We start from the raw sequence: 259,868 nt of genomic DNA on the forward strand, positions 1-259,868 counted from the left end.
TACCCAAATAATTCTTCCAGTCTGAGGATAGGACAAGAAATAATGGCTGAAAACATATCAAAAAGAAATCCAACCAAAAACTAAGAGAAATTTCCTGACAGTGAGAACAATAAATCAGTGGAACAGCTTGCCTCCAGAAGTTATGAGTGCTCTTTTACTGGAGGTTTTTAAGAAGAAACTGGGCAACCATTTGTCCAGAATGATGTAATCTCTCCTGCTTAAGTAGGGAGTTAGGATTAGAAGACCTCATCTCATGATGTTGGACAATCTCATCCCACAGCCTGATACAGATGTTAAAAAGAGAGCACCAAATTGTATAGCACACCACAAAGGAGCTGTTGCAAACCGGACCTCTTCCTCTTTATGAACACCAATTGGGACTAGCCTTGAAGAAAGGGGCTGAATCTATACAAGACTGCACCAACCAGTCCCAGCTATCACATCTGGCCCAACTACCATGGTTGATGGTATCAAAAGCCATCAAAAGACCAAAAGAGATTCCCAAATGACAAATACTTCACCCAAGACCTAAACCCAGTTAGATACATCTCCAATAGGGGAGCATCACCCTCTGCGTCAGCCAGGTCTTGATGATGCATTCTAGGTCAACTTGTTCCTCCTCAGTAAGGTCATAAATGAGGGAGGGGGACTTGCTGTTGATTGACCTAATGCTCATCAGCAAGCCTCTGAGGGTCTATTGTATAGGAACTGAAACTTGCCCCCCAAGTCTCATGCCAAGTCAAAATAGAATAAACCATATTATGGTATACATAGTACATGAACTCAAACATTTAATCCAAATATCTCTTTGCTGGATGGATTCTGTATACTCAAACCTATAAGAAAATAATTAGAAATGAAAAGATATAGAACAGTATCATATTGTACTGAAACAAGCAAATCTGTTTCATAAAATATCCCAGTGGATGTAAACTATTTCTTTTTAAGAGATAGATGCTACTTTTTATAGGTTCTGAGAGTAGAAAGAACAATTCAAGCAAGCTGTGTTTTGTGAATAAGTTTTAAAAAGCACCAGAAAGTCTTAAGGGCAGATTGTGCTTGAAAGAAACTCTTCAATTTTAGTGTCAAGTTTCTTGTCTGAACTTTAAAGTGTACACTGCATTTGTGTCAAATTATTCAAGCTTATAGACCTGCTTAAAATTCTTTTAAAATGAAATTACTGTTAAACCAAGATAATATAGAATTGCTGGAACTCTTTCCTTTGATTCATTTTAAATGATTTTTTTCTAGAACTCTTCTGACAGGAAAAGTTATGAGTTATGTAGTAGACAATTCCTACCTACTTTTTCTTCAACAAGTAGTACTGATTAGCATAAGTGATATAGGAGGAATAGTGCTTTAATAGCCATCAATTTATTTATTTGTTTCTTTGTTTGATTGATTGATTATAGAGCCACCCAAAAAGGTGACTGGGCAGCTTACAATACGACAGATAAAAATAAATAACATGCATATTATAAAGCACATAAGTTACTCACCATAAAATAACCATCAATAAAGTCAAGAAACTGGTTCTGTCACACTTCCAGGGTTCTAAACCCAGGCACAAAACCCCATAAATTAAATTAGTTCTCTTTACAAGCCATTAAAGTTGTTGGCCTTTAATACACCTTATGAAATAAATTATAAAATTTAACTTAATTGTACATTATGAGAAATATAACTATCTGGGTTTTCCTTCAGTTCCTACACTGTATTTTCCTAACTTTGTATAACTTTATTATGTACTCTTTCTTTCTAATAAAAAATTATACCTAATATTCTGTTACCTTGTGCGCTGTCTGTGCTGACAAGGGGCTCCCAATGTTAAAGAAACATTTCCATTAGGAGAACGTGGTACAAAGGATGCTTTTCAGTAGGAACCTCTATAACTGCAACTTTGGCAGACACATTCAAAGTGTACTTCAATAGTTAGGCTTTCTTTTGTCCTAAATCTAATGTGGTTTGACTGGTTTTGGCTTCCCGGGAAATCTAATGCTAATATGATTTGTAAACTACAATGTTTGACTTAGCCCAATGAATTTACTAATACAGGTAACATCTGTAACAATGATTAGAATTTCCATCACCAAGCCACATGGTATGATGTCATGTGATTATGCCACTTAGCAAAGGCAATTCTGGCTGCTGTTATTGAGTGAATCCAGAGATCATTGGAAATAATGGGCACATGATCGCTATTTGTGACCTTTTGCCAGCTTCCCCATTGACTTTGCTTGTCGGAAGCTGCCAGAGAAGGTTCCAAATTGCAACCACATGACCATAGGACATTGAGTCAGTTAGAAGTGCAGGCCATTTGTCAAAATCCTGGATTATAATCACATGACCGTAAAACAGACCTTCAAGGACTACTCATAGGTGCTACTCACTCAGCACCATCTTACGTTTGAATGGTTGCTGACATTATGGTAATTTAACAAACTTTGAATTGAACTAATTATGGCTCAGAATTCTATATGAATTCAGCAGTATTAGTGTCCAGTAATTACATGTTATGTGGCATTCGTCTTCTTAATGTCACTGGTCTTTTTTCTTTTTTCCATATCCTGATTATTTGTTAGGCCAGCAATTAGAATAACAGCTGCCTTTCATCAATTTTACTGATTTGCAAGAATAACCATGTCTACCAGGACCAGAAAATTGTTCATTCTTGTGATTCACAAATGGAATAATATTAAAAGGCAATTAATACAAGTGGTATCTAGCTAACAGTGTATAGATTAATTTGTTTTACTACCTTGGTAAATTCACATTTGATATGAATTCAACCATTAAGACTTAATCAAAAATTCATGGTTTCAATACCATAACTGTTTTTGTAGGATGTAGTATGTTTTCATTAACCACACTTCCTTGGTTTCTTAATGTCATAGGTCAGTTCTGCCCTATATATATTTAAATATGTATCAGTTAACGTCAAAACTTGCAAACACAGATTGTGTGCCTTTCTCATCAAAACATGTTTAAGAACTTAATTTACAAATTCATGTTTGTTGGTTGAAATTATCTTTATTTGTTAATGAGTAAAATAATAATATGCTTATCATAAAAAAAAACAATATCTTGATTAGAAAATACCTTATGCCTTCCGTATGATTTTTCTAATCCTCCAAAATAAAAAGTAGCTGTGACTGAATGACACTGCAATTGTGAAAGAAATGTAGTTTTTTATAGGTGACTTTAGTTTTTCATCCCAAAGTGTCACATCCGTTTCCTGTTATGCTATAAAACATAGCATGATTTATTTTCCTAAGATCTTCATCCTGTCTGTTCACCTTTCTGTGTTTGTATCTAATTTAAAAGTTTACTGAACCATGTATGATTATAATGAAGGTATTTTAGTATTATTACTTCTGCATTTATATATTTGCCACTGTTCTGAGAATCAAAAATTTCAAAGGTAACACTATGCCTTTGTTTTTCAGGAGGTGGGAGAAGGATAATATCATGAAGGGCACACATTTTAAAGCTGTTGAGATTGAGAAACCTTGTGTTAATAGAAACAGTCCTAAATCCTTTGTTTTTAACATTCTAGCTAGTGTTAATGAAAAAAGATTAAGATAGTCTAAAAAAGGATTATGACTACAAATAGCAACTAAGCAGTAGCAGCTAATGCCATGACTCTTCATTCGTAGCAAAAAGTTTAGTTCCACAAATTCCCCTATACAATAAAGCATTTCAATAAAGTTACTATTAGAATATTTCAAAAAGCAGTAAATCAAAAACTGACTGCCAAAACTGATTCTGTGCTAGAACCAGAATTTGTCCTGTCAACAGAATAAATGATAGTAAGATTTGGATACATAATATCATATCTTCATTTTCTATTCTTACTTTGGTAATGTTTACCTTACAATAATGGAGCAGCAAACAAGCATTTCTCATTCTCTTATTTTTTTAGTCCTAAGACCTGGCTACAAGTAGATCAGTAGGAGAAATGTATTCTGATTGGTTGTCAGACTCACATGGGCCCATGCAGGGGCAACTCTCTAGGCTGAGTCCAGGCATCTGAGAACTCTGAGAATTCAACCAAACCTGGACTCAGCCTAGAGAGTTGCCCCTGCATGGGCCCATGTTAGTCTGACAACCAATCAGAATACATTTGTACACAGGAACAGGAAACAGAGAGGTGGGACTGAACAGGTTATAAAAAGCCTAGCAAGCCCCTCCATCGGCCCTTCTCTTCTTCTCCCCAACAAAAGGCATGTGATCACCTTTTCTGTTCAGGACTCAAGCCATGTGGTCCTGTCCATCATTAAAACCATCTTTCCAAGCAGCCTCCATGTCTCCAGTGTCTTTTTCCCCACTTGGAGCCGAACCCAGAAGGACATTCCTTCCAACAGTATAAAACCACACTACTAAGCACAGTAACATATAGCAAAACTTTGTGAAAAAATTGATATAAGTTCCCACATATAGATTGTGTTGAACAAAAATAATGTCTTTGGTTTGATTTAAAGCTAAGTATGAAAATAAGGAAAGCAAGAATTCATCAAAAGCTTGAATTGATATAATTCTTCCTAAAGCCCCCTGCTTCCTTCTTTGCTCCGTTTACAATTTTTGTACTAATAAACTTTACGTCCAGTTTTAGAACCAATTCTGAGAAAATAAGCTTGAGAGAGGATCAAAAATCCTTCCACCCACTTGGACCTTTTCCTCATATCAGTACATCAGTGATGGGGTGGGGTAGGAAGAAATCTTAAGTATCCATATAAAAGTCCCTTTTTACCAGTTCTAGGATAAATCAGATCAATAATAATGTCTGTCCATGTATCTCTCCTGCTCAGCTTCTCCTCATTATCTGACTACTCCAGAATATAAATAAAACAGAGGACAGTTTTATGGTTGGGAGAACTTGGGGGGGGGGGGTAGGGTCCCATACTGTAAATAAAGAGAATGGAGGACAATTCTTGTGATTGAGAGTTTCAGGTTGTCGATTTTTTTAAACAAAAAAAAAAAAAAAACCCCACAAATGTATTGGCCACAAATTCATATCTCTAGGGCAACTAGAATGTCTTATCTAATTTAGGAGGAATGTAAGTAATGTGGGAAATTCCAGAATTCTCAGCAATGGCCATTCTAATAGGGAACCTGGAAATTATCCATAAATCTAGAGGCATCTATATTGAGGAAGAGTAGGAAAGAACATGGGTTTTCCTAATAATTCTTTTAGAAATTAATTTTGCTTTCCTCAGTAAAATTGAATCACATGATTTCCTTTACTTCTTTTCATATTTATATTTTCCTATCTAATGAAATGTTAAGAAAAAAATATAGAAAGGGCTCAATTCAGACCATCAGGATAATTCTTCAAAACATAATGGAATAAATAGTACCTTCATAGGTACAAAATTGTTTAAGCCAGCTAAAATCCTAATAATTTCTGAAATTGGACACTAGAGGGAGCTAAATACTCCAGGCATAAAAAGAAAAAAAAAGACATGCTTGCTTTTTATCTTCAGTCAGCATTGGGAAGAAAGCATAGAAAATGATAACATTTGAAATATTCCAAAATATATTTGAAAACTAGAGATAGAAATGCATCTACAATGTCATCAATTATGTCTGCTCCTCTGGATATATTATTTCCAAAAGATATTAAAGAACTGTATTATTAATAACTGGATATTAAATAAAAGATACTTTTCTCCTGGAGCAGATAAAGAGAATACTATCTTCTCCATGGCAATCAAAAGAAAAATCTCCCCACTGCATGTCCCAAATAAGTCCCTATCCTTTTAGTGATCTACATATTGGCATTATTCTCAACAGTAAATCTGAAATACATTTTTCTTGTAGTACATAGAACTCACAATCATTAAAGAACTATCATAAAATATTATCCAGGAAGGATAAGGAAGGAAGGAAGGAAGGAAGGAAGGAAGGAAGGAAGGAAGGAAGGAAGGAAGGAAGGAAGGAAGGAAGGAAGGAAGGAAAAAGACATTTGATTGTGATTAAAGTACCAATTTTTATTTTATTTATTATATCACTTTATTATTTTATAAATAACTCAAGGCAAAGAACATGCCTAATACTCCTTTCTCCTATTTTCTCCATAACCATAACCAGACCAAACTAGTTGTCTTTCCTTCATTTCTTTAATTTTAATGTTTTATTAGTGATTTCTAGGATAATGAATTTAGCCCTTAAGAAAATGAACTAAAACCAAGCTAAATTACGTCATTGTAATAAATCTTACTATTTCACTATCTTCAGGACATCTAGGCAGCCATGTTTCCATCTACATTCCTGGAAGCTAAGGAAAAGGGGCATAGAAGCACCTGAAAGGCATACAATTCATGGTGGAATCTTGAAGACAAAGTGGAAGAAATGATGCTAATATTGTGGTAATAGGTAAAGATCATAATTTTACATTTTCTTTGCTTTAAAGAATCCTTTGAAGAACTCAGTAAAAGAGCAAGCAGACTTTACAGATCCTTCTGCACTTTCAGCACAGACACAAGGAAGCAAGTATTATGGGAAGAAAAATGGGATCAGAGATTAAGACAAAGCAGTGAGACAAGATTGAAGATTAATGGAAAAAAAGGAACTCAGAGGAATCCAAAAATGCTATTTTTTCAGCAAGACTCATCTGGAATAGGAAGATGTTTTATGCTCTTTGCATCTAAGGGATCCAGTAGGAAGACTGAAATTAACTGAAATTAACTCAGTATTAATTACATACTCTAGAGATGTTACATTATTCTCCTGCTATTCCTTACTAGCACTGATACTCAGAAATATATTGCTATATTGTTTGGAATTTTTATTTATCTCCCAAATCCCAGTGCAAAAGAGCCTGAAGATGACTCAGACAAATCCTAGGCAAGAAAAGTCTTTAAAAACTACAGACTGAAGATCTGGCCCTAGAATCAGATTGTAGGCCAGTTAGTGCAAAATTTCTTATCATAGTTTGAGCTTTTAGCTGATTTTTGAGGCGGCAGAACGTACAAGCAGATGGATCTGTTTTTCTCCCTCTTCAAGAAAAACATCTTTTAGATCAACAGACAAATAGTCCTACAAGTAATGTTATGACTAATTCCCTGGCCACAGACTCTTTCCAGGTTGGTGTTATAGAAACCAACACCTCCTTACATAGACAAAACAAAATGGAGATTGCATTTATTCCTCTCCTTGGTTTTTGGATGTGACTGGGTCAAACCCTCTCTTTCCCTAATCCTATCAGACCCAAACTAACTTTTCTTGCCCCAGCAGAGCAACACTTTGATATAAATCATAGAATGAAAGCTTCCTCACCAGCTCATAATACAAGCCAAGGATAACCTTACAAGGAAATTGCAACCTAGAAAAACCCAACACCATTCTCCAACGACTAATGGACCTCAACATTCTAAGTATTTAATAGTGAACTTCCGTTGTTTTGGTGCCCTCCTGAAAGCCCCATTTTACCTAACAAAAGACTTCACCCCAAGAGTCTGGGTGGTTTTGGCAAGTTCTTCCATCTTTCAACTTGTGGTAAACAAGCAGGGAAATCCAGTTTATTATTTGTCATTGGCATTTATGTTCAAATATTACAGAGAAACAACATTGAGGATTCAGTCTCAAGAAGGAACACAATACTGAGGAGAAAAACATGGCTCTTCTCCTAGTATTGTGCTCCTTTATGAGACTGAATCCACAATGCTGTTTCCCTGTTATACTTGAATATAAATACTAATGACAAATAATAAACTAGATTTCCCTGTTTGTTTACCACAAGGTGGAAGATGGAAGAACTAACCAAAACCATTCTTACAAGATAAACTTTTCAGCATCATTCTATACCTTGAAACCAACCCAAATTATGCTTGTAATTTAAAACAATACTGCAAATATTCATAAAATAGACACTTAAAAAGAGTAATCATGTCTTTGACTTGGTTGCAATATTGCTCAAGCTAAATTAGTGTCTGTAGATTGGTTACTAAGCTCCAGAGATGTGGACAGAATACTACTTATCTTGAACATATCCATACCAGAGGTGGCATTCAGCAGGTTCTGACAAGAGGTGGGTTGCTGCTGGTTCGGCTGAACCCATAGCGGAATTAAGGCCTGGGTCGCAGAACCAGCAGTGACCCAGGCCTGCCACGCCCACGAACTGGTTCCCTCGCTGCCCCTTGCCTGCTGCCATTTTGGATTTTAGTGACTATGCATGCGCAGTTCACTGAAAAATTGTTCTGTGCATGTGCACAGAACAATTTACATTGAACAATGCACACACATGCAGGTTGAGAACCAGCAGTAATGCCGGCAATAACCCACCCCTGGTTCTGACCAGTTCTGGAGAACTGGTAGCGGACATTTTGAGTAGTTCGGAGAACCGGTAAATGCCACCTCTGACTGGCCCTACCCCCATCTATTATCTTTTTAGAGTATCCTTGCCCTGGAGTGGGGTGGGAATGGAGATTTTACAATATCCTTCCCCTGCCCCGCCCACCAAGCCATGCCACACCCACCAAGCCATGTCCACAGAACAGGTAGTAACAACATTTGAATCCACCACTGATTCATATTATTGTCTATGCTAATAAAAATGGAAAATTATTTGGCTTCTTTGCAAATTTCTCACTCAGCTTTTCAAAATTCTAACAACCAACCCCCTGCTGACCCCCACACCATCCTCCTTAGATTCTGGACTTACTACTAAGAGTAGTACTAAATTTACAGAAATACACAGATAAGAACTAACCAGAATACTTACTGAGAACTTTGAGAAGACCAAAATAGAATTTATGTTCAGATAAATGATCTCTTCCTTGCTTTTCTGTGCCTATAAAGAATATATAAGTTAGAAATTATTTTGCCTGACTGCCCAGAAGCAAACAAAGTTCTACTTTGTGTAGACTAGCAAAATCAAAACAGAACTTTACTAGTTTGCTCTTTAATAATAGTACACCTTCCATTATCAGCACTCTTTATTCTACACCCCACCCCAAAAGCATGAAGAAAGCTCTAGCTCTTATAGCAATGCTGAGACCAACATAGTTGCCCCCTCTTGTCCTCTTCTGAATACATTCTAGTTATCCCCAAGCAACACATACTCTATTTTTTCCTCTAAGAAAAGATTCTTGCAGAGCCTCCTTTTCTGATCAACTACAATTAAAACCTGAAATTACAAAGTAATACCCCAATTTAAACAACCTTCTTCTGATTACTAAAATAATTACCAAAAATAGAAACTTGTACCAAGTCAATGAATAGCTTTTATATTAAAATATTTCCTTGTCCCCTTCCTTCCCTCATACACAGGTTTCATCAGATTCTTTGAAGTTCACACTGCAAACCTTATCACCTCTATTAGATCTGCTGCTTCTGTTCTTCTTCTGAATGACTCCCAACTTTCCCCCTAAGGGAAAGGTTCTGGAATACTGCAAGACGGAAGCACTGCAAGATGGGAAACAAACAATCCAATTCAGAATTTACAAATCTATGTACAGCCAAATGAAAATTTACTGCTACAAGAGACCTGGTATATAAAGCCCATATATTTTAATGGTTTTACATCTCAGTCCCAGGCCCAAACAGAGAGACAGGTGCTTGGGTGAATGTGTACCTTGGTCTCTACTATACTGTATTCAGAACATGTACTTTAACTGTCTTGTGTTTGTTTATTTATAACTAACTAGCTATTGCCTCTAAAAATTGGGCCAATTTCTTTCTTATATACGTAGTCATTGAAGGGCAACAGGCCATTAGCAAATGTTCAGTGAAAACAGATGACACCGCCCAAAAAAAGCTATATACAATCCCATTTCAAAGTTATAATGGCTGTAGCAGTCTTGTTGTCATTTGTTCTAATGACCCACCACAGGGTCACCTCCTGCCTCTCCTCCCACCCCAACCAGCCAGAACCCTGCAGCACTTGGGCCTGTTATCTATATGCCCATCATGCAGCACACTACCACATTTATCTTTTGAAGTTCATGTGGCAGTGATCCAGAAGCAGTCGCCATTTGTCCTGACCTCTTATTGGCAGCAACAAAATGGCAATTGCCAGACAAACTGCTTTGTTTTCCTGCCTTAGTGAAGTCTGCACAGTGCTGCAGAAGTTTCTGAACACTTTAGAAAGCCTCTGAAGCATTGTGCAGACTTGTTAAGGCAGCGAAATGAAGCAGTTTGTTCCTGGGCTGTTTGGTGGTGACCTCAATGTGGCCACCATTTTGTTCCTCCTGTTTGTGGGCAGGGACAAAATGCTGGCCATTATGCAAACTGCTTCATTTTGCAGTCTTATATAAATCCTAATAATACTGTAGAACCTTCTGAATGCTGCAGAAAGCTTTTACAGCAATGTGCAGACTTGGTTAAAACAGCAAAACAAAACAGTTTGTTTTTAGGCCATGTGGAGCAACCTGAATGTGGCCACAATTTTTGTCCCACCTGTTTGTGGAAGAGACAAAGTGGTGGCTGCCAGGCAAACCATTTCATTTTGCTACCTTGTAGAGGTATGCACAGCACTGTAGAAGCTTCTGAACATTGCAGAGAGTTTCCACAGCATTGAGGTATATTATTTCCTTTTGTGGATGTTGAACTTATTCCATTTTCTTTAAAAGTTGTGCTACATGTATCATAATATATTTTGCCAGCAAATGTAATAATTGAAACTTATGGGCATTATGAAAAGGTCCATTCTTTTCGCTTCCTAAAATCTGAACATTATACCACATTCAAAAAAAGTACAATAAACCAACCAGCAGGGGGCTTACAGGTTCTTACAATAGCAGTTGAAAACTTCAAATGTCCAAATGTGTCAAGTCTTCCCAAATCTGTTAAATGTTAAATGTTAAGAACTGCAGAATTATGTTATCTGTGATTAAGATGAATGTTTTGCCTAGAATGTTATTTTTATTTCAGATAATACTAGTTTTGACATCTAATATAAAAGTTAAACAATGCAGAAAGACATATCTAAATGTATGGCAAGGGACAAAACATGATTTATAAATTTAAGGTGTTATAAGATGCAAAATAAAGAAAAGGATTGGGCTTACTTGAATTGAAATTATATTTTGCAGTCTAGTCTGGATGAAAGAATGGATACTGTTAAGAAATGGAAGGATTTTGGAATTAGAGGGGCAAGATTTAAATTTTGGGCAGAAGGAGGGAGAAAGTGTCTGATCTTGGTGAATGGAGTTGAATCCATGCATGCAGGAAAGGGCTAAAAAATATAAGCATAGTTACATTGCCTGTATTTAAATATGTATTAGCCCTGAGGTGTAGTTCAGACAAGAAGCACAGCCAGGACTACTTCTATCTTTATTAAGTTACATTAACAGAATCTTACAAGTTTGAAAGTATCTCTCTTCCCCTTTTCTTTTTCTCTCTGGAAAACTAGGGGGACGGTCTATTCTGAAACATTTGGTGTGCCGTTCCCTAACCTAACTCTAACCCTACTCTAACCCTAATGGATATAACCTGGAAGATTCCAGAAAGAGGCTATCCTAAATCTCTTCCTATAGCTACAATCCAGCTCCTGGCTACATTGTCTTTTGTCTCATTTCCCTCCTTTCTGAAAAATTTCTGTTTCAATGCAGTCTGTTACATCAGAACCTGTAGTCCCTGCCTAACTAAAAAGGTTCAAGTCGCAAAAGTCTGATGCATATTGAAAATGGGAACTTCAAATTGTAAAGAAAGGCTCACAACTATTCCAAGAACCATGTTTGAAATTTTTAGATAATATGAATCTTTTCAGATTTAGCCAAGTGCCCTTTAATCATTACATCAAAAAAATTGACTCCTAGCACACTGATTTAATTTAGCCATTTGATTTGGCAATTAAAAATGCTCCCCTTAACTTGCATGATTTCTATCAAAGGGTCACTTTTTGATTTTTTTAATACTAGTATTGTCATGACTAGTAACATGATGGTAATCCATTTATGAAGAGTTTTAGGGAGCAGGCAAGCAGTTACCAGTGTCAAAAAGCAAATGCTGGATATACCAAAAGAGGAATTAATTTATTCACACTCATTAAGCTCTTTTAGAAAAATAAAAGTATTAAATCAACTTACAATGTCCAACAAAAGAGGTAAGCAACTTTGATATAAGAGTTATTTTCCTCCTTCCAGGAATGATAGCCTCAGTAGAAGATGGGTAGGCACTCCTTTCTCCTTGTGGCAGCCACCTATTCTCCCAGTTGGCATTCCTTTTCAAGAGATGGAATGGCTCAATTCCCCTCCCACTTCATTCTGAAAGGGAGTTGCTTCAAGGCCAGCCTCACTGAAGCACTGGGAGGGCTTTACAAACCTGAACAGAGACGTCCATTGGCACTTTTATTTTACATTCTTCAGTGAAGTGAGGTGAAGTATGTGTTTTGCTTGCTTTTCTCCCTCCCTCAGTCCGAAAGCCTTCCCCTGATAGCCTTTAAACTTATGATACATTGAGTCCACACATGATTACTCTCAAGGAGGCTGTTTTTTCCCTTTATTACACACAATGCCTATTCTGCAAAATACATTGAACACATTAACTCAGCATACCAAAGGCAGTATCACTACAAATACTGTGGTAAACCATGGACACCAGTCTGCCCTCTTGCTTTGCAGGATTTAATGAAGTGGCACTTCTGATTAACTGTAACCACTTCTGAACTTTTGTAGGGAAATGTTGCTGGGTTTCCTGGGTGATGGCTTGAAATAGGGCAAAACTCTATAAATACATGGCTATATATTCTGCTCAATTACAGGTAGTACACCAGTTTGTTTAGTGACTGTTATAAGTTACAACGGCATTGAAAAAAGTGGCTTATGACCATTGCAGCATCTGCATGGTCACATGATCAAAGTTTAGATTCCTGGCAACTGACTCATGAGAATTGTGGTGTCCTGAGAATATGCTATCCTCTTTTGCAAACTTATGACAGGCAAAGTCAATGGAAACATCAGATTCACTTAACAACCATGATACTAATTTAACAACTGCAGTGATTCACTTCATAATTGTGGCAAGAATGGTTACAAATTCATTTAACAAACGTTTTGCTTAGCAACAGACATTTTGGGCTCAACTGAGATTATAAGTCAAGGACTACCTATATATCAACTAATTAATTGCATAGAAATTTATAGGTTAGAAAGTAAATCCTTTGATTTTGGGTTTTACTGATTAGATTAATTTGTTGCAATAGAAATGGCTAGTTTATCCTATTATGGAAAAGTAAAACATTGAGATGCAATGTTAATGCTTTGTTCTACTGCCAACAGAGGGAGTTGGAAATCAACACCTATTTTTTCTTTTCCTCCTCTCCTCCTCACTTTTCTTTCTTCCTCCCCTCCCCACTGTGTCCTACCATTTCCTTTTGTATTTGTGTATTTTATTCTATAATCTAATAAAATGATATAAAATTTATAAAAAGAAAAGAAGCTCCTTAAGAGTTTGGATGGTCTAGTCAGTGACAAGCTGTCAATTGTTATTATGTAGCCAACATTCATCATTTGTGTGTATTTCTTTGTTTAGGTTTCCTATTGTTCCTATCAATTCCCAAACAACCAGTTCCTATTGTTTTGTCCATTGGAGCTAGCCCTTTTGACTTTGAAATTTTTTTTTTATTAACATATGTCATATCATACATGGACTAGCAATATACATTAACATTTCATTTAGATTAGTAGCACAATAAAATACAAATGTTAAAAAGATCTATGTTCTAATACCAATGTCTTATATGCCACCTATCCATTGCAAGAAAGAATGCACTATGTAGAGTTGCAAAGCTGCTTTTTTCCAAAAGGCAACTGAACTTTTCTGTTTTTTTCCTTCAAAAACATTTCACTTCTCATTCAAGCAGCTTTTTTTTTAGTTCTAATTGATTGGTGAGAATGGAAGAATTTATATTTTTGCAGTCATCTGGTTGTTGGCACTCTAAAGCAACGATGGCAAATCTTTTTTGGCACCGAGGGCTAAAAAGGGAGTGCGTGCACGTGGCACTAAAAGCCAAAAAGGGAGCTTGTTTGGGACGCGACCATGAAGAGGAGCCGCCCAGGAAGCATGGCGGTGCTGGAAAATGAACTTCTGGTTTGCGGTGCATGCATGTATGCCAGCCAACAAGTCTTCTGGTTACTGCTGCACACTCTGATCAGCAGGCCAGCGTGCATGCTCACGCTGAAAACAGAAGACCAGCTCTTCCGGTTTCCGGCACTGCCTCAAAGGCCAGTTGATCGTCACATGTACATGCACGCCAGAAACCCAGAAGAGGAACGGGCAACAATATGCATGCCAGGTGACATGGCTCCATATATCACTTTGGGCAAGCGTGCCGTAGGTTCACCATCACGGCTCTAAGGATTGGTTGTTAGTTCTCTGAGAATCATTGAGGCTACTTAGGGGCTTTTCTGTATCTCAGAGTCAACTGAATCAGAGTGTAAACAGGTGGGGAACTTTCTTGGGATTGTTGAAAGGACTGCATTATAAACAGGAGATATGTGGTGTTGTATCCTTTCTCCTCTGCTGAGGGAGAAATGTTCAATTTTAACATAGATGGCATCTTTAAAATTAGTGATCTTCTCTGTCCAGAATGTGAACTTTGCTCTCCTTGTCTTTCAGGTGAAGATGGATTGCTGAATCTTGTCCTGATGATGAGTTTGTTCTCCTATCTTATGTATTTGTGAAGTGATTGTTTTGATTCCCCAAGTTACACATCTACACATATTTCACTGCATTATACTGTACATATTCTGTTTGTGTCTGGGTGTTTTGCCCTTGGGGTGGACAAAATTCTGTCTCAATTTATTCCTATATGAAATGGTTGTGTTGGATGAAAATCTTCCTGAACTTTTAAAATATTCCTGCAACATATAGAATGACAATGTTGCTCCATTTGTTGTTCTCTTCATTGTCTGTTATGAAGGAGCTCCTTCCTGATCTTTTTGTGGATTTGATGAAGGCTCAGTTAGGATTGCTACAAATTCTGAGAACTTCCTTGATGTGTTTTTGTTCATTTTCTTTTCCCTCCTTTTTTGTAGGCAAACATACAGCACAGCAATAATTACTCCGAGTTTGTGGTTCAGTGAGTAGTGAGAATTAAAATGTAAATACTGATCTGTGTGAGAAAGCAAATTGTTTTCAAAGGAAAAAATTCAAGAAAGTCCATTCACCTTTTGGAAAAAGCATATTGAAATCAACCATGGCGTGGATAATTGAAAATGTTCATAGACATTACACAGACTTATTTTCATTTAATTTCAAATTATATAACTTATCTGTGAACCCATTCACACCACCATCATATCTGAAAACTGCTAAACAAACATTAGCTAGTGTCTCATACACACTTATTAAGTCACCTGAAAGGGTGGAATGAGTAGGATATGCATAATGCCATTGTCAAGAAAATGCCTGTCAGATATCAGACTACAGATACTTAGTGATTAAAATAAATTGTGACTTATCACAATGTATGAATGCTACTGTCCAATCAGATAATGCAATTTTCTCCTCTAAAGAATGACAAAGAATCAATAAATCTAAGCAAAGGCTTGTAGAAGTGAAAAAGTATTACCTACTTTTTATACCTAAAAATGCAAGATTTGGACATTATACTTTAGCAGTGTGTCTTATTCTTTAAGGCCAAGAGAAAAAAAATCTGCTTCTAGCCTGGTCCTAATAATTAAAGCAAGGCATTTATTCATTTATCACATTTCTAAAGGTTATGATTAGTTTAGCTAATCAACTGCTTAATGAATCTGAATGACAGATATATTCTATCTATCATCTATCTATCTATCTATCTATCTATCTATCTATCTATCTATCTATCTATCATCTTTCTTTCTTTCTTTCTTTCTTTCTTTCTTTCTTTCTTTCTTTCTTTATCTATCATCTATCTATCTACCTACCTACCTACCTACCTACCTACCTCTCTTACCTCTCTTATCTATCTTATCTATCTTATTCTTATTCTATATAAAAGGTTGTATGTATGTATAGATATTCCAGCATAACTCTGGAGTACCTCAAGCAATTTCAACCAAACTTGGTACACAGATGACTTACCCTCTGGAAACGAATACATACGTGCATGAGTGTGTGAGTGTGTGTGTGTGTGTGTGTATCTAAGATGCCTCTGGTTTGTGTGTGTGTGTGTGTTTGTATGTGTCTGTGTGTGTGGAACACCTGACCTATTAAGGAGAGTGCGTGTGGCGTCCCAGAGCAGCAATTGTTTGTGATGTCAGTTCCTTCGCAGCTTCCTCTGGAAAGCCAGCCGTGACATTTGCCCTCCAGTGGATCAATGGGAAGCGCCTGATAGATTTGGGGCAATTGTGCCAGGGTCGTAGAAAGGACGGGAAAGAGAAGCTCATGGGAGGGGGGGAGGAAGAGGGCAGGGATGATGGGCATGAGAGTAGGGGCAAGAAAGACCCCTCTCAATGGCTCCCTGTCAGACAAACGCTTCAGGGCGAAGGGCCAGGATCTGAGACAGGTCGTGAAAGAAGAGAGTATGGGAAGGGGAAGGGAGAGGGAGAGGGAGAGGGCAGGGATGAGGGGCATGGGAGTGGGAAGGGAGAGGGCAGGAATGATGGGCATGGGAGCAGGGTGATGAAAGGCCCCTCTCAATGGCTCCCTGTCAGACAAATATTTCGGGGCAAAGTGCAGGGTAGTAGACAGGGTGGGGAAGAGGAGCTCATGGGAGGGGGGGAGAGGGCAGGGATGATGGGCATGGGAGTACAGGGAAAGAAAGGCCTGTCAGACAAATGGTTCCCTGTCACACAAACGCTTCGACATCTATAAATACCCGGGCAACACCGGGTCATCAGCTAGTATAGTATTAAAACAGAACCTGGTTAGACAACATATAACAGAAGATTAATAGAGATAGTCCTCGAGTTACAAATGTAATGGAGTTTGCCAATTACATTTGTAACCCGAGGATTCATAGAAGTGAATCCCATAACTTGACTGTGATTGTTCCCTGCTTTTGCCCATGCATTCTCTAATTAATTGCACATGGGTCATCTCAGAGTAGGGAAGGCTGAGGGAGGGGCTAGTGATGGAACAGGCCATCTTCTTAAGACCACCCAAGACCTCCCTGACCCACTGAAATACCTCATACTCCCCACAATTGCTTCCCCCCTCCCATCCTGCCGCGCCGGGTCACTTACCTTGTGAGGATCTAGTGAGCTGTCTCCTCCCCAGTCTCTCTGCCGCGTGAGATCATGACACCTAGAAGCTTCCAATCTTGGCCCATAAAGTATTTGGAAGCCAATGGCATACTTTTAGGCAGCGAAATCTGCTGCCTAGAAGTGTGCCTTCCAAATAATTTGGCAAGCCTTTGCCGGCAAGAAAGGAACTTGGGACAGATGCACCGGCCCCTCCCAAATTCCGCTCTTGCTGGCAAGGGCTTTTTGCAAAGGGTTGTCATAGTCTGCAAGGTCGCTAAGTGAAGTGTTGTAACTCAGGGATTACCTGTATATGAAAATAGAAAAACAAGCATCTTCTCAAACATGCACTTTTCCTTCAAAAAGTTAATCACCCTAGATAGCTACAATAACTGATGTCTTTATCTTCATCTAGCTAGACTATTGTAGCATCCTCTACTTTGGAACTTAAAAACTACTTGAGATTGTGTAAAATAAATAAGAACAATATTAGAAAACTAGATAGTTTTTAATTCTCTGTATTTTACTTATTAAAAGTATGCCTTATTTTTATTGTTATATTTATTTTCACTTTAAAATATTACAATTATAAATGCTGATTTTTCTTTTGAACCTGGTTTATACTGCTATTAATAAAAAATCTAGGATTTCATTTTCTTTTATTTTTGGAACAGCCTTTGAGTCATGTTTATTCAGAAATCTCTAAGATAGATGTTTTTGCATGTACTGTTATCTAGAACAGTGGTTGTTAACCTGGGTGATATCGCCCTCCAGGGGGCGATTTCATTTTGGGGGGGAGGGTGGAACGAAAAGGGGCGACACGGGGGCGAAGGAACGGAAGGGGGGCCTTATGGGGGTGATGGACCTAAACGTTTTAGGGACACTTTTGAGACTTTTTTCGTACAGTGAACCGCTGTATATCTGTCGTACAAAAACATCAGATCGCTCGCTATTAGTGAATTGAACTGTGTTTTAAAATGTTCCTCCAGCTAGCTTCAGTACAGAACGCCGTACATATGCGAATACGCATCACTCATCTTCATGTGCATTGCGCAGCAGCCTCTATCACTCTACCCATAAAGTGGCGTGCCATTGGCCAGAATGGGCAGTGTTGGAGGAGTGAGCACTTCTTTCGAAACATTGCATGCTGAGTGGCTGTCCCGTGATGTCAACTGTAATGTCAACGTAACTGTTGAAACTAGGTTTATCGACGTCCATGTGTGTTTTATAGTGTTCCAGTGCAATTGAAAATGTAATTTGCAGTTAGCGCCATTCATTTCGAAGAACTATCAATATAGCTGAGAAGAGGAAGTGTTGCCAATATTCAATGGAATACCTTAAATTGGGATTCATTCCATCTCCTTACAACATACAGCTTCCTGTTTTGTCTTCTTTGTGAGAAAACATTTTCAAATGAAGCAATGAAGCCTTCCCGACTGAAATACCATTTGGTAAGAATTCATTTGGATAAAGCTGACAAACCGGTATCGTTTTTCCAGTCCTTAAAGGCCAAGTTTGTGGGTTGCAGCACTGTTGAGAAGTTATTTGGAAAATCATCACTTAATGCTGACAAAGAGCTCATTTGTTCCTATGAAGTATCTTTGTTGATAGGAAAATATGGCAAACCTCACACTATTGGAGAAACACTGATTTTATCAGCAGTGAAACAGATTTGTTGCCACCATGTTGGGGCCCAGCGCAAGCACTTTCATGCAATCGATTCCTTTGAACAATGACATTGTATCAAAAAGAATCGATGAAATGGCTGCTGAAGTGGAAGAAATGCTTATTGACACCTTGAAAAGTATAGAATACGTGATGCAGATTGATGAGTCAACAATTTAGGAAAATGAAGCCTTGTTATTGGCTTATGTCGGTTTCATCAACGGAAATGAAGAGATCGGGAAAGAACCATTATTTGCTCGAAAATTAGCCACCGACACAAAAGGTTCTTCGATATTTAAAAAGATTTAAGACTTTTTTAATGAGAAAAATATCCCTTTGACAAACATCGTGGCATGTGCAACCGACGGAGCTGCATCCATGGTTGAACGATATCGCGGATTTCAAGCTCATCTAAAATCAGTTGTACCTGGACTTGTACCCATTTTCCTGAATCCATTGCGTCGTTCATAGACAGCACCTTGTCTCAAAAAATTTGAGTGGCCGTTTGCACGAGTCTATACGTTACGTCATTAACCCTGTGAATAAAATTAAGTCGAATGCCTTGAACAACCGACTTTTTCACAAGCTTTGTGAAGAAAATGAGTGTGAACGTCTCCTTTTACATACCGAAGTAAGATGGCTTTCAAAAGGAAAGTGTTTGCGGCAATTCCACAAACTTTTTGACACAGTGTCGAATTTCTTGAATCTATTGATCCAAGTGTAAGCTGTTCTCTTAAACTTTGACATCTGGATGTAGCTTATCTCGCTGATGTTTTTGACAAGCTGAATGAAGTGAACGTAAAGCTGCAAGGAGATAAAATCAATTTTCTTAAGGCCAAAGGAGTAATCTGCTAATTTATTTCAAAATTGGATCTTCTTGCAAGCAATATGAGTTGCCAAGAGCTGTATCAGTTCCCAAGCCTTGGTAATGAACGTCAACTCCAAGCAGAAGATTTGGATGTTTTTTGCTGCCACTTGAAGCAACTAAAAGAAGATATGGAGGACTTCCGGTTCCGGCGGCTACGGCGACAGGCAAGCCTTTGCCTGCTCCCGCTCTCCCGGTGGGCTTCCCCCGCTTCTGGGGGGGCACAGGACGCCCCGGAGAGGTGTCCTGCCGAGGGAACGGCTCGCGGAGGGTCCTGGCGTCGGCGTCGGCTGGCGGGGGCTCCTCCGCTTCGTTCTAGGCACCGGGGAGCAGTATCGGAGGGCGCCCGTGTGCGCGCGCCTCGCCCCATGCCGATCGGAGAACGCGCTATTGAACGAAGCAGCGGCAATGTGGTGAGAGGCTGCCCTTCTCCATTCCCTCTATCTTAAATTTATGGACCCTTCAGCATCTTTTTAAGAAAAAAAAGTTAAACTTTCGGACTTTTGCCAGAGGTGCGGCTAGAGGGAGGGGGATTTCCCCCCCTCCCTTGGACAAGCGGCTTGAGAAGATTTTGCTTTCGCCCTCAGGGGAAGGAGGAGGGGGGAGAGCCAACTAATGATGCCTCACCCTTATAAAAGTGACTTTCATCGGACTTAGCTCCAGAATCTATGGGTGAACTGAGAACTTTTTGAATTTTTAAAACTTTATTATGCCTCTGAGCCCAAAGCTGGCAGGGCAAGATGGCACACTTCCGTTGTCTTCATGAACTGTGAAACCTGACTCCACCTCTAAAATTCAGGCTTCCGGTCTTTGTCTCCGAGCCACCCAGAGGAATCTTTTGTGGATTGTTCTTCTTTGAACTCTTTGGGGAAAAAACTTTCATCTACTGCTAGACTGACTAAAGAAATCCCCATCTGTTTGGATCCTCTGCCTTCTGGATTCGCCTGCCTGCTCTACTTCTCCAGCTGCCCAGTCTCTATTTTGACAGACTTCCTTGCTTTAAAAACCATGCCTCCAAAAAGACCACCTCCTGGAAAGCCTGGATTTGCTACTTCTGCCCCAACGTCTGCAACGTCTAGCCCAGCTACACAGTCAAAGATAACAGAACTGATGCAACCCAAGACTACAGAGATAGACTTTCAACAAATGCTTCAACAAATTCTACAGGGCCAGGAGGAAATTAAGAAACAGTTAAGGGAAATGAAAGATGAAATTAAACAGAACCAAGCCCAAATCTTTAAGAACTCACAGAGACTGGACCTTGTGGAGGGTGGGGTGGCGGAGGCGAGGGGGGGGGTAGAGGCTTTACAGAAGGGGAACAAAGAACTTGACATCCAACAAATGAAAATAGAGTTTGAGAGAATGTCCTTTTATCTCAGATTTCAAAATGTAATAGAAGCAGATGGGGAAAACATAAGGGACATTATGACTAATATTTTAGCTGAATACATACACAAAGATAAACAGCAGATGGATTGGGAGATAGACCTAGCTTATAGAGTGAATTCAGCATATGCCAGAACACATAATGTACCCAGAGAGGTTCACATTAAATTTCTTAGGAAAACCACAAGAGATGAAATACTGGGTGTGCAAAGGGGGCAAACATTGACATACTGTGATAGGGAGATAACCATTCTAAAGCAGATTCCCAAAAAAATTAGGGAAAAAAGGAAAAATTATTCGCAATTGGCGAATAAATTATACCAGAAGGGGGTGTGGTTTAGATGGTTGATGCCTGAAGGTATGCTAATATTCTGGGAGGAGACAAGAATCAGAATTAATACACCCATAGAGGCACAGGCCTTTATGGAAAAAAACAAAGCCAACCTAGAAAAAACAGAAGATACTACAACGGTCATACAGGACACGGGAGGGGCCGGAGCTCTGCCAGCGGGGGGTGAAGGGGCAACACCAAGAAAACTCAGATCACAAAAATAAATAAGGAAATCACAATGTTACAAACAGACCGAAAGTAAATATGAATTTATAACTAGACTATATATTATAATTATATAAATTGATTGAAAATTATTTTTTCTAGAATTAAGATGCTGACTTTTTATGATTATGTATTAAGATTTGATATTTTGATGTAACCTAGGAGTTTGGAGGGAGGGGGCGTCTGCCACATTTGCAACTGCCAAAATTTGTAATTCCACCTACCCCTTTTCCACATAAATGTTTTTAAAAAAACCAATAAAACTTTTTGAAAAAAAAAAAAAAAGAAGAAGATATGGAAACTAGATTCTATGATCTGATAAATCTGGAAGTGCCCACTTGGGTGCTAAATCCTTTCACAGCAGACTTTGCACAACTTTCATCCCAAACTGCAAGAGCCACTGACAGATCTGAAATATGACTGCGAAGCCCAATCATATTTTCAGAGTTACAGCTGTGAAGCTTTTTGGGTGAAAATAAGGAACACTTACCCAATATTGTGGGAGGAAGTTAAGTTGCTTCTTTTAACCTTTCCTTCCACTTACTTAGTGGAGAGGGGCTTCAGCGCCGTCCAACAGATCCTTTCTAAATCACTGAGCATGGTGATTTAAGAATGAGATTAACAAAAATGGTTCCAGATATCAAGAAATTGGCATCAGCTCACCAAGCACAAGGCAACCATTGATGTTCTTTTTTTTTTTTTTTTGCTTTTTGTGTACATAACTTTTTTTCGTTAATAATTGTCTCAGCTCTTATTGTTGTATTTGCTTGCATTGGATTTCATGTTCCAGTTTGAGTTTTCGGCTTCGTTTTCAAATTCATGTGCTCTGTCAAACATTTTGTGTGACTCTTTGTATTGTACTTTTTTAGCGTGCACTCCAGTTCGATATTATATTTTCTCGGTTTTATGGTTTCAAATTTTTCGTGTAAACTTTTTGTGTAGATATATATATATACATTTCTTCAGTTTAAGGCATTAAATTTGTTGCTCTGAATTTTGTTGCTTTCCTTCTATAAAAAATTTCTTTGTGTCTTTTTAACCCTTTTTACAGTGTGCATGAATATATATTTTCCTTGAATCTTAATTTAGTTTCAAAATTTTCATGAAATTGCGGTTTGTTCTTATGCCATTTTTATATTTATTTTTGCGTCTTAAAATTCACTTGTAATTAAATCATTAAATGTTACTGTTTTTTTTCAGGCATTTCATTTTCTTGCAATTGAATTTTGCTTTCAGTGGTCATTGCATTTAAGTGTCTTGAATAAATAAGATAATAATGAAATACATGTATCACGAAGTTTGGGAGTAAAGTGATGGGTGGCATCAGAATTTTTCACATAGTGGAGATATGGGGAAAAGACTTGAAATAAATTATTTGCATTGGTATGTCCTGATGACAATTTTAAAGAAAACAAAAAATGTGTTTGCATAAATTGAATAGTTATTTCCCTGTGTTGTGATTGAGAGGTTATGTTGGGGGAGTGGGGCGATGATAACTTCCTCAATGGCTCAAGGGGGAAATTCTTCCAAAAAGGTTAAGAACCACTGGTCTAGAATAGTATCCCTTATCTTAGACCCATACATTTGATTTTTGCTACCCACATATACGTAGGATTTCTGAACTTCATTGAATTTTTTTTTAAAGCCTAATAACCCAACATCATAATTCTCTTAAATTTTGATATTATTATCTGAGGTGTTTACAATCCCTCATAATTATGTTGTCTGCCAATCTGATATTTTTTTTCAATCTCTCATCCATATCATTTATAAACACGTTGAACCGCACAGAACATAGAATGATGCCTTTTGGGACATCACTCAATTCTTCCCTCCATCTTGACACAGCGCTATTAATATACACCCTTTGAGTACTATCAATCTACCCACGGCACCATCAATGCCATTGGCATTAATAATGCCTGAAGCTCCCTCCTGAAGTGCTGGAGAAGATAGTAAAGCAGATTAAACTATAAAAAGTCAATGTTATGCTTGGGTAGAGTGCATGGCAGTGGTGAAATTCAAAGTTTTTTACTATTGGTTCTGTGGGCATGGCTTGGTGGGATTTACAGGGGAAGGATACTGCAAAATCTCCATTCTCTCCCCACTCCTTGGGGAAGTATATTGCAAATCTCCATTCCCACCCCTGCCACTCTGAGGCCAGTCAAGAGAAGGTATTGCCAGTTCTCCAAACTACTCAAAATTTCCGCTACAGGTTCTCCAGAACCTGTCAGAACCTGCTGAATTTCACCCCTGATGTATGGCCAGGTCTGATGTCAAAGTAGATAGTATTGAGGGCAGAAGACTATTCTAAAGTTAAGCTCAAAGATAGGGAAAATAATTCCATTAATCTGACTATGAATCTCTGACAATTCAGATAGTACTTAATAATATAGTCAAAAAATAAGGAAAGGAAGTAATTGTTAAGGTTAATCACTTGCTATCATACTTAATGCTCTTGCTTAAAAAAACTCACTCACCTTTGTTGCCCTAATGTGAAACGCCTAGAGAGAGAAAACTTCACTGCAAATCACACTGTTCCTTCATCATTCTTACTATTCTTTGTTCCTCTGTGAAATACAAACAACACAATTCAGAATGTAAGATAGACTTATGAACAAAATAATAATAATAATAATAAATATTTATTTCTTAGCCGCACCCTCTCCCGAAGGACTCGGGGCGGCGTACAACAAAACATAGGAAATAAATATATCGACATACATATAACAAAACATATACCAAGACATATATACGACATATACAAGGAGGAGGTGAACTGATAGATAAAAACAAGTAAAAACACAATGTTTAAAAACCCCTAAATAAATTGAATGCAATTAAAATACCCCAAATAAAAAACCCGTCAGGAGCGATATAGTTGGATCAAAGTTGAGCCAGGCCAGCAACTTGAAAAAGGTGGGTCTTGAGCTTTACACGAAAGGAGCGGAGGTCAGAGGTATTCCTAATATCCGGGGGGAGGTCATTCCACAGGGCTGGGCCCGCCACAGAGAAGGCTCTACTCCTAGGCGCCGCCCCTCGACACTGTCTGGTGGACGGCACCTGGAGGAGGCCCTCTCTGTGCGAGCGGATTGGTCGCAGGGATGTATGGGGCAGAATACGATCCCGCAAGTAACTAGGTCCTAAGCCATGGAGCGCTTTAAAGATTGTTATCAAAACCTTGAAACGCACCCGATAGACCACAAAAAGAGAACACATATTTAGTTTATACAAATATAGTGTCACAAGAAACTGCCATTCACCATCACATGAAACCATTGTTTCCTTAATCAAGGTTTATGAAATGCACCATAATTTGCTAATATTAAACCAAAACTAGTGAAAGTTACTTATCACTTGATATAATAAGTCAATTAAGCTAGTGACTGGCAGCCATATTTAAAGCAGCATTTTTTTCCTGCTATCTTTGGAGATGCCAGAGTTGTTCGTCATAGCAAACATGTTTTACCAGTGAACTATTAAATATTCAGGAATTTAAAATAGCTATGCTAATCCTAGTTAGGATATCAACTTCAGTATTTCAGTTGCATGTCTGATTTCTGAATTTTAATTATACTTGTTATCAGTGAGTGACGGAATGCCAGTATTTATTATTTCTTCTTTTTCCTCTTTATTTTAGTTCCTTTTGAGGTCTTTTCCACTAGCTTCTCTGCCGTCCATTTCTGTTCACCACTGCTTTGATTTTGAAACTCAAGATACATATCTTATTATACTGTTTTAGTATCACTTAGTGGTATATTTAAAGCTCCTCCATCATTGTAACTTTTTATCTCATTTAAAGGTCTGCGGTTGCCTCTTGAAAAAACACCTTTGGGACAATGTATTTTATTATTTTTAGTTCAAATACTAATTGATTAGAAGAACGCAGCATAAATGATTAGCACAAAGATACAGTAATTCTGAAGTTTCAAGGTGTGCAGATAAGAATTAATCTGAGACTGTATAGAGACAATGTATATCTCTAATACATGCCTTCAAAACTAGAAAGAAATAAAAGAAGGAAAGGAAAAATGGAAGGGCTAGAAAACGATTTACTATGATATGTGGATTATGTAAATGCTGATTCCTCAGAAACAGCAGATGCTATTTCAGTTAACAAAGACAACACTATTTATTTACCAAGACATTTGCTAGCCCTCATAATTTTATACATAGATGGCCCATCTGGTGCCTCAACTAAATAGATGGAATATGAAAAGTAGAGTCATCTAAGCACTTGAAACCACATTGAAAACAAGAACCTAAATGACTCCTACTAAATATTGTGTTTTTATTCAGAAACTTTTTTTGGCTAAAAAACATGGGTTATTTAAGTTCATCAGTCTGCTGTGATTAAATTGTTGTTTTTTGTAAATGCCATGAGCTTTTAAAAAAACAAGATACTACAGTAAACTATTAGATAGGTTTTGAATAAGTATGTAGTGCTTATTTATGCACTAGTTCTGCCTCCTCCCTCACATTGATAAAAGGAAGCAGAAAAACGGGTGTTTAGTGTCTTTGCCATAAGTATTCTGATAACAGAATGAAAAACATTCATAATCAGGAGACAGTTCTAGCTAAACCAGATTTTTTTCATGTGCCTATTTTCGACAGCATAAGAAAAATGAAAAGAGGACTATGGAATCTATTAAAAATGAACATTATGGTATATGTTTCTACAATTATGATGTACAGGTAGTCCAAGAGTTATAAAGGCAGTTGCGATCAGAATTTGTATCACTAAATGATATTGTAACATATTATATCACATGACTGCATTGATTAGCGATGACAATCCCTGAAATACATGTTGCCATCATTAAGTAAGAATGTGGGTTGTTAAGCAAGAATCTGCTTACAACTTCCTGCTGGTTCCCAAAAACCAAAATCTATGGGGAAGCAAGCAGGAAGTTGCCAAGTCCCAGATAGGTCATATAGGATTAGGGCAACTGCTTCCAAGTGGAAGAAAGTAACAAATAGTCTGGGGAGCTGAGGTGTGAGTGCAGCAAGGCTCAAGGAGGGTTGTGAGAGTGCTTACGTGGTGAGGGATGCACAATGTGAGAGTGAGGAACTTGAGGTTATTTCTGCCAGGCAAGAGATGGTGCCAAGGTTCATATGACAAGAAAAGACATGGCACAAGTGCAATGAGGCTTGTGTAAGATGCATGGATGATGAGAGGCAAAATATGGGTGCAGCAAAGCTTGGGAAAGGTGTTCAGGTGGGCTTTGAAACACAGTGAGAGTAGAATGGCTAGGGAAAGGTGTACCAAAGGAGAAGTCTTATCTGAACAGCAGATTGCAATCTTCTCTGTTGGCTCAATCACATATACTTGTGATTATATGCACCCAAACTGAGGGCAGGGGTACTGTGACAGTCCTAAACATCATTCAGTGCTATTGTAACTTCAAAGGATTGTTGAATGAGTAGGCATTAATAATATAATAGAATTACAGAGTTGGAAAGAATCTGAGGTCTTCTAGTCCAATCATCTGCTCAAGCAGGAGACCCTGTACCATTCCAGACAAATGGCTGTCCAATCACCTCTTAAAAACTCGTATCTTCTGAATGCAAGTCATTCTACTGATTGTTCTCACTGTAAAGAAATTTCGCCTTAGTTCTAGGTTGAATCTCTCTTTGATAAGTTTCCATCATTTCTTGTTCTGCCTTTAGATGCTTTAGAAAATAGGTTGACTTTCTCTTCTTTCCGACAGCCCCGTAGATACTGGAAGACTGCTATCACATCTTGTCCTTCTCTTCATTAGACTAGACATCCCCAGTTCATAAAACTTTATTTATATGTTTTAGACTCCAGTCTCCTAAATGTCTTATTTGCTTTTCTTTGCACTTTCTCTAGGATCTCAACATCTTTTTTTGTATTATGGTGACCAGAAATGGATGCAGTATTCTAAGTGTAGTCTCACCGGTGCAGTGTAAAGCAGCAATTATATCTTGTGTGATCTTGATACTATCCTTCTGTTGATGTGGCCCAGGACTGCATTGGCTCTTTTGACAGCTGCATCAACTAAGGACTACCTGTATGAATAGATATATTTTTATGTTTTTTTTTTTTGCCACCTATCTTCCCTACAAGGGGACTCTGGGCTTGTATGCCAGCAAACAACATTACAGAATATGTTGAACACTCAGCAAAGCTTTGATATTTTGATACATGCTTAGCAGCTATGAACAACAGCAGAACCACTGTGACACACTATATTGCAAGGTAGAGAAAGGCAGACACAACAAAGAAGAAGGAGACACAGTGGAAACTACAGCTTGACATTGGAAGATAAACCCATTCATGTGATCTATTTATTATTTATACCTTTCTACTGGGTCAGTTGCTAGCCATACCATCTTTCAGATATGGTCAACAATTTGGTTTACCAAGCCACAAGTTCCTAACTAACTCTTATTTTTGTCTCCACTCAGAATCTCTTCAGCTTGCTGTGAACATTTTTTTCCTTTTTTTACAAAGGTACTTTAAGGACTTTATACATATGGGGAGAGGAATTTAATGGGGTTAACATGTGTATGGCTGTGAGAGTGCAATAGATAACCTACAGTCAATGAATATAAGTATCTATGTTAAAGCGTATTCTATGTCTATAGCTATTTTTGCACGTGATTCTGATCCATCTCTCATTTCATGCAGAACACAACTCCATGCTCTTGGAACACTTTACCATATTCACAATTGAAACTGTCAAGAACATTGCTAATCTTTCTTCTGAAAGAAGCAAAAAAGGTTTTGCAAGGTGCTGCTGTACAGCAACAGTTCTCAAACATCTTGGTATATCTTAATGGAATAACAGAATAATATAGTTGGAAAGGATCTTGGGCATCTTCTAGTCCAGATCCAAGCTTAAACTCAGACCTTATACCATTTCAGACAAATGGTTATCCAATCTCTTCCTCTAGTCCTCCTGTATCTTATATGAAGACAAGTGAACTTCTGGAAGCACTGTTTTAATTGTTCTTCTTAGTTTTAGGCTGGTTCTGTCCTTGATTAGTTTTCATGAATTACTTCTTGTTCTGTGCTCGGGTACTTTAGAGAATAAGTTGAACTCCCTCTTATTTATAGCAGCCCCTTAAATATTAGAACATTGCCATCACCAGAACTAGATGGATTACACCCCAAGGTTCTGAAGGAACTGACAGACAAGATGTCAGAACCACTGAACGATATCTTTCAAAGATCCTGGAGCAACGGGGAACCGCCAGAGGATTGGAAAGAGCTAATGTAGTTCCCATTTTTTTTAAAAAAAGGGGGGGGGGAAATTAAACCAGAAAACTACAGACCTATTAGTTTGAACTCAATAGCAGGGAAGATTCTGGAAAAGATAAACAAGCAACGAATCAGCAAACACCAAGAAACAAACAAAATAATAACCAAAAGCCAACATTGGTTTGTCAAAAACAGATCATGCCAGACTAATCTTATTGCATTCTTTGACAAATTGACAAAATTGGTGGACCAAAGGAATATTGTTGATATAATTTACTTGGACTTCAGAAAGGCATTTGATAAAGTACAGCATAACCTACAACTTGATAAAATAGAAAAATGTGGGTTAGACAGCATCACCATCAGATAGATTCGTAACTGGCTGACCAACCGCACTCAACGTGTAGTCCTCAATGGAACTGCATGTACATGGAGGGAAGTATGGAGTGGGGTACCCCAATGCTCTGTTTTAGGTCCAGTATTCTTCAACTTCTTCATCAATGATTTGGATAAGGGACAGATGGGGAACTCATCAAATTTGCAGACAACACCAAAGTAGTAGGAATAGCTAACACTCCAGAAGATAAGCTTAAGATACAAATGTAAAAAAGTTGTTGAGACTCTAGAAAGAGTGCAGATAAGAGCAACAGCGATGATGAAGGGATTGAAGGCTAAAACATATTGCTGGAATGTCTAGTTTAATGAAAAGAAGGACTAGGTGTGACATGATAGCGGTATTCCAATATCTCAGTGGCTGCCACAAAGAAGAGGGAGTCAAGCTATTTTCCAAAGCACCTGAGGACAAGAAGCAATGGGTAGAAACGAATCAAGGAGGGAAGCAACTTAGAACTAAGGAGAAATTTCAGTTAGAACAATTAATCAGTGGAACAATTCATCAGTGGTAAATGCTCCAACACTTGAAGTTTTTTAAGAAGAGATTTGATAACCATTTGTCTAAACAGGGGGCTTGGACTAGAAGACCTCCAAGGTCCCTTCCAACTGTTTTTTTTTATTTTATTCTATTCTATCATGTGACCAATAGTCCTTCATTTTATTAAACTAGATGTACCCTATTCTTGCAACCATTCTTATGTTTTAGTCTTCAATACCCCAACCATCTTTTTTGCTCTTCTGCACTTTTTCTAGAATCTCAACATCTTTTTTATATTGTGGCAAACAAAACTGGATGCAACATTTCAAGTGTGGTCTTAGCGAGGCATTATAAATGGTATTAACATTTCATATGATCTTAATTCTTTCCTTCTGTTAATGCAGTCTAGGACTGTGTTGGCTTTTTTTGTCAGCTGCGGCACACTTCTAGCTCATATTTAAGCTATTGTCCACTAGGATTCCAAGATTCTTCTCACATTTATTACTATTGAGCCAGGTACCACCTATTCTATATCTGTATATTGGAGGGGATCTGTGCCTAAATGTAGAATCTTATTTTTGTCACCATTGAATTTCATTCTGTTATATTGGGTTCAAGTCTGTCGAGATCCTTCTTTTTCTTGAGCCTATATTCTGGAGTGTTGGCTATTCCTACCATCTTGGTGTTATCTGCAAATTTGATAATTTTTCCCTTCTATCATCTTTTAAATCATTTATGATTTACCTTCAGTTCAGTTCATTTATTTTCAGTTCAGTTCATATATGATTTACCCAGGGGTGCGATTCAGCTGGTTTGGGTAAACCAGATGTTACAAGACTGCACAGTTCAGAAAAACAGCAAATCATGCCACTGGCTGGCCTCACCGACCAGCCCCTCTCCTCCCAGTCATTCCTCATCTTGTCTGTTTGTCCCCATTGCTGCCTGCATTCGCCTGCCCGCCATTGCTGCCTGCCTTCCACCATGGCTCTGATCTCCCTGGGTGAGTAAGGCTGCAAGCAAGCCCCGTTTGAGTCCTGACTCATGACCTAGCTGTCTCCGCTGCTGCAAGCCCAGTTGAGTGCTGACTCCTGGGTTGGCCTAGGCCGTTGCAAGCCCCAGGTGAGTTGACTCCTGGGCTGGCCTACCTGCCACCGCTGTTGCACTTCCCACCACCACCGTCCCCGGGCTTGCCTGGTTGTTTCACTGTCACCACAGTGGCTCCATCTCATGTGGCACTTGCAGCTTAGCTAGCTAGCTGCCCCCCGTCCCCAGGCTTGCCTGCCTTGCTTCGCCACCGCGGCTCCGTTCCCGTGCTTCCTGGGGCTTCCAGCTTGCCTGAATGCCTGCTAAGAAGCCACATGGCCGCGCTTCTCAGAATGCTCTCTCCCTCCTGACTGGGAACCTGAGTCGCGCTGGCTGTGAGAAGGCTCTCCACCCCACCCCACCCGGCCAGGAAGTCAGGATGTGCTAGCTGTGAGAATGCTCTCTCTCCCCTGGCAAGGAAGGACACTTGCCCTACTGGTGGGGAGGCTGCTCACCTGACAGGCCAGTGTCAGTAGAGAGGAAGACAGAAAAGTTCGGCCAAGTCTTCTCTTCCTTACCTTCAAGCAAACATGCACACATCTGAAGGTGCTGGATTAGGGTTAATAGGCATGCACCATCTCCTCGCAGAAGGTCCTGGCGCCTTGAGATGTGTGCATGTTTTCTCTGTGTGTGTTTGAGACTGAGAAGGAGATGAACTTTTAGGTACCTAAGGGAACAGGCTGCAGCAGCTGCCTTGTGAACAGCTTCGACTGGTGCAGAGAACAGGGCGTCGATAGCGTCGATGGGCTAGAGAATGGTGGGACATGTCAGGACAGTGAAGGCCTACTGTTCATCAGGAGGCTGTCCTCTTGGCCACGAGCAGCAACAGCACGGCAATGGGGTGCACGGGCTGGCATGAGGAACAGAATGGCGGCGATGGGACTTCTGGTGGCCCGATACCCCATTGCCTGATCTCCTGGCCTGTTGCTACCCTGTTATTTGCATCAGACACATACCCCATTGCCTGCCAGTGCTGCTGGCAGCTAGACCTGGCCAGGAGAACGCCCTGCTGACAAGCTTCAGGCGGGCGCTGCCTGATGTGTCTCGCTGCGACTGCCGCCACCACAGTCTTGCTCGCCAGCTCCGATGGTTGTAGCTCTGTGGCCCCCACCCACCCCAAGTATGGCGAGCCCTGAATTGGGAGTCGACAACATACTTTTCACTCCAAGTAGGCCAGACTGGAAAAAGCATGGCTGGGGTAGAGGAGCGGTCCTTCTTAACAAGCTTTAAAATGAGTTGCAAATCTGGTTTCCCTGCACGAGAGGTGGAAATCCTGTACTCCAGCACACTCGTCTTTGTTTCCCTCTATGACCGGCCTTGGAAAAAGCCTGCCCTCACAATTGCATGCCTGCAGCCAGAGCTGGGCTTGCAGCTCTCGTGCTGGGAACCCAGGCTTGCAGCAACAGTTTGAAGCTTGTTCAGAAGGACTGCTCCTCCACCCCAGCCATGTGTTTTCCAGTCCGGGCTGCTTGGAGTGAAAAACATGCAATATGCTGCTGCTCCTGGGATTCCCCGCACAAGCGTTGGAAGAAAATTGGCCAAGCTCCCAATGCCGGAACCAGCGAGCTGGAAGAGAGATTCATCATTGTGCTGGTGAGCACGTATAGACCGAGTAGGCTTTTTGCTCCTCCCCCACCTCCCTATCCCAATGCAGCACATCACAGAAAATGGGGCATTTCCATCGGCCCTTCTCTTTTTTTCTCCCTGGCCTTCTTTTGCCAGCACTCGGCAGGCAGGCTTGGCAGGCAGTCACGGTCTTTAGATGGACTTTTATTTTGTCCAAGGGCGGGGGGAGGGGGAAGGTAAGAAATCACCCTGTCTCTGCAGCATCAGTCATGTGACTGTGTAGGTGAGCCAACTCGATGTCACTCACAGCAAGGTGCCGCTCCACCTTGTTGTGAGTGACATTGAGTTGGCCATAGCCACTCAGTCACATGCCCACCTAGCCACACCCACAGAACCGGTTGTTAAATTATTTGAATCCCACCACTGGATTTATCTTCCTAATAATGGCCCAGGACCCAAAGAACTATATTTTATAAAGGATTTATCTACTGATAGGTATATTAGAAATAAAAAGGAGAAATGTAAAATATTTGATTTTAAAAACCTGCTGAAACTCCTTCAGGAACTCTCAGAAATCCTCAGACTACCCTTTGAGAACTACTATTTGGAAGCAAGGGGAAGCTACAGAATGAACTGTCTGTTGCATACTATTGCACTCCACTCTCTATTTCATTAAAAAAGTGAAGTCAGCATTTATGCAAGTGTGGTAGTTGGCATGGTATTCCAGTCACTCACTCCCAAACCGAAGCACTTATCCAACAAACTTTGTCTATTTCAAAAAGCTTTGAGAGGTCCCTCACGAAATAAACATTTATTTATTTAAAAAAATATGGCTGCCTAACTTACTTTAACTCCGTATGGCTTACATAAATAAAATCCTAATATAAGAAACAATAAAAAGCGGCATATAAATCCAATAAACAAACAAACAATAATAACCAACCACTGGCCAGATGACAACAGTCAATCAAATAAGCCATTTGATGTGTTGTGTCCTATTTTGGATTCCCTGTGCCTGTTGGAAAAACTTCAAAGCATGGCGAAAGAGGGGTGCAAAGTGGGGACCAATCTTATCTCCGTAGATTGATGTTCCATAGGGAGGGAGCTACCACAGAAAAGGCCCTTCAGTTTCATTCTGCTACATGGATTCCTTAGAAGGGGCCTGTAGCATTCCGTCTTCTTGCTCTGTGGGTCAGTAGTTGTAAAAGAAAAAAAATGGCCCTTCAAATAATCTGCTTCCATGTCATGTAAAGGTGAGAACCAGCACCTTGAACTGGACCTGGAAGCAAATTGTCAGCCAAAACAACTCTCAAAGGAAAGATGGCACATATGCAAATTATGGCCTGCAAAAAGCCATATGGGCCACTGTATTTTGAACCAATTGAAGCTTTTAGATATTTTTCAAGGGCAGCCCCATGTACAGCGTATTGCAATAATCAAGACAGGAGGTGATTAGGGTGTGAGCAACTGTGAGCAAGGATTATTGAGCCAGGAAAGGGCATAACTGGTGCACAAGTCCCTTCGGGGAGAGGGAGCGGTTTATAAATGTAATAAATAAATAATAAATAAATACAATCCACAAGTTACATGAAGGTCATCCTGGATATGACTCAAGCAGCAGTCATGAGTCTAGGAGAACCCCCAGATTATGGGTCTGTCTGGGGCAGTATCATTCCATCTAGGACTAGAGATGGCAATTCTCCATGAACTAAAAAACTCCAACTCAGAGCATTCTGTCTTTTCTGGGTTCAGTTTTAGCCATATCCAGCTCTTAGTAGTCTCCAAACGCTGAGAGGAAGGTCGGGGAATAGCTTAACTCACCATGGGCTGAGACATATAGCTGGGTGTCATCAGCATAGAGGTAGTCCTCGACTTACAAGTTCATTTAGTAACCGTTCAGTTATATCATCACTGAAAAAAGTGACAAGACCATTTTTAACACTTATGGCCATCACATTTCCAGTCACATGATAAAAATTCAGATGCTTGGCAACTGCTTCATATTTATGATGATTGCTGTGTCCCCAGATCATGTGACCCCCTTTTGTGACCTTCTGACAAGCAAAGTCAATGGGGAAACCAGTTTAACTTAACAAATGTGTTACTTAATGTACCAACTGCAGCCATTCATTTAACAATTGTGGCAAGAAAAGTTGTAAAATGGGACAAAATTAATTTAACAAATGTTTCACTTAGCAACAGAAATTTTGGGCTCAATTGTGGTCATAGGTTGAGGACTACCTGTATTGATGAATTGGTAGCACAGGTATTTAAAGAGTAATTTAGTTTATTGTAAACAAGCACAGCACTTTACAGACGAAGACAAAACGATGCTTCAGAGCAGAAAATTTAGACAAATGTAGTTCTTGTGTAAAAATTATTAAAGCAGAGGAAGCCCTTTGCAGATGCCACATAACCTTGAAATGATGCATTTGGTCCCAGGTGTTACAGAGGGTATTTAAATCATAGAATATTCCATAGCTGAATAGCCTGCTTTGAACAAGGGTTAACTTCCTGCAAGAACTCCCAATCCACCCATATTCAGCTCCTACCTAAAGACCATAACATGTCCCAAAATGGCAACTTATTAAAAATACCTGTACAAAGCAAGAGCAAGTCTTGATGGCTAACGTGAACCACCCATCTGTCCTCAGCCCCTAATTACGACCTGGATGAGGATGTTTTCCTGCAGGTTGATGATTTTGGCAGGAGAAAGGGGAAAACAAAACGGGGAATTCCTTTTGCTAACAAGAACACTGTAAATAAGGACATCACCACTTGGTGGAGTTAAATCCATGGCAGGACTGGGTTGGGCTGTCAGCTTCATGCTGGTAGTTTTAGTCAGCTGAAGGAACATGAATAACACTTTAAAGGAAAGTGAGGTCAGCATGTTTGTGCCTGCAGCTGGTTTGCAGTTCCTCTTCTCGTGTTCTCCTTTGCTAATCTTTCCATTGACGTTTAAAGATTAAACTCTCTATTCTTCGAGATGATAAATACTATGAAATGTCTTCTCCTTGCTCCACCCCCTTTATTACAGTATAAGAGCCATTAAACAGATACCCTCCGGTTCTCTACAAGAACCAATTTAAACCTGGATTTCCTACAGTCTGTACCAACCCGGGTTCTGCCCTCCTCTTTCCATTCAGATCTGCTTTGCAAGCTCAAAGCCCCGTCCTGGGACGCCCCGCAGCAGACAGGACGAACGAATTTCTATCTGACTTCTTGCTCTCCTCGGCGCGAAAGCAAACCACGACAAGCTCAGGGAGGCCAGCCAAACGAGAGAGAGGCCTGCCCCGCGTCTTACTGCCCCATTGGACGGCTGCGCCACGGAAAGCGGTGGCGGCGGGCGGCGGCGTCTCACGTAGCTAAGATGGCCGCCCCTCTTGAGCGGGCGGCGGCAGTGGCGGTAGTTGGAATGGGTTTGGCGTTACGGAGGGATCGCTGAGGTGGCTGAGAGCTGCCAGGATCCCTTCCTTAGTGGTGTGCGTTGGGCTACGGCTGGGGACAGACGCACCATGCGGCGGAGGTAGAGCCGGAGGCTTCCACCGCGAGTAATGATGTTAGCTGAGGTAAAAATTCGGCATCGAAAGCGGCGGATTGGGAAACGGAGAGGAGGGCTGGTGGGGTCCGCAGTGGAGGCGATGGTGCTTTATTTTCCTTTCTTTCTGAAGCTCCTCTGCTCTCTGAAGACTTCTTTCACCCAATCTCCTAGCCTCGGACGGTCTAGGCCCACTTTCCTGCTCCCAATCAGAGCGCCGCATCGCTTTCCTGGGGTAGATTGGCCTCGGATGAGTTTTATCTCGTATTGTGGTTTGGGTGTTCCTTTGGGGCTGTCAGTGAGGGATTTTCCCGGACGCTTAGCAGCGAAGCCGAGGGTTTGCTTGGCTTTTGAACAGACGTCAAGGTGATTAGGCTACTAATGCCTGCTGAAAAGAACTATTCTCCCCTAGGCCTCTGTTGGAAGGGTGTTTACTTTCTAGCTTGTTTTTACATGAATAACACTAGTCCCTTTTCTTTTCCCTGTTAACCCAGTATTGAAGTTGCTTTGTGTCATCAACTGAGACGAAACCAATAGCTGGTTTTAGCTTCCAGTGCCTCTTAGCATCCTGTGTCTGCCTCAGTTTCTTTAATATGATGGTGCAATTTATTTTCCAAAGCAGGGGCAGAGTGAGCTGATGTTTTTACCGTCGTTTATTAGTGAAGATGGAAGTAGGAATATCATTTGGAGGTGACGTGTCAGTGAAAGTGGGATTTTTTTAAAAAAGAGGCACAACATTCATTCTGTGTCTCAGGTGTCTGCTACTTTTTCATCCACTTTGAGTTCACAGTGCTTGTACTGTATACTCAATCTTGGTTGAATGCTGTCAATATGCTTTTTTTGTAAAAATTGCTTACTGTCTTACCATAAGGTAAGGTTTACAACACAGTGTGACAGCATTGTTAAAAAGGTTTGTGGACTCATAAATTATTGTTTTCAGAATTGTTTTCTGAGAATTCTAATTCTGCTGTTGAGTGGTTTAAGCTATTGTGCTTAATTGATTTTTGGAATTTTTGTATAAATCTATAGTAGAAATCCGGTTATTACAACTTTTGTAGTACAGTTGCACTCTGTATTGGCATAAACCCCAAAATAGTATACTGTATATGATGCCACTTGGACAAGTATGATGCTTTATCCTGTCAGATCATTAGTATACTTCAGTTGTCTTTTCAAATAATTATACATGGTTAACTTAAACATAGTTTACTCACTCCTGTTTTATGAATTTTCATGATATATTGAACTAGACATTATCTGACCACATAGTTTCACTCATGCAACTTTCTGTATAAAATATGGTTGGTTTCTTTATCATTAAGTGCATTTTTGTGGTAATCTAATGAGTTTTCCTCAGATAATTTGCTTGAAATAGTTTGTAACTTAAAAATCCTTTATTTCTAAACAAATACTACTCTTATCAGTAAAGGTATTTGACTTGTCAAAGAAAGAGAAAGCTTATTCAGAAAGATGCCATTTCTGTTGCAAGGAAACAATTTGTTCCTTTGTGTCACAGTAATTTGGAACCTCTTTTCATCAGCAAAATGGATACAACATAATCAACCTTTGTATTAATGTAAAAATACTTAAAAGTATTTATTATATTACAGCGTCCTTTATTTTCAGGAACTCAGGGTGACCTATAAGTTAGTGGTGGAATCAAAAAGGTTTAGACAGCAGTCATCAAATTGCAGTACAATACCTGTCACTTTGTACATATGTGCAGTATTGAGAAAGTTGCCAAACAGAGCTTCAATTGGATGCAACTTCTGTCTTGATTCCTTATTGGTCTACTGTGGCATGTAGAGTGCGTTGTACAGTTTTCCCCATAGCATCTCTGTGTGGTAGGTTGGCTGAGAGAAGAAAACTGGTCTCAAGTTAGTAATAATCCTAATGTATTTAGCACTAATTTATAATGTTGAATTTTGTTTGTCTTCATTGTTATAATAAGCATGAATGTATAAGAGGATTTAGATCCTATTTTCACATTTAAAGTGTGAAAAAATAAGCATACTTAATACATTGAAACAAAAGCATTCCAGAGTTTATATAAATAATAGAATACAGATTTACCCTTCATGTGATGATTGGAATAGATAGAATAACACAGTTGGAAGGGACCTTGGAGGTCTTCTACTCCAACCCCCTGCTTAGGCAGGAAACCCTACACCATCATTAGTTAATATTTATTTGTTCCAATAGGAATTTGAAATTACAGCTTATTCATATCAATGAAATATTATTTGAAAAGGTTTCTCTTTTCAGATAATGTATTTTTTCCAGCGTTTAAAACATGTTTTATTACATATTACATGTGAGGTAAATTGGAAATTTGTCTTTTGATTTGTCTCCTAGATAGGTTTATGCACTTTCTACAATTTATGGTGCAGTGTGTGATGCTATTTGATTTCTACCACCAAAGAGATAGAGCTGTCTTGTATAACAAAAACTTAGTTCATTCTTGAATATTGCTTCTACTACAGTGAGAATTATAAGCGGAAATGGCACACAAAATTCTACATTAGCTTTATAGTTTATTGCATAAAGATTTTATGTTATTTGATTTCAGCATAATAAGAAATACTATACATGAATAGCTTTCTTGATATTAGAATTATATATATTTTATATATATATATATATGTATATATATATATATATATATATATATATATATATATATATATATATATATATATATATATATATATATATTATATTATATTATATATAATATATATATATGTTGTATTTATGCTGATAAAATAAAGGGAGACTAGTATAGATTTAGGCATACCAGGGGTTGTAACACAAACACGCGGCGCACACACACACACACACACACACACACACACACACACATATATATATATATATATATATATATATATATATATATATATATATATATATATTTGGCCAAGTGAAGTACACAAGGAATTTGTTTCTGGTGCAGAAGCTTTCAGTGTACAAGCAGTGGGTAATCATAATAATGATATAAGTAAGATGGGGTGGTGGAGAAGATGGGAAGGATAATAATTACAACTATACTACATGAGTGAATATACTTAGACATAAGAATCAGGTGCTCAGAGTGATGGCACAAGGTAAAAAACTGTCCCTGTGTGTCTAGTTGCTTTGACATATAATGCCCTTTATATGCAAGTTTACAATATCTTAAAATACAGTTATTGTGTATTAAAAACATTACGTGTACGAGAAATAATTTTATAATATGGGTTTTCAGTTGTATATGAACGTCTTGTAGATTTTTTGAATTAAGCAATTTCAGCTTAACTCTTAGATTTCCCTTGCTTTATTTCAATGGGTGAAGAGTAAGTTGAATATAACAACATAATTTGAATGGAAATGTAGTCTTAATTATCAGAGTAGTTCAGTAGAATATAGGTAGTCCTCTACTTACAACTACAATTCAGCCCCAAATTTCTGTTGCTAAGTGAAACATTTGTTAAGTGAGTTTTGCCCCATTTTATGACTTTTCTTGCCACATTGTTAAGTGAATCACTGTAGTTATTAAGCTAGTAACATGGTAGTTAGGAGAATCTGGCTTCCCCATTGACTTTGCTTACAGGAAGATTGAAAATGGTGATGACATGTCTCCTGGACATTATAATATGATCACATAACCAAGGGGAGGCTGCAGCAGTTGTAAATGTGAAAAATGGTCATGTCACTTTTTTCAGTGCCATTATAACTTTGGTCACTAAATGAAGTGGTGTAAGTTGAGTACTACCTGTACTTGGATTTGCTGCAGGCTCCCTTAACTGTAATCCAAGAAAGCAGTGGTGATAGAAAATAACAATGATCTTAAATATTGTTCCCCATCATTCTGCAAACATGTTAGGATTTGAAGTTAACAAGCAAAATTAATTTAAATCATTAAATTACTTTAATATGTCATGATGCTATAGTAACAAAAATATCCTTATTAAAGGTTAAGCTTACCTGTCTCATAACCTTATTTTAAAATAAGATCATGTATTCTGAAAGAATTTGATACAATTAAAAACTTCATTTTTTATTATGACTAAAATAACTTGTCTTTAGCGCATTTTCTACAGGAGTGCTTACAATTAAAAACTTCAATCATATAGAAGTTAATAATTTATTGAAAGATAAATCTGATAAACAACTGCACCAACATTTGGAACAAGTTGAAAAGTTGGACAATATCAAAGCAGGATGAAAAAGCATTATCATACAGCAGCAAATAAGCAGCATTCCATTTTCTTCTAAATGTAAATTACCGAAACGTTCTAGGAAAAAAATGAAATAGTATGAATATTAAGAGCATGTGTGCGAGTATTCCTTAGGTACTGATCAATTGTTACAGTGACACTGAACAAATGAGAACCTATCCTCAAAGTTTGTACTGTCCCAGAACCCAGCAATGTACGTGGTCTAGGGTGTTGAGTTTAATTGTGTCATGGGCCGGTTCATGATGTATCGTGACATTTTTGCCTTTGCAGAGTGGGGTGGGTGTGGCCTGCACGTGACTTATCCAGCATGAGGACTACCATTTTCACAGATCTGATCTAGGTGCTTGATGCTAGGTGATATTTGCAGCATCCTGTAGTGGGATCACATTTTGCAACAAGCAAAGTAAATGAGAAACCTGGTAGGGAAGATCAAAAGTAGCCTGAGTAAATGTCACCACCTGTGACCCTTCCCCAGCCCCTTGTGCCTTGTCAGCCATCCATTCATCCTCATGCATCCTCCCTGAACCTTGCTATTCACACAAACCTTTAGACTTTTTTTAATCTCTCATGCCTTTCTCTCCACCTAACAACCCCAAGCCTGCTGCACTTGTCCATGTCGCCCTAGCCATTTCTGTCCTCTTCCATTGGCAGCAGCCACCCAACCCTGCTGCACTCACACTTGTCTCTCACCCTTGCGCACCATCCACAAGTCTCGCTGCACTCATGCCGCATTTCCCCAGCCATTTTTTTAACCCTCTCCCCAGCATCCAGGCCGACCTCCTTATACACTCTTCTCAAACTTTCTCTGGCAATTTGTGCAACTTACCCATTTAGAAGCACTCATCCCAAGCCCCACTCTTCCATGCCTGTCCATACTCTCCCTCCCTCCCAGCAGCTACTTTGCCTGCCTGCTGGCCTGTTTACAAACTGCTTGCAAGCTGACTTGCAGTTTTCTACCTGTTCCCCTAATGACTTTAGTTATTGAAAGTCAGCAGGAAGTTGTGAGTTGCTTAACAATTCATGTCTTTGTTTACCAATGGCAACAGGGTGTGATGTGCACTTTTATGATTTCATTGTTTAGTGACACAATTCTGCTTCCTATTGCAATCATAACTCGAGGAATTACTTCGGTTTTAAAGATGTTTTTCAGTGGTGGAGATGGAAAATGCTTTTAAATATATGAAATCTGGTACAGCTGCAGGTGTTCATGTTATTCAAGCTGAATGAATAAACACTCAAGCCTGGACCCAAGAAAATGACTCCTGGATTTACATACTATAAAACAGATTAAAACATTGCTGAAACTAGCTAGAGCTCATTCAGATATAAAAATCTTCAATCCACTCTCCCTCTTATTCTGTCTGTTCAACCCGAATATATAATTCTAAATATAACCTTTCCCCCTTGGGTGTTAAATAACATAAACATTACCGTCCAGATATTGAATCTCACCTAATATACTAAATACGATTTTTAGAGTTCCGCTAATCATAGGAAGTTTTATCAGTGTTTTGGGGGTATGCTGCACAATTAATCTTTTCATTCATGGCAGGTATATAATTCATTTGAGTGAATATACTACTAGGCTCTTGGGGTCTTGGTCTGAGAAATGCTAGAATTTTGTAGAAATTGCTACTTCTATTTCTAACTTGAATTCAAATGCAGCTGACAATGTATTCACCTGAATGACTTAATGTAAAGAAACTGCCTTTCCTTTTAACATATTTATTAGTTATTTACCAATTTGTTCACATATCACTCCCTTCAAATAATCTGAACTGATATGGAATAGAAGCAAGGGAATGTATTGAGATTATAAAAGATTAATAGCATCAGAAAAGCTGATTATTACGTTGCTAACCAGCTTTACTTGAGTAGAAGTAAAATTCAGCTTCATCCAATTTTGCAAGCAAGATACAGACATCAGCTGAAATAGAATTTGGTTAAATTATGTTAGAGGGAAAACCCATCTGTTTCAGTTCCAAATCAGGAAAAAGGTACTGGAAACATGGAGGCTGATTAGAAAGAAAGTTTAATGATAAACAGAACCAACAGCAGTCCTGGGTCACCTGATCAATTGGTTTGATGAGTACATGGATTTGTATAAGTTTCAGAGATGCTCCTAGGGGGGTTGTGTAATGTCAGAAATGCCCTTAGGAAATTGTGCAAAGTAGTGAGCACTGTATCTTCTGATAAATCGTAATGGGTTAATCCTATTATGTCTTGAGGATCATGTCCTCTTCTTAATCCCATCATTCTGGATTTGAAGGTCTTTTGTTTTGTAGATAGAATGGCCCAGTCTGCTGCGGACTATTAAGAAAAGGTGGGGGCTGCTTTCTGTCTTTAAGGGCTTGTTTCTCCATTTCTCCTTTAGTGAAATATAATATTCCACCTTTTTAATATTTCCCAAAATATTTCATTCTTCTAAGGGGGGGGGGGTTCCCCACAATTGCAATAAAAACCTGCTATCTCATTGAGTAACTCTAGAATAATGAACTCTCATTTAAAGCAGAGAAATTGAAAAATGTTGTTTGAAACACATTGGAAAGGTAATAGAACAAACATTTGCTGTTCTTTAGCCCTTTTGTTAATCTAGCTTTGATCAAGTATGGCTAGGATATTAGTATAGTCCTCTCATAGAAGAAATTTAATTTTTTATTCAATAAGAGTTACCAAATTGTTATAGGTTCCTTAAAACTCATTTAGTTATATACTTTTACTGGAATTGCTCTTCTAAAAAAATGTATCCAATCAAAATGACAAAAAATGACAATTGAAAGATGTTACACGGCCTGTAACTGGTTCAGAAAGTGTAAGTTGAGTTTTTTTGATGATGATATAAATTGTTAATGAAGTAATTAAATATTTTTCTGTAGAGTTTCTTAAAAAGGTGCCTTAACAAGAATTGCATGTGAAACATCTTTTTTCATTAGTTAAAACAGATCTGGGTTTTGGGGGGGAGTGGGGGTGGGGTGAGGCTTAATATTGTTTTACGAAATAGCTAGAATCAATTTAGAAAGCATTCACATGAGCCCGAAAAACAAGAGTACAAGCTTCTGTAGAAAGTTAGCACCCACCTCTCTCCTAGAAGAATAAAATATTATAGGAAATATTAAAAAGGCAGAATATTATATTTCCCTGGATGAGAAAAGGAAGAACATGCTTTTAATAACAAAGATCAGCTCTCTGCCCCCAGCAGATATTTGGTTCACATTAAGACTGGGCCAGCCTATGTACAAGACAATTAGAACTTCAGCTCCAGGGTGATGGGATTAAGACATGACCTCAGGACATAATAGGATTAGCCCTCTACTCATCTAGCAGCAGGTCTTACTGCATTGCAAAATCACCTGGGTCATTACATCACCCAGCAAGGTTCAACCAACCTTAATTCAGACAACCTCAGCTGTGATCCCTGCCTAGCCCCCTGGAAGTCTGACAGCCAATTGAATACATGCTCTTGCCACAGGAACAGGAAGCTCAAGTTCAAAGCCCAAGAGAGGGCATAAATAATACTCACTCTCTATTTCTTGTGGTCAGCTACCCAAAATCACATGTGCTTGGTGGTTCTGCTTCACCATTAAAACCATCTTTCCAATCGACCTCCATGTTTCCAGGGTCTTTCTCCCCACTTGGAACTGAATCCAGATGGACATTTCTTCCAACACCTCATATACATATACATACATTGTGGGAACATTTCTCATGAAGGATGCTGTACAGCAATTATTTTAGTCATAACTGAAGAAATCTCAAATAAATTTGAAAAATAGTTTTCTACTGAAGTGTATAATTACTACCATTTATGACCAAATCACGGATCACTGGATATTAGCATATTTCATTGAACAAGAGATCTGCATGTTTACTGAGTACTTTGCAACATCTTTTGCTTCAATCTTTATTAGGGAACAAATTACTGGACCACAGGATTCCACTCTGGCCAGGTCATGATTATTAAAATGTGTGTAACGACGTAAAGGAATCTGATTTGCTGAGTGGACCTATGATGAATTTAATACCGATTGCCAGTGTTATTTGGAACAATTGCTTGTGAACAACATAAGCAAGAGTTACTGTATCTATGAGTTCGTATAAATTTAACTAGAAATCCTATTTTAGCATTAATGTGCTAATCAAATACCTGTTAATGTGGGACTTCATCTGGATACTTATTTGGTAGATATTAAATATGTGATTATAATTGCATAAGAATATTATTACACCTAATTTTGGAAAAAAATATCCTGACAGTATTACAAGCAAAGATTCAGGTATTAGAATTAAGGTGTAAATAATATGAGTCTCTTGATAATCATCTCTGATTAATGTAATATACACTACATCTTCTTTTCTAAGAGTCTGCTAGATTTAAAATGTATTCATGTTCATTGTTAATAGCATTTAGCGTAAATTCATGTTCAAGCTGTGACATGAAATACTATACTAAGAGGATAACTTTAAACCTGATAGGAAGAAAAGACAGTTTGTGATGCCAGGATTGAATTCACTTCCTTAATAGAAGACAAAGGAAATAAACCTAAATAGATGATGACAAACTAAAATCCAAAAGAAAAAAAAATCAAAGCAATTAAACATCACAATATGTATAAATACATCAGAGCTGCTCTTTTTATAAGTTTATATTCATTGGTCATTTTTCTTACACAGCCTGATAATAAATTTGATGAAGTTATATTTAAGTATGATTCAGAACTTTATTAATTTGATCCTATCGTATATTGTAAATTAAAATCTTTCATTTTAGATACAAACTTGTAAATGAAGGTTTGGATAGATTTCAAGCTTGTGCCATCTGCTTTATTTATTTGTTTGTTTTTTAATGGCAGTATTTACATATCTACTCCAGCATAGTGTCTAGAACATAGTCAGTTATCTAATGTATTCTGTAGCATATATTAGAATAACATGCATGTGCAAATTAAAATGTTTGGAGCAGAATTGTTACATCAGGAATTTTAAAAGCTTTACTTTACAGGTTGGCAAGGTAAAATAGAGGAGGCTTTTTGATGTTATTGTACTATTAAACAGTTATTTTTTTCTTTTACTGATCTTCCTTATAGCAATAGCATTTAGAATTATATACAGCTTCACAGTGCTTTACAGCTCTTTCTAAGTGGTTTACAGGGTCAGCATATTGCCCCCAACAATCTGCCTCTCATTTTATCGACCTCAGAAGAATGGAAGGCTGAGTCAATATTGAGCCTGATGAGATTTGAACTGCCAAATTGCAGGCAGCCAACAGTCAGCAGAAGTAGCCTGCAGTACTACATTCACCACTGTGAAAATGGCTTAATTCTGTACATTTTTCTAATTAGTTTTTGCATGCTACAAGATAATTTGTTATTATTACTTCTAACAAAACAAAGGCTAAAATAATTTAAAATATACAGTATCTATGAGCCAAAAAAATCATTCAAAATTGTTCCAAAATTTCCAGTTCAAGAGTTTTATGTTAGTTACTATTTTTTCATAATTTGCTACTAGATGGTTTACTGAAAATTTTGAGGACTACATCCTAATATATGCATTTCTGAAAGAAATCTCCCTTGAGTTCCATATATGCTAATGTTTACAGTATTCTGTTCATATTTTTAGAACCTGGTGTGTAGCTTGCTTCTGAGGAGTTAAAGTATAGGAAACTGTGCATGTTTACAAATAATGGAGTCATTTTAGTTGTTTTGATTGTTGATATATCATTATATGGCAGGGTATGATCTTTATTACTGTAGTCAGAATAATCGAATTAGAAGGAGCTTTGGAAGTCTTCTAGTCCAATCCCTGCTCAAGCAGGATACCCTGCAACACATTGTCTAGTCTCTTAAAAACTTCCAGTGAAGATACACCCATAACTTTTGAAGGCAGCACTGTTCCACTGAGTAGTTGTCCTCACTATCAGAAAATTTCTTCTTAATTCTAGATTGGATTTCTCTTTGACAGGTTTCCATTCATTACTTCTTCTCAAAAATAGTATGTCACTTCTGGACGAGATAAGCAGCATAGAAGTTTAATAAATAATGACTGCAATTGTTAATTACAACAACAACAAATAGTATGTGTTGATAACACTGTAAAACTATTTTATCAGACTATTTGAAATCTGTTACCTTTTACTGCAACTAAATATAAATGTACAGTATATAATTTGCTTCATGACATCATTATATAGATTTTCCTGACTCAGTGGAGACAACATTCTTGTGTGGGTTATTCTCACGTACCATCCAATAGAACTGAGTCTGCAAAGTTTAAGTCCTGCCTCTTCCTGCTGAGATCCCCAGCTTTTGTGACTCACCACCACTTGGAACAGGACGTGCTTATTGATCTCTCTCTAAATACTGTGCTATTTTCTCTCTTCTTTACTTTTGAATCTTTCCTTATTGTATTTTCCTTTCCCTTTAGGTTTCTTAGCTCCCCTCTTTGATTCCCTGCAGGTGGTTGGACTCCCTGGGGAGACAGCACCACGAAGCGTCGGCCCCAGCAGCGCAGGTGGCTGCTGATCATAGCAGATGCCCCCAGGAAGTTGCTAGGGGCCCTGGGGAGCACTGAGGTTGGAGGGCGGCTAGTTTGCGGGCAGGCGAGTTTCGGAGCCGCGTAGGAGCACGGGGAGCCGGGATCGGCTTCCACGTGCTGTTTAAAGCCTCAGAGAGATTTTTTCCCCTTTTGTTACAGCAGCGGTTGCTGCGGGAGCCAAGATCGGCTTCCCCACGCTGTTTAAAGCCACAGAAGAGTTTTTTTGCCTTCTTGCAGCTGCGGTCCCCACGGGGAGCCGGGATCAGCTTTCTCATGCTGTCGGGAGTCCCGGAGCGCTTTTCTAGACTATTGGGGCATTTTGAGCGCTGTTTTGGTGCGAAGAACTGTTGGCTGCCAATTTGGGGTCCCTTTTAGTGACAGCTGCCATTTTGGAAAGCCCTTTTTCCTCAAAACCACAGTCCGGCTTCCCTGGAGATTCCCTCTGGGCCACCAGTATAAGCTTTGAGGACTAGGGGAGACAGTGAGGGCCTTAAGTTCTGCCCCTCCCCTTTAGCAACACAATTCTCTTGGAATAGAGAGGATTGTGACTATAGCTCCCAGTCAGGAAGCTAGAGCAAGGGTTTGAAGGCTGCAGACCAGTTCCCTAAGGATTAGGAACTAACAGTCTTGTCTCGCTCAATAGCTTGAGGCCTTTGGCACAGGGATCTGTGGTCTCTCGTGGCAGGCTAGAGACAGGCCCAGGCGGGCTTGTCCACAGGAGGCTTTTCTAGACTATTGGGGCATTTTGAGTGCTGTTTTGGTGCTGCTCTCATCACAGATCCCAGAACCGGACCCTGGTGTGCCCTTTGTTGGGAGACCCCTCCATTGTTTTAACCTTAGTTGTCTAAGTCAGTCAGTGTCAGCTGCAATGGAAGGAGGTGCAGGAGAAGTCTCATCCCCTTTGTTGGATGACCCTCTAGAGGGCCCATCGACCCTTTGCCTACTCAGCAGGCATAAGTCCCTTCCTCCTAAGAAGAGAGGAAAAGCCAAGGGCAAATCAAAGGCCATGCAGAGAGCAGTACTCAGGAGGCAAAAGGTCCTGGAAAAGCAATTTGCTAAGGCCCAAGAGGCGGCATAGAGATAGGCAGAGTCTGTGGGCCAGGCGGTGCCAGTTCCAGCTCCTTCTGAGAATCCTGCACCAGCCGAAACCCCCTGTTCTGAGGAAGATCTATCTCCATACAGTGAGAGTTCTGAGTTAGGAGATCAGGAAACGGAAGAGCCCCTTCAGCCCTCTCTCCTGGAAGGGATGGACAGTCCAGGGCCCGCAGGTTCAGCCGTCTCGCCTATGGCATGGGTAGCCTCTGGCCTGCACAGTAGTGCCTCCCCCCTGACATAGCTGCCATAATTACTGAGGCTATCAGACAGGGCATTGTGGCAGGCCTCCAACTAAAGAAGTCCTCTGCCTCCAAGAAGCATAAAAAGTGTGGTAAGAGAACAGTGACTGGGGATCCACCAAGGGAGACCCCTACCTGGGAGGAAAGGTCCCAGGGATCATCAGACAGTTCTTCATCCTCAGGGGATGAGGAGGAGTCAGGACTCTAAACTATCTGACGATGAAGATTCAGATCTAGAACAAACTTCCTTAGCTGGGCTCTTCAAACCTTCTATGTTTAGGTCTCTTCTAATCAAGGCCCAGAAGATAGCTAATCTAGAAGCAGCCCGGGCCACAAAGTCCCCGGTGTTCACTGAGCCCATCGTGCAAAAAGAGATGGTTCCCTCACCTTCCTTCTTCACAGATGTGGTCCAATGTCAATGAAAGTCCCCCGGGGTTGGGCTCCTTTCCCATCACCCAAGACAAATGCTTTTACAATATTGGGCCGGATCTGGTCAAGGCCTTGGAGGTCCCTTCAGTAGATGCTCTGATAGCTGCATTGTCCTCACCTAATGTCCCAAGCAATCCAGAAGATGCCTTTCTTTAAAAATTAATTTTTATTGAATGTTTTAATCTTTAAAAACAGTAAAAAAGACAAACAAGAAAAAAAACACAATAAAACAAAACACGGAACATACATAACAATATAGAATAATTTTACAGCTTTCAATATCGGCTTTCTGCTTAGCTTTTATAATTCTCCATTCTACAATGCCTTCCTATTACTATAACCTTGTCTTATGATGTAACAAGTATAATATTAACACTTATAGTAATATTCATTATTTGTATCGCCATCTATTTGTATTCTCTATTTCCTGTTTTGGCTTCTGATTTCTAGCTACTTGTACATTTTATTCCATATTTTATGGAAGTCCGATTCTTCCCAGAGGATGCCTTGAAGGCGGAGGATAGGAGGATGGAATACGTCCTCATTAAGGGTCACCAGTCGGCAGGAAGGGCGATCAGGGCAGCCACGGCCACATTTAACAGAACCACCCTCCTGTGGCTCCAGCAATTGAGGGACTGGCTTTCGGCTTCAGATTTGAGGTCTCACAAGGACCTCAAAAAGTTGAAGGCAGCCCTTCAATTCTCGGCGGATGCCTCCATTAACGTGGCCAGGTTTGCGGCTAAATCAGTTGGGTTCACTATAACGGCCAAGCGTCTTCTGTGGCTGCGGCCTTGGCAGGCTGATGCCAAAAATAAGTGGTGTTTCGCCTCTGAACCTTTCGCGGGGGTTAACTGTTTGGGGGGCCCCTTGAGCCCAGACTTGTCGACTCTAAAGATAAGAGGAAAATTCTCCCCTCTGTCTTCCGCAGGACTGAAAACAGGGCCGCTCCTTATCATTGCACGTTGTCCTTTCGGAACCTGGATGGGGGATATGGGTTTTCCTGTCCAGCCAGACATTACTCAGGACCCCAGGGTCCCCAACAGCAGCAGGACAGGACAGGTAGAGGATACCAACGATTCCCCTTTCCAGGAAATCTTACTGAGGTACAGGAAACTCCTGTCCCTTCCACAGACAACAGTGACTGCAGCAGGAACCTTCCCATCAGCAGTCGATTGGCCTTCTTTGTCAACCGACGGAGGAGGTAACAACGGATGCTTGGGGAGACGGTGAAAACAGGCCTCTCCCTAGAGTTTCTCTCCTACCCCCCGAAGCGTTTCCTCCTCTGCCCCATATCCCAGGACTGGAAAAAGAGAAGTCTGGTAGACCAAGCGATTTAGCATCTCTTAGACATCCAGGTCATTTGGCCAGTGCTGGAGGAAAAACAGAGACAGGGGTTCTACTCCCTTCTGTTCATCGCCCCAAAGGCTTCAGGGGGCTGGAGGGCGATCCTTGACCTCAAGGCCTTCAACTGTCATATTGTCTACAGCCAGTTCAAGATGCATTCGTTAATGACCATCTTGCAGGGCGTCCGCAGGGCCACTTCCTGACATTGATAGATCTGATGGAAGCCTACCTCCATGTCCCCACCTGTCTAGAACACCAATGTTTTCTGTGTTTTTGCTACCGGGGGTGCCACTACCAATATCAGACCCTCCCATTCGGGCTATCGTCGGCTCCCAGGGTATTCACCAAGCTGCTAGCAGCCTTAGCGGCCCACCTACGAGCCCATCCCATACGGATAACGTGCTACCTGGATAACATTCTCCTGTTGTCCAGGTCCCCAGACCAGGCCCGCAGGGATCTGCGGGAGGCCATCAAGGTTCTAGAAACCCACAGCTTCTCAATGAACCTATCCAAGAGCTGCCTAGTCTCGACCAAGCACATAATTCACCTGGGCGCTCTCATAGACACATGCCTAGGTCGGGTACTCATGTCAGGGGAACGTCAGCAGAGTCTCCACGAGTTAGCTTGGCGGTTCGGAGACAGCACAGAGTTCAGCTTCTCCAGCTGTCCCAACTGCTAGGCAAGGTGGTCTCGTGCTTTGCCCTGGTCCAGACTTCACAGCAGGCCCCTCCAAAGTTGTTAATACCTTTCTGCCATTCTTCCAAATTTGTGTCTTTTTTAAGTATTGGTATCATTTGAAAGAAGAATAGAAACTTGGGCAAAACATTCATTTCAACTGCTGCTATCCTTCCCAGCAAAGACAATTGTAATTTTTTCCATTTATTCATTTCTATCTGTATTTTATGCCATAATGGTTCATAATTGTACTTATATAATTTCCCATTTGAGGTTGTAATATAAATTCCTAAATATTTAACTTTTTTTACTATCTCACATCCTGTTACTCTTTCTAATTCTTTTTTTTTTTTTTGGTTCGTAGTCATATTTTTAGCTATCATCTTTGTCTTCCCTAGATTTACTTTGAATCCAGATACTTGACCATATTGATTAATTATATTCATTAGACCTATAACTGATTCCCCCGGCTGGGTTAAAGTTACAACCAAGTCGTCTGCAAATGCTCTTACTCTGTATTCGTAGTGCCTAATCTTAATTCCTTGTAGTTCGTCAGACCCACGTATTCTGTTCAATAACAATTCCAGGGTTAAAATAAACAATAATGGAGACAAGGGACACCCCTGTTTTGTTCCTTTTTCAATTTTAAAAGATTCTGTTAAGCCTCCATTAACTATAATTTGTGCTGTCTGTTTCTGGTATATTGCTTCGATAGATTGCATGAAATGCTCTCCGAACTGCATCTTTTGTAGTATTTTTATTAAAAATTGCCAATTGACTTGAGCAAATGCTTTCTCCGCATCTAAGAATAAGAACACTGCCGGGACTTGGTTATACTTTCCCAAATATTCCATTATATTAATGATTTGTCTTACATTACTTTTCATTTGTCTCCCCTGTATAAAACCAGACTGATCATTGTGAATCGTTTGTTGCGCAATTGGCATTAACCTATTTACCAATATTTTAGCAAAAAATTTATAGTCTGTATTAAGTAATGAAATAGGCCTGTAGTTTTTTGGCTGGGTAGGATCCTGATCTTCTTTTGGAATCAATGAAATAAAAGCTGTTTTCCAGGATGGTGGGATCCTGCCTTCCATTTGAATTTTATTAAATAGTTCCCTAAGAGGTTCCATCATTTCTAGTTGTAATTTTTTATAATAAACTGCTGTCAAGCCATCTGTGGCAGGAGCTTTGCCGATTTTTAACTGCTTAATTGCCAGGAAGATTTCCTCTGTAGTTACAAGTTGATTCAATCTTCCCCTTTGCTCATCTGTAAGTATAGGAATTTTCTCTTTCTCCAAATATCGGTCTATGTCTGACCCTTGTATTTTGTCGCCAGCATACAATCTGGTGTAAAATTCTAAAAAAGTCTTTTTAATCATATCCTGTTGAGAAACTTCTTTCCCTTTATATTCTACTTTCTCTATATTGCGAGATCTTGGTTTTTTCCTTAACATATATGCTATCCATCTACCTGGTTTATTGGCATTGCAAAAAGTGTTATGTTTAGCATATAGAAAATTAGTGGCTATCTGGTCCAACATTAACATATTGAACTGCCTTCGCAATAAAGTAATTATCTCTTTTGTCTTCTTATCATCTGGTTTAGACATTAACTCCTGCACTTTTTTTTAATCTCTTCCTCTAATTCCCTTTGTTTCTCCCTTTGTCTGCGCCTATAAACATTCAGATTTATTAAAATGCCTCTCATGTATGCTTTACTTGCGTCCCAAGCCATTTCCATAGATATCCTCTTATGCATATTAAAAGCAAAATATTATTTCAATAGTTTTTTACGTTCCGTAACATTTTTCTCATATCTAAATAGATTTTCATTTAATCTCCAAGACTTCCTGGGTCGATCTCCATATTCAAGTTCCATCCAGACCAGTTTGTGATCTGTTAAAGTTCTTGGGCATATCTTAGTCTTCTTTACCCTGGAAAAAAATCATTTGTAATTAATATAAAATCAATTCTGGAAAAGTATTGGTGCTTATCAGAAAAGAAAGTGAAATCCCGTTCTTTAACATTCTGTTCTCTCCAGATATCTCTCAGTTCAAAGTCATCCATCATATCAAAAAAGGATTTAGGTAAACTTGTTCGTGTTTGGGTATTTTGCAAAAGCTTCTTCTTGTCTTGAACAGGATCCAGTACTCCATTCTAATCGCCCAGTAAAACGCAGGATCTGTAACCCCATTGTGTTAATTTAGTGTGAAGCAACTTGTAAAATTTTTCTTGTTGTTGGTTGTGAGCATATACTCCTGTTAAGAGTATTTTCTTTCCTTCTATTAATAGTTCAATTGCAAAATATCTACCTTGAGGATCTGCTTCAATTAATTCAGCCTTTAAGTCTTTTCTTAAATATATGACTATACCGTTTTTCTTCTCCGGAGCAGATGCTACGAAATGTGATCCCAGTCTTGCGTTCGTCAAGTATTTCTGATCCTGTGTTCTAATGTGTGTTTCTTGTAAGCAAATTACATCATTTTTAAATTGTTTCAAGTAGTGAAATATTTTTTCCTTTTTTGTGGTGAGTTTAAGCCATTGACATTCCATGTTAGAAATTTAATTGTCATCTTTAGCACGCTGAAGCTTTTTAAGAGTTGCCTGGAAATCTTGCTGGGATTTCACCTTTGGTCTAGCTCCTCCCACTGCTTCAGTGCTCGTGTTTATATTATTTTGGATTATCGTCTAGGCTTGTTGAGATTTTAATTCTTGTTCTTTACATTTGGTAGCCGCACGAGTTTGTCTCTCTTCCATAATTTCTTCTGTTTCCTGCAGTAAACTCACAACTCCAGTTTGTGCCTGGTTATCTTGCTGCCTGGGGTCCTCTGTATCTTTTCTTTCATTGGGACCTGGAGATGGAGGGCGTCCTGCCTTTAGTACTGTACTATAGAAATCTTTTGCCTTCCAGACAGAGTTGAGACAATGTCTTTCTCCCAGGTAGTTCACCACCAATCCGGCTGGGGTCTCCCATCTGTATTGAATCTGGCGCTTTCTAAGTTCGTCCACTAGAAATGCATAGTCCTTTCTAGATCTCAACATTTTGGGGGGGGATTTCCTTCAATACTATCACATCTTGACCTGCCACTTGCAGTTTGTTTTTATAGGTTGCTTGCAATATTTCATTCCTAATTTTCCTGGTGACAAAATAGATTACAATATCTCTTGGCAGTTGTCTTTGTCTGGCAATCAATGAATTAACGCGGTAAATTTTGTCAATTTGCCAGATGTATTCGGCCTTTGGTTCCCCAGTTAATTGAGCGAGAGTGTCTGCAAAAATCTCTCTTAGATCTTCTTGGCTATGTTCTTTCAAACCCCTTATCCTCAGGGCAAATTCCATTGTTCTATATTGTATCATTGTAAGCTCCGCCTCCGACTTATCAATTTTAATCTGTGCCTCCATGAGTTGTTGTTGTCCAACTTTGTATTAGCCTCATTAATTTCTTCCACCTTCTCATTGAGAGATGCTACGTAACCAAATAATCCTTTAAGTGCCTCAACTATATCCTCCCTTATCTCTTGGTTATGTGTTTGGATTAAATCCTTAATTCCAGATATTTCATCAGAGACATCTTTAAAGGCACTTGTAATTTTCCCCTCCAAGACAACTGCCTGTTCTTTTAATTCATTTTGTAAGTTATTTTGTAGAGCCTCCAGTGTCAGGGTTTGTGATTGTGTTTCCACCAGAGGTAGCAAAGACTGCAGCTTTTGTGATTGCGCTGGCGAGCTGCCAGCACTTTTGGAAACATTGAATTTTGCCTGCTTAGAGGCCATTTCAAAGTATTCAAATCAAGCTTTTAAACAACCAATTTGTTCAGTCCAGAAAATCTATTCTTTGAAGTCTTCCAGCAGCACTAACAAGCACTTAACAAGTACTAATCAGCTTTCCGCTTCACTTTCATTTTATTATTCCGGCGCCATTTTTTTTTTAAAAAAAGTTCCCTTTAAGTTTACAGAAAGAGATATAATCTACGGAGTTAAGGCTTGTACTTGATATATATTTACCTCCTGGTTTGCTTTGCCTGCGTTTTGTTCAGATGTAGAATAAATGTTGAAACAGCAGGGGTGGACGCTGCCTTTTGTTTCTGCAAAAGCAGAAGCGTCCCGAGATGAGGAGATTGTCGGGCTTCCTGGGGAGTTCACACCCTTCACGCCACAGAATTGCTTCTGGGGCCGCTGGGCACCTCTACCCTATGCCAGACAGCTCACCTCCCCCCCTTTTCCCGAGGGGGAGGTTTTCAAACTGCTAGACAGCTGATTTATGCTATCCTAGCAGCTTGTTACTCAAACACGGGGCTGGCGTTCCTGAGGGAGCGTCCTCCAAGGCCAACGGCGCCACCGGAAGTCAAAACCTCCTAAACTTTAAGACCCAGTTTCACTTTTTCCATCTGATTAATTAATATGACAAAAATTGAAAACTGATGGCAGGTGTGTTAAAAATAAGGAGTGATAGACTGTTCGTTACATGTTTATTGAATGTCAACATTGTCTATGAAAAATATCCTATAAATTAATATCAAGCATAATATTGGAAAGTATTTCCAAAATATATATTTCAAGGGCATAAAGAAATTATTCTTAAAAGTAATTTGAAATTGGCATTAAATGTCATTATTTAGTGCCTAAGGTTAAGAAGTTTGTTTTGCTTCCTTCCCGTACTTTTTGACAAAAGTAAGTTTAAATAATAATAATAAAAAGGTTCTCATATGTAACTGATCTAGTTTGCAAATACATAGCTCTACCAAACTGAAAAAAATAATTTATATTGAAATCTTAATTTCCATAAATCTCTTTAGAGTTTTAACAGGATTAAAAAATTAAAATGTATATAATTAGGAAAAAGTAATAATGTGCTCTTGGTACCCTAAAACAAGAGCAAAATATTTTTGATACTGAAGCATCTGTTCCTGAAGAAGGAATAAGATAATATTAAAGTTGGAAGGTATCTTAGAGAGCATATCATCCAACTTATTGTTCAACATAGGAATCCATTAATACAGCATTATTTAAAGTTTGCCATGTGGTCCTTATTTAAACACCTCCCTTGATAGAGACTACACAATCTCCTGAGACAATGTGTTCCATTTTTTAAGATTTCTTACTGTTAAGAAATATTTTTTTGTACTAAACCCGTGTTCTCCTGTGCACTGCTTGAAGAATCTGCCCAGGACTGAATTGAAACTTTAGCCACGCCTCTGGTGCTGACTTGACTCCAGTTTTTTCAATTCAGTCAAGCCCAGTGGATGCATTTAAAGTTTTTCTTCAGTCTTCACAGATAGCTTGGACACTCCTTTGTATTTTCCTTCCCTTTTTTCCTTCATATTTTCCTTTCCTAGAGAGCAGGTGTGGTGAGAAGATTTCCTTTTATTGTTTCTTCCCTTTTTCTCACCTTGATAGCCTCCACGGTGTTCTGCGATCAGGCTCGATCAGGCTCCTGTCCATGGATTCTGCAAACTCCGTCCGTGCTTGTCAGAAGGAGCCGGCAGCTGGCACGGAGCCTCAGCAGCCATAGATTTGAGTTCTAGTGGCCATTTTGAGTAGTTCGTCAGCCCCCATTTTGTTTTCACAGTTTCCTACTTTTTTTTTTTTTTTGCCTGCTGTTGCCTGTTCTGCTCTGCTCTCAGCAGATTGCCATGGAAGACCTCCTGTCTGGCCCTCCAGCAGGGTCTGATCCCCTGGGACTGTGTCTCTAGCGAGACTGCAGCTGAGGAGATTTTTTGGTTTCATTGGTCAGGCTCCTGAGGATTTGATCTGCTCTCCTGCTGGGAGCAATTAGCTCGCACCTGTGGCCTTTCCAGCCTATGCCTCCATAAGCTTCAACTGGCTGCTGCCCTCAGTGTCTCCACATTAGGAGCTCTAGGGCCCTTGATCCAGGGTCCACTGAAGGCAACAAGCCCCTACTCCCTTCAAGTGCCTCTCAAGATCACCGGGATGGCAAACCTGGCCCCTATGGAGATAGATCAATCAGGCCCTTCCATCAGTTGGGCTTTTTCCAGATAGGCTTGCAAGGCAGCCAGGGAGGCCCTGAAGGGGAGCAAGCCCTATGCTAGGCAGAGTAAGAAGCAAGGGTCAGGCCTGGATAGGGATGGTCTTCGTCGCCAGAAGGCACTAGAGAAGCAATTCACTAAGGCACAACAACAGGCCCAAGCCTCCAGGCAGGTTCCTCCTGGGAATCCTCCCAAGGTCCAGCCCAGGCATCCAGTTTCAGACAGTGAGGGTGAAGGACAGGATTTATCTCCTGAGCCCTCACTTGTTATGGCAGGTTCTCCTGGACCTTCAATAGCTGATCATGCTGACCTTTTCAAATGCCTATCAGAGATGGAGGAGGAGCTAGTCCCTGTGCGTACACTAGTACCACAACAGTCATTCATCCAATCCACCACCACCAGGGCGCACCCTGAAGAAGATTGGGGACCCAATCTCTCAGCAGAAATGGAGGTCGTTGCCAGGGCCATTTCCCAAGGGATTGAAGCAGGTATGCAGCAGCGGGCCAAACGCCCACGCAAGTCCCGCCCTGCTCCAGCCCAGGTGCTCTCCCAGGTGGTTCCTCTGTCTCAATGTCCGCCTTCTCCCCATTCCTCACTGTCCAGTGAGGACTCCACCTGGGAGGAGGATATCCTTCCCAAACCCGAGCCTAACTTCTTGGGTAATAAGCCAGCATTTTCTGGTTTGTTTAAACATGCCAACTTCAAGACTATCTTAAATAAGACTAAGGCTTCAATCCACTTGGATTCTGCCACCCCAAATCAGGCACCTCCTGATCCCTCAGACCTCAGTGAAGGCCTCTTCGAGCAACCAGTCCAGGCACAAGAATTTGTGCCCATCCCAAAGCTATTTCTCAACGTAGTACAGAGGCAATGGGAGCAGCCTGGTAACCTTGCCACCCCAGTGGCAGCGATAGAGAACTGTACACAGTACATGCAAGCTTGGAGGATCTATTAAAATTGCCTCCTGTGGCTGCGCTGGTGGCCGCGCTCACATCTTCCTCAGTACTTCCCCCTGATCTTTTGGAGGGGCTTAAAGCGGAGGACAAGAGAGCAGAGAAAGCCTGCCACAAAACTATCAGGTGGCAGCTTGGGCGATTAATATGTCTGCCTCTGCATCCTTCCTCTCCAGGGCCTCCCTCCTCTCGTTGAGGCAGTTGCTTGCCAAACTCCCGGCTGGGGAAAACAGATTAAGGCAGGATGTCAATAAGATCATTGCGGCAACAGAATACACGGCTGACACCACCTTAAATGCCACGAAATTTGCTTCTAGAGCCTTAGCTTCCAACCTTAGCTTCCAACCGGTCGCCTCTTATGGCTCAGACACAGGAACATGGACATGAGGTCCAAATGGAAGCTTGTGTCTGCCCATTTAAAGGGGGCAAACTCTTTGGGGAGGACTTAGACCCAGTCCTCATTGAAAACAAGGACAAAAAGAAGATCATGCCTTCGGTCACCAAAAAATCTGAGCATAAGGGTTCCAACTTTTATTGGACTTTCCAACTTTCCCTACTCCCAGGGCACTGACAGGTCTCAGGACCATCAGACCTTTCATGACAGAGGCCGCCAACAGTACTTCTCCAAATGTCCCTTTCGCAGGGAGGGTGGGCTGGCGCTAGACCAATATTGGTGAATGTTTTTGGCACCAAGTGCCGAAAGGGGAGCATGTGTGAGCATGTGCGTGTGCTGGAAACTGGAAGAGCAGCCACCTGGTGCGATGTGTGTGCCAGGTGGCTGCTCTTCTGGTTTCCGGCGTGTGCATGTGCATTACCCCCATGGTCTTCCGGTTTCTGATACGCATGCACACTCAAAGACCAGCAGACTTGTGCACATGTGTGCACTGGAAACTGGAAGAGCACCAACCAGGTGCCTATGCATGGCCGAAAACAAGACCAAGTGGCTGATGTGCATGTGTGCACCAGAAACCAAAAGAGCAGCTGCTCAGCATGCACATGCACACTGGGCAACTGAACTTCTGGTTTCCAGCAGTCCCGTGACCATGAAGACCAGCTGGCTGGCTGAAAAAACAATGGGTGACGGTTCGTGTGTCCGGAGAGATGCCTCTGTGTGCCAGTTCTTGCACACGTGCCATAGGTTCGCCATCATGGCTCTAGACCCTTCAGACACTATAAGTGACCACCAACGGACAGCTCCCATCGGTGGGTGTCTTCAACTGTTCCACGCCCAATGGGAGAGAATCACATCAGACCAGTGGGTTCTGCAAACAATTTGCATAGGTTTGACACTAGAATTCATCTCTACCCCACCTCGTCACTTCATCTGGTGCCCAATCCCTTGCCCTGTCAAGAAAGCTCTCATGGAACAGGAGATCCTTCATCTCAGGGACATCAGGGCCATAGAACCGGTTCCGCCCTGTCAGGAGGGGACAGGGTTTTATTCCATACTTTTCCTTGTCCCAAGGAGCTCGGGGGGGGGGGTGTAGGAGGGGAATACTAGATTTGAAAAAGCTAAATTACCACTTAACATACAAGAGATTCAAGATGCAGTCCTTCCAGTCAATTCTGGGCTGCATCAGGCCGGGAGATCTGCTAACCTCCATAAATCTCAAGGAGGCATACCTCCACGCCCCAATTCGCAGGGCTCACCGCAGATTTCTGAGGTTCTTTTACGCAGGCCAACACAATACAGGGCCCTGCCGTTCGGCCTATCATCTTACCCCAGAACATTTACAAAGATCTGCGGAGTGGTAGCAGCCTCTCTCGGATCTCCTCCAGTGTGGCTCCAATGCTACCTGGACGACATCCTCATCTAGTCATTGTCCTGCCAACAAGCGACGCAGAGAACGCAAGGTTCTCCGTCAACCTAGAAAAAAACCATCTCGCGCCGACCACCAGATTACAACATCTCGGTGCCATCATAGACACTGTGACCTGTCAGGTCTCCCTCTCTCCAGAGCGGATGGTGAGCATCAGGATCCTGGTGCAACAGATGGCACTTTTTGTATAGACTTTGTTTGGTCACCTTTCAACGCACAATAGTTCCACGCCTTCATTGAAAAAGCTGGAGTCAAGTCAGCACCAGAGGCGTGGCTAAAGTTTCAATTCAGTCCTGGAGAGATTGGCTGAGTTTAACCCATGCTTGGACTCTTCCGCAGTGCACAGAGAACAACCCTTCAGGTAAGACAATGGTCATTCCATCAACTTTGTCTATGGAGAATTTTAGATGTCACTTCATGCAACCTTATCACCAATGAGGAAATCTTGTAGTGGAGAGGACCTAGGAAGGTACAGATCATTATGATGGAACATTGAATGTGCCTGGCTAGCTATATTCTTCATTTGTTAGAACATCGATACCCGAAAAATGTTATAAGATGGGAGCCATTGGAGGGAAAGTGGGGTAAATCACACAAAATGTAGTGTCAGATGTTTAAAAATGGCTTACAGACAGTGGGCATCAAATGAGAAGGTGCTGAAGATGCCACCAGGGATAGTATTCTGCCTCTGAAACTACTCCCTGGTATTCATTTTGAAATATTATGAACATGTTTCATTTTGTTTTTGAACACATCAGTGACAGTTTGAGAGGATACATAAACATACTGAGAGTATATGTCTTGATTATGTGTAATTGAAACAAGCTACAGTTTGTTTGTAGGTGACATATACCGTAATCTGACATATTTGTCACAAGTTAGTTTTTCAAATTTTTGCCCTATGCTTTGGCAAAGCAACAAAACGTGTGGCTACATTTAAAGTAGAAACATATAAAACGTGAGAGGAGAAGAAAGGTAGAAGGATACAATCCATAATGAAAGTATTATGCAACAATGTAAAGGATAAATATACTACATACTATTCATTAAGTATATTTCTGTAAATTATTATAATATATAGGAAATGAAAGAGTTTCAAATATGTTGCACTCTATTGCAAAAATATCTCTGTTATATCTTTTGTTTTAATATTGCAAATATCAAATACAAAATTAACAGATATTTTCCATTATGTAGAAGAAAACAATTGAGTAAGAAACTAAACATATCACTTTTATTTCAAATTATACGTAGTCGCTATTATATAGATTGCTTAAAATGAAGTAATTATTAGGTTAAAGCAACTGGAATTCAAAGAATGTAAGCAACATTTTATATAATTACTGCATATGAAGTCAACCGTAATTAAATCAAGATGTGTTTTTAAACATAGATAATGTTAAACTAGTACAGATTCAAATTTTGTGCAAAAAATTGAAAACTTAAGTTTTATCCTTTTATTAAATAAATCTTAAAGATCTTTGTCCATGATTAAGACAAGGCATATTGATTTTAATGTAGTCTTTTTATTATTCCTGGTGTTAGCATAGCAATTGGCACTTGCTATATTCCAGTGAGTTCAACAAAAGTTGCAGTGTAAATAGTGATTAGTTTTATTTTATTAAGAGTTTCAGACGATGCACCACAGAGGGAAATTAGATACAAATTTCAGAAAGCTGTTGAAAGAGATACCTTTGCATGTAGAGTGATAGTTCATAAATAAAATATTAGATCTGGTATACCTTTTCACCTGTTGAGAGCAAGATACTATAGAATGAAGCATCTGCTATATTCTTGTTTCGAGTCAGAGACATCACTTCTTGAACACTTATTATCTCAATGTATGGTTAATATGGAGGAATTTTCTAGTTAGTACTGAGTTTCCCCCAAAATACATGTCCTGATAATAAGGCCATGCCACATTTTTCAGGTGGGCAAAAATGTAAGCCCTCCCCTGAAAATAACCCCCCTGGACAACCCCCCCTCCAGCTAGGCAGAGCACCATTCACTGACCTAGCGGTATCCCGAAGGCACCAAGCCGCAGGAATGGGGTAGGGGGGCAAAGGCTCACATTGCTTGGCGCCTTTGGGATACCGCTAGGTCAGTGAGCCCAACTGGAAGGGAGGTTGCTGGGCAGTTGCTCTCTTGCAAGCGGGCTCCCGAAGAGCCCGGCGCAGCCTCAGGATCGAACGGCTGTGTTGCACTGTTGCAGCAGCACTACACAGCAGCTATGAGGTGACCACGCTCACGAGCAGCCGCCCGGCAACCCCCCTTTCCAGCCAGGCACAGCGCCATTCACTGACCTAGGGGTATCTCCAAGCCGCGTGAGCGCCTGTTCGCTGCCCTCCGGCTCCCGTGACTTGGTGTCTTTGGAATGCCCCTAGGTCAATGAATGGGGCTGTGCATGGCTGGAGAGGGGGATTGCGCGAACAGCTTTTCCGCTTCCCGCTCGCGCACCTCCCAGCCTCACGATGCCTTTGCCTAACTCTCCCTGCAGAGCCAGCGTATCTCCGTTGCCGCCGCTGCCTGCTGCTACCGCATTGCTTTTTCTGTGGCTTCCAAAGCACGGAGGTAGGATGCTGAGTCTTCCAGAAGTTGCCACTCTGGGAATGCACTCTATGGTTGTACGCTCTGGGAGTACGCTGTACCTCAGCCAGCCCACAACTATAGAGCATAGTCCCAGAGTGGCCGCTGCCGAAAGACTCGGCTGCGGATCTCCGGAGTTTGGAAGCCGGAGAATAGGTTATGCTCGGAGCGCGGCGGTGGCACACTGGCCCTGCAGGGAGAGCTGGGCCAGGGCAAAGTGAGGTTGGGAGGCACACCAGCTGGGGACAGAACAGGCGCTCATGCAACCTCCCTTTCCAGCTGGGCAGAGCGCCATGCACTGACCTAAGGGTATCCTGAATGCGTCAAGCTGTGGGAGATGTGGGGACAGCAGAGCACCACGCGGCTTAGAGCTTTTGGGATATCACTGGGTCCGTGAATGGCGCTCTGCCTGGCTGGAAAGGGGAGTGGCTGGGTGGCTGCTCATGAGCGTGATCACCTCATGGCTGGTATGTTGCGCTTCTGCAACAGCGCAACACAGCCGTTTGCCCCTGAGGCTGTGCCTGGCTCTTCGGGAGCCCTCTCGCAAGAGAGCAGCTACCCGGCAACTTCAAAACAATACCCCCTAGGATAATAAGACCCAATCAATATTTTGGGGGTCAAAATAAGACCCTCTCTTATTTTCGGGGAAACATGGTATACTTTTCTAATTATTGATAATGTTCCCAACTTTGGTCATTGTCTCTGTAAATTAAGTATGGGTGTCTCTAGGACCAGTTTTGGCCCTTGTCCATATTTTGGAGGAAGAGTTTCTAATGATGCTTATTCTTTACTCAAATTTGCATTTCATAAGTTCTGTCAGAAGCTGATAAAAAAATAGAGCAAAAACCCAATGACAAAAGCCTAGTGACATCTTCTCTAGCACGTTAGATTGAATGTCAAGTTATATCCTTCAGGACCTGAAGCAGTGACTAGTGCTTTTGTTGTACAGATAGTCCTCAAATTATGACTATAATTGAGCCCCAAATTTCTGTTGCTAAGCAAGACCTTTGTTAAATGAGTTTGGCCCCATTTTATGACCTTTCTTGCGAAAGTTATTAAGTGAATTACAGCAATTGTTAAATTAGTTACATGGCTGTTAAGTGAATCTGACTTTCCCATTGTCTGTCTTCTCAGAAAGTCTCAAAAGGACCTGGGTCACTGCAACCATTATAAATACAGATGAAACTCAAAAAATTAGAATATTGTGCAAAAGTTCATTTATTTCAGTAATGCAACTTAAAAGGTGAAACTAATATATGAGATAAGACTCATTACATGCAAAGCAAGATAGTTCAAACCGTGATTTGTCATAATTGTGATGATTATGGCGTATAGCTCATGAAAACCCCAAATCCACCATCTCAGAAAATTAGAATATTACATGCAATAAATGAAACAAGGATTGTACATAGAACAATATCAGACTCTGAAAAGTATAAGCATGCATATATACTCAGTACTTGGTTTGGGCCCCTTTTGCAGCAATTACTGCCTCAATGCAGCATGGCATGGAAGCTATCAGCCTGTGGCACTGCTGAGGTGTTATGGAAGACCAAGATGCTTCAATTGCGGCCTTCAGCTCTCCTGCATTGTTCAATCTCATGTCTCTTATCTTTTTCTTGGCAATGTCCCATAGATTCTCTATGGGGTTCAAGTCAGGCGAATTTGCTGGCTAATCAAGCCAGTAATCCCACAGTCATTGAACCAGGTTTTGGTGCTTTTGGCAGTGTGGGCAGCTGGAAAATGAAGTCAGCATCCCCATAAAGCTCGTCTGCAGGAAGCATGAAGTGCTCCAAAATCTCCTGGTAGACGGCTGTGTTGACTCTGGTCTTAATGAAGAACAGTGGTCCAAAGTCCTCTTTTCTGATGAGAGCAACTTTTGCATCTCATTTGGAAACCAAGGAGAGAAAGAATGGAGAGGCCAATCAAGCACAGTAATCCCATGGTCATTGAACCAGTTTTTGGTGCTTTTGGCAAAAGTTGCTCTCATCAGAAAAGAGGACTTTGAACCACTGTGCTTCATTAAGACCAGGGTCAATGCAGCCATCTACCAGGAGATTTTGGAGCACTTCATGCTTCCTTCCACAGACGAGCTTAATGGGGATGCTGACTTCATTTTCCAGTTATCTTGCTTTGCATGTAATGAGTATTATCTCATATATTAGTTTCACCTTTTAAGTTGCATTACTTTTGCATGATATTCTAATTTTTCGAGTTTCATCTGTACATGCCAGTTGCCAAGGGCCCAAATTTTGATCATCCCCCAATAGATATGGGGATAATGCAGCTGTGTAAGTATAAAAAAGGTCGTAACTTCATTTTTTTCAGTGCTGTTGGGACTTTGAATGTTCACTGAGCAAATAGTTATGTTGAGGACTACCTATACACAAAGACACAATCTCTCAAAGACCTTTTCCAGATCCATATTTGCCTCTCAAAAAATGTAAGGATAGGTGCTGTTTAGACTATCTCTAAACAAATCTCAACAACTTACAATATAACAAAAAGATAAAATATAATAATTCAAATGCAATAATTAAAACAAATTAAAAAAGAAAGAATGATGAATCCAACCATCAACAAAATTCACAAAGGTTTTCAGCCCAAGTTCAGGGAAAACAGTCAGATTGTTAAGTCTCTCTGGAATGCCATAAAGACAGGAGGCATCCAGATTATAAGGGGAATTTAATTTGATGATACAACAGAAGGCTTGTTTCCTTAGTCCCAAAAGTAATTTGTTTAATAGAAGAGAACTAACATACACCAACTTTGCTGGTTGTTATTGGCCAGGAGAGATCACAGGAGATAATCTGTCAAATAACAAACCGTGTAGAGTTAGAAGGTCTAATAAACATCTTGAATCACATCCGGAAACAGATTAGCAACCAGTTTAGTTTATGAAGCTGACAGTTTCATGAACACACCCATGTAAAATTTCCAACTCAACTTAAAGGACAGCTTAATGTAGGCTCATTGAAATATTTAATCTTCAAGATCATGAACAGAGAAGGGTTCCTACCGGTTAGGACAGGTTCAGCTGAACTGATAGTGGTTTGGCGGCCTTAGTCGCTGGAACCGGCAGTGACCCAGGCCTGCCATGCCCCTGAACCAGTTTTCCCGGTGGCACCATAGGTGCCACCATCTTGGGTTTTGCTTCTGTGCATGCGCAGATCAATTTTTATTGCACTGGCTGACCACACCCTCCCAACCGACCCGCTCCAATGCTCACCTTGCCTCGTCTTCGCCATGTGAATCCACAGAACTGCCTCCTCCTGCCTACACACATGTAAGCAGCAATCACACTAGCCTTGCACCCTCTCCCTGCCAGCTGTAACCCAGGCCCTGCCTGGTGAACTGGGCGGCCAGCAAGGAGAGCAGCAGGTGGGTGGGACGACCTGGCTTCCAACGCTCCATCCGGCAGTAAGAGAAGCGAGCCCCAGTCTGGCATCCCTGCTTCCTTCCTCCAAGATCTGGCTTGGGGGATGGCCAGCCTCCCCCACCGCTGTGCCCTTCCCTTGCCATCCATGTGGAGCCTCTGCTGGCGGGGTGCCTTCCATTTCGCTCTGCGCACACACCCTCTCCACCAGCTGCAGCCTGGGCCCCATCTGGTCAGCTGGATGGGCAGGTGGGAAAGGCGGGTGAGCAGGCAGGACCAGCCTGGCTTCCAAGGCTTTGTGTGACATGGGTGGCGGCGGCGAGCGATAAGGGAAGCGAGCACTGGTCCGGCATCCCTGCCTCCTTCCTCCAAGAGCCAACTTGGGGATGGCCAGCCTCCTCCGCCGCTGTGCCCTTCCCTCACCGTCTATACAAAGCCTCTGCTGACAGAGCGCCTCCCATTTCGCTCTGCGCACATTCTCGCCCTGCTGGCTGCAGCTCAGGCCCCAGATGGGCAGCCAGCCAGGAAAGCAGCAGGCAGGCGTGCGGGACTGGCCTGTCTTCCAACGCTCCATCTGGCATGGGCAACAGCAGAGAGCACTAAGGGAAGTGGCTTAGCATCATTGCCTCTTTCCTCTGAGAGGAGGAGGAGAAGCAGAGCAGATGAGAGCAGTCACAAGTCCAACCTATCCAACCTCGAGAAGTGGCTGAGAGGAAGAGCAGCGCTCGCTGAGGCAACCTGACTCGTTTTCCCATCTCCCAAGCAGAAGCTTGGCTTTCTCCTCCCCCTTATTTCTTCCTGGCCACACTTGCCTCGCACCACTCCTGCTGCTGTGTCTTCCTGTCCCATCACTGACTGACCCCGCCTCTCCCTCACTTGGCTGAGAAGATAAGGGTGAAGCCAGGGATGGAGACACGGCCAAGGCTGATTCTCTAGCGCCTCACTTTTGTGGAGCTTTTTCTGGCCCTTGTTTGTGATGGGCATGCCTCAGTCGTTTGGGGAGACGCGCAGCCTGCTCTCCTCCCAGAGACACTGGTCTGGCCCAGCCCAGACCGACGCCAGCCTTCACACACAAGGACTGGCAGGGTGGGAATGGAATCCAGGAGAGGGGACATCAAAAAGGAGGACAGGCCAACAGCACTTGGCTGTGGTTTTAAAAGGTTCAGGGCAGCGAGAAAAGGGAGCTGGCCCTGCCAAACCTCATCCACCCACCCCAGGTGTCAGGCTTAGTGAAAGCCCTCACTCGTCAACCGATCTCCCCCTATCTCTCTCTCTTTCTCTCTCTCTCTCCTTTCCTCCCTCCCTCCCTCCCCCCCTGTGTGTGTGTGTGTGTGTGCGTGCATGTGTGCGTGTTTCTCTGTGTCTGTTTCTGAGTCTCCTCTCTCTCTCTCAAAAAGCCATGGTTGGGCCAAGCCAGCAAGTTTTCGCTACTTTCATTTCTTCTTTTTGGAAATTGATTGCCAGCTGTGGTGGAGACTTCCTTTCGGGCATCCCTTTTCCTGTTGCGATCCCCTGGCTGACTGTGGCAGTGCTGGGAGGGTGTGCACACGCAGGGAGACCCCTCCACAAGCGAGCACCAAAGTGCAGCAAAGGCGCACGTGGGCTGGCCGGCTGCTCACTTAAGGAGGGTCTTAGCAGGACACAAAAGGACTCTTGCCCTAAGGCCCCAGCCATCACCTTGCCGTGTCTCTCCTGTGGCTCCTCAGCCGAGCATAAAAGGCTCAAACTCTGGCCCGAAGTGGCAGGAAGCTAAGGCTGCCTTACGTGTAAATATGATATGAAGGTAGGTACAGAGCTGCTTCGCTCTGGCACTAAGGCTCTGGCAACGCTCCTCTTCCCCCTTCTTCCTCCTCTCATTGGAGGGGGGGGAAGAAATAACACAACAAGGCGATGTGTAGTGGCAGGAGAGAAGCCACGTCCTTTTACATCCTGTTAAGACCCTTCTTAAGCGAGCAGCCACCCGCCCTGCATGTGCCTTTGCTGCGCTTTGGCGCTCACTTGAGGGGTGTCTCCCCACTCACACATAACTTCCTGGCCGCACAAAGCAACTAGATGGTATGTGTGGAGGTGCTTGCTTGCTCCTAGCATTTGGCTATGGCGCAGCCCTGGCATAATGAACATTTCCCCTCTAGTTGCCAAAATCATATTTTTGTGTGTGCACGCTTGTTTCTTTGTCTGAGTAATTATGCCTTCGCTGGAAGAGAGGAGGGAAGCCTTTTGTTTGTTGTGGCTTCTGCAATTGCCAAGTGAAGAGACGAACCCAGATGCTCTTTTTTTTATGTGCCTGAAACCACCATCCAGCCTGCTTCGTTCTCTGGCCCCTCTCCTTCCCTTACTCGGCTGCTACTGCCAGGATGCCGCCAGGGCAAGCGCAAAGCCTTTTGACAGTGTTTTAATGGCCACTTGAATTGAGCGTGAGACTCAATGGCCGCCTCTGTTCATTGGCAGCTAGTGGGGAATGAGGAACTGGACAATAATGCTGCTAGTCGTGGTGGTTAGCTGGTCCCCAGGAGTGTTATCCTCTCACTGCTGCAGTCCTTTTAAATGACTTCTAAAGAGCACAAAGCGGCAAGGCAGCTTTCTTATCCCCTGAGTAGAGCACGGAAGCTCTGGTGACAGAGCGAGAAGCGCTATACTCCCGCAAATGCTCAATGTCATAGGCCAGCAGGGTAATCCTGCTGCACAGTCACATCCCTCGAGTGAAAAGGAGGGCAGAAAAACAAAGGGGAGGGCTCTGCCTGTAAACACTGCCTCTAAAGTTAAAAAATGAGCCAAGGGGAGAAAAAAAGTCAATCTGCAGGGCAAGCCAAGCAGCTGCTGCTCTGGGAGGATGTGTATTTGATCATTTTTGCTTCCCCTCCATTAAAGCCCATGCCTTGGGAAAGTGGAGAGGATAAAGTCTCAAGGCCTGCAGGCGTCGCGAGGGGAATGGCAAGCTCGTGGGGGAGGGGGAAAGAAGAAGAGAGTGTGACCACGGGGAAATACCAAGAAAGCTCAGATCACAAAAATGAATAAGAAAATCTCATTGTTATAAACTGACCGAAAGTAGTAATGGAATTATATGTGGATTATATACTACAATATATAAACTGATTGAAAATACCAATAGAATTAATATGCTGATTATATATGATTATGTATTAATGTTTTATACTCAGATGTATACTATGAGTTTGGAGGGAGGGGGCGCCTGCCACACTTTGCAACTGCCAAAATTTGTATACCTTTCCATTTACCTTTTCCCTTATAAATGTTAAAAAAACCAATAAAATTTTTTTTTTAAAAAAAAGAGAGTGTGACCACAACAAGAGGGAGGAACGAGGAAGGGGCAGTTGTGATGTTGGCTCTCAGAGCTGCGACACAGTTTCAAACACCTTCCTTTGCTGGGGAAGTGGATGACTCTGTCTTGTATCAGGCTTGCGCACACACACAAGTGGTGGGGAGAAGAGAGAAATGAGAAACAGAGATGGAGAAAGAGAGAATGAGAGAGAGGATGGAGAAAGAAAGAAATGAGAGAGAGAGAGATGGAGAAAGAATGAGAGTGGAGGGAGGAAAGAGAGAAATGAGAGAGATGAAGAAAGAGAAGGGAGGCGAGAAATTCCAGGTGTGATCTCCCTATTTATTTTCAACTGCATTATTCGACCAGCTTCAGCAAAGCTTCAGTTCTTCATTCTACTTAATGGGCACTTAACTAGTTGCTCTATACTAGCATCAGGCCCATTTTTAGAATGTCAAATGCTTCTCCTTTTTATAGACGTTTAAGATTTTTTCAAAGCACAACCTTGGCTTCCAGCAACAGAAGTACTTTTAGGCAGTGTGTTTCAATGGTTTCAAAAATAGTTTTTTAGTGAACAAGATAACTGCATCACCCTGTGTTAACAAAGCATTTTAAAAACATACTTGAGCTAAGACAATGAATTTATTTTTAAAGGAAACATAGTCACACATACTTAGAGCTTCTTGCCAGATAATTCTTAAACCTACTTATTGCACAATCATTCACTTAATAATTTCTTGTTCCAGTATTTATTTTGTCTTAGACCTTCATACAACAGAATAAACTGGACATCTCAATTTCACTAAGTGGAGTGATGTAATTTGGGAGGAAAATAGATAACTTTTTTCCTTGTGAAACAATCACACAAGATTATGTGAACAATCACATAAGACAATCTCAGAAGTCGTCATAAAAATCATTGCTACTCAGTAATTCTATTCTAATTATTTTATACTATTTTGATTTTAGCCTCTGTAATAACTTATTCACACTGTATTTCAAGTATCTCTTAAACTGCTGATGTAATGAGAAAGTCATATATCCTCTACACCACTGGTGTCAAATTCGCAGCATAATGTTGCTATCATGTGACATATCGTGATGTTTTCCCCTTCATGGGGCTGGGGTGAGCGTGGCCTGCGTGTGATGCATCCAATCCACAGGCCGCAAGTTTGACACCCCTGCTGTGCACAAAGAAATAGAAAGGGAAGATGACATGAGCTGTACACACAAACTATCCAATCCTTTAGTGGCTTATATGTTATATATTATCTGAATTTTGTCTTTTTAAAATATGACTAAAAAGCAGCATGAAAATGTAAAGGATATCAAATAAAACAGATTATAATATTATGCTCTGTATCTGTTCAAATTTATCCATACAAACTTTCAGAAAGTCTTTTCACACCATCTTCCATAGTATTGTAACGCTATAATTCCGATACAGTTCTAAAAATATTTTTTTCACTGTATAAGCTGCAAACTTCACAAAAATTTAAAATGTTTTCAGGCAGAAAAATATGAATCTGAAGCCGAAAAGAAAAAAGTTTTTCTTTATTTTCTTACCTTTTACATTCCACCTACAAAATATTATATGGTCCTACATAAATGAGTTAGTAAATAACCTCCAGTTTTACTGTATTTTGTAGCAAGTACCCCTTGACTTTCAACAGTTCATTTAGTGATCATTCAAAGTTATAACACAGTCCATGGTCATGTGATCAAAATTCAGATGTATGGCAACTGACTCATATTTATGATGGTTGCGCTGTCCCGAGGTCATAAGTAAAATCAGTAGGTATACAAGATTCAATTAACATCCTTGTTACTAATTTAACAACGGCAGTGATTCACTTAACAAACAACTGTGGCAAGAAAGGTCATACAATGGGACAAAGCTCACTTAACAAATGTGTAAGTTGTGGGCTCAATTGTGGTCATAAGTTGAGTATCTGTATGTAATCTGATGCTTAGTAACAACCTAATAGTAACTTTCTAGCACAACATCCATGATTCCCTTTTTCAGAAAAAGAAATTATACTTTATCCATCCTGTTTTCTAAGAATTAATAGTTAAATGAAATGACTCAAAGATGTATCTTTACAGAGATATTTCACAAAACATGCAGTATTCCAGGGTCCCACAGTCCCTTTTGTGACCTTGTGACAAGCAAAGTCAATGGGGAAGTGAATTCACTTAAGAATCATGTTATAACTTAACTTTTGCAGTGATTCGCTTAACAACTATGGCAAGAAAAACTGTAAACTAGGACAAAACTCACTTAGGAACTATCTTGCTTATCAAAGGAAATTTTGGGTCAATTGTAGTTGTAAGTTGAGGACAACCTGCATATATTACTTTGCAGAAATAAATTGCCAGTTAAGACAGCCTACATTGGCATGCTTATGGATCCCATAGGATTCTAGAGAATCCTTGCAGAATTTCTAGTTGATTTAATTGGAACCACTGGCTCTAACATAGCCATTCAGTACTTAGGTTATTTCATTTAATTGCTTCCTACTTAAATCAGCCCTTATGTTCTCTGGAGAACAAAGGCAATGAAGCAGGTGGGATTATGATTAAGAAATAAATGGAGGGGGGGGAGGTGTGAAATCCCAGGTGGAATCTGATACTAGATTTTGTATTTGAGATACTCACTGCTGACGTATTGAAATAATAATTTCTTCTTTGATAGTATTGTATTCCATAACACCATCTAGTGAAATTTCTATATGGCTTGGTATCTAGGTGTTTTGGAAGCTTAATCTGACATATTTGTAGAAAAACTATGATTATAAAGACTGATTGGCCAACCAAGATTGGCTGTAGTAATGTCAAATTCTATGTATTTTTTTATTGAGTTAAGTTTTTGAGGTGGTAAGCAAGGTGTTTGAACAATTACAGGACAGGTCAGAATCATTTGCCTAGTCATCTTTACTGTTGTCATAGGTGACAGTTCAGGAAAAAGATGGAACAACTATATTCTTCCTAGAATTCTCAACAGTTTTTAGTGTAATCACATCATTATATTCTTTAGTATTAGATTGTATTAGAGTTAGAGACATTTTGGCAATAATTCTATTCATGCCTGAAGAGTTTATTCGCGGAAGACTACTTCTCAGCTCTTGGATTTTATGTATTTATGTAATAAGTATGTAATAACCGGATGAAGTCCAATAACCTTGCCAATCCAGACAAGTCAGATACTTTGAGTAGAGAAACATCTGCTAAATAAAATAATGTTTATCTCATGCTGGAAGAAACTTAGCTAATGGAATTGAATGTATTGATCTCTCTTTGTTGATAAGAGCAGATACGTTTCTATTGCAACTTTTATCAAATTGGTTTGGTGTACTAGTGATGATTATACTTAAGCAAAATTATGCATTTAGTATCCATGCTTTGTAAAATTAGATATTATAAATATTGTCTATATTAGTCTCTTTAAAGATTATTTGTAAACTTCAGTATAACTTGTGGCTTCTAAATTGCTAATTGGACTGATATAGTTGTATTATGCTAATTGCAACTATTGTGCCAAAACTAAGTGTACTTTAAGTTGAAAAACTAATTTCTTTGTATGCCATATTTATTATTTTTAAAAATAACCTGAAGTGGTAAACATATCCAGCACACTTTCCTCATCCTTTTTCCCCCAGAATAACAACCTTGTGAACTGAGTTAGGCTGAAAGAGAGTGAATGGCCCAATCTCCCAGCTGTCTTTCGTGGCTGAGGAGGGACTAGAGGACATAGTCTCCCACTTTCTATCTTGTTTTCTAAAACCTCTAGGCCAAACTGGCTGTTATCATTCATCACTAAATGATGCAGTCGTAAAGTGTGACATAATATAGTAGCTAGAAAGATAATATAGTTGGATAGATAAATAGTCAGCAATGGACACAGCCACCTAGTCGCTTATAGCGACTAGGAGACATGCTTTTTCTGCCATTGTACCTACCCCTGAAACATCCTTCTTCCAGTTAGGATGGGTCTGCCTCTTTTGGCCATTTAGAAGGCCTTGAAGACCTGGCAGTGTACCAGCCCTGGGAACCTGGGGGTGTACAGGGCCACATTTGTTTCTGTAGTTATGTTGACACTGACAAATTATAATATTACTTGGCTACTATTTGTATTTAATATCTTTCTTATATTGTGTTTTATCAATTTTAATTGTTTTTATGATTGTTCGCTACCCAGAATCACTGATTTGAAATGGGAAGCATATAATTTGAATAAGCAAATAAATAATTCATGGCTATTGTGGAAATGTAGTGGTTAGGCTTCATGTCAGTGTAATGCTGTTTAGTTTCCAAACTGCATTTAGGCTGATACCTAATACATGCCTTCTTTCACTGTCTTTCCTTTTCTGTTTGTTGTAAAGCTAGCAATATTATATAGGTCTCTACAGACACTTTCTTGCTTCCTGCTTTTCATCTCATCTCTAATTTCTAAACTAATTCTGCACTTCTGCTATTAACCTGCAATTAGAAAATATGCAAGGGCATATATATTACTTAATAACAAGTAATAATTGGAGTTTTAAGAACAATTTTAAATTTAGTTAGTATAAAGAAGAATAGAAGTTTATCACATTAATATTTTAATTATTGCTAGAAAATGTATTTTTGTTAATTTTTTAAATTTCGTTTTACATATATGTATCAATGCATGAACAGTGTGGGACTTGGGTGTCATACATCCTGATACTAATAAAACTAATAAAAGTAATTATAGTTATTACATTCAACCAATTTATATATTTCTAATAATAATACACATATGTTATAGTCTATCATTATTTGATTATTCAAGTAGCCACTAATATTCCCCCTTTCTCTTGACCCTGTCTCTATCCCTTTAATCATGTCACCCTTTTATTAAAAGACATTTTCTTTCTATCCTACCTAACTTCTAATCATGCCACCATTCTAAGAAAAAAGGGAAAGAAAAAGAAGAGAAAAGCGAATCAGAACAACAAAAAAGAGAAATCCTTTCCTTCTATCGTCTCTTGCCCACTTCAGACTTTGGTTGCTATGCTTTTTTTTTTTTTTTTTTTTTTGTAACTTGCATCCTATATTCCTCTCTTGGATCTTTATCTCTGTCTGCATCTTCTTTTTGGCTATTCAATCTAAATGTTTCTCCCATCACTACCCTCTCGCCTAGCTTCCAAAGTATCTTCCAAAACCCCTATCTTCCTTTCGAACGTATCTTCCTGTATCTCAAATTCTCTTTTCAACTCCCTTATTTTCCTACTGGTTTAATTCATCAATTACTGTTATTTTTATTATTATCTCCTTATTTTCTTCTTTTGTTCACTGTTTCTTCAGCTCAATCTTTTCTTCCATTTCTCCTTTTAGCTCCTCTCTTTTCTGAGCATCTTGATCTTTACTCATCAGTATTTTCTATTTTTTTCCGTAATCTCCTTGAATCCTTTCTCCCTGATATTCTTTGTGCTTTGGAAAATCAATGGTAGAGCGGACCTGGCATGCATTACGGAGACCTAGTTGGGCCATGAGGGGGGTGTTCTCCGTAGTGAATTATGCCCACCAGGCTTCCGGGCGTTTCACCAGCCGAAAGCCCAGGGCAGGAGCGGGTGGCGGCGGGGGTTATTAGGGAAAGTCTTGGACCTCAGCAGGTCACTGTGCCTCAGATAGGCGGGTGTGAATCCCTTTTTGTGAAATGGGCCTTTGGAGTTCAGGTGGGCCTTTTTGTTACATACCTGTCTCCCTGCTACATTTCATTGGCCCTGCCAGAGCTGCTGGATGTCTTAGCCGGATTGGAGGTTGATTTCCCCAGGTTTATGATCCTGGGGGATTTCAATCTGCCTTCCATTGGCGAGACATCCGAGTCAACTTGGGAGTTCATGGCTTCCATGATGGCTATGGACCTAACTCAGTTAATTCAAGACCCCATCTATAACAGGGAACACACGCTCGACCTGATTTTAGTCTCTAGGCAGTGGATGAATGATCTAGATTTAGGGGATATTTCTATCCAACCCTTGTCATGGTCTGATCATTTCCTCATCAGGCTTGACTTCCATACTGCTACCCCTCACCGCAGCGAGGCGGAACCAACTAGATGGTTCCGCCCCAGACGCCTGATGGAGCCTGAAAGGTTCCTGATGGAGCTTGGGACTTTTCCTGAATCCCTTGCTCACAGCTCGACCGAAGCCCTAGTGGAAGCCTGGGATAGGGCGGCCACTGGGGCCTTGTATTGCGTTGTGCCTTTGCGGCTTCTGACCCCGTGTTGATCCCGTGTAGCTCCCTGGTTTACCAAGAAGCTCCGGGAGATGAAACGCTGGAAAAGACGCCTAGAGAGTGGTTGGAGGACCAGCCGATCCGAATCTGATCGAACACTAGTAAGAATTCATATTAAATCCTACTTAGTGGCGATAAAAGTGGCAAAACGGCAACATTTTTCCGCTCTTATCGCGTCCGAAGATAACCGCCCAGCCGCCCTGTTTAGGGTGACTCGCTCCTTACTTAACCAAGGAACTGGGAAAGACCCCTTGCAGGGTAGGGCTGAAGAATTTGTTCAGTATCTGCAGGATAAAATCTCTCAGATCCAGACAGGTTTGGACTCTGACTGGGTAGATTCAGGCAAGTCAAATGGGATGAATCTTGTGGAGACTATCTGGGATGAGTTTGACCCTGTGATCTTCGAGGGCATGGACAGGATTATGGGGAGACTCAGTGCTGCCACTTGTGTGCTGGACCCGGGTCCCTCTTGGTTAGTTTCGGCTTCCCGGGAGGTGACACGAGGCTGGCTCCAGGCGATTACCAATGCTTCATTGAGAGAGGGGTTCTTTCCCACCGCCTTGAAGGAGGCGGTGGTGAGACCCCTCCTTAAGAAGCCTTCCCTGGACCCAGTTTCTTTAGCCAACTATCGTCCGGTCTCCAACCTTCGCTTTGTAGCTAAGGTTGTCGAGAATGTGGTAGCACGTCAGCTTCCCAGTACCTGGATGAAGCTGCCTACCTGGATCCATTTCAGTGGGGTTTCAGACCTGGGTACAGCAATGAGGCGGCATTAGTCGCGTTGGTTGATGATCTCTGGCGGGCCTGGGACAGGGGCTGCTCCTCTGTCCTGGTCCTAATAGACCTAGGCGGCTTTCGATACCATCAACCATGGTATCTTACTGCGACGACTCGGGAGGTTGGGAGTGGGGGGCACCATTTTACGGTGGTTCTTCTCCTACCTGTCGGATCGGTCGCAGTTTGTGTTGACTGGAGGGCAGGGATCGACCTCCAGGCACGTCACTTGTGGGGTGCCCAGGGGTCGAAGCAGCTATGAGGTGACCACGCTCACGAGCAACCACCCGGAAAACCCCCTCTCCAGCCGGGAAGAGCACCATTCACTGACCTAGGGTGTATCCCTAAGGCCCCAAGCCACGTGCCACTCTGCTCGCTCCCCAGCTCCCGCAGCTTGGCACATTAGGGATACCCCATAGGTCAGTGCATGGAGCTTTGCCCGGCTGTAAAAGGGGGTTGTGCGAGTGCCTGTTCTGCCCCTAGCAGGCATGACTCCTAGGCTCAACATGTCTGGGCCCAGCTCTCCCTGCAGATGCCACCACCGAGCTCCGAGCATAAAGTCTTCTCTGGTTCCAAACTCCAAAAATCAGCTGCCAGGTCTTCCAGCAGCGGCCGCTCTATGGTTGTGGGCTGGCTGCTGGAACTCTCTGTAAGAGTCTTCCGGACAGAGAGGCTAGGAGGCATGCCTGCTGGGGGCGGAACAGGCGCTTGTGCAACCCCCTTCTCCAGCTGGGCAGAGCTCCATGCACTGACCTAGGGGGTATCCCTAATGTGCCGGGGAGCAAGCAGAGCGCCACATGGCTTGGCACCTTAGGGATACCCTCTAGGTCAGTGAATGGCGCTCTGCCCGGTTGGAGAGGGTTTTTTCCAGGCAGTTGCTCATGAGCTTGGTCATCTCATGGCTGCTTCGTCCCTGAGGCTGTGCCTGGCTCTTCGGGAGCCAGTTCGCAAGGGAGCAGCTGCCCGGCAACTCCAAAACAATTAGCCTCCCCTATAATAAGCCGAAGGTGATATTTTGTAAGTAAAAAGAAAATAATATCCTGTCATATTGTCGGTGAAACATGGTAAGTCTCCAGTAGTCATGGGGTAGTTAGATATAACCCATTAAATATTTTCATAATCCTTTGTGTATTTCCAGACTTGTATATTTTCCTTTTGTCAGCAGATGGCGCGCTCAGATTAAATTTCAGTAGTGCCAATAATCAATCTTATTTTAGTCTTTCAATTGTAATTTTAATAATAATTCAATTGTAAAAGCAGAATATTTTTTAAACAAATAATTCTAATATTTTAAAATGCCTTCCCATTACCACGTCTACCCAGTTTAAGAGCTCATTTTTTCTTTAAATGTATTGTTTTTCTCTCTTTAAGTCTTTTCCTTCTGGTCTGGTTTTTTTCTCAGTATGCTTAATCACCGCTTTAAGAAATAGTTCTGAGAAAATAGCTCTATATATAACCTTGGGATTAGGTTTTAAGTGAAAATGAATTCTCTCCCCCAGTTCCAATCACGGTTTGCCTACTTCGCTCCAGCACCAGTCTTAGTTGTTCATCAGTTGTCCCAGCTTTGTTGCAGCTATCTTTAGGCTGCCTCTTCTCGTCGCAGTGGAGAGGAAAAAAGCAACCTGGGTCAGACAGGAGACTTGTGAATCTCTATCACCTTATAGGGCGGTCCTTTTTGCTTCACTGTCCCTACATAGTGGCTTTGGCTCCTTTCGGACCTCACCAAGTGGGGAGAACTCGACACAGGAGTGTGGAGACCCATCCGTCCGATCTCACAGCAATGTCTACCGGAAGTCAACAGAAATTGTATTTTGTTGAATGTGCTTTTGAGGAGGATTGGTTATATTATGACTTGATTTCAAAATAGTTTATGTAAACTTTGAAGAATAGTGTATAGTTTATGGCCAATTGCAATAAGCAAAGGATTCTTATCAGGAATATAAATCCAAATAATTTTGGATTCAACAAAACAGACCTTTTTTGAGATTCTGAAAATGTCACATTAAACCCTACATTTTTCTGGAAGTATTCAGGAAATATGCAGTTTTGATATTTATTATGTTGGCAGTATTTTTCCTAATGGATTACTTTCACCCATGTGAAAGTCTTCTTAAATTTTACTTCTAATTATCTTCAATGCAAAGGCAAAAAAAAAAAAACCCTGACAATATGTTTTTATGAAATAAATTCTGGTATAAACACTTTATCTGATGCTCCATGAGAGCTATGTCAAATTAGAAAATATTAGACAAGAGTTTATACTTAGATGTAAACATAAACCTAGTTTTTTCTCTCATTTTATTTCAGACCAATCTTTCCATATGGGGATGGGGAAGCCTTGTTGTTCTGCTTTTTCTAATTACATTTGGACCATTTGCTATATTTTACTTTGCATTTTATATCCTCTGCTCTGTGGGTGGGTAAGTATATCATTTGATTTGTTCATCAGGGTGAAGAAATGTTAAATTTAAAATTGACAATATAGTTATCATTGTTATCATTATCTCTATTACTGTCGTTATTCTATTAAATTAAATTGACACGTCACCTAACCCAACAAATCTGAAAATATAGAATTGTATGAGATTATAGATAATGACCAACAGTTTGAATTGCACCTGAAGCAAGCTGGTAACCAGTGTAACCTATGACGCTGTGATGGTTACAGGGGCATTATTGCTTTCTGGATGGGCTGAAGCTTGTGATGTTCAAGGTCTGCCCCATGTAAAGTATGTTATAGTAGTCAAATCCTGAGATAACTAGGCCTTGAGAGTCTGTCTGAAGGGAATGAAACATCAGATGAAAATGTGTAAAGGCCATTCTCTTAGGCGCTGCTTGGAGTGTCCAAGCATGGGTTAACTTCGGCTTGCTGCCCAAGGACTGAGTTCAAAGTTTGTGTAGCCACTCCTCCTGCTCCCTTTAGAGGCTCAGTTTAAAAAAGTCGGTCATCCTAAAAGGACGTAGTTGGGGAGATCCAGTTCTTGGACAGCAAATTGGACTCTCCAAACAGTCTAGTGTAGCCTAATTTTTTATTTTTGTTTAGGATAGTTTAGGAAGCATTAGGGTTTTATTATTTTCCCCTGCAAGTGAAAACTTTCTCATACAGCCTTCCTGACGCGCGGAAGAGGCAGCTTGGAGTGACGCTGCCTTCCGCAACCCCCACGGTTGAGGCACCACTGGGAGGCTCGTCAGCGGCCGCTGGCGAGCTCAGGGGGCAGGTAGGAAGGTTAGGGAGCCCCCAGACGCTGTTGGAGGACTGTTTCTAGCCCCGGAGGCTCTACTGAGCTATCCGGATTGCCCACAGTTCCCCGGTGCTCCAAAATTCAAGTTGGCCATTTTGAAAGGAAAAAAAATGGTGCACTTTATTTCCCAGCTGTTTAAAATGCCGCAGCCTGGTTTCCAAAGCAGATCACCACTGGGAGGGTGTTTAACATTGGAATCTCGTTCTGGGGCTCCAGGCAGGTTCCCCCCTCCCCAGGAAGACTATTGAAGGCGGCCACAGGGAGTTTGGCTTTGCTCTGGCCATTCCCCATTTTATTATAGCGCGGATCTGCGGGCGCGCTGGAGCTTTCCAATTTGGCACCAAAACCTTGCACCGCTGTTGCTCCCTGTCTGGCACTTCCCTCAGAACTGTGACTGCATAAGGGGCTCATCACTTATATCCCAGGCACTTCCAAGGCTTAATTATTCAACTTGCCTGTGTTACAACTTGGAGTGGACCATGGCCAGCAATAGTGTGGCTGAAGTCAGTGATCAGACAAGTCCTTCCACCAACAAACATAGCAGACTTAATCCTGCTGCCAAGGGGGACACAGTGCAAGGCGTCCTACAAAAGGGAAGCAGCCCCAAAACAAGAAGAATTCTAAAGCAGAAGAAAGATTGGCTGAGAGGCAACAAAAGGTATTGGAAAGGCAGTTTCAAAGGGCACGATCTGCCCAGGAGCAAACTGCCCATGCCAAGGAGGCACCATCAGCTGAGGTTCCTGCAGCTCCTTCCGTAATTGCCAACCAGAAGGATAGCTCACCATTCCTGGCAGAAGAAGGGGATTTTGGTTTTTGACCCAATCCTTCTAGTGCATCTCCCAGGTCCCTTGCCTCCTCCCTGGAGGAGGATTACATGGAGGAGGCCTGCTCTCTGTTGGAGGAGGAACTCCCTCCTCCTGAACCTAGAACCGAGGTCACATGTCCCTCAGGCTCTGAGTTGTCCCCAGCAATGCAGGAGGTGGTCGCACGCGTGATTTCTCAGGGCATTGCAGATGGCATCCAGCAACCAGGCTTAGCCTCGCCTCCCAATAGCCGAGCCAAAGCTAAGGTGCATGCCGCTACCGCTCAGGACCAACCTAGCAGGGCCTATCCTCCCACTTCCTCAGCTGTCAGCGAGGCATCTGAGGATGAAGAGGGCATTCAAGATGCCCCAGACCTATCTGAGGAAGAGAATCCGGCTCCTGACACCCCCGCCTTTTTGGGATTATTCAAGCCTTTCATGTTCAGAACCATTCTCACTAAGGCGAGAGCTTCAGCTGTCCAGATGGGACTCCCCGCTCAATCCAATAAGAACAATGCCACAGAGCAGGGTAATTAGGAAACTGTTGGTTCCTCAGATCCAGGCCCTGGGCTCTTCAAGGAGAGCACCCCCCCCCTCAGGATCTGGTTCCAGCTCCCCAGCTCTTTCTGGATGTTATCCAGTGCCATTGGGCCCAGCCTGAGTCTATGGCTAATCCCAGTGGGATAGATAAAAAACTCTATTCAATGGAAAGTGGCATTGAGGACCTTCTGAAGCTACCTCAGGTAGATGGCCCCATAGTGGCCCTAACCTCAAATTCGGTCCTTCCAGCTGATCTGCTGGAGGGATTCAAGGCAGAGGACACGAGGACAGAGAAGGCCTGTCATAAAACTCACCTCACTGCGTGGGCCATGAAGCTCTCCTCCTCCTCCTCGTACTTTAGTAGGGCAGCCCTAATTTGGCTTCGTAAGCTGCTAGCCAACTTTCCAGCTGGTGACACTAGATCATGCCAGGACGTCAACAAAATTGAATATTCAGCCGACATCTCACTTGACGCCATCAATTCTCCTCTAGGGCCCTGGCCTCTAATGTAACTTTGCGCCAACTGCTGTGGCTCCACCAATGGCAGGCGGACATGGAGGCGAAGTGGAAGCTTGCTTCAGCTCCCTTCAAGGGCAGCAAGCTCTTTGGTGAGGCTTTGGACTCTGTCTTAATTGAGTCCAAGGAGAAACGCAAAGTCTTGCTGGCGTTTAAAAAAAAACCAGACTGCAAAGGCTGTTCCTTTTTTCGTAGGCAGCCCTTTCGGACTGTAGACTCCCCTTCCACTTCCGGGGGATTTACCAGACCTTATTCCCAAACACAGGATCACTCCCATGACAGGGCTTCATTTAGGGACGAAAACAAGCAGCAGGATATCCGCAGGTCTTTTAGAAGGGGGTTCTCCAACCACTTCTTTCAAAGAACCAAGTCTTCCTCATTCCCAAGGCCTCAGGAGGGGTGAGAGCCATACTTGACCTCAAGAAACTCTACATCCGTCTAGCACACAAGCGCTTCAAGATGCAATCGCTCCAGACCATCTTGGGTTGCATCAGACAAGGCAACTTCCTGACGTCAATCAACCTGAACGAGGTGTATCTGAACGTTCCCATTCATCCAGCGCATTGTAAGTTTCTGAGGTTCCAATTTGCAGACCAACATTTCCAGTACAAGGCTCTACCCTTTGGCCTCTCAGCGGCTCCCAGGACATTTACCACTCTCGCTGCATGTCTTTGATCTCATCCAGTGAGACTCGTTTGTTATCTGGACGACATCTTGCTGATGTCATCATCCAGGGAACAGGCATGTCGGGATCTCAGCATCACCATCCGCACGCTCGAACAACACGGCTTTTCTGTAAATCTGGAGAAAAGCCACCTGGCACCAACCTCCTGAATCCAGCATCTGGGCATGGTGATCGACTCCAGAATCTGCAAGATGTTTCTCACACAAGAACGAGCGGACAGCATCACGTCCCTCGTGCATCAGATTCAGAGGTCCAGGTCAGCGCCTCTCATCACACGAGCCCTTCCCCCAGCTGGGGAAGTTGATCTCATGCATCGCAGTGGTTCCCTGGGCATGACTGCATGCACGGGAGCTTCAGTGGTTCCTGCTTACGATTCAGTGACGCAAGGCCAGCAACTCAAACTGGTGGTGAGCGTTCCTCCACGGGTGCTCCGGTCGCTCAGATGGTGGCAGACAGTGGCACTGAAGAAGGGTCCCTCTTCAAGGAACCAGAGCACCTGGTCATAACAACAGATGCCAACTTGTACGGTTGGGGCACCCACCTGCAGACGCACGTGTCTTGGCCGCATCCACAGTTGTATCAGGGTATGTAGCCGATAAGTTGAAACTGGAGGACAAGTGTGCGGAACTTGCCTTGCGTAAGAACTTCACTGCTTCCGCTTGGGCGATCAAATCTGCCGCAGCGGCCTCCGGATCGTCTGAGGCCGCCCTGCAGATCTCAATAGGCGCTTTGGTGGCGCAGGCAGCCGTAGTCGCAGCGCTTCTCGGGGAGTGTGCTGGGGGGAACAGGTCTGGATTGTTGCTCGTAAGAGAGCTTGATGCAAGCGCGCAGCCAACGTCCTATTGTGGAAGATGATTCCTTCATGCCCATGGAGGTGGGCTGGAATGATATGAAGAAGGATTCTGATTTGCGAAAGGAAGTTGTCCAGTTTTGAATGACAAATGTTGTAGGTTAATAGAACAAATTGGTTTGAATGGCGCTGATGTTGAGGCCTGCAATACAACCAATAAGTCCCAAGTTGGGTAACGATGTACCGTCGGAGGGCGTAGGTTGGTAGCTCCCTTTAGAAAACTGCGAACCCCTGGGTGTCTGCTGAGTGGTTGAGAAATGTATCTGGACAAGATGGTGGCTAGGGCTGCCTTCTGTCTCTGAAGGGTGTTGGGGCGAGGTCCTTGTCCAATCCCTCCTGGAGGAAGTCCAGAATTTGTGGAATTGTCGCTTCTGTGGCATCGATGTGATTGGACTGACACAAGAGGAGAAGATAGTTCAAGTTGTGTCATAGATCAGCATGGTAGAAGGTCGCCAGGATGGTGTGGATGATCTTGTCAGAGAAGCTGTCCCGCCTCAGGAGGTCCCCCTCAAGTGCCAAATGACTAACTGAAGCCATTGAGGGTCCGAGTGTGGGATGGCTCCTTGGCTGAGAGAGATTTGCTCCTGAGGTATGCGCCAGTGCTTGGTCACTGACAGGATGACGAGGTCGGCGAACCAGGACCTCCTTGGCCAGTGTGGGGCGACTAGCAGTACTTCAGCGCCCTCCAGCAAGACCTTCCTGATCATCTGAGGTATCAGTGGGAGGGGTGGAAACGTGTATAACAGACCAGGAGGCCAGCGTCATCAAAGAGCGTCCGTCCCTTTTGCGCCGGAGCATTGGAATCTTGAAAAGAACTGGGGGAGGTGTGTGTTCTCGGGACTGGCGAACAGGTCTATCATCGGAAGTCTGAACCTCTGGGTCGGTTGGTGAAACAGAGATAGATGAAGCCACCATTCCGAATTGCTGATGGGCATTCTGCTGAGTCAGTCCGCTGTCACGTTCTCCTCCCCCGAAATGTGGTCCGCCCTTATGGACTGGAGGTGGCACTCTGTCCACCGCTCCAGGACTTCTGCCTCCGACATCAGGGCCTTAGATCGAGTTCCGCCCTGGTGATTGACGTAGGCCTTGGTGGCGATATTGTCCGTCAGTAGGAGACCCTTTAATGAACTGCCGGATGTGGCACACGACTAGTCTGGCGGCCCTGAGCTCCAGCCAATTTATGTTGTGGGCAAGCTCCGCCGGAGACCATCTTGCAGGGTAGGGCTGAAGAATTTATTCAGTATCTGCAGGATAAAATCTCTCAGATCCGGACAGGCTTGGACTCTGACTGGGTAGATTTGGGCGAGCCGACGGGGATGAATCTTGAGGAGACTATCTGGGATGAGTTTGACCCTGTGATCTTCGAGGGCATGGACAGGATTATGGGGAGACTCAGTGCTGCCACTTGTGTGCTGGACCCATGTCCCTCGTGGTTAGTTTCGGCTTCCCGGGAGGTGACACGAGGCTGGCTCCAGGCGATTACCAACGCTTCATTGAGAGAAGGGTTCTTTCCCACCGCCTTGAAGGAGGCGGTGGTGAGACCGCTCCTTAAGAAGCCTTCCCTGGACCCAGCTTCTTTAGCCAACTACCGTCCGGTCTCCAACCTTCGCTTTGTAGCGAAGGCTGTCGAGAGTGTGGTAGCACGTCAGCTTCCCCAGTACCTGGATGAAGCTGTCTACCTGGATCGGTTTCAGTCGGGTTTCAGGCCCGTGTACAGCATGGAGACGGCATTGGTCGCGTTGGTCGTTGATCTCTGGCGGGCCCGGGACAGGGGCTGCTCCTCTGGCCTGGTCCTATTAGACCTCTTGGCGGCTTTCGATACCATCGACCATGGTATCCTACTGCGATGACTCGGGGGGTTGGGAGTGGGGGGCACCGTTTTACGGTGGTTCTCCTCCTACCTATCGGATCAGTTTGTGTTGACTGGAGGGCAGAGATCGACCCCCAGGCGCGTTACTTGTGGGGTGCCCAGGGGTCGGTTCTCTCACCTCTACTGTTCAACATATATATGAAACCACTGGGCGAGATCATCTGGTTTTGGGGTACGGTATCATCAATATGCTGATGATACCCAACTTTTCATCTCTACCCCAAACCACCCAAACGATGCCCTCGACGTGATGTCCCGATGCCTGGAGGCTGTGCAGATCTGGATGGGGAGGAACAGGCTCAAGCTCAGTCCCTCCAAGACTGAGTGGCTGTGGTTTCCGTCATCCCGATTTGTGCATCTTGTTCCATCTTTGATGATAGGGTGAGAAAGTCTAGCCCTCTCAGAGAAGGCTTGCAATCTGGGAGTCCTCCTGGATACGCGGCTTAGTTTAGAAGAACATCTGACAGCCGTGACCACGGGGGGCTTTTACCAGGTTCGCCTGGTACGTCAGTTGCGCCCCTTCCTGGATCGGGATGCTCTGTGCACAGTCACTCATGCCCTCGTCCTTTCTCGCCTGGACTACTGCAACACTCTCTACATGGGGCTGCCCTTGAAGAGCACCCGGAGGCTTCAGCTGGTCCAGAATGCAGCCGCGTGGGTTATCATGGGGGTACGTACCTAGGTGCTCCCATGTTACACCCCTTTTAGGCGGCCTGGACTGGTTACCAGTTGTCTTCCGGGTGCGATTCAAGGTACTAATTATGACCTTTAAATCGCTCCATGGCTTAGACCCAGGGTACCTGCGAGACCACCTACTGCCACCAAGAGCCTCCCACCGTCCAGTACGATCCCACAGAGTTGGCCTCCTCAGGGTGCCGTCGGCCAGACAGTGTCGGCTGGTGACCCCCAGGGGGAGAGCCTTCTCTGTGGGAGTGCCTTCCCTCTGGAATGAGCTGCCCCTGGAGCTTCGCATAATCCCTGACCTCCGGTCCTTCCGACGCACCCTAAAAAGTTGGCTTTTCCAGCAAGCCGGCCTGGCCTGTTAATTTTATTTAATTTTTAAAATGTGAGTGTTATATAAATTGGGTTTGTTTTTGGGACTGTTTATAATTTCCTTTTAACTTTTGTACTATGTGTTTTTTAATGCTGTATGCTGCCCTGAGTCCTTGGGAGAAGGGCAGCATATAAATCCAATAAATCCAAATCCAAATCCACCCCTTTAAAAAAAATCCAGCTTTGCAGCTCGGACGCAGCTTGCACGGGCTGTGTGATGAGCCGAGCGACTGCAGAAGTTGGGGTCAATGTGCGACAGGTGTCAGGGCATGAGAGGCCTGCCTATGATGGTCCTAAATTAAGCAGGTACAGGGCGCATGGGGCAACTCCACCCCTGCCCTAGGTTGATTTTTACGTAAGTGCCTCACCCCATCTCATACAACCAGATGGAGAGTGGAACTTAACTAGGGCATATTTTGGGGGTAGGAGTTATATTTTGGCACATGTGTGAAAATTGGGCTAGGACTTGTTTTCAGGGTAGGTTGTAAGCTTATTTGGAAATTTTTCAAAAGTTTGCCAAGCCCTTTGAGCAATCTTTTATAAGGAACACAAGCAAACATCTTAATTTTTTAAAATATATAATTATTTGTTACCTTCAACTTTGATGTATTCGTTGAAACTATTTTCAGGTTTCTGAATAGTTATGATTTACTCAATTGTATTTATTTAAAATTTGCTATGAGCAATGTTATGAAATTATAATAATTTTCAATTCCCTCTAGAGGAACAAAGCTAATTTTAAAGGCATTAAGGAGAATTTAATTCTACCAACTGTGCTTCTTTAATAAAACTGTTTTTAAATAAAACGTTTAGCATCCTAATGGAGCAATTGTAGGAATAACCTTAGAAATATGCATATATGAGTGAGTAGTTGTTTATTGTCACTGTTAGTCACTACATTATCTCAAAGTTTGTTATGTAATTTATTTTTTGAGGGGCTTTGTGGTAACACTCTTGTTTGGAAAAACTAATTCTGAGAAGTACCTCGAACAGTGTGAACACTCCTTTCTTCCTCCGACCTCATTTGGCATTAATAAGGTAAGCAACAAAAAATAAAAGCTGTAGTTCTCAACTTAAGACCACAATTGAGCCCAATTTTTCTATTGTTAAGTGAGGCAATTGTTAAGTGAATTTTGCCCCATTTTATTAATTTTCTTGCTACATTTGTTGAGTGAATCACTGCAGTTTTTAAGTTAGTAACACTGTTAAGTGAATCTGGATTACCCATTGACTTCCTTGATCCTGTTTATTTGTTTATTTATATCCTGCCCTGATTAAAATCTGGAAAGACCACTGAGGAAGTAATAACAATTGACAAGAAAAAAGTGTTTGTTTGTATCCCACCTCTATTAAAATTTGAAAAGACCATTGCATAGCGGTTATATTGTAAAACATAACCTTTGTTCAAATTTGTATTTATGTGAACTAAAATTGCAAACTAATAAAATTGCAATACAAATTAACTTTGTATATTCTTTTCCAAAGTGCATAGAAGAAATGAAAGAGGAAAGCAAACCTATTAAGATTGATAGGAGGTTAACTGGTGCCTATATAATTGATGAACCTCTGCAGCAAGTGAGTTGAAAAACGTTGATTTTTTTAAAAAAGTTTATTACTCTAATGTTCTGTGAGTTCAACTATTTAATGTAAATATTTGATAAAAAAATAATCTAAGTATTTAAATTGTACAATATATAATTCATGTTACAAGTAACATGAATGCCATGTGCAGCATGAATTACCTGTTCTTTTCAAACCTTGAATGGAAGATTAACAACATAATATAAAATATACCCTCTCCTAAATGTTTTTGAATGTACCTAAAAGTGTATGACACATGAATGTCTTGAATGTATGTCTCTTGTCAGCATTTGTCTCTCTATTGTCAAGCTAGGATGATGATACTGATAGATCTCACTTAATGACAATTAACAACAATTATTTGAAGTTACAACAGTACTGAAAAAGTAACTACAACTATTGCTCATATTAATGACATTGGCAACATCTCTCTATATCTGTCTGTCTGTGTCTCTCCCTCTTTTTTTCTCTCTCTTGTCCTGTGTTCATCAAAATAGTTAGCATGATTTGTCCTGTGCCTGACACACACACACACACACACACACACTTTTTTTCTTCTTCCATTTTTTTACATTGGTAGAGCTGAGAGATTAAACAAGCAAGCTATTGTTGAGCTGCCTTTCTTCCTGGAATTTCATATCTGGTGCTAACCACAAGTTAACAAACAGCTTTGTGACCTTAGCTGACTCCCAGTTGCTGCTTGTAATTGACAAGATTTTAATCAGTGTTATACTTTCAATATACTTTCAGTTCCTGCTTGCAGCCAAGAGTATACTATGTCGTCAGCACCAACACATTTTTTCAGTGTGTGTTCTGCATTGTATGTTTGCTTATTCTCTTGTACTCCCATTCTGTCCCATAAATATAAATGAAAACATTAATTCTCTTCTTGTTAATTATCAAATTGAGCCGTAGAACACCTGAAAAAGTGGGAAAAAGAGAAAAGCTGAAATAGTATTGTAAATATTATAAAACAGATGCAGTTATGTGATTTTCTTCTTAGTGACATTATCATTTAGCAATCAAGCTGATGGTCCCAATTCAATTGCAAAACAAGGGATACCTATATTACAGCAATATTTGTTTTCTACTGAGGTTATGTTGTGAATCACTTTTAGCTTTTTTGTCTTCAGACTCTCTGATCTGTGTGTGTGGGGGGAGAGATATTATCTTTGGCCCAATATGTTTGATCCCAACCTTGGTTAATACATCTAGCAAAGATAGATAGCAAAATTATGAGCGCGCGTACACACACACACACACAGACACAGACACACAGCATGATCCTCTACTTATATTATTACTAGTGCCAGCTCCCCTCCTAAGCTTACTCTCGAAATTGTTGCTGTTACTATTTAGGATTTTTTTGAAAAATTAATTGTTCTTATAAAGGGGTATTTCAGAACTAATAGCAGAACTATTTACAAAACATAAGTACACTTGTGTACAATTATAAGGCAAGTGTGTATGTTGACCACTGGTGGGTTTCAAAAGATTTTACAACCAGTTCTATGGGCATGGCTTATTTTGTGGGCGTGGCTTGACAGTCATGTGACTGGGTAGGAGTGGCTTGGCAGTCATATGACCAGGTGGGAATAGTTGGCGGTCATGTGACTGAGTGGACGTGGTCAATTTAGCCATCCATTTTGCCAATTTAACAGTCCATTAAACAATACATCACCCTCCCTTCTATTCTTTTTAATACTACATGAAGGTTTTGCTCTAGGTTTTTTTTTTACTAGGGGAGAGAAGTTGGCAATGCCTGGGGATTTCTGGGAATTTCTCCTCTGTGTTAGAGGCACTAAAATAACCAAAATGATATAAAGTCTCCTGCTGGACCAGGGGGTTGGACTAGGTGACCTCTGAAGTCCCTTCCAGCCCTGGATTGCTGTGCTCTTTCAAAGCATCCTCTGAACCTGTGTCTAGTGCCAGATTTGTGGTCCTTCCTTCCTTTCCTTTCTCTCTCTCTCTCTCCCTCTCTCTCTCTCCCCTCCCTCCCTCCCACCCTCTATCCATATATCCATACCTTGTTCCCTTTCCCTTTCCTTCCCTCTTTCTCCCTTCCTTCCCTCCCTCCCTCCTTCCTTCCTCCCTTCCTCCTTTTCTGTGAAGAACCCCAGGTGGTCTTTGGTACGCAGAAGAAAAGCCAGATATTTTGAAACTGAGAACATGCCCATTAATCATCTGGCATTCTTAGAGCTCCACTACTGATTAGCTTACCTGAGCAAGGATAGCTAGTCGCACTGTCAATAAGCTCTCAACTCAAGCTCCATACTAGAGGTCTTCAAACTTGGCAACTTTAAGACTTGTGGATTTTCAACTCCCAGAATTCTCCAGCCAGCAGAGTTGAATTCTGAGAGTTGAAGGCCACAAATCTTAAAATTGCCAAGTTTGAAGACCACTCTGCTCCATGCACTTGGGGATCCCCAAACAGTGAGGATTTCTTTCTTTCTTTCTCTCTTGAAGTCCACTCCCCTGCTTTTTCTGCCAAGGGCTGCAGGGAGTCTTGCTAGGCCCTCCACGCTCTATTTTGGGCCTAGCAGGCCTCCCTGAAGCCTCGGAACCAGGGAAGGTAAGGTTGCAAGCCGGGGGGGGGCACAGCAAACTCTGGGTGGGGGGAACGAGATTTACCTGTACGAGGAGGAAACAGCTCACTTGGAGCACAGGGCAGGCACCACGTGGCAGCTTAGGCAGGCAAGTCAGCTTAGGCAGGGAAGCCACCCAGGAGGTGAGTGGCTGGGTGGGGCGGGTCAGAGGGCCATTTGTATATAAAATGGTCTGTGCATGTGCACATTTAAAAATGGAGAAAATTACATTTTTTTCAATGAAGATTGTTCTGCGCATGTGCAGAACAGAAAACCAAGATGGCGCTGCCGAGAATAGAATGGCAGATAGAACAGTCACATATCTGCCGGAGTTATTACCTATTCTGCCGAACCAGACTATTCTGGTAGGAACCCACTTCTGATGTTGACCAAATCATTTTAATGCATATTTACCACCTCCAACCTGTATAAACATGAATGCTTGGTGGATATAATCATATCGGATGATATATATATATATTTTGTAAAGAGGGAGAGTATGGCCTAAGATCAGCATCTTGTATCAACGTGTGCATAATTATTAGGAAGCTTCTTTTCCCCAGACAAAATAGATCAAAAAAAAAAAAAAAGATTTAATTGACTCTGAAAAGTCAAAACTTGTAAATACCATATTTTTCAGAGTATAAGTCGCACTTCCCGCCCCCCAAAAGTGGGTGGAAATGTCTGTGCGTCTTATATTCCGAATATTTGTGGTGGCGAATGGGCCATGAGGGCAGTGAACGAGCCCCTGCAAATGGGTGGCAGCTAATGGGCCACGACAAACGTGTGGCGGCAAACAGGCAACAGCAGTAAATGGGCCACATCGAATGGATAGTAGAAAATGGGCGGTGGCAAACGGGCAAAGGCAGTGAACGGGCTGCGGAAAATAGGCCAGATGAATACCGGATGGCTGCTGGGAAGCAGAGGCAGATTCTTTCCCCCCTTGTTTTTCTCCCCAAAAGCTAAGTGCCTCTTATAGTCTGGAGCGTTTTATAATCCGAAAAATACATTAGTCTTTCAGAGGGATGCAGCACTCTTAAAATTTCTAAAATATTGAGGTGTGATCACAGAACCGTCAAAAGGTTTATTGCTAATAGTTAATAGAATCACAAGAAATGTGTTGAGAAAAAAAGATGCACATTAACTGCCAAAGATTTAAGATGAATTAAATGTGAATTACCAGAAATCCATTATCCTCAAGTGCTGTCATATTCCAGAACTGCAACCTACCTGGAGTGCCCAGAAATACAAGGTGTTCAGTGCTCAAAGACATGGCCAAGAGAAGGGAGACTGAAACCAGACTGCCACAAGACACATAAGTTGAAACGGCAAGACTAGGCCAAGAAATAACAGATTTTTCAAAGGTTTTATGGACTGATGAGATGAGAGTGACTTTTGAAGAACCAGATGAATGGATCCGTAGCTGGATCAGTAATGAGCACTTCAATTCAGGTACCAGGAAGGTCGAGGTGGGATACTGGTATGGGCTGGTATTATTAAAGATGAGCTAGTTGGACCTTCTCAGGTTGAAGATGGACTCAAAATCAATTCCCAAACCTACTGCCAGTTTTTAGAAGACACTTTCTTCAAACAGTGGTCCAAGAAAATGTCTGCGTCTTTCAAGAAAACTGATAATTTTTATGCAGGACAATGCTCCATCTCTTGCATCGAAGAACTGCACTTTGTAGCTAGCCAGTAAAGATGTGATGACCAAGGGCACAGCACAGAGATAAAACAGCTGGCAGTTCAAACTGCCTTTTTATTACTCCAAATCTCCCAAAATGCTCCCACTATTCTGGCACATCCCAGAGCAGAGTGAGAACAAATCCACATAAAAGCCTCAAACAGCCTCTGGCTGCAATTAGTTCAGCCCAGCGCTATCTGCGCCAAGGCTGCGCGGCTGTAAATTCCAAATGTATTTGGCAAAACAAGCTCAAGCAAGGAGTTCAGGGAGCAAAGGATCCAGATAATTAGTCCATAATGCCAACAAGGAATTCAAGGACTCTTGGCAATGTCAGCACACAACACTTCAGAATCTCAGTGTTTGTTTTCCTGTGCACCGCTTGGAGAGTCCAAGCAATGGGTTAATTCAGTCTGGTTGCCCTGGATACTGAGGAACTTTTTTTCTCCTTTAATCACACCTCCTAGTGTGATTACTCCCCAGAATTTCATTCCTCAGTCTGCCCGTTCGGATGCGTTTTTGAGAGCTCAGGCTGAATTAACTCCTTGGCTTGGACTCTCCTACCTTCCTAATCAAAAATTTTCTCCTTGGAGTTCCGGTTCCGGCGGCCGACAGCGACGGGCAGTTCCTTGCCCACTCCGGCTCCCCGGTGGGCTTCCCCACTCCTTGGGGGGCACAGGACACCCCGCAGAGGGGTCCTGCCGGAGGGGCGGCATCGCGGAGGACTCCTGCAGCGGCGGCGGCCGGCGGGAGGTCTCTCACGCGCCCAAGGCACCGGGGAGCAAACTCGGAGGGCGCTTTGCGTTTCTGCGCCTCGCTACAAGCTGACTGGAGAATGTAACAATAGAAGGAAGCAGCTGCAGTGCGGTGAGGTTGCTTCTCTTTTCATTCCCTACTCTGCACGGAAGAATTACTCAGCTTTTTAAAATCTTAACTTTCGGAGCATTTTGGAGGCGCGGCTGGAGGGAGGGGTTTCCCCCCCCCCCTTGGACAAGCGGCGAGGAACAATTTTGCTCTCAGCCCCCGGGGAAGGAGGAGGGGGGAGAGCCAACAAATGAAGCCTCACCCAGGCTAAAATGATTTTCTCTTCAATTTAATTCTACATATTACTGATGATTTGAGGACTTTTGGAACTTTTAAAACTTTGTTATGCCTCTGTGCCCAAAACTGGCAGGGCAAGATGGCACACTTCCGTTGTCTTTATGAACTGTGAAACCTGACTCCACCTTTAAAATTCAGGCTTCCGGTCTTTGTCTCCGTGTCTCCCAGCGGAATCTCTTGTGGATTGGTATTCCAGACTTATTAGAGAGACTCTCTTCTGCCTGGTTCTTCTGCTCCCGAAACTCACCTTGCTACACTTCTTTTCTAACTGTCTATCTTATATATGGACTGAACTTCTAACGTTATAAATGATGCCACCCAAAAGACCACCTCCTGGAAAACCTGGCTTTGCCACTTCTGCTCCAACATCTGCAACATCCAGTCCAGCCACACAGTCAAAGATAACAGAACTGATGCAGCCTAAGACTACAGAGATGGACTTTCAACAAATGCTTCAACAAATTTTACAGGGCCAGGAGGAAATCAAGAAACAGCTAAGGGAAATGAAAGATGAAATTAAAGAAAATCAAGCCCAAATATATAAGAACTCACAAAGACTGAATCTTGTGGAAGGGGGGGTGGAGGAGGTGAGGGGGGGGGTAGAAGCTGTGCAGAAAGGGAACAAAGATCTTGACACCCAACAGATGAAAATAGAATTTGAGAGAATGTCCTATTACCTTAGATTTCAAAATGATATAGAAGAAGATGGGGAAAACATAAGGGACATCATGACAAACATCCTGGCTGACTACACACACAAAGAAAAACAACAGATGGGGTGGGATATAGACCTGGTTTATAGAGTGAACTCAGCCTATGCTAGAACACACAATGTACCCATTGGTTCACATTAAATTTCTTAGAAAAAGCACAAGAGATGAAATTCTGGGTGTACAAAGGGGGCAAGCATTGACATACCATGATAGGGAGATAACCATTCTGAAGCAGATCCCTAAGAAGATTAGAGAAAAAAGGAAGAATTATTCGCAATTAGCAAATAAATTATACCAGAAAGGGGTGTGGTTTAGATGGTTGATGCCTGAAGGTATGCTGATATTCTGGGAGGAGACAAGAATCAGAATCAATTCACCCATAGAGGCGCAGGCCTTTATGGAAAAAAACAAACCACACCTAGAAAAAACACGAGACACTACAACGGACACACAGGACACGGGAGGGGCCAGAGCTCTGCCAGTGGAGGGAGAAGGGGCAATAGCAAGAAAACTCAGATCACAAAAATAAACAAGAAAATCATATTATTATAAACTGACCGAAAGTGATAATGGAATTATATCTGGATTTTATACTGTAATGTCTAATCTGATTGAAAATAGTAATAGAACTAACATGCTGATTGTAACCAATTATATACCAATGCATTATATATAAATGTACACTATGAGTATGGAGGGAGGGGCGCCTACCACACTTTGCAACTGCCAAAATTTGTATACCTGTCCATTTACCCTTTTCCCTATAAATGTTGAAAAACCAATAAAAATTTTATTAAAAAAAAAAATTCTCCTTAAGGTTGTTTGGTTTCTTTCCATTATCTCCCCTTGCTCTATTTTGACCTCCCTTCCAATCCGCAGCTGCTCGAGCTGCCCCGGAGGCCAGGAGGTAAGCGTGTGGTGGGGGGAGGCTTTTCTCCACAGCCTCGCAGTTCTGCAGGCTTGGAGGCCTGCCGCTTGCTCCCTGGAGCGCGGCAGCAGCGGCAAGGTTTTTTTTTCGCTCGGTTCCCTCCCGGTTTGTTGTTTTTCCGGCTAGTTTTTTTCATTTCCCTGCGTTTTTTTCCGCCCTCAGCCGCCGCGGAGGAGCGAGGGGCCCGGGTTGCACGCGGCCACCGCTTTTGCCTCCGTTAGTCCCTCGCTATTGCGGTGGGCATTTTTTGGCGTGAATTTTTTGCGCCTTAATTATCGGCCATTGCCGCTCAGCCACGCTTAGGCAGGAGGTGGCTAGGTGGTCACAGGGCCTTGTCCGGGCCCGCCCAGCAGGCCCTCGGCCACCACCTAATAGTTTCAGCGGCGCTGGTGCCTTGGCCACCACGTGACCTTCGCAACCGGCACAGGGAAGCAATTACCTCTAAGCTGAAGGCCAGGCCTTCCATAACAGTTCGTGATTTCTGGCCTACTCTCTTCCCTGCCTCTCCTGTCAGGTCCCTGCAGCCTGAGCTGCAGGCCCATTTCGTTAATTTTCCTCCTGGGTGTTCCTCTCTTATAACTGGCTTACTGGCGTAAATGTTTTTTTATCATAGCCTTTTCAATTAATTTCATCTTTTTTTCCTTTGTCCTTGCAGAATAGACAGTTGAATCCTCCTGCATCCTGTCCACCTGCCAGTGCCTTTTGCATCATCCTTGTGCGGTCATTGGCATTTAGCTGCCCCCCCCCCCAGGTTCCCTAGAGGCTAGACCAGTCCCTTCTCAGGCCCCTAGCAAGGAAACCCCTCCCACCAGGGGTGGGGGTGCAGGCAAGAGCACCTCAGGGGCCACGGGCAAACACCCTATTAGGGCCCCATCTGCAGCCGAAGTTAGGGATGCTGAAAGGCGCCAACGGGCCCTTGACAAACAATTTGAAAAGGTCCAGCGCCAGACAGAGACCGGGTCCCCTCCAGGGGAACCCCCTGTCCCCCCATCCCGGGGCGATCCCTTGACCTTGATGAATGAGGAGGTAGAGTCTCAGGATATGTCCCAAGATAGATCGCTGGCGGAACCGGTCTCCCCAGCTCCGTCCTGGTCATATGAGTAGGACCCCATTCCGGAGGGTCCCAGCCGGGCCCGCCCAGCCGGGGCTTCCCCTTACCACCTTCAGGCTCCCGGGGAACGAGACTCCGACTCTGACAATGAACCCGAGCTTTCGGCCTGCATGCAGGCCGTGGTTGATCACGCAATCGCCAACGGCATTGCTGAGGTCTCCGGAAATGGACCCACCCCCCTTCGGAGCCCGGAGGCCCCCACCCTGGCCCGGTGGATCCCCCACCAGCCAAATGTGTCCGTCACCCGTCCCTTGAGTCATCTGTGGTCAGTGAAACCTCTGCCATCGAGGATCCTGACCCGGATGGACAGGAACTATCTGAGGACGAGGGCCTCCCTCCCGACGCCCCCTCCTTTTCGGGGCTATTCAAACCTAGCCTCTTTAAGTCTATCCTCCATAAGGCCAAGGCCGCCACTAGGGTAGGGATCAAACCCAAGCCGGCCCAACCTCCGACCGACTCAGTCCACGAAAACCCCAACGCAGCCATGTTTGACGTTCCTGCTTTCCAGCAAGAACTGGTCCCGGTTCCAGGCCTATTCCTGGACATGATACAACGACAGTGGACCCAACCGGCCACCTTGTCTTCCCCTAGTGGGGCGGACAAAAAGCTGTACACAATGGACCCCACCTTAGAAGACCTCCTGGTTCTCCCGACTGTGGACCCGCCCATTGCCACCCTTACCTCCAACTCCCCCCTCCCAGCCGACCTGCTGGAGGGACTTAAGGCGGAGGATAAGAAGGCGGAGAAGGTATGTCACAAAGCCCACCTTGCGGCCGCCTGGGCCATCAAGGCTTCCTCCTCCGCGTCCTTTATTAATAGGGCCTCGGTCATCTGGCTGCGGGAGCTGCTGACCAAACTCCCAGTGGGGGACATGCACCTCCGCCAGGATATCTCAAAGATTATTGCGGCCTCCCAATATGCTGCGGACGCGTCCCTCAACGCCACCAAGTTCGCGTCGAGGGCTCTGGCGGCCAATATCACCTCCCGCCGTCTAGTGTGGCTACGCCACTGGCAGGTGGACCAGAAAAACAAATGGAAGCTGGCCTCCGCCCCCTTCAAGGGAGCCAAATTATTCGGGGAAGTGCTAGACCCGCTCCTCATTGAATCGAAAGATAAAAGAAAGGTCCTACCATCTCTCTCAAAAAAGCAGGATCGGAAGTCTGCTCCCTACCCCAGGAGGCAGTCCTTTCGTGCCTCAGAACCCTCTACCTCTTCCACCTTATCCCCACCCTACAGACCAGCCGGTCAGTCGGGACAGATTCCAGGACATGTCAAATTTCAGGGAGAGAGATAGACAGCAATTTGGCTTCCGCAAATCCAACCGCGGCGGAGCCTCCAACAGGCCCTTCCGCAAATCAAAATGACTGCCCGGGCCTATCACCCATAGGGGGGCGACTCCCACTATTCGCCCACCATTGGGCCCAGACCACGGAGGATGCCTGGGTCCTCCAGATTGTGAGGGAGGGCCTATCCCTAGAATTCCTATCCCTCCCGCCCCGGAACTTCATCTGGTGCATCACTCCCTCCTGCCCTCTGAAGAGGGAGCTCATGAACCAGGAGATACTTCATCTCCTGGAGATAGACGCGATAGAACAGGTGCCCCCGACCAGGAGGGGAGGGGTTTTTATTCCATCCTCTTCCTGGTACCAAAAAGCTCGGGGGGGTTGGTGGGCCATCTTGGACCACAAGAACCTCAACAGGCACATCGCCTATCAGAGGTTCAAGATACAGTCCCTCCAGTCTATCCTGACGGGGATCCGTCAGGGAGACCTCCTCACCTCTATCGACCTAAAGGAGGCCTATCTCCACATCCCCATCCGTCCCCAGCACAGGAGGTTCCTGCGCTTCTTCTATGCCAGACGGCATTTCCAATACCGGGCCCTTCCCTTCGGCCTGTTGTTGGCACCCAGGACCTTCACCAAGGTCCTGGCGGTTGTAGCGGCCCAGCTCAGGCACAGACCCATAAGGCTGCAGTGCTACCTGGATGACATTCTGATTCAGTCGTTGTCCAGGCAGCAGGCCTTGCAGGACCTCCGCATCACAATGAAGACCCTAAGGAGCCATGGCTTTTCCCTGAACCTAAAGAAAAGCCACCTGGTTCCCACCACCAGATTCATCCACTTGGGGGCGGTGATAGACACTTCCTTGTGCAGGGTTTTCCTCTCCCAGGACAGGCTAGACAGCTTGGTGTCCACGATCCACAAGGTGATGCACGCGAGACAGGTACCGATCGTCCTCCTGTCACAGCTGTTGGGGAAGATGATCTCCTCCATCTCGATCGTTCCCTGGGCTCGTCTTCACTCCAGAGCCCTTCAATGGCTCCTCCTCCCCCCACCAGAGGGCTTCCAGGAGCAAATCAACCCGGCTGGTGCGCGTCCCCCCGGCGGTGAAGAGGTCCCTCCGATGGTGGACGTCCCCTGCGCTCCTCAAGGGCCATTTTTTCAAAGAACCCGACCGGTTGGTCGTCACCACGGACACCAGCCTTGCCGGCTGGGGGGCACACATATGTCATCTCATAGTGCAAGGCAAGTGGTCACCCACCGAGATGTCCTACAGCATCAATCTTCTGGAGCTGCGTGCGGCCCGTCTGGCGCTCCGACATTTCCACCATGAGATTCGTCAGCAACACGTCCTCTTAATGACAGACAACGTGGCCACCAAGGCGCACATAAACCGCCAGGGCGGCACCAGATCCAAGAAATTGATGAGAGAAGCGGAATCCCTGGGCGCTGGGCGGAGAGGCACCTGGCGTCTCTTCGCTCCGACCACATTTCGGGTGTCGACAACACCCAGGCGGACTGGTTGAGCAAGACCACCATAGACTCCATGGAATGGAGGTTGGATCCTGCCCTGTTCCACCAGCTGTCCCGCAGATTCGGCACCCCGACGGTCGACCTCTTTGCGTCCAGGGAGAATGCTCAGCTTCACCGATTTTTCTCCCGCTTCCAGTCCCCGGGGGCGGAAGGGACGGATACCCTTCGTTGTACATGGCCCTGGGGCCTGCTATACGCCTTCCCACCTCTACCCCTGCTACCGCAAGTCCTCAACAAGATCATCGCGGAGGGAGCAGAAGTGATCCTCGTGGCCCCTCATTGGCCCCGGAGATCGTGGTTTGCCGACCTGGTCAGCCTATCTCTATCGCCTCCGTGGAGAATTCCACCTTATCAGGTCTCTCTCAGCCAGGGGGCCGTTGTCCACCCGGAGCCCCAATGGCTCCAGTTGGCCGTCTGGCACTTGAGGGGACCTGCTGAGGCGCGAAGGCTTATCAGATGAGGTAGTCTTCACTATACAGGCGGCTAGACGACCCTCGACAACAAGGATCTACGATGTTTCTTGGGCCACTTTTGCCAAATGGTGCGAGGACTTGCAACTTGACCCGGTCATGGCTCCTGTGCCCCGCGTTCTGGACTTCCTGCAAGGGGGTCTCGCCAAGGGCCTTGCTCCTAACACTCTCTGGCGACAGGTGGCGGCCCTTTCCACCGTTTGGGCCGCTGACCCTGTCCTGCCTCTCAGCAAGGTTCCCAGAGTACGTTCCTTTCTCAAAGGGGCCAGTAACCTCCGACCTCCCACGGTCCACCGCTACCCCACCTGGCAGCTGTCCGTGGTCCTTCAGGCTCTCACCTCCCCGCCTTTTGAGCCGCTTCGCACTGCGTCCCTACGACATCTCACAATCAAGACGGCTTTCCTCATCGCCATAACGTCAGCTCGTCGTATATCAGAGCTGGCAGCCCTGTCTGTCCGCCAGGACCTATGTTCCATCTACCCGGACAGGGTGGTGTTGAGACTAGACCCGACCTTTATTCCAAAGGTCAACACTTGGTTCCACAGGACGCAATACATCGTGCTTCCTGATTTTTGCCCGCATCCGTCGCATCCCAGGGAGTGTCTATGGCACATGCTAGACGTTAGAAGAGCGCTGAAGACGTACGTCGCCCATACTTCCAAGTTCCGGAAGTCAGAGTCTTTATTCGTGTCCTTTCAACCAGGCTCCCTGGGCAAGAAAGTTTCTTCTTCCACTGTTGGCAGGTGGCTGCGCGCTTGCATCGCTTCAGCCTATGAAAGCCAGGCCAGGTCGGTGCCTTGGGGCATTACGGCCCATTCCACTTGCAGTGCAGCCACAACTGCGGCTTGGGCCACCCAGGTATCGATCCTCGACATTTGCAGGGCAGCTACGTGGTCCTGCCCGTCACCCTTCGTTCGACATTACAAGCTGGACATCTACGCCTCGGCTGAGGCGTCCTTCGGCAGGAGGGTGCTCCAGAGTGTTGTGTCCCCAACTCTGATATACGACGAGCTGAATCCCGGGACTCTGCTTCTGCCCGCCAAGATGGACAATAACTTGGGTATGTCCCATTGCTTGGACTCTCCAAGCGGTGCACAGGAAAAGGACCATTGGCTTACCTGAAGGGTCCTTTTCTGTGCATTGCGGGAGAGTCCAACCCACCCTGGCTGATCCGTCCAGGGATTCGTAATCTTTGTGTCAACAAGAGTCATCTTTGGATGCTTTCGCTCCATCCTCTCGGTACAGACCATCTTGAAATTCTGGGGAGTAATCACACTAGGAGATGTGGTTAAAGGAGAAAAAAAAGTTCCTCAGTATCCAGGGCAACCAGACTGAATTAACCCATTGCTTGGACTCTCCCACGGTGCACAGAAAAGGACCCTTCAGGTAAGCCAATGGTCATTCACAACAGATGCCCCTCCCCATGGTGTCTCATTCTCCAAGTGTGCCTGATAAAGCTGGGCGGGGCACTCTCCTCGCAAGTGGCCTGTTCTGTCTGCGATATCATGCCTTCTCTGCCCTCTCCGAACCCTTGCATCAGGAGGGGGTGGTCCTTGCTCATCATCTGAGCTCTGTCTCTCCTCCCTGCCTGCAGGCCTTACTAATTCCTAACAGCCTTGCCTGGGCCCTTCCCCAGTTTTCTCCAAATGGAGCTGCTCTGTCATGCTGTCAGTTTTGTTCCACCTCATCTTCCACTGCAGATTCAGACTCCGGCGGGGCCATGAAAAAAAGCCTTAAAAATGAAAAAATAAGACATGGTCTCCTTCATCACTATTGAGAACTTGTGGACTCTTCTTAAACAGGAGATTTATGATGAAGGAAAACAGTACACCTCTCTAAACAGTGTCTGGGAGACTGTGGTTGCTACTGCACAAAAAGTTGATCATCAACCGATCAAGAAACTGATAGATTTCTTGAATGGAAGGCTTATGATTGTTATTGAAAAGAAGGGTATTGGCACTTTAAAAAAAAATCAGAAATGTATATTTGTACTTTTTAAGTTGTTCGTTTATTCTCACTTTAAGAGATGAAAATAAATGAGTGAGATGGACAAATTTTCATTTTTCAATTAGTTGCATAATAATTGGGCGTCCTCCTGGATACCCGGCTGTCCATGGATAACCATGTAACAGCCGTGGCAAGGGGGGCGTTCCATCAGGTTCGCCTGATGCGCCAATTGCGCCCCTTATTGGACCGGGATGCCCTACGCACAGTCACCCATGCGCTAGTGACGTCTCGCCTGGATTACTGCAATGCTCTCTACATGGGGCTTCCCTTGAGATGCACTCGGAGACTACAATTGGTCCAGAACGCAGCCGCGCGGGTGATTATGGGGAGGACTAGATACTCCCCTGTAACACCTCTCCTGCGCGAGCTGCACTGGCTGCCTGTGGTCTACCGAGTGCGTTTCAAGGTTTTGATTATGATCTTTAAAGCGCTCCATGGCACAGGGCCTAGTTATATGCAGGATCGCATCCTGCCCCACACATCCCTACGACCAATTCGCTCACACAGAGAGGGACTTCTCCGGGTGCCGTCCGCCAAACAGTGCTGGGGGGCGACACCCAGGAGCAGAGCCTTCTCTGTGATGGGCCCAGCCCTATGGAATGACCTCCCCCGTGACATCAGGATGATTTCCGATCTCCGCTCCTTCCGTGTACAGCTGAAGACCCACCTCTTTCAATTATCCGGCCTGGCTCAATCGCAATCGTAATTTTCCCATTCCTCCAAACTGTTTTTAAATTGTTCTTAAATATTAATTTTATTGGGTTTTTACAATTGGGGTATTTTAAAGCAGATTTTTAACTGTCTATTGATGTAATTTGCTTCCTCCTCCGTGTATGTACGTGTATGTATGTGTGTTGTGTATGTATGTACGTTTGGTGTTGTTATATATGTTTCATGTTATATGCTCCATTGTACGCCGCCCCGAGTCCTACTTGGAAAGGGAGCGGCTAATAAATCCAAATTTATTATTATTTATTATTATTATTATAATTCTGCACATTAATAGTTGCCAATAATTGTGGCAAAATACAACTTGCCTAATAATTGTGCACATAGTCCATGCATTTTGAGCAGAATTTCTTAGGTATGATGAAATGCATGCTAGAAGTTTAAATAGCTAGATGATAAGGTTGTTTTTGGATAGTGCAGGTGTACTATATTATCTGCTGCTAATCTGAATAGATCGTAAGTATAGACTAAGTTATTACTATGGTTTGCCCACATGAGGAAATGTCAATGTTAGGTACCACTCCCTGTCTAATGGAGCAGAAAAATTTCCTCTTACCTGATCTCAGAAACTATGATTGGAGTAAGCTAATATTCAAACTAAAGTAAACACAAAATTATTACAGATAGATTGCAACAAATCAGGAATGGAAACTTTAAACAATGCATTCTGTTGTAAGAGAAAATGGAACATCATAATTTAATGGAAATTAGTGTAGAGCATGAGAAAATAGTGCATGGAAGAAAATATGTGAAACCTATATTGTATTCTAACAAACAGGGATAAAAAGAGCTGTTTTAAGGCTCCAAAGTATGAATAATCTATTGTAGCTGCAATATTCTAGCATGTTCATACATTGTCCCCATCCAAATTATATTACCCTTTTAAATAATCACTTAATTCTAGGATTATGAGAAAACGAAAACAAACAAAGTATCTCCTGGTAAATTATAGAAACACTGTGATAGTATGCATACCACATAGCACATTTAATGGTGTTCCTTTTTGGCCAATATAAATATACTGATCATTATAAAATATATCATTTACTACACTTTTTGGCTCCTCCTCAATTTCTGAAACATCTAGAATAAGAAAAAAATCAGAAAATATGGAGTTGTAAGTGCTTGGAAAATGAAAGGTAAAGTCCAAAACACAATGGGGGCAAGTGGGGTGGTAGTGCAGGGATGTACTCATTTCTATTACTAGAATACATTTCTATATGAAATCCCTTAAAAACAAAAAAGGCAAAAAAGGATAATTGAAAAAAAAATCAAATTAGTACAGTTATATTGGGATTCTGGCAATGGAAATTAAATGAAGATTGCATATACACACACAAAATCAACTTAGCAGACATAAGAAAGAAAATTAAAAGAACTATTGTTCCATTTATCTTGTGGGATTCAAGCTAAGGATGTAAGAATTGATTTGTGGCAGTTGCATGTTATTTCTTCATGTATTCATATTCGTTCAGTTCCACTTCAGAAGAAAACACAGCATAATTGTATCTGTTGAAATATTTTTAGGAATAAATATGCTCATAAATATGGACAAAATGAAATTCTCATCTCTAATTTGAAAAGCTGTGAAGGTAGTCCTTGACTTTACAACCATTTATTTAGTGACCTTTCAAATTTATAACAGCACTGAAAAAGTTAATTTATCATTGGTTTTCATACTTAGGTATGTTGTAGTTCCCCATACTTATGTGATCAGAATTCAGGCATTTGTCAATTGGTATATATTTATGATTGTTGCATCATAGGGGTCATGTGATCACTATTTGTCACTTAATAACTGCAGTAATTTGCTTAATTACTGTGGCAAAAAAGATCGTAAAATGGAACAAAACTCACTTAACAACTGCCTTGCCTAGCAATTGAAATATTGGACTCAATTCTGGTTGTAAGTTGAAAACTACCTGTAAAGTAAATGGATTATATGATTAACATTGTCATAAGTATTTGAAATAGTGATCAGTGTTAACAGTTTGAAGTTTCATAGATTTTTATATAGTTTTATAAATTAATGCAAACATAACTAGATCATTACACGCATAATTTTTATTTTATTAAGTTGATTTGCTAAATATTTGTTAAATGTAATTGCTTTATAAATGCTTTAATGTTTGATTTTTTTTTAATGTATATATTTCAGATCATTCAATTTTCCTTGCGTGACTATGTCCAGTATTGGTATTATACACTAAGTGATGATGAATCTTTTCTTCTTGAAATCAGGCAGACTCTCCAAAATGCACTAATTCAGTTTTCTTCTAGGTAAGAATTATTTTCAGTATAATTTTTTCAAACAAGTCTGTAAAAATCTCCCAATATTTTATAAAAGAAGGTTAAATACATTTATGGCAATTACCTGTGAATATCTTCAAACACATGTTATTTACAAAAACGACCTAGATATTTCACAGAACAATATTGTTACAGATTGTCTTTGCTTAATGAACATAAAGAACTTAATAAAGTTCAGAGACTATTTGAAATTACATTGCTACTGAATAAAGGTTAGCTTTTGAAAGTATGACTTATGACATACTCTAAGTTATGGTCATGTAATTGCAGTATGGTTGCTCGGCATTTCTAATCTTTCCTTCTGACTTCCCCAAACAGTCAGTGGGACTGTAACCTAAGTAACCTAGTTACTTGCGGGATTGTATTCTGCCCCATACATCCCTGCGACAAATCCGCTCGCACAGAGAGGGCCTCCTCCAGGTGCCGTCCACCAGACAGTGTCGAGGGGCGGCGCCTAGGAGTAGAGCCTTCTCTGTGGCGGGCCCAGCCCTGTGGAATGACCTCCCTCCGGATATTAGTAATACCTCTGACCTCCGCTCCTTTCGTGTAAAGCTCAAGACCCACCTTTTTCAAGTTGCTGGCCTGGCTCAACTTTGATCCAACTATATCGCTCCTGACGGGTTTTTTTATTTGGGGTATTTTAATTGCATTCAATTTATTTAGGGTTTTTTAAACATTGTGTTTTTACTTGTTTTTATCTATCACTTCACCTCCTCCTTGTATATGTCGTGTATATGTCTTGGTATATGTTTTGTTATATGTATGTCGATATATTTATTTCCTATGTTTTGTTGTACGCCGCCCCGAGTCCTTCGGGAGAGGGTGTGGCTAAGAAATAAATATTTATTATTATTTATTATTATTATATTATTAAAGCTAGCAGGAAAGGTTGCACGCCACTGCTGCCTGCAAAGAGGACTTGCTCTGTTTTCTACAGCTGACTGAAAAACATTTGAACAACATGGGAAATTTGCAGCAAATTGTCTGAACTAGAAAGAGATCTCTTGTCTCTGGCTGCTGGTTTTAAATGCCCCATACTCCAAACACTCCATGCCAAAATCATGCTTGGATTTCAGGATGGATCCAATGTGGGCCATTCACCAGATCCCAGAGACAACTCTGCTTCATTTATGAAGCTGACTACAAAAAACTGAACATCTTTTTAAAAATAGCATTATTAGAAATTTGCCCTAAAATTGTGAAAAGTTACTGGTAGCTATATTTAAATATCTATGCATTTTATAGAAACTCAAGAAACTTAATTTTAGTAAGATTTAGATGGAATTTGGTGGATGGAATAATGGCTAATTAGCCATTTATGATTCATCATCATTGCTGTAAAACATTCCCTTTATATTAAGAACTTCAGTTTGTATAACTATAGAGGGAGCTTAAAAGAATTAACATAATAGTTTGTTGGCAGAAAAATATAGTGCCAACTCTGTTGTGTTCAAAATGTTTTATTGCAAATTGAAGCTAGCTTTATTTTGTAGAAGCCGGTCTTTGGCAAAGCAGTTCATATATTGGCTGAAATTAATATATTGTGCAGAAGGCCTATCCCCTTAAGTCTTTATGATCAATCCAGCTAGATAATTTTGTTGAAATCAAACTGAGATCTTCTCCATTGTGTATGATATATACAAAAGCCAAACAAACTGTAAAACAGCAGCAATGAGATATCAAAGCAAAATGATCTTAGCAAAACTATTGTAGTGTTATTGTAGTGTCAAAAATGTAACTAAAATTATTATCCAATGAACAAGTTAAGATCAGAGAAATAAATTGTCAATTTGTATTAAAAAGCATTTTATGTAATACATTGTAATTTTTTTAATTTTTAAGGACAAAAGAAATAGATTGGCAACCTTATTTTACTACTCGAATTGTAGATGATTTTACTACTCATCTTAGAGTATTCAGAAAAGCTCAGCAAAGAATGTCTGAAAAAGATGAACAAATTAAAGGTACTGCCTAGATATGTTCTCCTTATAGAAATGTTATAATAAATTAAATAAAGGCAGTTTCTTTCCTATCTTGCGTTAATTCAACCTGTCTTATGTATAAAGTTATTGCTATTTTTATATTTATTTTATTATATTTATAAGGCCATCTGATTTTGATGCAGTTCAAGGTGTTGTACAAATAAAGATAATGTAATACTACAATAAATAATATTGTAAACATAATAGACAAGCATCCAGAGTGTATGAAAACTTGAAACCAATACTAAATCAGTGAATTCACAAATCATCCTGATACAATGCCTTCTGGAAGAGGCTGGTCTTTAAGACTTGCATGAAAGTCATGACCATATGGACATTGGGATCAATGCTGTTCCAGAAGTAAAAACAGCAACACAGAAGGTACACCAGGTACACCTTTTTCTGCTAAAAGTTCCTTAATTCAGTCATTGTTCTATTTACATTACAGATAAATAGCATATTGTACATGGCACACATTGTACTGAAGTGCTCTCCCACTGTCTTTTTCTGGTTTCTTCATCCTTGCCCTGATTTTAGGCTACCTGATAATATGCCTTGCATTTTTTAAAAGGGAGAATAGAGGCAATTGCAGGGGAATTTAAAGGGAGGGATTAGAACATTTTGGTTATGTAAGTACAGCATTGGATTCCTGCATAAACAGAAATCACTGGCCAAAGACAGATGTGCTTTCTGTAGAAAAGCTTTCTTGTTTAATTTCTATTCAGCCAGAACTCATAATCCTGGATGGAAGGAAGATAACTTGAAGGGGTAGAGTACGTGAATTGCTGGTTTTGAATGTAGAATATTTTGGCCATCTTCACATGATTTGCAAAGTAACTAAAAAGAAATGGAAATACAGGATGTGCAATACAGTACAGCCTAGCAAATAACAGTTTGCTTCCTACTGCCCAAAAACTAGTAAGAATTATTATTCTTTTTTGTTTTGTGTTATACATTCAAACACAAGAACATATTCCTTGCTGTCTTTTGACACTGATGTGGAAGGCACTATCTACACTATGTATTGTAATTGCATTACAGCTGTACATACAATGTATTTGAAATCGACAGTAAGTCTCTTCTTTAGCAACTGGATACCTTTGAAAATGTAGGAAAAGAGAATTAAATTACTAATCCATACGCAAATAGTACATAAATGTTAAAATAACAAATGTTTATAAGGAGGCGAAATCTGAATACAATTACTTCAGTAATAGGGATTATTGCAGACTAAAGTTCTTCTAGATGAAATCTGTTCAAATTTCCAATTTTGGTGTAGATGGAGCAGAAGATCTTGTAGATACATTTTTTGAAGTTGAAGTTGAAATGGAAGAGACCATCTGTCGTGATCTGGTCTGCACATCTCCCAAAGATGAAGAAGGTATATGATTATTTTCCTTCTTAATTATGCATTAAATGAAAAGTGCTGATCACCATCTCTATTCTACAACATTTTATTAAGCTTTAAAACAATATAATTAACATAGGGTAAAATATTAGCTATTTTTATGTATTATGTTCAAACTATATGACTATATAATTATTTTACTATATTATAAAAATTATATACTTTAAAGGAAAGAATATGATTGTATGACTGATAAAATTTGCAGGATCGTATCCTGCCCCATACATCCCTTCGGCCGATTCGCTCACACAGAGAGGGACTCCTCCGGGTGCCGTCCACTAGGCTGTGCCAGCAGGCGACACCTAGGGGAAGGGCCTTCTCTGTGATGGGCCCGACCTTCTGGAATGACCTTCCCCCTGACATTAGAATGACTACGGACCTCCGCTCTTTCCGTCAGAAACTCAAAACCCACCTGTTTCAGCTAGCCGGCCTGGCCTAATTCCAGCTTTCCCACCTCAGTTTTATTTTTAAATTTTTATGATTGGTTTTATGGTCTAAGTTTTTAATTTTTATAAATTCGTACAGGGGCTATTTAATCTAATTTTAGCTATGTATACTATTATTTGTATGGTTTTTTAAATTTATACCTGTACACCGCCCCGAGTCTAATTAAATAAATAAATAAAATTAGAAGTCTGCAGTGAACTATTTAAGGGGAGGAAATTACTTCATTTGACTAAACGCCTATATTGATAGTTTGGTGGTCAGTAAGCATTTTTATATCCTAGATATGGCATTTAATTCTGCTATTGGAGAAAGGAAGCATATTTATATACTATTTTTCAGTTAGTTAAGAAATATTGCAAAATGTTTCAAATTAATCTTATGACTAAACTTAGCTAAAGTTTAGTTGTCTATTTACATCTAAAATTATCAATGGTATTTCAAATATGTAAAAACTTGGTAGATGGGTGGATGGATAGATGGATATTACTAGATTTTGATACACATTCTTACCTTGTACTTTTAGGATTCCTAAGGGATCTGTGTGAAGTTTTACTGTATTTATTGCTACCTCCCGGGGACTTCCAGAACAAGATCATGAGATATTTTGTCAGGGTAAATTTAATTTCATATTATATGACTGCAGTAATCCAATATTCTTTAGCCTAAGAGTTGCATAATATTAATATAATAATATAAATATTATTTAATTATTTATATTATATTATATAAATATAAATAATATTTATATAATAAAATATAGAATTTAAAAATAAATATTAAATACAATATTCATTAACAATATCTAAAAATAAAATGGGCAGTCTGCAATTGAGAACTTATTTTAAAGAAGTCCCAGAAATTGACCAAGTTATTTTCTCTTCATTCTTTCATATCAACATGGTATTGAGCCCTCTTTTGAACAGTAGCTCTGATTGAGGCAAGAAACATCTGCTTGAAAATACAGGAGACAATCATTGATTCTCTGCTATTTCTAATACTTCTGTATGTAATAATTCTAGACATATTATATAACTGTTTATAAGGATAACGATAACTATTGTTTGTACATCATTCCTTTTATTTAAAATAATTTATACTTCCTTTAAAAAAACACTACCTTCATTTTTTCATCCAGTCACATCTGTGTATATGTTTATGAGCCAGGCTACATTGTAATTTTTTTTTTGTTTTCAGTTTTTTCTGCTTTATGGTTATTTATTTATGTAGTTTATCCTAACGTCAATCCAGAGTGACTGTAGGCCTTTATTTATATTGTATATTTTATATAGTTAAATATTTCTATGCTTGACTTGTGTCACTGAAATATTTTAGACAATATATAATAAAATGTTTTAAGATACTTTGCTACCTCCTATATATTTATTATTTATTTATTTTATATTTATTTTTGTTTTCCTCATATTATAAAGAGAAAAACTATGTTGGTCACAATTTACACTACAAATGCAGAGTTGTTGTCCCTGCACACTCTTGAAGAGACCTATGTCCAAAGTATTTACTTTTACAACCACTAATACATTTGGGATAGGAGAGTCTATTTGAAATGAAGCTTATGTGGACTGATTCGTTATACTATATGTAGAGTATTTATTTAAAATCTGTTTTGTCCCAACTATCCTGAAAGAAAGACAGTGATGAGAAAACCTGTAACAGATGCTTTTGCTTCATGCTAAATGACACAAGGCTATGAGTATAAATTATTAGATTCCAGTCTAATAATTATAGAGTATATTTTGTTTTGTGTTTTGCAAACTACAGCTACATATATACACAAGTAGTTCTTCACTTACGGCTATTCATTTAATGACAGTTTTAAATTATGACAGTCTTGGAAAATATGATTTACAATCTGTTCTGTCCCGTGATTCCAATGAATATGCAGACACAGGCTTGGCTGTCTGCCACGACTAATTACATAGATAAAGCCACCCCTTGGTTAGGAGCCTAGAAAGCTATCTTCTTCAAGAACCAAGATTAAACTTACGGAAGGCTTTCTCAACGGTTAGTAAAATGGACTGTTATTTCCTGCAAAGATTCCCCTCCCGTCGCTCCACCTATAAACTCTTTGGGAGGGGCCACACCCTTAGCCAGCTGTCCCTACTTCCTTCTATGACGTTGTCTCCACAGCTGTTCCTTTCTCCTCTCAGCTCTACGCACACACACATCAGGGACAACCTCCCTCTGTTCCTCTTCACTGCGCCCTGACTCAGATAGCACCTGGTGGCCAATAGGCCTCTCTAGTTCCTGCTCTGACTCCAAACACCTCCCAGAGTCTTCCTCATCCTCTAGAGCAATCCCATAATGGTCTGGGCTGTCAGAGTCCACCAACAGCTCAGCCGGCCGCTGCTGGGCCATAACACAATCCATTCTCAAAGTTGTGTTATATTCCAATCTTACAGACAAATGATTATGACTTAGGCACTTGGCAACTGGCTTGCATTTACAATGGTTGTAGTGCCTTTCAGTGATTTGTGACTTTCCCAACTCGCTTCCAACAAAGTCAATTGAGGAAGTCAGAGTCATTTAACGAATCTATGATTTACTTAGCCATTTAAGAACTGCAGTAAAAAATGGTTGTAAAGTTGAATCTGATCATATGTTGACTCACTTAACAATCACATTGCTTAGACAGTGGAATTCTAGTCCTAATTGTGGTAGTAAGTTAAGGATTATCCGTATAAAAAGACAGGATAAAATGATAATGATGATTATAATAACGCATCATCTTTTTTCCAGCTCTCCCACCACTAATCAACTATTTTGCCATCATATTTTTAAGAACTATTGCTCTACTGCATTTCTTTTACCACTTAAAAACTCCCAGTTTGAACATAGTTTTACACAACATCCTCTTAAGTAAAGTTTTAATTCTATACAAGCATCCTCCTTTAAAAAGTATATTGTTGTTGGGACATCTGATATCTCCTAAAGTTCATAAAATGAAGTTCATAATATGATCATTGTTTAAAGTAATCTATTTGAACTTGGATGATCTTGAAAACCTAAGCAAGATCTAACCTACTTAGTATTTGGATAGGATGTTGTTAAACAATAAAGCTGTAAGATATATTGGGAAATTGGGAAATATTCTGAAAAAAATGCTATAGCAAACCACACAAATATTTTATCAGATTTTTTTCCCCCTGAGGTAAACTAACCACACAAATATTTCATCAGACGTTTTTTCCCTGAGGTAAGCAGAAACACTTGACATATGACCGTTGATTCAGCCATAGTTCAAACTTACAGTGGTCTCAGAAAAAGATATTTATGACCTGCCCTTGAACCTAGTCACATCATCCCTTTAGTGACAAGATCACAATTCAGATGCCTGACAAATAGCTCACATTTACAACTAGTTCAATACCCTGCATTCATGTGATGGTGATTTGCGACCTTTCTAGCCAGTATCAATTGGGGAATGGGTTCATTTAACAATCATTTGTAATTATTTTGCAATAAGTTACAGTGATTTGTTTAATGATTATAATAAAAATGATTGTAAAATTGTGTCTAGTCATATGATGATACACTTTAAAAATTCCGACTTACAGTTGAAATTGTGATCACAATTGTTGTAAGTCGAGGAGTATTGTAATTTGGTATTGATTTGCATAGAATAAAATATTGTTTTTCATTTTTAATAGTATTTCACACTACAATTAATTTGTACTGTAAAAATGCAGGTTTTAAAATAGTACCACAACAGGTTTAATTATTAATTAACAATAAATATTGATATGTAGCCATAAGCTGTTATATTGTCCATGGCTTAAAACCATGATCATGAAGAAATGCTTCACATTTGTGTCATCTGTCTGCTGTTCAGTAGGGTAGCCTAATTTTTTGCAGCAAAGTAGACAGCCCAGGTGGCAGTAGGCTATCTCTAACTACCCTGTTGCACAAAATATTAATGAAAGCTACTTTTTATTGCACTGTTTTCTTAGGATGCAAACTATGTAGTTATCTTCATTACATAATTATTGTATTAAATACCCATGAGATTCTGTTGTTAAAAAACTTTACATTGAAATGACTTAATATTCAGTGACTAACAAAATTAGCCTTTTTCCAGGTTAATTTTTATTATCTACTGCAGGAATGTCAAACTCAATTTCATTGAAGGCCACATCAGGGCTGTGGTTGATCTTAGGGCTTAGGTATGCTTGGGCGACTGGGTGGGTATGGCCATCTTGACGTCACTCACCGGGCATGGCCAACTGGGTGGACATAGCCAGCTTGACGTACCTCCCGAAACTGCTGGCATGTTTTTTCTTTGCATTGGTAGACCGGGCCGAAGCCATGCTGGCCCAATGTTTCTCTGTACATTGGGTAGTCCAGGTTGAAGCAATGCTGGCCCGATGTTTTCTCTTGGGTAGACCGGACCAAAGCCACGTTGCCCCGATGTTTCCTCTTCACATTGGGTATACTGGGCTGAAGGTATACGAGGCGGCTCCTGACATTTTCCAGGACAGCCCCAAAGGTGAGATCCGACCACATTGCAGGCTGGATCTTGCCTGCGGGCCTTGTGTTTGACACCTTGAACTGCTGTTATGAAGTCAAGGAGATGAAATGGGACTGAATCAGGGCATTTCTTGATTGTTACTAAGTTTATATTGAGGAAATCCATTGTCTTTTGCAAATACAAATTGGACCTTAGGCTTTCTTCGGAGATCTGAACAAACACATGACCAAATATAAATATCCTGTATTTTAAGAATATAGGACTGTCATAAACTTCTGAAGAAGAAGCAAAGTTAATTCAGAATCAATATTTAGGTCATATCTCAGACCTTTCATGTTTTCTTACAATATTAGTTCTTGTTCATCTTTTCAGCATTTCTCTTCTTTCCTTCATATAAATCTCAAATTTTGGATGAAACTTGGATCAAACTAGTAACTCAATACTAAGATAATGGTATACATTCTGTAATTTGAAATCAGGGTAGTAGATGTTTCAAATAATTAAAGAACCGATATGTACTGAGTTATCTTCTATTTTAGATAGTCATCAATATGTTAGCACTGCAGTGCATGTAGAACATGAGAACAGTTTATGCAGCCATTCTTTGTATTATTAAATTGCAGTGGAAGACGATTAATGAAAAAGGATTTCAGTTTAATTATGTTCTTATAGGATTTGGTACTAAGAATTAAACTATACTTGTGCTTACTAAAGGATACAAATCTGAAAACATAAAACTAGCTGCTACTTACTAAAAATAATCCTTAAAGTATATTAAATGTATTTTTCAAAATATATGAAAAAATATTTATTTATTTATTCTTTTATTCATTCAATTTGTATAGCCACCTATCTCAATCCAATTGTCTGTAGGGATAAACTGATTTATCTAGCTTTTTAATTATTTTGGCAAGATCTTGAATCAAAAGTAATATTCTGCAGAAATTATATATAGAAACAGTATGCCTAATTTTATTATCCATTATTTTTCAGGAAATCCTTTCTCAAGGAATTCTTCTTCCATTAATAAATCAGCTCAGTGATCCTGATTATATTAATCAGCATTTCATATGGATGGTAAGTTATTTAAAAATCATAAAGCCAAACCTAGCAAAGCAGAAACCAACAATTTTCAGGCTAAACAGAATAGTTTAAATATATCTCAACTTCAGCTATCTCCTATTCTTGAAACCAGCAGGAAATTTACTGAGATAATAATAATAATAATAATAATAATAATAATAATAATAATAATAATAATAATAATAATAATAATAATAATAATAATAACAACAACAACAACAACAACAACAACAATAATAATAAAAATGATTACAAGAAGGCATTTGACTCATTACCCCACAGCTGGATTAACACCTGTCTGGAAAACTTTGGAATCAGCAAAAATATGTACATTTTTTAAATCAAATTTGTAAAAATGGAAAACAGTTCTAACAACAAATGGGGAGAAAATTGGTGAAGTCAACATCAGACGAGGAATCTTCCAAGGAGATTCGCTTTCACCACTGCTGTTCAACATTGCATTAATTCCACTGACAATAATCCTACGAAACACAAAACTGGGATACCAAATCTCAAGCCAACATGGCAAGATAAACAATATACTATATATGGATGACTTAAAAATATATGCAAAAAGCCCCACTGAATTTAAATCAATACTCAACACAGTTCAACTGTTCAGCAGTGATATCAAAATGAACTTTGGACTTGAAAAATGTGCTATATTATCCATGCAGCGAGGAAAAATGGAAAAAACAGAAGGAATAGAACTGGGAAATAGAAATATAATAAAAGCATTAGCAAAGGATGATGGTTACAAGTATCTAGGCATATTGGAAGCAGATAACATCTTGAATGGAAAAGTCAGAGTCAACGCAAAAGGAATACATCAGGAGGGTCCGCAAAATATTAAAATCAAAGCTGAATGCTGGAAACATAATTAAAGCCATTAATACATGGGCAGTTCCAATGATACGCCACTCAGCTGGAATCATCAACTCGACTCTGGCTGAACTGGAAAACGTGGACTGGAAAACACACAAACTTTTGAATATGTACCAATCTTTACAAAGTGACATCGACAGGTTGTACCTGCCAAGAAAAATGGGGCAGGGGGCTATTGCAAATCCATCAAACTGTAGAAGAAGAAAAACGAAGTTTGAATGATTATGTGAACCAAAGTACAGAAAAATTGCTGCATGCTGTGAAAACGGAGAACAGCATAAAAACAACAAAAGCAAAGGCAGAATATAAGGAAAAACAGCTGGATGATAGATTAAATAAATAGAAAACCAAAGCTTTGCATGGACAGCACTTGAAAAACATTGAAGGAAAATGTGATAACAACTGGACATGGACATGGCTTAAGATGGGAACTATCAAGAAAGAAATGGAAGGTTTAATACCGGCTGCTCAAGAACAAGCACTACAAACTAATGCCATGAAAGCAAAGATACAAAAATCCACTGACAACCCAAACTGCCGACTTTGCAATAACAAAGTTGAAACTGTTTCACATTTAATATGTGAGTGCAGCAAAATCGCACAAACTTATTACAAAGCTAGACATGACCGAGTTGCTAAATTAATCCACTGGTCATTATGTAAAAAATATGATTTACCTGTATCCAGAAAGTCATGGGAACATAAAGTGGAAAAAGTTATCAAAAATGAGAAGGTGAAGATCTTGTGGGACTTTCGAATACAAACAGATCATCATTTGGAGCACAACACACCAGATATCACGGTTGTAGTAGGGCGAAGTGTATAGTTTATTGATGTCACTGTTCCTGGAGATGCCAGAGCCGAAGAAAAGAACTAAATAATGAAATATCACGACCTGGCCATCGAAATTACACGGCTATGGATGAAGCATGTGATACCCATTGTCATTGGAGCACTTGGCACCATGTCCAAGAATTTTACAAGATACCTAAACGAATTGCAGCTTCCTGCAATAACACCAGTGGAACTGCAAAAAACTGTGCTACACGGAACATCTTATATTTTAAGAAGGTACTTGGTTGATACTTAAGACACTGGCCGCAAACCATATCAACCATTAGCACCAGTCACTGGTATTTGTAATGCACTTTTGAATGTTCAGTTGGATGAATTTCATGTTTAATGAATAAAGTTAATAATAATGATTGATGATGATGATGATGATGATGATAATAATAATAATAATAATAATAATAATAATAATAATAATAATAATAATAATAATGCTTTACCTTGTTGTGCTGGAGGGGCTTGCACGCTCTAGTGATCCTAAGGGCTATGCTGAACAGGTGCAACCATATCATGTCCGTTCTACCAGTGTCTTCTATGTATACATGAACCCAGAGTTAATGTATCTTAGGTGAAGGGCCAGACAAAATTTGCTCCACAACCCATTCAAACATGGTGAATACGAGAAAAATGAAATTTATGCCAGCTGAACTGTCGCCCAGATTAACAATGGTTCAGCTATGGCTCCTGGGCATTCTGCACAAAATGAGCTACAGGGCTCAGCTCCCTCTGCTAGGCAACAAGGGCATGGAGCTGACAAGCTACTGGAAGAAAAAGCAAAAAAGCGAAAAATCTGGACTAAGGAAGAAAACATCTCTATTATCGATGCTTATTATCAGTCTGAGCCAGAAAAACATGTATTTCAAAAACAAACGTATCAGATTTGGAAGGTGAACCACACAGACTGTGATATCAATGAACAAAGGCTAATGGACCAACAACGTGTAATTCTGAGCCACAAATTTTTCACTATAGCAGAATTATCAGGAATTGAAAAGAAAGCAACTAATGGTCTGAGTATACCAACAAAGAAGAGTAACATCAAGAATGATTTGCAGACTCAAAAGCAAACTGAGGAAGAAAGGGAGGAAGAGGCTGTTGAAATGGATGAAGATACAGAACAAGGAAGCACTGAAGAGCAAGCACCAACAGATAGTGCTCAATTAGCTGAGAAAATAAAGCATCAAATGGAAAATGCTGAAAGAACACGTTTGCCAAAGCTGAACCAAGTGAACCAGAAAGAATTGAGAAATGTACTAAAAAAGGTCAATGAGGCTGTGCAAACCATTCAAACCACTACATTAGCTGAAACAAACCATGCAGCAGCCTTCATAACCACCAAAGAATTGGGTTTGAAAATACAAAGGAATCAAAGAGGCAAGAAGGGGAAGCCTAAGTGGAAAATTTGGTTGGAATTGAAGATGAAAAAATTTAGTGGAGACTTAAGCAACTTGAAGAACTTAAGGCAAGGTCAGCTAAAGAACAATCAGGTTAAAAGCAGCCTGGAAGCAAGATACGATTTGGAGAATAAGGAGATTGTGGTAGTAATTGAAGAGCTGAAGCAGTGGGTTGTTACCATTGCTGAAAAGATTAAATGGTATGAAAATTGAGTAACTTAGTTCAAGGAAAACTCACAGTTCAGAGCAAATCAGCACCAGTTTTATAAGAGCTTAGAAAGTGGAGATGGAGTAACAACAAATGAAAAGCCTGATGAAGAGAAAGCTCTGAAATTCTGGAAGAATTTGTGGGAAAACAACAAGAAGCACAACAGAAATGCAACATGGATCAAGCAGGTTTAGGATTCTATTAAAGTGCATAAAATGGAAGATGTGAAAATAACAAAAGAAATGGTGCAAAGGCAGTCAAGAAAAGTGAAGAATTGGAGTGCACTTGGACCAGATGAGCTACATGGTTTCTGGCTAAAGGCACTTACAAGTATGCACGAAAGATTGGCAGCCCAAATCAACCAGATCTTAAAAACAGCTGACAATGATGAATGGATGACAACTGGAAGGACATTTCTGATCCAAAAAGATAAAGGAAAAGGAAAGGACCCTGGAAACTATAGGCCAATCACCTATTTGCCAACAACATATAAGCTCCTTACTGGTATCATTGCAAACCAAATTTACAGATCCTTGGAAAGAAATAACTTGCTTCCTGTAAAACAGAAAGAATACTGCAAAAATTCAAGAGGAACAAAGGACCAACTGCTGATTGACAAGCTAATGCTAAAGAATTCAAAGAAAAGACGAACCAAGCTATTCATGGCTTGGATAGACAATTAGAAAGCGCTTGATTCAGTTCCCCACAGCTGGATCAAGAAATGCCTGAAAATCTTTGACATTAGCAGCAACATTTAAAAATTCATGGAAACTTCAATGAACCTCTGGGAAACGAAGCTTATGGCTAATGGAGAAGAACTGGGTAAAGTTGAAATTAAACGAGGCATTTCCCTTTCACCCCTACTTTTTATACTCTCAATGCTACCAATGACAATCATTTTGAAGAAGGTGAACTGTGGATACGAACTTGCAAAGAAAGGACTGAAAATTTCACACTTGGTGTACATGGATGATTTGACGCTGTTTGGTAAAACAAAACCTGAACTGAATTTATTAATTGAAAACACAAAAGAATTTAGCCAAGACATTGGTATGCAGTTTGGAATTGACAAATGTGCAACAATAGCAACCAAGGCAGGCAAGGTCCTAGAAGATGATGGAATACAACCTGAGAATGAAGAAATGATAAAGGCAGTAAAACCAGAAGAAGGCTACAAGTACTTGAGGATTTTAGAGGCCTCTGACTTAATGCATAATAAAGTCAAGGATTAACCTCAGCCAAGTACATTTGACAAATTCGCAGGATATTAAAGTCCAAACTGAGTGGAGGAAACATCATAAATGCCACAAATACCTGGGCTATACTTGTAATTCTATACTCTGCAGGAATAATTGAATGGACCCAGATGGAGTTGGACAATTTGGACAGAAAAACAAGGAAGCGTATGACAATGAATCAAGTTTTGCACCCTAAAAGTGATGTTGACCAATTGTATCTACCAAGAGCAGAGGGTGGTCGAGGACTCCTACAAGTAAAGCAGACTGTGGAAGAAGAAAGACACAGCTTGAATGATTACATCCAGAAAAGCGAAGAACCAATGATTAAGGAAGTAAATAAAGGAGGCCTTTTGAAGACAACTAAGTTAAAAGCTGAATATAAAAAAAGAAGTTATTGAGAAGCGAGCTGAAAATTGGAAACGCAAAACTATGCATGGCCAATACTTGAAAAGTATTGAAGGCAAAGCCGACCAAAAACTAACTTGGAACTGGTTAAGATCAGGAGTACTGAAAAAAGAAACAGAAGGCTTTGTTTTGGCAGCTCAAGAACAAGCCTTAGCCACAAACTGCATGAAGGCAAAAATTCAACATGTTGCCACCAATAGCAAATGTTGCCTCTGTAATGAGAAAGATGAGACAGCCGACAGTTGATCAGCGGGTGCAGCAAAATTTCACAAACTGACTACCTACAATGCCATGATGATGATGATGATGATGATGATGATGATGATGATGAGTGGATAGAGGATAGAAAGATACACAGACAGCTAAAACATGGGTAGATAGTTAGATAAACATGGCTAGAGACATAAATAGATAAATATTTATGAATGTATATATTTGCATTTGTGGTATAAAGGTAAACCCAATCTTTCTTCAAATTCAAATGCATATTTATTATTGATAGTCATTCCATATTGATTACAAAAAGGATCAGTAATTCTGCCACTAAGTGGTACAGTCATTTTGCATCATATTACATGACCAGGCTGACTTAGGATATCAGTTCCTGCTAAGAGCATTAAACAAAAAATGTGGTTATTAAGTGTGATGTCACATGACCACAACTTGCCATTTTCTGTCAGCTTCTTCATTGACTTTGCTTGTTAGAAGCTGACTGTGAAGGTAATGAGATGCTGCTACCATCATAAATGTGCATGAGTTCCTAGCACCCAAATCAAGATCACATGACCGTGGGGAAATTGGTACTTTGAAGACTGATCGTAAATCTTTGGTTTCAATGCCATTATAAGTTTGAAAAACCACTGGATGAGCGAGTACTACCTATATTTGTATGTCTTCTATATTTTTAAATAAGAAATGAGTGAATATTGGCGATACAGAATTTGGATACATTAGGCTTAACAGTAAGGAAAGACAGTTCCATAGGTGACAAATACGCTGACACTTATTACCTCTCAGATTGTGGAAATATCAAAGGACTGGCAGTGCCAGCCAAAAATGGGCCGTGCGGAGGTCCCCCTGCTGCCTGTTTTCAGTCTCCCTAGCCTCCTGCAACACTTTGCTGGCCAAAAACAGGCTGCATGGAGGCCTCTGCGTGGCTTGTTTTTGGCCAGCAGAGTGGTTCTGGAGGCTGGGGAGGCCAAAAATGGGTCGCATGGAGGTCTCAGGAGCCTCCTTGTGACTCATTTTTGGTTGGCAGAGGGCTGCTGTAAGTCAGAGGGCAAAAATGAGGCACAGGGGCTGCGCATGGCCCCTCTGTGCCCTATTTTGGCCAGCAGGGTGCTGCAGGAGGCGTCTGTCCTGTCTCCTCCCTGCCCCCCTGCTGGCCCACGGTGAACTACAATGCTGATCCAGACATCAAAGAAATTCAGTTTGACTCCCCTATGCTAGTTGTATCCGACTTTAAGTCCATCATGTCCATCTCTAAACCATTTAACCATTGCAGCCAAAGATGTTTCTGTGGTCAAGTGGCCAGCATGACATCATGCAGTGCAAAGTGTATGGCAAACTGTTATTTCCACCAAAGTGTTGCCTCATTATTTATTTGCATTTACATGCTTTCAACTGCGAATAACACTCTGTCATACACTGATAGGATTCAAACAGCTGGAACACAGATCTTCTCTTTTAAGTAGTTAAAAGTTTAATATGGTTAAAAATGTAACCATCTACAGATTAAATTGCAACTATGTGAGCATTTGAAAATGGGGATGCTTCACTCTTACAAATGAGAACTTTAAATGCTTATAGCTAGCAGTTTTATTAGTAAGAAATGGAAATTAACATGAAACTATTAAAATAGAAGAATGAAGTATCTATTCGCTTCCCATTCAAAATTATGATAGAACTATTCAAAAACTGTATCTGCAAAATAGAATTGAAAACTCTATGATGAACGAAATTAGCTTACCTGGAATAGTTGTCCACTGAGTGTTATTTGTATGACAATAATGTATATGAATATTTTCAAATGTAAATCTTTTTTCCTACTTGTCAGAAATTTTTAATATTTCACATACATATGCAAAAAAATAAATCTTGATAAGTCAAAAATATTTTTGAACAAGTTTTTTTTATTGATGTTGAGCTGTTTAAATATAACAAAACAAGATGCACTTGAAGAAAAAAATGGTGAAATATTTGAAGAAAAACAGTTCTTACAAGCCATTAAGGATGGAGTGGCTCTGTTACATGTTGGGATATATATCCTATAATATATATCATAATAAATAAAATGTATCTCTAATTTTCCACAATCACTGAAAAAATAACAAAGGCTTAAAGTTATGAGACAACAATCCAAATCAACCATGACATGCTTACAGTAACCAAAACTAATGGTCTTAAAATGACTTCCCAGGATTTAAAATTATTGAAATCATTTGGACATCACAAATATGCAATGCATGAATAATAGTTCTAAGCCATAAGGCTGAACAAGGAAGGAGGTGGGATGGACAAAAAACTGGGATGATTCTTAATTGGCTATAGTAAAAACTGGAAGCTGCCAAAGGGGATATTAATAATTTTTTTCTGTCAACGTATTCTGTGCATTAACTTTTTTTTAAACCATTATTATCTTGACTGTATTAATAAAGGTACATAATAGTATTCAGTAAGATTTGCAGAAATTTTCTGAAATTATTCAGTTTTTAAATAATTGATGGGGTGTTTATTCATTCTAGCTTATCCATATTTATTTATTATTTTATAAAATTATTGGCAGCCCATCTTACCATAGGATATCTCCGGATGGCTTACAGACATAAAATATGTCTACACATATGCAATTATAACATTAATAAATTAAAATCAAATACTAAAATATAAGGACACATAGGGAAGGGAAGTGGAATGGGGTAAGGTGGTATCTATTATTACTTGATCACATCAGGGACCAAGATGTTCCAGAGGGCAGGAGCCACAGCAGAGAAGGTCCTCCTTCTGTACCCTGCCAGAGAAATAATTGGACTGATAGGATCCACAGCACGCCTTCTCTGCTGACACAAGTGATAAATTATCTTAAATCTGTATAACCAATATTTAGCCCTGATTTTGGGATAACAGTTCATGTATAAGATGTAACTGAAATATGCATTTCATAATATTTAGTGTAGTGTACTTTATTTTCTTCGAAATTGTTAGTTAATTGATAATACTGTTCAAAGTAGTGCTGACCCAAAAAGAAAATAAAAAATGATGTATATGCCATTTAAATGTATAATTCACAAATAAAATGAATATAATCATAAATATAGCCACATGCTTCATTGGTAAATATTAAATATTTTATTTAATATGCGCTATCATATGCACAATGATAGAAGAGAAATAATAAGAACTGAGTTATACAGAGGATGCAGAATTTTTTAATATAAATGCAGACTTTAAAAGCAACCGCTTATTTATAATTCACATCTGAAAATGTTTTATTAATATTTTCTTTCTTACATATTTCAGATTCGTGATTCAATTTGCAATTATGAGGCCTTTATGAACATTGTTAAAGTAAGTGATAAAGTAGGAGAGTTAGAAGCAGTAAGAGACAAAGCCACAGAAGAACTGCAGTATCTTCGTTCTTTGGATACAGCTGGAGATGGTTAGTACTGTTATGTTTATAATTATTATATAACTATAAGATGCTGTCTATTTTTTTCTTTGGGTAGCATTCTCCTAGAAGTTAGAAGGTCATAATAATTCTTAAAGGAAAAAATTTCTACTTAAAAATAAGATAATTTGCGGATTTTTGAGAAAAGTCAGTATTTAAGGTGTAGAATGAAGATGCAAGTACCCTGGCAGTTTTTAATTATGCCTCGTATAAGCACAGTAAACTTCTTGGGTGGCTAGATAAATTTCCATAACTGACTATTTTGTAATAATAAGAAACTTTCCTCTTTTGAATAACAAGCTGTTATGATTTTATTCCATTTTTGTTCTGGAATTCAAATCTGCATAAAAGCTTGCCAAGGTGAGATATTATGTAGTTTGAAGCCAAGTCCTGTATGCATAGAAGTTCCCTTGAAAAAACTTACCTATTCCAGTAGACATTGTAAGTGGAAGACAATTTTGTGGGTAATTGTATGCTGTGAAAATGCTTGCTCTGACAAATTGTAGAATATAATCTAGATTTCCAGGAGGATGCAGCTTTTTAAGGGGCAAAGTGGCTAAAGACTTGAAAAGTTTGAAGAGAATTAAAATGACTCCTCCTTCACTATTCTCATAGTCTAGCTATGCAAATAGTTGCTTTAGTCCAGCAAGATTCTGTCTATAGGTGTGAAAAAGAATAAAGGAAACTACTATTAAGTAATTTCAAATGCCTCTCTTGGTTCTTGGCATCTAAAACAAATTTAATTTATGCATTTGTAAGGGCTTTGAATGACATTTTTATTTTAAAATGAATTTTTCATCATAATTAATTTTGTGCTCAATAATGAGGTAATCTTTAAGTTTTCAAAAGTTGTACGTAGGAAAATCAATATACAGTAAGTGCAGTGCATTTATGTCCATAATGTAGCTCATTATTTTAAAGTGTATCTTATTTAGAATCAATGCTAGCTTTTAAAATATTTTCTCATAGAAAAGTATAATATATTCTACTAAAATAATTCACAAAACCCAAATTTTCATTGCTAGCACATATTAACTTAAGTAATAGTTCTGTGCTTATTAATAACAGCAGCATTGAATCTGTTTTGAAAAAAAATGCATTCATTTTTCTTCAGAGACTTTTGATTGTCTTCTCCTTCTATGTACCCTTAAGCAATACATTTCTAATTCATTAAGAATTTAAATAGATGTTTTTATCCTTTTAAATCTTACTTGATTTTCTTTTCAGATATCAACCATATAAAAAATCAGATAAATAGCTTACTCTTTGTTAAGAAAGTATGTGATTCAAGAATACTGAGGCTACAGTCAGGAAAAGTAAGTATGTTTCATGTATTGCAATTATACATAACCATCTGAGCCAATTATGAGACTTGATTTTCCAAATCAAATAATAGAGCTCAGTGTTATCAGAATATTTTGCATTGTTTTCAATAGTTAATGAATGTCAGTAACTTGAATTTGTCAGGTTAGATTCTCATATCACATCAGTCTAAAAAAAAGATATTAATTTTGCTATATATTTGATTGCTACTGAACTAAGATCCTAGCTCAAGGTAAATAATCTATCGCATATCCATTATCAAGCAAACTTTTAAATTGTACATGCAAGTTAAAATTAAAGAGTTAACTTTATTTATGAATCTCTGTACCTAAAATCTTATGAGAAGACAACATCGCTGATTTTGATATGTAGCAAAAATAAGCCATGTTGTATAAATATTGCATAGCCATGTCTATTAATGTATTTTACCTTTATTCAGGAAATAGATACTGTGAAACTGGCTGCAAATTTTGGAAAACTTTGCACAGTCCCTCTGGACAACATTCTAGTAAACAATGTTGCACTACAGTTTTTTATGGGTAAGAAAACCATAGTTGGAAATGCATATATATGCAGGATTAGAACTGTAGTACTGTAATAGGATGCTATAAATGTGCATGTATTTAGCTTAAAATGAATAAAGATAACTGATGTGAGGACTTTTTTGATCCCTTCTATTTTTTTATTCCCCAAACTGATTTAATAAAAAGATGGGTGTTTCTCTTTCTCAAATATCTACACAGTTAAGTAAGCTCTTAAATTAACAGGGCTATCAAACCCTCTCGCATCATGACGTATCACAATGTTTTTGGCCTTTGCAGAGCTGAGGTGGGTATGGCCTGTGCAGGCTGTATACAATCCAGGGGCTGCCAGTTTGACACGCCTGCTGTAGGCCATAGAAATGTAAACAAATTCTGTCATTAACTCTATTTAGAATAAATTTAGTATTTTATGCCGATTAGTATCAGCTTTTCTCCATAAAAATATCAAGCAAAATAAAATAACTTACTGAGATTTGCATTTAATTTCTATGATGGTTACTGTTTAAAAAAAGATCTTCTATTTTGAACATTCATGTCAATGAATCTGAATATGCATGAAATCCATAAAACACTTTGTTTTCAATTCATAAACAATTGTTTTATTCACAGTATTCCGTTGAAACGTTCTTGAGTTGGCTGCATTATCTCAATACAAAAATTTGAATAGCTTGAATGTTTCATGTTTTATCAGGCCACATCATAAAATTCTATCTTGTAGCTTTTGAAAGCAGTGGAAATTCAGAAGAAACTGTATGTTCTCTTGCTCACTGCCCAAGGATCACAAGAATAACTAATCTGCAAATGTGTCACTTTTCTTTCAATTATTTCCTCCAGTAAAAGCTACCTGAACATTAGGTAGTCAAGAAGAAAATAAAACCCAGTCAATCCACTGGCACAATTGGGGTTTCTTTTAATAATGTTTCAAAGTTCTTCATGTACTTGCCTAAGTTTGTAGACGCTCCACACCATTACTTACGTACTAGATTCATCAAGAAGTTTTAGCAAAGCAAGTGTCATCGTTCCAAATACCATGTAGAAATAAATCAAAGTCCAAGGCAGAATCATCCTTAAAGTTCCGATTTAATAATACAGGCAAGTTGGCAACGTACTGTGGAATTTCAACTCTGATTTACATCCTGGGAGTTACCCCAGTTGAAAGTTCATGATCCATCCCCCAACCCATAATCACATGCCCCAATCCTTTTCTTCCACACTGGCATCTCCACCCAGCTTCTTCCGGTCAAATGTCGAGGTGCTGAGACAAAAATGACCTTGGCTGCTAGGAAAAATTGACAGCAATGCATTCCACAATTCTACTCCTTTCGATTCCCCCCTCCCAATGACTACACTAATAAAACATCATAGGAAATTATAAGAAAGTATGGCAGGCCAAAGATTCTTAAAGGAACCTCTGCAGGCCTAACAGCAAGGAGATATTTAAGGCATATTTTGGCTACCATAATTTTAAAAATTACTTTTGGCTTATTAGAATGAGAACATGTAGCCATGTAACATTCCATTACTATTGTTTCATTAGCTACCAGTGTGTTTCCAAGTACAATACGGGTAATCCTTGAGGTACAACAGTCCATTCAAAGAATGTTCAAAGTTACAATGCAACCCCAAATACTAAATATAATTGTTTGAAGTTACAAATTATGCATTGTCCCCCCATGGTCACTCACCCTTGCAACTGACTTCAGAGATGCTGCAGCACACCCACTTACCTATTTCCCTCCATCTTGCCTGCCCAGATCCTCAGAGGTCCCTAGAACCCAGTATATTGGCTTGCTTTGCCAATAGAATACTGGGTTCTATGCATTCCTTCCCACCCCCAACTCCCCTATCACCATTCGTTTATTTACTTTTGGATGAGTTCAGGAAGTCAGTGGAGAGAAGGCCGTTCCCTCGCTGGGCCAAATGGCATAATCAAGAAGAAGAAATCCAATCTCTTTTGTTTCCATGGGAATCCTTTCCCCCCAGACAGATAAACCACTACGAGATCTTTTTAGCCCTGCCAGCATAAGACTAGTGCCGGCGGAGCTAAGAAGAAATCGAAGTAGTAGAATTGGAACAGAAGTATCTACGCTGACTTCCTGAGCTTATCAAAAAGTAAGTAAGCAAATGGTGATGGGGTGGGGGCCCGTAGGGCTTTCGGGGAATCAAAGGGTGGCAGGAAGACCATGGAATATATTAAGAGGATGGGTGGAAGGCCTCCTGGGAGTGGCTGTGCCTGCGTTAGGCCTCCCTCAGTTTCTGCCATCACTGAGTCACCCCATGTTCTACTTACTGTAACAATCCATCCATTCGTTTAACAAATGCATTGAGCAAAGCAGAGACAAGGAGGTCGTTAGGTGCTTCATTTAAGATAGTCCCTGACTTCCGACAATGGGCAGGCTCTATTAATTTCATGTCGAGGACTACATGTGCTAGTTAATAACTTGTGTCACTCAGGAACTGGGTATTTGAATTTCCAGATAGATTCTAACCAGTTCAAATGAGTAGAAAATGCCTGTTTTATGAAGTCCCTCTCTTTTGATAGAACCTGTCCCCAGAGCAACAGTATCTGTTGTTATTACAATTTTGCAAATATTCATTAATACCTTATTGTTTCATAACTTCTTTAGAGTTCAAAATTTAACTAAAGTTGTTACATTTGATGTAATATTTTAAAGATATTTTTGTGTTGGTTTATTGTAGATTTGTATTGTTGATCTAACTATACATTTCTTACAATGTGCAGATTGAAATATTATATAAACATATAGCAAAAGACACAATACTAACAGAAGGGTCCCCAACTGGAGGTCTGCATTTAGAACCTAAAATATATAGTAGTACATAACAAAGAAAATCAGTCATGTGCAAAAGATGACTTCTTATACTTCAAGGGCCAAATAACATAATATGTCATGGTAGCACAGTGATTAGAATCCAGCAGGTTCTGACAGGATCCAGAGAACCAGTAGTGAATTGTTTATTTAATTATCATTGTTATATTTTTAGATTACATGCAGCAGATGGGAGGTCAAGCACATCTTTTTTTCTGGATAACAGTAGAAGGATACAGGGTTACAGCTCAGAAACAGCTAGAAGTATTGCTGAACCATCAGAAGGATGGAATGCATCAAACAACACAAACCAAAGGTCTGTTAAGAACAGCTGCAGTTGGAATATATGATCAGTATTTATCAGAAAAGGTAAGAATTGATTCTTTGAAAACAAAAACAATGTTTTATAAAATTGTAGAAGTGAATCATTTGAAAAAATTCTGAAAATCAATAGTCTTGGCATTCAAAGTTATTACAATGTCTAACCAATTGAATAAAATATATAGAACAAGATGAGATAACTATCGATTACTGAAAATAACGGTACTTAAAACTTTATTATAATCAGACTAACATAGAACATTAATATAAAAAGTAAAAAAAAATCATACAATATAATTGAGGTAGCAAATACAGTAGTACGTTATTACTCATTGTTACTTGTTTCGCAATGAGTACCAAAACAATGTGTACCAAACAAATTTTTCCCATAAGGAATAAAATAGTGAATCATAATGCAGCTGACACTGACAACTTCTAGCTTGTGCATTGAGTACCAAACAAACGATAAGCACCGGGACAAAATTTTCACATCAAAATGTGTTGAATACAAAACTCAATGAGTTTCAAAGTAGTTGATTACCTAGTACCTTTGATTAAAATTAATCAAAAGATAGTGAAGTCTGCCATACTAGGTACTAAAATAATAATAAAAAGAATCACAGTTGGAAGAATATATTACAGGTAGCCCTCATGTTAAAATTGTTTAAGACAACTATGGCAAGAAAGGTTGTAAAATGGCACAAAACTCATGGTCGTAAGTTGAGGAATAAAATTGTATGCAAACTAATCTTGAATGGAGATAAAATTGAACATAGAAAATTACCCCATATACATAGGGTACTCTCTAGAATCTCTAGAAAGTGCATAAAACAGTACAATCGTGCATACAAGAAGTAACTATTAAAACATCTGGCCTAAAATAGAAAATATATTTCTGAAAAGCAATTAACTGCTGTGTTAAAAAAAGTACAAAGGAGCTTAGGAAACGTATTACAAAGCTTAGAAAGAAAAATAAATCTGAGGAGAAAAACAATTATTGATAACATTATGAAGAAATAAGAAACTTCCTGTTCTTATATGCTGCCACACAAACTTTTGCCATATTATATGTTATGGAAGATTTCTTGTCAGAAAATAGCAAAGATTATAGAAATGCCTGGGATGATCTAGAAAGTATATAAGCAGTAATATGATATAAGTACTTTTTACATGGTTATTGTATTGACAAGCAACAATACTTGCTTGTTTCTACCTTCCCATCTCCATTGGTCCACAATAATTCAGGATATTGGATTTTTTATAATATGAAGGGGGGCCCACACCTTGCCAGGATGAAGGTTTGTTTTGTTTGTTTTTATTGCATTTATATGCCGCCCTTCTCCCAAAGGACTCAGGGCGGCGTACAACATTAAAAAACAAACATCCCAAAAGTTAAAAAGAAATTAAATACATATCCCCCCCCCAAAAAAAACCCGAATTTATAAAACAATACATTTAAAAATGAGTTAAAATTAACAGGCCAGGCCGGCTTGCTGGAAAAGCCAACTTTTTAGGGTGCGTCGGAAGGACCGGAGGTCAGGGATTATGCGAAGCTCTGGGGGCAGCTCATTCCAGAGGGAAGGCGCTCCCACAGAGAAGGCTCTCCCCCTGGGGGTCACCAGCCGACACTGTCTGGCCGATGGCACCCTGAGGAAGCCAATTCTGTGGGATCGTACTGGACGGTGGGAGGCTATTGGTGGCAGTAGGTGGTCTCGCAGGTACCCTGGGCCTAAGCCATGGAGCGCTGTAAAGGTCATAATTAATACCTTGAATCACACCCAGAAAACAACCGACAACCAGTGCAGGCCGCCTAAAAGGGGTGTAACATGGGAGCACCTAGGTACCCCCATGACAACCCGCGCAGCCGCATTCTGGACCAGCTGAAGCCTCCGGGTGCTCTTCAAGGGCAGCCCCATGTAGAGAGCATTGCAGGTTGTCCTATGATTTGAGTAAACTAAATGTATAAGCTAGTTTTTCCATGTTTTAGACACTCACATATACAAAGATGGTTTAGTAAGAAAAATTGAATTGTGGCATGACTGATAAATATCACCGTAATAAATATTTCTATAATTAATGGAGAAGTCTTTTTGATATCTGTATGCTCTATAACTGTATGATAGCCAAACATCCAGTTCATTTTTCCAAAATCCTGAGACACTTAACTGTGAAAAAGCCTGGTGAATGAATATATAAATAAATGGTTATTTCTATTTTTAGAATTCAGATTGCCTTTGTATTTGTTTTCATTCTTGTATATTCAAAAATTCCAGATCTTAAGAGTAAAACTGTGGATATTTGAACTATCCTTTTACTTCTTCTTATCCCAACCCCATATAATTATTTCAATGTGTATGTCACTTGTAAATACTCTTTCAAATATCTCAAAATGAAATGCTATAAATTTTATGAGTGACTTGAACTACTTGAGTTATTTGCTTTTATTAAAATAAATGATACAGGTTTTTATAGTTCTCTAGCTTTATTGTATCTTTAATAATAATGGCTGATTTTTAATTTTTACAAATAAATGAATGAAAATAAAAACTAAAATAATGTAATTCTGTATGGTAGGCTTCTCCAAGAATTAATATCGATGATCTATTAGTAACAAAGCTGGAAGAAAAGTTGAATAATGAGGACCCAACTCCTGAAATTTTTGATCAGATTCAAAGAAAGGTAAACTGTTTTATTCTGATCTGCTAATCTGATTGTTAATCTGTTAATATTTATGACTTTTTGTTAATTTCTAGATTGAAATGTAGAATATTGCAAATGCTTATTGCATTATTTCTTATTGCATTAATACTTTATATCACAAGGTGCTTTATGATTTAGATTACCTATTTTGCATAATATTAAGCTTTAATTTCATTAAGGTATATGAATTGATGCTGCAAGACGAAAGGTTCTATCCTTCATTCAAACAGCATACACTTTATGTACGAATGCTTGCTGAGCTAGATATGCTAAAAGATCCTAGTTTCAGAGGATCAGATGATGGTGAAGGGGGTAAGTTGTCCACATCAGGTAGGCTTATACCTGTAAGTATAAATATGTAAGTAGGAAGTAAGTAATTTTTCCTCATTAGATAGTATTTAACTTTTTTTTTTGCTAAGAGGTTTATGCAGATGCACTAAAAATAATTTGGAAATATTTTGCACACCTCTACATATAAGAATTGGGAACATTTCATTTTTGGCATAATTTGGCTTTTTTGTTGCTGTTCTATTGCAAATTTCCACAGTAATAGGTGTTGTGCATGCTTTGATTCTGAAAAAGGCCTTCATATCTCATAGGTGTGAATTTGTTGGTCATTAAAGGAATATGACTATTTTCATACTTCTACAAGAACCTGAAAAAACATGTTCCTTCTTTAAGAATAACTTTTAGGAGTAAAATTAAATATGGCCTTTTCTTTAGCTTATGCAGAAACTCTTAATGTCTAACACATGTCTCTAATCCTTATATTAAATGTATTTCTACTGTTATAAACAAAACAAAAGCTTGGCTACCCCCTAGTGGCCTATGTTGACAATAGCATAAATTTTCATTTAAATTTTAGCAGTCAATAGAGCTAACGATTCCCTGCTAGTAATTAATTTAATTTGTTTCAACTTATTTAAAACAGATGGATGGAAATTTCAGTATTTCAATTTATATTTCCTAAGTATTATGACTTCAGAGTTGTAATGCCTTAGCTTTTTCTTTCTTTATAATGATCTTAAATTGTAATAATCTTTAGTTCCTACTGTGTTAAATAGTAAGATTATCCATTATAAAGAAATTAATACTTTTAAATAAGCAGGGAGTGTCAGTTCAAGTTTTCAATTTCTTATCACTCTCATTACCTAATATGCAGTTAAAATAAATGGATTTAGGGTGAAGAAAACATGGTGATTAACTAGTTAATATTTTAATGTATTAACCAGTTAATCACTATGTTTTCCCCAAAATAAGACAGGGTCTTATTTTTCTTTGGCGCCAAAAATAAGCACTTAGCCTTATTTTCGGGGAGATCTTATTATCTTTGAAGTGCAGCATGGTCACTTCATGGCTTCTGCTGTGTTGCAATATTTGGGGGGGGGGGTTATTTTCGGGGAGGGGTTATTTTAGCTCATGCGTTCAAAAGCCCAATTGAGATTATTATTCAGGAAGGTCTTATTTTCGGGAAAACAGGGTATTATTTTGTTCATCCTGACTCCAAAATATTTTATGTGGGTACATAATTCTAAATTCATGTTTCTATGTATATTTCTATTCTATGACTTTTTATTTTAAAAAATGTTCTCTTTACACAGAATCATTTAATGGATCCCCTACAGGCAGCATTAATTTGGTAGGTTCTTTTTCAACATTATAGAAGTTCAAAATATTACTCGTTTATTTAAGACAAGAGCAACCAATGAAACAAAAACAACACTATAAAGAAAATTTTACAATTTTTAAAAGACCACTGTATTCTGTTGATATTTGTTTAAAAGAAGTGAAAGTATATACAGTGGGGCAAAAAAGTATTTAGTCAGCGACCAATTGTGCAAGTTCTCCCACTTAAAAAGATGAGAGAGGCCTGTAATTGGCATCATAGGTAAACCTCAACTTTGAGAGACAAAATGTAAAAAAAAAAACCAAACAATCACATTGGCTGATTTGGAAAGAATTTATTTGCAAATTATGGTGGAAAATAAGTATTTGGTCAATATCAAAAGTTCATCTCAATACTTTGTTATATATCCTTTGTTGGCAATGACAGAGGTCAAACATTTCCTGTAAGTCTTCACAAGGTTGGCACACACTGTTGCTGGTATGTTGGCCCATTCCTCCATGCAGATCTCCTCTAGAGCAGTGATGTTTTGGGGCTGTCGCTGGGCAACATGGACTTTCTTTTTTCTTTTTAAACAAAATTTTATTGGTTTTCAAATATATAGGGGAGGGTAAATAGGTATACAAATTTTTTTGGCAGCTTTCATACTGTTGGTAGAGCTCCCAGCACGATACTCACTTATATAACATTGTACAACAAATTTATAGAAGAAAACAGTAAACCAAATCTTACTCTATATTGTTAGTCTTGTGTTCCTACATGTTTCTCTTTGTCGTTTTCTAATATATCACTAACTGCTATTGTTCCAAATAGTTTTATTTTTGGGATCTGAGCCTTTTTGATATTGCTTCTTCCTCCCTGTCACCAGAGAGAGCCTCAGTGCCCCCCTCCTTCCCGTCTTGGGTCTTACTGTCTTGTGTTTTACTGTCTCTTTCACTACTCCCACTCAATTCCTCCTCTGAGAGCGGAAAATTCTTTTTAGTGAAGGCCTCCGCCTCCTGAACTGTATTGATTCTGATCCTATTTCCCTCCCAGAAGATTAACATCCCCTCTGGTATCAACCATTTAAACCAGATCCCTTTTTCATACAATTTGTTTGCTAGGAAGGAAAATTTCCTCCTTCTATCTCTTATTTTTTTCGGGATCTGTTTGAGAATGGTGATCTCTTCATCTTTGTATTTCAATGGTCCCTCCCTTTGGGTCGCAAGTACCTCGTCCCTTGTGGATCTCCTGACAAACTTAACATGTATCTCCCTTGGAACATTGTGTCTTCTAGCATACGCTGAATTTATCCTATATACTAGATCCATATCCCACCATACTTGTTTTTTGTCTCTCTTAAGATAATCTGCTAAAATTGTACTCATAATATCTTTAAGGTTTTCATTCTCTGCTTCTGGTAAGTTCTGGAATCTAAGAAAAAAGGACATTCTTTCAAATTCTACTTTTGTCTGAAAATTTTCCATATCTATGTTTCCCTTGCACATTGTTTTCACTTCTTCCTCCAGCCCCACCATTCTGTCCTCTAACACCAAAATTCGCTGTGTATTTCCAGCTATATGTTCTTTAATCACTCTGAGTTCTTCTTTGATCTCAGCCCTCATTTCGTTCTGTCCCTTCATACGTTCTTTAAACATTTCCGTAACAGATAATTCCTTTGGGTCCTCCCCAGCCACTGCTTTCTGCAACATTGACGATATCTTGGACTGTTGCATCGTGGGGCTTGGAGCAGCAGATGAGGGGGCTGAGTGCGCCTTGCCGGTCGGGGGTTTCCTTGCCGCCATTTGTTTAAATTCAGAGATGCAAGTCCTTGCCAAGAAAAGTGGTGTCAGAGGGTTTCGCAGCTACACTGGTCTCCAAAGGAAAACAATCGCAAAGGCGCCCAATTTGCAGTTCCAAGAGTAAAATACACCAAGATGAATGAGAAGAAAAGTCAGCCAAAGATCAGAAGATCCATACACAGAAGGAGGTCCCAGTTTCCCTTTGGGAGAGTAAACAAACAATCCACTTTTCTTTATTCTCTCTTTGGGAATAACTTCAAAGGACAGACTTCATTTGCATAAAGACAAAGAAAGATGGGCGAGTGCCATCTTGGCCCTCCCTTTCGCAAGGAAAGAAGTCGCCAAAAGTTTTTTATTTTAAAACAACAGTTCAGAGTCGTTTCCAGCAATTGTGAAAGTCATTTTCAATTAAAAGTCAGACAAATCAGTCTTTTATCCTCTCTCTTCCTGAGGATCCATTTTCAAAGCTGCTTAGTCCGAGAGGGGGGGGAATGGTAGACACCCCCCCCCCTCTAATCTCTCTTCAAGAACAGAAACACAAAAAACTCACAAAGTGACTGTTGCTTTTCTCCTAAATCCTCCAAGAGCACCGGTCAGGATCCCCACCTTCAGTCTCCGGCTGCACTTTTCTGACTCTTCTTTTAGCCTCCAGAGCCATCCGACAAGAGGGCGGACAGCGCAAAGCTGTCTCTCGCCTCCCCCCCCGCTCCCCAGCTCCTAGGTGAAGCTGAAAAGCACCCCAGCTGGCTGCCGCCACATGCGGGGTGCCTTGGCTGGCCGCCCTTTGGCAGGAGCCCCCTACAAGGCCTCCTGTGTCCCTTAAGGGACCCACCGGGGAGACGAACGGCGGACAAACACATCCGTCGTCATCCGATCCCGGAAGTGACGTCCGGCAACATGGACTTTCAACTCCCTCCAAAGGTTTTCTATGGGGTTGAGATCTGAAGATTGGCTAGGCCACTCCAGGACCTTGAAATGCTTCTTACAAAGCCACTCCTTCGTTGCCCGGACAGTATGTTTTGGATCATTGTCATGTTGAAAGACCCAGCCACGTTTCATCTTCAATGCTCTTGCTGATGGAAGGAGGTTTACACTCAAAATCTCATGATACATGGCCCCATTCATTCTGTCCTGTACACGGATCAGTCGTCCTGGTCCCTTTGCACAGAAACAGCCCCAAAGTATGATGTTGCCACCCCCATGCTTCACAGTAGGCATGGTGTTCTTTGGATGCAACTCAGCATTCTCTCTCCTCCAAACACGACGAGTTGTGTTTCTACTAAACAGTTCTATTTTGGTTTCATCTGACCATATGACATTCTCCCAATCCTCTTCTGGATCATCCAAATGCTCTCTAGCAAACTTCAGACAGGCCTGGACATGTACTGGCTTAAGCAAGGGGACACGTCTGGCACTGCAGGATCTGAGTCCCTGGTGGCGTAGTGTGCTACTGATGGTAGCCTTTGTTACGTTGGTCCCAGCTCTCTGCAGGTCATTCACTAGGTCCCCCCGTGTGGTCCTTGGATTTTTGCTCACCGTTCTTGTGATCATTTTGACCCCATGGGGTGAGATCTTGCGTGGAGCCCCAGATCGAGGGAGATTATCAGTGGTCTTGTATGTCTTCCATTTTCTAATTATTGCTCCCACAGTTGATTTGTTCACACCAAGCTGCTTGCCTATTGCAGATTCAATCTTCCCAGCCTGGTGCAGGTCTACAATTTTGTTTCTGGTGTCCTTCGACAGCTCTTTAGTCTTCACCTTAGTGGAGTTTGGAGTGTGACTGTTTGAGGTTGTGGACAGGTGTCTTTTATACTGATAACAAGTTCAAACAGGTGCCATTGATACAGGTAATGAGTGCAGGACAGAGGAGCCTCTTAAAGAAGAAGTTACAGGTCTGTGAGAGCCAGAAATCTTGCTTTTTTGTAGGTGACCAAATACTTATTTTCCACCATAATTTGCAAATAAATTCTTTCCAAATCAGCCAATGTGATTGATTGTTTTTTTTAAACATTTTGTCTCTCATAGTTGAGGTCTACCTATGATGCCAATTATAGGCCTCTCTCATCTTTTTAAGTGGGAGAACTTGCACAATTGGTGGCTGACTAAATACTTTTTTGCCCCACTGTATGTATAAATAAGTGAGAAAAGAGTTTGTCTTTTTGATCAAGTTAGATTTGATCTGTTTGGTCATCCTGGTCATCATATATCAGAAAGAGTGATTATCAGAAAAATAATTGCTTTCCAATTATGTATTCTGTGTCACTTTTTTAAAAAAATCCTAAGTCTTAAACAGGTAAAGCATTTTTGCAAGTTCTCTGTTTGCACAAAAAAGTGGCAGATAATATATTTTAATTAGAACTTCGAGCTTTAATATTTTTCATTATGACATTGATAAAGTAAATGGTGAGCAAATAAAAGTTAGAATATAGTTTTGTTTTTGAGACTATTTTATTTTAAAAGTAGTTAAGTAGCTAGTTACAAGAAAATATACAATACAATACAATAGTAGAGTTGGAAGGGACCTTGGAGGTCTTCTAGTCCAACCCCCTGCCTAGGCAGGAAACCCTATACCGTTTCAGACAAATAGCTATCCAACATCTTCTTAAAGACTTCCAGTGTTGGGGCATTCACAACTTCTGGAGGCAAGCTGTTCCACTGATTAATTGTTCTCACTGTCAGGAAATTCCTCCTCAGTTCTAAATTGCTTCTCTCCTTGATTAGTTTCCACCCATTGCTTCTTGTTCTACCCTCAGGTGCTTTGGAGAATAGTTTGACTCCCTCTTCTTTGTGGCAACCTCTGAGATATTGGAATAATGCTACCATGTCTCCCCTAGTCCTTCTTTCTCTTAAGCTAAACATACCCAGTTCCTGCAACCGTTCTTCATATGTTTTAGTCTCCAGTCCCCTAATCATCTTTGTTGCTCTTCTCTGCACTCTTTCTAGAGTCTCCACATCTTTTTTACATCGTGGCGACCAGAACTGAATGCAGTATTCCAAGTGTGGCCTTACCAAGGCATTATAAAGTGGTATTAACACTTCACGTGATCTTGATTCTATCCCTCTGTTGATGCAGCCTAGAACTGTGTTGGCTTTTTTGGCAGCTGCTGCACACTGCTGGCTCATATTTAAATGGTTGTCCACTAGGACTCCAAGATCCCTTTCACAGTTACTACTACTGAGTATGGTATCACCTATACTGTACCTGTGCATTCCGTTTTTGTTGCCTAAATGTAGAACCTTACTCTTTTCACCATTGAATTTCATTTTATTAGATAGTGCCCAATGTTCAAGTTTGTCAAGATCCTTCTGTATCTTAAGCCTATCTTCTGGAGTGTTGGCTATTCCTGCCAGCTTGGTATCATCTGCAAATTTGATGAGTTCCCCATTTATTCCCTCATCCAAATCATTGATGAAGATGTTGAAGAGTACTGGGCCTAAAACAGAGCCTTGGGGTACTCCACTGCATACTTCCCTCCATGTAGATGCAGTTCCATTGAGAACTACACGTTGAGTGCGGTTGGTCAGCCAGTTACCAATCCATCTGGTGGTGATGCTGTCTAACCCACATTCTTCTACTTTATCTAGTAGTAGGTTATGGTCTACCTTATCAAAAGCCTTACTGAAGTCCAAGTAAACTATATCAACGGCATTCCTCTGGTCCACTAATTTTGTCACATTATCAAAGAATGCAATAAGATTAGTCTGGCATGATCTGTTTTTGACAAATCCATGTTGGCTTTTGGCTATTACTTTGTTTGCTTCTAGGTGTTCAAACAAAGTAATAGCCAAAAGCCAACATGGATTTGTCAAAAACAGATCATGCCAGACTAATCTTATTGCATTCTTTGATAATGTGACAAAATTAGTGGACCAGAGGAATGCCGTTGATATAGTTTACTTGGACTTCAGTAAGGCTTTTGATAAGGTAGACCATAACCTACTAGTAGATAAAGTGGTTAAAGGCAATAGAACAAAACATATGTGGTTAAAGGCAATAGAACAAAACATACATAGCACTATTTAAAAATCTAACAGTATCAGAAAATTAAAAAGCATCAGTAAAAAAAGATAAAACTCACAACATTAACAAATTATCAGAAATCCTGGCAGAATAAAAATGTCTTTGTTTGTCATCAGAAAATAGAAATGATAGTATTGGGTATACCTAATTTGGAATAAATTCCAAAGTTAGAAGACTGCATTGAAAAAAAAACCTTGCCATTTGTGCAGTAATATTTCTGGAATATAAATAATAACTGTGGATTTCCTTTCACCCACTAGTCACTGGATGATCTTTCAAATGTGTCTGCTGATGAGTTGATACAGCTACATGCATGCATTTCAGATACTGGTGAGTTTCGTATTGGTATTTGTGTTTTTATGAGAAGGTAAAGTAACTAACTGATTAACCTTTTAATTAACTATTTAATATAATTTTTATCCGTTATCATCATTTATTTTCTTGGTCTTATTATGCAGAAAAATCCAAGAAGAAAAACTTAAATTAGCTAATAAAATTTAATGTATATTTAAGATTAATTTTAAATTTACATCCAGTAAAAATGCTTGTCTTATTATCCTTTTTCGTGTATCATTTGAGAGTTCAACTTTCATTTCTGTGTTTCTTTCATTCTCTGAACATGTATTTTTTTCACTTGTGATATGTTTTCTTTTATTCAAGCAATCATTCTATAAAACCAAAGAATTAACCTCAATATATTGGATTAAGCTAAAGATACAATCACAATATGCATTGCTGTCCCCGAATTATGGATTCTGCTAACATCTGATATATATCACATAACTCAGTGCTCTATCATCTTTCAATACAGTATAGGTAATCTTTGAGGTACTACAGATCATTTAATGATCATACAAAGTTTCAATATACCTTCCAAAAACTATATACAACTCTGTTTCAAAATTATGAATTCTACAGAAGTCACCCAGGCATTTGCCCTTATGAATGACTGTAGAATTCTTCTGTAGAATTCTTAACTTTGCAGAAATGCTGCAGCATGCCCATATATCTATCCCCCCCCCCCTCCCATCCTGCCCTGCCAGGTCCTCAAAGGTACTGGGCTTTGCCTTGCACCATTGAAAACAGGAGATAGATAGTGTCATATCTTTCCCTCTCTATTCGGTCTTAATGTTGTTGGTCTCTTTGACCTCGCTTTCAAACCAGTGGTCCTTTCTGTCCACATTCTGTTTTAAAGAGGGATCAAAGAAGCCATTATATTAAGATTGAACAGCCCTCTCTCAACAGGGGAGGGGGGGTGGATATGACACCACCTGTGCCCTGTTTACAACACAGTTCTTTCAGCAGTTCCAAGAAGGTTCCACACCCCTTTGCACTAAGCAGATGACCCTGATGATATAGATAAACCTTCAGTGGCCCTCAGAAAGAGAGAGTACGGAATATAAACCCTTCCATCCTCCACCATTCAGTCAGAACTGAAGAAGCTTCTTGGATGAGAAGTGAAATGTCCTCAAGGAAAATAAAGTCCAGTTGCCTTTTGAAAGCACCTTTGGGTGAATAATCTATTAAAGTTTTCCAATTTGACTAGGTAATAATTTTGTGCAAGAGATTAATCTTAAATATGGCAGAAAAAGTTAACCTATTATGACAAATGGCATAAATATTGTTAATTCATCTACCCTTAATTAAAACTACTTATCTTTTATAGATGAAGTATAACATGAAACTTTAATTAATTTGAATAAAAAAGTAATTTCTATTTTCCTTGCATCTCTCAGATGAGGAATGAAAGTTAAGAAATTTATGTAAGTTTTCTTGTAACAGTAAATAATATATACATATAAAGTCATCACATCATTTCCTTTTGAGATAAATAGGGAAAAAATAGAATAACACTAAAGAATTTCATGCAGCTTGCATGTCCATATTGATTTGACTCCTCATTTTCAACAGCTTTTCATTTCATATTTCTTCCACTATTTCCATCTTTTTTTTCGTCTATCCATTATTGTTTGTTTTAATTGATAGTCAATGCTGATTATGACCCATATACTATGGCAGGAGTTTGTAATGACCATGGGAGGACATATGCATTATATACTATAACTGTTCAACGTCGAACTGTGACTGCTAATGATGAATGGAAAACATATCGCCGCTACAGTGATTTCCATGACTTCCATATGAGGATTACTGAACAGGTAATTTGAAATTATCTTGGTTTGTTTACTTTTTGAGAAAAAACATTCATTAATTGAAATTAGCAATGGATAAATTTCATTTTGCTTGCTTGAAATCAACTGATTTTAGCTTATCTTATTCTTAAAACAATTCCACAATACCTTGATTACACATTTAAACTGGTGTAAGCTAATTGGAACCTGATGAAATTTACATTCCAGACTTTCTGGTTCCAAACTTCAACTATGTTATTATTTTTTTATCTTTTATAACCCATGTACATTGACTTCGTGCAAATATACTTTTTACAAACAATTGCAAAATGTTTCTTAATTGCATTACTCTAAATGCTAATATTGACTCAATATTGAAGGTTGACACAACTAAATGTTCATACATATAGAAAATCTTGTATGAAAAAAAGAGAAGGTAAACTGAGCAACATCTCTTCTTCTTGATAGTTAATTTAGATACTGAGAAAATGTATACTGATGTGTTGTTACTCAAATCTATACCTTCAATCTAGAGTGGCCGAGTCCAGAAACTGGTGATTGTAAATTCCAAGTGTAACTAGCTACCAATGTAAACATAATATTTTATCATAGTTAATTCTTATTTTCTTATTTATTAAATGTAAATGCCACCTAGCTCTGAGCCACTCTTTGTGGTGATATCTTTACGGAATTAGTCAGTAGTGCTCTCTCTTGCTGAAATGCTACAACATATGTGTGTGTTTATAATAAACTGCTACATCTTTTTTTTTTTTTAGTTTGAAAACCTAGGAAATTTATTAAAGCTTCCTGGTAAAAAAACATTCAACAATATGGATAGAGATTTTTTAGAAAAAAGGAAGAAAGATTTAAATTCATACTTGCAGGTATGTCTCATATTCAGATTCTTAATTAAAGATGACTGCATTTTTTTTAATTTCCAAAATAAAATATATTTTATTTTGAGGAAAATACAATAAAATTTATAGGTAATTTAGGATAGCATGCTTTGGTATTATATAAATATAATTATGTAAATATTTGAAAAATACCTCAGGCCTCATTTAATGTCCACTCATTAGTGACTGAAGTTATGATAGCACTTCAGGGTGTTTGCAATACACTCATAAGGTTGTGGCCATTGCAATGTCCCCAACAATCACATGATCACAATTTGTGTGTCCTGCAACCAGATCACAATTATAATATTGCAACATCCCTTGGTCATAAGACTGCCATTTGAGACTTTCACTGCCAGCTTCCAACAAAGTCAGTAGGAAAGATGGCTAGAAATCATAAGTGGTGATCACTTGATCATAACATGCTGCAGTTACCTGGGATTTGCCTAATAGCAGCAAGCGGGACTGCCAGAACTGGTAGCTTTGGCCATGGAAAGCTGGCTGTGATGGGTAAAATTGTTCAACAATAATTCAGTAATTCATTCCACTTGGGTAGGACTTTAGGCAGTATATTTGCATTGTATTCATACTTTAAATTGATTTAAATACATGTATATTTGCATTGTTTTAATTTCAGACCAAAATATTCATCTTTCTAAACGTAATTCTCATGTTTTACTTACTAGCTTTTGTTAACACCCGAAGTGATGAAAGCTTATCCGACTTTAGCACACTATGTGTATGATTTCTTGGAAAACAAGGCATACAATAAAGAGAAAGGAGATTTTGCTCGGAAGGTAAGTTGTATATAATATAATTTAGCAATCAGAACTTTGTAAAGAATAAATCGTTTAGTCTGTTTTCATTTCATCAAAACTCAATGACATAGTCCTTTAACCAATATGATGCAGTTAATGTATGAATTTGTTAGTTTGTATAAATATAGACTGCAAATAAGATTTTGGAATCGAACTTCTGACTTATTCTCAGAGAACCAATTTTTCGATATAGAATCTTTGTAGTGAGAATATTTTCTTTTGAATGTTTCTTTGAATATGTAGAAAGTGCAGTTTATTCTAAAATTTATTCGGAAATGTAGTGCTTTTAAACATGTTAAAATTTTTGTCCTTTGATCTACCTTTAAATCTGCTGGTCATTTCAGGCATCACTTGCTTTATAGTTTCCATTTGCCTGCTCTAAAGAAAGAATGCATGTCTCCCGCTGAAATTGCTTTCTGAGGCTGTGCAACATCAAAGAATCAAAGCACACCTTTTTTTTTTCTCATACAGCCCTTGTCAAAACTGATCATTCAGCAGTTAGGGTAAAAGTACATTCCTTTGCAAACTTTTTGCACAGGTATCTTTTTTTTTTTTGCTATAGCCATTCTTTTTAATAAATATTTTAAATTTAATTGAAGATTTAATTAATAGCAGTTCTAAAAAATATTTCAACAACAGTAGCTTCCAATAAGCTGAGTTGCTTGGTTCTTCTTAAAACCTTTATGGAATTAAGCAATAAAATTTGTATTGTGTTATCTACACTGATTTTATATGTTGGATAAGAAGAGACCAATAATTCCTTCAAGATTAAGCTGAGAACTATGCCTTACAAATTTTTCCTATGTCTTCTAAAATGGTAATCTTTTGCTTGAAATTGTAACAAAAGATATTTCACAAATTTCATAAATGCGATGTTTCAGTTAGTTTATTATATGTGTTAAAGCAGTGGGTCTCAACCTTCCTAATGTCGCGACCCTTTAATACAGTTCCTCATCTTGTGGGGACCTCCAACCATAAAATAATTTTATATTTTCTGTATTTTTTTTGAAAATTTGTTTTCCAATGGTCTTAGGCGACCCCTGTGAAAGGGTCGTTCGACCCTCCAAAGGGGTCCCGACCCACAGATTGAGAACCACTGTGTTAAAGGACGTTATCTGTATAAGGCATCAAATCGCACTAAAATTTAATAAACTAGCAATTTTTTAAGCATCAACATTTTTGCACAAATAAGAAAAATATCATTTTTATTTGCTTTCTGATTTGTAGAAGGCTTTTCAAAAGTTATGTGCACTAATTGTAATATCTCTATTTCTTGTCTTTAGCTAAATTAACTCAAAAAGGTAGAAACATAGAAGCAAAGCTTCCATAAAGAAGGACATAAGAGAAAAAGTGTTCCGGATGTTCTAATTGGGTTCTTGAAGTTTGATAAATGAAAGTTGACATATAAAATAATTTTGGAGATTAAAAGATAGACATTGTATTTCCCTACGTTATGAGACAGTATTCCCTTTAATTTTACAGTCACTTAATGTATTTGACAGTTTTTCGACAGTCACTGGCAACTTACTTAGACTTCACTGAAATAACTGAACTAAATTACATGTATTTGACTTAATTGTTCTAGGAAAAGTGGTATATTCCACAAAATTTTTGAAAATTTCCATTTGAAAACTAGATTGAAATCTAGTTTAAAGTGTAAATGGCTAACTTTAATGTGTATTTTATGCTGTATTTTATACTGTATTTTTCAAGCTTGATATATCTTTCTTGCAAATACTTGCATAGTTAGTCTTCAACTTGTCACCACAATTGGGACTGGAATTTTGTTATTGAGTGAAGCAGTTATTAAGTGAGATATTATGTGACTGCCCATGTGATTTCTTTGCTTAACAACCACAAACTCAGCATTCCTAATTGTAGTCGTTAAGCAATTATGCAATTCATTAAGCTGATGGAGCCTTGGGTAAGGAGAACAGAGAGTTGCAAGAGACGGGGAATAACTTAGAAGGCTCCACTCAGGAAAATATTTGCTGTCAAAATGCAAGCAGTCCCCAAATGAACAGAAGCAGTGTTTTGGATGTGGCCCACCTAGGGTCTTCCAAGGCCTCCACACACACCTGAGGCACAGTGTGCTGCTTCCTTTACTGCACTTACTGCTCTCTAATTGGATTTCAGCTCCTTTCATCTGTATCTATGTGAAAAAAATGTTTTGCAAAGGCCAGAAGCACTTCATAGATCACCCTCTCCAAAGCCATTATAATGCCGAACTGTTGTTAAACAAATTGTTGGAAGTCAGGACTACCTGTGTATAACATGCTTCCATTTATTTTAACTACTATACTATATCTTGTCCCCAGCTGTATTGTTTAGATACTCTTATTCCTGTTTTCTATACTGCTGTAACTAATATATCTTACATTTTGAAATATGATCACTCTTTTCCATATTTGGAGTGGCAGAGTAATTTCATAAATGAACAGATGAAGAGAATCAGTGGGTTCTAGATATTTGAAAATGAAATACAGAACTGAACAGAATACATGGAGATAAATGAATAATATGTATTATTCTTTATTTATAAATATCAAATAATTCGAACATTAGCATTCTGATTTAATAGTATTCTAAAAAATTCAGCTAATGTCATAATATATGGCATAGAATCTGTTTACTTTAAGGACCACCTATCGCCAATAACATCTGCAATTCTATTTTGCAGGGTTGGTGCATTATGATTTATTTTAATTAAACAATGTCATTTATTAAGATCTTGGAAGCATATCTCTTCTGTAGCAGTTCCTTCCCTCTGGAAGGAGGCTCCAAGGCTTCTCCTAATATCTGGATGGCCTCCAATTTGCTGTTTAGAAAATCCATGAAGTCAGAAAGAGAGAGAGATCTCTTGCTTTGTCACATTTGCTATCTCTTAACTTTATCTTAACATTTATTGATTTTATTGTCATTTCTTTATTTGATTGTTAGGAGTCGCCCAAAGTTGTTGAGAATTGGGCAACACAAAGGTTTAATGAGTTGTTGCATAGTCAGCCTGATGTTTAGACTGGATTTTGCATTTTTATCCTCATATTGAGTCCTTCCCAAGAACCGAGAATAGGCAGATGATGATGTTATATGTACAACAATGTGTTATCACAGCTGTCACTTCTTTAGCTTACATGGGCCTTCATATGAATCAAGTTCTGCCCCAGAACTAGGATGTAGTAATGTATCAGTGTAGAATACATGCCAAGCCAAGCATTCAATTCAAATGTTCCTTTTGTAATTGCTAGATGGAATTTTTGTCAATGCACAGATTTTCTAATAGGTGTCCAATTATTATTATTTATGATTATCATATTCTGGACATTCTGTATGAGAGATAAAACAGGCAATTGCAAACTACGAGGCGTTAATTCTGAAATTATATTTTGCTTTCCTCCTTACCAGCATTGTCTATATAGATCTGTCATTACTTATTCCTACATGGATATTCTCTTACAGGATCTCAAAGTAAAATATGCATATAGTAAGCATTTGCCTGAAATAAAATTTTCTTTATCCCAATAGTTGTTGTCTAATGGGCTAATAAGCTTTTATGGTTCACAATTTTCCTTTAAATTTTCTCCCAGCTTTCCAGAACACCTCTTCATACATACATACATACATACATACATACATACATACATACACACACACACACACACACACACACACACACACACACACACACACACACACACCATCTGTTAAGGAGGCTATGAGCTATGATGTGGAAGGTTTCTGTTGAAAGAGACAAATGGAGGCTTCTATGATTGATGCAAATAACTCATTGGTTTCCAACTATTTGGCATCAGTTGAAGAACTTTGCTCAGTAGCATAGCAAAACCCATATTTTGCCCTAAGAAATTTGCTGTCAGAATGTAGATTTGGGAATTGAATACAGAGTTGGATAAAGAACCAAAAAGAAAATCTATCTGATGTGGTAATGCTCACTATGAGTATGTGATTAGGATGTTTTATGTTCAAGATAATTGAATATGAATGCTTTATATTTATACCATGTATTATTTTTACTAATGATTTTGTGTTACTAGTCTCCAAAATAGTGTGATGTTTTCCAACATGCATTATTGGATGACTATAATCATGTCCTCATAGATTTCTGCAAGCGTGGTAAATGTTTTCCTCTTCAGGTGGACACATTTGTAAATCCACTGCGTAACTCTATGAGAAATGTTTCAAATGCTGTCAAGTCCATCCCTGACAGCTTCACAGAGGGGATGACAAAAGTGTCAGACAACATGGGCAAAATATCAGAAAGATTGGGACAAGATATAAAGCAATCATTTTTCAAGGTAAGAATGTACTAAATAAGACAACACAGTTTGTACTGTTTTAGGTTACTTTGTTTAAACAAATAAGAACAGAGCAGGTGAAAAGTTGAATATGTTAATTATTGGTAAAACACTAGTAAATTATTTTATTGTAGAGCTGAAAATATAGTAAATTACCCCGAGAAGAAGCAGACCTGAAGATCAAAGCTGTTTTTGAATGTATTCTAAAATAAAAGATGCAACTGGGAAATCTATTAAGAAATTCAGAGGAAATCTGCTGTAGGCACATAATGATCTATCATATTTACCTTATGTTTTGAGTTTTTATGATGATCTGTACAACACCTGAGTTCAAACATTAAATGTTTATTTAAAAATGGTACCTTATTAATAATAGAAAACTAATTTAGAATTTATCTGCATTATCATTTCTTAATAATGCAAATAAATCTCAAATCAGTGTTTTCTACCCCTAATAACCTATCTTTTTTCATTAAAATAATTACAAATTTAGTTATTTATGTTCTGCCTTCCATTCAGAAGTTCATTAAAAAAAAGTTGAAAAGCAGAAAATTATCTGGAAAAAATGAATTTGAATTAATAAAATTATGCCTTATAATAGTTACTTAATCACTCCGAGTTCACCAGTTAAAAAAAATACAGAAGAAAGCAGGAATAAAAAAGAAAGAAAATGATTAGTTTTTAGCAGTGTGTGTGTGTATAATAATAAGGTATATTTCTGGCTAATTCTGCCATTCATCTGTCATTCTTCATTCCAAGTATCAGGATACCAGATTCTATTGCCCTTGCTGCATAGTAACATCCCTGCTATAGCTGCTTAGACTAGTTACTGAGGTAGCAGTGGAATACTCCAAACTAGTGACAGTGAGAATTTCAAAATGCCTTTTCTAGTCAAGGCTTTTGGAAGAGCTGAAGAGCCCAGACCCATGATAGCGAAACTATGGCACGCAGAGCCATATTTGCTGGCATGCCAGCCTTCAGCTCCGGCACGCATGCGTGCTCCAGCCAGCTGATTTTCCACCCTTCAATAGGGCCGGAGGAGGCCATTTTTGCCCTTCCCAGGCTTCAGGAAAGCCTCTAAACGTTGGGGACTGTGAAAAACAGCCCAAATGGGCCAACCGGAAGTTTGTTCCCAGACTTCTAGTTGGGCCGTTGGAGTTTTTTGTTTTTTTTTACCTCCCCGGGCTTCAGGGAAGCCTTCGGAGGCTGGGTAGGGCGAAAAACAGACCCAACAGTTCGCCATCACTGATCTAGACTGTCATGGCAACCATGGACCCAACTAATTTACTGAGAGTCTGATGTATTTAAGTGATCCAGACTAAGTGAACAGATACAACATGGAAGTGGAAGGAATCAAGTTTAGCCCATTGTCATGGACAGATCCCTCTGTGATTGCTATTTGCAATGTGACCTTTTCCATTATGAAAAAGAAACTATTATGTTGGTCCTCCTCCAGTTCATAATAGATAAAGAGCTTTGAGAGTTTCCTCAGGATGAGGTAACCAGTTTGCTCAAAGCTGTACAATGATATAAGGAAATGATTATGGAACTTGACCACATTACATTACAGCATCCTCTGTCTTCTCACATATCCAATTACATCTTGTGTAGTAATTACAATTCCTGAATTGGGAGCCCTTGTTTATTGGAGTTATCTATTACTGTCTGAGTAGTCACATTTTATGAAAATGTAGTTGCTGAAAGCTTTTCAAGAATAACCCCATGTACACTGTATTAGAGTAATCCAAATAAAAAGTGAGTCATCTATGCCCTACTCACCTTACATTTGGATTACTCTAATACAGTCTGAATGGGGTTACCCTTCAAAAGCTTTACACAACAACAGTGACATAAAATGTGACTATTCAGGCAATAATAGATAACTCCAATGCTTCAGAAGCTTCATGGTTACAAGTCAAGTTCTAGATACAAATCAGATTCTAGTTGTCTAGTTCTTAAAGCCTACATCGCTATAGACAGTGATCTGAGGAATACTATATCCTATATGTATGTGCCCATCCAGTCAGATTAAATAGGGTCAGATTCTTCATATCCTGTCTACATAAGAAAGCCATTTAACAAAAACTTGAAAATGGGCATTTTTCCATGGTTGTTCCTATATCTGGAATTTTTCCTCATGGTCAGCATTTTCATTCTGTCCCAAAGGTGCTTTTTCAGGAGGCAACTGGACTTTGCTGTTTTGTTTTTTCTTTTGAATGCGTTTTGGTTCTCATCCAAGAAATTTTCTTCAGCTCTGACAGGATAGTGGGAATGGAAGGATTTATATTTCTTGCAAACAGCTGGCAATTTGCAACCTTTTAGAGAGTCATTGAAACACTTGGAGGTTATTTGTGTCTTCAAGGTCACCTGAGTACTTATCCTAATTCCCGTAGTCTGCAATTTTTCCTCTGGAAATCCATTCCTACTCCCACACCATTCAAAGGGTGGTTCATCCCAAATTACATAGATAGATAAAAGTCTGTAGAGATTCTCTGTCATTAAGGAGGCAATTGGACTTACTTGGTTTTTTGCCTCCTTAAAAAGCACCTTTTTAAGGAAACAACCATGACCTGACTTGCTGAGAATCTGTACAGAAAGTCCATTCTGTATTCATGAGAGCAGTTAAACTAAACCCAGAATGGGGCATACTGTGTCTGAAGTATTGAATTTGGCAGATCACATATCTTTTTAGAACATCGTTTTGATTCCTTATATGGTATATTTCATTTGTACATTTGTTATTTTTAAGGATAAATATGTTTTGGGTTTGGTGATCATTGTTAGCTGTCCAGTACCATTGGAAACAAACAGCATATAGATTAATTAAATAATATCTGTTGCTTTGAAGCAACACGCTTATCGTCAAAGCAACTAGTAAACTACATATAAAGAGCAGGGTTTTTTGTGTAAAAATCTCATTTCGATACAAGTTGGGTGAGAAATAAATGTAATAAATAAATAATTCTCACATTTAAATTATAAACATTGATAATTAATTTTTTCTTAAACCCATAACAGCTTCTGAGTTAAGGTGAAACGTTTTAATGATTTATAAACATTTATATAAATTAGAACAACATTTTTGTGCTACACAGATACAGATATAATATGTGGGTGTTTTGTGTCTGAAAACATACATGCAGACATATACAATTATCATATATTTATGTTTGTTTGACATTTATAATTGCTCAGTTTAGAAGTTTGCTTAGGTATATTTGATACCAAAAATGAATTTTAGTGAGACTAACGAATCATGTTATAAGTTGTTTGTTGTTGTTGTTGTTGTTTTAAGTAGAACTACTGTATTTAAAAACGTCTTGATTTTTATCCAAAATGTAATTTTATACTTGGATATTATGGAAACTTCTACTTCTCACGCTTTACTTCACATTTCTTTTTCTCTGTATAAGAAAGGTACACATTATCAACAACAGCAAGTTCTATTAAATTATCCTGGCTTTATGTCAAACCTATTTTCCTGTTGTAACATATTTTCATTTAACCTGTCTGCAGTTCTTCTTAGAGAATGGTATGCTCTTTATTCAGTGCCTGAGTTTTATGGTTCAGTGTAGAAATAAATAGGTTAGGCCTGATTTTAGGTAGGCTAGATATACATAACTCAGATCTATACTAAAATTGCTGGATGTGACATATATGAAGCAATTTATTTTCTTTCATTTTTCTCAATAGCCTTGCTTTCATCAATCATTTACCTATCCCTGAATAAAATACACTTATTCCATTTGGCCTTGTCATTGCTAACCTACCTTTGCTCTGCACATATGAATGCATCTTTCTTTTTAAAGATTATTTAAATATTTGAATAAATAAATTTAAATGACTAAATAAAAAGGAAGAGAGATGCTAATTGCAATTGAATATGTTTTCATTTTTCTCTTGTTATATTGAGTAAAGATAAGATTTATAAATTTACAAATACAGGTGTCATTAACTGTACAAATTACATTTGCATCATATATGCTATATTAGATTGTATTTGATAAATTCAATTTTATTTGTATGTTCTATATGTTGCTATACATTAATAAGTATAAAAATGTGGATGGTTATCATTTGACTACAGATCATCATAGCATATTTCAAATTGTGATTTCTTTTAACTTTGATTTAAATATCTCACATATAAGTAAGAGTTTTTAACATATATATGTATAAGTCTGTTATAAAATACAATTTTGAGTTACTTTTTGTTACCCTGTATTTTTAAATGATTCTGTCTTTTATAACTTCTTTTCCCTGCCTGGAATATTTAGGAGCCTCCTTTAATGCAGAAGACATATGTTGATCCTAAACACTGTCGAGTTTCAGCACATCTAGATGATAATGTGAGTTAATTGTTTGATTAGTTTCAACAGAAATCAGGCTTAATTACAAAATAGCAAATTGTATAGTCTTCTTATTCATTGGAATGTATCCAACCTTAAATAATAATCTAATTATTTTATAAATTTTTACTGTGCGTGAACAATGTTCTTTTTTTAAACTTCAAATCCTTGTGTCTTATATTGGACCCTTAGAAAATAACTTTCAGTTGTGAAAGCTGTGCATCTTAACAAGGCAGTTTCTTCACAAAGACAAGCCCTGAATGCATGACCATTGTCCCCTAGATAAAAACATAACAAGATATAAAAACAAATAACAGCAGAATAAATGTTTTGTATTTCAGAACTTTGGTAAAAAAAATGAACATTCAATTTCAAATAATTGTTGTATATTTATAAAGTCAAAAAATTATATTATGAATAATTTATTCAGGTAATACAGAGTCCCTTCGTTGAATTGGGAAGGTATTAGAATTGAATAAATACAAATAAATAAATATACCAATTGATTGTTTATTTTAAAATTAGGGATACTTCAAGTTTGGTTCTCCATTTCCTTCAAGGTTAAGTAATAGTTGTAGTTATAATTAATGTATATGGATAATGTGGATTATCTTCATTATTTGACATATAGGTAGAAATTTATGACAACCCCTTTTAATCAGTGGGGGAATGGTTATTGCTGATTCTTTCTACAATTTTGGAATATTCTTTTTCTTCCTGTTGCTTGCTTATGTTTTCTAAAACAAAACAGATCCTTGGGTCAGGTGTAAAATCCACAAAAACGTGCAAGACTCGAAGAAGAGTTGGTCTGTGATAGGCATGCAGAACTGATTGTGCATTTCTTTTGATTTTGACTTGCATGACTATACAAAAGAAGCATTTTCAGGATATTTATAATCTATCAGCAAATGATTTTTTATCACTTACTGTGAAACTGTAGGTAATAAATATTCCAAATCTGTGATCCTCTACTTTCCTAAATTCCAAATATATGAAATAAATTGAAAGACATTTTATCTTATTGAGAATACAAATCCACAAGATTATCAGTGATTATGGATACATTTGTCATGGTTCAGATTTCTGCACCTGTTCTATACTTCACATTTTTTACTTGCCACATTAAAGCATTCCAGTTGGTATTTCTGTTTACTTACTGTGACTGTGACATTGCTAAATAACCTTACTTCTTCCCAGAAGTTATATATGTTTATGAGTTTGTATGTTGTTCTTTTTAATATTATAGATTTATCTATATACGTGTTTGAATTAATTTTGAACTCTGTAATTTTCTGTGTTCTGACTTCATTATTGGTATATTCACTCCCTAATTCATGGTATATTGGTATAATATGGTATTATAATGGTAATGGAATAATGGTATACCATACTGGGCACATTGATTGGTGCTTATTGTATTGTATTTGTATTATAGAATTTCATAATCCATTGTGCATTTTAATGATTCAGAAAATGCTTTTTAGATTTGTAAAAAATTATATGTAAAGGGGCAAAGATTTGTCTGAAGTTAACATTTCTAAAGCATTTTGATATTGCAGATTCAATTTGCAATATGCTACAGTGCTGTGCTCTTTAAAGGTGATGAAAAAAGTAATAAATTTCAGTAGATAATTGCAAAGCCATGGTATACTCAGAGAAGTTCTTTACCTCCCTCATTTATTTTCAAAACATACCATATTTTTCGGAGTATAAGACGCACCATTTTTCCTCAAAAAAAGAGGCTGAAAATCTGGGTGCGTCTTATACATCGAATACAGCATTTTTTGCCTCCTGAATTCACGCCCCCTTTACCAAATGGTGTATAGCCTTATTAAAGTTTTCAGTGAACTCCTGGGGGCTGGGGAGGGCAGGAATAAACAAAAAATTGTCCCCCCCCCCCAGCATTCTATAATTCTCCATAAGGCTATGTATGACATTGTTTTGACAAAAAACAGGCCATTTTTTGCTCTTTTTTTGCCTCCCCCACCCCCCACAAGCACTCTGCAAGCCCCCCCCCCCAAGGTTATTCATGCCTTTTATTTGAAAAAAAACAGGCCCATTTTTGCGAAAAACGGGCCGTTTTTTCAGAGGTTTGCAGAGTGCAAAAACTTTTCTTTTCTTTTGGAAAGCTCTTTAACTGATGAGAATTACATTGATCAAGTGCTGTGACAGCAGAAACAAAGTCATAAGATTTGTCAGCAATTTCCTTCTCCAGCACATGGATAAATACACCTGGAAACATCTACCTAACCTACGTAATCTCTCTCTCCATACCTACCTACTGTATTTCTCTCTCTCTCTATCCCTCTACCTACCTACCTACTCTCTCTCTCCCCCTACTTATCTACTGTATTTCTCTCCCTCTCTATCCCTTTACCTACCTACCTACTCTCTCTCTCTCTCTCTCTCTCTCTCTCTCTCTCTCTCTCTCTCTCTCTCTCTCTCTCTCCCTACCTACTATATTTCTCTCTCTCTCTATCCCTCTATCTACCTACCTACCTACTCTCTCTCTCCCTACCTATCTACTGTATTTCTCTCTCTATCCCTCTACCTACCTACCTACCTAAACATTCTCTCTCCTACCTACCTATTGTATTTCTCTATCTATCTGTCTCTATTTCTCTCTCTCTCTCTCTATCCCTTTATCTACCTACCTACCTACTCTCTCTACCTACCTACTTTATTTCTCTCCCTCTCTATCCCTCTATCTATCTACCTACTTCTTTTTTAAATTTACCTCTTCAAAACCTTGGTGTGTCTTATACTCCGGTGCATGTTTTACTCCAAAAAATGTGGTATCTTGTATTGTATTTCATTAGTTTTTCGGAAAACATATTGGTAGAAATATAGGTGAACTATTACTAAATGTGCAGTTGTTCACATAATAGCTTTTAAAAGTAACACTATGAAATGAATTATTAGAAAGTTTTTATATGAGTCTCATAAAAGTGTAAGATGGGGATCCTTTTTAAATGTTTAGTGTTAAATATTAGTAGTTATATATTGATATATGTTGAATCCTTAAAAACATTTTGAATCACACTGGTAAAAGACTGCAGTAATCTACCTATAAATGTTTAGAATCGTTATGCTTTCATTCCATTTAACAAAATCTGCTTTATAGGGCTAATGATCCTTTCAAATAGTGTATACTGTAGTGTAGAGCATATCATTTGCTCCAGCATTGTGTGGGTAGAAAATGTATGGATCCAGAAGGCCAAAATGGTTTATTGGAAAAGCAAAAGAATAACAACTTCTATTGAAAAGCAATAAACGTTCATGGCCATGGCAACAAAACACGACGTTACAACATTCAATATAGGAGTGTGAAAACAGATCAGACTCTTACATTGCTCCATTCTTTTCCTAGATTAGATCAACTGACAGATTTCACCTTTCCTAGGTGGGTCTGTGCTGAAGCTTATTTTAAGGAAGGGCCTCCGAAGTCTACCTACTAATAAAATTGTTTGTACTTCTAATTAAGTAGGTCTTAAGGCCTTGTCCAGTGGTCCTCTGCATGCAAAAATGGAAAGAAAGCTTATATGAAAGTTAAACAGGAAAATAAAAGTTATCATTTATTTTTCCTTCATTACAGTATTCTACAACAGTAACCTTACAGTGTCATAGGAATCTTTGGAAAGAAAAAATGTGGGAAATTATCTCATTTTTGTGTCATTATCTGCTAGATCAAGTAGGGATTAATTTTACTTGAAAGAATAAATATTACTGGATCTAATCCAATATAGTTGCTTGAACATAAGAATTCTAGTATTAATAAACATTTTTAACAAACCAGCAATTTAATGTTGTTTAAGCTAAGTAATCCTTTTGCCTTTAAACAGTGAGTACTCCATTATATTTTATTAGGTAGAAGACAATGTACCTCTTAAAATAATGCTGCTACTCATGGATGAAATATTCGATCTGAAGGAGAGAAATCAGTGGCTACGACGGAATATCAAAAATTTGCTTCAGCAGCTTATTAGAGCAATGCATGGATATACAATAAATAAGTACTTTCTTTCACTTCCTCATTGTTAAAAAACTGTGCATTAGTGGAAAAGATACAAATCTATGCTCCCACTTTTAAACATCAATTATATGAATATGGCTGTACAGGTAGTCCTCAACTTACAACAGTTCATTTAGTGATCATTCAAAGTTACAACAGACTGAAAAAAGTGATGTATGACCATTTTTCATACTTATGACCATTGTAGCATTACATGATTTACATTTTGGATGCTTGGCACTGAATCATGTTTATTACGGTTACAGTGTCCTGGGGTCATGGGATCCTCTTTTGCAAACAAGCAAAGTCAATGTGAAAACCAAGTTCACTTAACAATTGGATTACTAATTTAACAACTGCAGTGAAGAACTGTGGTGGCGCAGTGGTTAGAATCCAGTACTGCAGGCTACTTCTGCTGATCACTGCCAACAGTTTGACAGTTCGGGTCTCACTGGCTTATGGTTGGCTCAGCCTTTCTTCCTTACGAGGTTGGTAAAATGAGGTACCATATTATTGGGGGCAATATGCTGACTCTGTAAACCGCTTAGATAAGGTTGTAAAGCACTGTTAAGCGGTGTATAAGTCTAAGTGCGATTGCTATTCACTTGACAAATATGAAAAGTTGTAAAATAGAGCAAATTCGCTATCATATTTCCAGCTCTGGGGTGCAGATGGATCCTGATAAGATGCGAGCTGTGTTGGAGTGACAGGCACCCAAAATGCGGAGACATCTGTAAAGCTTACTTAGCTTTGCCAACTTTTATTGGCAGTTTATTCCATCGTTTGCCAGGGTGGCATTGCCATTGACTGAATTACTCCACATGAAGCATACGTCAACAAAGCCATGCCCTGGTCAACTGCTCCAGTGAACGGGGGAGTCTCAACAGACCTTCGAAATATTGAAAGCCCTATTTGCTAGAGAGTCAATCTTGAAACACCCTGACCCGGAACAGCTGTTTGTCATCCAGGCTGACGCAAGTGATGTGGCTGTGAGACAAGTTGTAAAATGGAGCAAAACTTACTTAACAAATTTCTCACTTAGCAACATAAATTCTTGGCTCAATTGTGATTGTAAGTTGAGGACTACTTGTATTGTGAATTAGGGAATGAATATGATATGAATAACTGCTTTTCTCATATTGCTGGGCCTGCAGAGAATAGACAAGGGAAGGAAGGATTTGCCTGAGTAATTGAGTATCCTCATGTTTCATAATTGTTTCATCAGACTCCATACTTCACACCAGCAGTGTTTGAAGTGGGAAGATTTAAACAATATAGCAATATAACAATATAACCAAGTTTTACTTTTTGTAAATATAACACCAATACAATGCAGAAGGGTGGAGCTCAAACATGCTTAATGTTTTTGATGTCCCTGTCTACCAAGAGCCTATCAGATGACATACTTGTATGGATAGGACCTGGAGAAAGTTGATAATATTTTATCTGATGGGCATGCAGATGGATATGGAAGAAGCTGATTCATCACATAATGATGACCAGCCCTATTAGGCTTTAAAGGACTTTTAATTGTGCCCACAAAACAACAGCAAACCCTGCAATTCCCAAAGCATTGAGGATATCCTTAGAATTCATCAATCACTATCTTGAGTGCTGAATTTTTATAAAACTTCTTCAGGAGGCTCCCTGTAAAGTATATTATGATATTCTTAAAACAAATAACTAGGGCATGAGTAATTGAATGCTCTAGACATCTATTGCTCCATCTTTCTGAGTAAACTAATACATAAGCAGATGCTCTGTTTTCTTGTTACAAATAGAAGCTGAGGTTCCATTGCTGCTTATGGTCCAGTCTTTTTGATCTATTTAATAAAACTAAAATAGCAATTTGTGCCCTATCTTCCTATATATCTGGTTGCATTTAGATGGGAAACCTGGAGTGAAATTATCATTAAATTAAGTTTCATCATAAATATCAAGATTAGCTGTTTCTAATTCTCAGGAATTATATGACATTATTAATAAGCCACAAAGACTTCATAGGAGCTTTCGGTATTCTGAATACTATGCAACTATGTTTTCAGCCAGCATATTAGCAAAATGTAAAAGTACTTTAGCAATTGTATCAGCAATAAATTTGTTACAAGAGAGGCTATGTATGTCAAAGGTAAATATAAATGGAGCATATACCCTTCTGTTCTCTTCTTTTCACTATTGTTATATTTTTGATTCTTTGTCAGAAGGATTTTTTAAAATTATTGTGGACTTAGGTTGGATTCATTTGTAGTTGACCTTAGAGGTGTTCTTGTGACTTTAATGGGACCCATATTCAAGTAATTTAGTTTGGATACAGATATATAAAAACAAACACTTATTTCAAAAATATTAATTCAGACATTTTATTTCTTTCAGAAAAATAGTTGATCATGTTGATTGGATGACATCTCCTGAACAAGTAGCAGATGCAGTTAAACGGTTTAGGTAGGTCCTTAAAACAGTGACAGGTTCCCTTAAAGTTAATTTTGGTGGTTACAATATTTTTTTTCAATAAAGCTTACTAAGGCTTGACATATTATTAGCCATTTACAAAAAGATTTACTTTGTAGAAAGTAACTAATTTGTAAAATGATACAAAAAGAAAAGAAGGTGTAAAAACCCTTTGCAATAAAAATTCAAGCTTTTGCTTCTGATTAAATGGAATAGCTGTACAATTACTCCTCATTTGGTAACTACCTTGGTTAACAAATTCACAAATGCAACATTCAGGAATACAGTAATTTAAAAATCATTTTCTGATCAATGCATAGAATTATCACTAAATTTCTGGTACTTGACTACAAAAGTGTAAAAACTGTGTAAAACTGATCAATATCTGGTCAGTTTCAGGCAATAGTAGCAGCTGGCCAGAGAGTTCTATCAGTTAAGGTCATAAAAATGAGCTTGCTAATTTGCAGTTAGTGCTTTTTAGAGAAGCACTATGCTGCTGAAAAGGGCAGATCAGGAAGAGCTAGCTTATTTAACCAAATCATCTACTTGTGAGGAGGTAAAAAAAGGGGAGGGGGAATGTCACACACACAGGATACCATAAGAAAGAATTTTATCTGAATAAGATGGCAACAACCAATGATCTTTGTAGTCTCTTTCACACAATTATGTGTTCACTTAACAACCAGTCATTGGAAAGAAATATAATCACTAAATGAGGAGATAATGTGTGTAACTTTTCATATACCATCTAGCTAGATTTTATTGATTCCTGGGCTTAATATTGTTTCATTGGGCTCCACCTTATAAGCTGGAACACAGTCATATGCGTAATGCCAAAGATATTTATAAATTCAGTAAATCACTCAAAAGCTTAGCCTAATAATGCACATATATTTATCAAGAAAAAAAAACCATTCAAGTTCTGTGCTTTTTGTCATGCAAACCTGTTCATAGGCAAGATGTATTTGGTAACAGCACTATTTTCAGATATTGGAATTCTAAAATGTTAGTCATTTTAATAAGTAGATTTGTCTCTTTCTAGAGATGCCTTTTGGCCAAATGGCATTTTAGCTGAAACTGTTCCACACAGAGATAATGCAATCAGAATGCGAACACGAATTGCTGCAAAAACAAAACTGCTGGGAGTAATGCCTGGTACGTGGAATGTATTAAACTAATGAACAGATGTAGGAAATACCATCAAATTGTAATAACTAAATACAATCTTGTTTTCCCTCCATGTAAATGATGTTTTATAAAACAAGTTGAGAAATAATACTTGCATTAAAAAAGTAATCTTTCTTGAATGTAATATTAAACTTTTTACAGAATCTATTTTAAACAGTATTTTTAATAATTTATAATCAGAAGTTCATTCCATTAATGCAGTGGTTCTCAAATAGTGGGGGCGCGCCCCCCAGGGGGGGCGCGAGGCTCCATAAAGGGGGGCGCGAAGGCTCCCTTTCCATCTGGGTGCAACGGCGGCGGCAACAGCGCAGCGGCGGCGGCGGACTGGAGTTTCCCGCCAAGGTTGCCTGTCCGACCAGCCCCCGCTGGCTCCTGGCTGAGGGAGGAGCTGCCGCTCCGCCTTCTCCGAGCGGGATCCACGCCCTGCAACTGGCCGTGAGGGGAAGGTTTTGGCCAAAAAACGGGCCATTTTTGCCCATTTGTTGCCAGTAGAATGCTTCTGGGGGTGGGGGAGGTGAAAAATGGGGTGCACAGATGCCCCAGGAGGCACAAAAAATGGGCCCCTTTTCAACCCCCCCCCACCTTCAGAAGATGATAGAGAAAGAGAGAGCTAGTGAGAGGGAGGGAGGGAGAAGTGAGACAGAAAGAGATAGAGAGAGAGACACACACACAGAGAGAGAGACAGAGAGAGACAGAAGGAGAAAGAGGGACAGAAAGAGAGAGAGAGGAGAGAGAGACCGAGAAAGACAGAGAGAGACAGAGAAAGACAGAGAGAGAGAAGAGAGAGACAGAAAGAGAGAGTGAGACACAGAGAGACAGAAAGAGACAGAGAGAGAGGAGACAAAGAGAGAGAGACAGAAAGAGACAGAGAGAGTGAGAGAGAGACAGAAAGACAGACAGAGAGAGAGAAAGAGAGAGGGAGACAGAAAGACAGACAGAAATAGAAGGAGAGACAGAAAGAGAAAGGCAGAGAGAGAGAGAGAGGGAGAGAGACGAGGGAGAGAGAGAGAGACAGAGGGAGAGACCACTTGGACTGTCTTCGCATCTGGGATGCATGGGTCTTTCCCATTGAGACGAGCAGGTGTTGTTTCTAGAAATCACTGCATGCAGGAAATATATGTGTGTGTTTGTGTGTGTATGTTACGGTGAAAGACCGAAATTGGTGAATGTCGACATTCACCAATCTCGCTTGGTGAATGTCCGAAATATTTGCTAAATGCCCTTATTTCTGACTTACACCGGTGAATGTCGACATTCACCAAGTACGTTTCCCCCTCTCTTTGGGGAGGAGGAGAGCCAGAGGGTCGCCTCTCTTTGGGGAGGAAAGTACGTTTCCCCCTCTCTTTGGGGAGGAGGAGAGCCAGAGGATCGCCTCTCTTTGGGGAGGAGGAGAGCCAGAGGATCGCCTCTCTTTGGGGAGGAAAGTACGTTTCCCCCTCTCTTTGGGGAGGAGGAGAGCCAGAGGATCGCCTCTCTTTGGGGAGGAAAGTACATTTCCCCCTCTCTTTGGGGAGGAGGAGAGCCAGAGGATCGCCTCTCTTTGGGGAGAAAAGTACGTTTCCCCCTCTCTTTGGGGAGGAGGAGAGCCAGAGGATCGCCTCTCTTTGGGGAGGAGGAGAGCCAGAGGATCGCCTCTCTTTGGGGAGGAAAGTACGTTTCCCCCTCTCTTTGGGGAGGAGGAGAGCCAGAGGGTCGCCTCTCTTTGGGGAGGAAAGTACGTTTCCCCCTCTCTTTGGGGAGGAGGAGAGCCAGAGGATCGCCTCTCTTTGGGGAGGAGGAGAGCCAGAGAATCGCCTCTCTTTGGGGAGGAAAGTACGTTTCCCCCTCTCTTTGGGGAGGAGGAGAGCCAGAGGATCGCCTCTCTTTGGGGAGGAAAGTACGTTTCCCCCTCTCTTTGGGGAGGAGGAGAGCCAGAGGATCGCCTCTCTTTGGGGAGGAGGAGAGCCAGAGGATCGCCTCTCTTTGGGGAGGAAAGTACGTTTCCCCCTCTCTTTGGGGAGGAGGAGAGCCAGAGGATCGCCTCAAAGGATGCCCCAAAGAGAGGCAAAACTTACTTTCCTCCCCAAAGAGAGGCGATCCTCTGGCTCTCCTCCTCCCCAAAGAGAGGGGGAAACGTACTTTCCTCCCCAAAAAGAGGCGATCCTCTGGCTCTCCTCCCCAAAGAGAGGGGGAAACGTACTTTCCTCCCCAAAGAGAGGCGATCCTCTGGCTCTCCTCCTCCCCAAAGAGAGGCGATCCTCTGGCTCTCCTCCTCCCCAAAGAGAGGGGGAAACGTACTTTCCTCCCCAAAGAGAGGCGATCCTCTGGCTCTCCTACTCCCCAAAGAGAGGGGGAAACGTACTTTCCTCCCCAAAGAGAGGCGATCCTCTGGCTCTCCTCCTCCCCAAAGAGAGGGGAAAATGTACTTTCCTCCCCAAAGAGAGGCGATCCTCTGGCTCTCCTCCTCCCCAAAGAGAGGCGATCCTCTGGCTCTCCTCCTCCCCAAAGAGAGGGGAAAACGTACTTGGTGAATGTCGACATTCACCGGTGTAAGTCAGAAATAAGGGCATTTAGCAAATATTTCGGACATTCACCAAGCGAGATTGGTGAATGTCGACATTCACCAGATTTCGGACTTTCACCGTAACATGTATATATGCACATACAAGTGTCATTTCTTCAGTGTTATCACAGAAGTGAGTACACCCCTTAACATTTTGTAAATATTTAAGTATACTTAAATATTTACAAAATGTTAAGGGGTGTACTCACTTCTGTGATACTCTATATATAAATATATGTATATATATGTTCTAGCTGTGCTCCTTTAAATCTTTTCTGCTACAGTTAATAAAGCTATTCTTTGTTGTAAATTGATCCACATTTTTCTTTTTTTATTCTCTTATACGTTAATAAGGATACAGTGTTATGCAGAGGTGTACTTATAACAATTTTATAGACAAATGATACTATTTACAGTCACGCGGGGGGGGGGGCGCGAAATGTTTTCTTCTTCCTAGGGGGGGCATGACAGAAAATAATTGAGAAGCACTGCATTAATGTATATGTGAAAATGAAGATAAAACTTCTATTGATGTTTGTTTTGTGGTTTATCTAGATGAGTTGAAGCATATCCTTGGTGCTGAGACAACAAGAAAAGGCATTCTCCGAGTCTTTGAAATGTTCCAGCATACTCAGTTAAATAAGAGAATGGTATATGTTTTCCTGGAGGGCTTCTTGGAAACTTTATTTTCAGAGTATGGATTCCATGATCTCTTCAAAAAATTGCATTCACGTTCAAAACAGATGCAGGTATATAAACATAAACTACAATCTACACAATCATCTTATTTACAGAAAAGGTGACACTTTCTACTGTAAAATTTGCCCAAATCCTGGGCATGTTCTCTGGGGCTTAAAACTCATGCTGTTATTCTCACACCAATCTTTTAGAATCGTATATTAGATCATTAATACATACATAAGAATTGTGGTTGTTCTCATTTTTCATCACTAATGCAACCATTATCATGATCTGGATTCATGTGTTTTAAATGATTTGATGTATCTTTGTGTAACATTGAGAAGATTACTAGTCTGCTGTGAAAATCTCTGTATCTTCCGAATCTTATAGATTGTAATTGCGAACAATGAAAAATTCTATATTGGGTCCATTGATTAAAGTAAAGCACAACTTCTAGGGTAGAAATAGAGGACTTGACTGCTTTGCTTGGAACTAGGAAATTGTGCAATGTGAAAATCAAGTGTGATTTGATTTGTATTATGAGTATCTCCTAGCTCTGCAGAAGTTGGACTAGCATGATGAGAAGACTAGTGGACAAATGGTTGTAAAAAAATCTATGCTTTCCAATTATTTTTCCGAATTAAGTTTAATATGTGGAAAACCTTTATGAACTTAAGAAACACTTAGTTCAAGTTTTACTAGACAGTGGAATAGGGTAGGGAAAAAACATAGGTTTAAGGGTCTATATATATATTCTTCAAATTACTCCTTTCAGGGGTACATATAACTTTTAAATGAGAAGGCTCAAAACAATATTTAAAATTAAACCAAGAGTTAGTACATTTATTTCCTTGTTAGTAATCTGGGAGATTGGGAAAGAAGCAAAGAAAAATACTATGCTCTTGACATTAGGATCTTCTTTTTAAAAAAAATAATCCTATTTGACCTTAAAGAAATCACTCTGATACATTCACCTCAGCTGGTAAAACACTAAAATGAATTGTTACTGATGTGAAAGTCCTACAGACTTGCTTTTAATGTTTTTTGCGTAATATCAATTTTAAAAAATATTTTCTACATGGAATGTCCTATCTGTTTTCTTTACTTCCAGCATAATGTCTAATTATGAATGAAGTAATAATCATTTGGACTTGAATGTACATTTTTGTTTCCTTATTTTTCTTCAAGACACCACCAAAAAAGTACAGTTTATTTGTTTCAATTTCAAAATAATATATTATGTATATTTAAAAAGATTTTTAAATCCCTAAGAATAGCCAAACTACAATATGTACTATTATTGTACTACTCTTATATTGAACCTTTTCATTAAGAACATGTGGTTCTTTAACATGATTTCTTTTGAAGAAATGTTTGACTTTTGAGTGTAAATACTATTGTATTTGCAAAGATCTTGTAACTGAAGTTTCTATTTACATTCAGGAGAAAATAATCTGCAGCTTCAAAATAAATGAAAGGTGAGCAGCATTGCTTCAAGTTTTTACAAGTTCATTATAAGAAGCATGTGCTAAATCGCAATTGTGGCTTTTTAAAAAAATATTATTACAGATCTATATACTATATGTGTAGTACCTTTTAGTGATACCAGGACAGTTTAAAATAAATTACATGACATATCATTTCCTGTCTAGTCCTTCTAAATATAGATAACTGTTGACCTTCTTTAATACATTTCTGATTTTTGGTTTTTTTTTTCTTTTTCCCATTTCTTAATGAAAAGTTAAAAATAGTTTGGCTATACAAATTATAATGAGATTTAGATATATAAATGTTTCTATTTTAAAAAAAAAACAAAATTATTTTACATAGAAAAATAGGACCCCAATCTATGGTCCTAGCATTCTGGTGTTCTTTGCATTTTAACTGAAGGAATATTGGGTCCTTTGAATTACCCCTGCAGTGTAAACTTTCATCCTCTCAACAGGTATATTTGACTTCTAAATGTCCTTGTATTCCAGGCAGTTGATTTTTAAAGTGGAGGGCAACCAGAATCTACATAGACCATCAGACAAAGGAGGCCCATTGAGAGACACATTAGAACTATCCTTCGATTTCTTACTTGAACTTGAAATAATTCTTGTAGATTATCTCAGATCTAAAATACAAATGGACAAATCTCAGTCAGTAAAATAGAATGTATCTCTTATCCATGAATATCATCTGTAAGTTTTAGGATTATTCTCAGTAGTTAACTTTAGAAATTTATTTCATAGCCAATAAACCTTTGCATTAAGGAAATATAATATGTCTTTTATGTTAATAGTTATTATACCATAGTGTTTTGTCATCTGTATTTAATTTCAAAATGAGCCTACAGGGAGGTAGCATGTTATATACATTGCCCTAATAAATTATTATAATTAACTCACATGTGATCCATTGACATTACATGAACTGTAGCCCATCATTTTATAGCCTTTAAAGCAACCACAGAATTTACATTATTGTTGCAGATAAATTAGTCACACAGATCCCAGCTGAGAATGCTATGACTAGCCTCTAAAAATAAATGTGCCATTGTCCAACAAATGCATTTAGCCTTAATTTAAGAGAATGGATAGTAAGGTTGAATATTCATATAGTTCATCCTCAAGCTTCTGCCTCTGGTGTTGCTACAATTAAACAATTTTAATGCTACCAGAAAGTATAATAATTTAAAAAAATAAAATATGAACTCCACTCTCAATTCTAAGTTTAGTGCAATATTTTCATGTAATGCATGTGTATCTGAATAATTGTAAAAACATTTTTAAGGTTTTGAGATCAAGGATAAACTATATTAACAATGTATAATATTCAGTTATTGCTGCTGTGTTGGCTTATCTAATGACTTGTTTTAAAAGTCTCGTTTGTCACTCCTTGAAAATCTTTTCTATGCTCAAAAAAGCATAGTTCTTACTTTGCAAGGAGCAAAATCTAAAGAGCACATCAACATGTACAAGATATATAAGTGACATGTGCATAAAATTGTATAGTATGTGTCAACTGCGTGCCTAATGGTTCTATCAATATGCTTTTCTTTAAAGAAAAAATGGGTAAATGGAATGCCATATTCTCTTTTGTTCTGAACAGCTGAAAACTCTAAATTTTTATTTGGAGTTTCCATTATGTTTGTCCAACGAAGGAGCTTGAAAAAAAAGTACACTAATAAAGCATTAACAAGAAATATTTGTATTTGACCCATTTATTTGCCTTGTGTAATAAATTTACAATCTATGAGGTAACAACAATGTATTTCTAATAATAACAGTTAAATTCTATCTTCTAAAAATGGATTTTGATTCCTGCTAAAAGAACAAATTGTAGTTTAGCTATATTTAGAAATCATTTATTTTGGCAAATGTACTAAGTATGATAGTTATTTAGAACAAATATACACAAACTTATATGGACCTGTAGTTCAATTACACTTACTATAAATAGTGGTAGACCTGAAATGTATTAGGGCAAGCAAAGATCCTTTAGCTGTTTTTTCCTCTTAAACTTTGTTTTTCACAGCTGTGATTTGAGTGCTGGGACTCTTGCTCTGCTTGGTATCTATAAATCCTCCAGCTATTTCAGATTCATCTTAGAACCAACAGTGAAGAGTTATTTTAATCAATCAATCAGAATATAGCTGGAAGGGACCTTGGAGATCTTCTACGCCAACCCCCCCTGCTCAAGCAGGAGACCCTATACCAGCGATGGTGAACCTTTTTTGGCTCGCGTGCCATAAGTGGGGGTAGCACAGGGGGTAGTGTAATGCAATGCGCGAACCCCCCCAGTCCGCATGTACGCATTACAGGCACGACCCCCCATTTTTGCATGCTTTTTTTGCCCTCCCCAGGCTTCAGAGGCTTTATAGGAGCCTGGGGAGGGCGAAAACAATCATGGTTTATATACATTGCCAAGCCAAGCCTAGGGTTACATCCTTAACAGCCCCAAAGGCTTGAGAGACCTTCAGGACGCTTCCCTGAAGCCTCCAGAGCAGTCAAAGCGAACCTCCGAGCAAATCGGAAGTCCGTTCCTGAACTTCCGGTTTGCCTGTAGGGCCATTTTTTTGCTCCCCAGAGGCTTCAGGGAAGCTCATGAAGCCTCCGGAGGGCTCTTTTTGTCCTCCCCAGGCTCCTATAAAGGCTCTAGAGCCTGGATAGGGCGAAAAATGGCTTTAAAAAAGGGTGAACTCAGCTGGCCAGCGCACACATGCACGCTGGCCAGCTGACAGGGCAGCGCGTCGCGTGCCCTGACAAATGGCTTTATCACAAATGGCTGTTGTAAAGCTCCTACAGCTTTTGAAGGCAAGCTGTTCCGCTTATTAATTGTCCTCACTGCTAGGACATGTCTCCTTAATTCCAGGTTGCTCCTTTCCTTGATTAGTTTCCATCTATTATTGCTTGTTTAGCCTTCTGGAAAATAATTGACCTCCTCTTTTTTGTGGCAGCCCCCCAAATACTGGAATACTGTTATCATGTCATCCCTAGTCCGTCTTTTCACTAGACTGGCCATATCCAATTCCTGCAACCTTTCTTCATATGTTTTTGCCTCCAAAAACCCTGAACTACAAATATTCTCTTGTTTTGGTATAATTCCCATTCTTTTAGTACAATTGCCATGTTAGCCAATTTCGATACAGAGTTGCTAAGAAAATGACATTAATATCACTTAGAACCAAGGGTTGATTATTATCTAAGGATTTCTTTTAAAACTCCGATTTGTCATTTTTTGTTACCCCCCCCCCCTTGTGCTAAAATGATAGTGCTTATTTTAAAAGGAATAAACTTGAAATAGCAATTAAAATATAGTTAACCAGTTATTAATTGAAATTAATTAAGTTCATAAGAACAAATCTGATGCATTAAGCTCTAGAATGCAGGACTTTTACAACTATCTTTTGCAGAACTCTAGAGTTGTACAAGAGCTTAACAGGCTTCCAAGAAACTAAGGTCACACAATACAAATTTCATTCTACTGTAGTTGTTTGTTTATTAGTTTCTTTGTTTCTTTGTTTGTTTTGGTTCTTGATTAGGAGTTTCAGGAAAAAAAGTGTTTAGCTAGCTGGTTCCACAAGCCAAAAATGGTGAAATCATCCATTGTAATATCATCCTAAGAGGTTTTGAAAGCTTGGGAATTTTCATTACATTCAGTACCAAGCAATGACAAATCAATCTTACAATACAATGAAACAGAAAGATTTTGTGATCAGATCATTTAATTAGGAAATGTTTTATACATAGTAGCTTTCCTATAGAACTTGTCTATTGCATCAATGCCTTTAAATCTAACCAAAACATATTACCAAAACAAAATGGGGCTTTGCAAAATAAATCACGCATAAAGGAAGTGATGAAGGTAAACTAATGAACAAGAAAACTAAATTTCTGTATATTCAAATCAGTTTTCCACTTTAATTTCTAGATGAAAACCAGAAAGTGCTTACATTATATACAATAATCATTTCCATAATTTGTGTGATAAACTACATGATAAGTTAAAACCAGCCACACAATTTTCAAAAATTCATTTCCCTGAAATTTTTAAATATATGATACTTATTTACCAATTAGATATACAAATCTAAGATGGATTCTAAATTAATTAATTTAAAAACAAGTAAAATAAAACAAGATTTTAAAAAATAATTGTGTGAATATAAGTTATAATGGTGTTGCTTTTTTAATTCCAACCAGCATATTCTGTTATCAACAGGGTTTGATCATTTCTGAGTATCTTACTATTTTAAAAAATAAGTTCCTGCTTATTTTTTTTTAATGGGAATTTATAAAGGGTCACAGCAGCATTAAATATGTTCTAATTCAACCTATCTGCTAGTCATACAAAGAACAAAGAAAGTGCAGCCAAAAATGGAGTAAATGTCAGTTGGCACCTGTTTTCACTATCTCAGATTGTTTTTATTCTCACTGCATTTTACACCTCTTAATTTAATTTGTGTCTGGTCCTCTCTCATTCCAGCTGTCCAATGTTATAAAGCATCCACTCCTACCAGTATTATCAAGGGTATTGCAGGTTCCACCCAGTGAGCCAAGAAATTCAAAAGTGTTAACACAGAGACTGCAATCCTATTGTATATCTTACTTGATGGTAATTCAACTCCCAACCTGAAATGGAACTAATATATTTTAATCCAGCTGCCAATTTTCCTATTGTAACAAAAGAAACTGTATATAAACTTGAAATGCAAAATTACCCGCTCTGGTTTTGTAGAGAATAATAATGCTTTGGTGTTGCTTTCAACATCTTGATTATATTCCTATTTACTTGGAAAACATTTCATTGCAGTACCACCATCTCATATAATGATTTTATATAGATCACAAAAGACCAGAAAACCAACATCTTACACCCCCCTCCCCCGGCCAGACCTGTGTATCATTTGACAAATCTATACTTTGAAGAACATGCCTACACAATGTGTGTGTGTGTGTGTGTGTGTATGTATGTAGATAGATAGATACACACACACACATATGTTTACATTTTCCAACAGTTCATTGTTATTAATAAAGATTAACAAACTTTAGAAAACAAAAAACAGAGTTGGAAGGGGCCTTGAAGATATTTTAGTCCAACGCCCTGCTTAGACAGGAAACCCTACACCACTTCAGACAAATGGTTATGCAATATCTTCTTTAAAACATTCAATGTTTAATGATGCCAGCCATTAGAAGAGAGATTTTCAGAGGTAGTCATCTTAATATTATGCAACCAAACCAAAACAAGTTTAAGGACATATAAGAATCAACAAATGTATGAATACAAAACATTTCAACACATCTAAATAAGAAAGCTTCATTTAAATATACAACAAAATTATATAATACAAGGTAAAATTATATATCAACATCATTTTAATGTTCTTTTGGTTATCTCTATTTTGGAGATAAATGCATTCTCCAAAAATCAAATGTTTCAAATGTTGTCATAATTATTCTTTATGAAATCTATTGTATGTATACATGTGTGAGACAGACAGCATATGCACCTTTCTCAGCTGCTTAAGTTTCCATAAACAATAATTGGATTTTGAGACAGAACTGATTGAGGTGTGACTTGGAATTTTTGCTTTGATCATTCAATACACCATTTAATGAGAAGAGCACTTGCAGATGTAAATTCCAGCTGCTGACTTTTTGGTTACATCTTACCCCAAAGAGCACCTGCTAAGGGTTGAGTAATTAATGAGAGCTGGGTTCCAATATATTTGATTGATATGAGAAAACAAGCATCAAGCTTAGTTTAAAACATTTCCATTGCATATTTAAGTTATGGGAAATATATAAATGAGTTAAATAAATAATTGCTGGTCAATGATATTTCAAGCTGAGTAAGTTACAATAAACGTATTTCAGTGTTTTACTTTTGCTACAGTTGTTCTTTCTATGTTAACTTATCCAGGTAGCATAGATTGACATTTGGGCATATCCTAAAAACACATTATTTTTATTTAGTATAAGCTAATAGTATGAAATTTTATTTCTTAAAGTACTTGTGCTTTAAGAGAAAAAGCTTACTTTACTTTACTTTATTTTAGACTTTTATAGCGCCCCCTCTCCCAAAAGGGACTGAGTATATATTAATTTATTCAAAGGAAATTTGGAAAACATAGTTATGGAAAACGGTTCTAGTAATTACTTGGTCTGAAATATTCCATCCCTTACTTCTAGTATCATATTGCAATTCTCAGAAAATTTCTTTTAAGTGAAGCCAGATACTATGATCGAAGTTTTTTTTTAAATGACATACCCTAGGAATAAAGTGATCAATTCCAATTTCCTTTGGAAGTGGTCTAAAAAAATCTTCCTCTTGGCAGTTCATTTTTCATACATGGTTTTAACTTCACTTTTTGAATCTTCTGTGTTAGTTTGTTTTTTATCCTTAACAGTTGACCAGTTAGGCTGAATGTTGATTTATTTTAACTCCCTGATGGACTGGATTTTTTTCTTTTTCCTTTTGATTTATGTTGTTTTGAATAATTTTGGTTCTCTGTAAGAAAGCATGGGCATGCCCTTGGATAGTGAAGGGTTAATACATTTTGTTATCCAATATCTAAGGGGCTGTCAGTTTATTCTCCAAAACACTTGAAGGTAGAAGTTAGAAGCAATGGATGGAGAGAACCAATCTAGAAATAAGTGGAACTTTCCTAACACTTAGAACAATTAATTAGTAGAGCTATTTGCTTTCTGAAGTTGTGGGTATTCTATCGCAGAAGGTCTATAACAGGGGTGTTAAACTTGATTTCATTGAGGGCCGCATTAGGGTTGTGTTTGACCTTGGGGCACAGAGTAGGCATGGCCAGGGTGGGCATGGGCAGCTTGATGTCACTCATATCGGGTGAGTGCACCTTTGGTGGCGCAAACACTTTGCCACAGAAAATAGGATCCCAAACTCCATTTTCAGCTGCAACAGCTTCCTGCAAACCTCTGCCAGTGAAAATAGAGTTCAGGAGGACCGCATGTTGTTGTCCCATCCCCCCCGAGCTCTATTTTTGCTGGCAGAGGCACTGCAGGCCAGTCCTTCGCTGTTTCCAGGGTGGCCCTGTGGGCCAGTTTTAAGCACCCCATGGGCCAGATCCAGTACCTGGGCTTCGAGTTTGACACCCTGGTCTATAAGAATACAAAGGCAACCACTTTTCTGAAATGGTATAGGGTCTCCTATTTAAGCAGGAAGGATAGAAGATTAGAAAATAGAACCTGTTTATTATTAAAAGATTTAGACTGCTACACAGAACTATTTCTTTGCACTTAGAATTTTTTGGGAAAGTAGTCAACTAATAAATACATGGAATCAATTCTGCATTTCGGATGAGCTATGACACTATTGGGAATATTTAAAGCTGATTCCCAAGATACAGCTCTGCTGAATCTTTCATCAAGTTTGATACTGATGAAATAATGTCTCCCCAAATGCATTAATATAAATACTAAGAACATTTAGAACTACATTAAGGCAGGTGTTAGAAATATGCAGCTAAAAATAAAGTTCACCTGCTGAAGTTTAAAAATATACCATATTTTTAATATGCTTACTTATATATTATTTATTTTGGTTTTGTTGCCAGAAAAGGAGATTGGTGGAATCAAACTACAAAAGTATCCTATCATCTAAGAACTTTAAAAAGTAATTATTAATTTCTTATAAGTTTTTCATTTTTTTCATCAAAGTGAACATCTAATATTTGGGAAAAGATTTGAATCACTATAAAAGTTCATTGGCAGGCTATACACATTAGGTGAAGTCATAATATGCACTGCTTGGCCTTGACTTTGAATGTATAAATTTAATCATAGTGATCTTTAGTTAATAAAACAGTTTATCAAACCACTGCTGAGCAAGCTACTGCTTTTAGAATAAAGTGTGAAGCCAATTTTGTTTGCCTCTTTCTACATAGTTTTCTAGACTATGAAAATCTAACTGTTCTCCATAAAAGATACCTTACAAAATAAGTGTTATAAAGGAAGCCCTCATTTACAACCACATGGGGACCATACTTGTTTTTAATCACCTTTTTGCCACAGTATTAAGCTCAACTTAATAATTAAAAGACACCTCTCTACTCTAAAAAAGGCTTAACAAAAGAAAATATAAATTCATTGTCAATTTTTGCTATGTCATTGCATATCCAGAGAAACATCTGAAAAGACTGAAGACTTGAGAACACAAAAAGTTAATCCAGCAGGTCACTTGGAGTTAAACCATATTTAGATTTATATAACAAAATGAGCATCTTAAATTTGTCTTGGAAAATCACCTGCAACCAACATACTGTAGTTATTTCAACACAAGTTGAAGAGTACTAGTAAACCTCAAACTAGCAGCATTCTAGACCAGTTGTAAATTCAAGATTGTTTTTAAGAACAGTCCCATTAATGCCATGTATCACTAATACTGGGTCTCTTTCTTCTTCAAGTGGCAGTACAATTAAAGTTGATAAATAATACTCCTTTCCTAACAAATTCCTGTTCAGAATTATTGATGGATGCAGGAGAGTCCCTGAAACTGTTTATCAAGAGAGAGAGAATGATACTTCTCCTCCTATTCTATCTAATCCAATCTATCATCTATTATCTATCTATCATTATCCATCATCTGTCTAACATATGCCTCTCATCTTATCTAGTAATGACTAGGTGGTTTACAATCATAAAATAAACAAGGCAAAACGTTAAAACTTTTCCCACTTTTGGGGCTTTTTGACTGGCTTTGAAGACATGGTCATGCCAACTAGCCTGGACATCAAAAGCATGTTGGGGGTGGCTGATGGAGTTCAGAAACTCCATCCTCTCTGTCTGCACTCTTTGCTCCTTCCCTCCCCATCCTTAGTTTTATTTTAAACAAGTTTTTAAATTTAATATCTATATTTATTGTTTTACTGTTTTATATGGCATTTTATTCAATGTCTGTAATCTGCATGTCACTTGGCGAGATGGCAGCATACTAGATAGATAGATAAATGGATTGGCAGGCAAGCAGGCAGGCAGATATTAACACTAAAATTGAACATTACTATAGTTACTTTCTCTTTGTTACCATACTTCTGATAAATCTCATGAATGGCAAATCCAATTTGTGTTTTCTAGCTAGTTTTCATGCTGCCAATATTATACTACCTATATTTGAGCAAGAAAAGAATCCAAGAATGCCAAACCTATGCCCCTGCAGATTTTGTTAAGGATTCCTACTCTGCATAAGGAGTCCTTGAAGTTCAGAGTTGTTACACAATAACATTGGGCGGATCATAGGTAATGCATTGTGCCCATTTCCATGCTCGGTATACATTAATCCAACTACTTAAATAATTTAATCTCTTGGCTCCTCTGAGGATCATTATATTCTTTTCTTTAGCAGAGTTTGGCTATCGAAGACCTACTACATTCATCTTACAGTCTTTTGAATATATGTTGAGAAAAGAGCCATCATATAACCTTATAGGAATGTCTGGGTACCTTAGAGGTACTACTATTAAAAATTAGACAGGAAAAGAAATAAAAGGTCTAAAAATAAAAAAAGAAGAATATAAAGTTCAAGCGCTTGCAGATGGTCTAGTATTTATCCTAGAAGAACCATTAGAAACAGGATCTAAATTAATACAAAAAACAGAAGAATTTTACAAGGTAGCAGGTATCAAAATCAATAAGAGCAAAACAAAGATAATAACAAAAAAATCTTACTAAAAAACAGGAGAAAGAATTGGGGGGAAAATGGACATGCAGATGATAAAGAAGGTGAAATATTTGGGAATTTGGCTAACGGGAAAATGTTCATCGATCAAAGAAGATAATTAAAACAAGATTATGCAACAAATAAAAAAAGATCTGGAAAATTGGAAAAAAAACTGCAATTTTCACTTACAGGGAGAATAGCTGCAATCAAAATGAATGTATTAGTGAAACTTCTGTTTCTATTCAAAGTAGTACCAATAAACTAGGGAAAAAATTCTTCAAAGAATTAAACAAACTAACAACAAAATTCATTTGGCTAGGGGGAAAAAACCCACATATCAAATTAAAACTATTACAGGATAGTTGAGAGAAAGGACGCTTCGGGCTCCCAGATTGGGAGCTTTACCATCAGGCAGCCGCTTTCACATGGATAAAAGATTGGATAAACCTAGAGAATAAAAGAATCTTAACCATAGGACACGACCTACAATTAGGCTGGCATGTTTTCATATGGGATGGGAAAAACAATACAGTTACTTCCAAATATACCAAATTGGAGATACTCTATTGCAAACAAGGCAAAAAATTAACAGAAATCACTACAATAAAGTATCAATTTGGTTATTAACTATGAAAGCATTAATCTGTCCAAATGCAAAGGTGGGTTGTTCCCAGTTCAGCCTGGTTCGGTCAAACAGCCAAATCGGTAGTGGAATTCAGGCCTGGGTTGCAGAACTGGCAGAGGCCCAGGCCTGCCTTGCCCCCTAATCGGTTCCTTCGCTGCCACTGGGCTGACACCATTTTTGTTTTTAGTGACTGCGCCAGGGGTGGGTTTCAGCAGGTATGCCCGGTACACCAGTATCCTTTCGTGAAATTTAGCGTGCCTTCGCGTACCTGTTCTGGAGGCCCCCCACTCACTCCTCACCTGCCCAGTTGCCGCTCGCTTGCCCTGCCTGTCTGCACCAGGCTTAACCCGCCCACCCACTTTCTTTGCCAGAGAGGAGGATTGGGAGACATAGCATCACTGCCAAAGAACGATCGGCAGGAAAAGGGGGTGGATTTTCCTGCAGCCAGTTCTTTCTTTGGGATCGCAGCACAAACACTCCCTCCCAGGATTGCAAGGCTGAAAGCTTTGGATTGAGCCTTTTGGCAGTGTGTGTGTGTGTGTGTGTGTGCCTGTTCCTTCTTCAGCTGTTGGAAAAGCCCACGTGGGTGCGCTCCCTTCTCTTTGACAGCCGCCTATGAAAGGGGGGGGATCCATGCAGAGGGAGGAAAAACATGGATTTCTTCCGCCCACCCAATTGGAAACCAGGTGGCTGTCAAAGAGAAGGGAGAAAGGACAGGCTGAAGGAAAATCCTGCCAATCATTCTTTATTGGGGCCGCAGCACTAGAAACTCATCCCCAAAAGGCACAATCCAAAGCCTTCAGCCTTGCAATCCTGGGACAGACATCTATGCTACGATCCCAAAGAAAGAATGGGGTGTGTGTGTGAGAGAGAGGGGGAAGAGAGAGAGAGAGACAGAGACAGAGAGAGACAGAGAGAGAGAGATCTGATCCAATCCAACCTCGGACAGTTATCCAGGCCTGGCAGCAATGTTCTCTCTGTCTCCCGCCCTCTCTCACACACACAAAAACACACACAGGTCCCTCACCCCCCCTCCCAAGGCAGCCACATCCCTTCACTAACCTGCTTACCTGCTACATTCTCAACTGCCATGTGCAGGGCAAGAAAAGTAGTCTGTAGGACTACTTCCAAGTTCACGGAACTTTTTTTTTTGTTGCAACAAGTTGGAAGGTCTGAATTTCTGGTTGTTGTTTTTTTTACCATGGTCGCATAGACTCATTTTCTTGTTCTGAACGCGCAGTGGAGAACAGAGCTGAAAAGCAGGTTAGTGAAGGATGTGGTTCCCTTGGGGAGGGGGGAGGGTTTGGCATGGGTGACCTGGCTGAAGGGCCTTCAGGTAAGCCAGTGTGGGGCCTTGGGGCAGCTCCGCAGCCCCTGCCTTGCTTCGTCCTCTACCCCCACCCCCCATCACCTTGCTCCGTTCTTTGCAACGGGCAGCCTCTCACAGTAACAAGAATTTCAGGCAATTTCCACAACTGCCTGATTCTCAACCAGCCGGCTGCATGGTAGGAGAGAGCTTCCTGTCCACTTGAAAGAGAGGTGAGTTGCATAAAGGGCCTTCCTCCCCCCAAGACCCTCTCAAGCGCCGGGCTGCAGGCTCCACCCCAGGGAGCCTCAATTGGGCCAAGCTCTTGGCAACTGATTGAGGTAAGACTGTTCTTGAAGAGGGCACGAGGCACATGGGGCCTCCTGCTGCTTTTGCAGCCTCAATCGGCTCCAAAAGCAGCCCCAATTCTTGCCGTCTCTTCTCTCCCCCCCCCCATTGCCGGGCATGGCAGGGCTTCCTGGCCCACTCCCCCTTTGGGGATGGCGGGTGGGGTGGGGTGTGGGAGAAGCAAGACACGCATCTTGCCTGACTTCCAGCTCCATCACATTTTTTGCCATTGAAGGAGCTAGAAGTCAGGTAATGTGTTATCTTGGTCTTCAAATCAGAGCGGGGAGTAATGGAGTTCAACTTCCTAATCACTGCAGGATTCACTTCATCTCCACTGAGCAAACATAGACTACTTGGCCAAGCCAAGTCCCATTCCTTGCTTTTGCTTTTCATTTTTTCTACCCAGATACAGGGGTCTATATTTCTTCTGGTTAAAGTCTACTCAGTTCAATGATTACCCAAACCGCTTTAGAGTTTAAAAATATTCTTTCTCCTGCAAAGAGAAAACCTATATCTCTCAGCTTTGCATCATTTATAGACTTGATAAGCAACTTCTGAACTATCTCATCAAAGTCACTGATAGAAATGCTGAACGATTGCCATTAACAAGTACTCTGGATGTGGTTTCTCAGCCAACTGCTACCTAATCTATATTGTATAACTTTACTAAGGGGAATATTACAAACAACTTGAAACTTAGCCAAAGTCCAGATTCACTATGTCTAAATGTTCTCTCATTTCTCCCCCCCCACCTGTCACCCCCAAGTTGCCCCCCAAAATAGTAAGACCTCCCTGAAAATAAGGCCAAGTGCTTATTTCGGAATTCAAAAAAATATAAGATGGTCTTATTTTCGTGGAAACACGGTAGGATTTATTGGGCACCGGTTTTAGTTCATAGAATATATCTACGAATATCATTGGAAGGGATGTGTGTGTGTGAAAGAGGGGGGGGAGAGAGAGAAAGTAAGAGAGAGAAAGTAAGAAGGAAGGAAGGAAGGAAGGAAGGAAGGAAAGAAAGAAAGAAAGAAAGAAAGAAAGAAAGAAAGAAAGAAAGAAAGAAAGAAAGAAAGAACTTATGTCCACAATTGAGCCCAAAATTTTGGTTGTGTAGCAAGAGCGTTGCTAAGTGAGTTTCACGACATTTTCCAAGCTGGCCATGCCCACCCAGTCACATGACCGCCAAGCCATGCCCACCCAGTCACATGACCATCAAGCTACACCCACAAAATAGGGCACACCTACAGAATAGGTTCTAAAAAATTTGAAACCCACCACTGGACTGCACGTGCGCAGTTCACTGTTAATTGTTCTGTGCATGCATGAAGAACAATTTACATTGAACAGCGCACATGCCTGCAAGTTGCGCGTGGGTTGCGAACTGGTAGGAAAACTGGCAGCAACTCATCCCTGTCCAAATCTATTAGACATAAACAAAATAGTAAGATGTGATCTATTAGACAACCAGAAGAAATTTAAAATGAAACAAGAACTAAAAAAAAAACGGAATAGACATTGATTGGTGGCCATATATGCAGATTTAGACCAGATTCAAGAAGGATTTAGAACTATATGGATTCTATAAAGAAAAACAAGAATTAGATAAAACAGAAGACAGAAGGTGATTAGAAAAATATACCATTATTTACTACAATTTAAAATGGAAGAAGAAATAGTGAAAGAAATCATGATAACTTGGGCAAATTTTTTTGGCTACAACATAGAATTAAAGAAATGGGAAAAGCTCGGGAGGGGGGGGATTACAAATTGACAATGTCGATAGCCTACAAAGAAAACATACAAAATGTTCTACAGTTGGCATTTGCCACTAGCGAGATTAGCGAAAATGTTTTCAAATGGACTGCTGAAAATGCCCTCAAAGAAATGCAGTTTGACATCCTTGGCCTAAGTATCAAGCTAGAAACTGGGAGGCTATGAATTCTAATCCTATCATAGGCACAAAGCCATCTTAGTGGTCAGCCAGTCTCTTTCTCTCAGTCCTAGAAAGGAAGCAATCATGGCAAACCATTTGTGAAAACCTAACCAAGAAAACTGCAAAGATTTATCCAGGCAGACTATGAGAATCAGACATGATTTAATTAAAGAAAAAAATAATTGATAGAATCAAGATAGATTCAATACGGAGGAGGAGCCAATGTCGCGACGAGATGACGTGCGATCTCAATGCACTGAGATTGCAGTTGATACTTTTGCCAAACGGACCTAAACCATCCCACAGAGACGGTGAACAGGAAGAATACGTCTTGCTGATCTCAGGGACATCGCAAAGATGCTAATTGATTCAAGAGAAGTTCTTCAAGCCAGCGACAAAAAATCCAGCCATTAGGCTGATGAAGTCGGGGCGGCTCCAAAGCGGAAGGATACGGAAAGAGAAAGTGTTTCCAACTGGTGAGGAATTTTTACCATTTTAAAAGAGACTGCCTATAAAAAACGTAAAATTAATTTAAATTGCAGAACAGAAGAAATAAGCAGTGGAATTAAATTTGGAATGGTTTTGGACAGTGGGTTATCTTACTTTTTAAATGCTATTTTCATGGATGGAATTTATGCAAGCCTTTTAAAATGAATGGATTAAGTTTTCTTCTTCTATTTTTTTTCTTTTACTATTCTTTGTAACCTATGGATTAAAATTCTCCTCTTTCATTACTGTGGGTGTTCTTCTAACTCATTCAAGAATTGGACTTTTTAAAACTTAAAATACAAAAAAGATACAAAAAGAAACAAAGAAAATTGCAACATTGCAACAATAACACTGCTACTCAGGGGCTGGAGGTTTGTGTATTGGAAACAAAACACTTTTATTTTTCTCACTGATTATCCTGGCTTGGCACTTCAAGGTCTCATTGCTTGTTTATAGAGAGTGATAAGAAGAGAAGCATACAGATATCCCTTTGAAGTATATCTTTAACCAGAGAAAGGTGAAAATGAAACATTATTGTGAATCTATGCTTAATCTTGTTAAAACCTTCTAAGCTGGAATAGCAGTGTTTGTTAGCTGGAGATAATGGCACAATTTCAACAGCAGAAAGAAGTTTTAAGTCTGCAAAAGATATTCTCAGAAATACAGAAATTATCAAACACACATGACAGGATAGAGAAGAAGTTGGAAGACTTAGTTCATCTAACAGCAAAATATGATGAAGAAGTTGAAGATGTTTATCAAGTGGAAAAAGTGGTAGTTAAAATCCTAAAAAATCGAAGAGGAAAATGAATATAAAGAAATTAAAATTGCTGATATTTATAGTGATTGGTTTGTCTCTGAAAATGGAAAGACTGGAATACTAAAAGAGGAATTAAATGGAGGGGAAATCTACCCCAGATGGCAAGATACAGAAAAAGAAAAAACAAAAGAATTTATGGATTTAAAGAGAGAAATTTTATTAGCAATATCATTGATAATACTACCGACAATCAAAGATAAAGTGATTAAAAAAACAGAAGAAGGGCATTTAATTACATGAGAGATTTTATAAGCAAGGAGTTGCTAAGAGGAGTCCATACAAAGTTGATTAAAGAGATGATTACAGAACTGACACCACAAATCTGGTCGCCACGATGTAAAAAAGATGTGGAGACTCTAGAAAGAGTGCAGAGAAGAGCAACAAAGATGATTAGGGGACTGGAGACTAAAACATATGAAGAACGGTTGCAGGAACTGGGTATGTCTAGCTTAAGAGAAAGAAGGACTAGGGGAGACATGATAGCTGTGTTCCAATATCTCAGAGGTTGCCACAAAGAAGAGGGGGTCAAACTATTCTCCAAAGCACCTGAGGGTAGAACAAGAAGCAATGGGTGGAAACTAATCAAGGAGAGAAGCAACTTAGAACTGAGGAGAAATTTCCTGACAGTGAGAACAATTAATCAGTGGAACAGCTTGCCTCCAGAAGTTGTGAATGCCCCAACACTGGAAGTCTTTAAGAAGATGTTGGATAGCCATTTGTCTGGAATGGTATAGGGTTTCCTGCCTAGGCAGGGGGTTGGACTAGAAGACCTCCAAGGTTCCTTCCAACTCTACTATTGTATTGTATAAATGGCAGAAGATATGAGACTGTTTTGCTACTAGAAAGATACAAGTTGATAGATGGAAGAGTATAATTTAAAACTAGTTAAACTTAGTGAAATTTAGTGACAATAGATATAGTTAAATAAATAATTGATAATGATAATAATGTATACAATGTGTAGTGTTATGATAAGTAATAATGGGATATAAATATTGAATGTTACCCATGAAAGGAAGATTAGAAATCCTTTTGGATTATATATAAAGGTTAATAAAAAAGAACTAAGTTAGATACAGTTAAATCTTGATTATTAGGGGGGAAATGTTATGATACAGGATATAGTTAAATAAAGGAGGGATAATGATAATGTATATACAGGTTGGGTACAACATAAGGAAATTGAATGTAAATTGTAAACAGTGATTTGAAAGAAGGATTATAAAACTTTGTTATTAAATATGGATGTTTAGCTAGAATAGGACATAAGGATTCAGTGTTATTGGAGGATTTTAGAAATAGTAAATGAAATGCCAGTATGTGGTTATGTATTAAATCATGGTATATTTTATGATGAAGGATGTTTAAACAATTATAGTAAATGAAAATGGAGGTATGATGATGGTAACATGTATAAATATCTGAGTTAAAATACTTGAGTTAATATGAATTATGTTTGTTGACTGTGGAAGAGATGCACGTAGGCCCTTTTGTAACCAACTGATACACCTTCTACAGTATGTAAAGAAGGATGTGTTGTGGTTTTTTTTGAAAATAATTTTTTTTAAAAAAAGGATAGATTCAATACCATTAGTATTTTTATGAGAAGGAGGAGTGAAGAATGATAAAAGAAATTATCATATGTGGTATGATAAATAGCAAAAAAAATATTGGCTAAGAATAAAAAAAATGGCTTGAGGAGATAATCAAACAACCAATAGAATTAAAACCAGAATTATTTTTGTAAGGGATGATTACAAGGAATTATGAGGAAAAAATTCAATATTTAATATTACACGTCATAACTGCAGCTAGAATTATCTATGTACAAAATTGGAAAAATAAAAATATACTATCAGAGGAAAACGTTATAAGAAAAGTGTTAGAGTGGGCCGAGATAGATAGACTTACAAAAGAAATAAAAAATATAGGACAATCTGAATATTACAAGGTATGGAATATATGGTACGAATGGCTACAGGATAGATGTAAAGATTAGGAAAACATCAAGGGAAGAAAGATTAAGGAGTTAGAAAATAGTTACAAAGCTGTATAAATAGTCATGATACAAAATGTAAGATGTATTGTATACAAATTAGTACACTAGTAGATAAATATGTATAAAAGAAGTATATGTATACATCAGGGGTGTCCAAACTTTTTGCAAGGAGGGCCAGATTTGGTGAGGTGAAAATGTGTGGGGCCGATCATTCAGCCTGACATTCTTTGAACCCTTAACATTAAATGCGAATTAACTACCATATTTTTCAGAGTATAAGACGCACCAAGATTTTGAAGAGGCAAATTTTAAAAAAAGTTTTTGCACTCTCCCCAAAATGGCCCTTTTTAAAAAAGGGCATGAATAGCCTTTAAGAGGCTTCTAGAGTGCTCCTGGGGGCTAGGGGGGGCAAAGTTGAGCAAAAAATTGCCCGTTTTTTGCTCATTTATGCCCTCTACAGCCCCCAGGAGCACTCTGAAAACCTCTTAAAGGCTATGCGCAGCCATTTTGGTGAAGGGAGGCAAAAAATGCTGCATTCAGTGTATAAGATGCACCCAGATTTTTAGCCTCTTTTTTGAGGGGAAAAAGATGCATCTTTATACTTCGAAAAATATGGTATTTTATGAAAGACTAAACAAATAACTCCAGTGGGGAGAAGAGGCTGCGGGCCGCTTGAAATTTGAAAAAGGGCCACATTTGGCCCCCGGGCCGCACTTTGGACATACCTGGTATACATGCATGGATATAAAGAGGAAAATGGAGGTATAATGGATGTATACCGACGCAGAAATGTTGCAAAGATGACAACTGTATTACAAAATTGGGGGGGGGGGAAACTGTTCAATACAAATTATTTAAAACAAAAAAGAATGTGTGGGCCCCTTTCAGGCTTCAAACAATACAAGGAAAACCATATATCACACTGCTCTTGTTTCTTACTTGCTTTGTTTGTTCTCCAGCTCTTCCCCTACCTTGCTGAACAACAGAAATGTTTTACTTTAGGATTATACTGCCATCTAGTGATCAGCAAAGAAATCAGCAAATTTGTGATGAATTGCTGAACCATGTAGATAAGCTAAACAATCTTCTTACTGCCATTTCTTTGAAAAGTAAGTTGAGCTATGATTTTGCCTGCTGCGTTGAATTTGTCCCTTCAACTTGTCTACCTAAATGCAATTCAAAAAATTATAACATTTTGTCCTTGCAATAGATTCCATAGAAATGTAATAATGGCAGTTTCCAGTTGCATCACTCTGAAGATCCAGCTTTGGAGTTTACAAAATATTCAACCATCATCCTTGCACAGCTTCTATTTCATGAATTATGATAAGAACATAACTGCATGGCTGTCTTATATGTAGGTTATATGGTTAACATATATGCATACAATTCATAGAATACACACTATTGGACACTGATACGTTTGCAAAATACTGGACAACTGACACCCCTAACTAGGAGAGATGCAGGCTTTTTCATGATTTTAAGCAAGTTTGGCCAAGAAACATTTCAGCGAGAAGATATAATTTCTATCCCATGTGCTTATTTTCCAGGAACACCTGTTAACAAAAGTTTGAGTCAGCTGTTGTATACATTGTCATATCCCAAACAAACAGTTCTAAACATGTGTTTCTGTTTGCATACAAAAGGAATTGGAGGTAATTAAGACCTGGATTGTGTACATGATTCAAGTGCTGGTATGATATCAGTTCTTATCCAAATCTGAAGAACTAATGCTCTCTCCATAATGGTGAATCAAATGTATTTATTTAAGTTACTGATTCGATTTATTACTCACTGTAATCAAATAACTCTTGTTGGCTTATAAGATTACATGTAAGTTTTCTTTGTTATTAAACTAACAAAATATATAAAAAACAACTAAAATAACCATAATAATAAGAATTCCAATAAATAAATAGATGGAAATAATCACAACCAATATCTCTTTCAAATTAGTTCTGAATAATCTACAAAATATCAATAAAGTAGAAACAATTCTATCTCAATGAAAAAGGTACGACAACAGAGATGCAATACTTGTAAACTTCATTGCTTCCTTCGAAAAAACCATGAACTGGGTCTCCTGGGATATCCATGTCAAATGGGTCAAGAGGATTCTGTGTTAACCTTTATTATACCAGCTTTTGTACCAGTTTTAATTGGCACTTCATATATAAGTAGTGAGAGCCAGAATCTCTAATGCTGAAGAACATTTTCAGTGTGCAAGTTCTTTGTAAGAGAAGCAAGAGGACAAGTGTGCCTAGCAAAATCAAATCTTAAACCAAATCATTATATTTCTGGGAATCTTCCATAAAAGGTCTACACTACTTTGGCGTAATATATCTAATACTACTAGATATTACTAAAACTGTTGACATGACCTTTTAACTGGATGAAACAGCATCTTATAAGGCAACAGTTTTGGAATCAATATATTTCTAATTGTCTAATTTAACTAGACTAACTCTAACAGAATGTGTCCAAAATCTGTAAACAAGTAGCAACTTTCAACTGAAACGGGGGTAGGTTGCTGCTGGTTTTACTACTGGTTCACAACCTGAGCATAATGCACTTGCGTGCACTCTTCAATGTAAATTGTTCTGCGCGCATGTGCAGGCACAGTCACTGAAATCCAAAATGCAGCCCAGGTACAGTGAGGAAACCGGTTCGGGGGTCTGCAACCCAAGCCTGACTTCCACTACTGGTTCAGCTGAACCAGGCCGAACCAGCAGCAACCCACCTCTGTTCTGAAAGCATGTCACCCCTAATCCTTCTGTCCATTAGACTAGGCATACCAGTTCCCATAACTATTATTCATATGTTTCAGCCACCAGTTCCCAATCATTTTTGTTGCTCTTTTCTGCACTCTTTCTAGAGTCTCAACATCTTTTTTGCATTGTGGCGATTAATGTCAGATGCAGATTTCAACTGTTGTCTTACCAAGGCATAAAAAGTGATACTAACTCTTCATGTGACCTCTGTTAATGCAGCCTAGGACTGCGTTGGCTTTTTTGGCAATTGCAACATACCGCACGCAGAGCCCTCTCTGTGGGCAGATGCGCTGTCGCCAGCTGCTCTTCTGGGTTCCATTGTGCACTGACCAGTTGCTCTTTTCCAGGTTCTGGTGCTCCGGCGTGCGTGTGCTTCAGTCTCAGCACTTGGTGCTGAAAAGGTTAACCATAACTGTCTTATATTAAATGAATATCATTAAATAAACCTAGAAATGTGATGGGAACTACCACAACAATTTTATATTTTACTAATTTCCTAATACTGCCATCATATGAATACTTACTTTGAAGTAAGATGAATTTACAAAAAAATATTATTTCCAAGTAAACCAGTACAGGATTTGTGAATTCAGGATAATTTGGGAAAAGGTAAAGGCCACTGAAATTTGGTAACTTTGTTTGCACATCTCAGTGAATTGACAGCTAGATAATCACACTTTAACCTAATCTTATGCAAACTTATTCAATGTACCATATTGTCAAAGAAAATTGAATTATTTACATTAATCATGACTAACCAAGAAAGTAATCATGATATTCATATTAGAGATTTCCCCCCATTTAGTCTATTCAGTTTAGTATATGTGTGTGTGTGTGTATTCCTATATAGCTACTATTGAATATATAGCATTCAATATTCAAAATAGATATCCAAACATAATCAGGAATATGATCAGATTGCAGAGTGAAAGCAGATATTATGTGGTGCTAAATAATTTTGCTTTCATTCAGTCATTAATTGAAACACAATCAGTCAATATGCTAAAATAAATATAAATCAGAAAAATATAAATCAGAAAGGACAGCCTTATTTCTTCTTTTGAAAACAGATCCTGTTTCAACTTAGCAGAAAAAGCTTTGAAACTCTATCCATTGTTACTCACAGAATCTCTGCTATCAAAGGATCCCTAATGTGAAGGAAAAAAGGAGACTTAAACTGCAGGTTGTGTGATCAAAAGGTAAGTCGCACAGAATGAAGTGGCACCTACTTCCAGATGGTCTCTGTGTGTCAGTATTTATGGATAAAAATTTTTAGCCCTCTCATGTAGGCTATGGTTTAAAGTGGATTGGTTTAAAAACAAAACAAATGAAAAGAAATACTTGATGTGAGTGGAAATGATCATCGTCAAAAATCATATTTTTTTTACTTTATGGTTTGAATCAAGAAATATAAAGACAGCTTACTTTTACTCCAGATCTCCACTTAAAACTTCCTCTATTTATGTACTGAGCTTTTCACCCTGAAGACATGTACTCCTCCACCCCCACCCCCCCATGACACAGCAGAATTCTTAAAACACTTGGGCGTGGGAACATGGTTTAAAATTTTAAAAGGAATCGTTTCAGGACAGATTTATAATATTTGTCACTTGTCACAGTGACCTTGTTTAGTTAAAAGCCGCCAACAACCTTTCAGATGTAATCTTTCATAAATAAATGTTAGAGGATGATTTTCTCAGGGAAAGCCATATTTTTTGAAATTGGCAAATGTAAAAAGGTTTGTGTCAGAAAACTTTTGCAGACGAAGTTTTATATCATGGAAAGAATTGGGATGTAAAATTTGGACTTATATGAGAAATCATATTTTAAATGAAATGTATAAAGAAGATATCTATTATCAGTGAAAAATATTTTTCAAGCAGTAGCTGCTCAGTTGGATTGTGCTAATTTTAAATAGTCTTCAACTTATGCCTGGATGTGCGTCTGGAATTATGTTCATAATTTGTTATAGTCATAAGTCATGTGACCATAAGTAAATTTCTGGCTTTTTTCACAGTGGTCATTAAGTGAATTCCATAGCCATTAAGTGAAGCCATTCATTTGAATGGGCACTTTTTTCCAGAAAAAAAACATTGCAAATCAAAGTCATGTGACTATAGAACATTGTGACAGATTTAAAGCAGGCTGGCTGACATGCAATCTCTTGAATGTGGGTTGGATCAGTATGGCCATTTGCCCCAGAGGTGTGTTTCTGCCATTCGGTCCGGATCGGGTGAACCAGTAGTGGTGGCGGCAGGAGGCTCCGCCCATCCACCCAGGTGCTTCTGCTCATGCACAGAAGCGTCGCACGCACATGAGCGTGCACACATGAGCAAACCAGTAGTAAAACAATGGAAAGCCACTGATTTACTCCCACCAGGATGCTTTACGGGTCATAGATCACCAGTTCCATAGCTACCGTAATTTCAAAGTCATAAAATTGTTGTTAAGCAAGTATGACCTATATTGACATATTTGAATAACTGAAAAGTTTGAGTAATGTTCTTTGTTGGAAACTGAGATCTAGTAGTTAAGGCAACTAGGAGGTCACAAATTCATAGTCATGAAAGCCAGTAGGTGATTCTGGGCTAGTCATTATTTCTCATACAGTTATTTTTGTGGGAAAAATAGGAAGAGGAAGATGTCTTGGTTCTTTGCCTTGTCTTATTTATAAAAATATTAAAGGCAGGATACAAAGAAATAAATATTAAACAATCACTGGTCTGTGGTCATGATAGCTGTACATGAACTCTAGAGTTAGGAGTATGTTGTCTTTGTTGTTATTATCTGTTGCTGGGCTGGAACAACAGGAGGAAATTGTACTCTGGTTTTGTTTATAAATGTCCTTTTCAGGACCAGTGGTTAGCTCTCAAAGTCACCCCTGCAAAACCTGCTTTGGCTGCCCTTAGGGTATATCCTTTGGGATATCTGCAAGGTAGTATAAAATGGGCCAAAAGTCAAATCTTCAGACTTTTTATATAGGCACGTGGCATAATCAAAAGGAAAAAAAAAGGGGGGGGGGTTTCAGTCACACAGCTGCAGTTGCCATCTTAATCCTTTTTTTACACCTGCAGAGAGCCCTGGACCTGAAATCACACAATCTCTTTACACAATTCACCCTTTCATTTTATACTCCAGGTAGGAGAAACACCCTTGGTTTCACATAAATTTATGCTGGTAATCCAAAGTATATTCCTTTATACTGTGAAATTCCTCACAGTAGCTGCCGAATCAGATTTATTTCATTCAAAATGTTACTCTGTGGATCTCCTTAAACTGATGCCTACTGAGAGGTCATGTCAAATAGCTTTTTCTATAAATCAGGGCTCTGATTTAAGACAGAGATATAATTGTATCCATCTTCCTATCTGCCGTTCCGTAGTTTAAAAAGACTATTTCGCTTCTGCTTAATGGGGAACAAAGACTCTTCAGTTCACTACTTCTTCATTATCCCAGCATTTTCCCTCAGGTTGCAGGATCCAATTTTCAGGTAGTGAATACCATTTCATGTGATCAAACACAGCAATTGGGCCCTATGGAATTATTTTGATGTCCATGTTAATTGTGTCTTTCCACCTTTGCTTTGATCTTCTGCACAGGACTTGCCATCAATGTTAAAGTGGTAGGCAGTACAGGCAATGATATGGGTATTGCTAATAGAATTTGTCCATACCTCTGTAGAGGATTTCCCCACATTCCCTCTGTTATTAGTGTCATAACCAATTGCTGCCACACTGTATTGTTGTTGTTGAACTGATCAAGAAGGGAAACACCTAAACACCTAAACACCCTCATAGCATATAGTGGTACTGGGCCAGTAGTGGGTTCCAGATCCCAGTGCAACTGGTACGATGCAATGGGGCCCGGAGTCCACCAGATGAACGCACACAGCACACGCATGCGTATTTAATGTCTGTGACACTCCACGATGCCTCCACAATGCTCCAACTGCTCAGTAGAGCGTCACATAGGTGCCGTATGCTCTGTGCACATGCGCGGAATCCCTGAAGAGCTCAAATCCAGGTAAGGACGATGGGCAGGCGGGCCCTCCGGAGCACTGTACCAGAACGGTACACAGTGTTCCCGCCAGGCACCGGTATGCCTTTACCGGGGTGTACCGGTCATAACCCACCACTGTACTAGGCAGTCCATCATTTTATATGCTTTTAATTTTAGGTAAAAGACCTCCCAAATGATTATGGTTCCCTCCCCCACTTTTTAATAACCAGCATTTCTCTCACAGGATAACACACCTATGGCATTTAGTCAGCCTACAAACAAAGATCAAGGCAGCTCTTCCTATTCATTGTTGCTTCTGTGCACTTATTATGTGGAGAAACACTTTCCCAATGCAGGGCCTTTCCCATATATTTATTAGAAAATGTTGAAAACGCTCTCTTATTGCTATTGATTAATATAGAGTGCATATCTGCAGGAAAATAAAAAAAACAAAAATAAAGACAATCTTGCAGGAGTATTTTGGAAATTTCATGTGGGAGTACAAGATCCATTACAGGTGGTCCTTAACTTATGACCACAATTGAGCCCTAGTTTTTTGTTGCTAAGTGAGAAATTTGTTAAATGAGTTTTGTCCTACTTTACGATCTTTCTTGCCACGGTTGTTAAGTAAATCATTGCAGTTGTTAAATTAGTAACCCAGTTGTTAAGTGAATCTGGCTTCCCCATTGACTTTCCAGGTCAGAAGGTTGCAAAGGGATCACATGACCCCATCATAAATATGGGCCAGTTGCCAAACATCTGGATTTTGATCAGATGACCAAGGCTATAACAGATGTAAATATAAAAATGGTCCCAAATCACTTTTTTTTGGTTATGTTGTAATTCTGCAACAAACTCTGTATCTGTAAATAAGTTTTAAATCATTTTGTAACTTCTCTCTGTAGAAAATCAAACTTGGGGAATTTGTATCCCCTGTATCTTTTCATAGTAAAACAATATTGCATTTATGTTTAAATTTATTATTTATGTATGTTTAAAAGTGTCACAATTTCTTCTCAAGCAGAAATAGCACAGAAAGACTTGTTGGACCTATGAGCATTGCTTCTTAGTCCAGCCAGCACTGCAATTTATCTTTTTATATATGTAATTTTGTTGCAGCAGGGTAAAATCTGTAATCATGGAGTACATTAGTGAGCAATAAATTATAGTGAAAAGTGAATCAAAATGAACATAACCAAAATGGAATACAGTTAGTCCTCAACCCTTCATTTACGTGACTATTCAAAGTTACAATAGCACTGAAAAAAATGACTTAGGACAGGGGTGTCCAAACTTGGGAACTTTAAGACTTGTGGACTTCAACTCCCAGAATTCCCCAGCCAGCTGGCTGGGGAATTCTGGGAGTTGAAGTCCACAAGTCTTAAAGTTCCCAAGTTTGGACACCCCTGACTTAGGATGTTTGTCATATTACAACAGTCGCAACATTGTCACAGTCACATGATCAAAATTTTGGTGCATAGCAAAAGGCATGTATTTATGTCTGTAGCAGCATACCGGATCATGTAATTGCTAGTTGCAACCTTCTCAGCACGTAGAGTTAATGGGAGAAGCCAGATTTGCTTAATGAATGCGTGATTCACTTAACAACTGCTTAACAACCATGGCAAAGAAAAGTAATAAAATTGGGTGTGACTCATTTAACATGAAAATGAAATTTCAATTTGTGTTTGTCCATTATGGACTTTCTGTAGAGAAGGAATCAGCTGAATTAATTCCCTCTGTCAGATTCCAAAATTACTTTCTTTGCATTGAACACAGTAAATCTCAGTTAATCAAAACACATTACTAAGTCTATTACACTGAAGATCTCAAGGGGCAAATCTCATTTCAGGCTCTTCAGATCACTCAAGAAACCATGTTCTTCATTTAATGATAATGTTCTTCATTTCAGTTAAGTTCTCGATCAGTTTAGTAATTTCAAGCAAGTGGTTTCAATGTGTTTTAGAATGCAAAGTGTTAAATGCATTAGTTTGAGAGAGAGAGAAAAAAGAAATGTGCTCCTCTGTTTAATGCCATGGCCCTAGCATCAAAGAGATGGATCACAATAAACCAAATATTTGGAAATGTAGTTGTCCTTTGAAAGGCAAACATTTAAGAAAAAAAGTCCAAGCTTGAAAATGTCAAGTGTTACTCATCCTCATTAAAGCTGTGTTTTTCTGAAGATTTTTTTTAAAAAATATATATATTTGGCAGTTCCAGCAGGTATTACATGTTATTTGAATCTAAATTCCTAGGCACACGAAAGATGACTAATAATATTTTATGATTTATTTATTTTTTACTATTTTCCATTAAGGCCCTATTTCCTTTTCAAAGTTTACAGTAAAAGAAAAATAACAACAGATTCTCTTTTATGCATTTATGGGGTAGCAATGTTGCCTTCAAAGAAACTCAGTTCAGGCATTATCTTGACCTCTTTAGTCCAATGTTCCTGGAGTGTGAAGATCTTTTCTCTTCCAAAGTTGATCTGATAATATAAGTAAAAAAGACAGTCGCCACTCTTGTATACAAGCCTTTTACCAGGGGTGGGATTCTACCAGTTCGGATCGGTTGGGCAAACCGGCAGCTCCAACAATTCGTTGGACCCACGCACCTGCTCTGCTCTGTCCTTTATTTCCTGCTTTCTAGCTCATCTCAATTGCTCGGCACAGCTGATTCCCCCCCCCTGCTGGTTTACTTACCATTGCTGACTTGGAAGGCAACAGCTGAGCTTCTAAATGCTCCATTTTCAGAACTGTATGCATGTGCAAAGCACACATGTGTGCAAAGTGCACGCTCACCAAACCGATTGTTAACAGAGCATCCAACCACTGGGTTTTTTTTAATCATTATTGCCATTATTTGCCATTTTACTTTAATTTATACAATTAAACAATGTCTACAAAGAAATGTCTAGCTTCTCTTCTGGCATACCTTTTCGAATTTGAAATTTGCCCTCAAACTATCCTTTCACTCCTGCTGCCTCTGTCTATTTCAAAAACACTTAAAAAAAATTGCATCTTTCTTAACTGACAGTTCTTTTCTTTAGATTCCTTTCTAAACTCATTCTTCTTTCATTCTCCCCACTCCTTCAAATGTCCTTTCTTTATTACTTTGCTCCTAGGGTTGGGAGAACAGGAGTAAGAGTTGTTACCAAGATAGTAGTCAGATATAAGGGGTGTGGGGCCTGTTCTAGAAAGTAACTTGAGTAAATGTGTCAGACAGGCCCCTCCTTTCAAAATAAGATAAAGGGAGGGAGGGGCTGAGGCACATTCTGACTTGCAAGATACTGTTACTATAGTGTTTACAATAAAAGTAGTATTGACTGATATTGCATTGGTTTTCTGTCTGGTCTATTTATTTTATTTATTTATTTCTTGGATTTCTAAACCGCCCCCTCTCCCAAAAAGGGACTCGGGCGGTGTACAGTCAAATGCAGATAAAAATACAATAATATAAAACAATTAAATACATTTGGATGGAGGAGATAAGGCTGTACAAGAAATAAATATACTATAAAAACCCTAAAAACATCCCCAATTAAAATACCCAAACCCAATTAAGATATATCCCCGGGAGGTAAAACTAAGAGAGTGCCAGGCCAGCTGATTGAAATAGGTGAGTCTTTAATTTTTGACGGAAGGAACGGAGGTCGGTGGTAGTTCGAATATCAGGGGGGAGGTCATTCCAGAGGGTTGGGCCCATCACAGAGAAGGACCTACTCCTAGGTGTCGCCCGCTGCCATTGCCTAGCGGACGGCACCAGAAGGAGTCCCTCCCTGTGTGAGCGGATAGGTCGCAGGGACGTGAGTGGTAGGATGCAATCCTGCAGATAACTAGGTCCTATGCCATGGAGCGCTTTAAAGATGGTAATCAATACCTTGAAACGCACCCGAAAGGCCACAGGTAGCCAGTGCAGCTCGCGCAGGAGAGGTGTTACGTGGGAGTAACGTGTACTCCCCATGATAACCCGCGCGGCTGCGTTCTGAACTAACTGCAGTCTCCGGATGCGTCCCAAGGGAAGCCCCATGTAGAGGGCATTGCAGTAGTCCAGGCGAGACGTCACCAGCGCATGAGTGACCGTGCGCAGGGCACTCCGGTCCAGTAGGGGGCGCAATTGGCGCACCAGGTGAACCTGGTGGAACGCCCCCCTTGCCACAGCTGCCACATGGTCCTCCATTGACAGCCGGGCATCAAGGAGGATGCCCAAATTGCGCGCCCGCTCCACAGGGGACAGTTGTTCGCCCCCTATGGCCAGCGATGGTGTCAGCTGGCTGAACCGAGGTGCCGGTACCCACAGCCACTCGGTCTTGGAGGGGTTGAGTTTGAGTCTGTTGTCCCCCATCCAGACCCCGACGGCTTCCAAACACCGGGACATCACTTCGACAGCCTCGTTGGGGTGGTTTGGGGTTGAAATGTACAGCTGAGTATCATCAGTGTACAGGTGGTACTCAACCCCAAAACCACGGATGATCTCACCCAGCGGCTTCACATATGCGTTGAACAGGAGAGGCGAGAGGACCGACCCCTGTGGCACTCCACAAGTGAGTGGCCTCAGGGACGACCTCTGCCCCCCTGTCAACACACATTGCTTCCGGTCGGAGAGGTAGGAGCCGAACCACCGCAAAACGGTGCCTCCGACTCCCATCCCCTCCAACCGGCGCAATAGGATACCATGGTCGATGGTATCAAAAGCCGCCGAGAGGTCTAATAGGACCAGGATAGAGGAACAACCCCTATCTCTGGCCCTCCAGAGATCATCAACCAACACGACCAAGGCTGTCTCTGTGCTGTGCCCGGGTCGGAAGCCGGACTGGCGTGGGTCTAGATAGTCGGATTCATCCAGGTGTCGTGGGAACTGCTGCGCCACCACATTCTCAACAACCTTCGCCAAAAAGGGGAGGTTGGAGACTGGACGGTAATTAGCTAGCTCCATTGGGTCGAGCGAAGGTCTCTTGAGCAAGGGTCTCACCACCGCCTCTTTCAAGGTGGTTGGTAAGTATCCCTCACCCAATGAGGTGTTCACCAGGCCCAGAAGCCAGCCTCGTGTCACCTCCCAGGCTGCCAGTACCAGCCAGGAGGGGCACGGGTCCATTGAACATGTGGTGGGCCGCAGCTGTCCATGCAACCTGTCCAAATCCTCGGGGGCAACAGAGTCAAACTCCTCCCAGAATGGTCTCTCAAGACTCGCTGTTGATGGCTCGTCTGGTCCACTGACGGAGGTCCATCCGCTCCGGATCTGATCAATTTTGTCCTGGAGATATTCCCCAAACTCCTCTGCTCTTCCCTGTAAGGGTGTCTCCCGCGTCCCCTGCGATAAAAGGGAGCGGGTCACCCGAAACAGGGCGGCAGGGCGGTTATCCGCGGATGCAATAAGGGCGGCACAATATCTACGCTTGGCCGCTCTTATTGCCACAAGGTAAGTCCGCAAATAGGCTCTTACCTGTGTTCGGTCAGATTCGGAGCGTGAGGACCTCCACCTGCTCTCTAGACGTCTCCTGTGGCGCTTCATCATCCTTAGCTCCTCAGTGAACCAAGGAGCCCGGGTGGGTCGATGCTGCAGGAGAGGTCGCAAAGGCGCAACCCGGTCCAAGGCCCCAGTCGTCGCCCTATTCCAGGCAGTCACTAGGTCCTCGGAGCGGAAGCGGGACAGGGCTACAGGTATTGGCCCAAGCTCCGTCTGGAATCTGTCCGATTCCATCAGGTGCCTGGGGCGGTACCAGCTTGTAGAGTCTGGTTCCGCCTCCTCGCGGTGGGGGATAGCGCCAGGGAAGTCCAGCCGGAGGGATGAGTGATCTGACCATGACAGGGGCGTGATGACTAAGTCCCCTATTCCCAGATCACTCGTCCACTGTTCAGATACAAAAATGAGGTCCAGTGTGTGGCCCCCTTCGTGAGTGGGGCCCTGAACTAATTGGGTCAGGTCCATGGCCATCATGGAAGCCATGAACTCCCGAGCCACCTCGGAAGCCGCTCCCGTTGACGGCAAGTTGAAGTCCCCCATGACCAAAAGTCTGGGAGTCTCAACTGCCGTCGCTGAGATTAGCTCGAGGAGCTCGGGCAGGGCTGCTGATGCATAGCGAGGAGCCAAGTATACAATCAGCAAGCCCCACTGCCTCCCTGGGCCCCAGTTCACACCAAGGGACTCACACCCGGGTATCTGAGGGACAGTGAACTCCCTCGGCTCTAAATGTTCCCGAATAACCACCGCCACCCCACCACCCTTACCCAGGGCCCGGGGCTGATGGAATGCCCGGAAACCTGGTGGGCACATTTCCACGAGGGGTAAACCACCCTCGTGGCCCAACCAGGTCTCCGTTATCCCTGCAAGGTCTAGCTCCCCCTCTGAGATCAACTCATTAATGAGGGGGGCCTTGTTGGTAACAGACCTTGCATTGCAAAGCATCAGCCGCAGGCCCTGGCTCTGTAGTTCCTGTCCACCTAGACTGCAGGGGTTGGTACAAGCGACCGGGCGTAACCAGCAGCCACGGTCTCCCAACCGACCTTGGGATCTTATCCTGTCCTCGCATCCCCTCCTCCCCGCGACCGTTGTAATAGGACAACCCTCTGCTCGAGTGACCTTTATTTTCCCCCCCTCCACCGCATCCCCGTCCTTCCTAGACTCACCTGTTTGTCCGGCACTGGCTCTCCTCCCGGTCTGATTGGCCCTCCCCCCCACCCTGGAACCCCCTAAAAAAGATAAAAAACATTTTACTAAAAATCCCCTTAACTTCCGGTTCCTGCACCTCTCGGGGTCCACGAATCTGTCCTCGAGGCGGGCCCTTGAAAGAGCCAAGGGCCAAACCTGCGAGAGAGGGGCCTCCCGCAGGCGGAGCAAGTCTAACCTCGAATAGGTTATTATCAAAATTCCAGTGGGGGTTAAGGTGCTGTAGATGGTAAAAATAAGTCAGTATGGGGGGGGGGGGTAAAAGGCATTAGTCCCATAGGTCAGTGTGGGGGGGGGGTAAGAGGCATTATCCTGGATAATTCTTCAGTAAAGAGTGGGGGGGGGAGCAGATGTCCAGATGATAAGATTAGACGGATATGGCGAAGATGGAAAAAAATGGTAGAAAAAATGGGTGATAGCCCCAGCTGGTAAATGGTAAGATAGTAAAATAGATGATAACCCTCCATAGTCTTAGATGGTCCTAGGTGGGCATAGGCTCAGGAACAGAGATTCAGGGTCCTTGGTGGGTGGGGGGGCAGTCTTGGCCCAGGTATCCAGATAACCATAATCCCAGGCAGCCTTCCAGCCTCTCCATGGTCATAGGCCCAGTCCATGGCCCTAGGCCAGATCTTCCAGAGGCCTCAGATGATCCAGGCCCCCCCCAACCACCATAGCCACCATCCTATCCCACTCTGTCCTGGCGCCCACCTGAAGGGTCCAATAAACCAGGCTATCACCCAGCGCTCACCCAGGCATTGTTCCAGGCATTGGTCTTCCGGCGTCTTCCAACAGCGCCGGCCTCCAGGAGTCACCGGGAGCCACCAGAGGATGACGAGAAGCCTCAGCGAGAAAGCCTCGGCAAGGCCCTTAGCAGAGGCATCTTTGCAAGCAGCCGCTGCTATCTCCATTCCGCCTGGCCTCAGGTCTTCTTTCGGCCTTTCCTAGTCGGCTGCCTCGCCTCTTTGCCGGCCGCTCTGTCGCTCCACTTGTCTCCTCTGCCGGCGCGCACGCCAAAACGCTGAATGCTGTTGCACCGCCATTCCACGCCTGCTCGCACCCCCCAGCCTCTTCCGGCCTTTCGGCGATCTTCTATGGCCTCCCCTCGATCACCACGACCACCCTGACGGACCGAAATAGGTCCAAAACCAGCCCGGGTGGTTCATCAGTCCGACTCTCAGCCCTCCGATGGAACGAGGGCCGGAAACAGCACCCATTGCCCCGTTGGAGTTCTGTAGCGTCTCCCGGAGCTCAAGAGGCGACCGCCATTGCCGCAAGCTCCTCCTCCTCTACCTTGAAAAGCTGATAGTACCAGAGGAGATAGCATCCATTCTTCTGTTCCCAAGTCTTCTGACCCCTGGGGACATTATTAATTTAAGCTTCTTGGATCTCAATCTCCCCTCTTGCCACCAACCTTATCTTTCTGCTCTTCTAACAAGTATGACAGAATAATTACCCTCAACTGGCTCTGTTAAAAATGAACTTTGGCTGCCCTTAGAAAAATTGTGAGCATAAAGGTTTTTTTGGACTGATTTTTCTTCTTGATTATTTAGAATGTTTATAATCATTTTGTGAGAGTGCAACAGAATAATCAGTTCTGTCAGGAATTAATTTTAATTTTATCTCTTATTTAAGATGTGGAACAATAACAATCAGCCTTGCGATCTGTTTATATAAACATCCTTTTAAAATAAAGTACTCCATTTCATGCATTCTCAGAGATTTTCAGTTAGCTGCTATTTTTGGAAAACTTCCTACCCTGGGTTCATGGTTAAGGCAATGACAATCATCAGCTTAATTCTAAAACTTATAGTCAGATTTTTTTCTCCATTGAACACCTGTGAAAGCAGTCTCAGTTAAAAATAACTCTGTGTGTGTGTATGTATGTGTGTGTGTGTGCATGTGTGTGTATAAATGATCCAATCTCTGCCAGTGATTTTAATGCTAATCATTAACATTAATACTTCTAAAAATCCAACAAGATTAAAATGACAACTTCCAGCAGTAAACAATTTCCAGTTGTGTAAAATTTAAAAAAATTGTACTGAACGAACAGAAGCCTCTACTCCTTTCATTTAATGGGAGAAAAACTGGCGCTTCTTGTTCCATATTCTTCTTGTTCCATATTGCATTGCCACCAGAAGTGTACTTTCTAAAGTGTCAGGCATGCCTATCCTGTGTTCACACTTACTACAGTTTAATTCTGAGTGTAAATTCTCATGGCAAACTTCAATGAATTGATGAAAGTTTCTTTTAAGAACCTGAAAACTGGGTTATGTTTCTGTTATGCTTCTATAAATCTAAGAAGAATTAAACAAGGAAAACTTATGAGAGGAGAAAAATGCCTTCAGAAACCAGAGTTTATTGTTGGAAAAGACAAAGGCAAAAGCCCTCAAGCTATATTCTTCACTCTATTTTAAAACAGTTTCTCATACTTTAATATTATGGCTGTGGGATATTATGTCATTTGCCAAGCAGTGGTTCTAGATTTTCTGAGTTTTTCAGTCATCTTTTCTTTATACATCCTAGCCTTGCCCATTTGGATGCCTCCAGATGTGTTGGAAGTATAACTTAAAACTTGAGAAATTAAGTTTTATACAAGATTTTTAAAAAACTACATAAATTTAAAGCAGAAAAATAGATATAAAAATATAAAGGAATAAAGGAAAGTGAGTGACAGAAAAAAAGATAGAAGAAAATAAAGGTACCTAAAGAAGCATTTTCTGATGTTCTATGCAGCAGTTATAAAGCATAATAGTTACCATCAATCTTCAAATTGTAACTCTTTTTAATCAGTAAATTACCATTTCATTTTTATCAATTTTAGCACAAAGTCCATAAAAGGTTTCCAGGTTTTTTAAACAATTGACTATTATTCCCTCCTTAATCAAACAAGTTAATGTAAGCATTTCTACAAACTGTTTCATCTTCACAATCCATTTCTCCATTTGGGGTATTTCTTTAACTCTCCATCTTTTTGCACATACAGTAATAGTTTCCTGCATCTTTCCTCAATTTTCTAAAGTTCAATATGACCAAGGGCCAAATGTCTTGGTCCCAGATCAATGTATTGATATTTTTGATGTGCTTCTTCTGGCAACTAGGCATTCGTTTACACAGTACTTCTTCCATGGTGATCTCCTCATAACCAAAACACACAGATTGCCATTATTTTGGCTTCTTAGAAAGGTAGTTGTATTAGTTTATTGTAGCAAAAACAATCCCAACAATTCTTCAAGGAGGAAAAAAAATCCTTCCATGCTGAGCAAATCTGTTATTTCTTGCAGCTACAGTTTCTTACTCAAAACTAGTTACATTGAAAAAACAACAACAAATCTTGCTCTTTAAAAGGAAATGTGCTACATGAGTTCTATTTTTAAATCCTTCTGAGTGTTTCTCAGAGCCCAAGGGTGGGGTCAAACCCATCATCAGTGTTTGAATGTCTATGTCATCAAGAGACCTAAGTCCATATCCCTCTTGAAGGCCATTGACTCTTATCTGGCGCCAATTTGACTTAACTATTAATAGTTCAGACTTTTGTGTATAAGTGATGTAGAAAAAAAATCTGTTTTTGAACTTCATCCTGGGCCTTGGTTACTTGTACTTGACCTCTGGTTATCTTAACAATATTCACTAATTGGAAATTAAATGAAAGGAATGCTTTCTCTTGATGGCTATTTATTAATGTACATAATTGTATTACAAGACTCAGAGAAGAGATTATTTAAATAAAATAGATTTCTTTCTGCTCAGGTTACAAATGAGATCAGAGCAAAGCAGTTTTCTCATTCATCAATATTATTCTAATTTGTATAAAGGAAGTGATATATCTCTAGAAAAAAAGATGAATATCTAAAGAAACAAAATTTACTGAATATTACTAAGAACAGAGACAGATTATGAACAGATATATAATGATAAAGGACATTTCTGAATCTATAAAAATTGAATTAGAAAAATGACTGGACCAGATGGATTATCAGATTTTATTAAAGATAGTTTTTAGAATGTACTTTCCCAACCTTTATAAAACATGATCAACTCCACTTATACAAAGAAATGCCAGATTATGGGGGGGGGGGGGGACAATATAGTATTAATATCCAAAGAAGGACAATATTTGACTTTAATAAGAAACTATATGCTGATGTCATTATTCAATAATGATTACAAGTTGTTCACCAAATGTCTTAGTTGATGGACTAAAAATAATTTTGCAAAAAATTATTTATGAGGAACAATGTGTATTTTTATCTGAAAGGCATTTAAAGGACAATGGTCCTTTAAATGTCCTTTAGATAAAAATGCATACTGAAATGTGTTGGATGTTTTAAAAGAGTTGCAACAAGATAATGAAAAGCAAGTCTTATTGATGTTCTTTGAACTGGGATTTCTTGTTCAACATTTTGAAAGAATGAATTTTGTAGAGAACTTGATAAAATGGGTAAGATAGATGTATGCTTCACATAAAGCACAAATAATTGTTAATGGAAAATTATTAGACAAAACCCTGTGAGATACAAAAAAAAAATACAAGACAGATGCCTACAATCCCATCTCTTGTTTATTTTGGTTTTTGATTTACCAGATAGAGATATAATACAAGATGAAAGGATTGTGAAGGTAAAGATTAAAAAAGAAATGAAGAGCTTTTGCAAATGACTCAGTACAGGTCGACCTTGACTGTTCAAAGACACAATGGCACTGAAAAAAGTGTGAGTTTTTCACACTTAATGACTGTTGCAGCATTTCCCTAGTTGCATGATCAAGCAATGTCAATGGGGAAGCTAGATTCACTTATTAGCCATGTTACCAACTTACCAACTGCAATGATTCACTTAACAATTGTGGCAACAAAGGTCATAAAATGGGGCAAACAAATGTCTTATTTAGCAACATAAATTTTCAATTTAATTGTGGTTGTAAGTTAAAGACTATCTGTATTGATTCTGGAAGACAATTTAGAAAAAAATGAACTATTAATGGATTTTTTTTTTTAAAAAATGATGCATTAGTAGGTTTTAAAATTAATAAAAGAAAAAGATGTTTAAAAAAATATAAAAATAGAAATAAAACATGTTTTAAAGTCAACAAGAAAGTAGAATATCTGGATATCACTGTGACAAATACTGTATGAATCATATGTTATTTCAAAATACCTAAGTTAATTCAATAAGTTTAAAGAGTTATGTTAAGATGGAGAAAAGTACAACTGTAATTGATGGAGAGAATTTCTGTGATAAAAAATGAATGCCTGAAAACACTTGTGGATCTCCACACAAAAAGCATTTTATTGATGAGAAATAATAGGCAAACTCAAGTGGCTAACTTATCATGTGATACTAGAATTTTGTCAAGCTACACCCATTGGTATTACAAGTCCCTTGAATTTTCTAGCTGCACAATTTTTCTACCATATTTCCTCCATAATGTTAGTGTATCTTTGGCACAAAATGGAATATTCTTGAAACTTTGCCTGGTGCCTATAAGCAGCTTGCTAAGTATCCCTGCATGAAGCCATTGATGGCAATCAGAGTGTTTGCATCTTTTGATGTTTTCAGTGGCATAATTTCTCTGTACTATTGGCCTGGCAAGACAGGAGGGGAAATCCTAGAAATCAAAGCAATGGCATGAATAAATAGCACTTGTCATGGCTTGTCTTGCTCATTCTTTTCCTTATTTTTCTGAGTTAGAGGTAAATTTGGGAGCAGAGGCAAGGGCTTGATTTCCCTAATGTAATTAGAATATATCCCAAATATATGGCCCTTGCTTTCCATAGCTAATGAAAGTATGCAAATTCTTTGCAAAATATGTGTAACTTGCAAATTGCATCAAGTCAAAGTCACTTTATTTTGGTCATTGGCAAGCCTTATCAACTGGACTTTACACATTATTGTGTGAATTCTCATTTTTAATTTGGCTTTGGGAGTATTTCCTTTTCTGTATAACTACTAGATAGCAGTAATCAAATACAAAAAAAATCAAGTAATCCATCTATCTATTATCAATCAATCATCTATCTATCTATCTATCTATCTATCTATCTATCTATCTATCTATCTATCTATCTATCTAGCTATCTATCATTGTCATGATGTTTGATATCAATTGTTGTTCTTTAAAGACAACCCAGAACTTTATAGTGCCAGTCTGTGTTCTCTTTATCCAGTTTAAAATTGTAAATTAGCAATAATATTTAAAGAAAGCAATGGGATATAATGACATATAACTCCTTTGTAACAGAGAACTGAAAAAAATGGTTTTCATTCTGCATTAGTATCATTTTGAATTTTGTAGTAACTCTGAAGAGTGCTTTGGAATATTGTTCTTTATCATCCCTAGTAATTTACTTTAAAAGAATATCTTGACAACTATAGACTGGACAATGTGAGAATTCATGGTAATTGAAATCAGGGAAATGCATTCTATGCAAAGGCAGGGAAATTAGTTTAGTATTCTAATTACTTCAGCCTACTGCATACTGCATTTCCTCAAATGGTTAGTTCAATTAATTATCTTATAATTTAAGTAAATAACTCCATATCTATTAATACTGTTAGAAGAGAATGGTGTTTATTTTGCTAAAGACATAAATGGAAAAAAAGTGATTGAATGCTTGCCGTGAATATTAAACAAAGCTCATAATTGAATTATGCAATCCTTGCAAAGAAAGCTTATTGCCAGTTATTTTAGTAGGTTTCCTTAGAGCTGCATCATTAAACTAGGAGCAATAGAATTTGTTACCACTAAATTAATGCACAGCTTGCACCCGACTCTTAGGTACCTTCTACAACCTTCAAAGATCAGAACTGAACAACCGCTGTGGCTGGCAGCCACATGTTTATCACTATGTCTCTTCACATTCTGTACACCAGAATATTTACTAAAAACAGCCATGTAGAAAATTTTGCAGTTTCTCTATCAGATGAAAAATAATTTTCCTTCATAGTTTTTTTAAAAGGAGAGGACGATTTCAGAGAAATTCTGAAACATGTAATTCTTACATTTGTTTAGTTATGAGGTGCCTCAATGGTGCGTGTGACTATATAATCCATTTCTAACTTACATATCTGTGTTTGGGGCTCTGAAAGCAAAGTCCACTTTGACCTCTTTAGTGAGTAGGCCTCTCCATTTTCATTCAGTCAAAGTTCCTTCTCTTTTCCTTATGTTCAGCCAGATATACCAAACACATATCCAAGACACTAGACAGGAGAATTTCGAAAGTCTTTAAATGCATATATTTGTAGGGGGTGGGGAGAGATCTTGAGAACTTTAAATGCAGCAGATGAGAAGGAAGAAGACGACGAAGAAAAATATTGATTATTCTTGGTCAGTTTAAATCTGCTTTCATGGATATATATTTTATAATATATATGTATATATTCTATATTTAGGACATGCAATGAATCCATGGTAGATAGTTTTATAGTAAATTTTGGTTAATTATATGAGTCAATCAGACTTTTTAAACATAAATAATGTTATTAATATTAATTAATTAATATTAATATATTAAAATAATTTTATCAAAAAGAATTCTAAAGCACCTTGAGAATTATGTAGAAAAACATACCTCATCAATTGTAGGAAATTGAAATGGAGATTTCAGAATAGCATTGTTAAATTCATTGAGCCAATTATCTTTACCATTGATTATAGGGTAGCTGTTTCTTTTCCATTTCCCAGCTTGCTAAGTATTTTTCATTGATCATTCTTTCTATCCTTTCTATTTTTAATCATATATCAGTAGAATATTATATAAATATTTATGTAGTGCCGTAATTACTTCTAAGAGCATACAGACCGAACTGTGCTATAGTGAACTGTACTATATCAAATTCCAGAAGACACTGTATCAGGAAGTTAGAGTAAAGAAGACAATAACATGGAAGCCTGAGATGGTATTACATTTCAAAATTTCATAGGTCAAAGACAGAGCTTACTTCAAAGTCTGTGTAAAGAATCCTTGAAAAAGGACTACACACTAATAATGCTTACCGGGTCTTTTTCACTAGATAATTGGGAAATTATTAAAAAAAATACTATCAGGACATTGCATTGTTGCTCTTAAGTCTCTTCTTGTCGGTCAAAACCGAGAGCATGATCCTCCTCCTGTTGCTCTCACTTTAGAATTCCATTATTAAATGGAAGAGGTGAAAGTGTTACAACCCATTTTACTAGTGAGGGCACTTAGGATGCAACTCCCAGGAACAGTTCTGCAAGTCCAAGACAACAATGTCAGATTCAATACATCTAACAGGCTACAGTGAGTTCATTCATCCAGAGCTGTCGCTGTGTATTTTGCATTTCTGAAGTTTGTTTTCTTTTGGAAGTTGGTTTACTTTTCAGTCCAATTTGACATGAGATATTTAATTTGGACAAAAGATTTTGATCACTCAGGGAATTCCCCCCCCCCCCAAGTTATATTAGAGAGTCGCAGGGTGATAAAATATCTGTGTGTGTTTCCATATGTACATGTGCATGAATGTATGCTTATATACACATATGTGACAGAATGAAAGTGGCAATTTCTTGCATTATTCTTTCAAAATGTCTAGTTTTTAGAAGATAATTGTTCTTAATAATGTTACATAGGATTAATATGAGCACAATAGAAGAAAGAGAAGAGAGTGGATAAAGCAACTGTTCAAAAATGCTAAGTTAACAAACAAACAAAAGGCAGAAATACCCAATTCACTTTAATTGTGGTTCTAATTTTTAGGCACAGCATGTGTAATTCAACAGGCAATTGTGACAAGTAGGATGCAGAGCAGGGATTAGTTGAAACTGATGAAAGCATAATAAGGGAATGTATTCTAATGAGTTTAAATCTCTAGGCCCAATAAATTATATCTTACAGTACTGAATAACATTGATGAATGTTTTATATATCCTCTTAGCCTCAAAAAAGAATAACAATGGAATCAGTTGCCCTAAAGCTGGTGGGCTGGATGTGTGTGTTGGAGGCTAAGAGGATTCCTGCAGTCAGATTCAACAGCAGAAGTTACAGTTATCCAGTTGCATGAAATTATCTTTTTTCAGTGTGACAGAAGATTTCAGCTATTCGGGATATGAATAGATGGGAAAGCATACGAAAAAAATGAGGGTGGGGAACAAATAAATAACTAAATTGGAAACCTCTGTTCTTGGAGACAGTAGTTAAATGGAAATGATTTTTAGAAGAGAAGAAGAAGGAGAGCCAAGGAAATTATGACACCAAGCCTAAACTATGACCAGCAGCCTGTCAGTATGAATTCAAGCTTTTGATAAACTATTTTTAAGAAATAGTTCAGCTACTCTGAAAGTCTTTTTTTTGTTACACTTAGAAAACTCCTCTTGAGAACAAGTAGAAGCAGTTGCATTGATTCTTATCTCCTTATTTAAAAGTAATGTATTATACTGAAAAATGATAGAATTTTTCTTTTATGAAAGGAAATTCCCATTAACCATATTCTATCACAATTTCTAAAGAAAGCAACCAACAAGAACAAACATGATCTATGAAATTTCTGAGTGTTTATATTTTTCTTCAAAATAAGACAAAAGGTAGGGATGCATTCAGTAGCCTGCGGAACAGAGAAACATGCATTTATCTGGAAAAAAAGGACATAACATTAATCCAAATGTTGTTGGATAAACAGTTCTGAATCTAACATACAGCACCCTGTACAGTAAACTGCAGCACATTTACTGAAACAAAATGCCTATAGTTTTGTTTTTCTAGAAAACTGACATGAGAAACCTCAGCAAAATACCATCCTTGATTTGCATCAGTGGTGGGTTTCTGCCAGTTCGCACCGGCTCAGGAGAACCAGTTGGTGAAATTTACTGATCCGGTGAGAGAAGGTTCGACCGGTGGACCCGGAAGTAACTTCCGGAACGCCTGCCCTGGCCCTGTTGCTCACTTGCCCTGGCCGTCCCATCCCAGCTCGCTTGCTCCCCCGCCCATCCGCACTAAACTAGCCCAGCCCGACACTCACTGATTGGCTGGAGTACAAGCTGGTGTATGCCGCATGGCTGAAAGCGGGTGGGTAGCGGCGGCAACAGTGGCAGGCTAGCTTTCGCGGCCGAAAGCGGGTGGGCGGTGGCAGCAGCAGGCTAGCTTTTGCGAGGGAAGGCCTTGAGGCCTTCCCTTGCAAAAGGCACAAGCTGGCATACAACACGCAGCCGAAAGCCCCCTGCCCCCCTCTTCAGCCTCGCCTGGCTGGCTAAGCCTGCCAGCCGGCGTGCCTAGCTAACTGACAACCGTCCAGTAAGTTTACCTGTCCTGCTGCCCCGTTGCCTGCCTGCTCCCTGCTGCATCCATCGCATCGGAGAGCTGTTGATTCTGCCTGCTGGTAAGTGACCCGTTTTTTTTCTTTTATTCTTTTAATGTTTTTTAAAAGAATATTTTATTTATTGTGACTTTTAGTGACTTTTCCTTATATAATTGGTGTTTTCTTTCATACTTTTAGATTTATAATTTCTGTTTCTGTTAGTTAGCAATTGTTAAACAAATCCCATGTGAAAAAGTATTCAAAGCCTTCTTGATTTTAATTGTTAATTTATTTCTTCCTGCACATTGTAATATTTATTCATTTTCATATCTCTGTTTTTTCAAGCAGATATTAACATGTGTGAAATTAAATATATATTGTACTCCCTTTCAAATAGCTAACAAAATATTTCTGGTTTTAATTCCATATCTTGCTTTACCATTGCTTCTAACCAATAACTTCTGAATAGCTACTTGGACCGCCTAAATACTGAACCTAATTCATATATTCCTGTTTTTTGGAACTGAGAACTAAATTTCAGAAAAAGGAAATCTGTATTGCTCTGGGAATCTACCTATGACATTCATTCTGGAACTAACTTCTTGGATGAAAGACTATATCTTTCATGTTTGTTTATATCTTTCCTGTTTCTCATCCTTCCTGAAAAGACTGTACGTTATTGGTTGAAAGCAGAGGTCCCTTCTGTTACCTGTAGTCCTCAGCTTACAACCACAATTGAGTCCAATATTGTTTTATTTCTTTTGCAGTCAGTATTATTTATTTTTGTACTTATTTTAATCTTATTGTAGTTCATCCATTGGGGCAAAGAATTCAGTGACATCGTCTTGGCCACTCCCACCAAGTCACATGGCCGGGAAGCCACTCCCACCTGGTCACATGACCGGGAAGCCACTCCCACTCGGCCACATGGCCGGGAAGCCACTCCCACCCAATCACATGGCTTGGAAGCCACTCCCACCTGGTCACATGGCCAGGAAGCCATTCCCACAAAGCAGGCCACACCCACAGAGTAGGTTCCAAAAATTTTTGAAACCCACCACTGATTTGCATACTACAAAATGGATGTTTAGGGACAACCAAAGATCCCTTCAGCTCTTTCACTCAAGCTTAGCATTTTTTACTTCAAAGGAATCAAATGCAGTGTCAGGCCTGCAGTTATATTCCTTTTTAGGATCTTTGGCTTGCCACCCTCTCTATTATTTCATTATGCTGTTTCATTAGTGTAGTAATTGGGAGGGGGAATAGAAAGGAGTAGAATTGTGGAATGTGTTGTTGTCATTCCTTTCTAGAAGCCCAAGGTCATCTTTTGTCTCCCCACCTCTGCACCTGACCGGAACCAGCTGGGTGGAGATGCCAGCGTGGCCGAAGAAGATTGGACCCTGTGATGGATTTATGGGTGTGGGGATAAGATCATGAACTTTCAACTGGGTGGAATCCCAGGAAGCTTTTAGATTTGGGATTCCACAGTTTGTTGCCAACATGTCTGTCTTATTAAATTGGAACTTTAAGGAATGCTCTGCCTTGGACTCTGATTTAATTCTGCACGATATTTGGAACGCTGACATGCAGCCATCTACAGTAAAGGGCAAGGCACAAATGGTGATACGTGCATGACAAAAACTGCATGCAAATGAGTTGATCTACATATTTAAATCCAATAGCCTGATATAATTACATAATATCAACATTTCTATGAAGATATTTTGTTTTTATGTTGTCATTTTGGCATCACTGCCATTTGCTACAGATGCCTCCTTATCTAGCATCAGAGATTAGGATGGCCTAATCCTTTTTTGGGAGGCCTTGGAAATCTGGCTATGTGCCTCTACTTGAGGTCTCAAGAGTTTGGAAGGGCCCCATTTTCTGACTGTACTGACACCGACAGATTATAATATCTCTTGGTTTCTATTTGTATTTAATTTTTTGCATTGTTTTGTTCTGATTATTTTTATGATTTTTCACCACCCAAAATTAGTGATTTGAAATGGGCTGCTATACAAATTAAATAAAAAATAGGTACTAAATGGCAAAATAGTCTGTTTTCACACATGCTGAGAAACAAATGTTTACAGGTACAGACTGATAATGGATGTCCAATTCTTCTTAAATAAGACATTAGGCCTCATGGATTTGGATCCCTTTAACACTAATAATACTACTGATCCTTGAATTTTAATAGGGGTAGGTTGTGCTGAGTCTCTAAGGAGCTGATTATATTGTGGTTTTATAATTGTATTTTTATTATCATTACCATGATCAGTATTTGCTTTGCCAAATTAAATCTAAAAGAATAAACTCAAAGCAAGAAAGACTTGTCCATTGACAGCAGTACATCATCACCTACCAAGGATAGGATAGATACAAAGAAAAGTTTATAATTGTACAATATTCTATGTTTTCAGTGTAGCATTGCAATACATATTTCATCACTCTGCCTTCCCATGTGCCCATGTGTTTAAATCATAATAGCCTGGCCAAGGGATTCTTGTTTCTGGATCTCTGAAGTGATCATTTTGGATCTTTTGTGGAAGTCATGACTTTGAGAGTTGGGCAAGGAATATTTTAACTGCCAAAGAATTTTATATGCTATGAATTGCTTCATCAATTCCAGATTTCTAGAAAATCCTAGCCACCAAGTAAGAAGGATAAATGAGTTCATGATCCCAGACAATAAGACTGTCTCCAAAATGTAAAGAAAAGTCTGGATTTCATTTGATTAAGGATAGTTTTACAAAAGCTGCAGTGATAGAAACCATGTAGCAAAATGGTTTGCAAAGGATAGCATATTATGATTCACATGAATTTGAATTTATATGTTAATGTCTAACCTAAAATGACTCTACCTATTGATGAATAATTGTGCTTATTACGGTACAAAAGATGGGACTGATATTTTTTTTTATTAATTCGGGATTATGTGCCACTTTAGATGCTATTAGACATACTTTTTACAGTCTATGATACACACCAGAAGGACCATACTTGAACACCTGCTATAATACTTTTCATTTTCATTTTAAGATTCACATTTAAAATGGACTCACTGCAACTGAACAATTATCAACAACATAAACTTTATCTTCATTTCCCATATTGCCACGTTGTCTTACAAACAAGTAAGGAAGTGAAGATGTGAAGATAGTTATGCATCTTTTCACACTACATTGCTTTTTCAAAAGGGAAGGGAAAGGAAAGGAAAGGAAAGGAAAGGAAAGGAAAGGAAAGTGAGACTGCTGCAACTATTCCCCTTTTCCTTAGTATTTAGGTTTAAAGAACCAGGATGGGGAATGGAAGAAATATGTTCCTTTAAATAAATAAAGAAAACAGAATAAATACATCAATTTCTTTATCCATTAGAAGGATAGATCATGCACTCAGAAAGTGAAATATTAAACTCTGCTTTTTGTATTTTATCGTTTCTAAAATTTTAGAAAACTTGTCAACATCTGACAAATGATGAACCAGGCAAAATATTATCTCTGGTTGATAAGTGGGAGAGAGGATGTGAATCAGTCAGTGCTTTTTTCTTTCCCTTAAATAGGTTGGAGAAAAACAAAAATCAGAAACCTCTGTGAGTGGGAAGTTGATGACAATTGATGGGAAAGCGCCACAGAAGATACTGATAGCAACATCACTAAATTTACAGATATTGTAGGATAAGATAAAAACCCAAAACTAAAAGTTAAAACAATGTAAAGGCATAAGGATGTTTTGGATGTAATCACTAATTTGCTCTCTCCATAGGAGAATATTTCTCAGTCTCTGTAACTTTAAGCCATGTGAAGTTTAACTTCAAACATATTTACTGCAGGAATTCTGGAGTTGAAGTTCACTGGGTTGAATCTTAAGGGAAGTTGACAAACTGCTATAGGATATCTGGAATTATGTACCTGATAGAAACCAAAGGATTTTCTTTGTGAGAATTATAACATACAAATTTCCACTGCCAACTTCTGGAAACCAGAAGCATATTGCGAGTGAAGCATATTTAGAGGAATCTGCATCAAAGAAAGAATATTGCAGATGACATAATTTAAAATCAACTGCAATCCCCAATTACAGATAGAACCTGATTATTTTCATGGCTTTTAATATAACACAGAAAATATATCAAACAATGAGTTTTAGAACACTCCTAAAAGCCAGGATGACATAGTAACAAAGATGATAGGTGAGGTAATTGCTGGCTCAGGAAAGACCTGAAAACAAAAGCCGAGCACAGATTTTTAATGGACAATAGATTGTTTTATGAAAAGAAAAAAAAAAGCACCAAATACTTGACAGTCTAAATAAAATTTAACAGGACATAGTTATTTATTGATATATAGGATTGAAATAATGACACTTCCACCTTATTATATAACCATTCATAATTTAAACAAGCTTAATTAGGGAGAAACATAATACCAAAGAGATAGTTGAGACTGGAATTCCATGGCACTGCCATTATAAAATGGCTGTTCTTGTGCCAAATTCTGCATCACTTCTAATAGAAAACTGAATAAAGCTGCCAACTTACACTTTTCAAATATTTGCCTTTTCTTTTAAAAATCATCCCAAACCTGGGCCAGAGGATGTGATTTTGCTTCTTTCAGTTGCTTCTGGGAGATATGCAGGTGAGGGTTTTTATTGGTTTTTTTTTTAACCAGCTGCACCCTCTCCTGAACTGAGAGGTTTTCCTCATTATCACTTATAGCTAGATTCAGCTCATGAGTGAATTATTACATAATTATACATATGGCTCCCCTTGAAGATCACCCAGAACTGGTCCAGAAGATATCAGCATGTGCCAGGCATTTAAATGCTCATAGAACATATTGCATGAGTGCACAGTTTATAGCTTCCAGGGGTAATTTAATGTGCTGATTACCACTTATAAAGCTCTACATGACATAGGATCTAATTTTTTGAGAGACTGCCTCTAAATCTAGGCATTGTAGTAGTGTTATCTTTCTTTGGGTCCCATCCAATAAAAAGCAAAATGAAAACATCATGCAAACTAGATAGCAGTAGAGCAGTTATTCAAAATCTAAAGGAATATGAATTAAAATGCAATTTAAAATCAATAGAAAAGTCCTGATCTAGAGCTGCAATGATGCTAATGTGAATGCCAGATGAGTCTCTCTGGGTAGGGAATTCCATTTATGAGGCTCAACTCAGAAAAAGCTTGTATAGAGAATCCACTTCATCTTCTTTGGTGAGATGACCCTATCTTACAAATTACAATATATATTAGGTTCCAGCCAAAAATTTATCTTTCACCAAAAAGGGTCAGGCTTCAACTAATATATGATTGACTTATGATTTAATCATCTTCTAATATTCTCTCTCCTCCTAATTATTTTAGCTTCACCAGGTTTTGCTGCAAGGAAGATGGAAAAAGATCATAAGTAGAAACAAGGACTAAAAACAAATAAAAACTGATATGGAGCACTGTGAAAAGGTTATCTTGTGATGTGTTGGTCATTAGCATTTACAAATTTCAAAAAAATACCTTCAGTACTGTGGGACAAAAATAATTATAACAAATAATGATTAACAAAGAGAATCATAAATTGAATGGTCATATCCTGAGGGTACATAGGAGAGTCCAGTGGGCTTTATCAGTTAACAGCTTTCTTCCTACCAGGAATAAATAAGTTGGTATTTATTTATGTCCTTGAATTTTAATAAGAATTGACAGAGATCTCTGATGCAGGAATGTTCTGTTAAATATATTCTTATTTTACTAAGTTCTGAGCAACTGCTATATTTCTTTTTTTTTAACTGTTGATTATTTTACACTAAACAATAAAGAATACTTTCTGCCAAATTTCAAATAGAAAAGAAAAAGCATGCCCTTTTTAAAGCAAATTAAAAGCAAAAGGTTATTTCTTTATGACTGTTGGGAATTTGAGACATTGTATATGTTTAAAATATATTTTATTGAAAATTACATTTTTACTACAGAAAATAAATATCTTAATAAATATCTTTAAGTGCAAAAAAAATACAACAAACCATATCTTCATCCCATAGCCTATCTGAATATCTGTTTATAAATCATCTTCTTCTTCTTCTTCTGCTTCTTCTTCTTCTTCTTCTTCTTCTTCTTCTTCTTCTTCTTCTTCTTCTTCTTCTTCTTCTTCTTCTTCTTCTCCTCCTCCTCCTCCTCCTCCTCCTCCTCCTCCTCCTCCTTCTTCTTCTTCTTCTTCCTCCCCTCCTCCTCCTCCTCCTCCTCCTCCTCCTCCTCCTCCTCCTCCTCCTCCTCCTCCTCCTCCTCCTCCTCCTCCTCCTCTTTTACTGCTTCAGGTGTCAGGGGAGAAACAACATTCTGGGTCTTGTTTTTCTGATGGCCTCAACCATTGTTAATTGATGTTGTTGTAGTGTTCCTTTCATATTGTCTTTCCATCTCCTTCTGGTTCTGCCTGGTATTCTTTCTTTCTTTTTTTGTATATGCATTGTGCGGTATGAAATGTATTTGAATATAAGTAGCTTGGGTTGATAGTTGGGCTGTTGGGTTGAGCTCCAAGCTTGGCAATTTGGTTGCAAACATTTCATCACCATTCGAGCAGACATTGTCCATTGCTCTTTGAATTGTGCTTGTCTGTCAGAACACTGGTCTTTAAATACCCTTTTATATGATGCAAATTAGCATGGATGTTGGATGTTGGGCTACTTCTGAGTCATGGTCTGACTGGACTGTTTGATTGGCTGGCTGTTGTTACTGAAGCATGGTCTTTGGTTTTAAGTACTATCTATGTGATGTAAATTAGTGTGTTTGTTTAGATACTGCTGAGTCAAGGTCTGGTTTCAGTCTGTTTGAATGGCTGGTTGTTGTTCCTGAGACATAGTCCAATTTCTGTGAGCTAATGGACTGTGATTTTTATTGTTGCATAGTGGGGTGCTTCTTGGTTCATTTTAAATGCTATCCAGACTGAAGATACACAGACTCCAGTTGATCTAGTATTATATTTTCTCCTAGGAATATCAGATTGGATCTTGGTGCGAAGTCTATTAATTCTAGGCAGTCCAAGATTGCTGGTCTCCCATCATGAGATACTGTTTTCCTGCAATAAAGCATAGTTTTGCAATAAAGGTTTTATTTCAGTTTGCCTTTAGCAGATTTTAATGGATGTAACATTGTTGTGGCCAACTTTCTGCTTGAACAACTGTGGTATTATGCTATCCACTCACCCAATAGCTAGGAATGTCCTTCTAAGTCTCCCACATTTAGCGCTACCCTCCTGGCACATGTCCAACAGAGTAAAATCAAGGGAGCCCAAGGATGTTTCTTCCAAATCTGTGCTGAAAACATCACGAGAATTCCGGTAGATGGCTAATCCCCTAATACTTCTGATATCTGTTTGGATCACTCTACCAACGTAGCCCTGGTATATTTATAGTGATAATCCCTGTTAATTTGGGCCTAGGATGCCATGCCTGGCTCATTCAACCCTAAATTCCAGTCCTTCTCAGTATGATCATGCCATAACAGTTAAGCCGCAGCTCTCTCATTTTTTTTTTTAGTAAGATGTAGCATGAGCTCTATGAATTATATTACTTACTTTTTGTTAACAAATAGCTATAAAATTGAGCTTTTAAAATTTGCAAAAATAATTGCAAAACTCATTATCCTAATCTGAAAGAATAAAAAAAGGAGGGGAGTAGGACATGGGAATATTTCCAAAAGGGAAATACCTTCTTTCTTCATTCTGATGTTGTTCTTATCCTTTTACCGCATCGTTTTCTCAAACTGGGAAAGGTCTGCTTGTTGTGTTTGCTACTGAGTGTAGTTAGATACTTTTTCTTGTCTCTGGCTTCTTCTGCATCTAGAATCAGCTTCCCCTGTAATATCTACAAATGGGAAGGCAAGTAGAATAGAGGATGTAACTTACATTTGTAAAATTACCATTTTCTCTCTTTTCCTCCCTGTCTCCAAAAATGCCTATATGAATATTATACCACTGGGGGGAGGGGGGGAGACCAATATAACTAAGCCAGGCAGCAACATCATCAACAAAAAATGCAGTAACATCATTATACATATGCTGCCGTTATATTCTTGCAACCAAATATCTAACACAAATATATAAGTCATAACATTTTTCTGATTACATCATCAGGCATGTGTTGCTATTTGTCCCTTCTAGTCCCACGTGATGCACACAAGCAGCTGCCAATTGGGGATCAGTGATATTGCAGCATTGGTGTAATGCCTTGGACTTAGAGCAGGTATTTTCTATAAAGTTCTTCTCTGAATACATATGAAGCTCTCTGTAGCGTGAAGCTTTTTCCTTAGTTGATATTCACATTTATTGTTGACGAGCCAATCTAATGTTGGAAATCTTTTAATAAACCTGTTAATTCTTTTTTTTTCTTAATAAAGAAACTCATATACAATCTGGCTTGTTAAGAGTTTTAAACAACACCACTGCAGAAGTGGCTTGTATTCGGCACCAAAGACAATTTCATATCAAATTGAGTTCATCATCCAAATGTCTTTCAAAATGGAAGAATTTTACAGATAGTTTGATCTTACAATTGGTTGCTTAATGATGTATAAAGTTATGACAGCTTCGGAAATAATGCTTTAGAATCTGTAAAACACATCCAGTATCGTAAAATATTACAGTACCACCACCACCCCAGCTGTCATGTGATCATAATCTGGGTGCTTGGCAATTTCACCATTTTCTCTGCTGGCTTCTGTATAAAGTCAATGAAATAGCCGACAGGGAGATTGCAAGCTGATGCAATCTGCTGAGAGGATTCTTGTGGCTGGATGAAATAACTTCTCTGAAGGGAACTAAATCCCTTCAGATATTGAGTATATGGCAAAAGAAATTCCCTTTTGTACAAGAAAGAGAACTCATGTGTTCATGCACTCACTCACACACACACACATACACACGGTGCAGAATTTAGATTACGATGATTTGAGCTCCATTTATGCATTCTGTCAAAGGAATTCCATTCTGCATGCGGAGGGGAGCTGAAATGCTTTGACAAGATAGAGAAATGCAGATCCTCACCCCATTAAATGTGTTCTCTTCTACCCATGGTGGAAGCTGACCTCCTTTGGCAGGCAGCTCTTTTAGCAGACCCTGGAGATACGAGGATGCTGAAATCCAAGCAGAGAGTGAAAAGGCAATACAGTAACATGAGGAGTAAGGGGTCCCTCAGGCTCTGAGCGGCTCAGTGCATAAGGATCTTGTCACTCAGAAGCCTGAAATCTTGCTTAGTTTTCAGCAGGGAGATTTATAGCTTCTTAAATGAGCTTCCTAGGGTCTCTTTCTTTGAAGTACCCTCATACTCCGTATCTGGGATTCTACCCATCTAACAACTTATGCAATCACTTAATAGCTGAACTGGGAGTGTCAGGAATGACTTCAATGAACCAAGCAATCACATGGGCAGTCGCGTGATATCTTACATGATTGCGTCAGAATGACCGAGATTCTGGGTTGTTAAGTAGAAAATTACCTGTTCTCTCTTGCATAAATTTATTAGAAAAGGAAAATATGGGCTTTTTTTCCCAGTGAAATCCTTAAGAACAGCCATAAAAAAGACACCTTTGTGAGTTCCAGTTAAATATTTTTCAAAAAATGTTGAGATAGACATTAACAGAGGAGAAGAAAGAACTCATTTCAGAAACAGAAAAAGGTTTATCCTTTCCTCATTAGAAAATTGTAGCCCAGGACAGTACTCGTTTAAGTAGACAGGTCCAAAGATTTCCCCATCCCCTACATCAGCGATGGCGAACCTTTTTTGGCTCGCGTGCCACAAGTGGGGGGAGCACAGGGGGGTCGTGAGCGGGTGTGCCACACCCACAATGCAATGCGTGACCCCCCCTGTGCACATGCGCGCACAACATGTGACACCCCCCCATTCTTACATGCTTTTTTTGCCCTCCCCAGGCTCCAGAGGCTTTATAGGAGCCTGGGGAGGGCGAAAATAGCCTCCCCCGCCCCTCCGGAGTCCCTCCGGAGGCTTCAGGGACCATCCGGAGGCTTCCCTGAAGCCTTCGGAGTGCTTAAAACCACCCTCCGAAGGCGTCAGGGAAGCCTCCAGATGGTCCCTGAAGCCTTCGGAGCGCTTAAAACCACCCTCCGAGCAAACCGGAAGTGACTTCCGGGTTGCTCGGAGGGTGGTTTTAAGCACTCCGAAGGCTTCAGGGAAGCCTCCGGACGGTCCCTAAAGCCTCCGGGGGGGGCGGGGGAGGCTCTTTTCGCCCTCCCCAGGCTCCTATGAAGCCTCTGGAGCCTGGGGAAGGTGAAAAATAGCTTTTAAAAAGGTGAACTCAGCTGGCCAGTGCGCGCATGAGCGCTGGCCAGCTGACAGGGCAGTGCCTTGCATGCCCTGACAAATGGCTCCGCGTGCCACTTGTGGCACGCGTGCCATAGGTTCGCCATCACTGCCCTACATTGTCTTTTCCTATCTAAATCTGCCTAGTTACTATCTTCCCATCTTCAGTGAGTTTTGCCAGATAGATTTTTATCAAAAAGAAGAGCAAGTGCTGAATTCTCAGGTATGGGGAGCCAGTCTTTAATAGTAGAAATCACAGTCATGCAACCCATAGTGCTGCATAGTGAACTATAAAAATGTCAGATCCATTTGTAGATAGTATATAATACTGTATACTACACTTGGAAGTTATCATCTATTCAGGAATAGGTTACTGCTCCAAACTAGCCCAGTATCTATAACTAGCTATCTGTGGGACTAGTAGCTTCTGCTAGAAGCATACAAAAAGTTCAAGATTGCTTTCAGTTGACTGTGCAATGGAAATGCCACCTTACCTCTGTTTTTTTTTGTAAGTGACATATATAAAAAGGGTGTGCTGACCTCTCTCAATCCCCTATGTTGAGAAGGATGTTGCTCCTGATTGAGACCAACTTTATTTAGAGGAGGGCCTGGAACTATTACTCTTAAAACCAGTGACGTGCAGTGAGGTTTATGGCTGGTGAGGCACTGACCCAGTGGTGGGTTTCAAATTTTTTTAGACTTGTGGACTTCAACTCCCAGAATTCCACAGCCAGGCATGCTCAGTTCCGATTTAAAGCAACAGCATTTGTTTTTCTCCTTTGCAAAAGAAGATTCCTTTTTTCTTTTTCTTTTTCTTCTCCCTTCCCCTCCTTCCTCCCTCTCTCCCCCCCCTCTCAAACACACACACACAGGCACACACAGAAGTTGGATTGGACTACACACACTTTCCCCCAGCCCCGGAAGGATCCAGCCCAGCTTCACTTATTACAGGTTTGAAAAGGCAACGTGGCTCTGCCTGCAATCAAACTACACTTTGAAGTTTGAATTCCTCCCCCTCCCTCTAACCCACACGTACCTTTTCCAACTGTTTCAGAGAGGATTGCAACTCTTCTCTTGCCTCGGGTCCTCTGAAGAAGCCCCGCCCAAACGAGTGCCCTCTACTATGAGGCAGGAGAACTGCATGCCTCACCTATGTCAGGAACCTTTAGGCTTTTAACCCTTGCTTAACTCTGCTCGAGTGATCATAAAACGCCTAAAGTCAGACTCGATGAGGCATGCAGTTCTCCTGCCTCATAGTAGAGGGCACTTTTTAGAGGCTTTTTTAAACAGTTAAGCAGAGTCATCCACGGTGAGGCAGCAACTAGCTCAGCTTTTTCCTTTTACATTTTTTTTCTTTTCATGATGACAGTGGTGAGGCTGTGCCTCCCCTGCCTCCCCTGACTGCATGTCACTGCTTAAAACTGATCAGAGATTGCTCAAATGGCAGAACCATTTTTAAGTGTTGCCTTATCTCACCATGGAGAACCTAATTTTTTTTAGTCTAAATGTCATCAAACATTTACTATGTTTGCCAGTATAAAAATGTTGTGTCAGTGGAACCTCGGGTCACAAACACTTCTCTCCACGACCAAATTGGGTGCCAACAAAAAAAATCTGCTAAATGTTTCACTCTGTTCACAAACACATCCTTGGGTGGCGAGCAACCACAGCTGCAGCGGTTTTCTCTGCCGCAGCAATTTCTCCTTCTGTGCCTTTTTTTGTGTGCACACATATACAATCAGTCTTTCTTCCAGTCACGACCAAATCATGTGCCAACCCAAAGTCCTGGAACAGATTACGATCATGACTGTAGGTTCCACTGTATCTTGAATCTTGGATGAAATCTTGTATGATTGTCTAATTATGCTTTGTCTAATTATTCTAATATGAGGTCTAGTATAATACAAATTTTATTTTGCCTATTATATATATATATATATATATATATATATATATATATATATATATATATATATATATATATATATATATATATATATATATATATATATATATATTTGACTCTTGGTTTTGAAATATATCCCATTTCAAGCACCAAATCGATGATCTAGTGTAATTGTTTTGTCTTTTTAGTACCAGGTGCTGCTACATTTCCATAAACCAGATTTAGATATAGCCTGTCTTTAATTTTATTTTTGCAGGAATTTAAGCTGTTTATGTAGACACTATTCTTTCCTGTTTAGATCATGCTAGCCACTCTGAAGGCTCTTCTTCTGAAGTTCCCAAACAGTTGTAAAAGTCCAGATTGATTTTTTTCATCCAAAAGAAGAAGAAAAAAATAAAACATATCGTTTACAAAATCAGAACCCACCTCTGTTACATACTAGCTTCAACTACAGTGGTTTCCACCAAGGTCCTCTGTTCCGGCAGGAACAGAGGTTTAATCTCATTGGTCGAAGGGTCTGAGAGCTTCCTATAAAAGGGCTGCTGTCAGACTCAACCTTTGCTGGATTGTTCTCCCTTGTTGCATTTAATAAAGAGCTGTTGTTACCATTAGTCTGTATGTGCCTATCCATTACCCGATCTAACACTGGCGACGAAGGTGGAATTGGAAGGCAACTAGGCGAACTGAAAAAGCAGAGAAATCCAGCAAGTACATCCAGCATGGAGCTCAGCGCGGCTTCGAGCAGCCATTTTAAGTGGCAAACTCAAAACACCCTCAGGACACAAAATGGCCATGCAGCCCCGCTGCCTCCATATGACCCAGTCACCGAGCACTGGGACTCGTATATACTACAGTTTGACTGCTTCTTCGAGGCCAACGACCTCATGGGCCTTTCTGTAGGCCACAAGAAGAACATGTTCCTCGGTTACTGTGGACGGGAAGTGTTCGAAACTGCCAAAGACCTGTCAGAACCAACACCACTACAATCGGTCGCTTTGTCCATGCTCCAGCAGACACTGAAGACCCACTATGCTCCCAAGCCATCTAAGCATGTTCGTCTGCATGAATTTAACATTCGCAACCAGCGGCAAGGCGAATTAATCAATGAATATGTTGAAAGGCCGCAGTGTACTGCGAGTTCCTAGACCTAGACAAACTCATTTTTGACCACATAATTTTTTTATTATTATTATTATTATTAATTCAATTTATAGGCTGCACCTCTCCACCAAGGGACTCGGAGCGGCGTACAACTCAATATACAAATAAATGACAAGGAGGAGGTAATGAAACATTGTACAATTCATAGATAAATAAATAATCATAAGTTAAAAACAACACAATAAAATTTAAAATGATTAAAATACCCAAAAAATCAGTTAGTTTAAATTTAAAATTGTCCAGGGGGGATTAGAAAATGTAGTTGTAATTTAAGCCAGGCCAGCTAGTAAGAACAGGTGGGTCTTGAGTTTCGTGCGGAAGGAGCGGAGATCGGTAGTTGTCCTAATGTCGGGTGGGAGGTCATTCCAGAGGGCTGGGCCCATCACAGAGAAGGCCCTTCCCCTCGGCGCCGCCCTCTGGCATTGCTTAGTGGACGGCACCTGGAGGAGTCCCTCTCTGTGAGAGCGAATTGGTCGCAGGGATGTATGGGGCAGGATACGATCCCGCAAATAACTAGGTCCCGTGCCATGGAGCGCTTTAAAGATGGTGATCAACACCTTGAAATTTGCGGTATGCAGGACATTAATTTACAGAGGAGGTTACTTGCCAAGTCTAACCTCACTCTACCAATTGCCTTGGATGAGGTCAGGGCATCAGAATTGGCTGTCAAGTCCACAGAGACATTGCAGTGTCAATATACTCCACAAGAATACATGCGTTCACTGCAAGGCTTCAGAGGCTGAGAGCTCTGAAGGCGAAGAAGATGACAGCTGCCGCATGCACAGTAGCTACGCCAAGTCGGCGTGCAAATTCGAACAATGATTCCCGCCTTGTGCTAGCTGTGGAGGAGACCATGCCCAATTTGTTTGCTGTTTCCGCAACGCTACCTGCCAGCGCTGTGAGTGAAAAGCTCACATTGCCAAGGTGTGCAGAAGTGAGTACCCCACGACAACCTGGCAGCCAAGAAGCTGAGCTAACCATCAGCAGAGGCCCAACCAAGGGACATGGCAGAAGCCACCATGGTGCTTAGAGGGTGATGCCAGAGTCATCTACCACACCTCAAATGGCCAAGTCCACACTAGAGAGCCAAAAAAGCTGAAAGTCACAGTCCTCATTGACGGCTCTCCATGCGAGATGGAGATTGACACCGTGTCATCATTGACCATCATGCCATGGTCCATGCTCAAGCAGGCTATCCCTAGCCTGAAGAAGCAGCATCTACGTGCCCCTGACATCCGCCTCTGCAATTACCAGGGGAACTGAGTCCCCATCGTGGACCAGGGCATCTTCCGGGTGAAATTCAAGAAATACAGCAGCCAACTCCCAGTGACGGTAGTCAGCGGCGACCTGCATAGCCTTCTGGGTATCAACGCCTTGAAAGACGAAAGTGCTGGAGCGATTTTTAAGGAGTTTGAGGATGTCTTCAGCACTGGTCTGGGTAAGTATGTGGGGACTTCAATCTCCTTTAATTTAGACCCCAACATAGCCCCCATAAGGCTAAAGCCCAGGAGAGTACCTTTTGCTCTCCGCCCCAAAATAGATCTGGAAATTGACAAGCTCGTAGGCCAGGGAATCCCAGAGCGGTTGATCACGCATGCTGGGAGACTCCTATAATGGCACCTGTCAAATCTGATGGGTTTGTCCACATCTGCACGGACTACAAATGCACAATCCATAAAGTGTTACAACAAAGCGCTTACCCTGTACCAATTTTACAGCACCTATTACATTCATTAGGCCCCGGCAAAGTATTCGCTAAATTGGACATGGCACAGGTATACCAAAAATTGCCTGTAGATGGTGCTACAGCAGAGGCCCAAACCATTGTGACGCACAGGGGTGCATTCAAATGTCACCACCTGCAATTTGGTGTTAGTATCACCCCTGGACTGTTCCAAAGTGTCATGAAATGGCTTTTGCAGGGGATTCCAGAAGTCATCCCCTATTTTGATGACATTTGGTATCAGCTGCAAATGAAACGCAATTATTCAAATGTGTACAAATTGTTTTGGCTCGAATTAGAGACAAAGGCCCCTGTCTCAAGAAAGAAAAATGCCAAATTAACGTCCCAAGGGTTGAATTCCTAGGGTACCTAATCGATGGCTCTGGGATTCACCCAACCTCGAAAAAAATTAAAGCAATCCAGGACACCCCTACACCTCGCAATCAAACTGAGCTACAGGTGTTTCTCGGGCTCCTTAATTTCTACAGCGTCTTTCTTAAACAGAAAGCCACCGTTGCTGAGCCCTTACACAGTCTCCTGGCTAAAAACGCAAAGTGATCCTGGGGCAGAGCCGAAGCCACCGCATTTGCCATGGTAAAAATACTTCTGTCAGCGGACACCTTCCTGGTGCAGTACAGCCAGACCCTGCCACTGGTGTTGACCTGCGACGCTTCACGGTTCAACATCGAAGCCGTCCTCAGCCACTGCATGCCTAACGGAACTGAGGCTCCAATAGCCTTTTACTCTAGGACCTTGTCCGCTGCCAAGGTGAACTACAGCCAGCTGGAACGTGAGGCTTTGGCTGCAGTGGCTGGAGTAAAAAGGTTCCATGAGTACCTATACAGCCGTGATTTAGAACTCATTATGGACCACAAACTGCTACTGGGCTTACTGGCTGGGGACCGTCGTGCCCCTGTGTCATTATCACCATGGATGACCAGATGGACCATCTTCCTTGCTGCCTACTCCTACCGTCTCATCCACTGACCAGGCTCCACTTTGGGGCCCTCCGATGCCTTGAGCTGCTGTCCACTGCCAGAACTTCTTGCTGACCCTACCCCCGAGATGCCAATCCTTCTCATTGACTGTATAGAGACTGATCCTGTCTCGTCCAGTGAGGTTGCCCGTCTGCAAAGGACTCCACCATCAAACAAATTTTGAACTTGGTGTGGAGGGGGTGGCCCAAGGGGCCTGTTGGGTCTGAATTCAAAATGTACCATTGTAAATGTGACGAGTTACCTGTTGTAAATGGTTGTTTGCCGAGTAGTTGTTCCACCCAAACTGTGCATTGGAGTATTAGAGGCTTTACACATAGGGCATCCTGGAATTGTCAGGATGAAGTCTTTGGCTAAGAGTTACGTGTGGTGGCCTAACATGGACAGGGAGATCGAAGAATGGGTGGCTACCTGCACACCGTGCCAGGACTTCAGACCAGCTACCCCAGAGACGCCCGCTAAGGAGTGGGAGCGACCTCAAGGTGTGGTCTAGGGTGTACATTGATTTTGCTGGTCCAGTTCATGGCCAGACTTTCCTCATAGTTGTGGATGTCTACTCAAAATGGCTAGAGGTAGTCCTGATGACCTCCACTATGGCAGAAGCAGTCATCAAGGTACTATGGAGACTTTTCTCCATGCACGGCCTGCCCGATGGAGAGAATGGTGAGATCTGCAAAAGAGACCCTCACTAGGATAGGCCCGGGAGATTGGCAAACACGGGTTGACTACTATTTGCTAGTTCAGCACATCATACCCAGTGCCACTACAGGGAGAAGCCCGTCTGAGCTTCCCATGGGTCGCCAGCTAAGGTCCCACTTAGACCGGCTACACCCAAACTATTCTGCCGCATTGCCCCCTGACTCCACAAGCAAAATTCAGTACTTTAGCATAGGGGATTCAGTTACACCCACAACTACGCTGGGGGAACTCTGTGGATTCCTGCCACAGTGATAGGCATCACCGGGCCTCGCTCTTATCTTGTAGAGCTCGAGGACGGTCAGAATTGGAGAAGGCATGTTGACCAACTCCGTGAACGCCTCTCCAACTCCATTCTTAGACAACCAGAGGTAACTCCTGCATGAGTTAGCCAAAGCCCTACCCAAAGGGAGCAACACACCACTCCTTCCACAGGCAGCTCAAGCCCGAGGGTACCGGGGAACTTATCTGGCTGTGTTGCAGGCTCGCAGCGAGCTTCGAGCGAACCGGCTCTAGAAGCTCCAGCAGTGGCCTGTGAAAGTTTCCAGGAGATTCCATCAAGCAGAGCTGCTGAGCAAACAGGTCCGTCCGACCTGCTCAAAGAACATCCTCCGACTGAACTGCGCAGCTCAGGCAGAGAAACCCAAAAGCCCGCCTACCTGTGTGACTACGTGACCAGTAGGATTGTTCCATCTAAGAGGGAGGGGTGTTACATACTAGCTTCAACTACAGTGATTTCCACCAAGGTCCTCTGTTCTGGTGGGAACAAAGGTTTAATTTCATTGGTCAAAGGGTCTGACAGCTCCCTATAAAAGGGCTGCTGTCAGACTCAACCTTCGCTGGATTGTTCTCACTTGTTGTACTTAATAAAGAGCTGTTGTTACCATTAGCCTGTGTGTGCCTATCCATTACCCGATCTAACAACCTCCATTGCTCAGAGCCTACATGCACTAATTTTCTTTTTCTTTTTAAATTTTTTTTTAGCAGAATACCAAAGATATTTCTGGTGATCTACAAAGTTATAAAACTGAATAGTTTTTGACAGGGAAAATAATTAGAGATTAGGTTGACCTTTGTCAGCAGTAGAGCATGTCAGCTACTTAGTGTAATCCAGTAACTGGATATTTTTTTAACCACCCAGCAAATTTCTTTGCCATACGGCTTTAATTTTCCCCCCACCAAAATTGAAAAGAAACTAAGCTACATATAGAAATCTTAGTAATTATTTTCTTGAGGCTCAGTTGTCCTGATAGGAATTCCATTTTATTAAAAGTAGCTTTGAGGAATTCCATTTACAGCAGACTCCTATTTATACTTTATTTAGTTCATTGGAATTTAGTTCAGTGTAAAATTTCAGATTGAAGCAATTTTTATAATTTATAATATAAAGGTGTCCTAAAATATTAAATACAACATATTTAAATCCTAATATAAATGCAATATAATTTTTAAAAGCCATAATATTTGCATTGTAAGTATTCATATACACTGTAGCTTTGTATCGCAAATATGCACTCAAATATTTGAATATTTTTCCCTATTTAATAACATAAATATTAAACAGGAAAGATAAACAGGAAACAGTCAGAATATTGTTCAGTACTCATTATGGCCTACATGATGAAGCCTAAATTAATAGGTAATACCCAAACCATACTTGGTTTATAAGCCAATATATGTAGATTTACATAAATGAACAAACAATAAAGTACATTCAGACATATGTATGTATGTATGTATGTATGTATGTATGTATGTATGTATGTACGTATGTACATACACTCGATCACAACAAGCAAAATATATTTTGGGTTTACTACTAATACTGAAACTTTAGATTTCAGAAGCAGATTTTGGTTTCTTGCCCTAGACATTCTGGTCTCTCAGTCGAGATCCCTCAATGTGCCTAAATTTTTACAAATAAAAGCTATCTTTATAAAGAGCTGTAGCTTGTTTTGGGGAGTTGAAATATTAAGAGAGAGCGAAATACAGTGTGTGTGTGTGTGTGTGTGTGTGTGTGTGTTTGTGTTTTGCAGTTTTTCTTTAACAATCAACATTTTTTGTGAACAGTGTAATGACTGCTTTAATATATTTTTCACACAGTGCTCACATTAATAATACAATTACATATACAGAATTTTTATCTTCCAACTTCAATATATTCTTCTATGTATCAATCTATATTATACTGTTTTCCCAATTTATACTTATTTCTTTATTTTTCCCATTGTTGGGGGTTCTTATCTCATTATCTTTAAACAATACTATTCTCTCTTTATGATTTTTCATCACTTTCTCCAAAAGTATATGTAAGCATCAGTAATATTTCTTTATACAATATACTTATTAACTCCTATAATATAATATTTTAATATTATAAATATCGCTCAGCGTTCCACCACATTTTCCATATCTCAATATAAACACCAATAAAACCAGTTGTCAATAAGATTTAATTTCTCCCAAGGTTATATATCTAAATTCCCTGAATTTATAATCCTTGAAAACTATATTTTCCAATACACTTTTGTATCCTGTTAATCATAATAATACCTTTAGATATACTTAGTCCTAGTTTTACACTTCCTAATCTTAATATATTTATGTTTATAATACATCCCATTATAGATCTATATATGTGCTATTATTTCCCCAATTTTAACTTTACCATCCCTCCAGGGTGGCTTAACCCCGTAGGGTCTCCCAGCAAGCACTTGACAGCTGCATTTCACAGAATCCAGTGAAGCTTAGCTATTTTCCAGCTATTCTTACTGTGACGTCAACTGGAAGTCTAACAATAATTGTTGATGTCTTTGAATCTTCTACACTAATTCTCCCTCTAGTACTTATGTGCAAAAGGCTTTCACAAAACTACAATATATGCCTGGTGAATTTACAAGCAAAGACCAAGGTCATATTCGCATTCCCATCATGGCCCTCAATCTTCAAAGCAGCATCCATTTTATATCTCTGAGAAAAGGCAACCCAATCTCAAACCTACAATTATTGTTGATTATTGGCAGAGTATCCTTCCCCCAAATGTTTTTGGAGGTCCAACTTCCAAATGCAACTTTATTCTTATCCTATGCATTCATTGGAAATAAATTACAAAAAATTAAGACTTCCAAGATGAGGAGATTAGGAGTTGTTAATACAGGTAGTGGAGGAGTTCTGATGGGACCAAATCAGTCCCATAACTGTATGGCTCCCTCTGTCCTCTACTCAAGATTACACAGCCAAGTTTTGACCTCTTTACAGAAGGCTAAGTAATTCTGAGGACAAGATGTTCCACAAAGCAGGGGCAATGGCAAAGAAGTCCCTCTTCATTGAATGTACAATAACATCACTGAGGAGTCAGACTATAGTTTCTTAGTTTTAAGGAAGAGGCCTCAATGGGTGTGACTGACCTGTGTGACGTTATAAAAATGAACTGGAACATAAGCACATGAAATAAACGTCACCTTGACCGGATTTCCATTTCATTAAATTTGTTGTAGCAAACTGATGGATATACTGGATAAAGAGGAACATATGTCTGTTTCTGAAAACAGAGAACAGATGGTAAGTCTACTGATAGAACTATTATACAAGAGCATTTTGTATAATTCAGAATGGCAACAGCCTTTGAAAATTAAACATGCTGGAAAAGAAACTTGCAATAATGGAGAATTCAAAATTCATTTTGCCTTCTTGGGGTTACAAAGCTTTATGTAATGTGTACATATATCTGTGATTCAACATACAAAGGAAATTGAGTGAGTAGAAACCTGCCAATTCTCAGCTGCACTTATGTTTTCAGCAACACTGCAAAATTTATTTTAACTTCCTCAGCATGTATATGATATACTAAGAATATACTTCATTTCTACATAATAATGGTATATACAATTTGTAATTCCTGGTATCACAAGTGTTAAAAACTGATACAATCTAAAACTGGAAATGTCATAGTTAGAATTTTATCCCTTAAGTTATATGATGCTTTGAGCTGCTTCCAATCAGAAATACTGATCTTCCAGAACTTGCAATACAACCAAAATTAAAGCTTTTTTCAATCTGCTACTTTCAGTTATAATACAAAGTATAGCTCTTCGCAGAATATCAAAGCAGAACTTTTCTTAGGTTTGTTTATCTTTGCTTTACTTTGGCTAAATCATATACTTGATTTAGAAATTATTTGAACAGAATCTTTAGACTATTATTGCAACATTATATGAAAGCTGAAAACTCAAGTCTGCAAGAAATTAGCTATGCATTCCAGAAAACATTTTAAATGGAAATTTGGAATCTGCTCTTTTTAGTTTGCCCAATAAAAATATATTGCCCAACCAAACAGGAAATAGAAACTTTCTGATCTAGCTCCCATATTTTGAAAACCTCAAATTTATGACATTAAATTTCTTATATTTAATATTCATTACTGATGATAATGAAAAACTTCAGTACAGTAGGTAATTGTAGCAGGAATTGTATTTGGCAAATCTGTACAAGAACATTGCAAGTGCCAGAATTTGAAATAATTCATTCATGTACTCTGAAGATTGAAAAAGCCAAGAATGCAAGGGATTCCTTTTTATTAACTGTGGTAGGCAAACTCTGGTTCATTGCAGAACAACTCACCCATGTTAGATTTTTTAAAGATTTTTTTGCATCAGTAACTTGATGGTTGCACTCATTGTTCTGGGCAGCACAGGATTTATTAGCTGCAAAACTAACAGAAATTCACACCACATGAACAAAGACAAAATTCCAGTAGAGAGCAAAAATGGGATAAATTGAATTGATCTACTGTTAATGCAATGAAGCCAAACCATTTGATTATTGGCCACTAGTCCAAGACTCTAAAGGCCAAATTCTGGGCCAACCACAACTTTTTAATTCAATGAACTTTTTTTCTTCCTCCAGTGAAGGCCCCTAGAGAAATTAAGATGTCAGCGGTTACTTTAGCTTTGCTCCACAGAGCATCTATACTGTTTTAAAACTTAAAGAGAAAAGATGTTCAGGAATATTGCAGGAAGAGGAAGGGAAAAAAAGAATGTATGATGTGGCTGGAGAAAAGTTAGAGGAAAGGGATTCAAAGGAGGAGGGGGTAGAGTATCCAACAGTGAGTGTGAGGATCTTATTTGGTTTAAGATAAAGTGATTTGGACCACTTGGAGCAGATTGAATAAAACATATGAAATGGCTTTCATTTAATACAATCGTGGTTAGTTCTCATCCCATAACCAACTGACTCCCCATATAGCTTATTATGTATTGTTTCCTTACTAATGGCCTCTAAACTGAAAATATTTATATTCAGTTCTCTTTAACTTCCTTTAAAAAAGCAACCTATAGCAAAATCTAGTTACAGGTTATTGCTAGGATAGATGAAAATGTATTGATATCTTTCTTCTGTCTTGTTTTGTTTCCATTCTGAATCACCCCATGATAACTTTATAAAAACCTTGAGGCCAATGGAAACCTTAACACTCTTGTATCCATTCATAAAAATCTTTTCCTAACTATAAGAACAACAATATCATGATATAACAAACAGCAATATAATGACAACCTGTCATAATAATATAGTGTAATTATGGTTGTGTTTTTTACACATGTTGCACACAGGGCAAACTTTACATTGCAACGTTATAGAACACCTTTCATTATTTCTTCTTATTGAAACTTTTGGCCAAGACCCAATACATGAAATAATTTCCTACAGTTGTGTAGTTATTGAGTTTTATCTTCTGATCCTATCAGCTGCCATGGTAGCATCACAAAACAATGTAATTGGACAGTTTTTGAGAGTATATCAAGCAACAGGGAGTACTTGTGGACTCAATTAATGTCAGATGACATTTTATGTTAGAATACAAATATGATAATCACAGCCAAATGTTTAAAGATATGCATTTATATCATTCCTTAGCTTTACTACTTTGGGTTACAAAATATCAGTATTATTTTCAAGAACTGTTTTCTGTTTCATGTAAATTGGCACTCATATGATGGTGAGCGTTTTAAAAATCCTAACAGTGTTTGCCATTCTTGCTTTCACTGCTACATTTAGTTTGTAACTCAGGTTTTTCACTAATCTCGCCAACATTAGAATTGTGATTCTCAAATATTAGGCTGTTTTGGAGCTAAAAGTGTAGCACATCTGGTTTTAGGACTGTGAAAATATGACCCCTCCCCTCACATTGTCCCCCAAATCTGGCAACAAATAATCTATGGGGAGGGGGGAAGCTTAGCAGAAATAAGTAATAACAACTGGAAAGAGCTTGGTTAGCCACAAAAGTGTCTGATCTGAAAATTGAGAACTGTTCTCAAAAGACATATTTTGTTCAGGGAATGCAACAGCAAAGTAAAAACTTGCAATTTGTACATTGCTACTTTCCATTTACACTTATTAAATTAAAATAAGACTTATGTGGTCATGCTAGGAAGCAACAGAAAACAAACTCTACTACTAGGCACATTGGAGGGCAGTAACAAATGGTGAGAACAGAAGACACCATCCTCATAAATGGTAGATAAGTTGATTGCCCAGAATAACAACATTGTAAGCCAGCAGAAAAGCTCTATCCTGTTGGTCTAATTCAGCCTTTGGTAATTTCTGACTGTCCCATGCATTTTTTGAAGACTTTACCTCCATTAAAAATGGACTTCCATTTCCCATCCTGGTCCCTAAATTTCCTACTTCTATCTTTATCTCTGTATTTTGCTTTTTATGAGAACATAAGAAAACATTAATAATAAATAAGGATATTTGCTTTGTTTTTGCACGAATATTTCACTTCCTAAAAAAATTAATTGATTTAAGTAATTATTCTTAAGTATTATACTATCTTTCTGTTTTCTTTCCTTAGGTTGGTAAAAAAAATCAACAAGAAAGTTATGCTATTATCACAGCTGAGAAATGTGCTTAAATATATCAGCTGATGTCCGGTCGTGCTGATTGCATCTTTACAACAGATCTAAGTTACTCAGTTAGATTTAATGTAAATATGCAATCAGTATGATTGAACATCAGCTATAAAAACGAGCAATAATATTTACAAAATGATTTGCATTAGAAAAGATCATATTTTCAAAATATACAATGAAGATTAATGAATCAAAGATCAGAATTACTATCATACATTTATATTAGTTCATCATTTATTTATGTTAGGGGAAATGTGTAAAAAATTCATTTATGAAGGGACATTTTGTACATAATTACAACGTTTCTATGGAGATAGAATAGAATAGAATAGAATTGTAAGGGACCTTGGAGGTCTTCTAGTCCAATCCTCTGCTTAGGCAGGAAACCCTATACCAGTTGTTTTAAAGACATTAATAAAACTCTTGTCACATGTAAAATCTGTCTAATTTATATATATATAATATATATGTTGTATTTGTGCTGATAAAATAAAGGGAGACTAGTATAGATCCATTTCGAGCTATTTAGCTCTCATCAGCTAGCCATACCCTTACTGGGATTCGAACTATATATATATGAAAATCTACAAAAACAAATATATATATATATATATATATATATATATATATATATATATATATATATATATATATATATATATATATATATATATATATATATATATATATATATATATATATATATATATATATATATATATATATATATATATATATATATATATATATATATATATATATATATATATATATATATATATATATATATATATATATATATATATATATATATATATATATATATATATATATATATATTTGTTTTTGTAGATTTTCACGGGTGTAGGTATGCTGGTTTTGTTGTATTCGGGTCTTTTCCCATGTAAGGTTGAGATTGTCTTTGCAACGTTTCGGCAGGATCTCACCTGCCATCTTCAAGCTGTGGGCTTAAAATGTGACCGGAGCTGCCGTCTTTCTGTAAGTCTTGGTGGGAGGGGATGGGGTGCTGGGTTTGTTTCAGTAAGTGGAATGATTGGTTGTGTGGTTGTATCATGATTGGTAGATTGGTGCTGATTGGTGCAGGCTGTGTGTGCATTTTTGTTTTGTATTTTAACGGCTTGGGTGGTGGGTGGTGTTCGTTTGCTGGCTAGGGCTGGTTTCCAGATGTTTGGTAGGCGGGAGGTATCATCACGTTTGTTCATGTTGTGGGGGTGAACCAACATGTTAAGAAACCCCAAAGACAAAATCCAGCTAGAAAACCAAGGAGTCTACAAAATACCATGCAAAATCTGCCCAGCAATATACATAGGACAAACAAACAGAAGGATAAATGCACGCATCACAGAACACAAGAACGCAGTAAGAAAAAAAGAAAAAACTTCCTCCCTTTTCCAGCACCTTAAAGCTACAGGACATGAAATCAACTTTGAAGGAGCCAGGTTAATCTCCAAAACAGAACACCTCCACAAGAGAATAATCATGGAAGCCATCGAAATAGAGAAACACCCACACAACATGAACAAACGTGATGATACCTCCCACCTACCAAACATCTGGAAACCAGCCCTAGCCAGCAAACGAACACCAAACTATGTGTGTGTGTGTGTGTGTGTGTGTTGTATTTGTACTGATAAATAAATAAAGAGAGACTAGGATAGATCTATTTCGAGCTAATTAGCTCTAATTAGCTTAAAAAAGCCCACGCTTGAAGATGGCAGGTGAGATCCTGCCGAAACGTTGCAAAGACAATCTCAACCTTACACGGGAAAAGACCTGAATACAACAAAACCAGCATACCTACACCCGTGAAAATCTACGAAAACAAATATATATAAACAAACTGGATTTTTGTTGCTCAACAGATTCTTATAGAATTACAGCTCTTGGAATTCTCTGCTAATATGGTTTTGCAGTTTATTTGCTATGTTAAAGGTTGGGGAAGACTGAATTATTGATATGCCTAAGCCTCAAATATTATTCTGTGCTGGTAAACTTTAATAACAATGTTGATTGTGATCATAGATTTTTACTTTGAACAAGTATTCTACATTCTGCACTTATTTTTAACAATTTAATATGCAATAAAGTCCATAAGAAATATCATTTCACCATTTTGCTGTCACAGTGTCAATTTTTTCAAGGGAGTGGACTGGGGTTCACTACTTCATAATCCAGAAGTCACAACCATTTTGAAGCCTTCTGTTGTCTTTGCATATATCCAAGAACTGAAAAGCTACACAGAAGAAATGAGATCTTCTAATGGCATTTCATTGTTTGCTAGAAAGTCTACTGAGACACGAAAGTGTCTTTCATTCCTAATCTATTACCAGTCTGAATTCTATAGCTTTTTATTGCTGACTATAGATTTAGCTTGTTTAAAAGAGGTTTTTGTGTTTTTAATGTGGCAAATAAAATGCTATGTATCTTCTAAAGAAGTAGGTTTTTGAAATTCCAAATAATAAATAATTGCATTTCTATATAGTTGATATTCCACATATTACAATGATCTATTTGATGTTTCATTATTATGAACATATAAACAGTTCTACATTCTTTTCAAAATGAATGCACAAGGTGTAAATTGGCATCCACATTTAGGCTTTGAAGGGTACAAAAATTTCTTTAAGTTGCTATTAATTCTTTTTCTTTCAGTGTATATATGTGAATGGGGGGCAGAATCATTCATTCATTCATTCATTCATTCATTCATTCATTCATTCATTCATTCATTCATCACATTTATAGACTGTCCATCTCATCTAAATGACTATGGAGAGTTTATAATTATAAAGATATCATAATATAAAAACATAAATAAGAACATAGTTAAATGGAATTAAGTGGTTAGAGTTAAAATATTAAAAGTTAAAGAATTAAAATGTTTAAAAGGTGACGAAAATAACCTGATGATAACAGCCATCCGGCCCTCTCAATTCCTGGCAAATAGATGGGAGGAAATGGAGGTAGTGACAGATTTTATTTTCCTGGGCTCCAAGATCACCCCAGATGGGGACTGCAGCCAAGAAATTAAAAGACGCTTGCTCCTGAGCTATGACAAATCTAGACAGCATACTAAAAAGCAGAGACATCACCTTGCCAACCAAAGTGTGTATAGTCAAGGCTATGGTTTTCCCAGTTGCAATATATGGTTGTAAAGGCTGGACCATAAGAAACGCTGAAGAATTGAGTTCTTTGAACTATGGTGCTAGAGAAGACTCCTGCAAGTTCCTTGGACTACAAGGCGATCAAACCAGTCAGTCCTAGAGGAGAACAACCCTGACTGCTCTTTAGAAGGCCATATCCTAAAGACAAAACTGGCCACCTCATTTGGCCACCTAATGAGAAGGAAGTACTCACTGGAGAAGAGCCTAATGCTGGGAAAGATTGAGGGCAAAAGAAGAAGGGGACAACAGAGAATGAGGTGGCTGGATGGAGTCACCAAAGCAGTAGGTATGAGCTTAAATGGATTCCAGAGGATGGTAGAGGACAGGAAGGCCTGGAGGAACGTTGTCCATAGGGTCGCAATGAGTCAGACATGACTTTGCAATTAACAACAACAACCAGCCATCCTAGGATTCCATATCACACTTCATCCCCCTTAAAATTGGCATACCCAGTCTTAACATTTTTTCAGAAGTCCAGAAGCTTGGGTACCCTTTACCCTCACCTCTGGGGGTAAGGTTTTCCTAAGAACTGGCAGTGGTAAAGGAGGTTCACTTCCCAGATCCTGCCATTTGGAATTCTTTAACTAATGGAGTTGGCAACATACTGTCCTTGCTTGACTTAGTGAGACAGGACAATGTGGGGCAGGATGAGATGGTTCCTCAGATAACTTGGTGTTGTGGAATGTTGTCTGGATTGTCAGGAGGGAGGGAGTGCATTTCAGAAGAGCAAAAGTTAGTGAAATTTTGATAGCTTAAGTGGGAGTGTTAGGGATGTAACCCTAGGCTTGGCTTGGCAATGTATATAAGCTATGATTATGTTACTGTTACTTTAAATGTTAGAGAAATGTAATTGGCTTGTTACCTCAAGCAGCTATAAGAGGGAGCCAGAATGGCTGTTCTCTCTCTCTGTTTGTTAGAAGCTGGTCGGTGTAAAGTGAGTTATTGTGGTATGCAACTGTTATCTACTTTGTGCGTTAAACGGAGACTATTTGATAACTGAATTACTGAACTGTATATGGCTTGGACTGTTAACTGGACTGTGAATACTTCTATATTTCTACATAGTAAACTACTATATTTTATACTATTCAGTGTCTCTGTATGCTGGTTTGTGCGTGTTATTCCATATCACTCTCATTACGCTTCTCTGCATACTCGCTCTTCTAACGGGGAGCTTAATTACTTAACACTGGTTATGGGCCCAGTGTAGCCTGTGTACCCAGAGAGTTCCAGACGTAACTAAAAAGAGAGTTGGTGTTGATACGCAATACCGTATACAGATAGATGTTTAGTTTGTAAGTGTTTACTATTATGGAAAGATGGCACACGCACCATCAGCAAATTTATCACTGATAACCCGGTTGGATGGAACAAACTGTTTCCTGGTCAATGAAGTGCAGCTTACTTCTGCGTACTGAAGGATTGTGGGATGCTGTACAGAATCCACCGGACGTGACTTGGGATCCAAATGACGAGGATGATGCCAAGAAGATAGCAGAGTTTCAAAGATGCAACGAACGAGCATTGTGTATAATTGGTCTAACGCTGACTGACCAACAGTTAGTTCATATTCGTGGGGAGAATTCTGCAGCAAGATGTTGGGAGAATTTGAAGAAGATATATGTACGTGACACTGTAGGTGCACATATACATCTTACCCGCAAACTGTTTAGGGTATGTCTTCTGAAGGGTGGAGATATGTTAGCTCATTTAAACTTTATGAAAGGAGTTTTCCAAGAGCTACATGAAAAAGAACTCATTTTTTCTGAGTTACATCAAATTTACATCATTCTGTCATCACTGGATGAGAGTTATGATGATTTTGTATCGTCCCTTGAGGTCCTAACCCGAAATGAACTAACATTGACTGACATAACTGCACGTCTGTTGGGAGAGTCCAGAAGAAGGTTGGAAAGAGAGCAACTGAGAGTGAAACCACCACAACATGTAGAGTCACCTTCAACTGCCTATACTATTAGAAAATGTTTTTCTTGTGGGGCTAAGGGATATATAGCTAGATTCTGTAAAAATGCAAAACGACAGTATACTAGAAAGGCTAATGTCAACTTAGGTATGTCTAATTTGACTATCTCTAGAAATGCACCAATAAGCCATGATTCATGGGTTGTTGATAGTGGAGCATCACAGTGCATTACTAGAAATAAGAATTGTTTTATAAAAATGTCTGCCAGCAGGCAACATGTATCTTTGGCAAATGGATGGAAGGTGAAAGCATCTGGTGAAGATATGGCAAGGTGTTCATTTGTAAATGAGCATTTATCCATGTTGTATATACCTAAACTGAAATTTAATTTATTATCAGTAAGAGCTCTAGTTAAGATTGGCTATGTAGTAACCTTTAGGGGAGATAAATGTCTCATAGAGAAAGCAGGTAAAATGGTTACTGCTAATTTAAAGAATGGTTTGTATGTAATGTCTGATGAAAGTGTAGTTAATTCTGTGTATACAAATGCTAAACAACATGATGAATGCATACATCTGTTACATAGGCATATGGGGCACATTAATTTCAAAACGCTGCAACAAACTGTAAAGTTGTCAGAGGGAGTGAAATTAAAGCCTTGCAGTAAGGATTTAAATTGTAATGTATGTAGTAAGGAAAAGAGTAAGGCTAATCCTGCTAGACAGCTTTAAGACTGGCTCTTCGGCTTTGAAACAGAGATGAGCACCACCCCCTAGAGTCGGAAACAACTAGCACATATGTGTGAGGAGAAACTTTACCTTTACCTTTACATTTTAAGAATGTCATGAAAAAACAATCCACAATGAGTATTTTTAAGTAAATTAGCAATCTCAAAAAAATTGATGCTGATAATATGCTTTAAACACATTTGACATCTCCTTTCTTCTTTGAATTCAGATTGCTGAACAGTGATTTCTTAAATTATCTATATAATGAACATTTGGAAAATGTTCACATTTTCCACATTTTGTATGATAACCATTGAAAATTGGGAGGTTTTAAACTTCAGATTGTTATTTGACAGAAGAATGTAAAATGTAAACGTGCATAGCACAATTATGAATTAGGTCTGGGTCACTTAATGTTAAGTGTGAAGAACCAGCTCCACACATGAGGAGTTCATTTAGGTACTTAACTGCTTATGTCTATTCACAGGAATCTTCCCAGACTGGCAGTTTTCACCTTTCTCTAATGTAGCAAAATAATTTTGGGAATGCAAAACAAACTATGAGTTACAGATATTCAGACTTAAAAGTCTTTTAGCATCTGTTATGGAAGGCAATTGCCTCACTCTCTTTAATTGTAGGCTGGCCCTGTGTCCACACCTCCTTTCTTTTGTTGTTGTTAACATTGGAGAATTTAAGCTGATAGCTCTAGTTCCCTATGGGACTACTAAGGCTGTTCTGCTAATTTAAGTGTGTGTTCTGATGCAAAGTTACAGAGGAATGACTTGAACTGAGTTCAGCATCTGAGTTCAATATTCAGAACTTATTTCAGAGAACTCCTTCATTCAGATGACATATAAATCATTCAATTCTTATAATGTCTTCTTAGCATTATCCCGGAGTTATTGAGATGATATACAATCTTTTCTTGTTACTGTTCTTTTGGTACAACAATGATTGGAGAACTCTAGGACCCTGTAAGGTGTCAGTTGCAAAAATATCTAATACTGTTCCCAAAAGGGCTGATCTACTGCTGGGCTGAAGTGTTATCCACCCATACTTGATTGATAATAAATTAGACTAGTGAAATTGGTAGTCTCCATTGCTGATTTACAACATTTTTGCTGAAAACTAGCATTTGCTCCTACCAAAAAATGTCCCATAACAATGGATCTGTTTCATGAATATTCACTTAACAATATCATTGTTCTCTTAACAATCACCACCTTCACTTAACAACTGTGGCAAAAACTGGGCATGGTTACATAATGACCATCATGACATGACCAAAATTGTAGGCTCAATTTCAGTCAAAATCAAGGAATATCTGTATTTGGTTTGGGAAAAGCTGCACAAAACAAGTTCCTTATGACCACCAATATTCAAGGACTACCTTTATGTCAATATTGGTGTATTTGAAAGGTACTATGCTTGCAATTTGATTGTACATTATCTGGTGATTGGCTTTTATTTAACCAAGGGATCAGTAACTTACAGTCAAAACGAAAAAATAATAATGCAGTAGAGAGTTTTCAATTGTTATCCTGGAATGCAGGAAAGGATAATGAGTTAGAATAAAATGGTCATACTCTGCCTTCAGAAATCACAGGTGCATAAAAAGGCTTTAAATAAAGCTGGTTTTCTTAAATTTATTAATTTAAGCAGTTATCACTATCTAAGGGAATGGTGTTTGAAAAAGGCTGCAACTGTAAAAAGGCAACTAGCTTCCTGTTGTATGAAATATTCAATAATACTGCAGAACTTGATCAGTTTAAGAGATATATCACCTAAATTTTGATTTAAGGCATGATTTATGCCTTAAATTGTAATCCATTTCTAAAAGGCAAATGTTTTAAAACATTATTTTGCTTCTGTTGTGGTGTTGAAAAAAATGGGGGGGGGGGGAATCATCATCCTATTGTAGTAATTACTTTTAAAGGAATGGAACTATTTACGAATTATATTAATATTGGTTTTTTTTCTTTCGTTCAATTACATCTGATTCTTGGAGACTATCTTGACAAGCTCCTGCACCTTTCTTGGCAAGGTTTTCAGAGATGTTTTGCTGTTTGCTTTCTTCCTAGGCCTGAGAAAGAGTGATTGGCTCCAGGCCAGTGAATAGGCCTTCCAAAGGCTTGATTAGGACTTCCAGTTTCTAGCCCAATACCTTAACCACCATATCAAACTGGTTCTCACATTAATTACTAACATATAATAATTAGATCTATGTTTCTGGGGGCAAAAATCAAGGCATCTAACAGATTAAGCAGTAAAAACAGCAATATATCAAAACAGCAATTAAATTATTCAGAAAAGGTATCAGTAATGGTTATGGCATTATGTAGATTTATTTAAATCTGATTAACCAATTAATCTTTTGGTGTGGTAGACAGTTGCTCATCATATTGCATTACTTGAAATATTCATAACAGTTAAAACACCTTCAAAGGGTTGTGTATCAACTTGTCTGACAGAACAGATTCCTATGACTTCTAATTCCTTGATGAAAATGTAGATGGAAACCAGAATACATTCTGAAAACACCAGTGTCCAAGCTTTCTCATTTCATTGTAATAATGTGGTGTGGTTTTGTTTTAGTAAGCCACTGTTAACTCAAACAATATGGTTTATAACTTATGGTTCCTGGTTTATTGTGACAAGTACATTTGACCAATATACTTTGTAAAAAACCAGAAAAAAACCTATAGACCAGCGATGGCGAACCTTTTTTGGCTCGTGTGCCGCAAGTGGGGGGAGCGTAGGGGGGTCGTGTGCAGGCGTGCCGCACCCTTAATGCAATGCGCGACCCCCCCCAGTGCCCATGCGCACACAACGTGCGACCCCCCCATTTTTACATGCTTTTTTTGCCCTCCCCAGGCTCCAGAGACTTTATAGGGGCCCGGGGAGGGCGAAAAGAGCCTCCCCTCCCCCCCGGAGGCCCTCCAGAGGCTTCAGGGACTGTCCGGAGGCTTCCCTGAAGCCTTCGGAATGCTTAAAACAACCCTCTGAGCAACCCGAAAGTCACTTCCGGTTTGCTCGGAGGGTGGTTTTAAGCGCTCCGAAGGCTTCAGAGAAGCCTCCGGACGGTCCCTGAAGCCTCCGGGGGGGCGGGGGGGCTCTTTTCGCCCTCCCCAGGCTCCTATAAAGCCTCTGGAGCCTGGGGAAGGCGAAAAATAGCTTTTAAAAAGGTGAACTCAGCTAGCCAGCGCGCGCATGCGCGCTGGCCAGCTGACAGGGCAGCGCCTCGCGTGCCCTGACAAATGGCTCCGCGTGCCACTTGTGGCACGCGTGCCATAGGTTCGCCATCACTGCTATAGACTATATTTTCACTACCAAACTTGAATGCAAAACCACCTATGAATACCTCCATATAATAGTTCACTAAGTTGCTGTGAACTGGAATCAATATCTAACACAGTGTTTCTGCTTGGGAGAAGATATGGGGACTTCGATTCTGTGCTTGCTGAGCAATTCTGGAGGTTGAAGTCCACACATCTTAAAGTTGCCAAGGTTAAGAAATATTAATATAAAGGCTCCTATCTTTTTCTCTGATATAATCTATGTTCTTTATTTTCATTCAAAGAAAAATATTAAGAATTTTTAACATTGGGAAAATGTCAATCATTTTTTAGTACAACTGCAATTATTTTGTACTAAAATGATTAAAGAAAACCTAATTATAGAAATATTTATATAATTATAGCCAATATTAAGCTTGGTCTGTCATGTTTCCTTTTATTTTCAAAAAACCAACACAGGAAACTATAATGTGGAATAATTGTTATTTTCAGATCCTTCACAAGGTTTCTATTTGTTTATTTCATTCTCCTTATTTGCTTTTTTTTTCAATTATAGGAAATAGTATAGCACAGTGATGGCTAACCTTTTTCTAAAAGTGTGCCAAAATTGTGTGCGTCCTGTATTGCACCCATGCGTGCCTACCCAGCTGTGCATGCATGCACAACCCCCCACATGCACATGTGTATATGACCCCACACACATGTGTGCACCTCCCCACGGGGGATGGTGGGAATTTTCGCCCTCCCCAGGCTCCGATGATTTCCTGAAACCTAAGGACAAAAAATGGCCCAACAGCTCAACCAGAAGTTTGGGAACTTACTTCCAGTTTGCGTTGGACCATTTTTCACCCTCCCCAGGCTTCAGGAAAGCCTCCGGAGCCTAAGGAGGGTGAAAAATGGCCCAATGGCACAATCAGAAGTTCAAACGGCTTTCCTGAAGCTTGGGGAGGGTGAAAATGAGTGAGGGCTTCTGTCCTGGCAAATAGGGCTCCACATGCCACCTGTGGCAGACATGCCATAGGTTCGTCATCACCAGTATAGCATATTAGCATATAAAATGTATATAGGACTGTGCTGATTTCCTTCCTTTCTTTTTAAACTTCCCATAGTATTATAATTTCCTCTTTATTCTATTCTGCGGAGAATCCTGGAATGTTTCCACCTTTCCACCTTTCTTTTGAATCTTTTAATAATATTGGAAACCTTGCTATAGCAAACCTTGACATAGCAACACAAATATTAACCTAGAAAAGATAATGGAACCAGAAAATGAAATAGTATTAGGCTGGCCAAAAGAAGAGTAAAATCTCAGTAAAGTATAGCTTTTCGAACTGCATCAAAGACTGCACACAAACATTTGCATTTGTTCTATCTAACATTAGAGAAGGGACTGAATTATTGTGTTTAGTTCATAAGGATAACAAAGTTTCCTATAAATATTTCATATTAAAAGGAGATACTGTATATGCAATATTATAGGTTGGGTTGTTTCTCCTTGAAAATCTCTTATAATGAAACCTGTGTCCGCTTGGAAGTGAAGCCAAATTCACATACTAACCCAAAATTTAACGCTGAGTTCAGTGAAATGTACTCCTTTGTGAATAACAGACATACATTATCAGCGCAAATACTTTGACTTGGACAAACTACATCGAATCTGATCTGAATGAACAGTGAATTATGTAAGTTATTTTAAGCACAGTAGTCTACCAGTTATCTTCTAAGTAAAGCTTACTTCAATTGAATTTTTATTCAGATATTTTTGCACAAAATTGGAAAATTAGTAATATCAGTATCACTTAGGTCTTTACATGTAAAGTCAGACTTGTTTACAAATAGGCTGAGGACTTCATTTACTTGTTTGCCACCTAACTGTGTACCTAAGAGATATGATACAATAATCTACATTCAAAGGAGACATTTTTAGGACCTCCTTAAATCAATTGTCATTTTTCTATGTTTGGGCACTTTCTGCCATATACATAAGCACAGAAAAAAAAAGCAGCTGGTGAAAATTGATTTGTCCTCTCATTACAATTTAACTTGCATATTTACATAAGTTCACCTTGACCTTATAGGTTGATATTATGTCATCCTATAAAGCAAAATTGCATGCTGCAACTGCTGAGCCTTCTTTTTACATGTAAAATTTACATTTTATATTCCCTGGAGCCTCATTTGAACATGATTGCTCGAAATCGATGGTGAATTGCTTCTATTTTGAAGCAAGAAACATGTTTCTATAAACTTATAATAGATACAGCAATCAGAGCTCCATAGATTCTGGTATTTTCATCCACATATGAAAGGAGCCTTCACAGTTTGAAGAAGATACTTGGATGAACAGCAAAATGCCTCAATAAAAAAAAAAGTGGGAGGAGGGGAGTCCAGTTGCCATGACTCCACTTTCAGGCAAATCTGCCTGGATGACTAGGAATCTTGATCAACATTTGCAGGGTAGGCTATATTATAATCTATGAAAGAGATTAAGTGAGTCAGATAAAAAGGTAAATAAAAAAGTAAAACTCATTTGAAAATAAATTGTGTTTTTCCACTTTAAATACCTTGTTCTTAAATAATTAAAATATATGTGTTTTCATTTTTTGTGATGACCTAAAGTTCTGATTTGGGATGCACCTTAGTGAAATTAACTGTTTCACAAGGCCCCTTCAATTTTCTTTCTTTCCTTCCTTCTAAAGCAGGATAGAATGTGAATTAAAATATAAAAGTGACACGTGGCAGAAGGAAGATATAAAGACCTGCTTTTAAGACATGTACAAAAACAGAAAATGTCAAAAGCCCCAAAACCACAGAGTTCAGCTAAAGTTCTTACAAAGCCACGTAACCAGTACCTATGGCCCAAGACAAAAGGAGAAGTAAGACAGTATATACTTATAAGGCTTCTTTTCTCAAGATAACCAATAAGAAATGGGTTACATGTTTCCGTGTTGCGCTGCTTTGGAGAACGTATAAGAATGCATGCTTCCATGAGAAGGGTTGTTCAGAAGTTGCATTTGACTAGCTTTTCTGAACCTGGCTGCCAATAAACTTCTTGATCCCGAGACGTCTTGTTATTTTCTGCAACACTTCCTTCCTTCTTTCTTGAATTTATATTGCCACCTATTCACCCATTGCAACTCAAGGTGGCTTACAAAATATAGCACCACATTTAAAACAATAAAAATCAACAAAAAGAATCAAATAAATTAATATAGTACAATGCAGCAAAATCACTCCCTACCCTGGGGACAGCAGATCACACAAGCCATTTAATGGGGTCTATCCCACCCTGGGTTCCCCAGGCCAGCTGGCAGAACCAGGTCTTCAGCGCCTTCTGGAAGACTATTAGAGTGGGGTCCATTCTAATTTCTGGGGGAATGATGTTGCAAAAAAAAAGGAGCCACCATGGAGAAGGCCCTTCTTCTGGGTCCCACCAGATGTATTTCCCTTAGGGATAGGGCCTGCCTCCCCACTCTGATGGGTCAGGTAGATGTGACCGGCAAGAGACGGTCCCTCAGATTATACTGCATATCTTAGCTTATCCAAATTCAGCAGTGGGAAAAGAAAAATGGTTATGTCTCCATTAATTATGTTCTCTCTTTCGCTCCACATTTCTGAACATTCTGAACAAGCATATCCCAAAGCAAAATAATTTGAGTTTGAAAAAGCATTTAACTGAAATAATTTTGGAGAGTCCTTGATGTTTCTGAGCTTGGTAGTTTTCTTGCAGATGCTTCATTATCAAACTAGGTAACATTATCAGTGCTAGTAGGGAGGCGATTTGCTCCTATTTTATAACATTTTATTTTATGCTAGTGGCTTATTTTGTCACAGTGTTGGTTGGAGCTTTCTTTGTGGTTTACTATTACCTTGTTTAGCATAATGTTTGCTTCTTGATTGTTGGTCTAGTGTTAATCTGGGTGTTAATTTCTTCTCACATGGGTGCTGATTGCTAATGAGAAAGGGTTTGGTGTGTTTTTGTTTATTTGTTTCTTTTTTGCATTTTGGTTGTTTCTTCTGAGTGGTATGTAGATGTTGTTTATCTCTCTGTGTGCCTATTGATGGCTGGAATTGTCAGGAGTTTTTGAACTTGGCTTGGTCTAGGATACTCACAGTTTCGCAGTTTGAAACTATGTTAATTGTGTTATGAAATTAAGAAATAGGTGGTGATAGGTTATATTTATCTATTGGCAGACTAGTCTGGGTTGCAATAAAATGGTTCTAATATGGCAAGGATGAACAATAGACATATAGCCAATTCCTCAACTTTATTCACATGTAAGTCTATTCAGTTTAGTCTTGTGACTTACAAAACTAAAATCCTATAATGTTTACTTAGAAATCAGGGATTTCTTTTGGGGTTAGAAGACGTCAATATACAGATCTGCAATCTTGGATTATTTTGTATGCATGGACCTTAAATTGAACCATAATGAATGAATTGACTGACTAGATTTACTGACTACAATTTTATATTAACATTGTAAATGTAGCTATGTTTATCGCATATTATTTGTAATAACTGGCAAAAGCACTAATTATTTGAAAATATTTTCCAATAACTATTTTTACTGTGATATACATCATTCATTTTGCATGAATTATTTGAATCTCAAAACTGATTTTGTACTAATAAACTGAAAGTACAGTGAAAAGAATATGCTTAGACACATCTGTTATGGAAACCTGCCTCATATTTTTTCCTATAATTGTAAGAGGAACAGGATTTGGCAGCAACATGCTGGATAAATGGTTCCCATAAGGCATTGTTTAAAAGTGCAGATAATTATAGCCTATGGCTGCAGGTGCAACAGGACATAGTTTAGCCTTCTTCTGTCATTTAAAAAAAATCTACAAAGCCTTCAGACAAAAGCTGTCAAGAGGACAGCTATAAAATATACCATTCGGTTTTGACTGAACATTATAGTTCAGACAAGGCCAACAACCATAAGCCTTCTGTATATGAACTGGACAACAAAGTCATTTTATCTGCCACTCCTTCTCCACTGACTGCCAAACATGAATCGAAAGAGTAGATCAAAAGTGTTCCCAGTTTCATTCCGAAAGAAACAGTGCTTCCAAGACAATTTCTTGTAGTTTTATATAATTGCCTAGACATGTTTAAGCTCATATACTATACAAGAGTAGCACGGTTACTGCACTATAAATCTGAAATATGTAAACGTTTTCTCAATCAGCATCAGATTTCCAGATATTGGGCCGCTCCAAGATTCCTCTCACAGTTACTACTATTGAGCGAGGTACCACATAAAATATACATTTTGTTTTTCTTCCCTAAATGTAGAACCTTACCTTACTTGAATGAATTGAAGTGGTATCCACCCATCCCAGCCAAAAACTATACTGGTAAGAAATCTACTGCCACATTCCACATCTTTTGTCTCTGTTTTAAGGCACTCAAGTTATCTTCTAACATTAGAAGACACCTTGAGGCTGTTCCAGATGGTGCCATGGAAAAGGAAAATGCTATTTTAACACTGATACTTGGTAAGGAGAACTTAATCCTATTTGTGGCATAGGGTCGAATTTACGTGTCATGGGAACAGCTGAAAAAATTCCTATGACATATTTGGGACAATATTAAATACCATTGATCTAATTCCCTAATTTAACCAAACAAAGTGCACAATATGAGCTGTAAATCCAGCCAATATGTGCCTGGATATAGAATTAATTTAATGTATTGATTACAAAAGTTGTCTGACTTTGTCTATGGGTTTGTATCTTAGGGAGACAAAAAAGAAATAGGTGAAATGAGAATTCACCAGTTTATGCCCCACATAAACTGAGAATCAACATGTTCAACAAGCACTAAATCTCTTAGATAAAAACTAGCAAAGGAAGAATGAATTAAAGTTTATGAAAATATATGCCTTGATTGTATAAAAATACTTATTACTTTCATCTAATGCTAAAACTAATTTATTTTCTTCCAGCTTCAATGTATTTTCCTGAAGAGGGTAAACATTGGGCTCCAGAACTGCAATAAACTTGTCCTATTATTATATCAACCTGCCTGAGCTTGTTGGGTGACTCAAGGCTTTCTTTCAGGCTAAAGTGCCTAAAGTTTTTTTCTTTGGCTGAAAAAAAGATGAGGTGGGTGCATACAGGGTTCTTTTTTTCCCCTTCCAAATAATCTCATTGCATTTCTCTTCAGGTAACATCTGTGCTGAGGAAAGCAATTATTATATTGCTTCATTATAATTATAAGAACAGCAAATTCCTTGATATAAAAATACATGGATTTTTATGCCTTCTAAGGGAACAATGGGGAACAGGGATTGGGGGATGCTTCATAAAATATTTTGCCCACTTCTTCACTGTTGATTTTTAAGCAATCTAAATTATAAAAGAATATTGCAAATCCTTTATTATTTATACAGCTATTGTCATGTTATTAAACCAATATATTATAGATAAACCAGTTTATTACGTATAAACTTTCATGAGATCTATATCACAATAAGATGGTTTGCTGCTTATATGAAACACAATAGATTTACTTTGTAATTAGCAAACAAATAAATAATAGTTATATGTTTGAACATTATATATATATATATATATGTATGTATGTATGTATGTATGTATGTATGTATGTATGTATATATATATATATATATATATATATATATATATATATATATATATATATATATATATATATATATATATATATATATATATGTATATATATATTTAATATGCTGCAAAATTTCTGGAAATTTTGAATAACTTTTTATTAGTGATCCAATTCTGAATATTTTCAAAAAGATCAAATATAAAGAAACAATTGGCTAATTTGTTTACTGGTGTTTATTTATTCTTCCTCTAAATGGCTTCCCATTCTCAAGTGGTTTTGGATTTGAAATGTCATTTCCTCCTCCCACTTCTTTTCCTTTGGGAAGAACACAAAATAAAAGCATTTTCTCCCATCAGTGAGAATAATCTGCCAGCACACACAAAATGACCCGAGAAAAATATGCAGATCATTTATAAAAGCAGAATTGTCTCTTTCGAACAGATAAATAGACTTTCTTATATTCTTACAACAAACTATAAGAACATGGATCTCATTTCTGCATCTCACATTAAGTTTATGGCTTTGGGCAAACTGTACGTCTATCCATGCCGGTTCTCCAAACTACTCAAAGTTTCTGTTACCAGTTCTGCAGAACCTGTCAGAACTGGCTGAATACCACCTCTGCAATGGGCAATACTGAATAGGAATCACACCTCAATTCTTCTTCTCCTGAGACTCTCTGTATAAATGGGGCATGGTATCCTTCCTTCAGTTTCATTGTTGGGTCCCATGTCAAACTGTAGATCACATTGTGACTAGCTGTAAGATGAGGGCATACTGGTCCAATGTCTGATTTTAAAAAAAAAAAACTATAAATGATGCTGATGTCAGATATCCCAAACATAGATGTTTGAACATTGATTTTTTTAACATTTAGATTTTATTGGGTTCTACTAATTTATTTGAAATATTAATATATATTGCTAGTTCATATATGATATGCCATATGCTAAATAAATAATAAATCAGTCCTAATCAGATATGTGGGTGAAATGATAGTTGGACGGAAGAATGAAATACTATCTTCTAAATCTGCATACTTGTTGCATCATTGAAATATTCTTCAGCTGAGCTAAATTTTATAGGTGTGGTGATAACTTAAAAAGCCTGATTTAACATTTCTAACTACATTTTTCAGATTGATCTTGAATAGGAAATGGTCATTGATTATTATCTGGTACAAAAAACTCTTAGTATAATTATCATTAAGCTAGTTTTGAGATTGTTGTCCTAAACAAAATAACATATTTTATATAGGCTGCATCTCTATTTAATACTAACTATAAAATCACATGTTAAAAACTAATACTAACTAAAAATCTGAATAAATCTTTAATAGATTGGTCCTTACCACCAAGCCCTACTACATACCTATAGCAGATAGCAACAACAATATGAGGTCAATAGTTTGTTTGATATAACATGGCACAGGGCCTAGTTACCTGCGGGATCGCGTCCTGTCCCATACATCCCTGCGACCCACTCGCTCACACAGGGAGGGGCTACTCCGGGTGCCGTCCTCTAGAGAGTGCCGGGGGGCGGTGCCCAGGAGTAGGGCCTTCTCTGTGGTGGGCCCTACCCTTTGGAATGACCTCCCCCCAGACATCCGGACAACAACCGATCTTCGCTCCTTCCGTATGAAGCTGAAGACCTACCTGTTTTGTCAAGCCGGCCTGGCATAACGTTACAATCTTGCCACCCCAGGTCATTTTATAATGGGAAATTTTGTTTTTAATATTTTTGGGTTTTAAACTTTGTAAGTATGCTTATTTATGGACTTATTTTTACCTCCTCTGCACGATATATGGTGCTATCTTGATTATTGCTCTGTACGTCGCCCCGAGTCCCTGTGGGGAGAGGGGGCGACTAATAAGTTCAATAAAATAAATAAATAATAATAATAAATAATAGGGCTGTGATGGCAAACCTATGGCATGCAAACTATAGGTAGCATGCAGACCCCTATCTGCGGACACATGAGCCGTCACCCCAATTCAGCTGCACCACACATGCACATGTGCCTCCCACCAGCCAGCTGATTTTTGGATCTCTGCTGTGCATGCATGGGGGTAGGCCGCATATGGGAGATGTACATCCATGCATGGGGGTCGTGTGTATATACGCGGAGGTGGGGGGAACGGATGTGTGTATAGTGCACCCCACCCTGTGCCCTGTTTTTTGTCCCAGGAGGCTTTAGGGAGGCCTGTTAGACCCAAAATGGGGCAGGGGGAGTGCAGGGGGTCACATGTGCATGTGCAGGGGGGCAGGGCTGTTGCATGCACATTTCCTTATATGTGTGGGCACGCACACATGTGCTATTGGGATGTGACAACAAAAAGGTTAGCCATCACTATAATAGGGCATTACAAATCCATCTGTAAATAAAATTCCAGTTTCTTTTAATGCTGCTATAGGCCCAAGCAATTACTTTTATCTATTAGCTAAAGCACCAGATTAATAGCACAGAGGTCTGAGTTCTAGACCAGCTCTAAGCATAGAAGCCAACTGGGTGACTTTGAGCCAATCACTTTTAAAGAGTAGTTTAAAGCTAGAGCACCAATTTTTTATACCAGTTAAGATATAAAATAGATACTATGATTTCTATGAAAGCTAGCTGGCGTAGCCCTCTCAGCCAGTCAGTCTCTCAACCCTAGGAAGGACACAGTGATAAACCACACCTTAAACTGCAAAAACAGTACAGACAGTTATCAGAAGTCACCAGTTATTTGAAGGGACAAAAAAAAAAATCTTTAAAACCACACATCGCAGAACAAATATTGGCTCAGAAATCATGACCTTTAGAAAATTGCTAAGAAGGACTGATAGTCACTGAGCAAATACACAATGAAAACTTGTCAGTGAAAAATGGCAGGGAAGGAGAAATTAAGGCTTATTGAAGAAGTAATTTTCAAAACAACTGAAAGTTTTGAAGGAATTCCAATGTAAACAAGTAACATTCAAAAAGTACTCACTGGAGAACACATCCAGGATGAGGAAATAGCAAGGAAAGGTAAAAAAAATATTGGGAAATGACATTTAATAATTAATAAACAATTCCTGGGAGTTAAAAATAAGATTTCAGGTGCATTGCAGTTTTCCGGAAAGAGAGCAAGCCTAACGTACTATCTGTACAAGCTTTTTTTTCTTGACCTAGAAAGAAAGAAAGAATTTTAAAAAAGGAGGACATGAGAGGTAGCATCACATGCAGCTGCGTTTGGAAGTTGAGGGTGGGAGAAATTCTTTTAGGGAAGGAAGGAAAAGAAAGGAGAATTGAACAGCAAGTTTCCATGTAAATAGAAGGAACGGGGGAAAAGAAAGTGCAAAAGAGAGAGAGAGAGAGAGGAGGAGAGAGAGGAAGGAAGGAAGGATCTTAAAATCGCATGATATGAGAAATAAGATACCAGAAACAATGGTAGGAATGAGGAGGAAGACCTGTATATCTTTCTATTGCACAATGTGGTAGTGATTTTCCATTGCTTTTGGAATATCCACTCCCTTGGGATTTTCTTGGTACCTCTATCCAAGTGTAAAGAAAAAAATAGCTTTTTTGAGAATCAATATACTTCCAACTAGTATATGCTGCCACCTGCAATAATAAATGCTAAAATGAGATGCAGTACATACTTAAATATAGGTATAGTGCAAATTAAACAAGCAGCCATGGTAATAAAAACACATTTGTTCAGAAATCTTTTCCTGTGTAGCTTGCTATGAGAGGGGCTCATTTCTGAAATCTGCGTGCAACACCATTTTAGGCTTATATAAAATGAAAAGCTTTTATAACATGGAGAGTATTAAATGATACATAAGGTTACTCCAGGGCAGTGTTGATGATGAATCCTCATAACCTTTCACTTAATGTCAGTGCTGCTTATAAGGATAAAATATTCATTGTGGAAAAGTAGAGCAAAAAAATTTAAGCATCCTTTAAAAACATTGATTGAATTAAAAATCTCATGAGTGCATATCACCATGAACACAAGATAAAGGGCCCATTTTAAAGATAATTTCAACATTGCTATTAAGACCATCAGAATAGCAGAGGACTTTTATGATTTTACTCTTGGACAAATAGCTAATTCTTCACACCTTCTGAATAACTATATCAGGTATTCATGGTATAAAAAATTGACTTTGAGATCAACCAGAAAGAAAAGAAAAATCTCATGTTGCGCCTCTCTTCATCAATAGTGGAATTTCTTCAGGGCGAATGATATAGTTTGGTATTAACCTTTATCTTTCTCATTTCCCCACAACCTGGATAAAAACTTATTTAAATCATCTAAGCCCCATCTCCTTATTGGACTGGCCTTTGTTCTGACAGTGTAGTCATTGAAAGAGTAATGGTCTATTGAAGTATTCTACTAAGTTGGACCTTCAGTCACAAGCTAGGACGCTGTAAGCTAAAATCAAAACTAGTCCCTTCATTACAGCCTATAAAGAAAACTTGCATAAAATATTTTATAGATGGCACATGACGCTGGAAAAACTAGCTAAGATGTCTAAAGATAAATCAGCGAAATGTTGGAAGTGTCAACAAGCAACAGATTCATACTATCATATGTGGTGGACATCTGCAGAAGCAAGGAACTATTGGACTAAAATAAGAACATGGTTAGAGGAAATATTACAACAAAAGATAGAGTCCAGACCAGAGACATTTTTATTGGGTATCCTTCCAGAGAAATATAAGAAAGAAGATACTTATTTGATTATACATGTAACTACAGCAGCGAGAATTGTATTTGCTCAAAATTGGAAATTAAATAAAGTACCAGCAGAGGAGGAGATAATAAAAAAAAATTCTAGACTGTGCAGAGATGAACAGATTGACTTTGAAAATAAAGGATAAAGAGGAATTGGTATACTTCAAGACATGGGGAAGATTTTATGAATGGTTAGAGAAAGACATACAGAAAAGAAAGTAAAGGGGAAATATGGAACCCAAATGATATGCCATTAAGTAGAAAAGGGGGATGTTAGATACTGGTATCTACTACAGTGGTTTCCACCAAGGTCCTCTGTTCTGGCAGGAACAGAGGTTTAATCCTATTGATCAAAGGGTCTGACAACTCCCTATAAAAGGGCCGCTGTCAGACTCAACCTTCACTGGATTGTTCTTACTTGTTGGACTTTAATAAAGAGCTGTTGTTGCCTTTAGCCTTGTGTGCCTTTCCATTACCTGATCTAACACTGGTGACGAAGGTGGGATTGGAAGGCAACTAGGCGAACCAAAAAGAGCATAGCAATTCAGCAAGAACATCCAGCCCGGAGCTCAGCGCGACTTTGAGCAGCGATTTTTGAGCGGCAATCTCAAAACACCCTCAGAACACAAAATGGCCATGCACGCCCCACCGACTCCATATGACCCAGTCACCGAGCACTGGGACTCGTACATGCTACGGTTTGACTGTTTCCTCAAGGCCAACGACCTCATGGGCCTTTCTGAAAGCCGCAAAAAGAACATGTTCCTCGGATACTATGGCCAAAACAGCGAAAGACCTCTCTGAACCAATGCCACTACAATTGGTCGCTTGGTCCGTGCTCCAGCAGATGCTGAGGACCCACTATGCCCTCAAGCTATCCAAGCATGTTCGCCGGCATGAGTTTAACATTAGAAACCAGAAGGAGGGTGAATCGATCAACAAGTATGTTGCGGCACTACGAAAAGCCACAGCGTATTGTGAATTCCGAGACCTGGCTGAACTCATTCTTGACCACATAATTTGTGGTGTACAGGACATTAACTTGCAGAGGAGGTTACTCCCTAAATCGAACCTCACTCTGCAGATTGCCTTGGACGAAGCTAGGGCGTCCGAATCGGCCGTCAAATCCACTGAAACTCTGCAGCGCCAAAGCGCTCCACAAGACGCGTGAAACAGTACACGTGTACATCACGAGGCTGCAGAGGCTGAGAGCTCAGAAGGCGAGGAAGATGATAGAAGATGATACCACATGCGCAGTAGCCGTGCCCAGCCAGTGCACAAATTCAAACTGCGTCTCCTGTCTTGTGCTAGTTGCGGGGGAGACCATGCAAGATCGGCTTGCCGTTTCCGTGACACTAGCTGCCAGCGCTGCGAGCAAAAGGGGCACTTCGCCAAAGTGTGCCGGAGCAAATTCCATGCTACTACCTGGCAGCCAAGAAGCACATCAAACCGCCAGCAGTGGCCCAACCAAGGGGCCTGGCAGAAGCCACCATGGCGCTCTGAGGGCGACACTAGAGTCACCTACCACACATCAATCGGCCAAGTCGCAATAGGTGGCCAAAAAAGCTGAAGGTCAGTCCTCATCGAGAACTCTCCATGTGAGATGGAGCTCGACATTGGGTCATCACTGACCATCATGCCATGGTCTACCCTCAAGCAGGCTATATCTAGCCTGAAGAAACAACATCTACTCACCCCTGACATCCGCCTACACGATTACCAGGGAAACTGGGTCCCTATCGTGGGCCAAGGCACTTTCCGGGTGAAATTCAAGCAATTCAGTGGCCAACTCCCAGTGACGGTGGTCACGGCAGCCTACAGAGCCTCCTGGGGCTTGACTGGTTCGAAGCCCTGGGCCTAGAAGTGACCGGTATCAACACCTTGAAAGATGACAGTGCCAAAACCATTTTTAAGGAGTTCGAGGACGTCTTTGGCACCGGTCTGGGTAAGTATGTGGGGATTCCAATCTCCTTTAATTTGGACCCCAATATAGCCCCCATTAGGCTAAAACCCAAAAGAATACATTTTGTTCTCCACCCCAAAATTGATAGAGAAATTGACAAGCTCGTAGGCCAGGGAATCCTAGAGCCGGTTGATCACGCACGCTGGGAGACCCCTATAGTGACAGCTGTCAAATCTGACAGGTCTGCCCGCATCTGCGCAGACTACAAATGCACAATCAATAAAGTGTTGCAACAAAGCGCTTACCCTGTACCCATTACAGAAGTTTGCAGAAATTATTATTATTTAGAAAAACATTTTGAAATGTAGCTGCATAAAGAATGTAGTTCTTTAGCTGGTATTGCCTTCATACAAATTGAATTCTTCCCAAGAACATAGGATGTTGTAATATAATGGTGTAGCATATGTGCAGATACAAGTAATGTGACCTTTTGTAATTGACACATGGACATTTTATTAATGTGCATATTTCGTAAGTGGTGTCCAAATTTTTTTGATATGGCATCTAATATACCATTAAACATTGGTATCATCATGGTTGGGGGGTACCATAAACTTCAGATTTAGATTTTCAGATTTCGATACTTTGTTATTGTCTCCAATTCTTTCTCTTATCTTCTACTATTACCTGATATTGCTACATCAATTATCTACAATTGCCTCTTTTTACTATTATTATGGTTTGTTGCACAGTAAGTCTGATGTTCAGACTGGATTCAGCATTTTCATCCACTTATTGAGTCCTTCCCAAACACCTGAGATAGGAAATGTGGATGTTTGATAGTGGTAAAGGTATCGTCACAGGATGTAAGCTGTTCTGAATAAAGCTGCCTTTTGCAACTGTCAATGCCAGTGGTGTTCAAGTAGTATTCCAGTTGTTTATTATTATTGAGATTAGGGAGGATTATGGGTTCTTACATTGTGAAATGTTAATGTTATAAATATGCCTAGAATCGCTGTATGAGGTAGTTGCTCAAATACGTTGGTTAAATAAAGTACATTTTGGCTATGAAATAAATTAGCTTTGCCTCAACCTTTCTCTTGCCATTGTTATCAGTCTCAGGAGTTTTGAAGCAATGATTAAGTGAATGATGAAGTGGCTTCAGTTCTGAAGATTTTGTATGGAACAGAGGATTGGACTGGATCCTGGTGGGTCAATGATTCAGCAATCTAAAACATAAGGAAGTTGCATTAAAATGGTTTAGGAGAAAATGTTTTATTATATAATAATTGTTGCAGTCTAACAGAACAGTCCATTCTGTTGTGCTGCTGTATAAACATCATGTAAAAATGTATTCCGAAGATTGTATTGTATTGTATTGTATTGTATTGTATTGTATTGTATTGTATTGTATTGTATTGTATTGTATTGTATTGTAATGTATGTATGCAGTGACGTGTGGTGAGGTTTATGGCTGGTGACGCACTGACCCAGTGGTGGGTTTGTGGACTTCAACTCGCAGAATTCCACAGCCAGGCATGCTCAGTTCCGATTTAAAGTGACAGCATTTGTTTTTCTCCTTTGCGAAAGAAGTTTCCTTCCTTCTTTCCTTCTCCCTTCCCCTCCTTCCTCCCTCTTTCCCCCCTCTCTCAAACACACACACAGACACACACACCACACATGCACGCACACACACACAGAAGTTGGATTGGACTACACACACTTTCCCCCAGCACCGGAAGGATCCAGCCCAGCTTCACTGATTACTGGTTTAAAGGCAATGAGAGCAGAAGCGAGCCAGGGTCCTTCCCTCCAGCCTTTGCCCAAAGCCCTGCACCAGGAGGATGAAGTTTGAATTCCTCCACCTCCCTCTGACCCACACGTACCTTTTCCAGCTGTTTCAGAGAGGATTTTAACTCTGCTCTTGCTTCGGGTCCTCTGAAGAAGCCCCGCCCAAACAAGTGCCCTCTACTATGAGGCAGGAGAATTGCGTGCCTCACTTACGTCAGGAATTTTTAGGCTTTTAACCCTTGCTTAACTCTGCTCGAGTGATCATAAAATGCCTAAAGTCAGACTAGATGAGGCATGCAGTTCTCCTGCCTCATAGTAGAGGGCGCTTTTTAGAGGCTTTTTTAAACAGTTAAGCAGAGTCATCCACGGTGAGGCAGCAACTAGCTCAGCCTGACCTCAGCTCTCGCCTTTTTCCTTTTACATTTTTTTTCTTTTCATGATGACAGTGGTGAGGCTGTGCCTCCCCTGCCTCCCCTGATTGCATGTCACTGTATGTATGTATGTATGTATGTATGTATGTATGTATGTATGTATGTATGTATGTATATAAAAGATGAAGATAAGGATATGAAGATGGTATACATCAGTGATACTATTTGGATCAATCTAAGCACAGATTCCTCATGAACCTTTCCAATTCTGTTTTAGCAACAGTAATTTTTGAAAATTCACTTCATTTTTATCTTTCCCTTAATTCTGTGTCGAATGGCATTCCAAGGTTACATGTTTATTAAAAGAAAAGCTATAGGGTTTAGTCAAAATATGATCATCACAGATAAAAGCTTATTCTTTTGGTCCAAGGGCAGAATCACTGAAAATAAATCCCACTAAGTACTAAGAAATCAGGGGAAATCAAAGTTACAAACCAGACAAGCAAGAGATTAATCTGGAAGTGTTACATATGCTGTTTTATATTGAAGATTTTAATGGCTCATTCCTTGTGAAGAAAAAAATAAGGAAAATATGTACCCAACATCTGCTTTGAATTATATTTGGGGGAAGAATTTAGTTGGTTTCAATCACAGTGTAGAGATAGAAAGCCAGTAAATGATTTCTGGGACTTTTCTCATAATAACTTTTGATAAGAATAAAAGAACATATTCTGGACTGCAAGTTTATGATCCTAAATGTAACAGAAGGAAAAATAAATTGCAGTTTTCCAAAACTATTTCAGTTACTCCCTATAATGGTGAACTGACCTAATTATAACTTAGAACAGAATGCTAACTCTCTGGAAACAATATTGTTGAATTATTTCTGGATATGTACAAACTAAATTCTGGGAATATTCCATCTCTGATATAGTACTTTCCTCCTTCATTTAACATAATTTAAATCTGATATCCATACATTAAAACTTATTTGAAAAAAATAAATATTTGTATACATTTTAAAAATACATAAGATTCTACTTCTGAGCCAAACAGTTTTTCAGCTGCAACAGAATCAATTTTAATCAGTTTGTGAAAGATCAGGCTTTCTGAAAATTGACTACCACGTGAATTGTTGTTATTCTGCTCCTTTAAGACCCCAAGCCAGTCAAGCTGCCCAGCGATGAGCAATTATAAAAGCAGAGAAGGATAGGAATAGTGTAGTGGGTCCTGTTTTGTAGCAGTTCACATGGCAGGTGGTGTAGTTCGTTATTTTGCAGTGATTTTTATCTTGGTCTATTCTGGGAAGGGACATGGTTCCTATGACTCTGTGAAATAGAGAATTGGAAACAGCCTAGATCTAAAAGGCAATAGTAGTCTACTATTAATAATAGTTGTTAGATATTCACTCTAACTGCTATGGTTTCCACCAAGGTCCTCTGTTCAGGTGGGAACAGAGATTGAATCCTATTGGTTAAGAGGTCTGACAGCTCCCTATAAAAGGGCTGCTGTCAGACCAAGAAGTTGCTGGATTGTACAGACTGTTCTATCATTAATAAAGAGCTGTTGTTGCCACAAGCCTGTCTCTGCCTTCTCAATACCCAATCGAACACTGGCTGTTAGGGATGTAACCCTAGGCTTGGCTTGGCAAAGTATATAAGCTATGATTACTTTACTGTTGCTTTAAATGCTTAAGAGATGTAATTGGTTTATTACCTCAAGCAGCCATAAGAGGGAGCCAGAATGGCTGTTAGCTCTCTGTTTTGTTAGGTGCTGGTCGGTGTATTTTGAGGTCTTGTGGTTTGCTACTGTTTAGCTACATTTTGGGTGTTAGACTATTTTGATAACTGAATTACTGAACCGTGTATGACTTGGACTATTAACTGGACTCTGAATACCTCTATATTTCTACATAGTAAACTACTATATTTTTATACTATTCAGTGTCTCTGTATGCTAGTTTGTGCGTGTTATTCCATATCATTCTCATTACTCTTTTCTGCATGCTCGCTCTTCTAACGAGGAGCTTAATTACTTAACACTGGCGACGAGGGTGGGATTGGAAGGCAAATAGGCAAAGAAGAAGAACAGCAGATCCAGCAGTCAGATCCAGCCCGGAGCTCTCGGCATGGCATCGAGTGGCCATTTTGAGCGGCAAAGTCAAATCGCGCTCTGTATGAAAATGGCCACGCACGCCCCGCCAACTCCGTATGACCCGGTGGCTGAACACTGGGAATCGTATATGTTACAGTTCGAATGCTTCCTCGAGGCGAATGACCTGATGGGCATCCCTGAAACCCGAAAGAAGAACCTGTTTCTGGAGTACTGCAGCCGAGAGGTTTTTGAAACCGCAAAGAACTTGTTGGAGCCAACCCAACTACAAGTAGTTCCTTGGGCGGCATTACAACAGACTTTGAAAACCCACTATGCGCCCAAGCCATCGAGGCACGTTCGCCGCCACAAATTCAATATCCAGAACCAGAGAGAATACGTGGCGGCGCTTTGTAAGGCAGCCGCATATTACGAGTTCCGTGACTTGGATGATTTAATATTGGACTGCATTGTCTGCAGAGTGTGAGACATACATTTGCAGAGGAGATTGCTTGCCAGATCAAATCTGACCCTGCAGATCGCACTCGACGAAGCAAGAGCGTCTGAGTCAGCAGACAAGTCAACGGAGGCCCTGCAGCACCAACAAAACATACCACAAGCCGCACAAAAACAAACACACGCTCACCATGAGGCCGCAGAGCCTGAGCAATCTGACAGCGAAGAAGAAGACAGCTACCGCATGCGCAGTAGCAGCACGAAGCCGCCGCAAAAATTCATCTTGTGGATGTTTCCCTGCACAGGTTGCGGAGGGAACCATGCCCAGTTTACTTGTCAATTCTGAGACTCAACCTGTCGGCATTGCGAACGAAAGGGGCACATCGCCAAAGTGTGCTGAAGCAAATTCCCTGCCACCACATGGCAGCCTAATGATACACCTAACCGCCAGCAGAGGCCCACCCCAGGGGCCTGGTGTTAGTCACAAGGGCGCCCAGAGAGAGAAACAAAGGTTACTTATCACACCGTGATAGGACAAGTCCGTATTCGGCAGCCAAAAAAACTGAAGATCACTGTCCTCATAGAGGACACTCCCTGTGAGCTTGAAATAGACACTAGATCGTCATTAAAAATCATGACTTGTTCGACCCTGAAGCAAGCCATTCCGAGCTTGAAAAAACAGCACCTTCGCACCCCCGACATCAGCCTGCGAGACTATCAAAGGAACGAGGTCCCCATCATCAGCTAGGGCACCTTCTGCGTGAGGTTCAAAGACTTCCATGCTAAACTTCCCATGACCGTGGCCAGAAACAACCTGCAGAGCCTCCTGGGACTCGACTGGTTCCAAGCCCTGGGGCTGGAGGTGACCGGGATCAACTCCGTAAAGGAAGACAGCACAGAGGCCATCTTTAAGGCGTTTGAGGACATCTTCGGTATTGGTCTCGGTAAGTATGTGGGGATACCAATCTCCTTTAGCTTGGACCCCAACATAGCGCCAATCAGGCTGAAGCCCAGGAGAGTGCCTTTCGCTCTCCACCCTAAAATTGATAGGGAAATTGACAAGCTTGTGTGCCAGGGAATCCTAGAACCAGTCGACCATGCTCACTGGGAGACCCCTATTGTGACCCCGGTCAAGCCTGATGGGTCAGTCAGCATCTGCACGGACTATAAATGTACAATTAACAATATGCTACAACAAAGCACATACCCTGTACCCATTGTACAGCACTTACTACATTCGCTAGGCCCAGGAAAAATCTTTGCTAAATTGGATATGGCACAGGCATACCAACAGTTGCCTGTAGATGGTGCTACAGCGGAGGCTCATACCATAATGATGCACAGGGGTGCATTCAAATGCCACTGCCTGTAATTTGGAGTTAGTATCGCCCCTGGACTGTTCCAAAGCGTCATGGAATGGCTTTTGCAGGGGATTCCAGGAGTCGTCCCCTATTTCAATGACATCTTGGTATCGGCTGCAAACGAGGTGCAACTTTTAAAACAGGTTCAAATGGTTTTGACCAGAATTAGAGAAAAGGGCCTCTGGCTTAAAAAATAAAAATGCAAAATTAATGTACCAAGGGTTGAGTTCCTGGGGTACATGATCGATAGCTCTGGGATTCACCCAACATCACAAAAAGTAAAAGCAATCAAGGAAGCCCCCACACCCCGCAATCAAACCGAGCTGCAGGCGTTCCTCAGGCTCCTTAATTTCTACAGTGTCTTTCTCAAACAGAAAGCCACCGTTGCTGAGCTGCTCCACCGTCTCCTGGCCAAGAACGCCAAGTGGTCCTGGGGCCGAGCCGAGGCTGCTGCATTTGCTGCAGTCAAGCGACTGCTGACAGCTGATTCCCTTCTAGTCCAGTACAGCCAGACCCTGCCACTGGTTTTAACCTGCGATGCTTTGCCATACAGCATGCGTGCTGTCCTCAGCCACCTCATGCCCAACGGCACAGAAGCCCCTATTGCTTTTTACTCGTGAACCTTGTCTTCGGCAGAAAGAAACTACAGCCAGATGGACCGTGAGGCTCTGGCTGCAGTGGTGGGAATTAAAAGGTTCCACGAGTACCTTTACGGCTGAGATTTTGAATTTGTGACTGACCACAAGCCATTGTTGGGACTACTGGCTGGGGACTGACCAGCATTGTTATCTTCCCGCATGACCAGGTGGACTGTTTTCCTGGCTGCCTACTCCTACAAACTAGTCCATCGCCCTGGCTCCACTCTGGGACACGCGGATACTTTGAGCTTCTGTCTCCTACCAGAACTTTTGACTGACCCCACTCCCGAGACATCGGTCCTGCTCATTGACTGCTTGGACACTGGACCTGTCTCGTCCAATGATGTTGCCCGTCATTCTGCCAAGGACTCCACCATCAAACAAATTTTGAACTGGGTGTGGAGGGAGGTGGCCCAAGGGGCCTGTTGGGGCTGATTGTAAATTGTATGTTGCAAAATGAGATGAGTTGTCGGTAATTAATGGCTGTCTACTGTGGGGGGACCGAGTGGTTATTCCAAACAAACTGTGCAGGGCAGTATTGGAGGCTTTACATGTGGGGCATCCTGGCATTGTAAGGATGAAGTCTTTGGCCAGGAGTTAGGTTTGATGGCCTAACATGGACAGGGAGATAGAAGAATAGGTGGCTACCTGCAAACCGTGCCAGGAGTCCAGACCAGCTCCCCCAGAAGCGCCCGCTAAGGAGTGGGAACATCCTCAAGCACCCTGGTCTAGGGAATACATTGACTTTGCAGGCCTAGTTCATGGCCAAACTTTCCTCGTAGTTGTGGACGCATGCTCGAAGTGGTTAGAGGTAGTCCTGATGACCTCCACCACAGCAGAAGCGGTCATCAAGGTGCTACGGAGACTTTTCTCCACACACGGCCTGCCCGAGGTCTTGGTCTCCGACTGGAGGCCACCTACTGCTACCTAACGGAGGTTTCGAACGCCCCAAAAAAGCCACTGCCATTGTTGCCCCTGCTGCGCTGGAATGCATCTGTGTGGCTGGCACAAAGAACAGAGCAACAACACCAGCAGCTTCTCTGCCGGAAACGGCTGGCAAAGAGGCAGCGCCTGGAAGGCTTCTCGCAGTCGCATTGAAAAAGTTGCATTGAAAAGTCCAGACCAGTCACCATGGGAGGAAGGTAAGCCCAAAGAAAGAGGTGGTCCTGGGGGAGGAAGCAGGACTAGGGCTGGGGCTCTGAAGAAGCAAAAATAGAACTGGCAAAGAGAGAGCAGGTGGCGTACAGGAGGCAGCTTTTGACAGATTAGGCCAGGCCTGGGCAGAAAATAGGTAGATAGATAGAAATTCAACTTTTTCCTACTGGGTTCTGTGGGCATGGCTTGGGGGTTCATGTGACTGAGTGCGTGTGGCTGTGAGTGACGTCAAGTTGGCCATGGCCACTCAGTCACATGACTCCCCCACCAAGCCATGCCCTCAGAACCAGTCGGAAATTTTTTTGAATACCACTACTGGTTATGAGGTGCTAAGCAATGAGCTTGAATTATGCAAGATACTGTGTACTGCCAGGCACTATTCTTCCATTAGCAAAGTCTTCTTTTATCACCATATCATTCTTTATTCATGTTGCAATAAATAACCTTCATTAACACTCATTTCCTGAGCTAAAACAGTAGAGATAAAGCTTCTAGCATTCTCCAAATATAGGAAGGGGAAAAGGAGAATGACAGAAAGTGTTAAAAACTTAATCCACATTTCCAGTAATTGTTCATAATTATCCTTGAATAAAATCTTTTAATTAGTAGAAACACCTTATAATTTTATTGGAAAGATTTATGCTAGAATTCAGTTGCATGAGAAATCATTTGAGAACAGCACTGTCAAACCATTCATTTGGCAATCATACTAAGAATATATCTATAAAGACTCCGGGGACATCTACTACATATGGCTCAGGATATTTCACCCTAGGCAGCAGGCACTGAAAAAAAAATGAGGTTTTCACACACATTGGGTGGAAAAACTATACATGCATGAAAGTTTCATAGCTGAACTATAAGTCTGCATATGAAACTATTTATATTGTTGGGGGTAAGGCATGAATTGTTGGCATTTCTTGTATGTTATACTGTTTATTTTACATTAGCTTGCCAAACAGAGTTTTTGAATTAGCAAACCATTCTCTTAGGTATCGTAAATATTAGTCTCTTTGCAAATGTCTGGCAAGCATGCATGGGAAGGAGTTTGCCTTATGATATCACAGTGCATGTTTGGTGAAATTTTGGGTTGCTGAATTGTATATAACTTTGACATTTCCCATTTCTTACTGATCTTTAGAAAAGGATTAACACTGCCTAAGGCTCTTCAGCAAAGGGCCTCTTTGATGAGCAAAAGACAAAGTGACAACCAGTTTCTAGCCACTGCATCAAAATTGCTGCACAGCCGCAGTGCTTTTGATTGAAAAGTGGACGGTTTCTTTTTTCCATGAGGAGGCACTGCCTCAAAGTGGATTAATTGAGCAATCACACAGCTCTAATAACCACTGGATATATTATTCTATTGTAGATGTTGAATGATGATGTATAATCTCTTGAAAGTAAGTTTTTAGATGGTAGTAATATCTATTTGAACTGTTGTTAATCAAGAAACCTTGAGTGGAAATTTATTTATATTTATTCTTAGTGTATTATACTTGCATATATGGTTTCTCTTTCATTTTTATATTGTTTTAACTTTGTCTGCCACCATGAACCTAGTGGTATGTATGTATGTGTGTATCTATGTATGAGCAATGTTTGTGTACTGCACATGATTACTAGCTCTTAAAATATTGAATAATCAAACCTAACAGGAAAAAAAATCTTGAAAATGAACAAGAAATATACAAGAATTGCCTAACAATGATACAATAGATAAAATCATCTTCAAGGCCTTCTGCATGCTGGGATATTTGAAGCGGAGTGTTCCATATTATCCTGATTATCGATATCATCCAGTGGACTTCTTGAAGTGGTATGATTCTTGGCAGAATTTCTTTAAATGACTAGGTTGGATAGGCAGAACATTGTTTCTGAAACATCCCTGGCAGTGGTGGGATTCAACTTTTTTTACTACTGGTTCTGTGGGCATAGCTTGATGGGCATGGTGTGGCTTTGTGGGCATGGCAGGAGAAGGATACTGCAAAATTCCCATTCCCTCCCCACTCCTAAGGGAAGGTTACTGCAAAATCCCCATTCCCTGCCCACCCCACTAACCTGCTTCCCAGCTCCGTTCTCCTGTTCAGGGCAACAAAAAAAGAATAGCTGGTAGGCTGGGAAATAGCGGAGGCGGTTCAAGCCTATTTGCCAGTTGTCCGAACTAATCAAAATTTCCGCTACCAGTTCTCCAGAACCTGTCAGGACTGGCTGAATACCACCTCTGATCCCTGGGCCACACTGTATGGGCTGTATCCATATTTTTTGTATTTCTCTCTTCCCTTCCAATGCATACTGTGTTCCCCCCAAAATAAGACAGTGTCTTATTTTCTTTTGACCCCTGAAATACAGGCTTAGCCTTAGTTTTGGAAAGGTCTTATTATTTTTGAGGTGCAGGAGACCCCTTAACCTTGCCTATGGATAAGCTGATCCAGAGGGCCAGAAGTTCTGTCTCTGTTTCTGGCACACTCCTGCCAGCCCTAGCATCACCTAGAGACTATTTTTGCTGCCACCACTAAGAGAAGGGGTGTGGGAGCTAGGGTTTGCAGAATCATGGTCTCCAGAAGGATGTTCCACATGGATAGCAGGTACATATGGGGTGCGTGGGGCCAGCTGTGCATGTATTTAAATATTTTAGGGGCGTGCTTATTTTTGGGCGGGAGCTTATTTTAGTGCATGCGCTCTGAAAACTGATTGGGCTTATTATCTGGGGAGGTCTTATTTTTAGGAAAACAGGGTAGTTCTCTGAGCTGGGCCACAAAGTCTGAATAACAAAAATAACTCTTAAAAAGCAGTTGTGGTTATTCTACTATTGCTACTGCAGAATGTGATAGTGTGCATTAGGAGTGTGAAAACATTGAGTACTGATATTTGATTTAAAGATTCCCTAAATCAAAATGACTTTCCAAAAAAAGGTAGTTCATGTTTACAGAATTAATTTAACATGCTGAATTATCCTTCAGCATGTTGGGGAAAACAGTTGTTTCTCAATTGAAATGTCCTCCTCACTTAGTTTGATTTTATAATATAATTCAGAAATATAAATCAAGCAGGGGCTATGAATTGAATCAATACTTTAAAAAGAATTGATTCAGTTTAAATCTATTGCATGCAGTAAGCACTATGCAATAAAAGGGTTTTTGAAATCTATTGCAAGCTCGTACAAAAGACAACAAACAGCTCTCAAAAAATATCCGAACAATGCCTCTTACTGAAATCATTCCCAATTATGTATAAGTGCACCAATAAACACAGCTGAAGTTGAATACTATTTTTAGGAGAGCTTAATATCAAAACTTTCTTTGGCTTACCAAAATCTGTCTCTAATTATATATAACTAGTTCCCTTTGAAAAGTGTTTTGTCTGCTACAAGACTCATTGTAAAAAATGTTGCCTTGCTTCTTTTTTTAAACTTTGCATAGTGAATAAACTCTCCTTTTAAGATGGCTCCCAATTTAAATGCTCATACAAAATGAACACAGAGAAAATGCTGCTCATTATTAACATCATTTCTCCAATTACATCATTTATTTGATTGGCGGTGGCATTCCTAAACATCTATGATATCATCAGCAAAACTGCATGAATTGTCAAAGCCAATCAAAGTGAATGGCCTGTAGGCAAATGAGGTTGAGCACAGAAGAAGTAGGGCCAGCTAGCAACTATGAGAGAGAGACAAAAGAAGTAAAACAATAGTGAAGTTCAACTTTCAGGGCTGCAAACAGAGTTTTTAAATAATACCATACCAACTAATTGCTGTGCAGATCATAGCTACAGCAAGCAATTTACTATTCCTTTTAAGAGAGCCCTGGATTAAATTTTAGTATCTCTTCTGGAATATCTGGCAAATTTCTAATGAAATTATTTGGCAACCTTAGACTAATTTTACGGATGCTGACATCAAGCAACTATAGCAAATAACAAATTTCTTTCTGAAATAGTACTGATCTCAATTTATTATTCCTTCTATTAACT

General features: G+C 39.5%; 2 protein-coding genes and 1 long non-coding RNA gene across 8 annotated transcripts in view; 2 read left to right on the forward strand and 1 right to left on the reverse strand.

Annotated features, from left to right (window-relative positions):
- The window catches only part of HDAC9 (histone deacetylase 9), a 506,624-nt gene extending 493,737 nt beyond the window's left edge, over positions 1–12,887 (reverse strand). Inside the window, exons 1-3 of the mRNA XM_081970663.1 lie at positions 12,030–12,887; positions 9,314–9,405; positions 8,723–8,791 (exon numbers count right to left, since the gene is read on the reverse strand). The gene's annotated coding sequence lies outside the window, so the exon portion shown is untranslated. The remainder of the gene's footprint in view (positions 1–8,722; positions 8,792–9,313; positions 9,406–12,029) is intronic.
- A 22,823-nt stretch (positions 12,888–35,710) lies between these two features.
- On the forward strand, positions 35,711–162,787 carry SNX13 (sorting nexin 13). 6 transcript variants are annotated; one of them, XM_081970131.1, is made up of 28 exons: positions 35,711–35,897; positions 77,747–77,859; positions 85,933–86,035; positions 86,483–86,572; positions 102,875–102,996; positions 104,869–104,990; positions 106,288–106,389; positions 107,387–107,475; positions 112,343–112,426; positions 120,934–121,072; positions 122,309–122,397; positions 122,844–122,943; positions 125,953–126,146; positions 128,673–128,777; positions 128,978–129,110; positions 130,400–130,437; positions 136,485–136,554; positions 138,211–138,383; positions 139,133–139,240; positions 139,939–140,049; positions 144,219–144,380; positions 148,658–148,729; positions 152,597–152,742; positions 155,115–155,183; positions 156,232–156,344; positions 159,475–159,668; positions 161,044–161,078; positions 161,580–162,787. In XM_081970131.1, exons 1-28 carry the CDS (start codon positions 35,883–35,885, stop codon positions 161,752–161,754), a joined length of 3,066 nt encoding a protein of 1,021 aa, XP_081826257.1. In that variant the 5' UTR covers positions 35,711–35,882; the 3' UTR covers positions 161,755–162,787. The 6 variants fall into 6 exon arrangements, with proteins under 6 accessions (XP_081826257.1, XP_081826260.1, XP_081826255.1 ...); XM_081970134.1 differs by lacking the exon at positions 35,711–35,897 and adding an exon at positions 36,100–36,232; XM_081970129.1 differs by lacking the exon at positions 35,711–35,897 and adding an exon at positions 36,720–36,737.
- A 74,196-nt stretch (positions 162,788–236,983) lies between these two features.
- LOC309381602 lies at positions 236,984–241,242 on the forward strand. Its single transcript, XR_014173574.1, has 3 exons — positions 236,984–237,277; positions 240,126–240,187; positions 240,778–241,242. It is a non-coding gene; the product is annotated as an uncharacterized lncRNA (long non-coding RNA).
- The last annotated feature ends 18,626 nt before the right edge of the window (positions 241,243–259,868 follow it).

Source organism: Natrix helvetica, assembly GCF_964273705.1.
Source record: "Natrix helvetica genome assembly, chromosome: Z".
NCBI lineage: Eukaryota > Metazoa > Chordata > Lepidosauria > Squamata > Natricidae > Natrix > Natrix helvetica.

Excerpts from the sequence above, each read along its gene's own strand:
- SNX13 (XM_081970131.1), top strand. Across the intron at positions 86,573-102,874 it reads TTGATGAACCTCTGCAGCAA|ATCATTCAATTTTCCTTGCG; the intron begins GTGAGTTGAAAA and ends TATATATTTCAG. Across the intron at positions 129,111-130,399 it reads ATCAGATGATGGTGAAGGGG|AATCATTTAATGGATCCCCT; the intron begins GTAAGTTGTCCA and ends CTCTTTACACAG.